The sequence below is a fragment of the Poecilia reticulata genome, chromosome 15, assembly GCF_904066995.2.
Source record: "Poecilia reticulata chromosome 15, P_reticulata-male-v2, whole genome shotgun sequence".
Classification (NCBI taxonomy): domain Eukaryota; kingdom Metazoa; phylum Chordata; class Actinopteri; order Cyprinodontiformes; family Poeciliidae; genus Poecilia; species Poecilia reticulata.
In genome coordinates this window covers 25,653,364-25,904,749 of record NC_088844.1, presented here as the reverse complement: position 1 = coordinate 25,904,749, position 251,386 = coordinate 25,653,364, and the positions used below count along the sequence as shown (strand labels likewise).

General features: G+C 39.7%; 6 protein-coding genes and 2 long non-coding RNA genes across 20 annotated transcripts; 5 read left to right on the top strand and 3 right to left on the bottom strand.

Annotated features, from left to right (window-relative positions):
- Nucleotides 1-17,086: 17,086 nt before the first annotated feature.
- Nucleotides 17,087-22,482, bottom strand: calm2a (calmodulin 2a (phosphorylase kinase, delta)). The gene is made up of 6 exons (XM_008430397.3): nucleotides 22,344-22,482; nucleotides 19,003-19,033; nucleotides 18,063-18,206; nucleotides 17,869-17,975; nucleotides 17,413-17,548; nucleotides 17,087-17,327 (listed from the first exon to the last, which is right to left on the bottom strand). Exons 1-6 carry the CDS (start codon nucleotides 22,344-22,346, stop codon nucleotides 17,299-17,301), a joined length of 450 nt encoding a protein of 149 aa, XP_008428619.1. The 5' UTR covers nucleotides 22,347-22,482; the 3' UTR covers nucleotides 17,087-17,298.
- Nucleotides 22,483-30,373: 7,891 nt separating this feature from the next.
- On the top strand, nucleotides 30,374-49,682 carry LOC103477333 (uncharacterized). 5 transcript variants are annotated; one of them, XR_014091063.1, is made up of 9 exons: nucleotides 30,374-30,579; nucleotides 44,643-44,829; nucleotides 45,237-45,362; nucleotides 45,432-45,537; nucleotides 46,429-46,516; nucleotides 46,603-46,698; nucleotides 47,763-48,129; nucleotides 48,210-48,410; nucleotides 49,423-49,682. It is a non-coding gene; the product is annotated as an uncharacterized LOC103477333 (long non-coding RNA). The 5 variants fall into 5 exon arrangements; XR_014091062.1 differs by lacking the exons at nucleotides 46,429-46,516; nucleotides 46,603-46,698 and adding an exon at nucleotides 42,196-42,294; XR_014091065.1 differs by lacking the exons at nucleotides 46,429-46,516; nucleotides 46,603-46,698 and having other exon boundaries at nucleotides 48,210-48,366.
- Nucleotides 32,603-72,069, bottom strand: LOC103477334 (uncharacterized). 4 transcript variants are annotated; one of them, XM_081616090.1, is made up of 27 exons: nucleotides 71,957-72,069; nucleotides 68,548-68,723; nucleotides 61,991-62,182; nucleotides 59,291-59,346; nucleotides 57,113-59,191; nucleotides 56,458-56,580; nucleotides 54,092-56,332; nucleotides 51,336-51,469; nucleotides 49,707-49,874; nucleotides 49,414-49,593; nucleotides 47,734-48,325; nucleotides 46,626-46,757; nucleotides 46,330-46,547; nucleotides 45,618-45,693; nucleotides 45,235-45,525; nucleotides 44,510-44,746; nucleotides 44,271-44,423; nucleotides 43,909-44,087; nucleotides 42,358-42,550; nucleotides 42,149-42,268; nucleotides 41,183-41,287; nucleotides 39,846-39,866; nucleotides 39,695-39,756; nucleotides 39,428-39,611; nucleotides 38,170-38,295; nucleotides 37,430-37,568; nucleotides 32,603-33,275 (listed from the first exon to the last, which is right to left on the bottom strand). In XM_081616090.1, exons 3-27 carry the CDS (start codon nucleotides 62,029-62,031, stop codon nucleotides 33,134-33,136), a joined length of 7,992 nt encoding a protein of 2,663 aa, XP_081472216.1. In that variant the 5' UTR covers nucleotides 62,032-62,182; nucleotides 68,548-68,723; nucleotides 71,957-72,069; the 3' UTR covers nucleotides 32,603-33,133. The 4 variants fall into 4 exon arrangements, 3 of the variants coding, with proteins under 3 accessions (XP_081472216.1, XP_081472217.1, XP_081472218.1); XM_081616092.1 differs by lacking the exon at nucleotides 32,603-33,275 and adding an exon at nucleotides 36,474-37,024; XM_081616091.1 differs by lacking the exon at nucleotides 39,846-39,866.
- Nucleotides 51,929-60,468, top strand: LOC108166970 (uncharacterized). Its single transcript, XR_001777375.2, has 3 exons — nucleotides 51,929-52,087; nucleotides 57,937-58,027; nucleotides 59,971-60,468. It is a non-coding gene; the product is annotated as an uncharacterized LOC108166970 (long non-coding RNA).
- Nucleotides 70,251-72,726, top strand: epcam (epithelial cell adhesion molecule). The gene is made up of 9 exons (XM_008430393.3): nucleotides 70,251-70,599; nucleotides 70,928-71,038; nucleotides 71,133-71,397; nucleotides 71,484-71,549; nucleotides 71,631-71,694; nucleotides 71,805-71,903; nucleotides 71,978-72,175; nucleotides 72,262-72,306; nucleotides 72,401-72,726. The coding sequence occupies exons 1-9, from the start codon at nucleotides 70,536-70,538 to the stop codon at nucleotides 72,416-72,418; spliced, it is 930 nt and encodes a 309-aa protein (XP_008428615.1). The 5' UTR covers nucleotides 70,251-70,535; the 3' UTR covers nucleotides 72,419-72,726.
- A 4,711-nt stretch (nucleotides 72,727-77,437) lies between these two features.
- Nucleotides 77,438-109,108, bottom strand: plekhh2 (pleckstrin homology domain containing, family H (with MyTH4 domain) member 2). Of its 5 annotated transcripts, none has more exons than XM_081616093.1 (30): nucleotides 108,948-109,108; nucleotides 104,468-104,600; nucleotides 95,629-95,691; nucleotides 95,403-95,552; nucleotides 94,860-94,943; nucleotides 94,714-94,795; nucleotides 94,479-94,631; nucleotides 92,662-93,422; nucleotides 91,959-92,034; nucleotides 91,654-91,748; nucleotides 91,423-91,582; nucleotides 90,707-90,843; nucleotides 90,442-90,555; nucleotides 88,919-89,005; nucleotides 88,679-88,837; nucleotides 88,213-88,293; nucleotides 87,780-87,959; nucleotides 87,567-87,675; nucleotides 86,609-86,721; nucleotides 85,912-86,091; nucleotides 85,094-85,191; nucleotides 83,418-83,595; nucleotides 82,083-82,238; nucleotides 81,577-81,674; nucleotides 81,346-81,487; nucleotides 80,275-80,408; nucleotides 80,054-80,183; nucleotides 79,375-79,461; nucleotides 79,087-79,224; nucleotides 77,438-78,044 (listed from the first exon to the last, which is right to left on the bottom strand). In XM_081616093.1, exons 2-30 carry the CDS (start codon nucleotides 104,588-104,590, stop codon nucleotides 77,859-77,861), a joined length of 4,254 nt encoding a protein of 1,417 aa, XP_081472219.1. In that variant the 5' UTR covers nucleotides 104,591-104,600; nucleotides 108,948-109,108; the 3' UTR covers nucleotides 77,438-77,858. The 5 variants fall into 5 exon arrangements, with proteins under 5 accessions (XP_081472219.1, XP_008428611.2, XP_081472221.1 ...); XM_008430389.3 differs by lacking the exon at nucleotides 108,948-109,108 and adding an exon at nucleotides 107,622-107,808; XM_081616095.1 differs by lacking the exons at nucleotides 104,468-104,600; nucleotides 108,948-109,108 and adding exons at nucleotides 98,336-98,428; nucleotides 98,532-99,756.
- A 1,389-nt stretch (nucleotides 109,109-110,497) lies between these two features.
- On the top strand, nucleotides 110,498-229,475 carry thada (THADA armadillo repeat containing). Its single transcript, XM_008430387.2, has 38 exons — nucleotides 110,498-110,570; nucleotides 110,826-110,917; nucleotides 110,993-111,102; nucleotides 112,105-112,232; nucleotides 112,501-112,649; nucleotides 112,734-112,766; nucleotides 112,852-112,900; nucleotides 113,756-113,925; nucleotides 114,288-114,382; nucleotides 115,231-115,454; nucleotides 116,171-116,886; nucleotides 117,609-117,763; nucleotides 118,098-118,253; nucleotides 119,112-119,207; nucleotides 119,283-119,406; nucleotides 119,486-119,631; nucleotides 120,036-120,249; nucleotides 121,124-121,259; nucleotides 121,868-122,004; nucleotides 122,718-122,852; nucleotides 125,670-125,830; nucleotides 135,662-135,771; nucleotides 138,858-138,990; nucleotides 142,854-142,976; nucleotides 143,048-143,170; nucleotides 143,809-143,900; nucleotides 151,363-151,452; nucleotides 157,749-157,880; nucleotides 167,727-167,895; nucleotides 180,212-180,315; nucleotides 185,155-185,237; nucleotides 198,318-198,697; nucleotides 200,044-200,168; nucleotides 213,874-213,946; nucleotides 214,065-214,215; nucleotides 214,301-214,423; nucleotides 227,227-227,402; nucleotides 229,069-229,475. The coding sequence occupies exons 2-38, from the start codon at nucleotides 110,845-110,847 to the stop codon at nucleotides 229,390-229,392; spliced, it is 5,718 nt and encodes a 1,905-aa protein (XP_008428609.1). The 5' UTR covers nucleotides 110,498-110,570; nucleotides 110,826-110,844; the 3' UTR covers nucleotides 229,393-229,475.
- Nucleotides 229,476-235,965: 6,490 nt separating this feature from the next.
- On the top strand, nucleotides 235,966-240,232 carry zfp36l2 (ZFP36 like 2 zinc finger CCCH-type). Of its 2 annotated transcripts, none has more exons than XM_008430386.3 (2): nucleotides 235,966-236,750; nucleotides 236,831-240,232. In XM_008430386.3, exons 1-2 carry the CDS (start codon nucleotides 236,661-236,663, stop codon nucleotides 237,950-237,952), a joined length of 1,212 nt encoding a protein of 403 aa, XP_008428608.1. In that variant the 5' UTR covers nucleotides 235,966-236,660; the 3' UTR covers nucleotides 237,953-240,232. The 2 variants fall into 2 exon arrangements, with proteins under 2 accessions (XP_008428608.1, XP_008428607.1); XM_008430385.3 differs by having other exon boundaries at nucleotides 236,828-240,232.
- The last annotated feature ends 11,154 nt before the right edge of the window (nucleotides 240,233-251,386 follow it).

Genomic DNA, 251,386 nt, shown 5'->3' with positions numbered 1-251,386 from the left:
GCTATCTACATATTTAGTTAGCAAACTAAATATGTAGATCCATACTAAGTATTTAGTTTGAAAATCAAATGCTTGTTATAAAAAATAAAATTTATTTGGAACTAAATGTTTAATATGCAAATTAATTTTTAGCTTGAAAATTAAATATTTAGTTTGGAAATGTATGAATAAAATGGAGAAAATACGACCCATATGTTTTTCTGTATGATAAACCAAAAATATTTCTGTCAATTTTTGTGTAACTTTTCAAACAGGAAGGGGCAGAGAGGGAACAGGCAGGGATGCCAAGAGAGAAATACTAAACCGTGGCTGTCAAAACGCTGCCATGGAGTCAGAGATGGGTGAGGGGTGTGAGAGAGGTTATGAGGATCAAATGTGTCGCGTAATCTCATTTAGAAATGAAATGAGAGCGGCCACATGCATAGTTTATCCCCAAGGTGAAAGAGGTGGTGATGATTCCAGCATTACTGCACTGTGCTAAACATTTTCACATCTATGTTCCCATATGCATTGATAAAAGCATTCGGTACATCTGAGTTTTAGCCTAATTCAATCTGGAACTGTAGTCCAGAGACGGCTCTTTAAGAAAATGTTAAGAGACTGAAACGGTGCATGTAGGTTTTGTTTGATAATATTTAATATTAATAATAATATTAATATTTTTGGTCACAGCGTCTGGAAACATGTTGAAGGTTGCCAGATCTGACATGTTCCAGCCCGAATAATACACAATGTGTCACTGTGCTAGCTCTGCTGAGGCTAACCCTGCTAAGGCTAACACTTAGCATTAGCAAATTAATCAGTAAAACATCCCAAAATGATTAGTAAAAATGTGAATCTTAATATCTATCTAGTAAGTCTAATGGAATACCTAGTGTTTTTTTGTTTTGTTTTTTTGTTTAAAATTTGCAAGAACATTTTTTTTTAATTTTGATATTAATCTCTAAAATCTTCTAGTAAAAACTTGGGACTTTCTGAGTTTCAAAAGTAGAAAATTTGAAAAATTTGGCGATTAAAATTTTCTAGAAAAAAATTCAAAAGTCAAAAAATGCTACAAAAACCTCAAAGTTTGAGGTTTATCTAAAATATTTCAGAGTAAAAATTTGGATATTTCTGATCTTCAACCATAAAGTTTGTTTTTTTACTTTCTGATATTTTCTAAATGTCACAAGTCTAAATGGTCGACGTTAGAAAATTTTCATATTTTGAAACATTTTCCATTGAAAATGTCCACATTTTTTCAATATTTTTTTCTCACAAACCTTTGACTTAAAACTCAGGAATGTGTTTAGAAAACTTCTGAAATTAACCTCCAGTGTCAACAGTTTTCTTTCTTGAAATGAAAAATTTCAATGTTTTTTTCTACAAAATTTCAGTTTTTTGGTGGATATGTACTCCTTTCATATTTTTTTTAAAATCTAAAATGGCCTTAATACAGCATTATAGCTTTTAGACAACCTCATCAGTATTTAACGCAGTTGCTTTTCATCCATCATGGCGGAGTGAGCTGCTTTCTGAACCATTAACTACTTTAGAAGAGCTGGTGGTAACATCCTTCAAATCAAGTCCAACTGGAGGCCCGCAGGCCAAATCTGGCTCACCAGAAGATGTAATGTGGCCCTCTGGACTCTAGCAATAATGTTTAAAATAACAGTTATGTTCTTTAAATATTATTTTATCAATCAGCAGTTTTATTTGTATTGTGCCAAATTAGATAAAGGTGAAAACATGATTATTTAATTTTTCACCAAATGCAGAAACAACACATTCTGCCACAAACTGCCCTTTAATTCATTCTTGGCTGTGATGTGGCCCAGAATAAAAATGAGTTTGATGCCGGTGTTTTAAACAGACGCTAAGGCTTTTTAAAATCTACATATTTTTTATTTGTAGCAGCATTTAAATTAAGTCTGAAGTAGCTCTAACCAGGTGAAACCATCTTTTAGGGCTTCATAATGTAAGGTAACACAACACAAAAGTACGGAAGTAACAGATTTCCAGGTAGACATCTGATGTATTCTGGTGTTTATCCACAAGCGACCAGCGTAAACAGCAGCTCGGCCTCCATCAGTCACTCCAGACTCACCTGATAGCCTCCAGCTTTCTTGGTTTCCATCCACACACACTCTGCCGTGGTGCCAGCACCATTAGCCACCCAGACAATGACCCTGTTGTTCGCTAACAGGCGCCTCTGGAGCTGATTAAACTTTTAAATGTCATTTATTAGAAGTGGAATGTTGTTGCAGTGGGTCCGTCGTCGGCTGAAGGAGTAAAGAGATACCTGGTCACACCGCTAGCCTCTCACCAAACCTAAACCACTCAGCCACCCTCAGAGTTGGTCTGTGGAGATGAGCGGCGGCGTTTTCAAGACATCTCAGGTTTTGGATTAAAGCTTTGATTTGGATATGCTGACATCACAAACTCACCACAAGAACCAAAAACATCAACCGGTTTTTGACTGAGTGCCAACCAAACCTGGACCAGTTTTCCTGGGAGAGTGTAGTTCATTTAAATTGGTTGGGATGAGCACTGCTTTTAAAAAGTATTCATACATTTTCAGTGGGGTTGAGGTAGAAGCTTTAGGAAACTCTATCCATGGTCCAAGTTGAACATTTTCAATGCTACCAAGGTTAGCATTAAGTAAATCTAATGAAAAAACAAAAACTGATCAACTGAAATCAATAAAAATTGTAATTAATGGGGAAAAAACTATGACTAACTGGAACTATGTTATGTGTTTATAAAACTAAATTATGCTGAAATTATCAATATTAGTTTTCGTGTTTATGAATCTACTTATTAGCCTTTTTTCCCAAAGCGACGTCAGCTGTCGGCAAATTACGGCATACAGGCGGGAATTACTGTAGTTGGTAGAAAACTCCAGTCAGCTGGTTGTTCAAAAATAATTGAAAACATTTAAAACAAAAAATGTATTTCAGTTACCCACAATCACAACTCAATACTTTGAACTTCTTGAATTCAGCAACTAAAAATTAACCAAAGTATGAAAGAACTAAAACTACTACAATAACTAATAAAAACTAAACAATATTTAACTAACAATATCTAATCAAATCTTGCAGGCACTCTAAAAACTAACTGAATTAGACAAAAAGTCACAACAAAATAAAATTAAAATATTTGTTCAACCATGACTATTTATTTCCTGAAGGCATTTTATTCTGGATCTTTCTCAGTGCTTTGCATTAAAAAGGGGATGTTCTGTGTTTTCTAGGTTCTTTGTACCCTTTTATAGCTCAGTCAAGTAACATTACGACTTTCTATTTTTAAAAGTTCCAAAGGTTTGCACTTATTTTTATTCTGTCTTCCCCTTTTTTTATTATTATTCTTTTTATATCATTTTGTAGTTTAACCAGCTGGTTTCTGTTTGTGAATCTGAATCTGTTATAAAAAAAAAAGCTGCATCTAACAAAAATAGCTTCAAATAAATGTGACTAAAAATGTGGAGAATTCAGCTGCCAATGCTGGTGGAGTTCCGCTGGGGTTGCTAGGTGACGGGGCTGCACTTGGCTGGGGTTGCTAGGCAACTACAAAGTGCCCATGGAATGTGACTCAACAATCTGGAGGTTTCTGAAACATCTCACTTCTAAAAACACCAGAAAACATTTTTCTTTTCAGAAGCAGCCGAGACCCAAATGAAAGTACAAAAATGTGCGAAAGGTGAATTTTGTGTAATTTAAATCAAAAACATCTATTTGTGGAGTGGCTATTTGAAGCCATGCGCGCCTACAAAGAGGAGCTTAATTGAGAACAAGAGAGCTGGGGTTGGCGGGCGGTGTTAAGTCCTCGGTATGAGGCATCTATCCCAGATCAGGCCTGGACTGCGGAGGGAATAAGAGACTGGAGACTGAGACACACTTAGGTTGCTTTCAACACAACCAACAACTAACATCTAAATCTGCTTCACAGCGTCTTGTTGAACCTTTATGAGCTTCAAATGTCAGCAGTTACAGAAATTAAGAGAATTTTAGTGTTTTCTCCATTTAGGGAAAACTTCCCTTCACACAACGTTCAGGTAGTAAATGACAACAAATGGATGAAAAATCCTCATTATGTTGGCTGCACTGCAAAAACACCAAATCTTACTTTTTAGTTTAGTTTCTAGAGCAAATATCTTAGTACACTTGAAATAAGACAAACCAAACTTACAAGTTACTTTTCAGCAAGATATAGGAGCTTGGTTTAAGTAAATAATTATTGAAAATAGATTTTTTTTAAAGTAATTGTTCCACTTGCAAATTATTTCACTTATAATAAGACATTTCTTCCATATTATGAGTGAAATAATCTACCTGTGGTACTGGGGTTATTTTCCGATTAAACAATGTTTTGATTAGATATCACAACAAACCTTTTGCCATTTGCTCACTGACCACAACATAAATCTAAAAGGACATTTCAGCAAAATGTCTTTCTGACAATATTTTAGCCACACAGTTGTATGTAAACATGACATCCATCAATTATTGTTAAATTAAGTTGACATGGTTGTATATTATTGCTTTGATTCCATATATTTGTGTAAAACTAGCATAGAAATATTAAAGAGAAAGGTAAACCGATTACATGGGATCAACGCCCATTTGTTTTCAACTAGTCGCAGATTTTTATGTGAATCGTAGCTACAAATAATTCACAGAAAATTCACCTATTCATATCTAAAATTTCCTAAAGAAAATGTAGCTTGGGAAGCTAAAATACAAAGGAGCAATGATACTTGACGTGCTATTGGCTGATGTTTTCATGACAACCAATCTTAGGAGCCCCAATTATTTTCCTTGGCACTGATTGGCTGTCCTCCAAAAAGGAGGGAAGACTGTAGATGTTAACTCCTAAGACAGCTTCCACTTTGCTCATTGATGCATATAAAGTTTGAACAAATGAAGTTTTAAGAGCTTTCAAAAGGGCTCTGAAGTTATTGCTGGCAATCAATGCTGCTAAATGTGCTAAAACAACTTAACGCTCCAGGAAAGCCAATCATCAGTGGTCATGCTAACTAGCATTAGCATTCGTGGCAGGCTATGTTGCGGTGAACTAGCTTCGTAGCATAGCTACAGGAGGTCAGATTTTTTCACATGACATAAGGATGATTTCAACAAATATGTAAAAACATTTTTTTAATAAAAATGAAGTACTGCAGCTTTAAAGCAATAGACACTTCAGGTGCAACAAAACTAATGAGGCCTAAAATTTCCTCATTCCACTCGTTTTCTGTTATCTGTTAATAACATTTATTGAAAAAAAGAAAAAAAGCCATTGCTTTATTACCAGAGGCGTTATTGTTTTATCCTCTATAATCAATAAAGCACTCAAGTAAAGCCTGATGGAGTGGGCTTTAATCCTTGGATACGATCTGATAGTCCGGGCGGACAGAGAAGGGATGAATATAACCCTCCACTCCCTCAACAACTGTCAAATTGGCCACGACACAAAATTCTTCTGCTCTTGGGCATCGCTTTGCTAGCTGTGAGGATGAAGCAGGCCTGCTCACTGAATAAACGCTCGACTCTAATGACAGGAAGCGTTTCATTTGTCCCCGATTGTACGGCGATGATTCCAATCTCCTCTTTCCGGCATTGTTGTCCGGCCTGGTTTTGTTTCATCACCACAAACTGCTAGGCATCTGAAGGAGGTAGCGATAAGAATAGCTGTTTTATTGTGTGCCACTGCCTTGGCCTCCTCATGCTGAATGTGTTATCTGAGGGTGCAGCAGCATGCCGCGTTAAGCTATGTGCATGTGACGCATGGCTGAACAGCATTCCTCCTCCTGAGTGCATAGCAGGGCTGAGATAGTAGGAAGGCAGAGCGGCCCGGCTGCCAACAAAGAGGGAAAGACGAAGAGGGAAGGGAGCATTACCAAGAACATGCAGTTAAGTGGAATGAAGTACCCTTTGTAGCAGATAAGATCCTTCTGCTTCCCTGGCTGGCGTCGCCGAAGCAATTTGTGCACAACGAATGCAGCTGATTATGTTGGTGGCAAACCACAAAATCCCTCGCGAGCGTGCTGATAAACCCTGGACCAAGTAATCAAAGGCTCTTCCCTCTTTTTATGCATTCGGTTAGCAGACAGAATGCATGAAAAGAGCTGGTGATCTGGGATTACACTTGTGTGAAATCAGACTACGGGCTGGGATCTCTGCCTTCCAGGACAGTTTGGCTGCCAGTCATCGTGCCAAACACACACGCACGCACACACACCCTCACACACACATTTGTGTGGCTATCTTTGTGGGGACTTCCATTCATTTCTACAGCCTAAACCTTACCTTTACCCTTTTCCTAACCCTAACCATCACATACCTAATCCTAACCATCACATACCTAACCCTAACCATCACATACCTAAGCATGACCAGCAGCAGATTATTTGGATTTAAAGTGACAAGACGCCCTAAAACAGCTGACTAGACTAAAATCTCATTATCTAAGAATGATTTGGAGGTGAAAATGTAATGAACCTGTTTTGTATAGCCCATACAAAACACCTGTTCAAGGAAGCAGTAACCTTTAAGGAATTATTGACCTAAATTGTGCTGAAAAGCTTTTGTAAGTTAGTTTTGTCTTATTTAAAGTGTATCGAGTTATTTGCCCTAGAAACTAGACAAAAATAAGATTTTGTGTTTTTGTAGTGCAAGAAAACAGCTCCAGGTTGATTGATCCTTTCCTTTGTCCTTCCACCTCCACCTACTTAGTGCCTCGCTAAAGTATTCATAACCCTTGAACTCTTGCTACAACTGCAAATTTCAATCTATTTGGTTGTGATTTTAGATAATTGGCTGACACAAAGTAGAGCAAAGTGGTGAAGAGGAAATGATAGATGAGTGAAACGTGCAGGCTGCTTAACCTTTGACCAAAATGAAGTCAAAAGTGACATGCATGACATTCAGCCAGCCTGCACATAAAAAACTAAAAATGATTCAGCTGGACTGGATGGAAACCAGTCTGATTGGATGGAAAGCATTTCTAACCAGTAACTTTCCAGTTTTACCAAAGATTTTTCGGTTAGATTCCTGCTGATGTAAAGGTAGTAGCATGATGGCCCCACCACCTTGTTTCAGTTTTTCTCTCTTTGTTTTTATAGTAATGAATGCTGAAAAGCACTGTAACATGCTGATAGGTTGATGTGAAATGAAAAAATGTTTGATCATTTGTTAATCACGTTTCTGGTATCTAAACTAAAAAAAACAAGGCCCTGACAAATGTGTTTGAAGAAATCCAAACCTAATGTACGACAAATAACTGTGTTATTGTGAATGACACACAGTATAGAAGTTGTATTTTTTTTACATTTTAAGCTCGTGTTTCACCGTTTTGGCTAGCAGGTGTGATGCTACAGGCTTCTCAAAAGTCTCTTCTCCATCTCTGTCTTTGTCTTTCACTTCTCCTTTCCTCTCACCCACTAACACACATACTGGTCATCACCAGCGGTGGGCCAGGCAGAAATAGCACTGCCCCTCCTCCGCCCTCCTCCTCTGTCCCTGAACACAGGACCAGCTTTTCATTTCCAGTTGTTCTCTGATTTTAACCGAAAGAGACAGGACGATGTTTTTCTCCTCTGCACTGTCGCTCAGAGGGTCGACTGGTGCCGCTATGTGCCATTTGATCCCAGCCACCAGCTCCTGCCGCACCTGTCCCACCTGCTCCCACAGGTGATAATGCAGGTGGCTTCAGGGGAGTTGGTGGTGAGATCCTTGAGCCTCTTTGACAGTGTGCTCAAGCCGAAGCACCTGGCCTAATTTTCCACTGTGGGACAGCATGAGGAAATGTTCTCCTGAGTGGGACGGGTAGCTGGAACATGCTCCTTCCGGCTGAGCTTTTTGAACTTTGACCTGTGTTTTGTTTGTCAGATCCTTGTTTTTTAGTTTAGACAACAGTAACGTGTAATTAACAGAAGGTCGGGTATTTTCACATTTCACTTTAGCTTATCAGCATGCTAAAATAGCCAATTATCAGCATGCTAACGAAGCTACTTATCAGCATGCTAAAGAAGCTACTTATCAGCATGCTAAAGAAGCTACTTATCAGAATGCTAAAGAAGCTACTTATCAGCATGGTAACAAAGCTACTTACCAGCATGCTAAAGAAGCTACTTATCAGAATGCTAAAGAAGCTACTTATCAGCATGGTAACAAAGCTACTTATCAGAATGCTAAAGAAGCTACTTATCAGAATGCTAAAGAAGCTACTTATTAGAATGCTAAAGAAGCTACTTATCAGAATGCTAAAGAAGCTACTTATCAGCATGCTAACGAAGCTACTTATCAGCATGCTAAAGAAGCCAGTTATCAGCATTTTACAATGGCTTGTCAGCTTGCTAAAGTATACTATTTATCATCATGCCAAAATAACTAATTTTCAGAATGTACATAAGCTAAAGCAGCTAATTAATAGCATGTTAAACTAGCTACTTAGCAGCATGTAAAAGTAGATAATTATGAGCATGCGAAAGTAGACTATCAGATAATAGTCTACTTTCACAGATAATAGTCTACTGATAGTCTATCAGATAGACTATCAGATAATAGAGACTTCCTTCAAGTCTCTATTAAAGAAACTTGAAGGAAAAAAATGAAAATTCACCCCAAAAAACACTGCAAAAACAAAATCTTACATGTAATTGTGGTTTAGTTACTAAAAAGTAACTTTTTAGCAAGATAATTTCTCAACATTGATGAAAAAGTACTAATTCTATTCTCAGATCCATTATAACATGGGGAAAATGTCTGTTAAATATAAATTAAATGATCTGCCAATGGAACTAGTATTTTTTCATCAATATTAAGGAATTATTTACTTAAATCAAGCCTCTATATCTTGCTGAAAAGTTACTTTTAAGTTAGCTTTGTCTTGTATCAAGCTAACTAAAATATTTGCACTAGATATTATTAGACCAAAACTTGGTAAGATTCTATGTTTTTGCAGTGTACAAACAATTGTTATTAATTTGTATTTTAGTTACCCATTAATCAGATTTGTGCCTGTGGAAGCAGCTGAAAGATTTACATTTCTGAGCAGGAGCTATTAAACACCTTAATGTGAGCTATTTCCATCAGGCCGAAGTGTCAATTAGCAACACTTTCACTTAACCACACTGTGGGATTTGTTTGGCTGCTTAACCTTTGACCAAAAAAAAAAATCCCTCATGTCGCAACGACGCAGCTAAAGAGAAAACTGCTCTCAGCTCTGCAGTAATAGCACCCTCGGGGTTTCTTAGCACCCTTCCTTCTCTCTCAACACTCAGCAGCTGCCAGCGCAGCTCAGATATCCATCGGCTACCAGCTTAGACACCAGGCTAAGGCTGCAACACTCTGCAACACGAGCCAAAGCTGACTGGTCAACCAGCACAGCGCCATAATAGGCCCTCAAGTGGGGAAGCGATACAATCAGGCAGCCTGTGGGATCGGTTTTCTCTGACCCCTGCGGTTGTCATAACCTGCTTGCATGCATGGCAGATCCACGTTAGGTCATAGCTTGTAATCAAAACCTATTGAAAGTAGATTGTAATGAAGGCTTTTTCTGAGCGATGGAAAGACTGAATGGTCTTAATAACCGATCTTGGTGACCAGATACTGTAAAGGGAGAAAGCTGATCTGCTGCACAGTCGAGCGAAACATCAGGTCGCTGCATAAGAAAAGGACAGAAAGGAAAAGCGCAACAACGGGAGGAAGGTAGAAAGAGCAGGTTGGTGATTACTCCTCCATGTTGGAGACGAGAGGGAAGGGTTCAGCGATCAAGCCATGATTCATGAGCTGACTGAGAGTTAAAGAGACGCTTTATGTGCTAAAAGCTTCACTGCTGTCACATGGCGAAGTGTTGATGTGCCTTCGCAAGGAATAGAGATGAACAAGTGTTTACTCCTCGTTTATGAACAATGAGCATTCAGGTTCATTTATTTATTCTAAAAAAAGAGGAAATCAAGTTGTTGGTTAACGTCAGTCCAACAGCTTCTGCCCCTATACATAAATAAAATAACACAAAGCAAACTAAAATGCAATAGCTCCCAATGAGTAGTTAGCAGCAGTTAACTGTTTAATTAAACATAGCTAAAATGGACAACATTAATAATAACAGTTAAAAACGTTTACAAAACATAGCAAGATTACTCATGAAAAACTATTTTATTAAATTTGTCTGAAACATATGTTAAAATATAATACTTGTAAAGAAAACGCAGAGGTGATTCTAATGGACCATACCGAGCTCCGCCCAGAAAAGCCCCTCGAGTCCCACGTGACTTCATGTCTCACATTAACAACTTAGCTCCAATGTCTAAACATGGCATTTTTCGTTCTCTGCAGAGTATTTTTGAGTCGATTAGTGCAGCATTTCTGCCGGATTTTCACAAAATATCAGCCTCGACATGGACAAGGGAACCAACAAGTTCATGTCATCTTTTTTGGACGACATGAAGGTGTTTTAGCCACGCGATGCCTCCAACATTGTGCGAGTTGCAGCTAAATGCTACAGGTCGATGAGGAAAACAGCAAATTCTCACACCCTCAGCATAAATATAGCTGTGGACAATATCACTGATGCCTATTGTTCTTGAAAGGCTGGGTAAGTCGGACATTCATGGTTTAGAGGGTTCGAATGTGCCTAGGACTGATACACGGTACTCGGTGCTAGCGTGGCTAACTCGATTACAGTTTAGTAAAAGCTAGCGTGGTTAACACGATTACAGTTTAGTAAAAGCTAGCGTGGCTAACACGATTACAGTTTAGTAAAAGCTAGTGTGGCTAACACGATTACAGTTTAGTAAAAGCTATTTTGGCTAACACGATTACAGTTTAGTAAAAGCTAGCGTGGCTAACACGGTTACAGTTTAGTAAAAGCTAACGTGGCTAACACGATTACAGTTTAGTAAAAAGCCTTTTCAGGTGAAATAAAATCTTGAATGTATGTCAGATACGGTACACATTGCATATTGATCTGTTCAGCTAACGTAACACTGTAACAGACAGGCTTCAGGATGTAAGTTTTATCGGTACTGCCATTATGCTGTACTTGGCTCCACTGACGGAGAATCAATTTTTTTCGAGTCCTGACGCAAAAACTTTCTGTCGGTCTGGTAGTCCTCATGCTAATGTATATTAGCATGAGTTTGTGAGACGGTAAGGCACGTGATAGCTGCGCTGTGACGTAAAATGGGCATTAGCCAATGAAATGCGGCCCCTGTGGTAAGGTCCATACATAGTTACCAACGGCAACAGGAAAAGGGGGAGGAGCCGTCAGTTACTGGTTGCTATGGTAATCACCAACTGCCAAGAGCAGCAGAAGAGCTCAAAAACGCCGATAAATGTCTGGAGAAAGAACTTGACTAGACAAAAAAATTCATAGAATACATAAACAGATTTTGACAAACTTCACATCTATAATATTGTTGAAATAAAACCCTGTTATACACTTATTATGAATATATATGACAGCAGCTCTGTTTTGGCTGCCACGTTACAACGCCAGGCTTCGGTTTCTAGAACGTCCCGGGTTCTTACTGGACAATATATTGTCCCAGTAACCATTGCGAAAAACGATAATGTTTTTTGTTTTGTGGAATAATACTGCAAGTTCGCCTTCTGCCACACCTTTCAATTTTTATTTTTTTAAAGAACGCTTCGCACTGGAACTGGAAGAAATAAACAAAATAAAGAATGACAACCAAAACCAATAAATAAAACAGAAATATAAACTAATTACAACCATAAAATGGGATTATGATGTTTCTGTAAACATTTCCCTTTAATTGATTAATACATATTGTGTGAATTCTGTTGTTCAAACAATATGTAAATGTTGTTGCACAGAAATTTTTCCAATAAAACTAAAATATTCTGTTCTGTTCTAAACTACCAGCTTTAACCCTTAACATGAGGCCCTACAATAAAAGCTACATGACAATGTCTAAGTTTAACACATTTCACAAGGTGGGGAGACACAGACACATAATTTCTCTACACTGATAGATTCTCTACCATATTTAACAGCAGGGAGGAGACATTTTTCCACATGTTCACCCTGTGATTCACACCTGACCCACATGAAATGTTTGCTGCTAGTAATAAGTCATTTACTCCTATCTGATCAAGGTACATAGTTCAAGTTGTAGTCATAGCAATGGCACTACATTTATGTATTTACATAAGAATCCTTTTCACAAAAACACTCCAAGACGTTGTTTAAGGCCCAAATGTTTTGCCAGTCACATACCTGAACCAGGATCTACCAGCATAAACTAAGAAAATGAGACTTGGAAGGTGAGATACAGTTGTCTGATCACAGATTTTTTCATACAATATCGCTGAAATATTCAAAACCCAACTTTTCTTTTGATTTTCTACTTCCACTTATCGGCAAGCTAATTTCAATATTAGCTAAATATTTAATCAAGAGCTAAGGATTTAGCTAGCAACCTAGATATTTTGTCAGCAAGCTACATATTTTATCAAGCTAAAGTTTTAGCTAGCACGATTTAGCTCGCAACTTAAATAATTAGTGAGTAAGCTAAATGTTTAGGGATATACTTAGCTTGAAGTTTAGTTTAGTTTGTAAACTAAATAGTTTCTTCCTAGAACTCAGAAATTTGGAAAATAGTTTCATAAAACTTCTAGATAAAACTAGGAAATTTCATAGTTTCAAGAGTCAAAAATGTCCAGCCTTTGGAAATTTTCTGATTCAAAAGTCTAAACTCAGAAATTCACAGGATTTTTAAAACGTCTGAGATTAATCTCAAAGTTTCTGAGTTTTGAGGTTAATCTCAAAACTTTTTTCTTTCTACAGTGGCCCTCATATGCCGTCATAGGTGTAACTTCAACTGTGTTTGGCATGTAAAAAATGTGGACACATTGCCCAATTAACCAAGCTCAGACCTTCTCTTATCAGCTCCTACTGCTAATCCCTCACATGGCATTACCTTCACAGTGAGTTCAGACAACACTATGTGTTCTTTAGTTATGTCCACTATCTGCTTTAAGAGGAAATCCAGTGATACCTGACCACCATTATGACTGAGACTGTTACTATAGCAGCAGCTCAGCCATAGATTAATTTTTCAACAAGCTGGCCTGGTGCAGGGCTAAATTTAGAATCCTTGACTGTTTTACTTAGACTAAGACACAATAGGAGGCCAGCATTAAGATACACTGTCAGTGGAAGTCACTTAGTCTTCAAAATCATTGGAAATGGGAATATATTTTGAGGACAAATATGTTCTTTGTTGTAAAACATTATTTCAAGCAAATCCCAGCAATCTTTTAACCCATAGGAAAACCTTACTTTTTTAGACATGCTCTGTGGTCTGATTAAAACAAAAACTGAAGTCATCTGAGGAAAAGGGAAGCTTTAAGAATTCAGATTGTCCCAACTGTGCAGTACGGAGGTGGCGTTGTGATGTGTGGGTGTTTTTGCTTCAAGAGGGACTGGTGCACTTCCCAAAATATGAGAAAACTTTGACAGATTGAGTCCAAATCAGTCTTGCAAATGGATAATCACCCAGTGAAATTAGTCACAAAGTGGCTCAAGGACAACAAACTCAATACTTTAAAGAAGCCTGACTTAAAGAATGGGCCAAAATTCTGGCAAACTGTTATAAGAAGCTTGTAGATCAGGAGTGGGCAACTCCAGGCTTTGAGGGCCAGTCTCCTGCAACTTTTATATGTATCTCTACTTCAACACACCTGAGTCAAATAATGAGGTTGTTAGCAGGACTCTGGAGAACTGAATCACTTAGGAGGTGATTCAGTTATTTGATTCAAGTCCCTATTGTCCCTCCCGATGACCAGGGAGACATCTAGAGTTGGAGGACACCGGCCCTAAAGGACCAGGATTGCCCACCGTTGTTGTAGATAAATACCAGACATGTTTAACCAAAGTTTACCAAAAACAAGCTTCATACCAGCTTTGCTTGGTCCACTTTAATCAAACTCTAGTTCATTTGCCTAAAAAGTCCAGGTAATTTTGGGAGATGTGAATGTGCACTCAAACTCTGATCCACCTACAAACCTCGGTCTCGGTTCTGTTGAAGTGAACTCTGGTGGGCTTTGAATGCTAAGCAGATTGGAGAACACTCCAAAAGCAGAAAGCGGACTACAGCGCAAGGCATTCTGGGTAAATACAACCAAAACAAACCTGCCAGCAGGAGAAATGGCTCATGGTCTTTTACCAAAGACAAAAGAGAAATCCTGCAACCGCTAAAATCTAACACTACTCCATTTTTCTTTATATTTTATAAAGATGGAAGTTGTACTCAGTGTATTCTTCAGAGGTTTTCATGTTTTTTCTTCTGTGGTTCTTTGTTCAGTGACCCAACAAGTGAGGAGGGGAACAGGACTTTGAAAGGGTTTGGTTTGTTTGATACAGTGCGGCAGTGGCAGGAGGGGCAGAACGAGTGGCAGTGGCAGGACAAGCAGCAGTGGCAGGAGGGGCAGAACGAGTGGCAGGGCAAGCAGCAGTGGCAGGAGGGGCAGTGGCAATAGGGACAGGACGAGCAGCAGTGGCAAGAGGGGCAGGACAAGCAGCAGTGGCAAGAGGGGCAGAACGAGTGGCAGGGCAAGCAGCAGTGGCAGGAGGGGCAGAACGAGTGGCAGTGGCAATAGGGACAGGACGAGCAGCAGTGGCAAGAGGGGCAGAACAAGTGGCAGTGGCAGGACAAGCAGCAGTGGCAGGAGGGGCAGAACGAGTGGCAGTAGCAATAGGGACAGGATGAGAAGCAGTGGCGGGACAAACGGCTTTAGCAGAAGGGACAGGACAAGCAGCAGTGGCAAGAGGGGCAGAATGAGTGGCAAGGCAAGCAGCAGTGGCAGGAGGGGCAGAACGAGTGGCAGTGGCAATAGGGACAAGACAAGCAGCAGTGGCAAGAGGGGCAGAACGAGTGGCAGGGCAAGCAGCAGTGGCAGGAGGCGCAGAAAAGGTCGCAGTGGCAATAGGGACAGGACAAGCAGCAGTGGCAGGAGGGGCAGAATGAGTGGCAGTGGCAAAAGGGACAAGATGAGAAGCAGTGGCGGGACAAACGGCTTTAGCAGAAGGGACAGGACAAGCAGCAGTGGCAGGATGAGTGGCAGTGGCAGGACAAGCAGCAGTGGCAAGAGGGGCAGAACGAGTGGCAAGGCAAGCAGCAGTGGCAGGAGGGGCAGAACGAGTGGCAAGGCAAGCAGCAGTGGCAGGAGGGGCAGAACGAGTGGCAATGGCAATAGGGACAGTATTAGCAGCAGTGGCAAGAGGGGCAGAACGAGTGGCAGTGGCAATAGGGACAGGATTAGCAGCAGTGGCAAGAGGGGCAGAACGAGTGGCAGTGGTAGGACAAGCAGCAGTGGCAGGAGGGGCAGAAAAGGTGGCAGTGGCAAAAGGGACAGGACAAACAGCTTTGGCAGGAGGGACAGGACGAGTGATAGCAGCTGGTGGGATGAGCGTTAGTGGCAGGACAAGCAGCAGAGGCAAGACAAACGGCTTTGGCAGGAGGTGCAGAAAAAGTGGCAGTGGCAATAGGGACAGGACGAGCAGCAGTGGCGGAATGGGCAGAGCGAGTGGCAGTGGCAGGACGAGCATCAGTGACCAAAGGGTTAAGACAAGCAGAAGTGGCAGGAGGGGCAGAACAAGTGGCAGTGGCAATAGGGACAGGACGAGCAGCAGTGGCAGGAGGAACCATCATATTTGCTGGCAACAAACAGTTTAGTGATGTCGTTTTAGCCAGGACAACACCTGCCATTGATGAAACACACAGCGAAGGTTGTTAGGTCACCAACCGCTGATACCCTGCTCAAAAATAACTCTGGGGAAGTTTTCTCCTCCTCTGAACAAACTTTCCTGTCCGGGAAAGTTTTTACTTTGGGTTGAGAGGGAAAATTGTTCTCAGACTGTGCTCTCTTCCTGGTTACAGTTTTGCGATGTTTTGTTCATCAAAGTAATATTTGGGGCTTCAGAGGAAACTTTCCTGGGAGGTAATAAATCAAATAGGCTATGCTAGCTGTGACAATGCGTGACAGCCCCGCCTCCTGGTTCTGATTGGTTGCTTCTAGATAGCGCCAGGAGAAGACAGAGCTTGGATTTTTCATACCAAACTGAAGACATGGTGAGTTTCAAATATGTAAAAAAAATCTATGCACACAAATTATTTTAGATACATAAAGCTGAATAAAAATAAGGCTGAAATAAAAAAAAACAGACAGAAGAGAGGTCTACAATAGAGCTTTATTTCATCAAACAACTTCAGTATCTCTGCAAGCTACTGTAACAAACTCAGAAGAAAAAAAAAGAAAGCCAACAGGAACAGCTCTATTTACATTGTTTTCTGATGTGCACTCCTCACCCGCACCTCAAACCGGGTCAACGGTCAAGATGGACATAAGGCGGCCATCTTTGACAGTACCAGGAGGAGCAGGGACTCGGCTGGCGGACTGATGACCACACCAGTTTGCACCAAGTGTACATCAGGTCCTAAAATTTCTAAACAAATCCAATTTGAGCTCAATACATTAAGAGGCATTGGCTGATGCTCCTAAGTGCTTTTTAGATCAACAGGGGAGGGTTTAAACATTTTATAAAAGAAAAAAAAATAAAGTAAAATCTTATAAATTGGAGTGTTCTGTCCTCATACAAAAACAGCAATTACAGGGTAAACAAACTCAATGTTTCATTTTTAAACCGCAAAAACAAGACAGGTTTCAAATATGGGTAGATTGTATTTTTTATTGGAAAACAAAAATATACAACTTGGAATGGATTGTTTGAGGCATGACCAGTGGCCATACATAAAGAAAAATAAAAGAAAGGAAAGTAAAAGTAGTGAGTAAAACATTAAAAAGCATGTTAAGATTAGTCATTTTCCAATATAGAACAGCAGATACAAAAGAGTTTGTACGAGTACCAAGGAGATACACCCGTGTCGTTTTTTTGCAGTAGTGCAATGCTGAGAGATTTCCTTATATACTTTGTCCATAGTCCATGCAGAGTTTAGACTCCTCTACATTGCTTCCATGCCAACAGTGTTGCCAAGCGACAACCAGGTGACAGGTTTCCAACGTCGCCAGGTATGGAGGGGCCCCGAGCTCACTTGACAGAAGATCCTAAGTTCTCCAGCTCCCAGACACCTCCAGGGGGCGCCATTCCGTCACTCCAAAACACCATGACAGCAAAAGAAAGGGACATGGGGACAAGAGCCTATGCAGTTTACATGCAGTTCCTTTGGACAGCAGTAGGGGGCAGGGACGAATGGGGGCTATTAAGATTTTACAGATAAATTACACAAAGAAAAAAAGGCAAATTTATATAGAAATCTGTACAAGGCCTTCACTTCGCCGTCATCATTTGTACGAACTCTGCGGGAGGAAGAGGAGAGTTGTAGCTCGTCATCCCGTTTCACTGGAAGACACTAAAAGGTTGATTGGGATTCTAACTACCAACCTTCATAGTTGACCTGACCGTCTCCATCGATGTCTGCTTCTCTGATCATCTCGTCCACTTCCTCGTCGGTTAGCTTCTCTCCCAGGTTCGTCATCACGTGGCGCAGCTCAGCAGCACTGATGTAGCCGTTTCCATCCTGGAAATCAGGTCAGGTAGAAACTTACTCTGTTTTGTTTTGTTTTTTTAATCAACTAGGCCTGTCACAATTAATCAAAACAAAAATCATTTCCATTTTCATGACTTATCGCTTCCCTTTATGCCAGGAACTGGATGATAAAAGACTTCAGTCTGGTCTCAACAAGCTTTTTTTTTTTTAAGGATAATTTTGCTAAGAGACTTCATAACTAATTTTGTTGTTGTTGTTTTATGTTGCATATTTAAAATGTCTTCCAGTTACAGAGTGAAATTAGGGTAAACTTGCATTATATTACATGAAAATGGGCTCCAAACACAAACCTTATCAAAGACACGGAATGCTTCTCGGATCTCCTCCTCGCTGTCTGTGTCCTTCATCTTCCTGGCCATCATGGTGAGGAATTCTGGGAAGTCTATCGTTCCGTTTCCTGATCCGCAGACAGAAAACAGAAGAGTTACGGGAACAGCTGATAAGAGTTGGAAACTTTGTTTTTAAGAAAAACAGCGATTGTCACCGTCTGCGTCGACTTCGTTGATCATGTCCTGCAGCTCGGCCTCCGTGGGGTTCTGGCCCAGAGAGCGCATGACGGTGCCCAGCTCTTTAGTGGTGATGGTGCCGTCTCCATCCTTGTCGAAGAGCGAGAAGGCCTCCTTGAACTCTGGTGACAGGAAAGGAAACACCTTGGGTGAGGGAATCCTTTCAGCAGCAGTGATTGTGAACGCTATGGGGTCAAGTCGTGAGCGGACCGTCCAGGCGGTGATGTTTACACCTCCAACTGGAGGAGTTTCTGGTTAAAACAACCACGAGACCCAGCATCAGGGTACCGCCAGGATGTCACCAACGGTACCGAGACATGAGGGACGAGAAACAATGACACACGTAAAGATGAGGCCAACGGGAAATAAAAGGCAGGAGTCAGAAACTATAAGCACAACAATAAAATCATGTTTACTGATAACAGAGCTTCAAAGTATTGCTGCTGGATACAACAACTAACACTGCAAAATTTTATGCAATCCATCCAATAGAGAAAGCGGATCACTAAAATTATAACCATGACTCAATGAATAAATGCAAGCAGAACATCCAAGTCCCAGGTCAGCATATCACACATACAATAAACCCTAAATGCTGCGTTCATAAAGGCCAACACACACGCCCAGGGTAAAGTACTCGGCATGTAAAGCCGAGTGACAACACCTCCTCCAGATTACATCATATACAACGCAGCAGCCATGAAAATGCAAAGTTCTCAGCAAGGGAGTCCTTGAGCAATCCACTGGCAGCAAGTAACAGCAGTTTCTTTCATTCCAGTTTTATGACCGGCACGCTGCCTTGTGGAATGCCTTAAAAGGTAAAAGTGTAAATCCACCGCACGAGACGACAAGTCCTTAATGGAGGCCGTTGTAGCCGGTTATGAGGAAGGAAGGGAGATCAATGAGGCCATGTCTTACCAGCAATTTGCTCTTCTGTAAGTTGGTCAGCCTAGAAAAACAGAAATGAAACCATTAACACAATCTCAACCAGGCTGAACCAGAAACACAAAACGCTTTTTTAGCTTCCAGGATCTGCAACTTCAGAGAAAATCTAAATTACTTAGATTAGTGAAGCCTTTATTATGCATTTAGAAACAAAACTAACAGTATTACTTTAAATGCCACAAGAGATGACCCAAATTATATTATGCAATAGCCAGCATGTCTAAATATGCAGTTTAAATGGAAGATTCCTGTATTTTTTGAAAAGGAGGCGGGTTTTTCTCCCATTTAAAACTTTTAATATGTTAAAAATGCATTTAAAACGCTTTTGGGGTAGTTGGACAGCACTAGGTTGGACCGATATCTGAATTATGCATTACCAACACAGGTAAAAATCACAACCAGACCAAATAATAAAAAGTTTAGTCAAGATGAACAAAGAGGCTGTTTCAATGCATTTATAGGACATTAATTAGCTCTTCCTCAACACTGATCACTAATCAATTTAGATTTTAATCAGGACCGATTAAATCTAGTTATTAGCTCTTAATTTAAGAGCCATGCAGAGTTAAACTGCAGTTCAACATTATAAAATCATAGTGATGCTAATAACATCCCATAAAGCTCTAAAGATGGTGGGTGTAGCTTGCTGCGCAGGCTGCTGTAACAAAAAAAAACCTGCTCAAAAGGGAAGCAGTTCCCCCCCTTCATTCTTTTCGATAATTATATAACAGGAAGCGGCACTAATGGGAAACGTTGCTCGGCACATTACCCCAGATGTTGGAGGCGCTTCCACCATTCATTCACGGCAGACAATAAACGGGTAATAATTTGGCGGTAAATGCTAGCTCGGAAGAGCTACGACTGGCTAGCAACCGTTATGTGCCGGCTGAGCCACAGATCTGCCTCAAACGACGAAATAAAATACTCAATTCATGTAAAAGGAGACGGAATATAAGCAGAAGTGCGGATGTTTTTTTTTTTTTTCTTAGTCATTAAATCGAACAATATGAGTGTTTGAGAGTTTAGACTTAACCCTCCTGTTGTCTTCGGGTCAAATGACCCGCCACTGTGTTAAAACCCCCCAAAATCCCTAAATGTTATTTTTTAACTTGAGATTTTAAGACTTTTCCTAGATTGGCCCATACAATAAAAAAGTTAAATGTTGTTTTATTCACATTTCCATGTAAGTTGTACAAAAAAAGGTTCAAAGATGGTCTTCGGGTCAAAATGACCCGTGAGGCAAATAGAGTTGAAATCAAGGTCACAGAGTTATTTACAAACCACAAAATGTAACAAAGTTTTAGTTGTGTCTCAGATCAATCAGTAGCAGAAGTAAACAAGGCAAATCAGGTGGTGTTCTCGCAGACTTCAGAAGAACACCTGTTATTTCAAGAGGTTATAAAGGTGTATACAGGTCCCGAGGTGAGGCTGCAGCTAGTCTATGGGATGCAGAGAGTGGAAGGCCAATTTTCCGAGCCACAATGCCACTCAAACTCTTTCACACCTACTCAAGACTGATACGATTTGATGACCGTGAATCAAGACCAGCAAGACGTGTGACAGACAAACTTGCAGCCATAAGAGAGGTATGGGACAAGTGGGTGGAGCGGTTGCCCTACCTCTACAATCCAGGGCCTGATGTAACAGTGGATGAGCAACTGGTTCCATTTAGAGGTAATCTGTTTTCATATTTGTAATAAAAGTGATTTTCACTATTGATTTCTTTGACTGTTTTCTGTGACACTGATACTAATCACTGATGCTAATGTCTTTTGTCCAAAGGTCGTTGTCCTTTCCGGCAGTATATGCCCAGCAAGCCAGCAAAATATGGGATCAAGTCATGGGTGGCTTGCGATGCCAAATCAAGCTATGCTTGGAAAATGCAAGTCTATACTGGGAAGTCAACCAGTGGATGCCCAGAGAAGAACCAGGGGATGCGAGTTGTGCTTGATGTGACAGAGGGACTGAGGGTCACAATGTGACATGTGACAATTTCTTCACTTCTTATGAACTCGGACAGCAGCTCCTGAAGAGGAAGATCACCATGGTTGGTACAGTTCGAAAGAACAAGCCTGAGCTCCTACCTGCACTGCTTGCGTCAAAGGAGAGAGAGGTCTTCTCCTCAAAGTTTGCCTTCACGCCCACCACCACTCTAGTTTCCTACCTCCCAAAGAAAAACAAGAATGCAGTTCTTCTGAGCACACTGCACAAAGACGGCGACATTAGTGATCGTGAGGACAGGAAGTAAATCATCATCCTGGAATACAACCGCAACAAAGGAGGTGTGGACAACCTAGACAAGGTGATTGGAACATATAGCTGCAGAAGAATGACCGCCCGCTGGCCCCTGGTCATCTTCCACAACATCATTGATGTGTCCTCCTACAATGCCTTTGTGATTTGGAGAGACATCAACCCAACCTGGATGTCTCGTGAGCATAACAAGAGGAGGGTGTTCCTGGAGCAGCTAGGAAAGGCACTTGTAACTCCACTCACTGAAAGAAGGAAGCATGTCCCCCGCACAGAAGCCTCAGCAGCAGTTGTGAAAGATATTCAGAGTGCAGCAGCTCCTGATCAACCTGAGGATCCATCTACCACAGCCACTTCCCCAGCTAAGCCAAGTAAGAGGAAGAGATGTCAGTTCTGCCCTCAAAAGAAGGACTGTAAAGCACATACTGTGTGCTGCAGGTGTAAGAAATATATCTGCAAAGGCTGTGCACTTGCATACTGCCCTACATGTGCTAATTAATTGAATGGGTTATGTTATTTTTCATATTGTACATTCTCTAAATTGATCACTGGAGAAAAGTAAAAGAAAATGAGTCACTGAGATGAATAAAAATGCATTCAAAACTCCTTTTGCACATTTTTTATTTCTTAAGCTATAGAAATCAAGTGGAGAGGGAAACTCAAGTATTCACACATTTGTGGTGAATGACGATATACAAGATGAAATTGGTGTTAAAATCAATTAAGCTGCTTATATTGGGGTTTAGTGAAGACGGGTCATTTGACCCGGAGGACACAGGGTGTATACAGGAAATGAGGACGACAGGAGGTTAAGCAGCATTGAGAAGCAAACAACGCCCATGATGCTCAAACATTGCAATCTTGCGTTTTAACCAACGGATCGGCTTATAAAAATAGTTACATTCAACTAATTATTTGACAGCACTGCACGCCTGTTATAAGGAAGATGCGTTAAAGTGAAAAATAAATACAGTAATAACGCTATGTTTCAGCTTAATAACGCTGTGTAAACGTTACATTAAGTGCTACAACCAAAATTAAATGCATTAAGTAATTGTTCTTACCATCTCAGCGTAGGTGCAGCAGCGACTTCACCACAAATTCCGCTTTAAAAAAAAACCCCTAAAAGAATCTCCGCAACCCGCTGTCACTAGAACCGAGCAGCCCTGCGAGCACACTGAGAGGGAGACTACTGGACTCGCCTTTAACCGGCTGTCCTAAACCCCTCCTTCTCTTCGGTATCACTCCGCCAACTTCCTCTATCTTCAGTTGCTCCATTATTAGAAAATCGCATTTTACAACGGCGTTTTATACACAGGTAAATGAAAATACACCTTAACTATAAAAGTACTGTTTCTGGAGAAGCGATTATGTAGATACCCGACGTCACCGCGCGTTTCAGCGATGCACTAAATATCAGCGCATGAATACTTTCTGCTACTAAGTGGTTAGGCACAAAACGTAGCGGAAAGAAATCGCGCTCTCTGATTGGTCCGTTTGTACCTGCAATGCGTCACTCCCATGGTCTGCGCTGCCGCTGCATCTAGTCCACAGACATCCAGTCAGTGCCATAGAGGCGCACCAGACAAGCTTGTTGCATAGTTTTCCAGCCTCAGGAAGATTTTCCTGTTTTTAGCCACCAGTAGCTTTCTTTTTCCACTTTTAATTGCCATCTATTTTAGCTTTCTAAATATATTTGCTATATTTGTATCGTGTTTGTGTTTATAATGTCTTTGTAAAGTTACTGACAGAGTTCAGAAAAAACTTTTTTAATCACTTCAAAACTTGTGTAGTGCCAGAGCTGTTTTTGATTGCTTGTGTTGTGCATTATTTTTTATGAGTAATTGCAACTTTTAACAGGGGTTGCAGCAGATTTCTGGGCCTAATTGTGCTGCTCCATGTGGATGGGATCTGATATCCAGAAGGATGCAGAAGGACATAAAGTTATTTTTAATCAAATACAAGGTGCAGAATATGTGGAAAGCTCATAGTTTAGACACAGATATGAAAACTGACTTTCCATCCAAAGTGGTTCTGCCAAAATCTGGAGCAAATTAAATTCCTGTTTTCTTTTACATTTGTTTTGGTGCTGCAGGGATTTATGTCAGTATATAAATTATGTAATTCCTGAGGTGGCGGCACAAAAGCCTAAATCTGTCACAAGGACCAGATAAGCTGTTGCATGTGCAAATGACTGTACCTGGAGGTGTGTGAATTCACCTTTAGACCCCTGAAAATACCCCAGAAACACTAAAATACAGGCAAAGTTTCATAATATACAACACTTAATCCACATATTTCTGTCAATCACATTGTAGAGGAGGAATTTTGGTCCAACGTTGACCATTTCAATTAGATCAGGACTTTGACTAGACTATTACGCTTTGATTTTTTTTTAAAAACCATTTAGCCTTAGAAAACCCACACTGGGTGGTTTGTGGTCCTTTGTGGACTGTAAAACAACCCCAGATCACAACCCCTCACCACTGTTTGACAGTTGGTATGAAGCGTTTGCTCTTATTTGACCAAAGTACGTTGGTGTTTTTATGGTCTAGTCAAATCCAAGTTGTCCTGCTGTTTGTCTTTAGATAAAAATTGTCCTTCTTCATGTCCAGCTTCTATGCACTACAAATCTGGAACAAACTTGAGTTTCTTTAAATCAGGGCTAAAACCAAACCTGTTTAGAGTTGCTGTAGACCAATAATCACTGGAATATTGGCCAACATGTTTGATGCGTATTGATAATTTGGCACTCGACAAAATGTTATGTTTGTTACTGGTTTCTCAACTGGTGACTGCATGATGTTTTTTTGACTTTATTTTAGTGTTTTTATGATGTAAGGCACTTTGAACCTCCTTGTTACTGAAATGTGTTATACAGATAAACTTGATTGAACCTTTCTAAGAAATTCAAACATGTTCACGTCATTTAATATTTCTCTGACTGTTCCACAATCTGAGTTTGGGCTGAATTTGCATGCTTCCCTCTTGGTTCTAGTCTTTCAAACAGGTGAAAATTGTCTTATGTCCTTTCCCATATTGATGTTCCCAATTGGTTCATTTTGATATCGTATTAACTCAACCAATCAAGTTTATTTGATTGCCTTGCATTTTAATAACAAAGTAGTTCAAACATCATAAAAGCCCAAACATACAAAGTTCTAGAAGACGTCACACAATAAACCAATTAGCAGGACATTTGTCAAGTGTCAACATCAAATATATTGGTCAATGTTTCATTAATTATGGTTCAAAAGTAACTCTAAACAAGTGCGTTTTTAGTCTATATTGAAAGGAACTCAGCGTTTCAGCTGTTTTGCAGTTTTCTGGAAGTTTGTTCCAGATTTGTGGTGCATAGAAGCTAAACTCAAATCTGCATGTTCTTGAAAACCAAACTTCAGTCATTTAGTTCCCCCATTCAACCAAATAAAAACAGAAACTTTGTTTTCAAAGATTTAAATATTTTTAGATCCTGGTTTTTAAAAAAACTTGTTACGTCTTTGAATTTGGAAGACGGTGTTTTACCATCAAGGTCAATAGAAACTGGTCCAAAGGGAAACCTATGAGTCATTACATAATTGTCAATAAAACCCCAACCCAATATGTATGATGTAACATCCAGTACAGCATTTATTACGCTGTAGTATTTGTATTATTAATGTTGGGTGTAATTTTGATGCCAATGTAATAATTTATTCTTGCATTGATTCGTGTACATCTCTGCTGACTCTATTTCCTCCTTATCAGCTCTGTGAATATTAGCTGTCCCACATCATACATGCTTATCAGGCGGCGCCGAGCCCACACCACATTTACAATCACCAGCTTTAATTTCTGTGCCGCAGGGTTCAAAGGTCGCTTTAGCTTAGCAGAGGCAAGGTTGAGGTTACTTCCTGGATTTCCACTTTTCATTTCCTTTTCTTCTAACCAGTGTCAATTCACTAAAAAAATATATTATCTGAAGGCAGAAATTTATAATAAAATCAAACCAGCCACATTCAGATGTGTTCCAATTCAATCCCAGTTATTATGAAATGCAGTCAAACTCAAAATATAAATAGTAACACAACATTTTACCAAATGTTCTTGGTTTAGTTTCTAGTGCAAATATTTTAGTACACTTGAAATAAGACAAAAGTTTACTTACAAGTAACTTTTCAGCAATATATAGGAGCTTATTAACAGTCAACAATTCATTTATATTGATGAGAAATTACTAGTTCCATTGGCAGATTTTTTCACCCATAATAAGACATTTTTCCCTTGTTATAAGGGAAATAATCTGCTTTTTTAAATCAATATTAAGGAATTATTGACTTAAAACAAACTCCTTTATCTTGCTAAAAAGTTATCTAGTTGTAATAAACTTTGTTTAAAGAGGACAATGTACAACTCAAGCATAAATATCATCATTTGATGCGTTACACCAGATTATAGCATAAACTAATTCACCTCTGCAATCCCCAATTTATAAATTAGTTTTGTCTTATTTCAAGTGTACTGTAATAGACCTAATTTACTTGGTAAACGTTTGTGTTTTTGCAGTGTAAGTAAGCCGAAACGCCAGCATCGAGTAACTTAACTTCCCAGCAATTCCTCCTTCTTAGCAAGCACTTGGCAACAGTGGGAAGCAATAATTCCCATAACTGGCATTGTTTCCTTCTCAGGAAATTCAAAGGTTAGGTAATTTTCTGCAGCCTGGAACAGAATATGGATGTTGTGATGCTAATCCAACTATTTCAGATGGAAATAAAGAAGATTACAAGCAAAAGCAAATCAAAAACGTAAATGTTTGTGTTTGCCTGGGAAGGTTAAGTCCTGGTGACAAATATGAGAAGACGTTTTCCTGTGTAACTGAAATACAGAGTCAGCGTTACTAATGAATGAGGGGTTTGTAATGCACCTGCCTGGTGACGGGATCGGTTTTCACGGGAGACAATGGCTGCTGCCTGTTTTCCTGAGCATGTCAGGCTAGAAGTGAAAAGACCTTTGCATTGTTTCAGAGCGCACATGGAGTCCTAGCCCTGCATGTGTTTGCTTTCCAGGGCGTGTTTGATTGATCTGAGGGGGAGGAGCTGTGCTCATCCACATAAAAATAGGTATTGAACACGTCATTGCTTTTTCCAGTAAATATGCTTCTAATCAGGGTGGTGAGATGAACCAAGGTAATCCCTGCTGAGGAAGGAATCAAAACAATTTGCTCTGTAAATGTAAAGTCTGTAGTAAAGTGTAATGTCAGTGAAGAAAACATAAATATTCGCTACAACAGATTAATAACACAGATTGTTATTAATCTGTGATTAATAACAATGTCATTAATCACAGATTTACTACATATTTGTTTTTAAACAATATTGAGTATTGATTTAGAAGACAAAAAACAGCATTATTGCAACATAAACCAATCATTAACAGGTGTTTCTCTCAAACCTTCTGACAGAGAAGTCAAGAAATTCTTCCCCTGCAGATACCTGGAATAGTTTATTCCATGAAAACGCAGAGTCATCGCAGTCGAGCCAACACAATGGCACTCATTGCACAAGACTCCACTGCTGAAGGAAAAGCATGTTAGAACATGTTTAAAGCCCTGGAGGAAAAGAATATCTGGATGAACCAATTAAATACCGAGAGAATATAGTTAGGTTATACAAGCGTGGGATAAAAATTGCACTGCACACTAACCACAAAACAATATACCAACAGTGAAGTTTGGTGGTGGAAGCATCATGCTGCTACAACTGGTGGATGGATGGATGGATGGATGGATGGATGGATGGATGGATGGATGGATGGATGGATGGATGGATAATCTCAAAGAAAGCCAAGGAAAATCTCTTTTTTATTCAGATAAAGGCAAATCTAGTCTCCGAGTTTCACTCTCCAGCAACATTTTGGATGCCTTCCTGCTCCAACACACCTGAACTAAAAGGCTGATTTACCTCCTTGGCTTGTTAGCAAGTTCTGCAAAGACCTGGTCATTAACCATTCATCTGGCTCAGGTGTGTTGGGGCAGGGATGCATCCAGAAGTTGCAGGACAGTGGCAGAGTCTTAGCCCAGGCAGTCAGACAGCTTGAATCCAGCTACAGTGAGAACAGCTGAGAATAAAAGTGGATAAAAAATTCCCAAAATCCTTAGAGATTTGAAAACATTGTTTTCAAACTGACCGATTAGATGTAATGGGTGTCTTCAGGTTTCCTTCATATAAAATGTACATAGCTTTCATGTGACTTCACACTTCCGTGAACTTTCTAACCGACAGCCATCTTAGCAGGCAGTTGCTATGGAGTTGCTATGACAACAATGAACAAGCCACAAGCTTATAACTAAATCTTGCCTTGTTCTTACATAACTTATAAACAATATAAGTACATCACAACTATTACTTGATCACAATTTCTGAGTCCTCTTCCCACCTCTATGTAATACTAGGATAAATTAGTGGTATTTGCTGTAGTACTTACTGCCGAATTAGCACAATTACCTTAGCTAATGTAGCTTTAATCTGCTAGCTAAAAATGGACAGCTTACGTACGTGTTTGTTGCTACACGTACTTACTTTGCCAATCACCAGACACGTGCTATTCACGTAAATAGTTTACAAACCCGTTTAAACATTGGATTGGATGCGTACATGGATTTCAGGTGAAGCTCCTTCATGTTGTAATATTCATATTCACTAGGTAGTGAATTATATCGTAGTATGCGATCGGAGGCTGCTTTTCTGACGTATTTTCCTTCTCTGTCTCTTGCAGCAGCCATTTTGTTTATGTATCTTTCTCTCGCACATTGGTCAAGAGTTTCTACATATTTTATTTTTGTTGGTCTCGAAGCCATGGGACCGCTATCACTTCCGGTGTTCGGACTTACGTGGACTATGAACTGAACAAACTTCCGTAAACATGTACAATAGTCATTCCCTGTGGCGTTCCACTTTATTTCACAACTGAATGTTTGTGCTTATGCGCAGATTAGGTTGTGTACAGCACGAAAACAAAGTGTTTTAATACTTATTTCCTGACTCAGCCTCTGACCAGATAATGACAGGAGTTCAGAACAAGCAGCATTACTTCCTGGCCAATGAAAAAATTTTATGACCTGCAGCAAATCGTACCCAGTCAGCAGGATGGCTTTTTTTTACAGCGTGCAGTAAGACCATTAGCCACACAGAGTCCGACAGCAGGATGTGGCTGGCCTACCTGTCCCTGAGAAAATAACTTGAATTCCAAAATTAAGAAAAGATTAATGGCTTTAAATCAGAAAAGAGGATTTTCGTCTGCTGCAGTTCCCAGCCCCTTCCAATCATGTTATGACGAAATGGATATACTGCTGAGCATTCCTTTCTAACAAATGTGTTTCTGTTTGCTGGGTCTGCCAGAAAGTCATCAAGTGTTGCTAAACCTGCACGTGTCTCTATTGTTTCTGTCTGAAAAAACAAACAGTCCCTGCTGTTGCTCTTTGCGTTCCCTCTTTTCACTTCTCTCTCTCTCTTCCCGTCGCTCTCTCCAACCATCCAACGCTGTCCTGCTCTCCCTTCCCCTCATTGGCTTTCCTCCAGCTTGTCTGCTGCAGTCAGAGAGGAGCAGGAGTTCAAACACTGCAGCCTTCAGCTGCTTCTAGGAAGCTTCCAGAAATCTGATGGTGATTTCATCCTCGCTGAACACCAAAGGACTCACGGGTGTCACCAGAAACGTTCTCGTTTACACAAACACTCCTTAAAGTCGCAGTATGTAACTTTTACAAAAACAGATTTGTAGAGATTGTAATTATGTCGAATGAGACAGATGATATGTGGAACATTCGAGCTCCCAATGCTAACTAGAAACAACCGACCAGAGCCAGTAGGCGGGTCTTAGCGCTGTCAATCAGGTCTGTTCCTGCAAGACTGATGACGCATGATCTGTCTGCTATGATACAGCTTCACTCTGTCAACAGAGCCTGTCCTGAATGCTAAGGCTAGTTAGGTAGCATGTCCACCAATGATGGCGGATGTTTAGCTTGTAAGCCTGCTGCTAAATGTGCTAACGGTGGAGAAACAACTCACCTCACAAAAAAAAACACAAAATCTCACTAAGAATTTTTGGACCAGTGTCTAGTGCAAATATCTCGGTACATTTGATATAAGACAAAACTAACTTACAAGGAAGCTTGTTTTAAGTCAATAATTTCTAAATATTGATGAAAAAGTATTAGTTCAACTGGCAAATTATTTCACTTACAACATGAATAAATGTGGTGTTAAATGTGAAATAAACTCGCAATGAAACTAGGACTTTTTTTATTAATAGTAAGGAATTACTGACTTAAAACGAGCTACTTGCTGAAAAGTTACTTCTAAGTTAGTTTTGTCTTTTTCCAAGTGTACTAAGATATTTGTACTAGAAACTAGATCATAATTACTGGATAAGATTTTGTGTTTTTGCAGTGCATTACAGTAAAAACACATTTCTCTGCTGTCATCGGTTGCCATGTTAACTAGCTTTAGCCTTCAGGACAAGATGCTGTATTGTAATGGATCAGTCGCACACAGGCATGATTGACATCACTAAGACCCTCCTCCTGGCTCTGATTGGTTGTTTCTAGTTGGCACTGGGAGAAGGCAGAGTAGCTCGATTTCCTCCAGATAATCTGTTTGTTGTTTCTCCACCATTAGCTCATCTCACAATGTTGATTGACAGCGCTAAGACCCTCCTCCTGGCTCTGATTGGTTGTTTTTTGGTTGAGAGCTGTGCTTTTTTTCAGATGTCAATAGCAGCACAAATTAACTGTATCTGTCATGTCATGGTGACGGTTTTAACCATTTTCTAAAGATAGCATTTTTTTTGTATAAAAGCTACAAGCTGCAGCTTTAACTACAGCAACAGAAATAGAGGATGGGTCGCGCTACTTGTGTGCAAAATGCACAATTTAGTAAGCAACAGTAAAGAAAAGATAGATCCAGCTCTCCAGTCCTTGACCTCAGCCGGAGCGTCCGTCTCTGCAGAGGCAGGGACCTGCAGGGCCGCCGCGCTGCCCGCGCCCCTCTCGGATGATCTCATTCTGCAGGGGTCAGCAGGCTCGCCGCATGCTGTGGCCACTTCAGATCAAGGCTGCAGAGAGCAGGTGCCTCGTTAGATGTGTGCGCTTGCTCGTGGGGCCGGAGGCTGCGCGAGTGCTGCGTCTCTGCTGAAACCCCACTCATAAACAAGTCTAATTGATCTTCCTCAAGAGAGCGACTCAGCGGGGACACCTGCTGACCAGACAAGGAACTGCAGGGAGCTGGAGCAGACCTGAAGAGTGGTGCTGAGGATTAAAAAATTATGGTAACTACTAATACTTTCTCAGTTCAAACAAAATGTGTACATCACAAGCAGTTTATCATCTGCAGCTGTTGTCACAAATAAGTCTTGCCGAGCATTTTAAATCGAATATTCTGATCAGACTGTCAGCTAGTAATCTGTTCTTGCTAACCTTAGCTAACCGTTAGCTAGCAACCTAGCTAACGGTTGCTAGCTAACAACAAGAAAAACAATTCAGGTTTTTCTTCGGATAAAATGTATAGTAAATCTAGTAAAATATTGTGTCCACAAGAGTAAATAGAGTGAAAAAATCTCCCTCATTCAATGATTTTAAAGAAATTGACTTAAAAACGTGATGCCTTAAAGACAATAACTCTTCTTCAGAAACTTAACTTTATCTCATTAGCAGATTCATGTTATACTTTAAAACATTTTTTAGCTGTAACAGACCATTATAAGTATTTGAATGTATTTTGGCACTTAATTAATAGAATTTTTGTACAGACTGAAAGGTGCCCATTATCTATACATTTATTTAACTTTTTTTTTTTTTTTACTTTATCTTACTTTTTGGATTGCAAGTTTGTGGTTATTTTATATTATTGCATTCTGATATTCCTCACTATGTTGAAGATCTTCTATGTAATGTTATTTCTTCAAAATAAAAAAACTAACCATTAGCTACGCCTAGCTCGGTTTAGGTTAGCTAACATAGCCAACGGTTAGCGCCTGTCACGATCTGTACCATCATCTAATAAGCGCATGTGCTAAAGAAATACTTCCAGAGAAAGTATTTTTTATTTCTTTTCTAAGTTACTGTAAAAATATTATTGTGATTTAAAGAGAATCACGGATTGTGCTTCCGGAACAGATTGTGAAGTGGCCGTTAGCTAGGTTAGCTATCAGAATCTGGCCTACCTAACGGTTAGGTTAGCTAACCATAGCTTATCTTGAGTGAGAGAAGACTACATTAATCAAGCATGGCAGGTTTCAGGTCAAGTAACGTTTATTTGTAGAGCGTATTTAAGCAACAAGGCAGTTTAAAGTTGCTTTACACCATAAAAACAGTACATGAAACAAGCAACGTTATGTTTTGTTATGCCATCATGAAAGTCATCTAGCAAATATACCAAATATGTTGATGGATTTTGGAGTTAAAGTAAATTCTATATAACTAGGATTTTACGATTAGATTGTTTTTTCTTTGGCTAGAAATACTCTATACCACAGATCTTTATCTCCAGTTCTTACTTACATTAAAGTACAGTGGAGAATCTGTGATGCTGTGGGACTGTTTTATCTTCCTAAGAAATGTTATGATGAATTGTTTTTGTAATTACCAAGATGTTTTCAATATAAAAACAACCAGGAAAAGATAAAAGTGGGTTTTTCATGGGTCTTTCAGCAAAAATGTCCAGGACATCAAATCCACACTGAAACAATTCATCACCTGAGACGAAATCAACGTTTTTCCACGATCATCTCACGTCTGAAACCTAGCAAAACAAAAACAAAACAACAAAAGTGGCGTCAACTGAAGAGGAGATGTACAAACTGTTGATGCCAGATAATTGATCGGCTTTTTATTACATTTTTAGTTTGAGATTATACTACTGCAATAAAAGATTAATTTATTTTAAGACTTTTTACACATTTTTACAAGGAGGATATCAATAATTATGAAGGTCACTGTAGTGGTATGCATAATTCATGCATAAACTAAGAATACCTTCACATTAGTGTGCAAGTTTTGCGTGAAATAAATAAACTAGTTTTCTGTTTAATAGGCCTCGTAACACCTTGGATTTAAATATCTTTGAGTTCTTCATTTTTATTACTTTTATATTTAATGTGAACAAACTTATTTACGTTTGCCTTGATGTTTAAAGATTATTAATTAAGGCTGAAAGGATAAAAGCATAAGCTCTTTGCTGCTCATCAGCCTCCAGGAAGAAACGTTTCTCCCAGCATTAATATTGAATTAATTTCCAGCATCAATTCAACGCTGCATCAGCAGTTTGTTCTTGAAATGATTTCCACAGTTACATTTTCTTGAATGGGACATTTTTTTATTAATATTTTACAATATATTTACATGTTTTTTTTACTTGCAGTGCAGCTTCCAGCTAACACTCTGATATGGAAAATGAACTAGGATGCAATTTAGCTACAAACAATAACTCAAGAGTTTGAAACTCAACTTTGCGTGAACGGTTTCCAGAAAACGGTAGCACCTTTTTATGGACTGGTGTATTGGAATAATGATCCCCGTAGATTAAAATCCTATGTGAATCTGACACCTGATACTCTGACAAATGCTACTGCTGGCTAGCCACTAACTGGAAGATAAAGAGCCCTGCAGTGTTTTACTTTTAATCAACACTTCCTGCCAAGACATCGGCGGCTTCTGCTGGGTCAGACAAATTGAAAACCGTTGATCAGAAAATGAAAAATAATTCAGCTTTGCAGATTCAACTGGGTGTTCAAGTAAATATAAATAACATTCACCCCCAGCGTTATTATCTGGTACTATGTCAGGGAAAGTGCTTGTGTCGCCGTTATTAAGCCGCGGGTGTCGCTATCTGGGCCGCTGCCGGGGCGTGACGTTGTCTAAGATCCGAGGGCTGCAGTGGCTCATGTACTGCAGGGCCGGGTCGGCGTAGTTGAAGGGTGGGGGGTTGTGCAGCTGCTGGATGTGGTCTGGCATCAGGTGGGGGAGGCTGCAAGACAGCAGGAACCAGGAGTAAAACAAAGATTTCTAAACCTTTTCCACCTTTAATGTGGCACGAATCCCGGGCAATTTAGCTAAATTACAAACAGTGGAAGATGTAAAAACAAAAAAAAACTACAATAATCTAGTTTAACAAGTATAATTATATGTGGAAAATAATGTTTTGAAGCATCTTTATATTAAATTTTAGCTTAAAAGCTGCAGTAACTTTTATAAAAAATATTTTTTGTTGAGACAATGTTATCACAGTTTGCAGCTCTCTTGTCTTCTCCCAGTGCTAACTAGAAACAACCAATCAGAGTCAAGAGGCGGGTCTTAGCGCTGTCAATCACCCCTGATTGTGGCACTGCCCATCCCCTCCTGCTATCTGCTAAGCTACAGCTAATTCACCACAACATACTCTTTCACAAATGCTAAAGCTAGTTAGCTTGATCACTGATGATGGTGGATAAACAGTTTTCCTGTAATGGTGAGTTGTTTCTCCGCCATTAGCACATTTAGCAGCGAGTACACAAGGTTGATTGACAGTTGTTTTCTGTGCATGTCTTCAGACAGCTCAGAGAGGAGGTGGAGGAGACGGCAGTCTGATCACAGTTTTAACAAATATGGAAACAAGCACAGTTTTGTAAAAGTTACGTACTGCAGCTTTAAGTCTTTTTGCCACATGTTGCCTCAGGTAAATCTATTTACTCCAGTTTGCAAAATATTTCTAAATGTCTTGTCCACTGCCCTCTTCAGGTGACCGAAGTGTTAAGGTGTTGTTCTGCTTTTTTTTGTACCCTTTTTCTGACTGATACTATTGAACAGTTTCTGTGTTCAGCTGAAGGATCCAAGGGTCTAAATGGCAGGAAAATCCTAAAAGGAGCTCCATCTTTTGTTTCTGGTGATTCAGATTAACTACAACTGATGCAACTGCAGAAGAATGAAACCTGGAACTGGATCAGAATCATCTTTATACAAGCTTTACTTTAACTTTATGCACTTTGTTTTTGTTTTGTTTTTTATCCTGACCTGACTGTGATGAGTTGGTTGAATTGCGCAGGGAAAAAAATAATCATTTTAAAATCATTTATCATGGTGTAATTTCCTTTAAATCACATAAACACAGAATGTTATTCACCTTTCTGTGAGCTGCAGAGTTCAGGAATAATATCTGCAATTTGGGCTAAAAAGGTTTTGTTTGTATCGTGGTCGTCCGTCTACTCCTTTGAATAATAAGTCTTATATTTCCATGTGGTTTGAATGGCCTGGTGGTGTTTATTGCCGTTTCTCATACAACAGATAATATTATCATGATGGTTTATGGAAATGTTCGAATGAGCAACAGTGACTCATGCACATTCATGCCTCTTCTAGCCCAGATACCCAGAGAGTTGAAAGATCCTGAGATCTGGGGCTAAAGCTGATTAAAAACATGGAGCTCACATCTGAATGCTTCTTATTTGATGCAGTTAAAACGCATTATTACCGCTGCTCTCTGCGTAAATATGAGCAGAATGTCCCTCTGGATAACGAGGCGCAGTCAGTCTGCTGCTTAATCATCCCACGATAAACTAAAAACAAAGACAACGCAACTTGTGAAATGACTTTGCAGAGGCATCATCGGATTCTTTGCTCTTTAGTCACGGCTTTCTCAGAAAATGTGAGTGGACCCTAGTTGTTGTTTTTTTAAACAGAATTAGTGGGTTTTATTTTCCTGCCTGCTCATCTAAGGTGATCCGACAACGCTGCCGCAGACGGCATTGTTGGACCTGGAGTGTGTTTGAGTGAAAGCGGAAAAAGGAGGCCAGTCGTCGGGGGGATTAGGCGTCTCTGCGGCCCACTAGCACCTGGTCCAGATGCCGCACATCTGCACACATTCAGCAGCACTTTGCTGCTAAGGACACGTTACAAAACACAACGGAAAAAACACAAGAGGCTTTAAACTGAAGGAGGCAAAATACTCGTAATAAGCACAACCTCTGCTTATTAACAGACAATTTGTGTCCAATTATACGTAAAAGTTCACTTATACATTAAGATTTCAATTAAAACCTACAACAACTTGAGATAGGCATCTATAAACAAAATAAAATAAATTATGTTAAAATAAATGTAGATTAGATTAATTAAACTAAAGCAACGTGAGATAAAAGGCTATGCTGATAAGTAACAACAGAGGTTAATAAAACTAACATCAAGCTTTGTTTAAGTTAGTTTAGCCAATATAGAGCAAACTAAACTAAACCAAACAAACCAAATGAAAGAAAAGCTAAGCTAAGCTAAGCTAAGCTTGAAACAGACTCTAAGAAAAACACGAGAGGTTTGGGAAATTTAAGTCCAGATAAAATAATTAAACAAAGTGCAGTTTAATTAAACTAACTGTGAAATAATTAACTCATAACCAAAGAAAACCAATGAAATATTTTCTCCAGGCGACTGTCACAAACTACACTTAGCTACTTAGCTTAGCTAAACTTAAAATCAACAGAAATAATCAGGCTAATAGGTGACAGAAAGTCCAGCTGAGATCAAATAAAAAGCAGCTTTAACTAAAAACCAGAGCAACTAGATGAAAGAAGAGACTCGAATAAAATCAGATAAGAAACTGAGACGTCAAAATAAGCTACATCATGCTAAGCTAAAGCTAAGCTAAACATTTCAACTAAGCTAAAATAGGTAAATTATACTGATTTTGCTATTTTATTTGGCTCGGAAGAAAACAGTTTGTCTGTTCGTCCATCCATCCATCCATCCATCCATCCATCCCTCCGTCCGTCAATCATCTGTCCGTCCGTCCGTCCATCCATCCATCCATCCATCCATCCATCCATCCATCCATCCCTCCGTCCGTCAATCATCCGTCCGTCCGTCCGTCCATCCATCCATCCATCCATCCATCCATCCATCCATCCATCCATCCATCCATCCATCCATCCATCCATCCATCCCTCCGTCCGTCAATCATCTGTCCGTCCGTCCATCCACCCGTCCGTCCGTCCATCCATCCATCCATCCATCCCTCCGTCCGTCAATCATCTGTCCATCCATCCGTCCGTCCGTCCGTCCCTACCTCCATCCATCCATCCATCCATCCATCCATCCGTCCATCCATCCATCCATCCATCCCTCCGTCCGTCAATCATCTGCCATCCATCCATCCGTCCGTCCGTCCCTACCTCCCTCCCTCAATCCATCCATCCATCCATCCATCCATCCATCCATCCATCCATCCATCCATCCATCCATGATCCTTTTTATGGCTCTGCTTTACCAAGCAATGCCTCCTCAAATAGTCTTGTGTGGAATAAAAGTTTCATAACTCGCACAAGGCTGTTAGTAGGAAGTGTTTAGTTTAATATAGTAATAGAGTGGGCAGTTTGTCCTCCGACTGAGAAATTAAACGGGAGGAGGCTGGAGCTGGAGCTGGAGCTGCAGCAGACGGGATTTACAGCCTCTAGTTTCTGGGAAGAAGAAACGCTTCCAGCCCGGCCAATTTCACTACTGTACCGTGAAATACAGTCGTGAATTTGTGTGCCTTCACAGCAGTTTATTCTCCAACGCTCTGCATGAACCTCATCTCCCCCCCGCCCCGAGGATCTTCTGACCCACCCAAAACCGGGTTTATATCCCGGTCGCTTGACATTCAGAGCTCCGTTACTGCCAGCTTTCCGGGCCAATCAGGCTGCAGGATGTTTGCCGGTATGCAGGTTTGGAGGCGACTCAGCTAAACGCAGACTGGACCGCCTGAAGTCTGCTCTGCATAGTGAGAACAATTAGGGATTGCTGCAGAATGGGATTCCCATAAACTGGAGTCAAACATTTTTTTTTATCTGTATGATCATTAAAATATAAACGACACTAAAACCCACTTAGAAAAAATGTCAGAATTCTGACTTCTTTCCTAAAAGTTTTTATTTTTTTCCTCACAATTTTGACATTTTATCAGAATTCTAAATTTTTTTCAGAATTTTGACTTTTTTTCTAGAACTCCAACTTTTAATCTCAGTAGATTAAAGTCCAAATTCATAAATCATTTTTTCCAGTGGCTCTAATCCTCTCCCACATTAAAAGCACCTCAGCAGCCATTTTTTGTTCAGTCTGCTTTGAAAGCTGTGTCCTAGTTAAAAACTGTAAGGTCGGCTTCCTGCTAATGCTACTCACTCTCCAGAAACCGTCTTCTTGCAGCAGCAGAGGCAGAGCAGAACGGCCAGCAGCAGCAGCAGGAGCAGAGGAATGCCGATGCCCAGAACCAAACCCAGAATGAGGTCCACATTCGGTTCAGACCTCGCTGATCGCTCGGCTGGTTGGGAGAGAAAAACAAAACAACGTCAAAGCCACACAGTTATTATTTTAATGAATGCAGAGAAATCAGAACTGCATTGCAAAGTTAATGTAATTCAAACTCGTATTTTGATCATATTTATAATCATTACTTTGATGATTTTGCAGCTGATGACAAAACTAGAAATGAACGTTGACTGGTCTCCCTCTGAGTAAAAAAAGGTTTTTAATACAGAAATGTTGACGTATAAATAATGTCACCCTAATTCTTGGTCAGGGCTCCTTTTGCATGAATTATTGCATAAATTAGTTGTTTTTTTTAGCGGATAAGCTAATGTGCATTTTCCATTTTAAAATGTTCCATTTTATAGCACAATCAGGGAATTATGTCTCCTTCAGATGTTATAAAAATGCTGCATACATCAAACATGACTTAAAAGAGACTTTTCAATTTGACGCCTTGAAATTGGGCCTCTGTCTCTTTAAGAAGCTCCTCCTCTTTCTCTCCTCCATTTTCCTGCTAACCAGGATGATGTGAGCTGAATTACTGAAGTGAACAAACTTTTTAGTGGTAGTTCCACTGAGACGTCGTCGGGTTTAGCTTTTTCCAGTAAACTCACCAGTGATACAGGACTGGCCTCCGTCCACAACAGTGCCATTGCAGACACACATGTAGCCTCCGTAGGTGTTGGTGCACACAGCCGCTGGGACACAACCCGCCTCCTTGGCCTTGCACTCATCTAAATCTGTTTACAGAATCACAGTGAAGCAGCAAATCAAAATCTTATCAAGTATTTTTGGCCTATTTTCTACTGCAAATACCTTAGTACATCTGAAATAAGACAAAACTAAGATAGTTTCACCAAAAATACCTGATAATGTTTTGTGTTTTTGCAGTGCAACTTCATGGTTTGTTGTTTTGTGACGTGTGCAGAGAACCCACAACTTATCCTCCAGTAAGAGCATCAGTACTTCACCACATTTCTACTCAAGTAAAAATAAAAAGTAGGAGGTAAAAAGTCAACTCAAATACTGAGTAACTGATCAAATTATCAATCATTTAATATTTAAAAGCAAAACGGAACAAAATGTAAAGTTAAGAGGACATTTTGGTATTTTAAAGACCAAATTGACAAAAATGATTAAAAATAACAAAATCAGGCAAAATACATTTTTTCTAAATCAGTTTCTTTCAATAAAAAAAACTGCTAAAACTTTAACAGAAACTGCAGGTGTGTGTCTGTCTGGTGGTTTTGAAGACAAAAATCTTATGTAGTCTATCGGAGTGGTGTCCAAAGTGCGGCGCGGGGGCCATTTGTGGCCCTCAGGCCTTAATTAACATCTTAAGTTAAATAAGATGTTAAGTAACATCTTTAAAAAACAATGCAAAAAAAGATTCCCATTTATCAATGTTTTTAATTAATGTTAATTTTGGAGAAACTAGAACCATAATTACTGACCTTTTTTACTAAAAGGCAAATCGCTGCAGCTTAACGATTTTGGGCCTCATGACAAACGTTTGGACGCCACGAGACCAAATTGACAAAAATTATTAAAAATAACAAAATCAGGCAAAATTAATTTTTTCTAAATCAGTTTCTTCCAATAAAAAAACTGCTAAAACTTTAACAGAAACTGCAGGTGTGTGTCTGTCTGGTGGATGTTTGGTTAAAATGTGCTAGTTTTTCATTCAGTGGGTAGAAAATCCAGAAATTTGACCAAGAGTAGAAATATTTTGTAAAAAAATTACTCAAGTAAAAGTAAAATGTGCAGAGTAGTAAAAATACTCCTAAAAGTGTCAAACAAATGTAGCTGAATAAATGTAAGTAGCTCTGCTCTGTTGTTTACTATGTTTTGAGCAACACAGAAGTATTTTACCATCAACTTGCACCGATTTGATGCCGTAGTATCGGCCGACTCGGGTCAGGTAGTCCCGGATGTACCAGTGGGGCGTGTCGCTGGACACGGCCAGCCGGTACTCTTCCATGCCCGGGTTGGATTCATTTTTCTGACTGATGTTGTAGAACTTGTTATCGAAACCGTCGGTCAGGGCTGAGGAAAGCTGAGGAAAACATTCAACCATCACTTTGCCGTCAAGCAGAAACTACCAGTGCGATGGGGGGAAGTCAGAGCCTGATCACACACCTGCGCGAGTCGCTCCGTTTTCTCGTCCGTCCAGCTCATGGACAGATTGAACATGTTGTACCCTGAACAGATGCAAAGGTAGAGAAACTTACAAACGTCTCTGAAAGACAGACAGAGCTACAGTAACGAAGGTGCTGCTAGGAGCCCAAACCTGGAGGATTCGTAGAGTTACCTGCATAAAAGACAAAACAAAAATCAAAGACGGTTCCGACTGTGAGCTACTTTCTTCGAATCGAAATAAACTACTGAATAAATATTTATTTCATTCTGGAGTTTAAATTGTTCTTGTCATGTATTGACAAACAAAATTTGATTGAAAATGAGTCGTTTGAAGACAAAAATCTTATGTAGTCTATCGGAGTGGTGTCCAAAGTGCGGCGCGGGGGCCATTTGTGGCCCTCGGACCTTAATTAACATCTTAAGTTAAATAAGATGTTAAGTAACATCTTAAAAAAACAATGCAAAATTCCCATCACTGTTAGTGATGGCATCACTGTTGAATTCCCATTTATCAATGTTTTAATTAATGTTAATTTTGGAGAAACTAGAACCATAATTATTGACCTTTTTTTACTCAGAGGCAAATCGCTGCAGCTTAACGATTTTGGGCCTCATGACAAACGTTTGGACGCCACGCCACCAAATTTCAAAACTTTACATTTTTCTCAAAAGTCAATTTCTTATACCAGAAGCTACTAAACATCAATCAATCAATCATCCATATAGATACATTATTAAACACAAAACAGGCAATGAGCGCATATAAAGATTATAATAAAGAAAAAACATGTATGATACAAAACTTTACTGAATCAATGTGCTTCAAAATAAAAATTGATCCCTTTGGTTTCGTTAGATTGTGTCATGAATTGTGAGTTTGTGGATGAACCAAAATGCAGAAAAAACCTGAGAGCATGTTGAACGTTTTAATGAAAAAATGAACAAAAACCTCAGGGAACACAGGGAGCCAGAGGAGAGCAAAAACAGCCAGGAAATAACAGGATTCGACTGGATTGAACAGGAGGAACTGAGAATGAGTTGGATATGTAATGGGAAGGCTGACTACTGAACAATGAACAGATTATATTAGATCAGATTAGATTAAGACAGAGTTGCAGAGAGAGAAAGTGGCAAAAGGGGCAAGGAAATTAATTTAACACTAAAGAATAACTGGATCTAAGAAACATAACTAACCTAGAGTAACAAGGAAGAGACAAGAAACAAGCATGGAAACTCTAAGAAGGACTGAAGTAAAACAGAAACAAGACTGATCTAATCGAAGAAAGAGACTAAATAATCAGAATAATCAAACCTGAAAAAACAATCACAGCAACCCCAGACGGAACAGATTGTTCCATGAACAGAATCACAGCGTTCCATGTGATTTTTGTTTTATTTTAAAAATCTCTGATCCTCTCAAATGGTCAATGTCGTCTATTCAGTAAATCCCTTTTGCTGGTAATTTACCGTTAATATCAGTGTACGTACCACATCCGTCTTCATATCTGCATTTGCAGTCGTAAGATCCGCGCCTGTTCACACACTCGTACTTGGCATTCTGACATTGCTTGAGCTCCGCACATTCATCCACGTCTGCAACACAAAGAGCAACGAAACCTTCATTACATGTGAATACTGGGAAACATTAGCCCACGCTGTGAGTCTCATCACATTACAGCTGCAAATGTTTGAGTATTAGAGGGACTTTCTGTCACAAATCAACTCAAATAGAAGAAAACACAATAAATGAGAGTCAGTCCTTTTCACTTTGATCAGCCGAAATATAAAAAAATCACCTTCAGAAGTTGATTAATTTGTGTAATTTAATTTCAGAATAAATGCAGCTTTTCTGTACAGAAGAAATTCCTTCTAAGAAGGATTTTTCATTAATCAAGTCTAATTTTGCTCTCCATGGGACTGTTGCACACCAACAGCATGTCTTCAGTCAGAGGCTTCTTCAAATGCACTGTAACCCAGACTGCTACAGCAGACCCTCCCCACCTACACTGCAAAAATACAAAATCTTACCAAGTATTTTTAGTTTAGTTTCTATGAAAATATCTTAGTACACTGGAAATAAGACGAAACTGACTTGCAAATAACTTTTCAGCAAATATATAAAATGGAAAAATGTCATAAGTAAAATAATCTGCAAATAGCTTTTCATCAATATTAAAGAAGTACTGACTCAAAAGAAGCTCTGATTTAAGCTAGATGTAAGTTAAGTTTTGTCTTAATTAAAGTGTAATAAGATATTTACATATAAACTAAACTAATACTTGATACTTTTGTGTTTTTTTCAGTGTTCAGCCTCTGGAAACTATATGAGAAATTACCAAAACAGACTGCAACTGTTATTCCACTTCCACATCAGACCACAAATAAACTCAGCAGTTGTAAAGCGATGGAGTAAACCGAGTATAAATACTTGTGCAACGGGTCGACATTAAGCACCTGTGCAGTTGTGTCCGTCTCCACTGAAGCCAGGTTTGCATGTGCAGGAGTAGCTGAGCTTGGTGGACAGACAGTCTGCATCCTGGTGGCACGGGAAGGGGAAAGGAGGGCTGCACATGTCTGAGGAGGAGCGCCAGGAAACCAGGGTGAGGACAGGAACCGGGTCTCAGGCTGGGACATCTAAAGATGATGTATCATGTACTACGGACCATACTCAAAGCATTTGTATCCCTGTTTGTCGTTGGAGACGGTGTTGTCAGGACAGTCCCCACAGCTGAACTGGTCAGGGCCGGACTTTGGGTCGCACTGCACCCCTCTGAAACACGGCTTGCCCTGACATACGTTTGTTGTGTTTCCACAGAACGCCCCGCTGTATCCCTTCGGGCACAAGCACCCGACTACCTGCAAATTACAAAGAAAATGACAAAAACATACACTTTTTACACCACTGGATGGTTTTTCCCAAATTGAGAAACTGTGATAATTCTAAGCTTAAATTATTGGTAGTGTCATTCTCAATAAAGACCAATTGATTTGGTGCCCTATTGGAAAACTAATGAACACACTTAATGTTATTTGATGCGTTTTGTCTTTGCTACACTGTTAAATTCCTTCACAGACCAAAATACCCCAAGATTCTGCCATGACGTAGGTTGGCTGATGAAGGACCCAAATATAGAGAGGCAGCTTGTAGATGGGGAATGTTTTAATGAAAACATGACTATCAGAACTTAGAAAAACTAAAGGAGAACACAGGGAGCCAGAGCAGAGCAAAACCACCAGGGGGCGACGGAGAGTACGCAGGCGACTGGAAAATAAATCTAAAACTAAAGAATGAGGACAAAAGGAAGATAGTTGAACTAAAGCACAACTAGACACGAGAAATAAAACAAACTAGAGTCACAAACTAAGGGCTGAAATGAAATAAAACAGAAACAAGGCTGATCTAAAGAAACACTTTATTTTTGCTTTCACTAAAGATAAAAAGTTACAAGCTTACACAGGCTGTGTTTTTAGGTTTATGTTCTTGTCATAAACATTTTTTGAATATACTTTTTGTAAAAGTATATTTAATTTAAACAAATAATTTAGTTTAAACAAATAATTGAATAAATTAAGAAAACTCAGCAAGATTTCAAGCTCCATGTTTACTATGGCTTGTGTTTAGTGCTGCCACGGTTGCTAGGCAACAGGACAAACTGAAGGATTCCAGCAGAACTTGGACACGCCCACTGCGAAAAGGGCGGGAATCACCATGGCAACAGTAGATTTTTATCATTCCAAAAGTTAAAGGAGGGAAGCTGATGAATGTTTAATATTCACTGCACCATTTTTATGATTACAATGACTTACAAAAACAAAGAATAAGTATTTGTATTACTACATGAGCAAATTAGCTGATGGTACAATTTTGCTTACACAATCTTCATAATTAATTTTGTTGTTTTGCTTATTTTGGACATTTAAGATGTCCTACAGAACGATCTTTGAGAATGAGCCATTACCTTTATGTTACTTCCAAAATCTCAAAACAACAATATTCTCGTTTATTGCAATAACGTCTGGTGAAATTTATCATCCTGCAAAAATTTGTGATCGTCGACGACGCAAAAACAAATCAAATTTCACAAAAAAATTGGAATTGAGCATTAAAACAGTCAACAGCTCCGCCACCTCCGGTTTCAAAATTTAATTTAGACTTTCACCTTTGTCTTTTGAAGAAAAGGAAAAATAACAGCTTAAATCCAGGAATGCAGTACCTGAAACTTTCCCTGCAGGTGATTTTCAGCCACGTTGTCATACAGGCAGGTTCCTCCGTTAAGACAGTTGCAGACTCGCAGGACGGGGGTGAACAAGGAGCCTGTCTGCCCGTCGCTGACCTTCACAGTCAGCTGGTAAGGCTGAGTGCTGCGCGGTGTCCATGTCAGGTAGCCGTTCACTGGAAGGGAAGGAGAAAATCACACACATACCAATTACGCATCGCAGCTGTCACAGTAGGAAGAGGCTCTCTGTCCGTGTGACTCAGCAGCAGTGGCCTCTCCGTCCGGCTAACAAATGTCAACAGTGATGCCATCACTAACAGTGATGGATGTGTGTGTGTGTGTGTGTGTGTGTGTCTCACCACTGCCAACACGAGCCTCTGGAGGCCAGGGGAATAGCAATGAGTAGGTGATGGGGTCACCGTTTGGGTCCTGAGCGACAATTTGAACGCTGACCTGAGAGTTGACCTTTGTGTGTATCACAGCGGGCTCTGTCACTACAGGCGGCATGTTGCCTGCCAGATCACAAACATGTCGCACAGCGTTAGGCTCAGGCAGAAGCAGAAGCACTTCAAGTTCTGGAAATGCCAGATAAATGTACCGAAGAGGAGAGCCAGGCTCCTGAACTGAGTCTGGGCCTCCAGAGCCCGCTGGCCCAGGTCGGGGATGCCGGACGCCACGCTGTCCTCAACGCACTCAACGCTGTTTTTGCAAAGTCTCATCTGTGTTTCCAGCTCAGCAGGGCTGAGGTGTTGAAGCAGGAGCGCAGTGGAGTCCAAAGCCAGGGGGACGTTTTGAGACGAAGACACCAGCAGGTTCTCAGGGTTCGGGACCGCCCCTGGAAAACGGGCGAGATGTGAGCAGCAGGGGCGTCACTAGGGTTTAAGGACAAGGGGGGCTCAGCCCCAGCAAACGCAGCTGGTGAGCAACAAAAACCATTTTTAAAACTCTGTTCAGGGTAAAACAAACATCCTCTAAAACAAGCTACTATATCTTGCTAAAAAATAACTTCCAAGTTAGTTTTGTTGTATTTCAAGTTCGCCAAGATATTTGTACCAGACTAGAACAAAAATACTTGGTAAGATTTTGTGTTTTTGCAGTGTAGCTTTTTAAAGATTGGTAATCTGGGATCTGCCAGAAAACTACAATCAGACCCTAAAATGTCTTTCTGAAGTCGTAGTTTTGTTAAGTCACTGATAATCAGAGGCACTGCAGCTCATTAACTGTGTGGGTAAATAAATTCAGACTGGAAATTAACTTCAGATGAGTTTGGGTTGAGGTTGGACTGGGAATACTGTCAGAAAACTGAGTCCATGTTTTACTCACAGGACATGCAAAACTGCTTCAGCTGCTCCTCCTCAGGGGGGTTGAGACCCAGGGAGGGGACGACCTTCCCGTTGGACATGAGGAAGTCATCGGACCGGTTGGCGCTCCACAGCCCCATCAGACCCACGGTGCGTCTGTAGAAGTTCTCCGGGACTTCCACCATGGCCGCCAGCTGACGGTATCCTTCGCTTCGCCAGACGACCACCCGGAGGCCGCTGGCGTAGACGGCTGCACAGCGATTCACCGAGAGACAGCGCACCGCAAAGCCCTGCTTGTTCTCGTACACAACACCTGGAAGGACAGGTAGAAGCACGGGATGCTCTCCTTAAGATCTGTAAATTAGATTTTAGTCATGCATGTTGAAAGTGTGTGACGCATGTTACCGATTCTGACTGGGAATTCAGCATCATCCACAAAAATCTGCAGTCCGCTCGCTCTGTCAGAGCATCTCCAGTCAATCTGAGGATGACAGATAAACATTAAAACTAGATAGAGATACAGGTACAAGTTAGTTTTGCTTTACTAAAACTAGAACAAAAGGTAATAAATTCTGGAATACTGTATTTCCTTTTGTAGATGTCAATACTGACCTCATAATCTACCTCACACTGCAAAAAAATCTAAATTGTACAACATATTTTTGTTGTCGAGTTCCTACTGTAAATATCTTGGCAGACTTGAAATAAGACAAAACTAACTTACAAGTAACTTTTCAGCAAAAAACAGGAGGTTGATCTCAGTAAATTATTCTTTAATCTTGATGAAAACTGGCAGATTTTCTCACTTATAACATGAGAAAACATGACGAAGGTAAAGAATCTGCCAATGGAACCAGTACTTTAACGGGTTTAAAGGTATAAATTCAGTGGAAGTTGGTGGCTCAACAAAACTGTCACATTTAATTGGTCCAAATTATGTGAAAATCATGTATTGTTTTTATCGTGTTGGCCTATCACATAACATCCCAATGAAACACATAAAGCTTTGCCTCCAATAGGTTTGAATAATCTGATTTAATCTGAGTTAAAAGGATTATTCGCAGAGGTCAGCATGACTTTTCCAAACTGCGAGCGTTGCCGTGGTTCCCGTCCTGACCTTGCCGATGCCTTGGTGGAAGGCGGCCATGCGCACCACCACTGGGACGTCAGTGATCCCTCCTGCGACTCTCTGCAGCTTTTCAATCTGTCCTTGTAGGGTGAAGATATTAGAGCCGCTGGCGGATGAGAGACGTAATATCACAAACTTCCCCAGGGCCTTAAACGAGTACTCTGCCCCGTCGAAGGTGATGAAATGCAGACCGCCGTACACCAACGCTGTAGGGAAATATTTTAAAGTAAGACTGAAAACCAGATAATTTGCTTGTTTTAGACTTTTTTCTGGGGATTCCTCACCGGTGCCCCGCGCTGCCCCGCTGCGAATGCTGGAGACGTAACTCTGACAGCGATCCAAAGGTCTCTTTCTGAGGTAGAGATGGCACTGGGGAGAGTCGATGCAACACCACTGAAATGGGAGGAGATCCCCGTCTGCAAGGAAACATTTGGAGAAATTATGTCTCTTAGAGATGCTCAGCTTTAGCTGGATGATCAGACGAGATGTCTGGGTATTAAAGCTTTGCAGATTTTAACAAAACAACAATATATTTTGTTGTTTTGTTTTTTTACAGAGCTCTCAAAATCTAAAGCCAACTCTTCCAGTAAGAAAACACCATAAAACTCTATGATTCAGTTTATCTCTGAACAGCAGGGAGCAGATCAGCCTTGAGGAAAGAAAAAACAAATGTTTTGTATGGTTGATATGAAACATGTTCATTATAAACCATCCTTAGATACTGAGATTTCAGTCTGGTCAGTTCTGCTTTGAGCTGTTTTAGGGCGTATTGTCACTTTAAATCCAAATAAGCTGCTGCTGGCCACGCCCCCAAACTCAGAGTTTACACTCACATGTAAAAATGGCTGCAAACACATTTAGACAACATTTTTGAAGAGCATTAGTGGAGCCTCCTGCACAAGCAACAAGAATGCAGCAAGTGGTTTCTGGACGGTATGTCAACAACAAAACACTTGTCTTTTCCAGCAGCCATTGTGCAGCGTTAAAACCAGGTGACTCGGGTTGCTAAGTAATGGGGCTCGGCTCGGCTCTGTTGTGGTTGCTAGGTAACGGGTCAGCGCCTTCCAGTTCTGACTTAATCAAAAGGTTTTTGGGAAGGTTCGTTTTCCAGAAAACGGTTGGATGTTTTTTTTAAGCGCTTGGATTGTTTCTAGCAGCAGAAACTCAAATGGAAGGGAAATTTGCATAAAAGGTCCCAAATAACGTTGGATTTTTCCCCGCTGAATGAATGCGCCAAATGAAAGGTTAGATTTCCCCGTGTTTAGTTATGTTCCTGTAATGAAATATTAATTTATTTTACAGTGAAATTTACCAGTGGAACAACAAACCATCCACTCGTTATCTGCACTCCACTTTTTCACCAGGAAACCCAAAACAGCCTGAGACTCTTACCGACGTGTTTCTGCGTGCTCTGTCCGTAGAAGTAGCGCTCGTTGAACCCAGCCAGCAGGGCGCCTTCCGGCTCGTACACGCACCTCTTCCCGGCGCCATACTGGTTGGACAGGAGCGACCTAAAGACCTGCCCAGAGGCGCCCGTCCACCGCTGAGCCCTCAGCTTCTGGACGGTCTCACCCGGGTCGGAGAGGTCCAGCAGGAGCACCAGGTCCTCCAGAGCCTGCATGCGGGTGCAGGGACAGGAGGACAGCCCCACCGTCCACACGGCCGGGTCCGGCTCCCCCCTCGACCACGCCTGGCATTTGATCCCAGCATCTGCATCCGACCCTACTGGTCCAGTTAAATCATACACCAGCTGGCCGAGATTCCCCAGTGTTCCCTTAACTTCATTGGGTCTGTATCTGCCTGCGCGCCCAAACAGGTTTCCTGGAGGTTCTGTGGTCTCCTTGAACGTGGTTTTTCCGTCTGTGTAGCCGATCAGAGCATCGTGATGCTTCCTCAGCCCAGGTCCCCATTTCATCTGACCGTATCGCAGGAGGGCGAAGGAGCGCTCTCCATCTGTTGTCAAGATACACTGGAAGGTGTTGGTCTGCAAAGGAAAACCATTTAAACTCAACAAATGCTACAAAGGTTAGCAACTCTTTAAATTGGATCCAATACAAGAGATAGAACAGGTAAGACTTCACTGCAAAGGCAGAGCAGGAAAATACAGGAGTTCATTTCCACCTAAAAACCTTCTAGAAAAAACTTGAAAATTTCTGAGCTACAAAAGTCAAACATTTGCTAAAAAAAAAACTAAAACATTTTTAGATTAATCTCGGGATTTTTATTTTGGAAAAAAAGTGGGAATTTTTGAGTTTGAAAGCTCAAAAATGTGCAAGAAAAAACTTTCACAAATTTTCTATTAAAGAAAATTAATAGAATTTGGAAGTTTCCGAGTTTCAAAAGTCGAAAATTTGCGAGTAAAGAGTCAGAAATTTATATCAGAAATTTTCTAGAAAAAAAATGGGAATTTTTTAAGTTTCAAAAATGTGAGAAAGTTGAAGGTTTTCATCTTTTGAAACTCAGAAATGTCCATGTTTTTTTTCTAGAAAGTTTCTGAGACTAATCTCAGTCTCTGGGTTTTTTTCTAGTAATTTTGTTGCTTTTGCAGCTCAGAAATGTTTGTGGGTTTTTTTCTAGAAGATTTCTGAGATTATTCTAAAAATGTCTGTTTATTCTCTAAAGCTCAGAAACATTCTGTTTTTGAGAAATTTTTTTGGCAAAACTTTACTTCTTTTTTTCTATCTACACAGACAGATAATGCAAAAAATAAGACGAATGGCAGAAACAAATCCCATTAAGACGCCACGAGGTGGCACCAGATTCCAAACTGGAAACCTGTTCAGAAACCATGACTTATTCATTTTCTCCCAGCCGACACCTTAAACATCTCACATTGCACTGTTTGGTTGTCCTACATTAAAGTAGGACAACCAAACAATAACACTCCCTGCTCCTTCACATCTTTATGAATCAAAATACAAGCAGGTCACATAAAAAGAAACACAGTTTAAATCCTCAGTATGCTAGACTGTATTTATTCTAGTGATGAGAGATGAATATTTAGTGAGGAGCTTAATACATTTTATGTTTGTAGTTATTGTTTCTGTGTCAGGGTTTTAAAGGTGACCTGACCTCTGACAGGTTGACCTTCTGGAAGGAGACGGGCATCACGTTTTCCCAGGTGATCTTCAGGATCCAGGCGGGGGAAAACGGAGGCCTCCGTTTCAAACCCTCAAACTTTGTCACTTCATCTGCTGTGCGGTTGAAAACCATCTGGGAGTAAACATCTGACGCATCCAGTCCTGAATATTCCTAAAAGAACCAAACGACAACGATGCAATTATCGTAAAGATTGATTGGTTTAAATTAACCCCAATAAAAAAAAAACATATTTTTCCGAGCGTTGGCCTTTGTTTACATCTGACCTGATAGTGCAGCTTCCCGCTGCCTTTGGTGAGGTCACCGTCATCCCAAAAGACAGCCAATAGTGGCACTTTCATGTCGCCAGGGAAACCGTCAGCAGAGGGAGACGGGAGCAGGTATTGTTCGTTCTCAGCCAACGACTGAAACTGGACCAGGCCGTTATCAGAAAACTGAGGAACGAAAATAAAGACACAGTCAGGCTTTTTACTGAAACTAAATCACAATTAGAACAATGTTCATCCAAGTTTTTCTTTCTGTTGAGTTTATTATTCTGTGAACTGTGAGTAACCAAATACTTTGATTTAAATATTACACCTGAACACTGAAAATTACTGATCTCATAACTTTTTGTTAATTGTGCTGCTGGGAAAACCTTAGGTCATATTTTCAGTCACACAGCGCCCTCTATTGGCGCTTCTGGTGAAAACGTGCATAAAACGAATTCATCTATTGAAGTAGAATAATCTCAAACAGAAACATTTTACAGGAAAACAACGTTTCAATATAGTAAAATGATTCAGTGTAAAAAAAAAAACACAGTAAAAATTTAAAATTCTTTGAAATATAACATAAAAATGTCAGTAATTCATAGTTTTTAAGCCTCTGGAGATCCCAGGAACTAATGTCTTCATTTCCCAGTGTTCATACTGATATCATATGATTTTCCATAAATACAGCCAGATCATTTCTAATAAGTTACACAGGCACTGCAGATGAAGGACGACCATTCAAACAACATAGTTTCATGATAAAATATGTTGTTTTAAGAGTTAATGAATCCCTCTGTTATATTTTTCTTGTATTATTGCAAAACTATAATACCTATTGTTACATAACAGAGTGGTCTGCCATGAATACCAAATATTTAACTCTGCACATCATAATTTATCATTTGTATTTTATTTTTTGTGTTTTTCTTGAGAAAAATATGTCAAATATAATGTAGGATCAGTTCTGATTAGGGCAACATCTGACTAAACGGTTAAAACTTTTAAAGTGATTTTTTAAAAATTATTTTTAATTTACCAAGTATTTTTGTCTAGTTTCTAGTGTAAATATCCTACATTTGAATTAAGACAAAACTAACTTACAAGTAACTTTTTAGCAAGATATAATAGGAGCTTGTTTTAAGTAAATAATTATCTAATATTGATCAAAAGTACTAGTTACATTGGCAGGTTATTTCACATATAACATGTCTTGTTACAAGTAAAATAATCCAGCAGGGAAACAAGTAAATAAATAAAAAAAATCAATATTAAGGAATTATTGACTTAAAAAGCTCCTATATCTTATTGGAAAGTTAATTTTGTCTTATTTGCAGTAAGAACTATACTAAAAAAATCCTTGGTAAGATTTTGTGCTTTTGCAGTGAAGCGTTTGAACACTTTAAATTTAAAACATCAGGAGACTTTAAATGGAAATCTGATGCACTCTCCCAGAAAACTGAAAACGGGAGAATCGCTGGGTCCTTCAGAAGGGTAACGATTTGAAACATATAATCAAATCCACACAGAAATCAGCCTTCATTCATGGTGACTTCAGTCCTACAACATATAGAAAACCTGAGGCGACCTGAGGAAAAGTGAACATGATGTAGAGACTGTGCAAGAAGGAAAAGTCAGACTCACATATACTCTGTCGTACAGTTTCCCCATGAAAGGAAACCCTGCTGGTGGCGCGATGTAGGGAGAATTTCCATCTTCTGTTTCTATTTTCACTTCTCTATCTCCAGCCTCTGCTCCGTATGGGTACAGAGAGCTCTCTGTGTGGAGAACAGGCAATTAGTCAAGTTTGGTTTTTTTAACAGTCAACCTAAAGCTGCAATTCCCACTAAAGCCCGAAGTGACCCAATTCCGATTTTTATTTTTGTTTTGTTTTTTGCCTTAATGCCTGTGTCTGATCTTTTGACGACAGTCTGAACAACACAAGTCGTTTTTGTTTTGTTTTTTTCAAATGCGACCCAGGCCACTTGGATGTCTGATAGTATCTGATATTTTCAAATGTGACCCGATTCTGAAAAGTCCAGGTCCTGCACGTCATTGATACTCGACAAGCGTCACTATTCTGCGTCCTGATACGCGTAAGCGAGAAGAAAAACAACAACCGTGGCGGATTATAATGAGGATCAAGTTGTTAATGTCCAGCCTCCGGCCGGACAACAACTTCAAGATCCTAAGCTATGCTCCACCATCATAGACATAATATAAGAGTAGACCCCGCATTGACTGCTCCGGCGCAGGAAATACGGCGGCCATCTTGGAGCGGTCGTCCCTCCTACCTTGCTCAATCAAAACAGCAGAAGATGCCTCAGCACTGAGGGATATTGTTGATCGAATCGGTGGACTATTGATGTGAGGGCTCCACAAACAACATTTCACAAGTAAGATGGACATATTGTGTATATTTTGTGATTAGAATATTACTTTACTGTATTTATGTCCACCGGCAAGATACCAGCTAATATTAGCTACAGTGCTTGGTGTAATACGGGGTTCAGCCCCACTATGAAGGCTAACTGATTCTGTAAATCTAAAAAAAATAATTATTCTCTAACATTGACTTAGATTATCTGACACAAGAGCCTATATTAGAAATGAAACAATATAACACATATTATAAAACTTATGTGTTATAACATTCACCAGCAAAGTTTACACAGGTGGTAAAGACTACTATGTATATGTAATTCTTTCACTAGTAAGATACATCCCAAATCTTCCGTTTTTGTTTTGAAAGTTTCCTAAAGAAACGATGTGAGGAAGAAGAGGGCGATATCTTTAAAGAGAGACTAATTCACTGCAGCATGGATGAATCTCACATCAGATTTTGGACTCAATCTCAGCTGCTGAATCTCTGAAGCTAGAGCTCGTCGGCTGAAATATATATATATATTAAAAACATGTATCCAATATATATTATTCAGTATTAATCATTATTTATTTGTGTTTGTATAGTTATATAAATATGTATTGATATTATTACATAATTTATTAAATAAATTATGAACGGCTGTGTGCTTTGTAATATGCTCATCATACATCAATATCAGAATATTCCATTCCTATTCTATTGTTATAGCCACTAAGCATATTTAAATATGCTGAACTATGTATTAAAACATACTTAAATAATACAATTGTTTATAAATGTAGCTTTGATAGATGTTTGAATATGGTTTCCAGTAACAAAAAAGTGTGTTATGATCGATTAAATGCGCTGACACGTCATTGTGCCTGCTAAACACATTAACTGAGTGGAGTGGTGGACCGCTCCAAGATGGCCGCCCTAAATCTCGTCAGCGACAATAGGCGAGAGCGGTCCATGAGGCGTCTATCCTTATATTATGTCTATGTCCACCATTAGCATCTTGTGTTTACTTCCACCAACACTCATGCCAACACTGAGCACTTCTTTTTTTTTGGTATATGTGTGACGTCATTGCGCCCTCTACTACGCATGCAAGACACTTTCAGATCGTTTGCAGTTCACACTGCTGAGGTCGCACATATTTCGAAGTGTGAACTACGACCACGCCAAAAAAAATGCGATTTGACAAAAAAAATTTAATTGGGTCACTTTGGGCTGCAGTGTGAACGCAGCCCAAGACAAGACGGTTTTCTCTGCCCTCTTTGTTTAAGACATATAGCTAAGAAATAACTTAATTTAGCATTTTAGCTTGTTTTTAATTATTTTAAACTAGTAATGTTTCACTTTTATTGCTTCTTTATTTTTCAAGGTACAAATGGTTTTAAATGATCTTAGCAAATATTGTTTAGTTTCTTGTAACAACACTGTATTATTAAAGTAAAACAAATTAAGTATTTTTTTGCTAAAGGCACCACTGGTAACCGAGAGGCAGTGGGATAATAATATCAATGTAATATTGATGCTTTGGACTGGTCTACACTTGAATTTAATAGAAAACATATGAAGGGAGCTAAAGATTAGGGTAATGGTAAGGAGGCCTTCCAATCTTAAAGACTTGAAGTTCATCATCAAAGATCAAAACACTAAAGAAGACATGGAAAGAAGGTTTTGATTGCTGTAATTCCACAAAATATTTATAATTTATTATTCAGGAAATTGTGTTTATATAAGAAAAAATTATTTATTTTAACTAATATTGCTTTTACATGGCTTTACTGGCGTTTTAGAAATGTCTGTCTCCGATAGAATTGTCTTGGTTAAATTAAAAATAATTTTGGATCTAAATCTGTCAGGTATAACAATAACTTTGGGATTAACTACATACCTGACTGGAAGAAGATTAGTTTCTTATAGACTTGAGTTGCTTTTTTGTTGATTGGGTTGTTACCAATCAACAAAATGAGCAGCATAAAGAATTGGTTATAAAAATGTAATAAAAAACAAATGCATAGCTAACCCATCTTGGCTAAGGTATTGCAATCTGGGTTGTTTGCTGGGCAGGAACAGGCGTAGCTCCCTGGCAGGTTGGTACAGGATGTCTGATGAGGACACGGGTTGGAGGACACACACTCATTCAAGTCTACACAGCCTTCTTTTCCAAGACCGTTGTCCTTGGTAGCTTCCCAGCCTTGGTTGCATGAGCATTTGAATCCTCCTACATAATTGATGCACTTAGCAGATGAGTGACACTGCCCATTTTCTTGCTGGCATTCATTAATGTCAACACATAGGGGCCCAATGCTGAGGAAGCCTGGCATACAGACACAAATAAATGATCCTGGGGTGTTATGACACTGAGCGAGGGAGTGACAAGGGTTGGTAAAGGCAACACACTCATCCACATCTTTGCACCAGGAGCCATTCCCAGTGAAGCCTCTGTGACAGTGACAGGAGAAGGAGCCAGGTGTATTCCAACAGTATGCCAAGGGATGACATGGCGAATTCTCACATTCATTGCTGTCAACACATGCCTCATTCTCCTCATGGTAACCAAGAGGACAAGAGCAATTGTATGCTCCCGGTAGGTTTGTGCACACCTGATCAGAACGACAGGTGTTGCTGCTCTTACATTCATCAATATCCTCACAGCCAGTGTCAATGGGTTGGTACCCAGGGGAGCAGTGGCAAAGGAAAGACCCTTCTGTATTGTTACATATAGAGTTTTCTGGACATGGGCTACCAACTGGGTCAAGACATTCATCCACATCCAGACAGTTGATACCATTCAGAATGAAACCAACATTACAGGGACAGAGGTATGAACCTAGAGTGTTAACACATGTGGAGAAAGACTGGCACACTGAGGAGTTGAGAAGCTCTGAGCATTCATCCACATCCACACATTCTGTACCATTGCTCGAGAATCCACTAAAACAATGACAGTAATAAGAACCAAGAGCATTCATGCATGTGCCATTTGTGCAAAGCTCTCGCCCATTGTTTTCACTGCATTCATCAATGTCCACACATAAGTCACTGCTATTGGAAAACCCAGTATCACAAAGACACTGGTGGCCTCCTTTGGTGTTCACACATGTGCTATGGTCAGGGCAGGTGGAATTGTCCAGGCATTCGTCAATGTCCTCACACTCCTTGCCATTGCTTTGGTAGCCTTCCCAACACACACAGATGGAAGATCCAATCGTGTTAAGGCAGTTGGAAAAATTAGGACACTGGATCAGGCCAAGGGAGCACTCGTCAATGTCCAAACACAAGGAGTTATTGGCTGAGAATCCTGGGTCACAGGTGCAGTTGTAACTCCCTTCTGTGTTATTACAAGTACTGTTGTTAGGGCAGGTGAAGTTTCCCATCTCACATTCATCTATATCCCGACAGTGTGTACCGTTGTCTCGAAAACCTTCCCAACACCCACAGATGGAAGATCCAATCGTGTTTAGGCAGCTGGAAAAATCAGGACACTGGGTGAGGCCAAGGGAGCACTCATCAATGTCCAAACACAAGGAGTTATTGGCTGAGAATCCTGGGTCACAGGTGCAGTTGTAACTCCCTTCTGTGTTATTACAAGTACTGTTGTTAGGGCAGGTGAAGTTTCCCATCTCACATTCATCTATGTCCTGACAGTGTGTACCATTGTCTTGAAAACCTTTCCAACACTTGCAGATGAAAGAACCATTCGTGTTTTGGCAGTGTGAGAAGGGAGGGCAGACTTTATCTTGTAACTGATTGCATTCATTTACGTCCCAGCAGTCAATCCCACTTCCTTCATATCCATCTGTGCATTGACAGTAGAAAGAACCCTGGTATGTGTTACACTTGGCAAGTGGGTGGCAGTAATTAGTAGCATGTAGGCAGGTATCTTCACTAATGCATGTTCCCTCATTGTATATGTTTCCCAATATACAAGAGCAGCTGTAGGAGCCAGGAAAGTTGGTGCATGTCATATTCTTGCTGCAAGCTGTGCCCAACTCACATTCATCAACATCATTACAAATAAAGCCATCCCCTTGGTATCCATGATTGCACCGGCAGAGGTAGGAACCATTGGTGTTGAGGCACACAGCCTGCAAGCTGCAGTTGTTTGGCAGGGTAGAGTTCTGCTCACATTCGTCCACATCCTTGCAGTAAAAGCCATCTCCCTCCATGCCCATCGGGCAGACACAGGAGAAAGATCCAGGCATGTTAGTGCAGTTGGCAAATGGGTGGCATCCTCCATTTTGGTCTTGGCATTCATCAATGTCTATAATTTATCCAAAATGGGACAGTGTCAGGGAAACAGCCCCAAAATGTGCTAAAAAAACTCACAAGTGTCCACTTACAGAACCAAGATCAACAGCTTGTACATGGTAAGGAAGTGATACGTACCAGAGCAGTTCTTCCCGTCTCCTGTGTAACCACTTCGACAAAAGCAGGAGTAGCTGCCCACTGTGTTGTTGCAGTGGGCAAACTCACTGCAGTCTTGCTGCCCCGTATCACATTCATTCACATCTGGAAAAGTCATGAACAAATAGTGCGATAAGAGAGAAGCAATGAAAGGTAAATAATTTAGCAATCAGAATAAGCTAAAAGCAGGTCTAGTTCAAGTATAGTCATCAAATTAATGAATTGGCTTATGGTACCCAGTCAAAACAAAAACCAGTCTGGTGCCACGATGAAGCTAACCAGTGTTTTTCACTGATCATGTTATGTCTGATCAGTAGATAGACTGTTAAAGTACTTGGGGTGGCCGGAAAAAACTGCAGCAAAAATATATTTATGATTTAAAAAAGAGGTGTTTACATTTTTGCATAAGGTCATATTGGTTTGGGTCCATTGTCTTCCATTAATGAATTAAATAGTAATTTGAAATCTGCATTTTCTACTTACGGTAATCTGTGTCTAATATAATTAGGGGGAATATAATTTTTCCCAGCTCTGTATAAATTCTGTCTTTCAACTTTAATATCACATGCCCTAATATTGAGGCTGAATCTGGCTCTGGACATTCATTGTTTTAAATAAATAAATACAAAATCATTACCGACACATTGAGTCCCGTTGAGAGTGTAGCCTTGTTTGCAGACACAAGAAAATGATCCAGGAGTATTCAAACATTCAGTTTCATTGTCAGGGCAAATATTGTCCATCTGGCATTCATCGATGTCGGTGCAGGTCACTCCATTTCCATCAAAGCCCATGTCACAAACACACTGATATCCGGAAGGTGAAAGGTGGCACAAACCTTTACTATGGCAGGGAGGATCACACAAAAAAACTGGTGGCACACAGGAGTCATTGGAGGCCACCGTACCATTCAAACATGAGCAAACATAAGAACCAGGAGAGTTGACACATTGTGAGAAAGGAGGGCAGGTGGTATTGGAGCGGGAACACTCGTTCACATCCTCGCAGGAAAATCCATCACCTATGAAACCTTGCTGACAAGAGCAGAAAAACCCCCCTATAGTGTTAGTGCATGTGGCCCTTGTGTGGCATATTTGCCCCTGAGCACACTCATCTTTGTCCAAACAATGAGAGCCATTCCCTGTAAAGCCTCTCTTGCAGGTGCAGGTGTACGAGCCAATAGTGTTGAGACATGTGGCATTGATATGGCACGGTTTGTCTTGACACTCGTCCCTATCAACGCAGGCCATGTTGCTTGCAGGGCGGTTGTACCCAGCCAGGCAAGGGCACTCATAAGACCCATCAGTGTTTTTGCACTCTTCATTCGCTCCACACGGATTGCTCTTTTCCACACACTCATTGATGTCTTGGCAAGTTGTCTTATTAATCAAGATGAAACCTGACTGGCACTGGCAAGCAAAAGACCCTTGGTTATTGACACATGTTGCTTTGTTTTTACAGCCTCCATTATTCACCAGGCACTCGTTGATGTCATTGCACTGAAGCCCATCCCCAGAGTAGCCAGTCACACATGTACAGTTGTAAGAACCAGGTAAGTTTTTGCAAACGGCCTTCGAGTGGCATTTTGAATTCAAAGAGCATTCATTTATATCCTCACAGGTAAAACCATCTCCCATGTAGCCTGACAGGCACCGACAAGAAAAGGAACCATATGAATTAGTGCAGTTTGCAGAAAGGCTGCATTGCCCTGCTTTGCATTCATCAATGTCATTGCACTTGGAGCCATTGAAGATTAATCCACTGCCACAGTCACATTTGTAGGACCCGGGACTGTTCACACAGGTAGTGAAAGATGGGCAAATGTTTGGCTTTGCACACTCATCAACATCTTCACAGCGTCGTCCATCTCCAACAAAGCCTTCCAGACACACACACTCATAACTGCCCAACCTGTTGATGCAAACAGCCTTTGAGTCACATTCATTGCCTGTGATGCATTCATTTATATCAGCACATATCAACCCATCTCCAGCAAACCCACTTTTGCAGGTACACTGGTATGATCCAACAGAGTTTTTGCAAACTGCATTAGGGCTGCAGATGTTGTTTGCACACTCATCAATGTCAATACAGTTCTGTCCAGTGGCTTGAAAACCACTGTTGCACGTACAACGATAGGACCCAGGTGTGTTTACGCAGCCTTTGAAACCTAATAAAGTAGAACACACACGACTCTCTGAACACTCATCTATGTCCATGCACAAGTAGATTCCATTTCCTTTATAACCCGCATTACAAGTGCACATAAAAGAACCGGGGATATTGGTGCAGGTGGCATTCCAATGGCAGATTCGTTCCTTTGTGCATTCATTGATGTCTGTGCAGTGTAAGCCGTCTCCTGTGAATCCTGAACTACACTGGCACTTTCTCCCACCATCCAAATTGGTGCAGACTGCAGTAGGGTGGCAGCCTCCATTGTTCGTTTGACACTCATTGATGTCCTGGCAGGTTTGACCATCACCAACATATCCATCAAGACAGACGCATGAATAGCTGCCTGGGGAGTTTGTGCAGCTGGCCTTCGAGTGACAACTTTGAATGCCACTCAGACACTCGTCGATGTCGCTGCACTGCAGACCGTCACCCTGGTAGCCCACGCGGCACTCACAGATGAAGTTGTTGCTAATCTTCAGGCAGTCGGCCTGATCGTGGCACTTAATGCCTTCTGCCTCGCATTCACTCTTCTCGACGACAACTAAAAAAAAAAGAAGACAGGAAGTTGAAAAACCAAATTATTTTAAATTTTAAGAAATATCAATCACTCAATTAATTATTGCACATGAACTGCACAAACCTGCTAAGCAGCAAACCAGCAGGACGAAGAGAGTTAACAGCCACAAGATAGAAAACCTGAAAGGGAAAAAAAATTTTCACATAGAATAGATTTCACTTTATTAACTAAAGCAATCTTCATGCCAAATGATGCATTTTTGAGTGTCTAAAATGCACTCAAAAATGCATTTTTTGAGTGCATTTTACTAGTGCCAGAGACTAGTTTCTCAGTCTCTGGCTTTGATGTTTTTAAAATATTACTTCACCTTGATAATTTGACAAATAAATGCATATTAAGTTCCAATTGGTGCCAAACTCAGTTTCATTTTGGGCCACATCAAAAATCAGAACATTCTTAAAGGGCCAGTTGTGCAAGAATGTATTAATAAAACCCATTAAACTGCTAAATCTGGGATCTGTTGATTCTGTGTGAACTTTGCAGGTTTGTGAAAAAGTTATTGATGTAATCTGGAGTCCAGAGGGCCACATAAAAAGCTACGGCGGGCCAGATTTGGCCCCGGGACCTTGAGTTTGGCACGTGTGCTAGATGATTCATTCAAGTTGTTATCAAACATATTCAAGTCAAACTGATGTAAATATTCCCAGGCCTGAATGCTTTGCCACTGTCAGGAAATGACTCAAAGAGGCGATTGGCATAAATCTGAACAGTAATGAAAATAATCTCTTGTTTGCACTTATTAGGTTTCAGTCTAAATGCTAAAGCACCCCTAAGGACATGCAGGGCTATTGTCTGGCTTTGGATGGACGGCAGGAGAGACTCCAGTTACATTCATGGAGGAACAGCTACCGCCCTGAGCTTCTGCAACTAGGACAGCACTGTGGGTCAAAAGTGAAATTTACTGTTACAGGTAACAAACTGCTCTTTAAGCAGCGTTTTAATCTTTTTATTAAATTTTTTCTGTATTTTTGTTTTACTTTTTAATGCTTTTATTATAACTAAAGGCTAAAAAGTTGTTTAATGTGTACTTTTATTCTTAAAGAAGTTGGTAGCCTCATGGTGAGAGAATCAAAATCAGTATTTACATAGTCTTTACCTTAAACACAGTGATTGTCAATTAATTATGTTTAAGATCAGACAGAAGTTGTTTTATGGACATATAAATATTCTAAAGAAGTCAAATAATGTAGATAAAGTTTAATTTGACAAAAAGAGACAACATTAAGGAGTTTGTGAATGTTGGTCTGTGGTGTAAATTTGTGAAACAGCAGGGAAAAGGACTTAAAAAAGTATGAATATAAATAAAAATAAATGAAAAAAAAGTTCCACAAAAGGGTAATATAATAGCTTTATATATTACTAAACATGACTGATTGAATGTAATGTATAAAATACTGAATACAAAAATATAAAATACTGGTAGTATGAAACAAGGCTTGATATTTATCATATTGGTTATTTATGTGGAATATTTCAGAGCATACATATGGAGTCCTAAAGGTAGATGCTGAAAAAGTACAGAAATGTAGTAACTATGAAATGACTGATAAATTACAGTCATATATACTGTATTTTACAGCTGGAGTAGATCATTAATAGGTAGTATGGACTGTGGCCTTAATCTACGTCCAGAATGGATCAAATAGGTGTAGTATAAATAACTTCTTCAACTATAGATACACAGATTGATAGGTAGCTAATTAGCTAGCTAGATCAATAAAAAAGATATACATTTTATTGCTGTACTTTTCTATGTATAGCTTAAATTCAGTTTAGAATCCTAATTGGCAAAATTATTAATTATCTTAATTCTACAGACGTTTTTTTATTATTATTTTTCTACTACTAATATGTCTTGTTTATAATTTCAGAGTGAAGATTTCAGTCATTATTTTAACGTCTAAAATTATGTTTTCCATATGGGTGTAAAAAGCTCTTAAAAATATCCTTAAAAAATCAAACTCCAATTTTTTTATTATTATCCGTAATGAATATTAAAATATTAATAAACATTTTTGCATTAAAAAGTCCGTCAAATGGTTGTAATATTCCAACAGAACCATGATTAAAATGACTGAACATCAGTATTTATGTTGAATGAAACATTAGTCCCAGATGCCAGATCTGAATTCAATCAGTGATAAAAGAAAAACTGACAGAAATTGAAGAAAATATAATTTTTATACTGAATTAATAACCTGCTGCAAAGTGAAGCCTTTTCTGAGGCGCTGCTGGGAGAAAGAGTTGGGTTTAGAAGTTCAGGTGTTTAAAATTTAAACTGGGCTAGAAATAGCTGAGATAATCTGTAACTTTAGACCAAAACGACTTTACTGAGAGAGCAGATTTAAGTCTGGATTAAGACAGATTTAAATGATTTAAAGTGTAACATGTAGCTTGTAATTTCAGGTGGCATAATAATGTATATAATCTTATATTGTACATTTTATTTATATTTAATCATTTACTTATTTGTTCTGCTTTCCACACAGACTTCAATCAGTTAGTTCCTTTCTTTCGTCCCATTTACGTTTTGAAATATTTTTCTTTTGAATATTTTATCAAAGCTTAAATAAATACCCAATTGGTCAATTAAATTTAGGACTACACAAAAGAAATTTATGAAACTACTCACTATTTTCTTTCCTCAAACATACAGAAACAGTTGAATAAAAACATGAATGTTTTCCTCATGAGAGACATAAAAATCTGGATTAATCCCTATGACTACAACCAAAGAAAGAGAAAAAACAGATTTTAACTCGCCTCATAATTCCCAGCCTGATGGTCCCGTTTGTGTCTGCCATGACCGAGAGATTTCCGTCCCTCTGCTCGTCTTTTGCTGCACGTCTTTGTCCTGGAGGATCTTCTTCTGCTTTTTATTTTTGGACTCCTCCACCCCACCTGGGACAATGCCCCTGTCCGCCACAGCACGCTCAGCCCTGACATCTTAAACCTCTGGGAAGAGGAACACCCATGTTCCTCTGGTTATGTGTCAACTCATACACAATAAATGTTCCAGCAACCTGAGGACACCATTTGTCCTCTTTACTGTACATCGACGATAATCAGTCCATTTACTTTTATTCATCTGTTCATTACGGGAGAGAGAGGTTTAGATTTTTCCGTAAAAGATTTCAATGTAATCCAAGTAGACACATTCCTGGCTGCCATGAGTCGTCCAATATTTAACATAAACTGATGTAAACAAATCAGTGCCAGCATTAAAAGGCCAAACTAATCTTCAACCAGTCACGATACAGGATGGTTTGGGTGTAGCCTCTGATTTAATTTCTTATCTTTTCAATTGTATGCTTGTTGATTGTGCAGGAGGCTCCTCTTCTGCTTGTCAAAGACGTACAGTTGTATACAAAACATGTCTAGCACATTTTTTGCACAAAATCATTATTAGCTAATGAGATTCTGGTTTGAGCTCCTCTCAGAATGAGTTGCTTTAGGGCCTCTTGTCACTTTAAATCCAAATAAGCTGCTCCTGGCCACGCCCCCAAAATCAACGTTTACACTCACACATGAAAATGGCTGCAAACAGATGCAAAATTATTCAGCCATACATCTTTGGCCTCCCACACAACCAACAAAAATGCAGCAAGTGGATTCTGGATGGTAAGTCAACAACAAAACCCCTGTCTTTTCCAGCAGCCATTGTACAGTGCATGCATTGTACAATGGCTGCTGATCAGCTGCTAAAACCAGCTGATCAAATGTCCTGGAACTCTGCTTGGGTTGCTAGGTAACAGGCCGGACTCGGCTTCGATTGCTAGATAACATTGTGTTGAATGTGTGACTTAATAATCGGGAGGTTTCATTCGCTGAAATTGGTTCCCTCCAATGTTCTCTGCTGTTTGTTCAGGAAACAAGTCACAGGCGTAAAGCAAGTTAAACCTGATTGTATTATTAGTCTATTTATCACCATATTTCTTTTTATCTCTTCAGTAAACAAATGTGGTTTTACGCATCAAGTGGTGAATATTTCTCTTGACATTGGCAATTTATCATGCCGATATTTACCTATCTTATCACACCTGTGTCATATCTGACACTAATAAATTCCTACAAGCTGCTACTGGATTAATAAAAGAGATATTTACTTCTGCCACAGCTTGGAAAAGCAGAGCTAACTCTTTGGCGCAAAGTTAAAACTGTTAAGCTATGAGCCAAAATTAATGGACACAGCTAAGATGTACCATATATCTATCCAAAAAGATAGATATATCTTTTTGGATAGATATATCCAAAAAGGATATATCTAAAGGTCCCTGCAGGTGCACCTGCAGGCACCTGCAGGGACCTGCAGGGACCTTAGGTACCTGCAGGTGCAACTGCAGTTGCAGGTTTGCAGCTGCAACCAGAGGTTTACATGCACTCAGACTGAAGTTAAATCAGACCAAACTTCTCTTGTTTTAGGCAGAATTACCTAAATTATTTCTATTTGCTAAACTCCACAATAATGACAGAAAGGATGTGTCAGAGAATTATTTATTAATGTGTTTAAAGCCATAAGTTTACATACATTTCCTTGGTATTTGGTACTTTTGCTTTCAACATGTCTGATGACTTGGGTCAAAACTTTTTGGTTTTCTTCCACAAGATTTTCAGAGTTCTGGCCCATTCCTCTATAAATAACCAAACTTACACCAGTTTTTAGGGTTGAGATCAGGGCTTCATGGTGGCCAAATATTGACTTTGTTGTCCTTGAGCCACTTTATACCCAGTTTCTGGGTATAAAGTGGAGAACTATGCCACCTGACCTGAAAGCAGGGGCTCTGAGGAGTGTGCAGACCTGACTGGTCATCCAGGGATGTTTTTGTATTTTTATGGGATAATGTGACGTCTCCATGCAAGCTTGATCTCATAGTTTAAAATCTCTGACGAGGACTTAAAAGACTTTATATGTTTATAGCTACAAATGCAAGATTGAGTAATTTTGGTTGTAAAATGTGTCGACAGAAATGGGTTCTCATTGTAAAATGACTGTGTCACTCACATACTTGCAGTAATGCAGGAACTCAGATACAACATTTTGAACAGCCACTGACTCGCCAAAGAAAGATTAAAGTTACAGTTGAACCACAAACCACAGTGTGAAATGCTTGGTTTGAACATTTTTGTGACGCTATGAGGAAGGTGCATTCCGTCCCTGAGAGGAACATTTAGTACGCTATTATTAAACAATAATAACAGATTTTAGCATTTGGTTGCATTGTGTTCTCGGGAAGCAATGCTTGAACAAAACCTGGAATACTGATGCGGAGGAAGCGTGTGCATGTGTCAGCTTGTTTATTTTTTTACCCTATTAAACATCTACTCCCACTGAAAGCAAGTAACACACAAACTTTGTGCAACAACTTGATCATAAACTGGCAGCAATGCTGGGACATTGACCGGCTTTCCTGGCAAAGATGAGCAAAAAGCTTCAAAATTAAAAAGTTATTAATAATCGCAGACACATTATATCACACTGGAAACTTTTTAAAAGTCTTTTGTTAGTATTCAATGCTTTATAATTCCTTGAGATTTAAGGAGGCAGTGACACAAAGGCTAATATCTGAATTTTCAGGAAAGACGAGAGAGGAAGCCATCTGAGTAATGAAGATAGATGTAGGTCGATCTCAGAGTCAGGAAACATTTTTCACTTGTCTGAACTTGCGTACCATCTGCCGTTGAACAGAGGAATACTTTCAGCAGAACTGGAATGGGGTCAAACTGGAGTTGGTTTTGTGAACAGGATGTTAAGAGCGGAGAAAAGTCTCTCCACAGTTCACCAGTAGAGAACTCTAGTATTAGCTTCACCTACATGCCTTCTGGTTGTTTGAAAGGCATGGAAAGAGATTTTTAGGACCTCTCTTTTTAAAAATTTCTCCTTTTTTTTCCAACATTTTTCTAGTTTTTGTCTTGTTTCCTTTTTCCATCACAGCTTCTTTCATTCTGTATTTTTTCCCACTTTTTTCTTTTTCCTGTCACATCATTACTTTTTCTTTCATTTCTGTCCCATTTATTTCCACTTTCCTCTTTCACAACATCATAATCTGTGAAATACAACAATGCATTTTTTTAAAATGATGGCCTCTACCAGAAGACTAAACTCAAACGCTTCACAAAACACAAAATCAATCTGTTTTCATGGACGTTTCAGTCCTCAGATCTAAATTATCAAAACAGAAATAGTGTCTCATTCCTTGGCGTTTTGGTTATAATATTGTGAATCAAGCCCTCAGGGACTAGAGATTAGAGACTAGAGATTGAACCCAACACCACCAAACTCCTACAAACATTTGCCAAGAAACACTGAACTATCTTTGGACCTAAAAAGTACCGATCTAGAGTGAGCACACAGCTTTAGTTACTACAGCTAGAAACCAGAGATCAGGCCTGAAATCCGGGTGTGGTGACGGACTCAGACATGAACCTTCAGAGTCACATAGAAGACCTCAAAGTTGTTGAGGTCTTCTATCACCTCAACAACTTTTCAAGGATTAAAGTAATGTCTCCGCAAAATCTAGAAAAACCCATCTGTGCTTTTATCTTTAGTTGAACTGATTACTGCAACATTCACATTAAAAAAATTATCCTCCAGCTGCAGCTGATCCAGAACGCTGCTGCTGGCGTTCTGACTAAAACGAGGAAGATGGAGCTCATCACCCAGACCTACAGAGAATAGACTTTAAAATACTGCTGTTAGTTACAAATCACTGAACGGCTTAACCCCAAATGCATTAAAGACCTGCTGTTGTCATAGCAACCTTCCAGACCTCTCAGGTCTTCTGGTTCTGCTTTGAACCAGAACCAGAACCAAGCACAGAGAACCAGCATTCAGCTTCTACACACCACAAATCTGGAACAAACTGCAAAGCAGCGGAAACACCGAGTTCCTTTAAATCTAGACTAAACCAAACCTGTTTAGAGTTACTGATTAGTAACAACTCCAAACTTGATGATTTTGATGATGGTATTTGATTAAATGTAATGTTTGTTTTACAGTTGTTTACTGTTATGTAAAGCACTTTGATCTTCCTGCTGAAACCTTATTAATTTTTGTCTTTATTCCAATTTTATGGTGATGATTTTGATGAAGACATTTGAGACGATGTAAAGTTTCCTTCTTGTTTGTTGTTTCATGTTTTCGTCATGTAACACACCTTAACGTGCTTCACAAATAAAACTTTTTCCAGCCGTGTTTCTGAGAATTGGCGACGTGCCCCACGCCGTCCCAGACAAACTGGATCTGCTGGAGGCTGACAGCGTATCACACGCAGCGTGGGAACAATGTGTGGGAGCAATGTTCTTCATTACAACCATTTGGTAAAAGTAAAAATTTAACGCTATTTTGAAAACTTGAACCGTTCACTCCCAACCACATGTGACTTTAGGAGAAAATCCATGCTGTCACCAGGTTTAATATGCATCATGCTCAATGCCTTCTGGGAGAAACGAGAACAGACCAAGCAGGTTTTAGGGTTACTGGAAACTATCGACTGTTAGGGAACATTATACAAACACAATACTTTGTTCAGTTGGTCAAATAATCAACCTGTAGCATTATGACTCATGTTGCTACCTCGATTAACTTAACATGCTTCTTACTGGTTACTCTGGAAAAATACAAAATCTTACCAAGTTTTTTGGTCTAGTGTCTATCTTAGTAAACTTGAAACAGATAAAACTTACTTAAAAGTAACTTTTTAGTCTAATATTGGAGGTTATTTTAAGTAACTAATTCCTTAATATTGATGAAGAAGTTCTTGCTCCATTGGAAGATAAATTAACTCATAACAAGACATTTTTTCCATGTTATAAATTAATTTATCAGCCAATAGTAGTACTTTTTCATAAATATTAAGAAATTGTTGATTTAAAACAAGCCTCTAGATCAGGGGTGTCAAACTCTAGTCCTGAAGGGCCGCTGTCCTGCAGTTTTTAGATGTGCCACAGGTACAAAATACCTGAATCAAATGGCTTAATTACCTCCTTTTTGTGTAGGTAAGTTCTCCAGAGCCTTGCTAATGACCTAATTATTCTATTCAGGTGTGGTGCAGCAGAGGCACATCTAAAAGTTGCAGGACACCGGCCCTCCAGGACTGGAGTTTGACACCCCTGCTCTAGATCTTGCTGGAAAGTTACTTTTAAGTAAATTTTGTCTTATTTGCACTAGAAACTAGACCAAAAATAAGGCGTTGTGTTTTTGCAGTGTCTAGATTACAGCTGAGATTATCAAATCCCAGGAAAAGTTGCCATCTGACCCGATTGAGGCTTATGTGACAAAAGATCAAGAGAATTTTACGTAGAATTTGTAATTATGAACATAAATGTATGTTGCAGGACTGAATACTGTTGACACAACAGCCTTTGGGCTCATTAGGTCATGTATTTGTGATGTGACAGCTTCCTGTAGGAGAGTCCCAGCAACAGCCTCGAGAGGTACACTGTAAAACATTTGAAGGTGGGTTAACTTGAAAATAAAAGTCCATCTGCTGCCTTGAAAATGGAATTTAAGTTAATAAGAACACTGTTTTGGTTTTAACTCAGAAATTGAAGTTTAAGACGTTGATTTAACAACAAGAGACAAGTTGCCTAAACGTTGTTTTTTTACTTAATTAATCTTGAATTATGAGTTTTAACTTGATGCTGCAATTTAAACCAAACAATTATTTCACAATATGCGAGAAAAGAAAATACCCTCACCGAGTTAAAGAGCCACATTTCTGTATTATCTTCACTCACATTATTAAGTTAAAATAACTATTTTACTTTAGAGTCATTTAAATTCCTGTTTTAAATCACATGAACAAAATATCTGATCTGATAATGAATCTTATTAAACATCAGAATTAATTCAACTCAGAAACATTTAGTGTGAACAGGACATGAAAACAAACATTTGGATGTTACGCACTTCCATCTCAGGATACAAAAACATGCCGCTAAGCATTCTGGGAAATAGTTCCCACTCCTGTCTTTTTCTTCTTTCGAGTTTTTTAAGTGCTAACCTAAAAACTCTTGGAGGTAAGTTTATCTTTCACAAACTCACATTTAGGTTCAGTTGGTCAAATCTAAAACTCGCTGAATTTATTTGACTTAAAGAGTAGAAGATAAACGCAGCTCAAATGTTTTACAGTGTAGATGTATGGGCGACTCCAGGAAATGACAACCAGACTTTGTTCCTCCTATATGCTCTCCAGGAAGCTTCTTATTTAAATTTGTGCTTTGGTTGCTTCATACCAGCAAAGCTCAAAGTGTTTTTTCTAATCAAATATTTTCCCTCCACCGAATTAAAGACAAAAACTCATGAGTCAGCTCCAAGATACCTGGCTCAAAACTCCTGAGAATGTTCCTTCACCTGGATCGAGACCCGAGGCTGTGACTCAACCGTCTCTGCTGTCAGAACGTGACTCGCAGCAGCTGTGGTTTTTTTTCCAGCCTCCAGTTTCTGCTATGATAAATGCCTGCCTGGACAGATGATGATGTTATCGCGTCCCAGAGACTGAAACGATAACAGATAAACAAACAGGACGCAGGTTTTAGTTCAATCAGAAAGAAGATTTGGGTTCGCTGCAAGCTGTTTATCACATTATATCAAAAAATAGGATTAAGTCGCATTAGAAAACTGAATAATAGCTGAGGAAATAAACATAATGTTGCAGTCTTTCCTCCAAAACAAAAATGTATAACAAACATAACTCTGTTTATTGTACAGCTGACATTCAGTTTTATTGGTTTAGCTCAATAAGCCAAATATTGTGACATAATGAGCTTCAGTAGTTACATCAGAACATTTCTCACATTTTATTCCATCACAACCACATATTTAATTTTTTTATTAGGATTTTATGTGATGGATCATTACAAAGTGGTACAGTTGTGAAATATAAGGAATCTAATTTTTTTGTATCTATTATTAGTCATTTATTCCACACCTGGCATTTAAGCAGAATTAGTAACTTTTACATAAACAACTTTCTGGGAGAAAATTCACTCATAGGAGTATTTCCATTTCACTGTACCTTTTACTTTTTCTTGAGTAACATTTTTATAAAGTATCGCTACTCCTATTTTAGTCAAATTTCTGCATACTCTACTACGCACTGTGAGAAGCTTTAGTGGATGAAGAACTAAAAATGCCCGAGCTGCAGACGCGCCTTCAGTCTGACTTCAAGTGAAGCTTCTTGTTTGTGCACAAGCTTTGATGTAAATTTAGGAAGACATTTCCTAAAGTGCTTCAAACCATAAAAACATAATATTATGAAACCTAAATAAACATTACATTTTGTCAAACGTCATAATCAAAGATCATCAAGCAAATACACATTAAATATGTTAATCAGTGTTCCAGTTAAAGGCAACTCTAAACAGGAGGGTTTTTAAAATCTTAAATGAATTTGGTTTAGACCGTTTTCTGAAGGTTTGTTCCAGATAACAAAGATTAAACTCATAGCCTAAAATGTAACAGTACAGTATTTAATAGTATTCACATTATCAATAAACAATATCCTAGCTCTGTGGTAAAATTAATTTTACCACAGTGGGCCTGCTGAAAGTCAGTGGGCTCTAAACGGCTCCTTAGTTCACTTATGCCTTGAGCCGGCTCTGCTGGAGGTCTTAAAAATAAAGAATAATTTCTATTTACATTTTATGTGAGAAAGAAACTTGCGTGGGTGGGGCACCAAAACTGGTGGATAGCCCTTTGGCTCACATTATTCACATAATGTGAAAACGTCTTTTGATGCCATTTTAAAATTAACTTACTTGTTTTGATATAAACATATTTTACAAACTGTTTCTAAAATACATAAAGACAAAACTGAGACCGAAAGAAAACAAGGAATGTTTACCAGCCGAAAGCAGAAAATATGTCAACAGAGACAGAAACACCGAAACAGACAACAAATATGGTCACACCGGAACCAGGTGAGCGTCACCGTTCCGTCCACTCCCTCCTCCCACCTCCATCACCGCTTATGCTAATTAGTGACGTAAAGCGCCGCTTCTCATATAAATCTACTCCGTCGCGAGTGTTTTTGTCAGTTGAGGGCGACAACAAGCTCCACGGATTACAATCAGTGGGAATTTTGCTCGTTACCACACCTGAGCCGTGCTCGTGACTTTGCTCTTTTGTGCGTGCGCGCTCCCGGTGAAGTTTCTCTCCAAACAGGTTCGCCCGGTAGACACACCTGCGTCAGGAGGAAAAAGGAAGTATTGTTGAGCGCCTTCTTCATTCTTTGTGTGACCTCTGCGGACGACGGACGCTTTTTATTTTTAAAGAAGAAGAAAGTTTACTCTTTTGGAAACAATCACTATGAAGGGTTTCATCCTTCTGGCGCTGGCTGTCTTTGCAGCTTTGCAAACCGTGGACTCTGCCTGTAAGTACCGTCAACTGATTAGATTTAGTAACCGTCTATTTTTTTTTTTATTAATATTGTTTAATTTTACATTTGAAGTTATTATGTTTTTTTAATGTATGGAAAGTATTGGAAACGTTCAGATTGGTAAAGGTGGGGGATGGGCGCTCCACCTCACTCTGGGGACTTTGTCAGTTTGCGGAAACCAACGCCCAGGTGTTGAACAAACCTGCCAGTGTACCTGTTGGTCCTTCCGACTAGTTAATTTCCATATAGCAGGGGTACAATAAGTGCAGGTTGTGGTGTTCACCTTTGATTAAATACAAATTTGTTTTGTTTCTTTGCTCAGGTGGTTCATGTAAAACAATGAAATGGGTCGACTGTCAGGGTGCTGCACCCCCATGTACATGTCAACTCCCCCTTGATGAGAATACCCCACAACCCATCGACTGTGAAAAATGTGAGTAAACTACACATGCTGTGACACATGGGTGCTGCATGTGTTTGGTCGTGTTCTCATGTTATGTTTTTTTTTTTTCATCATCCACCTTTAGTGGTCTCAAAATGCTTTTTGATGAAAGCTGAGATGTTCAGGAGAAGAATGGGCAACGACGTCCGTCTTAACATCGGTGGAAAGCCACATGAAGACGCCATTGTAGACAACGACGGTATCTACGACCCAGAATGCGAGACTAATGGTAAATTCAAGGCCAAGCAGTGCAACAAAACAGAGGAGTGCTGGTGCGTCAACAGCGCCGGTGTTCGCAGATCCGACAAGGGCGATAAGAACATAAACTGCTCCAAGCTGGTGGAGACCTTGTGAGTAAAACTCCTGCTGTTCTGGCTCCAGGTGAATGTTAGAAAGTGACGTTTTTAAGTTTTAATTTTTTATTTTTTTTTCTCAGCATGGTTCGTCTTGAGCTGAAGCACAAAGAAGTTAACAGCAAGGTGGATGAAGCTGCTCTGAAAACGTATGTTTATACAACGCTTCCACTCTTATTCAGACACTGTTTATGACTAAACTTCCTAATGAAAACCTCTCCATCCTATAGGTCGGCAAAAAACCTCCTTCAAACCCGTTACCAGTTCGACAGCAATCTGGTTAAAGAAGTTCAGGTGAGAACTTCTAGCCAATGACTGGAGCCGTTTGCTTTGGCACATTAAAACAAGATGTAATAATGAAAACTGATCCTCATAATAAAATCTTTTGGTCTTTTTACTTTTAGTATGACCCTGACGGTCGCTACATTGTGATAGATATAGAGAAGCCGAAAGGAGAACGTGCCACTGACATTGGCACCATGGCCTACTACATGGAGAAAGATGTAAGTTTCTGAAAGTCTCTGATACAGTTGAGTTATTCTGAATTTATCCTCACCGACTTTCTCTTCTCTTACAGCTGAAGGTCTCCCCTCTGTTCCTGGACCAGGCCAAGGTCCAGCTCAGCGGGGGCAGCCAGAACCTGGAGATGGATAAGATTTTGGTGTACTACGTAGATGAGGAGCGTCCAACTATCACCATGCAGCACCTGACCGGTGGAATCATTGCCGTCATCGTGGTCGTGGTGCTGGTTGTGGTCTTCGGCCTTGTGGCCCTGGTGAGTGCGCACTTCAAGGTGAAAACGCCTAAATCTCCTGCATAAATGTTCATGGATCTCTAATCAATCTTTCTCTCCCGGTGTAGTTCTTGGTTAATCGGAAACGGCAGCAGCGCTACAGCAAGACTCAGGTAAAAGCAGCTTCCTGTACACTGTCGCTGTAAAACTATTTGCTCATGGGTTTTGTTGCGTAACCTGCCTTTTTTTTTTCTCCTAAAAATCCAGCAAAGGGAGCAAATGTAAAGCAGCAGGAAGTCTATGGAGAGTCATCCTGAGAGGAAGAGTGCCATTTTGTTTTTAGTCCTTTTTTGAGAATCTAAGACTTGTTTCCAGAACTTTTTTTTTTTTCTCTCTTATGGTTGCCCCTTTATTTATAACATGTGGAAACTCTTGGCACAACATGTATCTGATCATGACTTTTTATTTTTTTGAAGATGTGGTTGATGTAATGCCTTTTAATGTTAGAATCTGTTCAAAAGCTGGAAATTTCTTATCATAGACTGTACAGTTTCTTATGCTGTTTGACTTTTTAATAAAACTTTTAAAATGTATTCTTGAGTTGGAAGTTTTTTGTTAAGTTACAATGTAAAATTAATTTTAAGTGACGATTTCTTCATTGTAACATAAACCACTTTGATCTCAAATAATTTGCCTGACATGTTTACTTGCAGTTTCAGTGGAAGATTTTCAGCTGACGTGAGGGTCACCTGGGTGTGGCGCCTCTGGAAGCTTTGTTTTCCATTTATAATGTCTCTTGACTTCGAAAGCTGCTGCATTTAAAGTTTTCTAAATCAGTCGTGACCTAAAGCGTTGTCATATAATTTACTAAAATATACTTGCACACACTGTAGGTTTACTTTTCCACAGAAAACCCTTTTCTGGGAATTCCTTGTCTTATCAACAGAACTGCTTTCTTTGCATGCTGAACCAGTCAGTCTGGTTGCTTAAATTAACACACCAGGCGTTCATTTAAGACGGCTTTGGAAAATTCAAGCTCTAGAATCGTGAAACAAAATGGTTCTGAGGTGGCAGGAGCAAAATTTTCCAAAGAAGCTAAATTAAAACTTCCCAACAAAAGAATGTAAACAAAAACTGGTCGGAGTGTCGTTTACTGATGCCTCCTGCCTCACCCAGTTTGTTCCCTTCTGCCTGCCTTTCGTCTCTATAGCAACTAGGCCACAAAAACAGGTTTCGTAACTTGTTCGGGCAGGTCGGAGTGTCTTATGTCTCCCCTCCCCCCAGGTCTGTTACAGGAATGAGGGCGGGCCCATCGCTGTCGGCACCGTCTTGCAGGTATCGGCATGATTCCCTCTGCACCAATGAGGAGGAGGAGGCAGGAAAATGACTGAATGTTCTAGTTTCAGTCGCTTTACGTAGATTTCCATAGGCTTTGTGACTCACATTTATGTAAACCAGTTACACGTTTATCCCTTTGTCCACAACTCTAAAAAAAAAAAATGTCTACTGTCTCACACTCTCTTAGAAGAAAACACAAGTTTAAGGTATAAAAGTACATTGTCATTTAGTCACTTTGTAAGATTTTTCACATTTTAGTTTTTAAAATACCAGAATTTGCACTTAACTTTCTAGTTTTGTCAGTCTGACATCAGAATTAAGGTGCTGTGATCCAACAGTCATTACTTGAGCAATCTCTAACATTTCCTTTCTTACACTTGAGTAATTTCTTTGTCAGACACTTTTTACTTAAGTAAAATAAAAAAGTGCCACTTTTACCCAAGAAATTTTGAGTGAATTAATATTTAATTTGAAGGCTATCTGATACTTCGGGACAAAAATAAAAAGTTGAGCATTGTTGAAGGCAATTTGATGCCTTGAAATTGGTCTTTGTCTGATTAGAGTGTAACCCAAGTTGGGGCTGGATAATAAATCAATAATATATACTGTGATAGACACATGATTAATATCAATAGAAAATATATCTGATAGGATATTAAATTTATACAATATTCACTGAACTTTGATCCAGAACCACATAGCATTCTGGGAAATGTGGGAAGAGAGAAGGTTTTTGCTATTCAACTTCTCACTGCAAGCTAAGCACGGCTGGTAGTTGTTACCTAGCAACAACAACCTGTTGCTGCTAGGTAACAGCAACAGGTTGTTGCTGTTACCTAGCAACAACCTGTGGCGTAACCAGCCGGTGCAGCAACAGTTTAAGGTTTTGACACCGTGACTCATAACTGCCTAAAAATAAACTACAACGGTGTGAAGTGAAACCTGTGGATAAAACACGAAAAGTTTGTATTTCGGATATTTTAAAAAATATTAGAAATGTGTATTTGAATTTTTGACATTTTCGTGTAAATGGACTGAATTTATATAGCGCTTTTCCAATCATTTCCACTCAAAGCGCTGTACAGGACAGTCACATTCATCCATTCATACTCACTTTTATCCACCAATACACAAATCGGTAGGTAACTTGGAGTTGGTAACCATTGCTAATCCACCTCATTTGCTTTTGCCGCTCCTCTTTACATCTCTATCTGACCATATGCTTAGAAAGCCGACCAGAGAGACATTGAAGTAGGGTATATGATTATTGTCCATTATTATCAATGGGAGAAATGGTTTGAATTTGAAGATTCCTTCAACTTGTAAAAAATAAGATCAAAATACCTTGTTGCCATGGTTACTCATAACTATCCAAAAGTCAAAAAGTATGAGAAATCCTTCTGGCCGCATCCAAAACCGGAGGGAATAACGGACCAAGAAAGCTATGTCTCAGTTAAAATACTTAAAAATAAATTTCTACAAAAATTGCTCTGTTTATTTACATCTCTTCGCTGACAATAAAATGTTATATTCCTATAATGTGCATAAACAGTTACATCTTCAATGTACTTTGATTTCATCCAATCTGATAAGCTCTAATTGATGGTACATGTTGACAAAATAAAGAACATGTTTGGAGTATTGATAATCTTTCCATATAAAACTGAAACTGGTTCCACACTCAATGCCCAAATTATGAATAATATCAATCATATTTGCCACATCGCAAATTGATATTTCATGGATTAGTGGTTTGGTTCTTACAAATAAATCAGCATCTTTTCCCTATGCAGAAGAACTATGAATTCAGGTTAAACTGAACTTGTGGTATTAAAACTGTTTACAGTGGCAAACAGCCCTACGTTTGGTATTCTGCTTTAAAGAACATGTATTTCATCAAGAATAATCCATTCCTTACAGATTACAATACAGAACCGGTCTAAGGTATAGCCCAGACACCACTACTGCAATAATCTCTCTTTGAAAAAACTCATTTGAGCTTTACGTTTCATTCTCTGTGAAACCTAAAGACAATAAGACTTGCCCATACAAGACTCTGCCACACAGTCTTTGACACAAGTGAGTCAACCGATTCCAGTTATTCTCTTTCTCAGAATGGCCTGAAGGCAGTAAGGGATTAAAGTTTACCGCTTTCCTGGCTGTTCAGTAACTAGGAGCACAAAACAAAACCTACTCTACACTTTAGAAAACAACCGCATCCTGCTGTCTGCATTTTATTTCCTGCTTTCATTTGGTTTCACTTCTTGTTGAGGGACTGCACCCTATAGCTCAAATGAAAACCCTTAGTGCTTAGCCCTTAGTAAAACAAATTTTTTGCACTAAAATTACTAATTAGATTAGTATATTTGGTGTCATATTTTTAACCAAAGAAAACACATTTTTCTGGTTGACATTTTTCAAAATGGCTGCCTATGTTGTAATGCAAATAATATGTCTTCCATAAAATTGGCAATAGTTATTACCAGAAGTGAGCACTGATAACCAAAAAGTTATCTCCACTAATGGCTAATTCACTAAACAAGAATGCTAAACAACTAAACGCATAAAAAATTAGCAGAAGCTAAAGCAAAACCGCTCAATTTTAGCTATCCTAATGCTAAACTGCTACACATGTAAAAAAAAAAATTAAGCTAATGCTACATCACTAAAAAAAATTTAAATTGCATGAGCTAACTACAAATCGCTAAAGACATTAAAGATTGCAAAAGCTAACGCTAACCATTAAGACAACTGCTTCTGAGTCCATTTCACACATTTTTATCTCCTACCAGTGGTGTGAGACTCACAAACAATAAGGTCCTTTCAGTATTGGTATCTGATTTAGCTACATATTATTACTTTACATTTGTATGAAGAGCATTATCATATGTTGCACACTTTATAATACATCGGTATGGTTTTTAGGCTTTCTTTAACAACTGTTAACAGCCGTTACATCGCTGAATTCCTGTTGGGCTGCTTCGTGTAAATAAATATTTACAACCTGGCTTAAAAAAACAAACTATTAATAAGTATTGTTCAAATAAATTATTCTACCTTAGTTCACTTCTTCATGTACACTAATTATAGCTGCACTATTCTGTACATCCCAACATCAACTGTGAAGGTTCAATCATAAGCTGCTAGCTAGTTTACTGAAACAAATAACATGTAAACATTACACACTCAGCGACTTGTACAATACTTATATATTACTATAATTGAATTAATAATTTATATGTACCTGTTCCTGTTAGCAGATAGATATGAGCAACTCCCCGCTAATCACCAGCCGTTAGAGCGCTGAATTTCCGTTGGAGCGTTCAGTATTCGATACGCCCTCTAATGGCGAACTGTTGCAACTACATGACTACTGCCACGCTTACAGCTTGATGAATAATTTCTACAGTAAAACAGAACAATCTTCAACTTAATTAAATGAATGAAGGAATTCTGTCACACACTGTCAAAAACAAATTATGTCACATAAAGTTCATTCAAGTAATGAAAATCGGTACCATTTTATGACAATAATAATTGGTTTGTAAGGCTAAAAAATGGTGGCCATCTTGAAAATTGGCCAAATTGAAGTGGGTGAAGAGAAATATGAAAAATATACAATTAAGCATTAGCACCCACATGTTTAAGCTTGCATGCACACTTGAAAGATTTTAACAGTAATATGCTGCACTAAGAACTGTTTTAGTGGTTCTGAAGTTGAGCTGTTGGGTGGTTTGAACTTCCTCCTTCTGCTCTTTGGTCCATCCGTAAAACCTAATTTTCAACTCTAATTACCGATAATCAATTGCTCTCGGTTGTAAAAACAATACCTTTTAGCAACGGTAATACTCAAAAGTTGCCGTCATGAGCACCGGGATTTTTTTAATTCTTGCAAAGTGTTGGTGTATTAACGTAAGTATTTTCTCATGTTTACTTCTAAAAAGCATGTGAGAACAGCTCTCTGGATAAAAAATATGATAAAAATATTTATTGATTAGTAGATATGAGTTTCTTTAATGCTTAGATTTAACTCTAGCTGCAATTGTTGCATCTTTTTGCTTAGTTGGATTCTAAACAAATAATAATAATAAAACAGCAAAAACAGACTTTAAATAAAATTTCACGGAAGAAAATAAACCAAACTCACAGAGACTTATGAGCGATTTAGGAACAATGTTAATAATAAATAGCATTACCTTCCTCATCACAAGCAAACAAGTACTTAGAATAGATGCTAAAACCTCTGCTAGCCAATAGAGGTCTGGTTTCCACTTTTTAATACTAAATATACCAAACAGATCACTTTTTCAGCATGAACTGAAGAGACATTCTGTCTGCAGAAATAACGGAGTCGGAGCTTGTTTTTCTAGCTGAAGCTCGGCGTGCGTCAGAGCAGCGTGGGGGCCTTGCTCGGGCGTCCGAGCGCCGGCGGGGATTTGCTCCTCAGCTCTTTGCTCTTGAGGCTGACGGGCTGGGCCACCATCAGAGCCGGGGCGGACAGGTGGTGGGCGGCGGCCTTCTGCTGATGAGCGCTGTTGATGTAACTGGAGATGAGGAGGGTGATTTCCCTGATCTGTCCCACGAAGCCAAACAGACACAAACAAAGAGGGGTAAATGGCCTGTTAGCATCTCACTTTATCTGATTGCCATTTTTGCTTCACTTCACTTAGATGCAACTTTTAAGATGACATTTCCAAGCAAATGTTTTACATGCATTCACTATGGCCATGACTTTAAACCCATTTTCACTGGTATACTTGGTTCGATTGGGGACCAAAGTTGCAACATTTACTATATTTTCAGCTGCTGTGATTCACTTTCACATTGCACGGTGAAAAAAACAAACTCTTTGAGAAACCAGTTCCCCTCCTCGCCTGTGGTGGAGCTGCACCAAGAACCACTGAAGAAAATGATACAAAAACCTTTGAAGAAGACATGAATAAAACTTTCTTCTTCACAAAATGTGAACAAAAAAAATGGAGTAGTGTCAGATCTTACGGGTTGTAGAATTTCTCTTTAGTCTTTGGTAAAGTATCATTGTATAACTACACAAATTTGAAAAGCAGAAATGGAGACTCCTGCGCAACCAACAAGAATCCAGCAAGTGGTTTATGGACAGTAGGTCAACAACAAAATATACAGAGGTAGAACCAGCCAACCAAACGTTCCGGAGATCTGCTTGGGTTGCTAGGTAACAGGGCTGGGATCAGCTGGGGTTGCTAGGTAACGGTGCAGTGCTCTTGGACTGTGACATTGGGAGTTCTTTGAAACAGCTCATTTTCCAGACACCAAAATATGTCTGGGTGTTTTTTCAAGTACTTAGGTTGTTTTTATAAGCAGTTAAGTCCCAAATGGAAGTAAAAAAATGTGCAAAATGTGAATTTTGCACATGTAGTGGAAACAGTCTTCTTTACAGCCACTCTTGGAGATTACAGCCAATCAGCACCAAGGAAAATTAATAGCACTCCAGGATTGGCTGCTTTGCTAACGCCAAATAGCATTGTGCCAAGGTATTTCAGCTTTACGAGCTCCATTTTCTTTCAAATATTTTAGAGAAAATCAGGTGATATTCAAATTCTCATGTGGTAAAATCATCCCAATACATTATTGCTCACTTTGGAGGCGTCCATCGCAAACAGATGCTTCTCGGTAGGTTTGTCCTTGCCGATGTTTTGGCCCACCACCAGCATGAAGTCCTCCTTGCAGCCTCCAAACGTCATCAGGTTCTTGTAGGGATGGGTCACCAGCAGTTTCTGACACACAGGTTAAACCGTTACCGACACTGAGCGGACTTCAGAGCACATAAAGCTTTTATGTTTTTAACGACAGGACAATGGAGGCAAAGAACAGGCCGTAAAGCAAAGTGTTTATGACTGCATGTCTGTTCCAGAAGAGCAGCTTACGATCGAGTTGTGCTCCAGAACGCTGATCCCGTCTTCATGCACCGCCAGCCAAACACTCTGACCCGACTCAGGGGAGGGAGTGGTAGTCTGAAAATGGAAATATTTACAAATGTCTGATCTTTTGATTATTTTTATGACTGACTGATTAATAATTGGATAACAAAAGTTTTTTTTTTTTTTTTACAGAATTTGAACCAGGTGAATCTAAAAATGCCACTTGAAGAGTTTAGGGTTAAACATATTGAAGGTTTTTCATCTTAAATGTGAAATTTATTTTTTTGTACAGTTTTGGCTTAATTACTGCTCTGAATATGTTGTTCTTTCAGCAAACGGACATTTTTAGTCTGTATACTCCAGTTAATGATTAATCGTTTGATAAATTAGTTGACGATTATTTAAATAATTGAGTAATCATGATTGATCTGATTAATCACAATTGATTTGATTAATCGTTTCAGACCTATAATGCACAGCACTCTGTTTGGAGTCAAACCAACCATGGCGTGTCAGCACAAACACCTCATACCAACTGTCAACCACAGTGGAGGAGGGGTGATGATGCGGGCTCGTTTTTCAGGCTCTGGATCTGGATTGGCTTCCATTCTAGATCCAAATGTGAAGCTCAATCTTGGCCCAAACTTGGCGAAGCTGCATTTGCCTCTCAGGCAGCTTCGCTCACCTCCGCCTGGAACAGCTTGGCACCAAAAAACGGCCATTTCCTGGCGACAGTCAGGTAGATCCGGACACACTCGGATGAACCGCGCCCCTTGAGGGAGGCCCAGCGGGCGGACAGACGCTGCGCCAGTTGTCTGAAAACGGCACAAATGTCATCATAAGGCCTTAAAATCAGACTTGAGAGCGTAAACAGGGACGAAAAGCAAACTGTTTTTGTGTTTTTACCTCTGCTGCTCCTCTGATGAGGTTCTGCGGTAATGTTTAGGGTAGAATCGGTCCAACACTTGTTTTAAGGTCTGACTGGATTTACTTTGAGCCGATCCAGCAAACAAGGACCGTTCAAAATCTCCAAACTCAACCTGAGAACGAGATCAAACACAGCAGGTTTTTACACTTTCAAACCCGCATTGGCCAGATAAAGAGTTTTTTAAAAAAAAGAAGAAATATTTGTCTTTAACAAAATACATTTTTGTAAAATTTTTAGCATAAATTACAAAATGTAATTTTTTTGGACTTTAGGTTAAAAACTTGTAGAAAGTCACAACCTGCTGCAGCTAATTATCATTTTATTATTCTATTGATTATTCTGACAATTAATTGATTAATTGGATAAAAATAGGAAATATTTTTCATTTTACCATTTAAACTTATTTTATACTATATTAGAATACTTTAACATATGTAAATAAACCATTTAACTCCTTTTCACAATAAAAAATAATTATTGCATGAAATTATACAGAGCAGCACTATATAGAGGATTTGCTTTTTGGTTCTCTAAAAGAACCAGTGACTTTTATTCAAAAGAAATCTTGCTGCACCCAAATCTGCTTATAATTAATTTAATAGATTTGACAAAATGCAGCAAGTATTTTCAAAGTAAAACTGACCTAAATCCTGATTTAATTACTCAAATTGATTAAATTATGTCCTATTTTTTCTATCTGATATCTAGAAAATTTGTAAAATCATTTTTAATTGCAGAACCCAATTTTAAGTTTTGGATCTACAATAATTTACTTATCCTTTTTCAACAACATATCTAAATACATTTCTGTTTAACTGAAGTATTGCATGCTGAGTTTATTGCTGAGTTGGTAAAAAATAAAAACTTTTTGGCCATAGAGTCCTTTTGACTCGATGTTTTTGGCCCATTTGGTAAAAAGTTTGGACACCCCTGCATAGGAAATAAATGTTTTTGTCAAATGTTTTTTTGGTACAGTGATGCTTCATGAGATATGCTGGAGTTCTGAGTTTAAAATCGACCAGAGAGAGAGAGAGAGATTTTTACCGGACCTGGGCGAGCAGCGCTGCCATTTCCAGAGCCAGTTCCTTGTTGACGGGAAAGTGTCCGGCGACGATGGCTTCATTAGTCTGGTAAGCCAGCAGCAGCCGCTCCCTCTCCGACTCGCCTCTCATCTGGTGACAGAAGTACAGCCTGGCGACGGACAAAGCAGAAAGATTACAAAATTACTAATAATTATTCTACATCACAGCAAAGAAGAACTGAGGAATAAAAGAAAGCACCGGTTCTTGTAGGTAAGGCGGACGGTTCTGGTGTTTTCAGACTTCCCAGAGTGCTGCTCTTTAGACGCCTGCTCCCATTTGGACAGAACGTCACAAATCTGCCAACAAAAATCCCATCCAGCCCAGTGTCAGCATGTTAAATCAGTCAATCTAATTTATTTTAATAGCTTTTTCAGCAGCAAAGCAGTTCAAGGTGCTTTACTTCATAAAAACACAAAGTCAGAAAAAGCATCACACAGTCAACAATTGAGAAAAACAGTAACAAACATTACATTTTGATGAGTGTCATCGTTAAAATTACACATCAAAAATGTTGGCCAGTGTTTCATTTATTTTGGTTCAAAAGCATGTCTAAGCAGATGCGATTTTAGTTTTGATGCAAAGGATCTCAGTGTTTCCGCAGTTTTGCAGTTTTCTGGAAGTTTGAAACAACAACAGCAGATCTTTAATGTATTGTGGTGCAAAGCCGGGGGAAGCCAGACTCGTCCTGCGATTGAAAGACGCACCTTGATGCCTCCTGACAGGCAGTGCTCCAGTTCTCGTCCGGTGGGGTCGTCTGTGTACAGGCTGAAGCCGGAAAGTCCGGTTTTCCTCATCCCCGTGTCCTGATTGAGGCGACTCTGGAACTCGTCCACAGTTGTGGACGCATCAAAGCTCACCACCTAAACAGACGGAGCAGAAGAAAGATGGACGACAAGACCGATTATGAAAAAGAGGTTTGGAAAACGCAGAGAGATGCTGGTTCCTTAACTTTGGGAACAGTTCCCGTCTCAGAAAGGAACTTATGAACTGAGCTTTTCTCATCATGGCCCTGTGACGTCACCGCCTTCACGCATGTCTTTGTTTTGCCCTTTGCTTTGTCTGAATGTTGCCATTTGCCCTAATGTGTCCTTTCCTCTTTTTATTTTATGTTTTATGTTTTTAGAATCTGTAGAGTTCTCACTAGTTAGACCAAAATCAGATTAATTTTAGATTATTATACAGAGAGACTCCTATTATTGCAACCCAGAAAAGGATTTAGAACAAAGTTAGGATCCAGGAAAAATTATTCCGAACAGGAACATTTAGTTTTTATTGTTACTTAGAAACTGTGGAGTACTTACTCGTTACTTTTACACATTTAGAGCACACTTAGAAAGTCCAGAGAATATTTATACTCATTCAGCAACAGGGATTAGAACTGGGAATCCATTAAAACTACCTGAGCAATTACTTTTTAGACTCCTATTCTTCCAAACCAGAAAATGAATTAGACCAGATGATACTTTTTTTTTTGTTTTTAAGATTTTTTTGGCTCTAGAGGCCTTTATTTTATAGTTAATTAACAGGAAAGTGGGTAATGATGGAAGGGGGAAGACATGCAGCAAAGGTCACCAAGGCTGGGAATCAAACCTGTGACAAGGCCTCCATATGTGGGTTGTGCTTAAACCCTGCACCACCACAGCACAACCCAGACCAGATGATACTTATACTTACCAACCCTGGTTATGAGTATCTAGTTCATTTACTTTGGATCAACATTATTAGGTTTTTCTTCTTTTGCTCTTTGCTTTGGTTTATTTTGTTTGTATTTCCTTGTAGTTTCTGTAAAGCGCTTTATATCGACTTGTTGCTGAAAATGAGCTACATAAATAAAATTACATACTATAAATCACGCTGTATGTAAGTTTCACTTTAACCGTCATTATGAAACATACCAGAAGGTCAATGGAGCGTAAAGTGGGATAAACATATTCATATCTAGTGATATAAACACAACCAAGTGAAACCTTGATTTGCTCCGGTTGTTGCTGGCCGAGTCTTTGGGCCCAGAAAGTGAAGCAGCACTCTGGCGCTCTTACCTGGTAGGTGTTGTTGAGGAAGTGGACGGGGACGCTGAAAGGCAGAGAGTGGTGATACGGATTCCTCAGCAGGATGGACAGGATCTCCATTCGGGACGGCCGGGCCTGGCGCTCGCCCTTCTGCTGGGTCCGCTCCAGAGAGCGCTGGCAGTAGATGGCATACTTTCCCACCTCCGTCCTGGCAGGGCGAGAAATGCTTCTGAAGCAAAAACTCTGACCCTCTTTTTAAGAATCATAATATCCTAAAAATAACGTTGTTATATTACATAAAATGATATAAAATAGTCATAGTAATACAAGAATAAAGTTCTAATAACGTGAGATTAAATCATAATATTTTGAGAAGTCATAATATGAGAATAAAGTCATAAAATTACTAAAATAAATTTGTAATATTATGACTTTATTCTCATGATATTATGACTTTATCACTGGATTATCTCAACTTCATTCCTTTATGGGTTTATTCTTATAATTTTATTGTTTTACTATCTTAGCACGACTCTAATTCACACATTTTGTAAATTTTTTTAAATTCTTCGGTTTGAGTCGGTTGCACATTTCATTGAATATGAGTGTTATTTTTAATAACTGTGCAGTATTATTGTTTATATATTTCTATTCTATAATCTGGAGGCTTTTTTTCTTGCTGTACGTCGAACTTAGTTGATGGAAAACAAAACTAGTTTGATGGAAGAATCTTAAATAATGAAAACCTAACATTACACCTTTTGAGAGTTCTGACATTCACATTCTGGATTGCTCCATTTATTCCCCCAGTTTTTACATTTTGAATGGAAAAATGAGTCCAAAACGTTTGACATCTGAGTGAATAAGCTGAAGAATGAGAAGGGAACCATTTAAAACCTAATGATTGTTCGGTTCTGCCAGTTAATCATTAAAAGGAAGTGCAAGAAAGGGAAGCCAAGCACAGCTGACGGGAGCAGAACTTATAATGTTTGACTTCATGAGGAACTTTGCGTCAATATGCAACTTCCTCAACATTATTATACTATAGGTGAACGTTCAAAATGGATCTGTCCCAGGGCGCAATGATTACAGTCGTACAGTAAAGTAGAAAATATGCCCAGATGAATCTCATTTGTCAGATTAAAAAGTATTTTTGGAAATTAAAAACCTTCAAGCAGGTATTAAATAAACCCACATTAAATTGATCTGATGAAATATTCTAATTTTAAATGTCATATTTTCATGGAAATTCATCATATTTAACATAAATAAATACTTTGAAACATTAATCTGTGTGCAATTAATCTATACAAGGTATTTATTGATAAAGCTCCTGAAATAAATTGACTTTTTGTGGAAAGAGGCTCCAAACTGGATCTGGAAGAGATTTTAAGAATCCAAAATAAAACATGACAACCAAAAAATACAAACAAAAACACAACCAAAACCATGGAAAAAACTAATTATGATCAGAAAGCAAATTATTGAGCTAATCTTAATTCATCATTAATTGATTCTGCGCTTCTACTTTCTGTTTTTGCACCATTTTTGTTTGCAGCGTTTTTCTCTTGCATTTACGTTTTTGTGTTTTGCAGTTTGCATCTGTAAACTTCGCGTTTGAACCTGTAAATAATCATGTTGAAATGTTTTGTCTTCCGTTTGTGGTTTTCCACGCCTCCATGTCAGAGTCTGGGCGGTTTTCCCACCTGGAGTCTCCGTGTCTCTTCAGGTGAACCTGGAGCAGCCAGAGGAAAGGATGCCGCGGCAGAAACAGTCCGACACAGAGAGCCAGAAACTGCCAACCCTGCAGGGCAAAAAAACAAACACACAGGCCTTACACATTCAGCAGAGTCACACGGCCGAGTCGTAGGATTTGTTAGTGAAATGAAAACTAAGCTCTGACTGTAGGTCTGACCTAACCGGTTCTTTATGGGCACAAGGGAGATGATTCATCCTGCCTGTGAGTTTTTATTGTTCGGCTGGGTGACACTATCATACTTTGGAATCTAATCTGAAACACGCAAAAAGTTTCAACGACTTCTGCCACCTGCTGATGACTGATAGGAAGAGATTCTAGTGGTACATCCATCTTCTGAACACCCTTGTCCCTTAGTGGGGTCAGGAGGTGCTGGTGCATCTCCAGCTAATGTTCCAGGTGAGAGGCGGGGTCACCTGGACAGGTAAACAACCAAGCACACACAGAATTTAGAGAGGCCAATTAACCTAGCAGTCACATTTTTGGACTGTGGGAGGAAGCCGGAGAACCCAGAGAAAACCCGCCATCCACAGGGAGAACATGCAAACTCCATGCAGAAAGACCCCGGGCTGGGAATTGAACCCAGAACCTTCTTTCGTACCCCCTCTAGTGGTACCAAAACAACAAAATAAAATTTTCAGTGAAAAAGTTAAACTTTCTTAGTTCCAGTCGGACAGACAAAAACTGAAAAGCTTTCATTTGCTTCCTTTATTTCCCTATGCCAGATATAGTGCGCAACTGGCGCCATCTTGTGGCAAAAGCTCCAACCTGCAGAGGTCCTGCGTGGCTTTGCGGCTGCTTCATGCGAGTTTGCTTCATGAGCTGGCAGAAGAACTCGTTCTGAAGCTCCGGATGGGCCAGGCAGACCTGCAGAGCGCTCTGAGCCAGAGAGACGTGGTAGTCGATGGCTGGAGCGTCGATGGCAACGTTGATGAAAAGCTGACAGGTCTGGGAGCAAAAGGCATGTAGGAAAAAATTTTTTTTATGGTGGCGGAGTTTGAACAGAAATGCCTAAATCATTAACTTCCAAGTGTTTGTGCACAATAATTAGTTTTCTTTTTTCACTGCAAAAACACAAAATCTGAGCAACTATTTTTGGTCTAGTTTCTGCAAATATCTTAGTGCACTTGAATTAAGACTAAACTAAATTACAAGTAAGTTTTCAGACAGATATAGGAGCTTATTTTAAGTCAATAATTTCTTAATATTGATGAAAAAGCGTTGGTTTCATTGGAAGAATATTTCACTTATGACATGGGGAAAATGTCTTGTTATAAGTGAAATAATCAGCCAATGAAACTTTCATCAATATCAAGAAATAATTGGCTTAAAACAAGCTCTCATATGTTATGTTGATAAGTTACTTGAAAGCTTTGTCTTCGTTCAAGTGTTTTAAGACATTTGCACTACAAACGAGACAAAAATTGCTCAGCAGGATTTTGTGTTTTTGCAGTGTGCGGCGTACCTTGAAGAGTTTGACGGCTTCTGTCTGCAGGGCTTGTGACGGCAGAGTGGTGAGAGGAGAAGAGAGAGCCTCCTTCCTGAAACACAGCGTGGGATTTCTCCAGATCTGGGAATCTGAGGAGCCAGCAGAGAAAATTGCAATATTTATTACATTTTCAGTTGGTGGGGTTTGTACTGTGTGAAATAAATGAAAGCTTTTAAAAAACCTGTTCCCCTCCTCACCTGTGGTGGCGCTGAACCAAGAACTACAGAAGGAAATGACATAAATGCATCTGAAGAAGACAATGAGCGCAACTTCCTCCTTCCCAAAATGTCTGACCAAAGATCACTAATCATTTCTCCCACTAGCGCAAGATAATAGTGTATGTTTTGGTTGTTTTTACCCAGAATGCCCTTCACTTCCTGCTTTTGGTCCCTTGTCACATTTACACTAGCATGTGAAAATAGCTGCAAAGAGACATCTGTTTGAACATCTTTGAAAAGCATAAGTAGAGTCTCCTTCACAACCAACATGCTTGCAGCAAGTGGTTTCCGGATAGTAAGTCAACAGCAAAACACTTGTCTTTTCCAGCAGCCATTGTACAGCGAATACAGCGGTAAAACCAGTTGGCCAAATGTGCTGGAACTCAGCTTGAGTTGCTAGGTAACAGGCGGAATTCTGCTGGGGTTGCTAGGTAACAGAGCAGTGTGACTCAACTGTTGGAAGGTTTTTGAAACCGTTCATTTTCCAGACACCAAAAAACATTAACTTATAGACAAAAGACGGCTGGGTGGTTTTATTAAATGGTTGGACTGTTTTCAGAAGCAGTAGAGACCCGCATGGGAGTATAAAACCATGCAATCAGCTCCCCTTTAAGAAACAATAAAGCCCATAATTTAAACAACATTCAGGCCCATCATGAGTGGATGTTGCGACTGTTGCGTTTGCACTTGAAATCCATTTCATAAAAGTTGCTCACTGGCGTCTCCGTCCAGTTGGAAGAGTTTTCCCACCAGTTGTTCGAACTCGGTGCCTACTTTTCCCACAGTAGTACCTGCTGCCACAGACAGATGGTACAGCCATGAATCCTAAAAAAACAAAAACAAAAGAAAACCACATATTAACATCATAAGAATATAAGCTCACATATTATTCCAAACTATTTAAATTTTGAGGAGTTTCAGACGCTGACCTTTTCATGGCGCGACTCGATTAGCAAGTATGTTGGGCTCTGCTCCTGAGGGTGGACGGCGATGGTAAAGGGAGCCGCCTCTAAGCTCCGCCCACACGCTTTCAGCTCATCATCTGACTCCTTTGACCTGTCCACCTCCTCAACCCGGGCCTCCCACAACTTAATCTGACCCAGAGGGAACTGGAAGCAGGCGCAGTTTGGATTAGACCATCAGACAAACATACATTTCCACGTTTTTATGTCTTGTGTAGATACAGATACACTGTAAAAACGCAAAATGTTACCAAGTATTTTGGTCTAATTTCTAGTGCAAATATCTTAGTTCACTTGAAACTAAGGGCACCTGTTCTCCACTAGGTGCCCTGTTTTCCATTTCAGCCCCAGACCCCCAAAATGTCTGTGTACGCCACTGGTGAGTGATGGAGAAACAGACCTTGTCCTCTTGGCTGCGGAAGTAGTACAACGTCTTGCCGATCAGAGCGCACCAGACCCGCTTCGAGTAGCCGTGCTTTACCTGGAATAGAAGAGTTACGTTAAAGACCTACGTTAAAATTTAACATAAAAAACAAATAATTTGGTAAATGCACGAGTTTGTCTGCAAAATAGCATTAATATCCCATGAACTTATTCACATTTTGTTACATTACAGACACAAACTTTAAAGCGGACCCATTATGCAAAATTAGCTTTCTCCATGCTTTTGTGCTTTTTTCTTCACACGAGTCACATGATCAATAACTGGATGTTACTACTTTCAGAAACAACGAAGAAGAGGACAGGAAGTAGTTGTAGGATGATGTAATTTGATAATATAAAAAGTCAAAAGGGCTATGAAATCTTGTCCTTCGTTTGTTCGTTCCATGCAGAGTGTCGGAGTACGTGAGTAAATAGTTGCGGACCTTGATGAGAAGTCCCTTCATGATGGGACGGATGTCTGGCTGAGTGAACAGAGGACTGGCAGCTTTCAGCCTCAGGACGCTCTGCAGGACACGCAGCCACTCCTCCAGCAGGTTAGGAGAGTCCGCTTTCAGATAATACACATGCTTCCCCGTCATAATCTACAGTACAAAACACATAGAAACATTAACACAAGGGTTGGTTGAGAACTGAAGTCAAAGCCTTTTATTTAAACTCAATACCTGAAGGACTTGCTTGCCGTCTCCACGGGTGATGCTGCTGCTCGCGTTCACTTCGATCTGGCCCTGAGGCTTCCTGATCACGTCGCTCTGATGGAGAAAGAGTCAACGTTAGAGATTTTAGATCATTATAACAACAATAACATGTTTTTGAAACTGAATTTCTGGTTACGTTTTCCTAACTAGATTATAGATGGATGGTTTAATAGGACACATTAGGTTAAATAAAAGCCACACAAATCATTTTCTGATGGGAAGCAGTTTAAAAGGATAAAGCCAGAGTATATTTAAGTTTGATTTCTAGAAGGGATACGTTGTATTTATTTGTAAAAAAAAATCATAAAAGGAAAAAAAATATATCTCCAATGGGATTTTGCCAATATAAGTCAAAGTCAGTTTTCTTTGAATCTCCATCTCAGTCATATATTACAGTAGAAACACTAGTCAAAATCACCAATAGTCAAACATGTTGATGCCTTTTATGGCTTTTACACAATCAGAGTTTGAATTTCATAATATTTCTACATTTTAACCACGGACTGTTCAGCTTTGGGTAATAACATCAAAATACTCCAAACCTCTTTAGTTTAAACTCCCTTCATCCCAACACTTTTCATCTCATCTACACTTTATACAGCAGAATGTGGAGATTTGTGTTGCCTTTCAGCCAGTAGGTTTCACACTGATATAAAGGCTTAAGGGTTTCGATCACGTGACCTCAGAGTTCAAAGTTCACACCAACCTTCCCATTATAATTCTCCTCTGAAACATCCACTCAAAACTGGAAGTGAAGGGTCACTTTAACTCGTCACATCTGCTAAATAAAACAATGTAGACGCATAAAAATGTCTCTGTCTGCTACACAGAAGGCTGTGCCGCTTAAGATTCAAGATTTTTTCCACTATTACTTATAGTTGTCACACGTTTACTGTAAGTCTTAAATTCTTGCTTGTCTGTTGAAGTTCCAGCTTCCAGTTGCTATGGTGATTCCCGCCAAAAGCAGGAATCACCATAGCAACCAGTGCAGAAGCCTTTCTAGGCCTCTGCTTGCTAAAACTCAAATTGGCTTTCAACCATAAACTAATAGAACATAATAGAGAGAAAATTCACTGAAAGGCTCCAAAAAAATGTATATAAAACTGGATTTACCTTAGACTTTCAAAATAAAGCTCAGAGGTCTGCTTCAGAATAAATAAATACAAGTTTAACCCTGTCCTAACCACAATTATTACACAATTACACGCTTCCAAACGGGCTTAGGAGATCGAAGTTGATGTACAGCAAACTAGTCAAAATACTTGAGACCCCTTTAAAAGTGATTAAAAATGCCTAATAAGCACAAATAGGAGAAAGCTTTGCTGCTTTTAAACATTTCTGCTTCAGTTGTTTTTGTTTGATATTCATCCTGTTAGCATGCTCTCTTGTTTTCTCATCTCGACTAGAAAATAAAGAAACTAAAGGGAATTTCTTAGTTAAACTAGTCGCTCCATAAACATCTATCAAAGGAAGATATGTTTCCAACATACTGGTGACTTGTAGTAGAGCAGCTCTCCATCTTTGAGGACGAACCAGCGTCTCTTCCAGGTTTTCTTCCACGTTTTAACCATTTTCAGCAGATAGCCTGACTTCTCCATTGGCTCCTGAAACACACAACAGTTTTAACAACTACATTCTGCAAAAATACATCTAAAAAAATCTTACTGAACTTCAAGAATTCAGCGTTAGATTGTGCAGTAAATATTTCCTCCATTGAATACAGTTTAAGGCTATGTACTGAAAAGTGCGGCTCACACTCTTGCCGTTGTTGCTGGCTGAGCTGCAGGTCTTGGGGAGTTTCTGTTCGGGTTCGGAGAACTCCGTGTCCGTGGAATAGGCATCGGGAGGGATGGCATAGTCACTCTCTGACGTCATAGACGCCACGGACACGGCTGCAGCACATTTAGAAGAATTACAAGCGAGGGAACGATGAACAAACGGAAAACAAAGAATTTAATTTTTAATGTTTAAGATCATGTTTTAAACTGAAGCAAGTTCTGAGTCTGCAAATACCTCACGGGTAATAGATTAGTGGTCAAAACTTTAAATATGGAATTTGCAAAAACCAAGAATGAATTGATAAAACTACAGAAAGACTGGCGACATGTCCAGGATGACCCCACCTCTCGCCCGGAACGAGATGGTGTTAGGCACCCCACTAGGGACAAGGGTGTTAGAAAATGGATGGTTGGATGGATGGATGGATGGATGGATGGATGGATGGATGGATGGATGGATGGATGGATGGATGGATGGATGGATGGATGGATGGATGGATGGATGGATGGATGGATGGATGGATGGACCGACAGATGGATGGATGGATGGATGGATGGATGGATGGATGGATGGATGGATGGATGGATGGATGGATGGATGGATGGATGGATGGATGGATGGATGGATGGATGGACCAACAGATGGATGGATGCTCCTTTCAGGCAGCAGCTTTGACCTCTGACCCCCTGTACCTCTCTTGAGGCAGCGTGGGCTTCCTGGGCTGCCGTCCTTCCTGGACCCAGAGGAATTGTGGGAGCTGCAGACGGATCCGTCCTCCTCTCCTGAACTGGAGGAATCGTCTGAGCTGGACGAGTCGTCGGAGAACGGGCTGCTGCTCAGCAGGGTGGCTTTCTGCGGACGAACCGGCCGGTTAGAGTCCGCTCTGCTGCGCTGCCCATCAGCACAGAGCCGGCTGCACTCACCCCCTTCAGCGTGGTGTAGACTGGAGCCGTCATGTTTTTATAGACGAGCGACGTGTACATCACGAAGGCGGGGTAGGATGCCTGCAGAGAGGGATCTGAAGGGATGACACCTCAGTCTGTCAACGTTTCAACCGTTAGCCTCCTAATCCCAACATGTCACCTCTTTTCTAATCCAGATAACAGATTACATTAGCTTTAATCATTTATAGGGCTGGACAAAATGGTTGAAAAACGTTTAAATAAATTAAGTTCCCAGTTTCATTAGAACAACAGAGAAACAAAGAGTTTCTCTCAAAGGTTCCTACCTCTGCTGGGATGACCCGAACACGACGTGTCAGACAGTCTGATCCCAGACTTGGCAACAGCATAGATACGACTCTCCTGTCAGGGACATGAGCAACTTTTACAGCATAAAACATCACATAGCTTTATCAACGACTAGATTTTTACAGCACTGTAAAAGTACTAAAAAAGTATTCTTTGTCTAGTTTCTAGTGCAAATACCTCAGTGAACTTGAAATAAACTTTTCAACAAGATATAGGAGCTGGTTTTAGGTCAGTAATTTCTGCGCACTATTAAAACATTTACTTAATTCCAGAAAACATTACAATAAAAAGTAACTGATTTGGATTTAAAGTGACAAGAAAGTGCCCATAACTGAGCAGACTAAAATCTCACTACCTAACAATTACTTTGTGCATAATATAATGAACATGTTTTGCATCGCCCATCGATCTTCCCTAACCTGCTCCAGGAAACCTAAAAAGTAACCTTTAAGACATATTTGGTGTTTGAACTGTTAAAATAGGAAACTACATGTGTTTTCACAGATATTATCAATTCCCTAACCAGTTCAACGAAGCATAATAGGTCAACTTTAAGAAATTCTTGACTTAAAACAAGCTCCTAAAGCTACCAGTAATCTAGTTTAGTCTCGTTTCAAGTGTGCTAAAATTTGCCTTAGAAACTGGACCAAAAATTCTGGGTAAGATTTTGTGTTTTTGTACCCAGGACGGGAGTCTGTGCAGTGGAGGAGTCGGGGGTTTGCACGGCCCTGAGGCGTCACAGTCCGGCCTCTCAGAACCGAACTCGGATGACGTTTGGTTGGATGTCGGTGAGCTCGGAGGCGTCTCCCTTCCCGTCTCCATGCTGTCCTCCAGGTCCAGGTCTGTTTCCTGCGGCCGGAGGGGGCGGAGCATGCTGAGCGCGTTGCGTGTTTGTCCGTGCGCCGCCTCGCTGCCGACGGGCGGCTGGCTCAGGTGTTTCTTCACCAGAGGCGCGGGCGTCCTCAGACGCGGCTGTTTGGGGGAAGCCGGGTTGTCTGTTGGGTCCCGAGGGGCGTTGGGTCGCTTCGGCGTCAGGGCCGGCGTGAGGATGGGACTGGGCGTGGTCGGCTCGCTGGAAGACGACGAGGAGTCGAGTCTCTGAGACTGAAATCGCTGGTTGAGCTCCTCGGAGGCGCAGTCCTCCAGCTTAGCGTCCGCCCCGCTCAAACCGTCTGCCGGCGCCGCGTCTGACAGCTGGACCAGGCCGAAAACGGGTCGCTCGGCGCGCTGCATATCATCGTCAAACAGAGAGCTGCTGTCGTCCGAAGCTGTCAGGTAGTTCTCACTGCAGGGCCGGCTGAACCCGGAGACATGACCTTTGCCCTCACACATTTCCTCCCCCTCTGAAGCATTTTCAGGACTTTTCTTTGGTGAGCTGCTGTCATCCTGCGGAGAAATCCCAAGCCCACTTTGGTTCTGTTCATGGACGTCTCTGCTTGTCTCTGCAAAATAGACAGAAACTTTCACTGAAAAGCAATAAAACACTCGAGAAATAACATTTTTCTGACAAAACAGTCTGAATGCTGTCAAGGTTCCTGTGGCACAACTCTGGACTGGTGCATCTCATTATCTTCATAGTTCAGTTAAACAATTAAACTCATGCATATTTTATAGATAAATTACAGACAAATGCTACGTTTCATGTCTGATAATCTTTAAAACATGTCTATATTTCACCAATAAAATACATTTTAAATACAGAAATGCTACAACTTACATAAACATTGAGAAGACATGACTATTGTCCAGCAGACAGTCACTAGTTTGTTAGTTTTAATTAGCTTGCTGCCTACATATTTAGCTAAGAAGCTACATTTTAAGTTAGCAAACTGAATATTAGCTAGTTACATATTTAGTTTGCTAAGCAAGGAAACTAAATATCAAGCTGGCAAACTGAATATTTTGCTTGCTAGCTAAACAGTTAGTTTGCTATGAAGATAGCTAGTAAGCAACCCAAATATTTAGCTTAAAACTGAATATTTAGTTAATAAGCTAACTATTTAAATTTAACTAAATATGTAGTTACAAAGTAAACATTTAGATAGCAGACAAAATATCACATTTACAAGTTAAATATTACATTAGCAACCCAAATATTTGATTTGAAGCTAAATATTAACCTAATTTCTTTCTTATGACAGGGAAAAATAATCCAAATTTCAGTTAATTCACCTGGGTATGTTATTTTACTTTTTTCTAAATACCTCCAATGTTCCTATTAAGTGCACCGGAAGTCCTAAAAAAGTCTAAAGCAGGACAAAGACAGGAAAATGACCATAACTGTCCAATGGATGTCAATATTGCGGCCATGTTGTGAGTGGCATTTTCCTGCATGTAAGCTGTGCGACACAGTTCTGGTCTAAAGGTTTCAGATTTCATTTGATTGTTAATTAATAAATAAAAAAATAAATGCACCTTTTGCTACTTTCTTAAGTTTGTGTCTTCCTGCTTGTTTAGATAAATTAAGAAATAAGAGTTTCAACTATGTGAAGACTTACGCGTTGTATCCATCTCTTCCTGTGTGCTGAGGGTCCGCTGACATGGCGCCGGCCCGGTTAGGACCTGGGGGTTTTTACCCCTAACCTGGAAGCATCCAAATGTGAGGCTGCTGAGGCGCTGCGCCTCCCCGGGTTTGCACCTCTGCTCAAAGGCTGCAAGCGCAAACACAGATAAGATGAGGAAAACCTGCAGCCGGCAGACATGCAGTGGCAGCGAGGAGTCAGTGCATCTCACCCTGCACTTGTTTCTGCAGCTCCAAGATCTGAGCTTCCTGCTTCTTGTTGGTTTCTCTTAATGCTGCGTTTTCCACCTCAAACTAAAGTAAAACACGTTGTTGGCTCTGAAGCATAAATGTTACTACTGCGTTATCTCATTCTTACCTCTGACAGCCTGAGCATCACCCACTCCTTGATCTTAGCTGCTTTCTCCTCCACTGACTTGGCATCCTGGAGTCGAGTCTGTTTCTGTTGAAATTAAAGCTGCAGTGTGAAACTTTTATAAAAATATTATTTTACATATTTGTTAAAATATTACAGTAAGAGACCAATAATCTGTGGAGAAAAAAGTGCACTGCCAGTGGTAGAAACAACCAATCAGAGCTAGGAGGTGGCTCTTAGGACTATTAATCAGGATACCCCCGCTCTCTGCTACGCTACAGCTAGCATAGCCTTTTGTGAATGCTAAAGCTAGTTAGCATGGCCACTGATAATGGCGGATAAATGCTGTTCCTGTAACGTTTATTCGTCGTTGAACATGAGATTGATTGACAGTGCTAAGACCTGCCTCCTGCCTCTGATTGGTCGTTTTTGGTGGGGAGCGGTGCATGTCTTCAGACAGTAATAGTAACTCAGGAAGAAAATAGGGGAGCTCAATCTTTTAAAATAAATAAAAACATACTTTTTATAAAAGTTATATGTTTCTACCTGCTCCTCCAGCTGCTGCTCCAGCTGGGCGATCACTTTCTCCTTCTCCTGCACCGAGGCTTGCAGCTCCTGGCACTGCTGAAACAAACGCATCTCAGAGTCTCCAAGATGGCCGTCTGCCGCCCTCAGCTTCTCCTCCATCCACTTCACCTGGGATAGCAGCACATAACCACATGTGAAGACGCGGAGCTTTCACCACAAACAGGAAGAAGGTTTTTAACCTCACCTGCTGGTTTGCAGCAAACGCTCGCTTCTCTGCATCGATCACCTGCGTCTCCAGCTGCTGGATCTACAAAACATTACAGAGGATCTTTAATCTTCAACGATTTTCCCCGACAATAATGAAGTGATAGCGCAATAATTAATCAATCTTCTTCTCTGAAAGAAACTTCATGAATTACTTTCACTTTATGCAAATTTATATGAAACCTTTGTGTTGTGATAAGTTTTCAGTCATATTGTCCAATAATAATAGGGCTGGCAAAGAAAGTCAATAACAATATATATTGTGATAGACACATGATAATAGATAATACATCTGATTCAGAACCGCACAGCATTCTGGGGGATACAGGCAGAGGAAAAGTTTTATCCATTCAAACTCTCACAGTGAGCCAAGCAAGTTTAATGGAATCAACTAACTCACTCACTCTTTGGTTACCTAGCAACTCACTCACTCTTTGGTTACCTAGCAACTCACTCACTCTTTGGTTACCTAGCAACTCACTCACTCTTTGGTTACCTAGCAACAACCTGTTGAGTAACTGGCGCAGCAGCAGTTTCAGGTTTTGCCGCTATGACTCATAACTACTTAAAAATAAAAATAAAACAACGGCATGGAGTGAAACTGTGGATAAAAAATGGTCACGCCACCATTTTGGCAGCATTTCAAGTATTTAAAACAAAAAATATATAATAATGATACATTTGGACAAGTATCAATATCAACCGATTTGAAACACTGCTCATATCATTCCTTGAAACAAGACTAGACTAATTTACAAGCAACTTTTGAGCAAGATATAAGACTAATTTTAAGTTAATAATTCCTGAATATTGACAAAAACTAGTTCCGTTGGCAGATTATTTCATTTAAGAAAAGTCATTTTTCCCATGTTATAAGTGAATTAATCTGCCAATGAATCTAGTACTTTTCATCAATAAAAGGAATTATTGACTTTGAAAAAGCTTCTCTATCTTGCTGAAAAGTTACTTGTAAGTTAGTTTTGTCTTATTTGCAGGAGAAGGCAGATTACTTGGTAGGATTTTTATTTATGTTTTTGCAGTGTACGCAGACCCATTCAGGTCTGACGGCGCAGCTCTGGAGTTAAGGAGTCATGACTTCATGCGCTGCATTCCTCTGGCATTCCTCGGCTCAAAGCGGCGGAAGCAGCAGAGTATTCCCAGTGTCTTCGGATGGGAGCTTCCCCAAACCTCAGCAAATTCACGAAGGGGCGGAAAACACAGGAATGTGCAGGGAAATTTACAGTCTGCATTTTCTGCCACATGTAGAAATATACATGAATTCAGAAAAGATTACAGGGGGATTTTACTCGCATTTCATCCTGACAGATTATCTGTGATTTAAGGCCGGGGCGTCTAGGTTGAGCTCTACTTTGCTGCAACTTGTAGATGTTTCTGCAACACGCATGAACCAAATGTCTGAATCTCCTCAGCAGCTCTTCAGAGGTGTGATTCAAGGTGAAAGTTCATACTGCCAGCAAACTTTCTCTCTAAATATGATCCACTTGGGTCATATTTAGGTCTCTCACACTAAATTTTACAAGGTGATAAATTGTCTCTCTAATTATTGCAATAAATGACAATATTCTTGCTTGAGAACATTTTCACTTAATATATTGATAATGGCATTAAGCAATTTCACACACTCAAAGAACAATAAACTTTAATTTTGTAAAGAATATTTACGACCAGAACCGGTAGATATTTTAAAATTTAAAAATAAAACAACCAAAATCAATAAATAAAATGGAAATAAAACCACACACAACTGAAACCATAAATAAAATTGATTATGATGTCTATGCAAAACAAAGTAGACATCAATTTACAAAGAGAGTTAAAAAATAAATCTCAAAAAAATTTTATCGTAATGTTTTCTGGAACTAAGTAAATAGAAATAATTTTGGCAACTAACATAAAGACAAGGAAAAATAAATTATGTATCACTTTATTAGGTTTTGACAATAAAATTTTCTAAATTTACGCTTTTGTACATTTCTGAGTGTTAGATTGCAGTTTATTACAAAACTCTGCAGTTTCAAGGACTTGATACAGAAATCCATCACTTTCCAAACCTTGGAATCACCTAACTGATATTAAGGGGTTTCAAGCTCTCTGAAGTTACCTAAAATAAGAGTGAAATGCCGGGTTAAAGGTCACGCAGTGGAAACCGTGAGGTCGTCTGGCCGGGCGTGTCCGCCTCCGGCCTGACCGGGGCTCTGGAAGTCAGCAGAACCAAAAGGAAAACTGGAGCGACGCCATCCCATTCTCCTCTGCCTGCACACACCTTGAGGCTAAAAACAGCGTCCCAGCGGTTTCCACCCAGTTACCATGAATGTAAAGTCCTCTGTTGCTCATAACAGGAAGAGCACGCAGCCCTAGGCACTAACAAAAGAACATAAATGATCTGATTCTTTACCAGGTTCTGAAATTATTTCCATTAAACCTAAAGTGTACAAAATATCACAAAAGATTCATTGTTTTATTACTTATCACACAAAGATGAAACCAAACTGGAAAATAGGGTTGAAACGATTAATAAGGATCATCGTGATGAATCGGTCGACTTATTAAGTGATAAATTGTAATATTAAGGTTCAAAAATGCAAATTTTCTAAAAAAAAACAAAACAAAAAAAACACACAAAACAGTACAAAAAACATACATTTTAGGGAAAAATGTCTATTTACTTATTTGCAAAAGGAATTATGCGTCCTTCTTTTCCCCAGATGTGAAGGATGGATCCGGTGTATTCTTCATGGTCCACCATATCCCATAATTCACTGCAAGTCCAAATCGTCAGTTCAGGCAAAGTGGCAAAGGCGGTGAAGAGCGGCAAATTATTTTACTATATCACGCTTTAAGTGATACAAAATGATTTCTTACAATAGCCGTGTCCGAATTCAGGGTCTGCATCCTTCGAAGGACCCGGTCCACCTAGGACGGGTCCTTCGAAGGCCACGAATATCGACGACCGGAAGAGAAAAAGCTGAAGGGCTAGCCTTCAGCTAGCTGTTAGCCTCCACCTCAGCGTAATTTATGTTGCCTAGCAACCGTGAGCAGACAGCGGCGGAAGAAAAAGACGAAGCGGTCTTTTTATTATTATTATTACCAGAAACCGGTACTGGGTGTTGCCACTGAAGGCGATTCTACTCAAACCAAACGATAACTAAAAAATACCCAAACATTTTCTCTTCCAGCCTGAACATTTGAGTAAAAGCAGACGAACCCACCATGACACCCAAACTGAGACGCTGTTTCCGTATTTAGATCTGACGCTGCGCCACAAACGGCAAAACCACATGTGCCTCTCTTTAAAACACATTTAGCATCTGGCACCAAAACAGCCGACCAATTACAGGCTAAGTTTACTGGAGACTACAGCTGGGGTCCACACACATCACCGGACACAAACAACACAGAGAGATACGAAAAGCAGCGAAAAGAAATGGGGAATATGGTTATTTTCTGGCTGTTTGTAAGTGAGCACCTTTAACTTCAGGCTAAGAAGAAGGCGAAGAAGTTTAAACTGGATTTCAGACAAGTTAAGCTCTTGTACATCCACCCAGAATAAAATCTTCCCTCCCTGTCCGCCTCCACTGGGCTCACCTACAGTCAATTTCTCTCTTCAGGCCCAAAATCCAATTTCATTCCTGAGATTCCTGAGCTGCCGCAGTGTGGTCAACCTCTCCCTGAACTACACCCTGCAGGCCAGGCAGCCAGCTCACAAAGCCTCCTTCTGTAGGCTGCGACCCACACGCTGCTGCGCATGTTAAACATTCACCAAGAACACCGGCACAGATGCTCTCCAACCCTCACCATGATGCTCAGTCGCCTAAAACCAAGAAGCAAAGATCAGGACAGATGCAGGAACTTAATGTTTGTGCTGAGGGCTGGAAAATGCTCAATTAACCAGATGTGTCTGTGTTGAGCTAATTGGGAAGCTGCAGACAAAACGCAAGCAGGTGTTAGCAAGAAGAAAACAAACTGAAATGTTAGTGTATGATACAGCACTTTATGTGTCTTCTTGAAATTTTAGTTCTTGGGAGCTGATTGTTGCATAAGTAGTACCTTCACTCCTTAATTTGAAGGAGCAAAAGTTTCAAATGAAAGAAAACAACAACAAAAAAAGATTAGAATCTGAAAAATTGTTTGAACTTTTTGTTTTCAGTTTCAATTTCTTTATCAGTTTCAAATCTTCATTTTTTATTTATTTATTTTTTTGTTTGAAAGCATTTTTTGCTTCAAATCTTTTTTGTTTTTCAGTTTCAAAACTTTTTATTCAGTTTCAGCTGACTTTATGTCCCCAAAATAAATCAATAATTCCCAGACCCGCACAGCATTCTGGGTAATGTAGGCTTACGAAAGATTTTAACTGCTGAACCTTGCATGACCAGCAAGTTTGGTGGAATCAACGAACTCACTCACTCTTTGGTTACTTAGCAACAACCTGCTGAGTAATTATGGTTACCTAGCAACAACTTACTGAGTAATTTGTGGTTACCTAGCAACAACCTGCTGAGTAACTTGTGGTTATCTAGCAACAACCTGCTGAGTAACTTGTGGTTACCTAGCAACAACCTGCTGAGTAACTTGTGGTTACCTAGCAACAACCTGCTGAGTAACTTGCACAGTTACAGAAACAGTAGTTTTCGCCGCAAAACAGATTAAATCTAGAAAATCAACGGCAAAAAAAATTATGATTAAAAAAACCTTTGTAAATATTTTCCTCTCAGAACTCCTAATATTGTATAAAATAAATTTAAGTGGTTAAATAAAAAAATCTGCAGAGTGTAAACTTTTGTAGCACACTGTTTAAGTAACAGTTTGAATAATAAAAAGATTAATTGGAGCCCTTATTAAAACCTGGTTCTGAAATGTTGTTCTGGTTCATTCAAAGGTCAGATTTAAGTGCCTTCAAAAAAGTGAAAAAATATGGAAGACCATTTCAGACTCTGAGTTACGTTGTTAAAAATGTAACTAACTCCAGTTAAAGTGACATACACGTTCTCTGGTCTCTTTAGGAACATGTGTGGCTTTTTATTCCTGCTTCACGTCCCGTCGGCCAAAACTAACATCCCTCCCAAACAGCTGCAACCCGCCCATGCACAACGCAATTTTACTTTTTTGTGCAAAAAAGCAGCATTAAAACAAATTAGAAATAAACTGAGCAGCACTCGTACACGTGTGCTCCCAGAATAACTGAGTGCCTCAGCCTGAAAACTCACTTCCTGTGTATCACACACATTCACATAATATTTACTAAAGCGGGTATTTCCTCCCCTGGGCTGCTCAGTCGTCACACAAAGCTCCTTTTTCTAATTTTCTTAAGCCAAATCCTGCAAATCTGGCTTTTTTTAAGCACAGACATACCTGACTTGTTCCTAAAACCTTCTCAGCAAATTACATGAGGTGACTATTTTGCACAAATAAATCTAAATGCTGAGTTGAAACCATTAACTTTAAGTATAACTGCTAAATCTGTTTAAAAAAACTTAGGTGATTATTAGGAATATGCTGAAACCCAAGGATCATATACACTCTAACAGCAAACAAACCCCTTAAAGGTGACTGATTATGCTTCCAACAGGTTAGGATAGGTCTATGATCCATACAAAACATGTTAATCACATTATTTTTTCCACAAAGTTATTCCTTGATAATGAGATTTTAATCTGATCAGTTCTGCCTATCAGATGTTTTAAAGTGTGTTGTCACTTTAAATCCATATAAGGTGCTGCTGGCCACGCCCCCAAACTCAACTTTACACCTCACACCTAAAAATGGCTTCAAACAGATACGCAATTATACAACTGTACATCTTTGAAAAGCAGAAGTGGAGCCTCCTACACAACCAACCAACCAACAAGAATGCAGCAAATGGTTTCTGGACGGTAAGCCAACAACAAAACACTTTTCTGTTCCAGCAGCCATTGTAAAACCAGCTCACCAAATGTGCTGGAGTTCCGCTTGGCTGTAGCTTTGGTTGCTAGGTAACGGCGCAGTGCCTGTAGAATGTGACTTAATAATCGGGAGATTTTTGAAACAGCTACTTTTCCAGAAAACAAAAAAATTAACTTATTGCCAAAAAATGGCTTGTGCTGCATTTGAGACGCAAATGAATAATAAAAACATCCAAAAGGTGAACTTTGCATAAAAGGTCCCCTTTAATAATGTGACAGTGCCTTGAAAAATGTTTGTACTCCTTGACGTTTTTAACATTTTTCCACATTAAAACCACAATCTGTGTGCTCGTTGCTTAAAATCCAGATGAAATTTTGGGTTGTAACGGGAAACGAAATGTACAAGATTTCAGAGGTGTGTATATTTCTGAAAGGCTCTGTTACATTTGTGGGTTCCTGTGTTTTTTTTTTTTTTTAGTTGAAGTCTGCTGAACTCTGACTGAACTCTAGAGCTGGGAAGTTAAATCAGTGATCTCCCATTTGCAGGAGAGACTGAAGGATTACTGACCTTCTTTAAATGTTTCCTTTCTCTTGAGCTACAGTTTCTCCTTTCTTTACCTTAGTTGCTCTTTAAAGATATGAAATAATGCAATCAAAGAGCAAAACGCCCATAAAATAAATCGTTGTATACCTCAAACTTGTTCATATTAGATGACTGGATCAGCAGAAGCAGAGAAATGCTGAACAAACCCACCAAAGCCGGGTTTTCAAGTCTCAGTGGGAGTTTGTTTTGCTGTCCAGCAGGGCAGCAGCAGGGATCTGTAATTGACTGGAGCTGGGTCAATCCCATCATGCAATGCATGGCAGAGCCCCGTGGTCAGACTGATGTTTACATTAGAGCTCTAATCAGCATCCCCAGAGAGCGGCTTCAGATCTAGGCCACGGAGCGGTTTGGGCCGGCCCAGAGAGGCCGGTCTGCGCCCAGCAGACTCACCACCGGCTCCCCGTCTGAATTTGGATCCCTTCCTGCACTCATGAGAGGCTGAACCTTCCCAGAGATCATCAAACAGTACATGCATGAGTTGAATCACTTCTTAGATTTCTGTGGATCGGCTTGATGCACGGACTGTTGGGAAAATGAAAAGCCAACATAGAACCAGATAAAAACACAAAATAGATATGAAAAGCGGCCAAAAGTATCAAATATTGATAAAACAATCTACTAATTACTCTAGAAGATTATTTCACTGATAACATGGAAAATGTCAATCTGCCAATGGAACCAGTAATTTTTCATCAATATTAGGGAATTATTTACTTTAAAAAAAGCTTTTATGTCTTGCTACAAAGTTACTTGTAAGTTAGTTTTGTCTTATTTCAAGTGTAATAAGTAGAAGTGTGCCGATCGATCGGCCATCGTTCATAATTGGCCGATTTTCGTGAAAAAGTGTATGATCGGTGATCGCCAATCATTGGCTCTTGTTGCCAATACCGATCACCTGCATCTCATTTCGCAGCCTGCCTGTGCAGCTGGTCTCCTCTTTCCTTCACTCTGCGCAAACGCGCAGCAACAAATCCTAAGCGATGTTGAACTATAACGCACTGAGTGAATGGGGAAGTTTGCGTGTTGCGGCGGAAAATTGAAGCACGTCAAAATGCATCAACACAAGAAGCTAATACGACGTAAAAACAATGCCATACTTGACGGAGTTTGGCTACATCGAGGCTCACTGCAGTAAAAAAGACATATGGAGGCTCAGATAGCAGGTAAAGCAGCTCACAGCTACAAACACTCACCCGGATTAGCATGACGGTCAGAAAGCTAAACAAATAACCCGCAAAATTATTTAAGTCTTCGAGCTGCGATGTAAGACGCTGGTTCTGCTCTCGCTGTTGAACCGCTACGCTACAGGTAGTAATATTTCACAGACGGAGCGCCGCTTCTGCTCCACCTGGTAGTGACTCTCACACCAAACCTCTGCTTAAAGCTGCAGCATCTAACTTAAAAAAAAATACATTTTACATACGTATTAAAACTTTAGCTGTCCTAACATGAGACAGATAATCTCTGAAAAAATAATCGATCTCTTCCCTGTTCTGCATAATTACTCCGCTCAGTCAGAAACAGCCACTCAGAACTAGCAGTAATCAGCTAGCCGCCATGCTAACAGGAAGTTTTCATTCAGTAACTCTGGTTTGTTTATTGTAATGGAACCTGTATTTGCCTTTGAATGTTAAGTTTTATACTTGAATTTTTTTGGCAATGTTGAGAGGTTTTATTTTGGCTCTTTGCATTATTTAGCCTCTTCAGAGCCTCCATATGTTATCAGTCTGTTAAAGATAGTATTACTGATAGCAGTACAATTTGCACAATGCCTGTTTTGTTTAGTTTCCTTCTTGGAAAAAGTTATTAAAAACAAGTTTTTGTCTAAATTAAGATGAATTTATGGTTCCTTTTTCCACTTAATGTAACCGGTAGTGCTTATGATTAAAAAAATAATAATTATGTGATCGGTATCACTGATCGGTATCGGTGATCGGCCCTCATGGGTGATTGGAATCAGCAGGAAAAAACCTGATCAGCATGTCTCTAGTAATAAGATATTTGCATTAGAAACTACATCAAAAATACTTGGTAGGATATTGTATTTTTGCAGTTTTATAAAGACTCTGGATACGTGGCATCCTGAAGTCTTTTGTATTTTTTAAATTAAAATCTAATGGTTTCAACTACAAGAGGAAACAAATTAGTCACCTTTGGGTCGCTGTGCAGGATAATGATTCAAAACTTTAGGATAAATCAGCAGAGAAATTAAAAATTAACCTTCTGTGACTGTGGAAACTCCCTCATGCATCCCAGGAAGAACCATCAAAGATTCATCAACGCATTCATCAGGCCTGGTTTTGCCCTGGACCAACCTTGTCTGCGGTGAGCTCCCGGATCTTGACGATCTGGACCCTGAACTTCACGAGCAGCGCCTCCAGAACCGTACACCTCTCCTTCCAGTCTTCCTGGCTCATCGCCTCCTCCCCCTCTGCCATGATGCCGAGCCTGTCCAGAAACACAGACAGAAGCAGCAGTGAGAAACAGAGAACAAAGTCTTATTATTCCTCCTGACTGAGCAATTCATGGCTCTCCTCGGGCTACTATCCCCTAAAATGTTAATAACCAAGCTTTCCTTCAGTGTACGCTTCATCGGTTGTAGAAAAGGCAAAAAAAGAATACTTCAAAAATATTTGTAAAAGCTTGAGTTAACATCAATACGGTGTAGAGTTATTCTCTTGACTATTTTTCACAAACGACTCCAGTGCTTAAAAAACCACCCAGTTTCTGGCAGTAAGTTAATTTTGCAATTTTTGTTGTCAGGAAAACGATTAGTTTCAAAAGCGTCCCAATTGTTAAGTCACAAACTACGGGCATTGAGCTGTTACCTAGCAACCCCAGGCAAGCCCAGCCCTGTTACCTAGCAACCCAAGTAGAGTTCCAGCACGTTTGGTTAGCTAGCTTCACTGCTTTATGCGCTGCTCAATGGCTAAACTCTCTGTGGTTGTGGAGAAGGTTTTACTTCTGCTTTTCAAAAACATACAGTTGTATAATTTCACATCAGTTTTCAGCCATTTTCATGTGTGAAAGTTGAGTTGTGGGTGTGTGGCTTATTCGGATTTAAAGTGACAGAGTCCTAAAACAGCATTTCTGAAAGGAGCTCAAAATAGGCACAATTTAGATAATCTCATTATCTAAGAATGATTTTGTCCAGAAAAACACATATTGCCGGTAAACCTATCTTAAGCTGTTAAAGAAAGAATAACAGGTCACTTTTAAAGGCACTATATTAAGAAAAAAAATGACAATGACTTTATGTAGACTTACTGGGATTAGCATCTAATTTTAGGATGTTAAAATCGGATTGAATATTTTAACAAAGAGAAGAGATTAATCCTTAAAAAACAGAAAACTCTGGCAAAAAGAATGGACCCACTGTTAGCTGATGTTCAACAAAGATCATTTAAACACACTGCAAAAAACACAAAATATTTTTTGGTCTAGTTTCTAGTGTAAATATCTTAGTAAATTTTAAATAAGACAAAAGTCACTTAAAAGTAAGTTTTCAGCAAGATATAGAGGCTTGTAATTAAGTAAATAATTCTTTAATATTGATGAAAAAGTACTAGCTCCATTGGCAGATAAATTAACTTAAAACATGGTTAAATGTCTTGTTATACATGAAATAATTTGCCAATGGAGCTAGTATTTAGTTTGATCAATATTAAGGAATTATTTACTTAAAACAAGCCTCTATATCTTGCTGAAAAGTCATTTGTAAATCAGTTTTGTCTTATTTCAAGTTTACTAAGATATTTGCACTAGAAACTAGACCAAAGATACTTGGTAAGATTTTGTGTTTTTGTAGTGCAGGTGGAAAATTCATTAAATGTTTTTTCCAGGTCTGTGTCCAGCTGAACCACTGTGGGCATCGGCCTTGCATCACTTTGCAGGACCAAAACACTCCCTGTAGGACGAACTGCTGTCACATTTTCCACTGCAAACTTTTGGAAAAACAGGCATCGAGTGCAGGAAGGTGGGCGGCGGAGATGCAGGAGGATCTCTGACGGAGATGATGGCTTTCTGTCTCCTCCAACTGTAACCTCTCATTACCAGCCTGAGCTCCGTCTCACAGAGAAACATGTGTGGACGAAGGCCATAAAAACCTTTTTTCCACTACCCTATTTCTGCTGCTGGTTGGCCGCGGTAAACACAGACGGAGGCAAGAAATGAAAGAGCCGTCGTATGAGAAAAACAAAAACAGCAGGCTGAGAGAGGAGGGAGTTTAACACGACATACCTCACCAGGATGAAGCGAACAAAAACAAATCAACTCCTGCATTTGGAGCTGAGACTTTAGAGAACATCAGATGAAGTGGGGAACTAACGGTGGTGGCAGGATCATGATGTGGGAACGTTTGGTTGTTGTTGGTGGGAAGATTGACGGAGCTAAATACTAGACAACTCTAGATCCTGACCAAAGCGGAGATTTAACAACCCTAAACATACAGCCAGAGCTACAATGAAACGGCTTAACATAAAGCATATTTCTGTATTAGAATGACCTAGTTAAAGTTCAGACTTGAATCTGACCTGAAGTCCTGAAAATTGATGGTTAGACAAGCTAATTAACTTGTTTGCAAAGAAGAATAGGGAGGAAATCTCTGTCACGTTAGATATGATTTGTTGCTTAAGCATGGTAACAATGTATTGTTGCCATGGTTAAACAGCTCATTAGCATATCAAAGAATTAGCAGTTCAAATAGCATCAGGAAGAACACCAAATGTAAGAAGAGTTTAAAAGAAGGCTTCATGGATACAGAACAGAGAGAGAAGGAGAAAGTTGAAATACTTTTCCATTAATCAAATCCCCTACTCCAGCATCAAAATGGGCGAGGATCAAATCCCCTACTTTAGCATCATAATGGGCGAGGATCAAATCCCCTACTTTAGCATCATAATGGGCGAGGATCAAATCCCCTACTTTAGCATCATAATGGGCGAGGATCAAATCCCCTACTTTAGCATCATAATGGGCGAGGATCAAATCCCCTACTTTAGCATCAAAATGGGCAAGGATCAAATCCCCTACTCCAGCATCATAATGGGCGAGGATCAAATCCCCTACTTTAGCATCAAAATGGGCAAGGATCAAATCCCCTACTCCAGCATCATAATGGGCGAGGATCAAATCCCCTACTTTAGCATCATAATGGGCGAGGCTCAAATCCCCTACACTAGCGTCTCTCTGCTCGGCTTTCTAACCATACGATTAAACAGAAATTTGAAGACGAGCAGGAAAAGCAAATGAGGTGGATTAGCAGTTTCCCAACAGCTAATGGTTTCATCAAGGACATGTTACGGTGGAATATCGTAAATTCCACGTTTAGCCTGTCATGCAAGGGTTCATTCACACCAGTCCTGTTTAGTCCGCTTAATAATAAAATTCGAGTTCACTTGTACAGAAAGTCTGATTCTTTTTTGAACTCTTATGTGGGCGGAAACAGTGAACTCTGGTCCGCTTGCATACCTTGATCTCTGTTGGGTTGAAGTGAAGAATGGCGCAGTTTGAATGCATATGTGGATGCAAGCAGAAAACGGAGCGCTCCGAAAAAAGGAAGTGACTACAGCGCAGGGCATTCTGGGTAAATACAATCAAAACAAACGACGGAGTCCAGCGCTAGTGGGAGAAATGTCTCGTGGTCTTTTGCCAAACACAAAAGAGAAATCTTTTAACTGCTAAAATCTGACGCCACTCCATTTTTGCTAACATTTTGAGAAGTTGTGCTCAGTGTCTTCTTCAGAGTTTTTCACGTCGTTTCTTTCTGTGGTTCTTGCTGCAGCGCCACCACAGGCGAGGAGGGGAACATGTTTTTCAAAGGGTTTGGTTTGTTTGACACAGTGCAGTGAAAGTGAACCAAACCAGCTGAAAATGTAACAAATATTGCAACCAAATTTAAAAAGTCTACCTGACTGCCAGGTGGAGAAACATTCAGAAAGTCAGAAGCCTCTTCAAAATCGTTGCAAGACTGACTGCTACCAGAGATTGTTCCTGCTCATAGCATCTCATCCACAAAGACTCCTTAAAGATGCTTCAGTGATATGAGTTATGATAATATTTAACTTCCCTTTGGGATAAATCAAGCATTTTAGATTTCAATTGAAAGTATGAAAAGCAGCTGGAACTGCTGCAAAACACAGATTTACGACTACTAACTTTTTCAAATTCAGATTCAAAAATACTTTATTGAAAGGGAAATTAAAAATTTATCCCAAAGAGAAATCAAATTAAAGAAGGGCTGGTAATCAAATGCATCGTTTTTGGATTTTTATTTCTTAGAAACAGACATCAACTTCTCAATTAAACACAATTTTGAGATGGTCTTAAAACCCAATAAAATACACTGATGATGTATGTTTTTAAAAAAGTTCAAGTGGTATGAATACGTCAACAAGCCAGTGAAAATCAACCCTTCAGTTTCCAAAAGCAATTTTAATTTAACTGCGGTCACAAACCAAAAGTATAAATTTATTCTATGCCTCAATGACAATGTGAGGATGATGCTGTAAAACGTTTAAACTCTTTAACTTTCTAGAATAATTCCAATTTGAGTGTAAAAACCCACCGGAATTGACTCAGATAATTGATTATTACATTCTAATATTAACTTATTTAATGAAATAGTAAAAAGAAACTTACTCAAAACATAAAAATGATAATGATAGAAAACTTTAAGTATTCCCATAGATAAATATGGAAACATTGAGTTGGTGTAAAAAAGAACTCCAAATCTAAACCGCGCGTTCCCTTTGTAATAAAAAAACAGCAATTTTTATCTATTTTTCCCCAACTTACCTTCTATAAAACTGATGTGGTGCGTTTTCAGAGCGTCTTCACGCCATGCTCAGTCCGTCCATATTGTGTCTGACGTTAAAATCCTAAGTTATGAGGAAAAATGAGGGGGATTCTCTCTTTTCCGGGAGGTTTTCATTTCAGCTCACAGGGAAAAGTTGGACACGGGTTGATTTTTTTTTTTTTTATTAGGGAGGGTGGGACGTTTATGAAATACGTCCAATCTGATGCTCGGGAGGCGTTTTTCCAAGCTGTGGGATCTACATGTTGCATTCCGGTTGCATTTGGAAGTCGGATTTTCTAATTCCCAAGTTGGAAAATTAACTTAAATGTAGATTATTTATTTATTTTTTTTTAGATTTTCAAACGGTAAAATCCACTTTGTCTGCTTGAAGTATGAGTTGTCGTTTTAAATAAACGTACGCTTACTTTCCTACCGTTATTAATTGACATTTTTCCCCAGACAGCAAACTCCACCAGCGGTTACATGGTTTCCACGATTAGAGTGCGAATTTCCGAGGATTATCTGAAAGCACCATCTTTCAACATTATCCACCAATCAAAACGCGGAGCGCAGGGACGTTGAGTTGCAAATGTCTTAAGAACCGTTATAATACAGCTACTACTACAATAATAATAATAATAATAATAATAATAATAATAATAATAATAATAATAATAATAATAATAATAATAGTTTGTATTAGAATACTTTTCATTCATATAATGTAATATTCAAATTTCATAATAAATAACCACAGTCTTCCATTATTTGTACACATAATAATCGAAATTAACAGGAATAAACAGCTTTTTTATTAAGTCAGATGCCAAAGGACATTTTATTTATCAAATTTATTATGATACACATATTTAGTAAATTATATACATTTAATCTTAATCTTACAATAGGGGTCGATTATAAGATTAAAAACATATTTTGAAAAAAAACAACAACCTTTAGGCAAATATTAATATTTTTTCATTAGCCACATATTGGTGATATATAATATGGAAATTTTAAATATTGTACTTTCATAAGCTGTAAGATGAAAATTATAATAAATTGACAAATAAATTAATATTAACAATATTAAAAGTTATTGAGTATTCAATCACATTTACACTCAAATATCTTTCTTCCTGGAGTGTTATTTTATAGTTTGTTGTTTAAGGAACAACTTGAGGGACATTTTAGATTAACAAGAATTTTAAACACCGTGCACAATAAAAGCCCGCATGAAAATATATGTATTTTTAAAAAATAAAATGCTAACTGGTCGCTGTTTACCCTTCCAATATGGCGGCCCTGCTTACGTGCCGCTTCATTCATCTACGTCATTGCGGGGTCCACAAAAGGTCAAAAATAATCTAGCTTCAAAATAAAATCTTCTAATTTCGCACACTTACTTTACAATTAATTTAAGCCAAAATTGTTGTCACTCTTTGACATTTCGGATTTAATTTAAGAACAGAAATATTCGCAAAGGTCGTATAGCTATTTTTCCTGTAAGCTAGGCTGTTTGTGAATCTTTTATTGCGAAAATCTACTACCGGAAGCTGTTTTATTTTCATCCGGTACAGTCACCGGCTGTAGCAAGGCTGCAGACCACATGTAGAACTGAGGTAAATGCCTTTTATTTTTTCATCAAACCGCATTTTATGAGTTGCTAGCGTTATTATGTTGCAGTTTTATAGCTTTAGTTATTTTTAAAGCCTTTTTCAAGTAGACTTTGAGTTATTTTCAGGCTGCTTGTTAAAGTTGGCGAACTTTAGCAAAAAAGCTTGTTTTTTCTGTGCTTCTAAAGAAGTAGTTATGTGATTTTTAAAATATATATCATGTCTAATAGCATACAGTTAAAACATCTGATTATGTGACAGCATATTATAGAGTTAAATCATGGTGGTGAAGAAGAAAACTACTAAAGTGGAGGCGGTGGCATTGGATGAGGAGAAGCTATGCCAGCTTATAGGTGAGATTTCTACAATCTTTATGCTCCAGTTTTTGAATTTTCCGCTCATTTGTCTTCATTTCTTGCCCCAACAAGCGTCCCTCTCTGTGGACGGAGGCGCAGATGGAGTCACACATCTTGCCCAGACCCTGCAGACCTGCTTACAGCTGACTGACGCCGTGCAGCAGATCCAGCTGATTCAAAAGGTCCGTGAATTATGATGTAGTGTTATGTGGAACAGTGGCGTTTCTAGCCTTGTTTTATGCTAGGTTACTTAAACAGTATCTCAGCACCCCTGAATAGGGTTGCCACACATCCCGTAAAATACGGAGTCGTCCCATATTTGGCCGTTAAATGTGCGTCCCGTATTGAACAGATACATAATTATCCTATAGACACACTTATCACACACATATCAACACTAAGTTGAGCAATAATTACCAAAATAAAACACAGGAAATATTAAGGTCAGCTAAATTATCGTGGCGGGAGCTAAACAGGACCCCCTGAACTACGACTGACAGTGAACGTCAGACTGACGCTGAACGTCAGTCCGTTGCGTTATAATCGCATTCGCCGTTGAAATCGACTTTTTGAGCTTTACATCATGTTATTATGTCATTCCCTCACAAAAAACAAAGAAACAAAAAACCACACACCTGGAGTTTTGATTTGATTATTTCATGCATGTTTAAGAAATCCTTTAATCTCCATGGAAACCATTCAGTTGTGCAAAACGCCTGGATGGACCTAGCTCCGCCTTCGAGGCGCCGCTCCTCCTCTGAGCTGCAGTTTCCAAGCTTCAGAGCTTCCCCCTCCCCCTCTTCCACTCGTCTCCTTCAGACTAGCCAGCAGCAATTAGCAAACATCTGGTGGAACTGCACGTTTCATTGTAGGAGCTACTTTTCAGTGAAACGCTGCTAAAAACGATGTCAAAGGGTTTAGTAGAGGAGCCATGTTGTCATCACTTCGTGAAGGCGGAGTTTCAGAGACAGCAGGAGTTTTTAAGAGTTTTGAATTGAGGCCCAATATTTGTTAAATTACAAAGTAAAATTTCTTTTAAGTCATATTTGATATATATAGCATTTTTATCACAACTGAAGGTAACATAGCTACTTGATTGTGCTATAAAATGACACACATGGAAAACACACATTTCTGCGTGTTCAGATGGATGTTGTGATGTGTTTGTGTCCATGCTCCATCAGGCTGGATCCCAGTTGGAGGCTCTGAGTGAGGAAGACGCTGGTGAAGGACTGGATGCTTGTCTGAACGCCGTATCGCTGATCTACACCTCTGTGCAGGCAAAGAACCCCCTGAGACGGGCTGCAGCCAGGTAGAACTCGCTTTTAATTTCACACCTCTTGAACTTTTTTTACTGGGATGAACAACACAAAGTAGTAAAAAAAAAAAAAAGTTTTTCACAGATTAAAGCCTGAAAATGTTTGAGCTTTATTAGATTCTTTTTCTTCTTTTGCTCTTTCCTTTAGTTTGTTATTTTGTTTGTATTTCATTTTAATTCATGTGAAGCACTTTGAATTGCCATGTTGCTGAAAATATTTAATATAAATAAAACCACCTCTCCTTGTTGTGTCTTTCCTCAGTGCTCTCAGTTCAGTGCCTGAGTGTCTTCAGGGCCGGGCTGTGGACAGTCTGTCCTCCTGTTTGTCCGACTGTCTGTCCACTCCGTGCTCAGAACAGCATCCACACACCGTGGACACCATCGCCGCCTGCCTGGATGGCTTCCATCTCGGTCAGTAAGAAAAAAAAAATCACTTCTGCCTATTAAATCACTTGAATTGAAGCAGTGAGTTTATGCTTTATTTTGTTTTTCCAGGTGAAAGATGCATTAACAAGCTGCTGCTTCAAGGTTTGTATCCACTCAGTTTAAAGTTTGAAGAGTTTCCTCTTTGCAGACTAAATGTCATCAAAGTCTCTTTGTTTTGTTTTGATAGTGTTAAAATTCATCTGCGAGGTTTTACACGAATACCTCCAGCAGAACAGGTATGAAGACGAACTCTGTGTTTCTGCTGATTGATTAAAATGTAACCATTTAATGATTTATGGGAACTAATATTATTTTAAAAAACAATAATTGTATGCTCCAGTTTGTGTTTATTATTGGTTTTCATTAATCCACATAAGATTGAAAATGATACCAACAATCCAGCATGGTAGTGGCAGCATCATGGTGTGGAGCTTTTTCACTGGCATTTGTACTAGTATGTTGGTTTAATTACAAAAAATAAAACCACCTTCAATTTGTTTAACTTCAACACTCAAATATAAATGAATATTGAAATGATTAATCTGATTAACTGTGATTAATTGATTATTGAAATAATCATCTGCTAATGGAAGTAATTATTAATAATTAACTAGAGTACACAGACTAAAAAAAGGCAGTAGTTGAGCTAAAACTGTACAAAATACAAAACATTTCGCATTTAAGACAAAATTTTTGACATTTTCTGTAGATATGTCTTAACCAGATGTCAAGTTCAGCTTCAACTGGTTCAAAACCTGTAAAAATAAAATGTCCCATTAAGCTTCTTTTTTTATCAAATTATTAACCAGTAAATCCAAAAATAATCAGCAGGTCAGCCATTAACTGTATTGATGTCAAGTTGAACAGAAAGGACTGAACTTTTCACACGTTGCTAGTTTTTTCTACAAATGATCTAAAGGAATTTTAAGCAGAACTGTGTTTATTTTCTTCCTTAAAAAGAGAATAGAGATATTTATTTAGTTGCATCTTTTAATGCATTTCTAACATTGTATTAAGACTGAATAACCAGGCTTGTGTGGATTATGAAACAGTTCTTTCATTTCGTCTGTCGCCCCCTGCTGGTCACTCAGCGGTCTTGCAGGGCGCCACATCGCTCAGGCCCAGCTCATGCAGTCCTGCCTGGCTGCGGTGAAAACGTCCATGTTGGTTCTCCAGAGATCTCAGGGCGCCGTCGGGGCGGCGGCGCCGCCGGAGCCGCTGGGCGGCCTGCTGAGCTGCTACATCCACATCCTCACTGACGGTCAGAAACACAGAAACTACTGTTAACATTATTATCATCCACAGTTTTTACTCTTGTCATGAGACGAGAGTTGTTTTGTAATTATTTTGTTTACGCAATTGAATTTATTTGTTGGCTCTTTAGCACATGGATATTATAACATGGTTTTAATTAGACATTTTAATAATTGGCGTGTTGGTAATGTATTTAATCAAATTGAGATAAGGGGTGGTTCACTTCTTCCCACTCCGTTTCTTGGCTGTTTATGCACATGTTTTCTCTGTCCTGCTGTTTGCTCTTGTTATTGTTTTTAAAATCCTGTTTGAAATAAACAAATCAAACATGAATCTACTGGATTCTTCTGTTTTTCTCTCCGCCTGCAGAAGAGTTCATCCAGGCGGTCCAGAGCACAGCAGGCATGGCTGTGGTTCTGCTCATCAGGTCCGTCATGGGCGCCGGAGACGAAGTCGCCTCAGTGGTGAGTCCTGCTGTCTGGAAAAAGAAAGTACACCCTCTCAGTTCTGGTCAAAGATAATAAATGTTAATATTAGCATCTAAAACCGGTTTTAGAATGAATTAATTCCAAGAATTGATTCTGGTCGTCAATATTTAAGCTGGAATAGAAGATTAAAAAAAAGCTTCTATGATGGAGAGAAAGAACAGGAAAAAGAAATAAATGATAAATTGGTCACAGAGAAGTACATTTCAGTAAAAGTCTCTAGATTATTTTCTTTTGGATTAAATAAACAAAACATGGATGCTCTGATGTCAAAAAGAAATAAATAAGACATTCTTTGATACTGTAAAGGTAAACATTTGCAAAAAAAACCCCATTACATTTATGAGCCAAATAATAAGTTTTCCAAGACTGAAGTAAATCTAGGAGATGCAGATCTGGTTCTTGCATCGTGTTGCAAACACACAAAATATTACCAATTATTTTTTATCTAGTTTTTAGTGCAACAGTCTTAGCATACTGAAAACGTTTCAGAACGATATAGGAGTTTGTTTTAAGTAAATGATTCCTTAATACTGATGAAAAAGTACTAGCTCCACTGGCAGATTTCTTCACTTATAACATGGGAAAATGTCTTGTTCTGAGAGAAAAATCTGCTTTTACTAGAGCTTTTTATGAATATTCAATAATCTTTGACTGAAAACAAGCTCTTATATCTTGCTGAACCGACTATCAGGTGCGAAAACACCTGAAGAACTGATCTGAAATGGGACGAACGTTTTCTTCTACCTATTTTTACGATATTCTAAAGAAACCAGAAACATTGAATCCGTGTCCGAGTCATTCTGTGTGTCTGATGACTTCATCAGGTGAGCAGTTTGCTGCGTGGCTCCGCTCCGGGTTTGGACTCGGCCCCGCGGTGGCTCCGGCTGAGGTGTGAGACTCTATGTACGAGCGGACGGCCTCCGGGTGTGGCTCTGTATCTGAGCCACGGCGCTCTGGCCATGTTGGGCTGGAAAGGCTCTCTGCCCGGGCCGCAGTGGGAGGAGCTGCTGCTGCTGGTCCCAGAGACGCTGCTGGGCCTGGACGTCAGGTACGCCGTTTGAAAATGCTTCAGGTTTACTGTGGGAAATGTGGACAAACCCTAGTTCTAGTTGCAGATTAAAAAAAAAAAATTGTGCAAAATTCCCATTTTGCACATTTGTATACTTTCTTTTGTGTCTCTACTGCTGCTACAAACAGTCCAGCTGCTTAATAAAACCGCCCAGCTGCCTTTTGGCTACAAGTTGATGTTTTTTGGTGTCTAAAAAAATGAACGGTTTCAAAAACCTGCCAGCTAAAGAGTGGCACTGCTCTGTTACCTAGCAACCACAGCAGAATTCCGCCTGTTACCTAGCAACCCAAGCTGAGCTCCAGCCCGTTTAGTCAGCTGGTTTTACCGCTGCATGTGCTGTACAATGGCTGCTGGAAAAGACAAGTGTTTTGTTGTCGACTTACCATCCAGAAACCACTTGCTGCATTCTTGTTGATTGGGCAGGAGGCTCCACTTCTGCTTTTCAAAGATATACGGTTGTATAATTACTCATGTGTTGGCAAACGCTGAGTTGGGGGTGTGGCCAACAGCAGCTTATTTTGATTTAAAGTGACAAGAGGCCCTAAAACAGCTGACCAGACTAACGTCTCATTATTTTAGAATGATTTTGTGCAACAAATGTGCCGGAGATGTTTTGTATAGACCATAAACCGACTCTTAACCTGTTCAAGGAAGCATAATAGGTCACCTTTAAGGAGTTTTTCTCTTTTTTGCAGTGTAAAGGAGTCCAGCACAGCCATGGTGGTGGCTCGGGTGTTGACCCTCTGGAGCGGCGCCGCTCTGGACTGCCTGCAGGAGAAATCGGTCCTCTGTCCTCCCAGCCTCCAGGTGGCGCTACGCGGTGGCTCCAAACTGCAGCGCCACCTGCTGGAGCACATCTACTCCCACTGGGAGCATCCTCTGGACGGTGTCCGCCACCAAACCCGCTCTCTGTTCCACAACCTCCTCCTCCTGCACCAGTGCACGAAGCCGGCGGACTCGGACCCGGCGGACTCGGACCCGGCCTCCGATCCGTACGTGGCGGAGCTGACCCGCAGCCTGCTGGGCCTGGAGTGGCACATGAGGGGGAAGTACGGCTCTCTGGGCTGCCTGGTGGAGCTCTATGGGGCGGAGCACCTGCTGGCCGTCCAGCCCCGCCTGCCCTCTCTCCTTCTGGACCTGATGGGCGATCAAACGCTGGCTCCGTACGCCAGCGACCTGCTGGAGAGGCTCTTCGTTAGCCACAAGGCGCAGCTGGCGGCACGGGAATCGGACTGGATGGAGCTGTGGCACCGGACCTGGGTGAACCCCCTCCTGGACGTTCTGTGCCACACCAGGCCGGACCAGACCACCTACATCCTGGACTACTTCCTGCCCAAGCTGCTGCGGTGCAGCCCCTCCAGCCTGGCACACATGGTGCGCGCCCTGCAGGGGGCGCCGCCCTGCAGGACAGGTACAGAACTAACACAGTAGTGACCAAAAACAAAGACTTCCAACTACAGATGCAAGTTGTTGATTAATGAGTTAATCTAACATTGATTGACCCGAGCGGCCATTTTCTTAAAGGGGCAGTATTATTTAAAATCAGCTTTTTTTAAGTGTTACATTAAGCTATGATGTTATTTCCTCATCAAAAACACACCTGGAGTGTTGCTTTGATTCTTTCATGCATGCTTGAGAAATCATGCATGATTGCATGTGGACTTAGCCCCGCCTCCGAGGTGAAGCTCCTCCTCTGAGCTGCAGTTTCTAAGCTCCAGAATTTCTGCCTTCTTCCAAAAATAATCTTAAAAAATAAATAATCTTGGGCTCACCAATTATTTCTGTCACATTACCCTCGCCTTTGCAGCAAATCTGTTTTTTTTGGTTGAGGGGTTGACTGAACTCCGGCTGAATCCAGGTGATAACTGAATCCACCCGAATGTTTATATTTCAAAACGGACCCGCATAAAGTGGATTTTTCATCCCAAACCAGACTGTTTGGACCGTTTCTCTGTCCTGCTCTGTGATAGCTGCCATTTTGTAACAGCTTAAGAATGACCACCAGCGCCCTCTGCTGGATGGAGGCAACACTACAACAGTAAAAGTTAATCCGTTGGAACTATTTTTAATAAACCCTTAGGCGATAATTGATTGATTAGTATCCCTAATTCCAACGTGTTCCTGAATGATCAGGTCCTTCATCCAGCAGAGGAGCTCTGGGAGCCTTGATGACCTGCCTGCGGGCGGCCAGAGCCCAGGGAGTCGTCGCAGCCTCAGAGGAGAGTCTGTGGGGCGGGTTGATCCCGCTCTCACTGCTGCAACAAGCACTCATCCACAAACACGATCAGGTGAGCTCTCCCACTTTTCCAGCTCACAACTCTAACCCAACACAAAGTAGGGAACAACTAAGTAGTTGGCGCCTTCGTTGCACTTCAGCTGAGAACAGCCAGAAAGAGCCGTTCTCTGCTGGACGGCGGCTAAAATACAACACTGAAAGAACGTCTAAGGGACGCTAATATTTAACACATTGGAACAAATTTTAATCTAATAAACCATTGCTTGAAAATTAAATGTAAGTCGATTAATTCTTTGCATCTCTACTTCACAAGTGCGCCCTACTTTCTGTTGGTGAATCAAAAAATATCCCAGTAAATCATGGAGTTGGTTCTCCGGTTCCTGCAGGTGAGGATGGACGCTCTGGGTTTGGTGTGTGAGAGCCACCGCAGCACCGAGGTTGTGACCTCACAGGAAATGGATCTCATCCGCCATTTCCTCCCTCCCAATCTGAACAGCCAATCGCCAGGCGTCAGGCAGCAAACTGTCAGCCTGATGAAGAAGGTGAGGCCCTGAATCTACACCATTCCTGTTTACCGATCTGATAAATTGGCGCCATGTCCGTCCATCCATCCATTTTCTGCCGCTTATCCGGGGTCGGGTCGCGGGGGTAGCATCTTCAGAAGGGAGGCCCAGACTTCCCTCCTCCGGGGGAATCCCGAGGCGTTCCCAGGTCAGCCGAGAAACATAGTCCCTCCAGCGTGTCCTGGGTCTTCCCCAGTAGGACGAGCCTGGAGCATCTCACCAGGGAGGCGTCCAGGATTCATCCTGACCAGATGCCCCTCAACTGGCTCCTCTCAGCGTGGAGGAGCAGCGGCTCTACTCTGAGTCCCTCCTGGATGACCGAGCTTCTCACCCTATCTGCAAGGGAGAGCCCAGCCACGATCTAAAGTTGGGCCAAAACACATCCCAGAATGTCGTTTGTTCTCGTTTAGTTTATTTTGTGGTAAAGAAATTAAGGAGAAGAGGATTTTATTTTTAAATAAATAAAACTGAATCTAAAAAAAATGGAAAAAATGATCCTGGTTACAACTGCAACAGCTAGCTAACAACGTCCAAGAGATCAGTAAACAATTTTATTTTTAATATATTGAGAAAGTGGGAAATAGCTTGACTTTGACAGCTATAACATGCACCTGTGTTGCAAAGTGCGTCGTGTCAGTTAACGCTAAAATAATTTAAGCCTTATTTTATAGAAGAAATTATGGAGATGTGATTGTGACCGATTCCTGCTCATGCCGCATCGGAACAGTTTGGCTGAATGCGCGTTGCTACCTGTAGAGGCTAATAGGTTCTGTCCAGTCCAGTATGTTGATGGTTGCCGGTTCCTCGCAGTCTGATAAACCTCCTGCTGTGCTTCAGTTGCTCTGCAGGGTGAAGGACAGCAGCCAGCTGCTGCAGAAGAGGCTCGTTCAGGAGCGGCGGGCTGAAGACCAGCGCTCCCTGGACCAGTACAGGGTGAGCAGAGAGACGCCGCCACGACCATCTGTTCTGAACCGAAACTCTGATTTTGGGGAATCTTCTTGGTTCCAGGCGTTTCTTCGCTGGCTGAGTGGGAACCTGCTGGAGGTTTTGCTCCCTGGAGCCTCCTTCTCCAAATGCCTCCTGTCCCTCAGCCTGCTGAACCTGCTGAGTCAGCTCTTCTCCTTCACCGCTGGTAACCATGGTTACGACCAGATGCTGATAACGGGTCCATCCGTCTCTAACCGCCGCCTCCTCCTCACTCCGTTTCCCAGAGCCCGGCCTGTTCGCCCTCGGTGAGGTCGTGACCCCCGCACATGCTCAGAACGTCCTGGACTGCGTGGCCAGCAACTTCCTGGAAGTGAAGCAGCTCGCCACGTCGCTACTGAGTCAGCTTCCTGCGTCCGCCGTTGGACTCCAGGTTGACATTTTGTCCATGTGGGCAGTGAAACCAGTCTGACGTCTGGAGAAACACTAAATGTTTCCTTCCTTCCTTGAATCCTTCAATTCTTCCCTTCCTTATGTCCCACTGTTATTCCTTACTTCCTTCACTACCTTTCCTTCCTTTCATTTTTGCATTGTTTACTTTCCTTTCACCCTTCCATCTCCTTCCTTCCTCATATCCTTTGCTTCTTTTTCTTCCATCTTTATTTCCTTCAGTCTGAATTGCATTTTTTTTAATTTCTCTGATTAATCTCTTAAACTCTGGTTTTCTCTGTGAGGATGAATCTTTCTCTCTCGTTCTTTTCGTTTCTCCTCTTCTTTTTCTCTGACTTGTCGTTTCGATCAGCTGTTTTCAGCGCCGATCCACTTGTTTCTTTCCAGGTTCCGGAGACGATGCTCTCTGTTCTCCGGGCCGCTCTGGACCTCAGCACCAGCACCAAACCCTACGACAGCGTCACCGCCGCCCACCTGCTGCACCTGCTGCTGCAGCAGCCGGACCTGATCCCGGTTCTGCTGCGATGCGATCCGGGTCTGGACCTCCAGATCCGGCCTGAGGCGTCCCGGTCGCTCATCCTGGAGCTCAACGCGCTGGCTGGTAAAAACCGCTGCAGCCTCAGCAGGTCGTAGCGTTGATCACATGTCTGCAGTAACAAAGTAAAAGTAATTTGTTATTTTTCAGGTATCTGTACTTTACTTGAGTATTTATCGTTTTACTTTTACTTCCTCCTGCTTTCTTCTCCAGCGGTGTCAAACTCATTTCCGTTTTGGGCCAAATTAAGATCATAAATGCTCTTAAAGGGCCGGGTGCGCCAGAACTTATTGATAAAACCAGTTAAGACATCAATAAATTATTAAAATTAAACAATATTGAACATCTTTTAAGTCCCTCCAGGATTTTGTGATAGTTTTTGTAATAAAAATTTTTTTTGTGGTGCTAATTTAGAAATATTTTCATGACTCGACGTGTAATCTGACGTCAGTTAAGGCTGAGGCAGCTGTTGGCGTTACTGAAACTGAAATGTTTTGACCATTTTTTTAAAAAATTAGGTGGGATTTGTTGATTTTGTGTTAATTTCCACAATAATTCGCAAGAAATTGGAGAGACTAATGTATGTAGATAAAATAACCGCTTTAATTTGAGGGGTAAAATAATATTTAAACACCCTGGAGCCATATAAAAAGGTTATGGGGTTTTGACACATTATCAATTTTTACTTCCGTGATGAAAAAAATCAAATGATAAAAAAATCCACCGATTGCACAAAACGTAGAACTTTTAAAGTATTTTCGATGCGTCAGTCATTCTGTAATCTTGAAGATGAAAATTACTTTTTACTTTTTCTATTTATTTCAAAACTTTTTCTTTATTTTTAGAGTATTTTCTCATACAAGTGTCTGTAATTCTACTTGAGTAGAGAGTGTGAGTGCTGTTGTCATGTTGTCACCTCTGACCGTTTTGCTCGTCGCAGTGATCCGGTTGCTGCTGCGCCGTCTGCAGACGGAGCTGTCCGGAGCCGAGGCGTCGCTGCTGCAGGCGGCCGCTTCGTTTCCGCTCTACGGCAGAGTGCACTGCATCACCGCCGTCCTGCAGCGTCTGAACACAGAGTGAGCATGAGAACCGCTTTTTATCTCAAATTTAGGCCTTAAATGTCTTAATTGAATCAGAAAATATGTTGATCGTAGTTCTAATTGAATTATGGTTTAATTAAACATAATAGTCTACGTAGTTTATGTTTCATCAGACAAATGTTTTGAGATATCTTTAGGTTGAGGCTACCGCTAACTAGCTGCTAACAAACCCTAGCTGGCTAGGAAGCTAGTTAGTTTTTTCGCTTCTACCATTGGTAAGTAGGGATGGACAATAAATCGATATATATCAGATAAATATCAACACTTAATAATACGTCTGGTTTATAGACTATTCACTGAACTCCGATCCAGAACTGCACAGCATTCTGGGAGATGTAGGCAGATGAAAAGACGTTATGCTAGGCTGGCGTTTGTCCTCGCCACTGGCTCATTCCTGTCACCAACCCAAACGACACTGCGTGCGTTCTGTGATAATCTAAACAGAGATTTTCTGTTGTACATTTCTACAGTGATACAAATCTTAAATTTAATTAATAAAGATCTTAAACTGTGTTAAGTTTGAGTTGGTGAAACCTGTGGTTGGTCCTCTGGTGTGAATCTGATCTGTGCGTCTGGGCTCTGAGGTGTTTGAGCCAGACGGAGCAGTGGACGGGTCTGGTGTCGGAGCTGATCGCCGTGTGCTACCGGATGTCCGATGTGGTGTCCCCGGTGGTCCAGAGCTCGTCCCCGGAGGGACTCATCCCCATGGACACCGACTCGGGTAAGGAAAGTAAGCCTAAGATTAGCGAGTAAGTAAACATTATTTGTTTTAAGTAAGCAGCTATAGCTAGCTGCTTACTTAAAACAACTACTGCAGTAGCTAAAGCTAGCTGCTTACTTAAAACAACTACTGCAGTAGCTAAAGCTAGCTGCTTACTTAAAACAACTACTGCAGTAGCTAAAGCTAGCTGCTTACTTAAAACAACTACTGCAGTAGCTAAAGCTAGCTGCTTACTTAACAACTACTGCAGTAGCTAAAGCAGCTGCTTACTTAAAACAACTACTGCAGTAGCTAAAGCAGCTGCTTACTTAAAACAACTACTGCAGTAGCTAAAGCTAGCTGCTTACTTAAAACAACTACTGCAGTAGCTAAAGCAGCTGCTTACTAGCGGCAAGTATTGCTAATACTTTAGCAGGTATTAGCAATACTTGCTAAAACCAAGTATTTGTACTTGGATACATGCAGTAAAGTACTTTTTAACACAGAAGAAAAATCATAATTTTCAAACAAGTCAAGTAGAGAAAGGTGGTGAAACCTTTTATCAACAAAGTCAAAGTCACTTACTAAAACTGAGTGTATAGAAATTTTTAAAACTGATTTAACTGACTATTTTCAATTAAGTACAGTGTTTGCCTGTACAGTGCAGTCGTCCTGTTCTCCTGCGTCCTGTGGGGGAACCCTGTGAAGTGTGTTGATAATGAGTGTTTACACAGAGACGACTGGAGGTCTGCAGAGGATCCTGCAGGAGATTCAGCCCAGAGACTCCAACGACTTCTTCAACAGCGCCAGAGAGCTGGAGAAACCCGAAGGAGCTGATCAAAGTCACCGCACACCGCCGCTAAACGCAGGTACAGGAATTTTCCCACTGTCAAAAACAGTCTTTTTTTTTTTTTAACCATAATTTTAATTTGCTGAGTCTTTCTCTCTCTTGCAGTACCTGACATGTCCAAAAGGGGGAAGTGTTTCATCTTTTTTATGTTTGCTTGTTTACATGTTACTCAGTTAAAGTTTATTTGTATCCCACATTTCAGGAACAAGATAGTTCAAAATGCTTTATAAGGCCTCAGCTCGGTTGAAGTGAACTTTGGCACAGTTTTATTTCTTATTTTGTTTTTATTTAACCTTTATTTTACCAGAATAAAAATCCCATTCAGATTAAAAACTTCTTTCCCAAAGAAGTCCTGGCCAAGAGGCAGCACAGAGTGGAGAGAAAACTGGATAAAACAGAAAAAATCACAGGACTCCCTGCCTGGACTTAACTAATTAAACAGTTAAAAGAAAAAGTCATGCTATAAAAACAGGTACATGTCATAGAATCGGCCTCAAGAGCTTTTAGTTTGGATTTAAAAGCACTAAATGAGACGAGTTCAGTCGGTCTCAAAGTTTCTGTTTCATCTGCTTCATCTGTGTAAAAATGCAAATTAGCGTCAGGTTTGAAAGGATGGGTGGATGCAAGTGGACAAGAAATCGCTCCAAAAACAGGAAGTGGATTACAGCGCAGGGCATTCTGGGTAAATACAACCTAAACAAACATGCTAATTCAGCGCTAGCGGGAGAAATGGTTCATTTACCAAAGATAAAAGATAAGTCCTAGTTGCTAAAAACTTCATTTTTGTTTACGTGTTGTGAAAAAGGAAGTTGTGTTCAGTGTTTTTCTGAGGTTTTTATGTTGTTTTCTTCAGCAGTTCTTGGTGCAGCGCCCCCACAGGTGAGGAGGGGAACAGGATTTTAATTAGTTTGGTTTGTTTGACACCCAGCTGTGTGAAATCAAACCGCAGCAGCTGAAAATGTAACAAATGTTACACCTTTGGTCCCTAATCCAACCGATTCTCCCAGACTATCTGATGTCCGCTCATCCTTAAAAAGTCTTAAATTCATGTATCTAAAGTTAAATCCTTAAAATATCTAAAATTCTTAAAAATAAATGGAAGCTGGTCCTAAAAGCATAAATTACATGTCTTAAATTTGATCGTGAAAGGAGTATTTAATCTCCGTTATTGTCGTGTTTGTATATTGTTTTATTTCTTTTGGGACTTTTCTGTCCCAGCTTTTTCTTCTTCTTCTCTCTGTCATGGTTGACACACGCTGGGTTTCGCCTTCTCTCTCTCTGTGGAACGATTGACATCAATCTGCTTGGAAACATTCTTTTAACCTTGTAAACGGTTGTCCAGCGATTCCTGAGGTTATTGCAGATGGGTTGTTTTTTGTTTGGCGTTGTTTTCACACACACACACACACACACACACACACACACACACACACACACACACACACACACACACACACACACACACACACACACACACACACACACACACACACCTGTGTGCTCCAGAGCTTCAAACTGTCTAGATTCCTGCTTTTATAGAGCCAATCTTACTGATGTTGACAATTATGTAGGTGCATTTTATTAGGAACACCTGGCTGCTACTTTCCCACCTCGTCCCTTGAGGAAGCAGGAAGTTTTGACATAACTCTTCACACACAGCTTTCTTTTTGTCAGTATTATAATTAAAATAACTAAATTGCTAGACTTGAAAGAGGTTATTTTGTCTTTTTATCATGATTTTTAGTTTGTTGAATCTTTCTCTTGCAATACCTGGGTTGTCCAAAAGGGGGAAGTGTTTCCTCTTTTTATGTTGTTTATTTACCGTATTTTCCGCACTATAAGGCAAACCGGATTATAAGGCGCACCTTCAATGAATTACCTATTTTAAAACTTTTTTCATATATAAGGCGCACGGAATAGACGCTGCAGTTTGTGTTGCCAATTTGTTCCGTACTCTATTATTACACATCTACATTTGTAAAGAAATGGTCCCCAGTACTTTATATACTAGGCTGCCCCAGTCGTTGTTTCACTCACGGTGTTGGCGTTGTCATATTGTGCCCAACTGCTTTCTGGGTAACACAGACCAACCGATAAGCTGCCGCCGCAGTCTCTGTCTCCCCCTAACAAACCAGCGTTCTGACAACTATCCCAGCATGCACCGCGGACGACTTCTTCTACGGGGGAAAATGAAGTCGGCGGCTGCTTACCGTAGTTGCTAGACCTGTTGTGGCTCAATATTGGTCCATATATAAGGCGCACCGGATTATAAGGCGCACTGTCGGCTTTTGAGGAAATTTAAGGTTTTTAGGTGCCTTATAGTGCGGAAAATACGGTGCTTGTTTTTGTACAGCACATTTCAGCAACAAGAGTTCAAAGTGCTTTGTAATAAAAACAGTGATACCATTCAGTAAAAAGCAATAAACATTACCTTTTGTCAAATCCCATCATGAAGCAAATGTATTGATTAATATTCCAGTTATTATAAATCAAAGGCAGCTCCACACGGCTGGGATTTTAGCCTTGATTTAAAGGAAGTCGGTGTTTCGGCAGTTTTGCAGTTTTCTGGAAGTTTGTTCCAGATTTGTGGAGCATGAAAACTGAATTCTGCTTCCCCATGTTTGGCTCTGGTTCTGGTCCAGAGCAGACCAGAACCAGAAGACCGGACTGGTCTGGAAGGTTGACTTAGTAAGTTCCTGTAATTTTTACAGTTTACTCATCCAAATGAATCGGTGTGACATTTCCAAACAGTAAGAGTGAACAATAACAAAACGTCCATGTTTGGAACCACAGATGTCTTCCTTCTCACCTCACTGTGTGTGTGTGTTTTCTCCAGATGGGGAGGGCTACCGGGTGACGGCTCAGATGGTGCTGGTATGTTGCTGGCGGAGCATGAAGGAAGTGGCCATGCTGCTCGGTCAGCTCTGTCAGACTCTGCCTCTGCACTACAGCAATGAAAACGAGCCGACACACCCCGGGCTAATCACAGAGCAGCAGGTATGCTAACCTCCTTGTCACTGGAGCTCTTCACAACACCCATAAATACGAGAAGCACTGGGACGGACGGGAAGTCTGTAGTAACTGATACCACAGCAGTATTTACTGCTAATACTACAAATGGGGTTACAATCAGAAGCTTTTATGAAGTAATCCAGGAAGTGGCTGCCATGTTTTTATTAAAATACACATACATCATTCAGTACAAATAAATCAGGCTAGTGAGAAATAATCATAATTATTGTAATAATAGTAAAATATTTACATAAAAACATGTAAAAGCATATTAATATAGAAAAATATATTAATATGCTTCCCTCTCCCCCACCTCTCAGTTGTCCTCATGCACACGTAGGTAGGTCTTTATAAAAGCACATATGTCTGCCACATCTTTAAAAATAACATAATACAGACACAGGGTCAATTTCAGAAAAGTTTATATCCACATGAATCCACTCTGAGCGTTGTTGTAAACATCCCTGACCTATAGGGGGCAGTGTAGTCTAAAACCTGTCAGCCAATCAGATTGGTTCAAAAAACCACAACTTTCCTGCTGGGGATTAAACATAGTGGCAGGAGGTTTTTTGAACTACTTTTAAATAGTGTTTTAGAATATAAAATTAATAAAACACAAGACAGTTTCCATTGGGAATCATGTCAAGTAATATATCGGCACATTATTTATAAATCTCCGTTTCCTCCTTGTTCACATGCAAACACAAATGGAGTTTTCTCAAATCTCCACCTTGGTCTGAATTTTTATAATAATTGTGTTAAATGATATTAAATGTAGTTCTTGTGTGGATGAAAGCCCAAAACGCATAAAAACGTTTTCGTTTCCCAGATATGCAGATATGTTTGAACTAGGCCTTAATCCTGCGTTTGGACGTAACCTTGAAAAAACATCAAGATTCAGGGACGCAAAAGGTAAAAAGACAGACAGCGGGGTGATAATCTCCTGGTCCTTGGACTCTGTCTCCCTCCTGTAAAGGTTCGGCATAATTGTAGAAATTGTAATATTATTTCATCAATTGTTTGACTTTGATTCAACGGATAATTTTACACCATGGAATATATACATAAATAATTATAAAAATAAAGAATAATTAATATTATAAGTGCATCCTAATACAATCCTAATATTTATTTATTGTAAAACGGTGTAAATGGCAAAAAGTTGCAAATTTTATGCCATTTAGCTGCATTTCAGAAGCATTGCTGCTTTTTACTTAATTTCATATTCTTGTTTGAGTATTAGCAACACCAATAAAACGGAAAGTCTGTTTCATTCCTTAAGTGCCTGATGGGTATAATTAGCATCATACTTAAAATTGTAATGTTCAAATGAATAATCTCTAATTAAGACAGCAGAGCAGCAGTAACAATATAAATGTAGGCATTTAGAAGTTGATATTTTTCAGGCCAATGTGTTTATAGATCACTGGGGATGAGTAAGTGCTACTAATTACCTCAGTTTTCTCTCTGATTGGCGTAATAATGATGCTGTTACTGGTTCCTTCCAGCTGAATCTGAAATGTTGTAGAAACCGGAGCAGCTGTCGAGACGCAGCCTCCTCAGCCGCGTTGGAAATCGAGTGTCTGTGTGTTTGTGACCCCACACTGGGAGGCTCTTCAATTAGCATCCGCTCTCGTTAGTGGCGCGCTTTCATTTGGGGCGCAACCCTGCTGGTTTAACGGCCGCGACGCACCTCCCTTTTCCACTGCATTCTTTCCAAATCACTTCCAACACCAGCAGGAAAGCACCGACACACACACGCGCAGACACACACACACACACACACACACACACACACACACACACAGGAATAGTTGTCTGAGTGGTTCAGCATGTCCATAATAACATGAGACCCAGACATCGCCTGTGTTTGTCTGCGTGGGGGGTGAAGGAGCCATGTTTGTGTTTTCCCCTGGATCTGAAGAGAAAACAGGAAGAATTAAAATGTTTGTGTTCATTATCAGCAAAATCAAATCCAGAAAACTTTCATTAACCCACAAAAATCTTTAAAAACAAGCGAACTGATCAAATAATGGGGTGAATGTCTGATTTTCAGGTCGGATGCCAAATGTTGGTATAGTTCAAGTTGATAACCAGCCAGTAAAAGCCTGATTTGTGCTTCACTGTGTTTTAAGTATCGCTCTGACTTAGGGCTTCAACTTTTGATTATTTTAGTCATCAATTAATTGATTAATCGGATAAAAAATTGGCACATACTGCAGATTTTCTCTTTAACCACCACCAAATATTTTTAATTCAGTGACAATATATTTATTTTTAAGGCTTTTGGCAAAACTTTACTTTTTGCTACTATTTAAGGTCGTTCTGTTTGGCTAAAACGAGTAATCGAATTAATCGTGATTAATTTATTATCAAAATAATCATCAATTAATTTAATAATCAATCATTAATCACAGTATACAGTCTCAAAAAAAGACAATTTGCTGAAAGAACAACATTCTCAGAGCAATTGAAAACTGAACAAAAATATATTTATTTTATATCTAAGGTAAAAAAAAAAACCTTCTTTGTTCTGCCAAAAACTTCTCAAGCTTCACTCAGTTCAAATTCTGTTAAAAAAACAAACAAACCTCCTACTTAGCACTTTTTGCTATCCAATTATTCATTTAAACAACATAAACACATCCACACTGTATAGATGTTAAGCAGAAAGGGTTGAGCTTTTCACATTTTGATGTCAAAGATATTTTCTTTAGCTGCAGTTGAAATCTCAATAGGCGACTTTAAAAATGCTCTCCATATTGATCTTACTTTGTCATAGAGGTATGAAATTGGGTACAGTTGGAGAACTCCTGAAGATGTACAGAAAATTCTCTACACCAAACAGGAAGTCGGCCATATTGGATTGAAGTTCCAATTTTGACCCCATTTACAGCTTTTGCATTTGATTGAACTCTACCTAGAGATTTTGACCAATTGGTTTCAAACTTGGTCGTTTTGTTCATTACCCATTGGGGAATAAAAATTATCAAAACGGTGAGTTTTCAGTCATGGCCTCGGAAGTTTGACATCTTACCATAAAACACAATCTTCCAAACAAAAACTCACTGAGTAGCTAAACCTTCAGTGATTCATCCGCATCAGCAATACCCAATGGTCAAATCATGACATCACTCAAGCCACGCCCACTGAGAACAGGAAGTGTCATGTTTTACTTTAAACGGTTCCTTTCTGACCCCTTTGACTTAGTCAGTCTGCAATTAATTAATCACAATTATATATATATATATATATATATATATATATATATATATATATATCGACAAAGTAAGCAACATTTTCTACTCATTAAATCTTTATTGCTTCTAAATAATTGAATGAATAAAAATGTGATCAGAACAACAAAGATGCTTAATGTTTTTATTTAATTTGTTTTTTTAGGTTATTCAATCATCAAATTGGTGCAAAGTGCATCTTCCAACACAATACAATTTTATTTATAAAGCACTTTAAAACAACACCGTTTGCCCAAATGTGCACTAAAAAAATAAAACAGACATCCATTATTTATGTAACTTAAAATGTGAACTGTGGATGCTAACATTAGCATTGGGATGTTTTGCTGCTGCAACATGTTTAGCATTCAGATGCTATTTTAGGCGTAAGGCCAACTTAAACACAAAAATAGTATTTTCCAGGGTCCAATAAGATAATTTTTAAACCAAAAATTAACCCTCAGTGAGCCAAGAAAAGGAGCTTCGTCGTCTGTTGTTTCTGTTTGTACCAGAAACAAGCGAATGTAAAGTAAATAGGTGATTAACTGCGGTACAAATTTGAATTCATTAAAATCTATGTAATAAATTATTATTAAAAGTTTTGACTCTAAATTTTCCAAAGGTGCTACATATTTACTTAAATTTCTCAAACTATAAATAAGCCGACCAAAAGATACGGCGGAGCGTTTTATGGAGGCGCCAGCTCTTTTTGGCCACTTTGCTTTTCGTTCAAAAATATCTCCATTTTCTGAAATGTCCGTTGAGTTGTCTCCTCTGGCCTGCAGTGAAGCCGCAGCAGCAGAAACTAAAATAAAAAAGAGATGCTGGTTTTCAGGCTGATTCACGTGTTGTTTAGTTTAGCGTTTGTGGTCCATTTATTGACCTTTTTCATCCATGCACGGTCCATTTCATGACCTGCGCTGGGCCTAGTTGTGATTTATGTGTCCTTGTGTGCAGCAGACCACCAACACTGTGATTCATCTGGTTCTGGTGGAGAGGAATACTTTTAGTTTGGTTAAAATCTTTACTTTTCTTTTCACTCTTGCTGTTATTTTCATCCACTCCGCCCTGCTTCGCTCTCCTCCTCACCTCTTGTGATTTCATCCACCTCCAGTAAATCAACTCCTCGTCGTTTCGGCGTCTTTGCTGCTATCTGATCGTCTCTTTTAAACCAAAGTCGTTGCAAAGGCAAACTTTGCAGCAATCACTTCTCTTTGGATGGTTGATTTGACCCATTAATATTGTAGCAATTAACATTTTTTTATGTGCTCTTTAAAAAGAAGGTTATATATTTATAAAATATATTATTTAACTTAAAAAATATTGAATTATGTTTGAAAATAAACTGGATATTTTTGCTAAATTAAAAATATTTTATATAGTGTATAGAAAGAGGAAAGATTATTTGAAATATTTTCTTTAACTTAAAAAATATAGAATTGTTAAAAATTAATTGAATATTTTGCTAAATTTTAAATATTTTATATAGTGTATAGTTTTAAAAATAGAAAATATATTTATAAATTCTTTAAATTAATTTTTTTTAAATGATGTTATATAAAAAAATTTAATATTTTCTAAAAAATCCAAGTTTATTACATACTAAAGCTTGTGTTAAATATTGCTTATATACATTTTGAGAGACTTAAATAGTACATATATTCCTGAAAATAAATAAGTTTAGTTGGGATATTTGTCCTAATCTAAAATTGAATGATTGTAGTTATAGTCGCTTTCAGCAGGTTTTAATTATCGGACCTCATTCAGACCAGAACCGTTTCTCCTGTAGCAGAATCTCCAGACGTTTTTGTAACAGAGGAAGTTTGCTATTTAGGTTTCTGCCAGCGCTCCGAGCCGTACATGTAATTAGACTCAGGGAAGCATCTCTCTCTCTCTCTCTCTTTCTCTCTCTCTCTCTCTCTCTCTCTCTCTCTCTCTCTCTCTCTCTCTCTCTCTCCCTCTCTCCATCTCTCTCTGACTGTTTCTCTTTCTCTGGATGACAAGTCAACATTCAGAGAGATGTTGACTCTCTCTCTCTCTCTCTCTCTCTTTATCTCTCTCTCTCTCCACATGGATTTTTTTTCTGGGAAACATTTGCAAACAGGAAGTTGATGTCTAAATAAAGCCCTCGCTGTTCCCTCCCTCCTGCCCCCCACGCCCTGCACAGGAAGCCTGCACGGCCCTTTTTAACGGTTACACAGACGGGAACCTTCGGAGGGGGAAGGCTTTAAATAGGCTCGGCCCAGCTCGGCACCGCAGCGGTCTGGGCTCCGGCGGCCGCCAGCCATCTAACGGTGACTGTCGCTGCCATTTTTACCCCCGGTGAGGTCAGTCCTGTCCTGGAGCCCGTCGCGATAAGTCATTGGGCTTGGTTCTGCTGCTGCGGTCCGCTGTGTCCGGCTGAGGGTCAGTCGGGTTGACTGACCCGTCCTCAGCCAGATTATAAGATCGGACTAAGGCTGCCTAAGCCCTACGTATTTTCTCCTCCTGAGGATTCTCGGTTTCATCTGTAGCTTCATCTTCAGATGTTTTATGAGTAAAATGGGTTTTTGCGTTTCCTGTTCTGGTTTTTCACACACAGATGCTTGAAATCCTTTCATTTAGGTGTTTTCACCTAATGGATATTCAAACAGCAAAGTTTAGTAATAAAGTGCTGCCTAATGTTTGATTAAAAGTCTAAATTAGGTAAAAAAATACATTATTTACAACTAACTATTTTCATACACCTGATAAAAAGACAGACATGTTTTTTTCCTCACCACTGAAGTTAAATCAGACAAAATTTTTCTTATTTTAGGTTGAGATACCAAAATTATTTCTATTTGCTAAATGCCAGAAACGTTAGTGAGAAAATTACTTTAGACATTTTTTTTGTTTATTGTGTTTAAGCATTTAATTTGAGCAGGAAAGTCATTCACCTTAAAGTGGATCTATTATGAAAAATTCACACTTTGCATGTTTTTGTACTTCTGTTTGTGTTTCTACTGCTTCTTAAAACAGCAAAGCGCTTTAAAAAATCCACTCAACTGTCTTTTGGCAATAAGTTAGTTTTTTTGTGTCTGGAAAATGAGCCGTTTCAAAAACCTTCTTAATGTACCGTTGCTAGGTAACTGACATGGTCAGTTACCTAGCAACCCCAGCAGAGTTCCCCCCGTTGCCTAGCAACCAGTGGTGGGAAGTAACGAAGTACAAGTACTTCGTTACTGTACTTAAGTACAGTTTTCGTGTATCTGTACTTTACTTAAGTAGATTTAATAATGGGGACTTTCTACTTTTACTCCACTACATTTTACAGTAAGTATCTGTACTTTCTACTTCACTACATTTCTACAAAACTGTCGCGTTACTCGTTACATCCAAGTTGCGTTGCTCTTTTCTTCTGTTAAAATGTGAAGTTCAGGGATTTAAGGTGGCGCCGTAAAATCCGAGCAATAACGTGACTTAGTGTCTGTTGTCATCCATCGGCTCCACCTTTACTCGCACTCGGAGCTCCAGACATGCGCAGTGGTTTCCTCTGAGCGGGAGGAGATGTTTGTCTATAATATAATAGCTGCATAAATTGATATGGCGACATGTAAAATCAGCAGCGCATTGCTTTCACAGACGGTGGGACTTCGTCCAACTTTTAGCGTCACTTGGAAGGAAAGCTTAAAGAAAGGTAAGATCTGTGCTAGTAAAGCTAGCTGTACTGAGACACATGTTGCATCTGATGAAAAAAAGTTGTCACTCATGCGCTGAATTATTGTGTGGATGTGTTGACTGAGGTGTCGCATATATGGGACAACGCTGTGACCAAAGTCTGCAATATAGTGATATGACATTCAGGAACGATCCGATTCTTCTGGACGGATCTTTACTAAGTCCTAAGGACTGAAGCCTCACTGAGAGCCGTTCTTTGTTCTTGTGTACACTGCGGTACACAGTGTGCGGTAGACATTCATTTAATAGCTGAATAAGTAAAAGTTGAATGTTGGACAGTGTTCATAGTTGAACGTTATTTACCGTTAATTTCGATGTTTCAGTTGTGGTTTCTGACATGTGCAATATGGGCAACCGCCCAGGGCGTTATTTTTCTAGGAATAGCAGGAGACCTCTTCGGATTGTAGCACAGCGATGAAAGCAAAACAGAATGAAGTGAGTTTTAATTGATACTGGTTAAATATATTTCAGCTCTAAGTATTTAATATCTAGGTGTTTTTATGGGAATGTGGATCTTTCAGATCAATCTGAAAACCAATTTTGATAGGTAAACTTAATGTTATTGTGTCATTTAGCGCGGGGCGCTGGTCTTGGTCTCGGGTTCGGTGGTCTTGACTACAACTCTGCTACATGGCTCCTTGGTTGCATGTCCTCCACCCCGCCCACACCTTCTTTCCATCCCCTTTCAGTTGGATTTCTTTCTAAATAAATGTGACTAATGAAGTTCATGCTATGTCAGGACAGGAGACAAAATGTTTCCATCCCTGAAATTATGATTCATAGAATCACATATCTAAGACTAAACTGTTACAGAGAATAAACACAATAAGAACATGTTTAATCTGTGGTAGTGTTAATTAAAATGGCACATTTCTGATGTATTAAAATTAAATGCGATCGGCACACTTAATGATATTAGCGATTAGGTAATGCATTCAGCAAGTACTTTTACTTTTAATACTTAAGTATTTTTAAAAGCCAGGACTTTTTTACTTTTACTTAAGTAAAATGTTAATGTGGTACTTTGACTTTTACTTAAGTACATTTTTGACTGTGTATTTGTACTTTTACTTAAGTAAATTTTTTGAGTACTTTCTCCACCACTGCTAGCAACCCAAGCTGAGCTCCAGCACATTTGGTCATCTGGTTTTACCGCTGTATGCTCTGTACAACGGCTGCGGGAAAAGACAAGTGTTTTGTTGTCGACTTGCCATCCAGAAACCACTTGCTGCATTCTTGTTGCTTGTGCAGGAGGCTCCACTTCTGCTTTTCAAAGATGCACAGTTGTACAATTACGCACCTGTTTGCAGCCATTTTCATGTCTGAGTGTAAACGTTGAGTTGGATGGCATGGGCAGCAGCTGATTAATTGGATTTAAAAGCGGATGGGCAGCACTGACCAGACTAAGATATCACTATCTAAGAATGAATGTGTGCAAAAAATGTAATGAACACGTTTTGTATAAACCGTAGTCCTATCCTAACCTGCAGTAAGAGTTCATTCTTATTGTTTTAGTCTCCAAAGTGTGATTCTTGAAAGGTCAGAAGACCTGAAAAAGCTGGAGTTTTGCTGTGGGAAACGAGCCGTGCAGTCCGTGTCGGGGCTGTTTGTGCCTCCGGTCGGTGCCACCCCTCCCCGTGCCCTCCGTGCCACCCCTGACTAAGCCGGGCCTGGCTGCTGCGCCGGTGGTGGTGATACCACAGCCTTAATGACAGGGAGCCGGAGCGCTGCGTCCGCCTCGCCCTGCTGCCTCACCTGCAGAACGCTCTCCAGTTTACACACTGCCACAGAAACGGCCCGGCGCGTCTCTGTGTGTGTATAGTTAGAACGCCGTCGGTAACACTATTACTAACTGGATGGTTTTACTGACGGTGGCCATTATGCGGATGTCTCAGCGTCCTTTTTTCAGCACACTTGTCACGCTACTGACATGCCACTCTCACAGCTCGATGTGCTAAGGCCACAGAGGAGTTATAAAACAGATTTTTTTATTGTTAACATCACATATTTGTTGTAAAACGTTGGATTTGTGACCGACGGTTGGAGTGCGGCGACAGAATTTCGGGACATTTCAGTCTGGGAGCACCTGTTCGTCGTAAGCTGACCCACATCCACATCAAGTGCGTCCGCTCTGTTTTATGAGGTTTTATTCTGGTCTCTGGGTTACACACATGTAATTACCCTTTTAGTTCTGGTTAGACACCTCTAAAGTACAGTCAGGGTAAACAGAAAACACTTATCAGGGCTCGGCTTTCATCAGTCGCTCAGCGTGGCGGTCGCTCTCTGGTCGCTGCGGAGGAATTTGGACCGCTGCTCTTTCAGGAGCGTTTCCACCGCAGCGCTTCGGCCGGGCTGAGCAGAGAAACCCCGAGTCGGATGGATCAGCAGCGGAGAGGCAGAGGAGGTCCAGGTTCAGAATGATGCTCAAAGCAGCAGCATGTCGCAATAAACAATTAATCAGTTAATCAATTAATCAATTAAATTAGAGTGTCTTTTTTTCTTCTTTTTCCTTTTTTCTGCGTTAATCTTCTCATCCCATGTTGTTCCTGTAGAAAACACAACAAACTCCACTTGGTAGAAATGATTTATAAACTAGAATTTAAATGTCTTTATTCACCTTCTTCTCACCAATAATTTATTGAATTATTATTATTATTATCATCATTATTGTCATTATTATTACCTGATTGTTCTTTAATTGCCGCACGTACAGATGATGTCATTCAGATCACCATAATGTGATCACACACACGCACGCACACACACAGACACCAGCAGCTTTATCATGTGATTGATTGATTAACTGATTGGCTAACAGGAAGCTGTGAAACCATGAGCCCAGCAGCTGCTGCTCCTCTCATCCCGGTTCTCTCTCCTCCAGGTGGAAGGAGTCGGTTTGTACTTCCGCCAGCAGCTCCTGCAGTCCCGCCATCGAGGCGCCTTTGAACTGGCCTACGTGGGCTTCGTACGGCTCACCGACATGCTCTGCAGGTGTGTGTGTGTGTTTATACTCAGGCCAGCAGAGGCTGAAAGGTAGCACTGCTGAGCAGCTGTGGGCAGTAATTAGCGAGAGGATGAGTTCTTAACCAGAACTTTAATCCTACTTTTTTTCCCTTGATGACTCGACTCTGGCAGCCTCCATGTATCTATATCTGTAAATATATATGCACAAGTCATTACAGCATTCCAAAAACGCCACATTTCTGGTGGTTTCACATTCATTCATAAGCCTGCTGATGATGTCTAATGGTTGCCATGGAGGTTGCCATGGAGACTTGCTGGGTATCCTAAGACTTTTCCTTTTACCTCTAATGTCCCCATCCTGATTGTGTGTAAATATTCACACACTTTATACTTTTCCAGATGTTGTTTTGACCAGAATAAGCAACTAGTTCCACTGTCAGATTATTTAATTTGCAACATAAGAAAAAAACTTTTTAAAAAAAAGTGAAATAATCATCAATATTAAGGAATTATTTACTTAAAACAAGCTATTCTGTTTATTGCTGAAAAGTTACTGATACATTTATTTCAAGTGAGTTATTTGCACTATAAACTAGGCTAAAAATAACAGGTAAGATTTTGTGTTTTTGCAGTGTACTTATGAATATTTAACACTTTGGATGGAGCAGCTTGTCAGGAAATAATCAATTATATTCTGTTCTGTTCTGTTCTCTGATTAACTGAACCATGTCACATTTGGATTTTATGAAACCGAATCTTTTTTCCTTAATGTCGGGGTTTTCCCCAACTAAATAAAAGGACTGAAATTAAAGGTTGGGTTTGTCTGAAATGTCTCAGTGTGAGATTATGCTGCTGCAATAAAACCTGGGTTTATTACGAGGCGGTGTACCAACAAGCCTGGCAGACGCTGCAGGAGTAATTCCTGCATTAGCATGAGGGACGGTCAGCGTTCCTGTTTTCCTGTGGAAGCGCTCCGAGCCGGTGCTGCGGCAGGTGACGGGCCGCTCCGCCGTTCGCTTTGAACCACCCAGTGCTCAGCAAAGCGTCCTCCTGTTTTGTTGTTCTGCAGAAACGCTGCCTGCTTCTCTCTGTGTTTTATAAGGAGGGCGACATTCTGGTGGTTGTGAAGGATGCTGGGAGTGTGTTTGCTCTGCTCTGTGTGGATGGTATGCAGACCGTGCGCTGCGTTACAGGGTGTTGATTGCGGGGTGCCTGACCGCAGGCCTTTGATGCGCTGCCTTTGCTGCGTTCCTCCGTGTTTTCGCTCCCTCTCTGCTGCATCTCTGTCCTTCCCTCTTCTTCTGTCCTTACTCACTTTCTCCTTTTTTTTTTTGCACTTTTAGCTGCAGCAGATTCCCAAATTGTTGCGCTCGAAACGCCTCCAAATAAAACTTTTTACAGAGATGCCACTTTTGTTCCTCGTGTTGATTTGGACAATACGGCTGAACAATATACCATATTTTCTGGAGTATAAGGCACACTTTAATTTGATCAGAAAAACCGCCCCTTTTGGTGAATTGATTTGGACTAATTCTGGTTGTGCTTACTGACCTCAAAGCGATTTTGTGTGATTCGTGGTCAAAATGTTTTAGTTACATTACAGCCACCGCAGCCAGGAGCGTCGTGGAGTAATACCTACTGTACTTTGCTTTTGTAATCCTTCTGCGTTCGTCTCAGGTCCAGTAATTTGGCTTCAGGACAGACGGATTCAGGTTTGTTGTATTTATTCTAAGAAAAGAGGAAATGAAGTTGTTGGTTAACATCAGTCCAGCAGCTTCTGCCCCTTTACAAAAATAAAATACAATAAATAACCCAAAACAACAGCAGTTAACGATAGTTAAATTAAACATAAATGTACAACATTAATAATAATAACAGTTAAAAACACATAAGAAAATGTAGCAAAATTACTCGTAAAACACTGTACATGATTGAATTTGTCTAAAATATATGTTAAAATATAATACTTGTAAAGAAAATACAGAGCTGATTCTAATCGGTCTGTTACCGACGGCAACAGAAATAAGGGGGCGGAGCTGTCTGTTACGGGTTGCCATGGTAACCACCAACTGCCAACGGAGCTCAAAACACCAATAAATGTCTGGAGAAACAACTTGACTACACAAAATAAATTAAAAGAATAAACAAACTTTGACAAACTTCTCGTCTATAATATTGTTGAAATAAAACCCTGTTACACTTTGGCTGACTGACTTATCTGACTGTTTCGCTTAATTCACCTTACAGTGCGGTACGTTTTATATATAAAAAAAGATAATAAAAAACCCCCGAAAATAGACGATTCATTGACAGTGCGCCTTGTAATTTAGTATGGAAAATATGGCAAGCATTTAATGTCAGTCGATAATCGACATCAATAATTATTAAATAGTTAAACAAATAAAATTTTAATTTATTAAATTAAATAAAGGGAAATTAAATTGTGTCATAATTTAGTTATGTTCTGTTTTGAATGTTTCCACTTCAATGTTTGTCTCATTGTTTTTGTTTATTTGATTTTGTTGCTGTTATTTGTTCTCTTATTTATTTTGTAGATCAATACCTCTTTTTGTTTGTCTGTATGTTTTTTATATGCACTATTTGGTGAAAAACATGTTACAAATATTTTTTAAAAATATTAAATAAAAAAACCTTTAATAAATGTATAGGTAAAAATAAAGTACAAATATATGATAAATTGATAAAAAAGAAGGTATCAATTTAAATGCATGCTTCTTTGTTTACTTTTTGTTTTCTTATGTTGTTTTTTGTTTGTTTTTATTTTGTTTTTGTTGCTATTATTCTCTTATCCGGTTATTTATTTTGTAGATTAATACCTCTTTCTGTTAGTCTATAATGTTTGTTTTATATATACCAATTGGTGAATAAAATACTAAAAAAACAAGTAAATGTATAGGTGAAGATAATATACAAATATAATATTAATTGATAATAAATAGCTAAAATAATAAAAAATAGAAACTATCAGAAATCCTGTCAGCTGCTGTTGTGACCTTTCCTTTCTTGTCCTCAGTTTTCTGTACATGTTATTTATTTTTTTAGCAGTAAATGAATGAATTCTGGATCATTTTCCTGATGTTTTTGTGTTTTAGGAGCGGCAGTCGGAACCTGCAGCAGCTTCCGTCCCGCTGGCTTTCCGAGGTTCTGGAAGAGGTCAAATCCAGCGACCCGACGTCGAAGCTGTGTGCCACGCGGCGAAGCGCCGGAATACCGTTCTACATCCAGGTAGACGTTAGGAAACGCTTGGAGAGAATCCGAAGGGTGCTTGAGATCCTTGGAAGTCACGCTGATGATTTTAAAGAAGTTTCTGCTTCAGAAATAAACCCATCGAGAGCGCAGCGAGACTCGGAACCAGCAGGTGAACAGAACCTTCCTGTTGTTGTAACGGAGGTCGTTCTTCCTGGCAAAGGAGTTTGGTTTGCATTGCTTAGGTAATGATAACGAGAAAGTACAGCCATCTTTTCATTTTAGCATTTTACATCTATGTACATAATAAAAATAGTCTGTTTATCTATTTAAGTATTTTTGAATATGAAGAGCGTTTTCTTCTTCTACTAAAAATATTTCTGGAGGTTTTTTTGTTGGACTTATTAAACCAGTTAGATTAAAGTTGCCTAAAAAAAACAACTCACTTAAAGACACGTATTACAAAACATTTGAAAAATAAGTCAACTTTTTAGTTTGATAAATCTCTACCATGAGGAATTTGTTGACATTTTCAAAAAGCTCCATTTTATTTCTATTTTTAGGTTTTACGATTTAAACGTTTGCATTTTCTTTCATGAAATGTTGATATTTCAGTATATATGTTAAAGAACTACTTAGTTTCCAATAAAGGGGAAATGATTAATCAGATTAATTGTGAAGAATCGATTAATTGAATAATCGTCAACTAATTTTGTAATTGATTAAATGTTATATGGAGCATTCAGACTAAGAAAAAGGCCACAGTCAGAGCAATAATTAATTAATATTTATAATATTGAATAAAAATGCTTAAATTTGCAGAATCTGATGATTTTTTTATCCGATTATTTATCAGAATAATCAATAGACCATTCTGATAACTAAAATAATTGCTAGGGTGTACATAGTTTTTAATACATTCTCGTGTATTGATATTTATTTTTGTTTGAGGTATAAATATGTAAAAAAACAAAAAACAAATGTATGTTATCTGATAGGGATGCAACTAACCATTAATTTAATAACCAATTATTCTATTAATTATTCGGACGATTAATCGATTAATAGGACAAAAAATGTCACATTCTACAGATTTTTTATTTAACCACTTAAGCTTTTTTGATGCAATGTTACAAATACATTAAAATATGCAAATAAACATCCATCCATCCATTTTCTTGCACCCTTGTCCCTTGGTGGGGTCAGGAGGGTTGCTGGTGCCCATCTCCAGCTAACGTTTTGGGCGAGAGGCGGGGTCACCCTGGACAGGTCGCCAGTCTGTCGCAGGGCAACACAGAGACACACAGGACACACAACCATGCACACACACACTCACACCTAGGGACAATTTAGACAGACTGTGGGAGGAAACCGGAGTACCCGGAGAAAATCCACGCATGCACAGGGAGAACATGCAAACTCCATGCAGAAAGACCGGGGCCGGGAATCGAACCCAGAACCTTCTTGCTGCAAGGCAACAGCTCTACCAACTGCGCCACTGTGCATCCCTGGAAATAAACAAATAAAAAAATAAATAAAAAATAAATTTTATTGGCTAAAATGCAATAACATAGCATTACTTTAGTGAATCAGCTTGACCTTTAACCTTCCTCTGATCACTAATATTGAAACTAGACTCCATGTTTTGTCAGAGTTTTTCTGTCTTGTGGTTTCTGGAGACTGTGACATCACTGTCTCTGATTCTGTTACGTTTCAGAGCCAGGATGACATAAAACCACAGATTTAGTCTCTATTTTTTATTTTTAGAAGTTATTTTTTTATGATCTTTAGTTGTTTCTGATAAGATGACGGAGAGAGAAGTCAGGGGGAAATCGATGGCTTGGCAGAGCTTTGGCTGCATTCCTTTACGCTGAGAGGAAGAGTCGGATCCGGGAAGGGCGGCCGGCGTCATGCTGGTCCAGACGGGTTCACAGGAACCAGGAGAACCGGGCCGCACCGCTGACTCCTCCTTACATCCTTCCCTGCTCGACTTAATTCCGAGCAGGGAAGGATGTAAGGAATTAGTTTTGTTTCTACTGGAAATGAGAAAAATTACTAATTTAGAAAAAATGATTTTACTGCAAAATATAGAAGCTTAATTTAATAAATAATTAAGATTCATAGAAAATATGCCAGATTCCTTCCTTCCTTCCTTCCTTCCTTCCTTCCTTCCTTCCTTCCTTCCTTCCTTCCTTCCTTCCTTCCTTCCTTCCTTCCTTCCTTCCTTCCTTCCTTCCTTCCTTCCTTCCTTCCTTCCTTCCTTCCTTCCTTCCTTCCTTCCTTCCTTCCTCTTCCTTCCTTCCTTCCTTCCTTCCTTCCTTCCTTCCTTCCTTCCTTCCTTCCTTCCTTCCTTCCTTCCTTCCTTCCTCTCTCCCTCTCTCTTCCTTCCTTCCTCTCTCCCTCTCTCTTCCTTCCTTCCTTCCTTCCTTCCTCTCTCCCTCTCTCTTCCTTCCTTCCTTCCTTCCTTCCTTCCTTCCTGTGGATCTAGTATTTTTTCATCATTAATTAATCATTGACTTTAATAAGCTTCTATTTCTTGCTGTTTTGCTTCATTCCAGCTGCACTGAGATGTTTTTCTCTGGAATCATTTTCTTGTTAACTTGTTTCAGTGTTTGTCCGGCCCGGCCCGGCCCGGCCCCCGTCTCTCTGAGATAACGCTCTGCTCCTATCAGAATGATGTAATCCAGTCAGAGTATCGCTGCCTGGATTACTGCCTCGCTGCCTCTTCATGTGAACGAAGCGCAGCTGGAGTTGCGATCAGAGCCATAAAACAAACAGCCTCGTTCTGCATCACTGAGGATTCTCAGTCATCGAGGTCATTCCTACTGTCACCGGCTGGACGGAAAACGGTTCTCGCTGCTTTGCTTCTCGCGCCAATGATTTATGATTTCACAACTTTTTCACATTTATCTCAGCTGACAAACAGCCAAAACTGTCAAGGAGGAAACATGAAACAAACAGCTTTAAGCCGTTTGGAGAAAAAGGTGCTTCTTTGAACAGGTTACCATAGCTCTGTGGCCTATACAAAACACGTGTATTACACTTTTTTAATAAAATCATTCTTAGATAATTTGATTTTAGTCTGTTTTAGGACGTTTTGTCACTTTAGATCCAAATAATCTGTTCCTAGCCACACAAAAATGGCTGCAAACAGATCCACAATTATACAACGATACATCTTTGAAAAGCAAAAGTGGATCCTCCTGCCCAACCAACAAGAACCCAGCAAGTGGTTTCTGGATTTTATGATGTTAGCAACAAAACTCTTGTACTTTCCAGCAGCCATTGTATAGTGCACAAAACCAGCAAAAGAAAACAAGCAATCGAACAGAAACATCTGACGCATTGATTCTAGGAATGGATGATGAAAACGTATCATTATATACGCGTTTCGTATCAGTTGATCAGTTTTGTTTTAAATGTCTGAAATGCTGCCAAACTGGAGTGTGACCTTTCCTGTTCATACAGTTTTCTCTGATTTCTGTTGTTTTTTATTTTTAAGCAGTTAAGAGAAAACTGAAACTGCTGCAAGCTACTCAACAGGTCGTTGCTAGGTAACCATAATTGAGGGAGAACTTAAAAGTGCTTGTCACCAAGCAAGTTGTTGCTAGGTAACCAAATATTGAGAAAGTTAGTTGATTCCTCCAACCTACCTTAGCTGGTTCTGAAAGGTTGATTGGCTAAAGTTTTCCCTCTGCCTACATCTCCCAGAATGCTGTGCAGTTCAGTGAATAATATCTATATTGAATATTTTATCAGATATGTTATCTATTGATATCGATCATGTGAAATTTAGTAAATTCTCTTCAAACTGGAAAATGTCAGTCTCTGCTTCAGGTCAGTCACGTTTTAATTTTGCGGTTCTTGAACGACGCCTCCGTTTCCTTCGCGTTCCCCTGCAGGCGCTGCTCTCCTCGGAGCCAAAGGCGTCCAGCTGCAGCCTGCTGAAGGCGACCATGAGGCAGCTCATCGCTCTGGCCTCGCCGGCGGCTGACAGGAGCACCGACGCCTCCACCGTGCCTCAGGTTGGACCCTCTCACTCACAGATTTAAACTTTTCTGATGTGGTTTCCAAACATGCGTTCCCCTCACCACAGGTGCATGCCCTGAACATCCTCAGAGCTCTGTACAGAGACACTCGTCTGGGGGAAAACATCATTCCCTTCGTCTCAGAGGGGATGGAAGCTGCTGTGCTGGGATTCACCTCTCCTGTGTGGGCGGTGAGGCTAAATCTGAAGCTTTTACTTCATACAAAGCAACATTAAGGTCTTATTACTGACAGACTGCTGCATCCTAAAGGCACAAAGGAGCGTTAGAGGAGATCCTTCCCCCCAGCAGCTCTCAGCAAATGTTTACATTTTTCACATTTATTTTTATTTATTGATGCCCTCATTAAACAAACGGAGTAGAAAGTAGTAAAGCTAACAATCTCAACAGTACGGATAGTTTTGGGAGATTTTAAAAATCATTCGGTTTCATTTATAGTTAAAATGATAAATGAAAATTCTCATCATGGCAAGAAATTGATCCTGATATACGATACGATACATGCAGTTATTTTTATTGTTAATCATGTTTTTAACATTTTAACTGAAGGCTGGACATCTTAGAAAACAGAGTGTCTTCAGTCAGAGGCTTCTTCAAATATATTATAATACGGACTGCTACAGGAGGTCATTCTATCACTATCTGCAATAACCCTGAATTATTTTTAATTTATATGAGTTACAACAACACTTAATTTCCCTTTGCAATCAACAAACTACTTTTTAATTCAATTATTTCTATTTCTAAGTTCAGTGAAGTTCAAGAATGTTTCTTTTAAAAATATTCCTAATTCCACCTGTTTGTTTTCCAGGTGAGGAACTCCTCCACGCTCCTCTTCAGCACTCTGATCACGAGGATCTTTGGCGTGAAGAGAGGGAAAGACGAACATTCAAAGAAGAACAGGTCTGCTGCTTCTCCCTCTCTCTTTTGTTCCTCCACTGAGTTTCAGGTTTGAAGCGCTCTGCTGACATCAAATGGGAAAATAGCAAAAGAATCATTTCCAGAACTTTACATGCATGAATGTAAAAAAAAAGTGATAAATCTGTTCAACATAAAAAATTAAAAAAAAATTCAAAGTTAAGTTGCAGAATAAGCATCACCACCGAGCGGCGCTGTTGTAACGCCACCCTGGCTGAAGGTTGTCCTTTGCACAGATTCAGATTTCAGGTTTGCTGCTGGAATGACGAAGCAGAAAAAGGAAAGTTTCTCTCAAAACGATGATCTGAGGAGTAATCACTCTTTAAATAGTCACATAAATGTCATCCAGTCTGCATGAGATGATAAATATGTCACTTTTAGTCCACATTTTTCAATCATTGCACTGTCTCCTAAACTGAGTGTGTTCAAAGTGGGGTCTGCGGGCCATTTGTGGTGCATGGATTGATGTTTGTGCGGCCCCCCCCCAGCCGCAAATAATTTCGTAATTTATTCAAGGATAAATTAGGAAAACAATAAGGCTTTTAAACCAAAATCTACTTTAAAAAATTGTTACATGCAACCCAAAGTGATCATCTTGTCCAAGCTTCCTGGTTTCCTGCCGTTGTCATGGTAACTAGGACCATGTATACTCATCCACTTGCACTCCAAAGCAAAGCCTGGTGCGCCCAAATCTGCTTTTATTTCCTGTATTAAAACTTGGCAGAGTACAGCAAGTGCTTTCAGATGAAGAGTGACCCAGATCCTGTTTTTACTGCTGAAAACAGATGAAATGTTTTTCCAGGTTTCTTTAATTGAGCCCAAAATAATAAACAAACCAGGCCACAATTCATTTAACAAGGAAAACGTTCAAAAACATTTGAAGTTTTGGATCTACAATCTCATTAGTACAAAAAAAGTCTGATTATTTGTTTATTTAAACCAGTTAATGCTTATTTTATTGTTGAGTCGATAGAAAAAAAACACAACATTTTTGGTGATTTGGGTTTTTAAAAAATTATTTTTTTTTGACCAGTGAAATCTTTTGAGCTGACGATTTCGGCCAGAAAATTTGGAAATCATAAAAGATGTGGGTGGATCTCAGTGCTTTTTCTTTTAAATATGAGCGTACACTAATGTTAAGACTCGCTGTCAAAAACAAGGGGTGACACAGTTAGCCGTGGCTACGATGTTTACATCACGGTCTATAAGTATCGCACGCTCAAAATGAGTTTCCATGTGTAAACAGTCGTCTTGTTTATGAGTTAAAGCCTCGTTGTTTTGGTTGAATCCGTATTGGCTCCGCTTTGGAGAATTGTTTGAAAGATTGCGGATTGCTTTTTAAGGTTTTCGGAAGAGTCCAGCCTCACAGCACCTTGTCAAACAACAGCTCATGTGTTTGGAGAAAGCGAATCGAAATAGACGGCAGGCTTCAAGTGTTTTTCCCACAAGCATTTAGATATTTTATAATTGTCATGAAGGGCAAGGTGGTTGAGAAGCTGAGCTGCAGCGACAGGATTCAGCTGAGGCTAATTTTATCTTCTCCTTTTTGTTTTCCGCTCTGAAAAAATCGACTAAAAATGATATAAACTTTTGTGTAACTTTTAGGTCATTACTTTGGTTTGCCAAGAGGTAGAAAAATGCTGCCTCACAGGAGAGTTAGCTTGGCTGATATTCTTAAATCTATTTTCTTGTTGGTTTTTATTAACATAGATCATGCATTTATCCTTGAAAAACATTTGTGGGTGTTGCTTGATCAAATTAAATGTTAATTTCCAGTCCCAGGTTTGCAGTTTGACCGACAGTCAGTGAAGTTTTGTATGATTGGGACTCTGAAGTGATTTTGAAGTCGTTGGGTAATCCAGGCCAAACTTTCCCAGGGCTTTCTGCTCCAGAGCCTCTGTCTGGTTCCTTATGTAGTATTTTTACTGGCTCAAGGCCTCTGAACACTGTTACCCCAGCTGAGTTCGCTCCTGTTTATCTTCTACATGTGGTTTTAGTCTTCTGTCCAACACCTTGTTCAGCTTTCTGATATGTAATGCTCCTCTTATTATAGCATGAGGTTATTTTTATGTGCTTGTGAGAGAATTTGTTTCGCAATAAATGAAAAATGCTATTATGGAAATTATCTCTTCAAGTCGTAGTGATTTGGTTTATTTCTCGTTTAGTAGTATAATTGTCAAATTGACCTTCTTTATATCAGAGAATTGCAGTTGTTTTGCAACTTATTCCGATAATTGCATCTTTGGGAGTTTATCTTTTCCGCAGTCTGTTGTGCATCTGGTCCCTGTTATTACCGTGACTTTGTGGTTGTGATCTCTGGCAGCAGAAAACGTATTGTGACAGCTTGTCCACTCTAATATTTGGCTCTCTGTGTGTGCAGCGTTCTCCTGGTTCACTGGAGCTGGAGAATAAACACATTTCCTGCTCACACAAACACAATTATGTGTATTTTAGTGTTTGGAAAGCCTGGATTTGATGTCTGTGGGAATGCCAGATGTGTATTTTCCGAAATAACTTGTATCCAGTTATATTGTTTGATTGGGGATCGTCGTCCAACTAAAGCGCAGACCAATGGCTCGCTACGCTCCGTGACCACGGATGGATGTCGATGAGATATCGTGGTGGAGATAAATGCAACTGTAAACAAAGCTGACAGAGCGAAGATTGCTCACTGCATTCCAGCCAAGGCCCCCGCCGGCTTTATCTCAACGCTGCCTCAACTCCTCACTTTGCACTCCACATGTACATATAAAAATGTCCAGATTAATGCCGCAGAGGGGCTTTTGAGTGTTGCCGTAAATGTTTCTTTGCCAAGCTCCTCTGGAAGGTTACTCCCTTTTCAGCAGAGGAGAAAGTATTGCTAAAGGCCTTGGTGTCATGCAAGTGTGTACGGATTTCATGGACTACAGATGCATTTGCAGGAATTTGACTGACTCTCCATCGAGAAAAATACACATCTAAAATGCTTTTAATACGTCCTGACCACCCACAGAATGATTAAAGATTGCAATCGCAAACTAATCCTGAAACAAATGCTGAAACTACAAACTAAATGTTAATATTAAACTTTTAAGGGAGACATATTACGCTTCCTTGAACAGGCTAGGATAGATTCATGGGCTAGCCAAAACATTACATTTCATTTATGGCACAAAATCAATATTAGATAATGAGATTTTAGTCTGACCAGTTCCCACCTCAACCTTTTCACTCACATGCGATACAACTGTACATTTTTGAAAAGCAGAAGTGCAGCCTCCTGCACAACGAACAAGAATGCAACAAGTGGTAAGTCAACAGCAAAACACTTATCTTTTCTAGCACACAAAGTGGTAAAACCAGCTAACCAAATGTGCTAGAGGTCCGCCTGGGTTGCTAGGTGACAGGCGGAATTCTTCTGGGGTTACTAGGTGACGGGCGGAATTCTGCTTGGGTTGCTAGGTGACAGGCGGAATTCTGCTTGGGTTGCTAGGTGACAGGTGGAATTCTGCTGGGGCTGTTGGGTAACAAACATAATTCTGCTGGGGTTGCTAGGTAACGGGCTGGGCTTCCCTGAGGTTGCTATGTGAATAGCAGTTCCTGTTGATTTGTGACGTTACTTTTGGAAGGTTTTTGAAATGACTGCTTGTCCAGACACCAAAGAACATCAACTTGTTGCCAAAAATCAGCTGAATATTCTTCTTAGAAGCAGCAGAGATCCAAGAAAACTTGTTAGTTTTTAAATTTTATACGCCTTTCAGCAGTGAGATGATTATACAACAAAAAACTGTTTTGTTTTTTTCCTATTTAGTGCACGTATTTTAATTTATTACGATTTTTTGCTTATCCAGAGGTTTTCAAAATGCACAGATTTTGCTCCTGCTGGAAAAAAACACCTAATCTTTTCCCAAAAACATTTGATGAAAATTGGTGTGTTTCCATTAGGTGAATTTATCTTTGTCCTTTCCATTATGGTTTGTGGAAACGCAGCGAGCGTTGCAAAAAAGCCCAAACTTCGTCCTACTGATGGCTTTGATCTCAACGTTTCCACAACAAACTTCAAATATCTGCAGCTGTGTGTCGTATCAGAACAGTTCAAATAAATCATTTAAGTCATATGACAACCTTTTCTATGATGAGTGGATGTAAACACCTCACTAACCTCCAGTTTGACCCTTTTCTCTCTCCGTCTAATATGCTCTGACGCTGCCTGTGACCTTTGACTTCCAGGAGCGCAGACTTGTCAGGCAAACAGACTCTCATTAGGAGAACATTCGCACTCAATCAAATGTTTCTCATGCAGGTTCTGCATTCAGTTGCCATACATTGGTCACCATTTGTCTCTGAAGTGTTGCCTCCATGTTGGAGGAGACGGTTGGACAGATTTCGTTCTGCTGAATGTGCTTTAGCTGGTTTTCCCCGTCGTTCTGAGAGAACAGCAGTGTCTCCTCAGTCTTGTGATCAAGAGTTGGGCAGAGCAAACCTCTTCCCTCCTGATGGGACTTGATTTAGACAGACAGAGTCAAATAAAAACTTTATTGGCCCTCAGGCTGAATGGTGGTTGAAGACCGCCAGAGTTAAATATAAAGTTTGTAATTTTATTGACAGTCACATATGTGTTTGAGCGAATGCATAGGCCCAAACATGTGACGGTTGGTGCTGCTCACACAAGAACGGCAGGGTTTATTTCTGGCTTTGGGAGGATAAACAAAGATGAAGGCTGGATTTGTTTAGCTTGACAGGATTTGGAGCAAAAACTTATCGGCTCGTCATAACATCAGACCATAGACTGAGACCTTTATCGCTGACTCTTATTTTTATGATGTTGTTTTTTTGGCTGTTTTGCGTAGGATGTTTAACTGATTTGGTCTAATGTTGTTCCATTTATCACTTTTACACGCTATGTGGGGATATTTGAAACAAAAGGCAGGTTTCCTCCGCAGGAGCATTTTCCAGGAACTCATTAAAAGCAAAATGGCAGTGTAGGCTGGTAATCATAGTGGTGTCGGTGTCAGTGTGGTTTGTTATGCTGTTTTGTCTGTTTTCATTACAAAAGCGACCCATTCAACCAACCCGTACCTCACTCTTTTTTCTTCCTTGTAGGTTTCTAGGAAAACGGTAAAGTTAGGGTAGAGTTACTGCATCATTCTAGTAGAAACCAGACCCTGGTTCCACGCTTTGCTTCATACAAAGGTTCTGGAGTCTCAGCTATATGAGAAACGATTGCTTCCTGGAAGTTTTCAATTTTGCCCAATTGCTAACGTCTGCCGCTAACATATGTAACGCAAAAGTTCAACACTGCAAAACTTACCGTAAATTTCCTGTGCTGTAAACATCCGTCCTCCTCTGCAAAGAAAGAAGTGCTAATCCGAACAAGATGTCTGTTAATATTAATTACCGTATTTTCCGCACTATAAGGCGCACCGGATTATAAGGCGCATTGAATAGACACTTCAGTTTGGGTTGCCGATTTGTCCGTACTCTATTATTACACACCCACATTTGTAAAGAAAAGGTCCCCGAGTACTTTATATAGTAGGCTGCCCCAGTCATTGTTTGTGCCTTATAGTGTGGAAAATACGGTAAATATTTGGAAGAACGGCCAACACAGAATGAACGGCTTTGTTCACTTCCTCCACTGCCATTGCTAAAACTACAGTCAGAATACAATCCAAAAACAGGGCAGAAAATTTGCAGAATTGTTCACAGTTTCTCTTTCTGTTCACTTGAATTGTCCCGTCGGAGACAAATCAAGTCAATGGGAGAAAGGCCAAAATGTCTGCGAAGTGAGATGAGAATCATGTGCAGCTGCCAATGCCAAGCCGTGTTTCTATCAACGTACTTTTTTGCACATTTTGAAGAATCACATTGGAAAATATCGATGGAAACTTGGGCTGGACGATATGGCCGAAAACCTATAACAATATAAGCATTTCATATCAGTCAGTATCAATAATTATTGATTAGTTTTTTGTTTCGAATGTCTTAAACACTGCCAAACTGGTGGCCTTACCGTTCCTGTTTTATCCACGGTTTTTGCTCCACAACTTTTTATATTTTTAAGCAGTTATGAGACGAAACTGTAAACTGCTGCTGCGCAAGATACTCAACAGGTTGTTGCTAGGCAACCAAAGAGTGAGTGAGTTAGTTGACACCACCAAGTTAAGTTAAATTATTAAATATTCCATCAGATGTATTATCTTTTGACATTGATCACGTTCCTATCACAATATATGTTATTGATTTATAGTCCAGCTCTAATGGAAACTTCAAAATTCAAAGTTTTTACACTTGAGGTGGTTTTTGGCTTGTCCGAAGAAGAATTAAGGCACTAAACAGGAGATGGAAACACATTTGCCAAACAAGTTTTGCTGTAGCGAACATTTACCTCACATTAATTGATTCACTAATGGTTGGAATTACACTTAATTTGCGTTTTTCCCCTTTTTGCAACATTTTAACAGTTTGCTCAAAGTTGTGTGAAAGCATAGCTACAGTTCATTGATTGGGAGACAGAAAGACGTCACTGCTTGCGACAAACACAAGACAACGTTTGTCATCACACTAGTTTAGCAGAAGAATCACAAATCATCTATAACTGGTTTCTTGAACATGGCGATGAGGTAAATGAACTCATTTATTCTTAAGTCCAGATCCTCATCCAAGAGGGCAACATTGGACGTAGTAGCGCTAGAAATGTGGGTCATGAACGATTGCGTGATGTTATTAAGTCCTTCAGGGATGTTTCAGACACCTTGTTGAATCTGTGGAGGAAAGCATTAATGAGGCTCTGAGGGTAAATGGTAAACAATGTGCACATTATGCTGTAAATAGTTGGTGAGTGTGTGATTTTACAGCTGGAGAAAACAGCCTGGAGTGTCTTATCTGCTAGTAAAAACACAACCATCTGAATGCTCCGTGCTTGTTGTGTTTGGACTGCAGACTTTAACTAAATGTTACTCAGAGACGTTTGTGTCTGTTGGACAGACGGTCAACATGTGATTGAACGAAACGATGATAATTAACACTCATAGTAGTACACAATAAAATAATGGTACTAAATTGTCAGGTTGTTATATCCTTATTATTAGGGATTGCTGACTCTTTGCTTGCTCTTCCTTGATCACAATGTCCACAACATCGTGTCTCATTATTTCAAAAACTGTTTTCTATCATCATCCTAACCTGTTCAAGGAAGGTCACCTTTAAGTCATGTTTGATATATGTAGCGTTTTTTTAACAGCTGAAGTCAACATAGATACTTGATTGTACTGTAAAATGGCTCTGTGTGGATGCAAAATACATAATAATGTCCCTTTAAAATGTCTGTTTTACACATTGTATAACAATGGTATAACAATATAATCCCAGTATAACGTTGGATTATTACCAACTATGAGGCCATGGATTATTTCCTGCCGTTATTATTAATGATCGTACCGTTCTCCTCCTCTCCCTCTGCCCGCAGGATGACGGGTCGGGAGTTTTTCACTCGTTTTCCGGCTCTCTATCCGTTCCTCCTGAGCCAGCTGGAGGAAGCTGCAGCCACTGTGGAAAGGTGAGGCGACTCGGGCTAAAACCTTCATCATGTTAAAGGTGTTCTCTTTTTTTTTCTTATTTTCTCCAGAGGGAAAAACAAACTAAACTGTTTGTTTTCTGCAGATTAAATTCCAACGCTCTGTATTTTGTTCTCACAGCCTTTTTCTTATCACTTGCTCACTTGACTGATTATGTGCTCAAAGCACTGGGCTTTACGGCCGAGTAAAGTAAACGTCTTTCTTGGTTTTTGTTCTGTCTTTTTGCAGTGGAGGGTTGAGTCCTCTGAGGTTCACTGGCCTTATCGCCGTCAGCTCCCCCTCTTTGTAAAAGCCTTGTAGTCGGCCAGCAGCTCCCCAAACCGCCTTATCTTAATATGGATCCAATTAATTGAAAGCTCTTTCAGACCAGCTCTTTTACACTCCCTTCGACCCTTGTTAAAACATTTGCAAATTTCCCACGGAACCAGACCTCGGCCGTCTGACTCCTCGTTGTTTTCGCCGCGCCGCCCAAACAGACCCGGCCGCGTCATGCTATAGGAACACACAGCGGGACAGGAGGAAGCAGAGCAGCTGTTTGTGGTTTCCAACTGAACTTTCACAATCAGACGGCTCCAAAATAGACGACAGACTAGTCTTTTTTTGTGCACATGCACACATTTAGTGTTTTGTAAATTGGGCCAAACAAAAATCGAGACCCAGAGAGAATATAGGACGTAATTATGAACTAAATGGCAGGAAAACAACAAAAAGTATGCCAGAACGTAAACTGAGGGTAAACGTTCTCTTTGCTGTATTCAAGGAAGTTTGTTGAAAATTGCAACATTTGTTACGTTTTCAGCTTTTGCGTTTCACTTTCACACTGCATTATGCTAAATGAACCAAACTCTTTCAAAACCTCTTCTCCTCCTCGCCTGTGGGGGCGCTACACCAAGAACCACTGAAGGAAACGGCATGAAAACCTCTGAAGAAGACAATGAGCACATCGTCCTTATTTACAGAATGAACAGAAACTGAAGTGGTGTCAGATTTTAGCAATTTTAGGCTTTCTCTTTTGTCTTTGATAAGACAAAGTAATTTCTCCTGTTAGCACTAAACTAGTGCATTTGCTTTGATTGTATTTACCCAGAATGCCCTGCGCTGTAGTCCATTTCCTGCCTTTGGAGCGACCTCCGTTCACATATTGATTCAAAGCGCACAAGAGTTCACTTCCACCTAACTGAGACCGAGATTTTTATTTGGGCCAGAGCAGGACCGGACAATATGGCTGAAAAACTTACAACATAAGCATTTCATTTCACTCAATGAAATGAGTGAAATGAAATGAGTCAAAAAACTATTGACTAGTTTTTTGTTTTAAATATCTGAAATACTCCCAAACTGGTCCTGGTTCATCCACAGTTTTCACTTCACAATGTTATTTTTATTTATTTTTTTAAAGCAGCTACGAGGCAAAAACTTGAACTGCTGCTGCGTCAGTTACTCAGCAGGTCGTTGCTAGGTAACCAAAGAATGAGTGAGTTGCTAGGCAACAAAAGAGTGAGCGAGTGAGTTGATTCCACCAAACGTGCTGAGCTGGCTGTGAGAGGTTGAGCTGCTAAAACCTTTTCCTCTGCCTACATTTCCCAGAATGCTGTGCAGATTTGGATTGGAGTTCAGTGAACTTACTGAAAATTCTGCCAGTCTATCTAATGAATATGGATCAAAGGTCAAAAGGTCGGCTGCATCAAGGTTTGATTTGTCCTGCAGATTTGTTGATGCCTGCTACATTTCAAAGATGTGGATGATTTTTCTGTTTTTTTTGTTCACTTTTAATGAGAAAACCCTAAAATCACGGCTCATTTCTTCGGTTCAAAGTCACATTCTCTGCACATTTTGATTTTTTTTTTTTCAAAACTTTGTTGAGTAGTTAAATTTTTTATCTTTATTATTAACCTTTATTTCACCAGGAATGTCCCACTGAGATTGAAAATCTCTTTTACAAGAGAATCCTGGCCAGGACTGGCAGAGGCACACAGAGTTTTCATAAACATTCACAACACAACAGAGAAAGTTAACACCATCATAAATAAACTAATAAAAAAGATTCCTCAACATTCACAGACAAATGATTTCTTCCCTAAATGAATAAAAAAAGCCTTAAAAACATTTAGTGGCAATGTTTTTAAGTTGATATTTCTGGTTCCAAGAAGATGGTGAAGAAAATTGAAAAGATTTCTTTTCAAGTTTAGTTCGAACTTTAGTCACCAAAAGTTAAAGTAAGTATTTGAATTGTGAAAATAGTTTGATTTTATATGTTATATGTTGTTATTTGGTCAACTGTTCCCTCTGGGTTTGCATGCTGTGCAGCTCTTACTTTTATTTATTTACCTTCCTTGAGTTGTTATGATGCGTAACCGTGGCGACAAGGCATTGTTTTTACAACTGGAAGCAGGTGATTAGCATCTCAAAGCTCCGATAGCACCTGAACGACAACCAAACAGCCAGACAGAGATTTAAAGAGATGCAACAAAAGCAAATGAGATGGATTAGCAACAACTATTGGTCGCTGAAATAGTCTGTATGACATGCTAAAAGTTATTTAGCTGTTAGCATGTTGTTACAGACTATCATAAAGTAACAATCTTCAGTCAGAGGCCTTTTCAGATTCGTTGCAAGACTGACTGCTACTGAAGATCCAACCTTTGTGCAGCATCACAATTCACGACATTTAATTTCCCTTTGGGATGAATATAATATTTTTTATTGAACTGGATTTAGTTTAATTTCTACGAGTAGGGCCACACTAAGAAAAAATAATAATCATATGAGAATAAAGTTATAATATTTCAAGGATAAAGTCGTAATATTATGAATTTAGTCCTGTAATACTATAACTGTATTGTAGTATTTGATTCTATTCTCGTTACCTTATTTATTTTTTATATTTTAATGCTCAAAACAGTTATTTTTAAAACAAATGTAGCTCAGAGTTTGAGGCTCCAGATTTATTTGTTGGCTGCGTTATCTCAGCGCAGCGATCATTTCTGTCTGGCTGCACCAGGTTTTATCTCAGACACTATTCCAGGTCAGTCTCTGAGTTTTTAAAGTGATTAGTTGCAGCGCTCCATCTTATCTTCAGCTCCCTTCCCTTCCCAGGAAAACAGCGTCTGTATCATATTCCAGCGGTTTTTGAAACGGAGCTGGTGATTTATTTGTCTGAGGCAAAATAAATGGAAAGCTTAAGCTTCGGTTTACTTTAGATATTCTTTTGTTTACGTCTCTGTGACCGTGTCCTTTCCGTCTAAGAGGAGATTTCAGAATCTTAAGGTCACAGTGTTGCATTTCCTCTCTCTGAAAGCCTGATTTAAAAAAAAAAAAAAAAAGACGTCCTGAAATTGTTGGAGATGTTAAAACGTACGGAGGATGGAGGATGTTTTTCCTTTTGCGTTGTCTCGCAGTGATGTACTGGTCAGTTCATTCAGCGTAATTTAATACTTCTTCTGCTGTAATATAAGGTTTTTGTACTTGAGTGAAGTTGCCTCCCCACCTTCTTCAAATCAGACAAAATAGAGTCAGACGTTTGTGCAGTAAACTTTTTGTTTGTGCCGCTGTCATTTTAAAGATATTAAGAAATGTTTCCAGAGGTCATTCTAAGGTCAACCAGCCCCCTGCTTTCTTCAAATCAAGCATAATTGGTGTCAATCAACTCGACTGTTTGTGCAGCAATTTTTTTTGTTTGTGCTGCTTTGAAGATATTAATGAAAGTGTAAAGGTCATTTTGATTTAGTAAAAGTAAACGTGGGGGTGGGGGGTTGTTGACCTATTGACCTTTAACTTTCATTACTATTTCATTAATTATCTGTTAATCTGTGATGTTGTTTGCAAAAACAAAATCACAAAATCAATCACAAAATCTTGCAGGGACTGATTAGTGATTATTTAATTTTAAGAAACATTTATTGAATGCTGAAGCAAAAAACTATTTATTGATATTTTAAGAGTTTAATGGGTTTTATCAATGCATTCTGGCCCTTTAACAACATTCAGATTTTTGATTTGGCCCAAAAAATGACAATGAGTTTGACATTCCTACTTTAAAGGGTTAATAAATTGATTTCCAATTAGTTTTTTGCACCAAAAAAATTCAGAATGCATACATATGTTTTCTCTAAACCTCTAAATATTTAAAATTTTAAATCAACATTTGTGACCATGGAGTATTTGCTAATTTATTACGAGGGAACGCAAACCAACATTTTCTTCCACTCCATAAAATTTGTTCTGGGAGGACATTTTCTTTTCCTGCTGGATGTGTGACCTCACATCCTGTCCCTCTGATTTTTACAGTTTTTTTTCCTGCTGGATGTGTGACCTCACATCCTGTCCCTCTGATTTTTACATTTTCTTTTCCTGCTGGATGTGTGACCTCACATCCTGTCCCTCTGATTTTGACATTTTCTTTTCCTGCTGGATGTGTGACCTCACATCCTGTCCCTCTGATTTTGACATTTTCTTTTCCTGCTGGATGTATGACCTCACATCCTGTCCCTCTGATTTTGACCGTTTAAATGTTTGACCGCCTCCAAATTGGCTGCGGTTTCGTTTCCCATGAAGTCGACTTGAACGCGCTCTGTGTGCGTTTGCTGAGCGAAATAACGCGAAGCACACGGCGTCGTCGCGGGGAGGCGTCTGTGAAGGACGCTGCGTTCACACACCTTTGGTAACATAAGCAAAACGTTCATGTTTACAGACCTTCACAAAGCGCAGCTGCCAGCCCTCCTTACTCTATAAACAAAGACATTTTCTTCTTTCTTTCTGATCTCCATTGTTAACATAACAGGAAGAGAAGAAGTGAAACTCTTGTGGAGTAAAAATTTAATTTCCTCTTGTGTTTCTGCACCGCCAGTGAGTCAGAGTGAAAACTATGAACGGTTTGGCAGAGATGAAAACGTTCCACTCTGACTCAGCTGGAAGGGATGAGAGTTGAAAAGATGGAGATGAAAAGCTCAGGATGAAGAGTCGACCGTGTCGGAATGTGTAATAAAAGAAAGTTTATGGCTCACAGTTTCTGTATGAGGTTATGATGAAGGTGTTTAAGGTGGCATTGATGCTGATAAATATAATTATAAAGCAATGAGTTTTCCAAAAATAATGATTAAAATTAAATTTACACAATAGGATGACATTAAAGCGTCAGTAATCAACATCTATCATAGATATTTTATTGTCTTATATTTTGTATTTGTAGCTCAATATTTAATCTTCAAACTTAATAATTGTCAGCTGGAACTGACATTTAAAAATGTTCCAATAAATATACATTTATTCAAGTTATTTCATATTTTCTATGACTGAAATGATTAATGGGATCAATCTTGATTATTGGAATCATAGTCAACTAATTTTGCTGATTGGAGTTTGCATTTTAGGTAATAAAATGTTTTTTTTTGTTATTTAAAAAATGAATCGAATTATTTGCTTCTTTGTACTTTTATATACTTTTAATATTGCATAAAATAAACTTAAGTGATTAAATAAAAACTACACAGACTGTGCCAATTTTAATCAACTAATTGATTAATCATCAGAATAATCAACAGAATCACTAAAATAACCATTTGTTGCAGCTCCAATATTTACATATGCATAATTTTTATACAAATGTGAAAATATGACTTTGAAAGGTAAAGCCACATTTTTCCTTTGATGGTAGGCTAAATAAACTGCTGCTTTACAATCAACAACCCATAACTGAAAATCATTTTATAAACAAATATCACTAGCGCATAAAATAAAATGGTTCCAATTTTCCCCCAAGATTATTTAGTTTATTTCATAACCTAAAAAACAAAACAAAATAATGGTTCTTCAAAAATGACAAACTTCTTACAGCAGATATTTACCTGAAATTATAAGTTGAGTTTTTTTTTTTTTTTTTTTCAAAAGGTGATGTAGCATTTAAATAAGTTTTATGCAGCTCGAACTTGGACACATCACAATGTCATCTGCAAACGTCATAATCTAGCTATGTCAATGCTAATGCTGTTAGCTGTTCTGTGTAACTGTGAAGTCGTAAATGAGTTGTTACAGTTTGTTTACAGCCAGCAGATTCTAATTGTTCTCATGACAAGCTAAACGATGCTAACTGCATGACCATCATTTGGCTAAATGAAGCTAACTAAATTAGCATCATTTAGCTAAATGATCCTAACTATATTCTGTCTAACAGGTCTTCTTGATAGATACGAAGATATATAAAACATTCTTGCTTTTGCAGCTGCCAGCTAACAGCTAAGCGCCTCTGCTAACATTTAGTTATTTGTGTGTTTGTGTTTAGTGACAGCGGTCATGTGACGCTCCACCCCAGCCTGTTTTTGCTGCTGCTGGTGCTCAGCCGCCTCTACCCCTCCCCCATGGATGGGTCGTCCTCTCCTCTGGGACTCGCTCCTTTCAGGCCCTTAATCATGAGGTAGGAGTGATCTGTGCTCCATTTGTATCAAAGGCTAAACTCCCATGTGGGAATTTGTCGCTAAGTGATCAAGCTAACGACTATTAGCAATGCAAGCAGTAGTGATGTATCTCTGTATTTTTTCATATGATTAAAAATAATCAAAAGCGCAAATAAACAGTTAGTTATAACTGAGCATGTCTGTTTTTAGCATGTAAACGGCGGCCATTTTGGATTTCTTTTAGTTTGTGTTTGGTGAGAAACTTCTCACTTTAAACCCAAAGTTTCTGACACTCAAAGCCAGACCTGAATTTTCATTCGTACTAAATCATTAAACCACTTCTGCTGTGTTTAAAATCCTGAAAAGTAGAACCGTTTAGCATTTACTTTGACTGCAGCGAGTTGTTTGGGTCAGATCTCTTATCAGGCATGGAATCAAGATGGCCTCCATTTAAGATTCACCAATTGAACATTAATATTTGTATCGGTCCCAATACTGAAAAAAATTCTAAATTGGGTATCAGTGGTCATGTGGCCGATCCATAAGGGCAGATCTACGTAGTCTAATTCTATGCTTTGTGCTTTATTTATTTTACATAATAATTAGACTTCCTACTTTCACCTTCTGAACCGTTTGACAGAAAATTTGTTGCAGTTTATTATTTCCATGTTTGATCAATGTAGTCAGTTTGTTTCTATATTATTTATTTACATTGATTGTTATAACTGAAATTAAAGTTGTCTTGACATGTTGGACCAAGTTTGTGGCGAATTTCAATTCGTTCTGTACTGGGGCAGATTTATCAACAAAATTAGTAATTTAGTACATTTATGTCTGTGTTTCAAAAAAAGGAAACATTTTAAGTAAATTCAGAATTGTTTATCTGTATTAGATCGGTATTGGTTAATTCTGAACCTCAGATATCGGCATTGGAAGAGAAAAAAGGGGATTGGTGCATTATGCTGGGAGCTTCTGTTCTAATTACATGATGATAAATATTAGTATTTTGACCTTTTACATATGGCGGCGTGTTGTTTCTGGAAAACTTAGACGTGAGCAGCAGCTTCTCCTTTCTCTGTTGGTTGTTGCTTATTTCAGCTGCTTGTTCTGTTTATATGAAGATAATTAAGCAATAACCACAGAAATATCAGCAGCACAACTGCAGCTCCACGTGTGCAACAATTCACCATCACCAAAAAACCCTCGCAGTCTCAACATTACTGACTTTCCCTCTTTATATTGGTGTTGATGCAGGTGCCTCCATAACTGTTCTATAAACGTGTTCAGTATTTTTGTTATTTTTACAGATGCATCTTGCAGGTCTCTGTCGTTTTGTACGTTTTAATGTTTATTATGGGTGGAAACGAGATAAGCTTTCTGTTGTGAGTCTGTTTTTGTCTGCTGAGACTCCCCAGCTGTCTAATCTGGCTTGTTTTCACGTGATGTCTTGTACTTCTGTGGTTGTTTGACCTGTTTAGTTCTGTTTTGTTTCTTTTGTTGTGAACCAGCCAGACAAATGGGAAACTATGGTTACAGCCTTCATTTTTTCCCCTTCGGATTGGAGATGAGGGAAAATACTTATGGAAAGTATTTGGGAGGAGTCTAATTGACTTTCGCTGGAAAACCCAGTTGAAAGGTTGGCATCTTGTGTTCCCTCCAACGTAATCTGCAGTTCCAGTAAGAAACAGCTGGTTGTCCTTTGTAAATAGACGACGTGTCGAAGAAGAGTGGAAAAATGGTTGTCTTCATGTTTTGGCTTCCAGTTCAACACGGCGTTATTTACTTTACAAAGTGAAATGCATTTATATTATGTCGAAATTAGCCTAATATTTACTTCTTGTTGATTTGCGCGCTGCCCAGGTTGGTGATTAAAGTGAATTTTACCCTACTTTAAGGTGAAATACAGTGCATCCGGAAAGTATTCACTTTTTCAACATTGCGTCATGTTACATGAATCTTTTTCCTCAAAATATTACACACAAATGCCTCATTGTGATGGCAACGTGGAAAAAAAGTAGGGCTGAAACGATTAATCGCGATTAATCAATTGAAACTAATTTCAACTGGAGAATACAGACTGAATAACAGGTCATTCGAGGAAAAAACTAACATATTCAGAGCAGCAATTAAGGTAAGATATATATACGTTTTGCATTTAAGATAAAAACAGCTTTGCATATAATTATGTTCTAGCCAAAACTCCTCAGTCGGTATAGCTTCACCCACTTCAAGCTCTGAGAATGTTTATTTTCTTATTTTAACAAAAGGAATTTTGTTCATTTGCTAATTTTAATGCATTTTTAAAAGTGGTTGAATGGAAAATGTGTAGAATGTGCCATGTTTTGATGCGATTAATCTTCAGAATAATCAATTACTAAAATAATCTTTAGTTTTGCAGCTTATTAAAATAAAGACAAAAAAACAAACACTTTTCCTATTACTAAGCAAAGGCTTAATGTATTTAATGAGTTTTTTGGTCAAATTACTGCTATAATTAAATTTTGCACTGATTTTCAGTGTCATGGATCATCGAATTTTGTAGGAGGATGAAGTAAATATTTCTAATATTACTTAATTAATCTAGCCATGGATAGACACCATATTACTCCATACGTTACTTTTCTTATCCAACTTAGACTTAACACTTATTTTAATATTTATTTAACATTAACATCAGATTTTGGGCATTTTGTTCAACCAAAAAGTGAAACTTAAATATGAAAACACCAAAATATGAACCAAAAATCCTAAAAGTACACATTATAAAACAGTTACTATGGATTGATTCAGAGAATCGTGTGTAATTAGTGCTGGATGAAATGACTGAAAAACTTATCACAATGTAAGCATTTTATATCAATAAATAAAATAAACTAATAATTATTTATTAGTTTTTAGTTTTAAATATCAGAAATTCTGTCAAACTGTCACAGTTATTCACTTCAACCGGTAGTTTTTTAATTTTAAGTGGTGGAACTTTAAACCACGGCAGTTACTCTACAGGCCGTTGCTAGGCTACCACAGAATGAGTGAGTTGCTAGGTAACCGAAGAGTGAGTGAGATGATTCTACTGACTTTGCCTTTGGTCTGCCTACGTCCCCCAGAATGCTGTGCGGTTCTGGAAGATTCTGTCACACGTTTTATCTATTGATTCATATGTTATTGATTGATTGTCCAGCCCTTAAACTTAAATCCCAGTAAAATATGAGTCAGAGTTTACGGAGAAACGTTTAACTGGCGAGATGTTTTATGTGTCACCCTGGTGAGGGGAGATCGGTCACGGAGCTTCAAATGGTTTTACATTATTTTTCCATTTCCCAATAATCAGAAACAGCTGCTACCTTCTCACCAAACCTCTCGCTGGTGGCCTGGCCATCCATTAAAAATGTCCTCTAACACGGCGGAGGAGTAAGACTGATTCACATCTACCTGAACGAATATCCAGCCTTTCTCTTCTGGATTGTTTCCTCTTTCTCTCACTTGCATTGGAGGCAATAATCTACCATCGCCTTTCAGCAAATTAGTCTTTGAGTCATTTCTTTTTAAAGCCTCATGTTCTGTGGAGACCTAAATTGGTCTCTGGCCCGTTCTGTGGCTGTCAGGCCAGGAATGCGGCTCTTCTGGCCAAAATGAAGCCCACGAATTTGAAAAGTCAAACATGGCTCTGCTTCAACTTTTCTGGCTCGAGTCGATTTTCACCTTCAACCCGTCCCATGATCATGAGAGACCGTGTCTGATCCGGTCGGTTCCTTTATCAGCCAGTTCTCCAGCTGCACAAAATCCTTGGAAAGGCTGGAGTTTCGTTTAGGTGTTTTCCAGGTTTGGAAAGTTCTTGGATTTTCTGTACGAATTACTGGAAAGTTCTTGATATTTAAACGTTATTTACAGTTGAAAACCAAATATTTTCAGACACAGATACATTTTTGTCTCATTTTCTAAAACAAGAACCTAAACCTTTTCTGTTTTAGGTTAGTTAGAATTGCTAAAAGTAGTTTTATTTACTGAAAGAAATTTAGAAAAGTTATTTAGCTTACCTTGTAATGTATATTAATGATTCCTAATAGCTTATTGATCATCTTGTATTTTATACATTAAACAATGTTATTAAAATTGGGGGATTTATTTATTTTTTGCTAAATTCTTTTTATTCTCATATTGTTGCCACTTTATTCTCATAATTTTTCAATTTTATTCTTGTAATATACTGACTTTATACTCATAAATTTAAGATTTTCTTCTAATTTAATTTTGTTCTCATAATTTAATTTTTTATTTTTTATTTGTGTGGCTCTAGTACTCTCTCTAAGTAGAATGTAGAAACCACAGTAATAAATTACATAATTTAACAGTGAATTAAAACTGTTTTTTTTAGTTCAGTTGGATAGCTTTTATCTCCAAAGTTTGGTGCTGGAAAAGTTTGGAAACTTTCCTTGAAAAGTGCTTGAATTTTACGGTGGGAAACGTTTATGTACAGAGATCAGATCTTTCTTTTTTTTTGCCTCCTCTTTTGAGATATTTAATATTTTTTTGTACTATTTTTCTGGTGTCTTTGCATTTCACGACGATCTGGAGGATTACGAGCAGCGGACACGTTTATTGCAGTTGCTGTCGCCATGGTGATTACCGTCTCTGGCTCGCTCGCCGCTTCGTTAAAGGCTGCGCGTTAACGAGCGGACCGCCGTCGGAGCTGATGACGTATCGGTGTTTGTCTTTTCATTGGGCGGAAAGTGAATGAAATCTGCTCTCACCATCAGCAGGGAAAAAGCTCCTGGGTTTCATGTCTGATTACGACGTGTGGGATTGTGTTCCCATCAGGACCATTGAGAAGCTTTTCACTGATGTGAACCGATTTTATTTCAGCGTAGCCAACATCTGCGGCGCTGCATGTTTTAAGATTTATCGCTGCCTGTTTTATTTGGCTGAATTTGATTTTTTTTCTCCCATTTATATAACCCTAGAGTCAAATTTTAGCCTTTTTTTTTATTATTTAGAAAGTCAGCCCACTTCTACATTAGAAGTGACTATACAGCGCCTTGTAAAAGTTTTCAAATCCCTTAATTCTGCTCATTTTTTCCAATGAAACCACAAACTTCAGCCTTTTAAAGTGATGAGGCAACACAAAGTGATCCATAGCTATGGAATGGATGGAAAATGATCCAGTTTTCAACATTTTTCCAACTTAAACTCTGAAAAGCATCCATTTGAATTCAGCCCCCATTACTCTGACTCTCCTGAATAAACTACAGTGCAGTAAATCACCTTCAGAAGAACACACAAGTAGATCCCATCTGTCTTACAGCTGGGGATGTAAACAGGAGACTCAGCAATCCATAGGTTAGAATGGCCTAGTCAAAGTCCAAACCTAAACCTAATTGGGAATTTTGTAAAACCTAAAAATCGGGTCATCACGGATGTTACATTTGCAGATAACGGACAGGAACTCACCAGATGTAGAAAAGTTGATAGTTATAAACTACTTAAAGTTGGTAAAACTCCATGAGCATGAATGTTTTTATTTTATTCTATTTAATATTTAAAGGGGCAGTTTGATGTAAAATCAACTTTTTTGAGCTCAACATTGTGTTATAATGTTATTCCCTCAGAAACATATCTGGAGTGTTGGATTGATTCTTCCTGGCATGTTTGAGAAATCCTTTAATCGCCATGGCAACCATTCAGCTGTGCAAAACACCTGGGTGAACATAGCCCCGCCTTTAAGGCGCAGCTCCTTCTTGGATCAGCGGTTTCCAAGTTTCAGAGTTTCCACCTTCCTCGTGACAAGCAGCTCCTTCAGACTAGCCAGCAGCAATTAGCAAACACTTACTGCAGCACTGGTAAAAATGTTGCTATGGTCCTGATAGAGGGGAAATGTTGTGTTGACTGAGTTTCAGGAAGGGCAGGAGCTTTTAAAGGGACAGAGGCCCAATTTTAAAGCGTAACATTTCCTTTGAGTCATATTTGATGTACATGTAGCATTTTTATAGCAACTGAAGTTAACACAGACACATAATTCTGCCCCTTTAAAGTTATGCAACAACTAAAACGGTTTAATTGGTAAAGTAAGCCGTTGGTTTTGTTACAGTTAAAGGCTCACTTCCTCTTTCTCACCTCGATGTCCGGGCTCGTTTCGCAGTTTCAGTGGAGTAATTTGTTCTCTCTGCTCTGAAAATGAGGCCCAGATGAGCCTCGTTGTTGCCAGTCAACAGTCTGCCTACGGATCCCACGGGGGACGCTGCCATTTCTAAAATTACACCCTTCCAAACTGTCATTTCCTTTTACAAAACAGCTTCATTGGGACAAATTGGCACCGATAGCTAACATGTGGGCCACAAAGGAGGAGGGGAGTGGCAGAAAGTGAAGACTGAGCCAGTTTATTACCGTCAGGTTCGTTTCTATTTTTAAAATATTAAACTTAAATTGTTTTTTTTTGAGTGTGCCAAACAGTATAATGACATAAAGTAAAAATAGTCTGATTTCCTGGAGCCTAAAGATGCACCGATCCATTTTTTTTCACTTTTGAAATGGATATCTGGGGTCTAATATCAGCCGATACCGATCAGAGAAACAGTGCTGCCTTCACTTAAAATGTTTGTTTTTTTTAAAACACAGACATAAATGTACTGAATTACTAATTTATTTGATAACTTTGCACCAGTACAGTACATTTAAATACACAAATTTGGTCAAATATGTAAAAACAACTTTAGTTTGTTCAGTCAACGCAATTAGCCCAGGTAAAATAAATAATAAAGAACTAAAAACTGACAGATATGTTGACTGCTGTGGTCAACATGTAAAAATAAACTAACAAATCTTATTTCAAACGGTTCAGAAATTCTGAGTATAACGTATTTCAGTGCACAAATACACATTTTACACTTAAATTAAAGAAAAAAAACCTTCACCCATAAATATGCAGGAATGCTATCGCATTTTAAGCGCTAAAATATAAATGCAATACTTATTTTCTTATATAAAAAGCCATTGAATAATTTTTTTTATTTTAATCTTCGAATGAATTTATAATATTCTATAAAATGCTTCAACCAGGCGTCTGCTGCGCGGTCGAAGCATTTTGAGGGATTTGAGCGTTCAACGCCGAGTTGGAAAATCTAAACTTTCGCCGTGAAGCATCAACCAATCAGAGCGACTCTGATATGTAACGCAGTGGCGGCTGAAGTTGGTGTCCGGCCAGGAGATGCAGGTCAGCAGGGCATCAAACCGGGCTGAGACGTAAACAGCGACCGTCGTCGGCTTTCAGCGAGATTATGAAACTCACCAAACCTCTGAACTATCTGGTGAATTCAAACACTCACCCGACGCCGACATTCTGTTGATTTCAGTAAATAAAACCAAGACAATCTCATGACTTAATCCGCCGCTACTCGAAACAGAGAGGAAATAAAGGCGAGAGGCTCCGACGCGCGTCGCGCCGTTCTCAGCCGTCGTTTGTTCAATAAAAGCTGAACACAAAATGCTCAGCAAAGACGTCTGAGCCTCCGTTATGAATAGTTTGGTGCCACTTTCTCAGTTTCATAATACAAAGAGACCAGGAAAGCAAAACCACGACTCGTCCCAACGCCCGGATAGAGCAAAATGTCAAGCATCTGACTACAAAGTGCGCACACGTCGAACTTAAAGAGACGCGACATGTTCTGTGTGAACGCAGCATTAAAAGGTGAAATGAGAAATCTGCAGAATGTGCCAGATTATAATCCGTAGAATAATCGATTGCTAAAATAATCGTCTGTTGCATCTTAGATAAACCAAGAAGATAGATTTAAAGTAAATCTGATTCGTCTGATCGATTTATTTCCATTAACTGAGTTTTTTTGTTCAAATGATTAAAAAAACTGAAATAAAGTTTTAGAAATGATTAAAAATGTAAACTGAAAGAAAAAGTTTTCAGACTGTATTTTTGTGCCAGAGATGAAGCGATGCTACATTTTCTGTGTTTTGTGTGAATTTCTGAATTAGGCTTGTTGCTTATTTTATTTCAAGTGGCTGTTTTAGCTAAAGAATAAACAAAGTCTTTCTGAAATTACCTTCTTCCTCCAGTGACTGTGGATCTGCCCCTTCCAGTCTGTCTTATCTCATTCATGTTCTGGTCGTGTCCTTCCCCCCGTGTCCGCTCCGGCTCTGTTATGACACCGGAGAAGGAAACTCTACCGGCTTGTAAACAAGGTTAATTTTAGCTTTACTCTCAGGGTGACAGGCCATACTCAGCATTACCGGCGAGCGCTGCAAGCGACCGTGGGAGGGAAATGTCTGCGTGTGGGCAATAACAAGACGTCGCTTACTATTTCCTGCCCGGTCAGCTAATGACTCGAAAATATTTGAATTCGGGTTTATCGTTCATCTGCAGGTCCAGGAGATGTTGATTTTGTAAGGTTTGCAATAAGTCGAGGAACTGGGTGAGGGAATGAAAGCAAGGTTATGTAAGATATAAGCAAAAATAGAAGCCAAATCAAATAAGTGGTGAATTTATTAGCGACGTACTGATGGTTCAACGAGAAAACGGTAAAATCCTGAGAGGTTTCTGACGACCTGAGGGCATTTTGGTCCAAGGCAATCCGAACTTTATAGATCATTAACAACATTTATTTATAAATATTTTACAAACAGAGCATTTTGGATGAGCTGTGTTGATGGTAATTGAGTCCATTTGAGTCCTAAACTCTGCCTTAAACTACAACTTTGGTCATTTAGTCACATTTTGAGCGTAAACATGGTGAGAAACGGTGCTGTTCTCCATAATCAGCTCTAATTGAGTCACAGGGGTGTTGAATAAAGAGTGGAGCCGTGAGGAACCTCACATACTGTCTGGACTTAACCGGTTAATACACTGCTAAAACACAAAATCTTACCAAGTATTTTTGTCTAGTTTCTAATGAAAACTAGACTAGTAAACTTGAAATAAGATAAAACTAACTTGTAAGTAACTTTATAGTAAAATCTAAATCAGGAGCATCAAACTCAGTTTCATTTTGGGCCAAATCAAACATCTGAATGTTCTTAAAGGGCCGGTTGTGCCAGAATATATTGATAAAACCCATAAAACTGTTGAAATATCAATAAATAGCTGTTTGTACTTTAAAGTTAAATAACCACTGATCAGTCCCTACAGCATTTTGATTGTTTTTGTGTGTTTTTTCCAATCAAAATCACAGATTTTGTGGTTCTAATTTAGAAAAATGTGTGCTAATGTATGATGTTAAATGAGACTTTGTATTTATCGGCGTATTGATCACGGATTATAACATCCATGAAGGCTGAGGCAGCAGTCACTTAAACTCAATGTTTTTCACCAATTTTGAGAAAAAAATGCGGTAAAATCAGAAAAAATGTGGGGATTTTTTGTGTGAATTTTGCAGATTTGTGAAAAATTGGAGGAACTTATTGATGTAATTTGGAGTCTAGAGGGCCACATAAAAAACTATGGCGGGCCAGATTTGGCCCCTGGGCCTTCAGTTTGACACGTGCTCTAGATGCTTGTTTTAAGTAAATAATTTCTTTATATTGATGAAAAAGTTCTTGTTCCATTGGCAGAATATTTAACTTACAATAAGATATCTTTTCCGTCCTTTAAGTTAATTTACCTGCCAACAGAACAAGAACCTTTTCATCAATATTAAGGGATTATTTACTTAAAACAAGCCTCTATGTCTTACTAAAAAGTTACTTTTAAGTTAGTGTTGTCTTATTTCAAGTTTACAAAGATATTTGCATTAGAAACCAGACAAAAAATTAAGATTTTCTGTTTTTGCAGTGTAATTACAAAACTGACCTCAGGTTTTTGACCTTTTGCGATATCCGTCTCAGTTAAACAGATTTTCTGTCACGCTGCCACCATGTTTGCTGTGCAGATGCAGTCGGTCGGCCGTGTACCGGACCAGAGAGATGGCGGCCCGGGCCCTCGTCCCGTTCGTACTCGTCACCCAGATCCCGTCCACCGTCCGGACCTTACTGCAGGAGCTCCCTCCAGAACCGGGACCCAACATCCAACAAAACCACATCCATGGCACTCTGCTGCAGGTCTGCTCCCACACACCCACATCAACACAAACCAGTTCACTCATACTGGGAATATACATCGCTCACTGTAATCATAGGTTGTTTAAACAACCGCAGGTTCTCAATTAGAGCTGAAATCAAAACTTCAATCATTCGCCTGTCAGAGCTCTGAGTTTCAGTTTATGAGTCAGAGTTAGGTCAGCGCTGACAGGGACTCAAACTGCAGCCTGTGGGGTATTTACCCTCAAATTCAATTCAAACTACGTTATTGATCCCAAAGGGAAACTAAATGTTGGATTCTTCAAAAGGTTATTGGTGGAAAGAAGGATTTCTTTACCATGACAAGAAAATACAGCTGGGTGAGAAAATATGAGAAAATACAAACACTAGATAATCTATTTTTGATGGATGGTGGGGTTTGGGCTTAAACAATTAATCAGATTAATTGTGATTAATTGATTATTGAAATAATCGTCAACTAATTTAGTAATCGATTAATCATCAACTGGAGTCAAAAAAGGCCATTTGGTGTAAAAAACTGTAATTAAGCCAAAACTGTGCAGAAATATAAACATTTTAAAGAAATGTGAATCTTTCAGTGTTTTTTATTTTTAGGGTTAAAATTCGATTCAGAAATTATTTTTAATTCAGAAACCAGTTTTTCTATTCAAACGCTCTACAGGTTGTTTAAACTATGTGACTGAGAAAAGGAAGACAGTGTGAACAAAAATATGACATTTATTTAAATGTATAACATACTATACCAAACTATTTAAACCAAAATAAGTTTGTGCGTAAAAGTCTTTTATTTAATTTATATTAGCAGTATGGGATGGCTTTGCTGCCTGAGTTCTTTTTAAATAAAAAAAACTGTAATTTTACAAAACATTTAAGAAACTAAAATCAGTTTTTGAGCATTTTGAATTGATTCAAAATTGCCAGAACTAGGAATCTGTATAGAATTTTTTTTTCTGCACTTCAATCCTAATTTGGATTTAAAGTGACAAAATGTCTTAAAACAGCTCAGAAACGTCGGAGCTGATCAAACTAAAATCTTGTTTTATAAAAGAAAGATGTAAAAAATAAAATAAAAATGTTTTGTATAGCCACTGGCCAATCCTAACGTTCAACGAAGCATAATAGGTCATATTTAATTAGAATATTGCTCAGTTTTATTGTTTAGAAGGTAAATAAACCAAAACAAACTAAAAAACAAAATATTTTATATAAAAAAATGTATAGACTTTTTTTAGGCTCTCAAGTATTTTTAACTTGATTATTTTGGTTTAATTGATTGATTGGTTTTCATTCCCATTTTTACTTTTACCAATCTGAATTATCACCTAACAGTGACGTGAAAACAGTTTCCTACCCCAGGTAAGATACTGACTGCTCATAACCTGCCTTTACAGAAAATCCCTTTAACGACAGAAAGTCTGCTGGTTGTACTGGGACAGAATCCACACAGAGCTTATCCAGACTGGGCGGTTATCTCAGGGTAAATACCCGTGTTTAGTTCTGTCGTTGCACCCTGACCAAACACAACCAAACAGTCTGCCTGTAACATCAACACTGCCAGAGGAAAAGGGGCAGAGGGGGATTCCCGGAGCCTTGATGGGGGTCGGAGGGCGCGGCGAGCTACGGTACGCAGGGGTCGACGCAGGGAATGCAATCTGCAGCGGTTTCTTCAGGATGAGACGGAGTGTGCGCCACTCGCTGGCGGTCGGGACTCCGGGGAGGTCCGCTGTGGGACGGAGGGGTTGCCTCATAAAAGCCTAGACGAGGTTTCAGGGGGAGAGTGGTTTTTAGTTTGTGTTGCTGTCATGGCTGCCACGTGTGGACGCTCCCCAGATGTCTCCCGATCGCATCCTCCCTGGTTTATCGCCGTCTGTTTCTCCAACATGGATTTCTGATTGTTCGTCTTCTGTATCGTGTTGTTGATCATTTATTGGGATAAATGCCTTACCATACGTGTGTCACAATAAATACCAACCAATAATTACCAATTTCATCGAGCGACAATATTCAGGGTTTCTGAAAAATCCTTAAGTCTTAAATTCATCTAAAACTAAGGCCTTAAAATGTCCTAAAAGAATGTAATTTGGTCTTAAATATGTTTATCACAAGTCTTAAGTTTATTGAGAAACTGCCAGGTTCTAGGTGGTTGAGGCTAACGCTAACTAGCTGTTATATTACCCAGCTTGCTAACTAGCTAGCTTAGATTTAAGTAAATCCCCCCGGGGCCTTGAGTTTGACATGTGCTCTGGATCTCGCTGTGACATTAGTTGTTTTATCTTCAGGTGGTAGAAGGCCGACTTTTGGAATCGTCTTTATGTTGCAGTGAAGGTTCAGGTTTGACTCGCCCACATGTCGCTCCTCATCTCTAGTTTCTCGCTGCAGAAGCTGAAGCAGTGTGTGGAGAAGTGTATAAAATTAATGCTGCGATGCGGCCAAACTCACAGCAGCTCTGCTTTCAATCACTTTGTGTCAGATTGCATAAAGAGGCCGAACTGGAATAAAAATCCATCCAGCTCTTAAATTAACGATTGTATACATCATATCTCACCAATGTTTGAAAAGTGAGTTTTACCCTCTGCTGCTTAAATTATGGTGTTTGTATGTGACGTAATGAAGCGGGAATCGCCATGGCGACCGGTAAACTCGGTTCCCAGCTTTGATGGGAGCGTTCCCACCTTCCTCTTTAGTCCGTTTCCTCATATTGGTTCCACTTCTTCACACCGGGAAAGGCAGGGATCCCGTCTCTCCAGGATGTAATCGTCTCCTGGAATGGGAGCTAGGACGTAGGAAACCTCTTTGTCCTTCCCTGTATCTCGTCTTCGCCGTGTTCGGGGTTTGTTACCGGAGACACCGGCCACCAGGTTTCTAATTATAAGATGAAACAGGAGCTGCGTGCTTATTTGAACCGAACTGTGATCTTCTAGGGATCATTTTTGATGAAAATAAAGTCAAATTGTTGTTGTTTTTTGTGTCTAAAACTACCACTACAGTGGCACATTTATCTACTTGTGATGTTTAAAACAACATTTCAGTTATGAGACACATTTGTGTCTTTTTTTATTTGTTAAAACAACCATTGGAGATCAGTCGTGTCAGAGTTTGGATTCACTGAGATGCATCTTCTCTGCTTCAGTAAGGACATAAACTTATGAGATGTAGTGATTCTGATGCCTGTAAGCCATGTGTAGACATTCATTTCCTTCTTCCTGCCACCAAAAGCTCACTACACTATTTATACATCTCATATAATCTCCTTATCTTTCTGTGGTCCGCAGAAAGATGTCCCCTTGTGGCTGCTCAAGGTATTGCAGCCCACACTTTGAAAAACACTGGCTGTTTACTCTGAAGGTGGATGCAATGCTCTGGCAGCAAGCATGACGCTGCCACCCCCATCTTTGCAGGGCTACAGTTTCAAAAGCTCTGACCTATTATGTTTCCTTGAACAGCTTAGGATATGTTTATACCAAACATGTTTATTACAGTTTTTCGTACAAAATCATTCTTAATGACATTTTAGTCTGACCAGTTCTGTCTATTTTGAGTTATTTAAGGGGGTCCTGTCACTTTAAATTTAAATAAACTGCAGCTGGTCGCAACCCCCTTAACTCGACATTTATGTTCACAAATGAAAATGGCTGCAAACAGATGAGCAACTATACTACATGCATCTTTGAAAAGCATTAGTAGAGCTTCCTGCACCACTAAAAAGAAAGCAGCAAGTGGTTTCTGGATGGCAAGTCAACAACAAAGCACTTGTCTTTTCCAGCAGCCATTGTACAGCGCATACAGCGGTAAAACTAGCTGATCAAATGTGCTGGAGCTCTGCTTGGGTTGCTAGGTAACTGGCTGCACTTCACTAGGTGACGGGCAGTGCCTGGTGTTTTGTAACGTTACATTCTGGAGGTTTTTGAAACGGCTCGTTTTCTAGACACTAAAAAACATTAATTTATTGCCAAAACTTGGCAGCGTTTCTTTTGTTTTAAAGCGATTGGGTTGTTTTTAGAAGCAATAGAAACCCAAATGGAAGAACAAAAAGCATCGCCGTGTGTTTTTGTCTTTAAACTCCTCCAAACATAGTTCTTGTCATATAAGACAAAACTAACTTACAGGTTACTTTCCAGCAGGATGTATGAGCTTAAATCAATAATTCCTTGATATCGATGAAAACGTTTGAGTTTTATTGGCAGATTATTTCACTTATAACACGGAAAAAATGTCGTTACCAGTTAAATAATCAGCCAGTTGAGCTGGTGCATTTTTTAATCACTGTTAAGGAATTATTTACTTAAAAAAGGCCCTATACATTTCTGAAAAGCTACTTGTAAGTTCGTTTTGTCTTATTTCAAATGTACTATGACATTTTCACCAGAAAGTAGACCTCAAAAAACTTGATAAGATTTTGTTTTTGCAGTGTAATGAGTGTCGCCTGACTGAAGATGCTAAACAATGCAGGATGAAAATGAGCTAGCTCAGCGTTATCTGCCGACTGATGCATATCCAGGTTATCGTGTCTGCAGGTGAAGATGATGAAGAGATGTTTGTGTTTGATATGCAGCCTCTGTCCCAGCAGCAGCTGCTGGAGAAGCGACTAAAATTAGCAGCAGGCAGATAGAAGTCTGGAGTACGTGTGGAGAGGAGCGTCTGACACACAGCCCCCGATCCGGCAGATACGACCTGCATTTTTACTGTCTGAAATCCTCTGCTGGATGTTTACGGTGTGTGTGTGTGTGTGTGTGCGTGCGTGCGTGCGTGCGTGCGTGCGTGAGGACGTGGTGTTTAGCCTTGGAACCCGTCTAGCGTGGGGCACCACGGTTCGCCGTGTGTGTTTTTGTGTAACAGGTAGCAGATGTTTTTGCTCGGGGGGGAGGAATGACTTCCTCTGTTACTGTCAGGGAACAACTGTTAGTGGGCCAAGTGGGAATCTGGGAACCATCACAGCTACTGCGCCTTACCTCCCTGCTGACTTTCACACACACTTTATGAATCTGCTGGAAAACACGTCACCATGGTTACGGTCTGGGTTTCCCTCGGATACCCGGATTCTGCTGGTTCTTCTACATCGACTTTGAATTTAATACAATACTTTGTGGTACTATCGTGATAAATGGTAAAAATTACATTTAATTCTTAATTTTTAGGTAACTGTAGGGGGACTGGGATCTGAATCCCTGATCATTCATGTAGCTTCTTTGTAAAAATCCTTCTTTTTAAATGTGGACTGTGGACATTAGCAATACTAATTTACTAATTGCTGCAACATGTTTGGCATTGAGATGCTCAGGGTTCCCCCCAGAAAACTAGCTAAGCCCACAGCAGAGCAGTCACCGAGTTTTTGAGTTAAAAAATGTTTAAAGTTGACAGGAAATTTGGAAATATCTCAATATAATTATGTTACTGGACGATATTAACAATTAACATAAATAAATATAATTTTTTGCACTTCAGTTGTTTCACCCTAATTAAAGTGTCAAAATATTTTTTGATCCTTTACCTGTCATTTACTTGTCACTTCATTTGCTGATGTTTTTAGCATGTAGAGCCGTAAATACAGCCCATAAAACTCTTAGCCTGGCGGGGGCGGAAGTAAAGCCTGGTGGCCCGCCAGGCTTAGAATACACCCTGCAAAAACACAAAATCCTACCAAGTAGTTTTGGTATAGTTATAGTGCAAATATCTTTGTCTTGAAATAAGACAAAATTAACTTCTAAGTAGCTTTTCAGTAAGTTATAGGAGCTTGTTTTAAATAAAAAATTAATTAATATTTATAAAAAATTCCTAGATTATTTAATTTATAACTTGGGAAAAATGTCTTGTTATACGTTAAATAACCTGCCAGTGGAGCTAGAACTTTATCATCGATATTAAGGAGTTATTTACTTAAAACAAGCATTTTTATCTTGCTGAAAAGTTACTTGTAATCTAAGATATTTGCACTAGAAATTAAACACCCTTGGTAAGATTTTGTGTTTTTAGCCTTGAATAGCTTCGCTGATCGGCTAACTCCTTTTAGCACAACTTCCACACAACAACAGTCTTTTCCAGCGTCCGCTCAGATTTTTTTTGAATCAGAAATTAACCACCATTGGGTCAAAAGAAGAGGCTTTGGCTGCTGCTTGCTTCAGAATTATGGACGTACCAGAAACGCTGGAACAAAGGTTCCGGCTCGGGACTTTTGTATGTTGAAGCCAATTAATTGCATTAAGATTCTCAACACGTTAAAATCAGTGTGATTAATTAACCAAAATTAAAATATACTTTATACCCAGCAGCAAAGTAAAGCAGGATGTATCTTCACAGGTTTATTTCCCCAGACTGTTTAGTTTCACCCTTCCTCCTGAAAACAACCGGCTGTGGGTTTAAAGCTAGCTTAGACGCTGCGTTCACACCCATGTGCATATGCAGATGTAACGCAGCATGACGTGGTGTCTCGAGGACAAACTAAGTTTGTGTCAGAACCTGTCTGCATTCAGCAAGAGGCGCTTTATTTCCTTTTATATTTAGCTCATCTTTATTGGGATCCATTTTTGCCTAATTGGGCACGTCTGCAATTTGCCTCTCCGTGTCTGCTTTTAATGTCGATTCATGCGTCTCTTTGTGCATGTGTTTTACTGGACGGAGTTCTGGATTGCAGTGCAATTATTTGCACTTGCTCCGGCTGTGTGTGAGCGTGCCGTATAAAGGGCGCACTCTCGCTGCAGCGTGTGGTCAGTCTGTGGTTGCGGCAGTGGGAGGGACAGTAGGGCAGGCTGATAACAGAGTCTGAATGGACCTCACATCCACCACCACTATTTTTGCCGGTCCCAAAAGCAGAGAGGAAGGCTTGCTGCAACACACACCAGAAAAAAAAAAAGCCTCTCTCATGCAAAAGTAGTTAGATGCCTCGTTATGAAACAAGGCGTACAGAATGTCTTGATTCTTGTCATATTTAGCACTGCGGTGGCTGGGGTTTCCGGTGGAACACAAAAATGATGCAAACCGAAGCTATAACAGCGGCAGGTGTTTTTAGCCACTATTATAAGATATAATAATTAACAACAAGAAGCTAAATTAGGTAAATATTAAATTAAATACCAAACAACATTTAATCAAAACACCCTCCAATGTGGAAATGTCATGTAAGTTTAAATCATTATATATGAATCATGTGACTTCTGTTTCAAGTACTCAGCGTACAGACATATAAATATATCAACTTAAATAAGAATGAAGGAGCAGTACACTGCAAAAACACAAAATATTTCTAAGTATAGTTGGTCTAGTTTCTATTGCCAATAACATAGGACACTTGAAATAAGGCAAAACTAGCAAGACTTTTCAGCAACAGGTGTTGGTTTTTAGTCAATAGTTCCCTTATATTAATAAAAGCTAAATGATCTCACTTAGAATATGGTAAAAATGTTGGTATAAGTGAAATAATCTAACAGTGGATCTAGTACTTTTTCATCAATATTAGGGAATTATTTAAAACAAGCCCTTATATCTTCTGACAACTTATTGGAAAGTTAGTTTTGACTTATTTCAAATGCACTATGATGTTTGCAAAAGAAAACTAGACCAACAGTATTTGGTAAAATTTGTTTTTGCAGTGTATGCTTTCAAAGCAGGAGAACACTTTTTTCTGTATTATTATTAATATTTTTTTGACTCGTGATTAACGTGTTAAGAGTAATATAATGTCATATTAACAAAAGAGAGAAGACATGCTAACATTAGCATTTCAGCTAACTAGTTCGTTTTAAGTCAATAATTCCTTAATATTGAAGAAAAAGTACTGGTTCCACTCAGATTATTTCACTAAAAATAAGAGATTATTCCCATGTTCTAAGTGGAATAATCTGACTGGCGCTTTTTCTTCAATATTAAGGAGTTATTGACTTAAAACAATCTGCTATATCTTACTGCAAAGTTACTTGTAGGTTATTTTTGTCTTAATTCAAGTGTACTGAAGTATTTGGACTAGAAAACAACTTGGTAAGATTTTGTGTTTTGACAGTGTATTTAGATGTATTTGCAGGTAGTTTTTCTTTATAAAATTGAAAGATTATTGTAAGGATGAGAGTTTATTGAATTCAAACTGTAAAACTCCTATTATCCAGTCTGATTGCATAAAGAGTGATGTATTTTAAGGATTTACAAATGCTGTTTGGGTGATTATTGCTTTCAGCTAACTAAAAGTCAAAATTTAGCTTTGAAGACTTCGATACTAAATCAAACCAATAAGGAAATATTATGACATGACAAACCTTATGGGGATTTCAGGAGCCATGTCATCTGCTGGTGTTTCTCTAGTACTTCCTGTCCACAGTGCTAAAATAGAATAGAAACAGCATTTATTGTCCCACAAAGGGGAAATTCGGGAGTAAAAGTACCAATTCCTGCTTTACTGCAGTGCAGATGTACTGGAGGCTGCTATTTAAGCAGCCTTGTTTTTTTTTTTTTTGGCATATGTACATTTGAAGACCAAAATTGTTCAAACAACGGGCTAATTTTTGATTGTACTCAAGGAGATGCTGTTTTTTTTTTATTATTTTTTATTATTCCATTTTGGTGCGAAAATAGTTAAAGGCAAAAGAGGAAAGATTCATTTTTGATGTGGAAAAATATATATAATGCTCCACAAATAAGAAAAAAAGCCAGAAATATTGTGGTGAGAAGTCTAGTTTAAGTGAGTATATAAAGAAGGAGTGCTAAGTTAGTGTGTTGAACTTTAACAAATCTATATAGTGGCTATTTTACAGTATAATACAGCAGTTGTTTGTTTGAGACCTAAATTCTGGTCTGTCTCTTTAATAAAAAGTGTTTTAATCCCCCTCCCCTTTTCTACCTTAGCAACGGTTGGAATCACCATGGTAACCAGTGTCCAAGTATTTTTTAAATCTCTGGTTCTGACATGACTCAGCAAGTTATTCTTTCTTGTAAGACAGTCATTGATATTAATATTATAGTGATACATACCAATGCTTACAGTTATATTTAACAAATAATAATATAATTGGTAAATTAATTTATTTCAGTAAACAAGTTATATTGTTTATTTATACGCAGACAGGCGTTTTAAAGCTGTTATTTGTGTTAATGATGATTTTTAACATTTAAGATTAGAATAATACATAAAACCAATAAAAAAAATATTTTTAACACATAAATATGGACTTAATGAAAAGTAACTTTAATAGCTGCTTCAAGATGGTGCTTTTAATCTGAAAAACAAGCTTCATTTGAACACATCTTCAAATTTTACCGAATATCACTACTTGTCCAAATCGTTAAATAATTCACAAGTGGGTATATAAAATACAATTAGTGGAAGTTGATTTATGTTGGATTGTTGGGTTGTTCAAACCTTTTTTCATCAAATGATAATAGAAACCATTAACTGAGGTTAAGTAAAATCCTAAAGTTGTAGAAAGAAAGGCCACTTTTTATTGACCTAATTATTTTAGAGGAGCAGCAAGTGTTGGAAGAAGTCCTTTTTACTTGGAGATGTATGGATTTTATGACTAAACAAACATTTTTATGGCAATAATAATTGAAAAAATGGACATTTTCTTCTACAGCATGTCTCTGTGCTGCTGTTTCATTGTCCCTGATTTATTTCAGCTTCATTCAACCCAGCATCCCCACCCACATGGGGTGTTGTTCTCCTCTCCGTCCTTGGAAGGAGGAGGAGGAGGAGGAGGAACAGGGAGGCATCGCTTTCTATAAATATTTCGTTTTTCACCATGCCAGGCTGGATTGAGCCGGTTGAGCCTCGGATGCAGGGACTTCCCAGCTCTGGGGATGAGGTGTAGCTGTGGAGGGCAGAGAGGGAGAACGTGGACACAGGAGGATGAATCAAACCGTTTCATGGGAAGGAATGCCTCTGTAAACAGAACTTCCTGTCCTGATTGATGTTTGGTGTCAAAAAGTAAAAAAAAAACAACAACCTATTCTGCATTAAACAGGATTTGTACATTACTAATCTGATCATTTTTGGACGTTGCTTCAACTTCTCTTAGTTTTTCTTGGACTGAATTTGTTTCGCATAGATCATCTTGAGTTAAATTTCCTGACAGAAGAGAGGCTTAGAAGTGTTCGGTTTTCGAAGCAGGTCCAGAAAAAAAAGCAAAACCTCATCGCTGAGTGACAGTGAGAGGAAGAGAGCGTCTCTTGGTGGGGGTGTGAAAGCTTTCGGTGCGAGCCAGTGGGTGTTGTCTGGGCGTGGAGAGGGGACGGGGCGGGCCAGGACTCGGTGGCCATGCTTGGTGCTACGTGGTCGGCCTGGTTTTTCCCCACGTTGCCTTCCCTGCACGACGTAATGAATGGCTTCCTACTGGTCTGTGGCCGTGGCCCCAGCTTAAAGAGTATACTTACCAAGGCCCAGAATACACACCCCAGCAGGCCGGCCAGCCAGCCAGCCTGTGTCCTTTCCTCTGAACACTCCCAACCACTGGTCCACCTGCTGCAAACTGGCGCAGTTTCTGTTTCACAGCGCTGGTTGAAGTGGGAAGCATTTCCTTTAAAGCACAAGTGGTTTTCTTCTTCTATCTACAGCCTTACAGGGGACTTCTGTAATGCTTTGTTCACTGCAAAAACACATTTGTTGAGAGGGAGAACAGCAATAGGTCAGGCGTGTCAGCCGATCGCGATCGGGAAGGTTTTGAGTTCAGGAGACAAACTGAACGCCGCAGGACGCAGAGACGAGAACGTCCTCTTGTGACGCGCTTATCAAAATATTCAGTGATAAAAAAATCCAAAATGTTATGTGTCAAAGCTCCCAGAATTTTGTAGCTGACAGCCATCTTGGTAGTTACTGTAACCGTCGTTACAGTTGCTAGGGAGTTGCTATGACAACAATAAACAAGTCACAAGCTTAGAACTAGCTCAGACCTCGTTCCTATCTAACTTCTGAACAATATAAGTGCAAAATAAATATTACTTGATTACAATTTGAACACTCTGTCCACATCTGTGTAATACTAAGTTAAATATCAGATGTTATATTGACAAACTAGCAAAATTAGCTTAGCTGACGTAGCTTTTATCTGCAGGCTAAGATGAACATGAAGCCTACATGTTTGCTACGACATGTGCTTACTCTGCCGGTCACCAGAACCTCATTATTCACACGAAGAGTTCGTACGTCCTTTACAAATCACTGCCGTATGCGTCCATGGATTTCGGGCTGCGGAGCTAATGCATGGTGTACGCTGAGCAGGTGTTTAAGTTAGCTAATCATCCACTGCTGTGTTCAGGCGACTGCTTGTTACAAAATAAACATCAAGCCTGAAAACGTATAACAGACCGAATGTTGTGTTTTTGACGTAATCTCTGTTCTGAAGGCTGCCGGTTACCACGGCAACAGGTGCCGACAGAAAGAGAGCGACAGAGTAAAAATATACAATTGGTTTTGAGTCGTTCACCTGTTCTGCGTTAGTTTATCTTTGGTGTGGCGCATTGTAGCCACTGTCATTTCTGAAAGTTCAATAAATGTCAAAATTGAACTAATTACTTAAAACTCTGATCCAGAACCGCATAGCATTCTGGGAGATGTAGGCAGAGGAAAGACTTTAGTTGCTCAACCTCACAGCCAGCTTGGCTAGCTGGGTAGCATGAACTAACTCACTCACTCTTTGGTTACCTAGCAACTCACTCACTCTTGGGTTACCTAGCAACAACTTACTATAGCAGCAGTTTAAGATTTTGCCACTGTGGCTTATAACTAATAAAAAATAAACAACGTTGCAAAGTAAAAATTGTAGATCAGACCACAGCAGCCTTGTGGTATTTCAGATATTTAAAATAAAAAGGCAATCAACAATTATTGATATCGACTGATATGAAACGCTTATATTGTGATACGTTTTTCAGCTGTATTGTCCAGAGATAGATAGATAGATAGATAGATAGATAGATAGATAGATAGATAGATAGATAGATAGATAGATAGATAGATAGATAGATAGATAGATAGATAGATAATAAATATTGCTAGAAATATAAAGAAAGACAGATCTGTAGAAACAAACTAACTTTATTGAGCCTTTTTGGATTTTCCCTCAGGGATTTTGTCTTTTCTGTCTTACATCAAACCCTTTAAACATCAAATTAAAATAATATTAACACCCCAGTCCTACAGCTTCTCTGTTCTTGTTGTACTCCCGTTAGCATATCAATTAATCGATAAAACTGATTTATCGCTCAGCTCCAGTTTGGTCTGTGGCAGCAGAGCTTGGCGGGTTCTGACCCACCAGACAGTTCCTGTTCTGAACCCGGATCAGCCTTCTGCTGACCCGTCCTGGTGTTGTGAGAGTGAATGTGTGTTTGTCTGTGTGTGCAGGTGCTGTTTCTGCTGCGCTCCTTCCAGGCCGACTCACACAGACCCCTGCCAGCAGGAAGTGGCATCGGAGAGGCCCTCCGTCAGCGCATGTGGCTGGCTTCTAGGTAATCCTAGACACACGCATGCACACGTGTGGGAAACGACGCAGCGATAAGCATCCACTCCCCTCCTCCAGAAGAAAAAGCTCCTTGTTTGTCGTACATCCCCTGGCCGGCCGCGTCTGCTTCATGTCCTGCTGAGGTTTCTGTTTCAAAGAGGCCACCCGCTGACCCGACTGCAGACCTTTCCACCTGGCCGCCCCTCCACCAAAGAGCCTCTCGCTGTGGGGCGCGGTCGGCCCCGGCTGAGGTCAGGCCCAGGTCTCCGGTAGATAACACACTGCTAGCTTCACTTGGTTACTCTGATGAGGCTTTATTAAGATGACGAGGTGAATTCCTGCTGCCTAGAGCGCGCCAAGGCGCCGGCCCGTTTGATCGGGTCTGAGGACATTGCAGGTCAAAGTATCTCTGTTTTTGGAAAAAGAAAAACCTCCCAGCTCTTCCAGAACACCACTAATTTGAGGAAGGCCGGCTTCCAAAAAGGATGGAATGCATTGTTCGTCTGGTCTGAGTCAGTGCTGGGCTCTGGACTCGCACCGTCTCAGGCTCGGGTCGGGTTGGAGGGTTTTCTGTCTCCAGGATGCTGTCATCCTGTGGTGACTATCATATTTAAACATCTGAGTCGTTTGGATTTCTGTTGATGATTCAGCCCTCCGGAGCGTAACTCTGTGCATCATTGTGAAACAGTAACTGGAGCCTAACGGATGAAGGCTTTTCAACTGCCAGTATTGGTACCGATACTGCCTGGGTTAAAACCAGGGTTCTGGTTAAAACCAGAAACAAACATGTAGAAGCAACATTCAGCTTCTATGCACCCCACTAATCTGAAACAAACTTCTAGAAAACTGCAAAAGAGCCGAAACACTGAGTTTCTTTAAATCAGGGGCGTCAAACTTATTTAAAAAATTTTTAATCAAAAATCTGACTGTTCTTAAAGGGCCGGTTGTGGCAGAATGTATTGATAAAACCCATTAAACTCCTAAAATATTAATAATAAGTGTTTCTTAAAATTAAATAGTCTCTGATCAGTCCCCTGATTGTTCTTGTGTTTTTTGCAGTCAAAATCATAGATTTTGTGGTGATAATTAGAAATATTTGTAAGGGATTTTGCGCTAATGTTTGATGTTAAATGTGACTTTTTATTAGTCGATCACAGAATGTAACTTCACATAAATAAACCTGAGGCAGCAGTCACTTTATCCCAATGTTTTTGACCAATTTTGAGAAAGATTTGCACTAAAATCTGAATAAATGTGGGGATCTGTTGATTTTGTGTGAATTTTGTGGCTTTATGAAAAACTGGAGAGACTCATTGACATAATTTGGAGTCTAAAGGGCCACATAAACAGCTACGGCGGGCCAGATTTGGCCCCTGAGCCTTAAGTTTGACTAAAACCCAACTGCTTACCCTTCGACTCATAATAACTGGAACATTGACCAAGATATTCGATTTTATTGATTTTAAAGATTTAAATTCTTTCTCAATTGGTGTTTTACTATATATATATATTTTTTATGGTGTAAAGTACTTTGAACTGCCTTGTTGCTGAAATGTGCTTTACAATTAAACTTGATTGATTCATTAAAGCTGCAGATCTCCTCCTGTTCATGGATTTTCTGTAGATTTTGTCTAAGATATTTGGAGAAAATGCAGTGAAATACTAAGACACAATGCTGTTGGTTGGCATTTGCAAACCAGCCTCTCCAGGAGCGCCATTTGTTTTCATTTGTGAGATTGTGGTTCAGCTCCCATATTTAAAACACACTGACCAGGTTTCAACCAGCATAATTTAATTTAGAAGAATCGAATCAGAACAGGTTGAAAAATTCAGAAAAAGTTCCTCAGTTTTGCAAAAAAGTTTCAACTCTGGTGGTTTTTGTTATAAAGAAGAGAGGGAAACACATTTCCAGTGTAAACTGTAACAGAGCGAACCAGCTGGACTCGCTTCAAACCAGTGGATGGAAAAATGCCTAATTCACATTTTTATTAAATTTTTTTTACAATATTTTGAAAGTTTACTCACAGTTTGCATAAGAATTGCGTGGAAACACAGATCAAGCTTTGTCATCGCAGCACCAGCATTCTGCCCAGCATCTTTTAAAAGCTTCACGTATCGTCATTGCTGATTGCCGATACTTTAAAATAACTCAAAATGAATCTGACCTCCAGTTTGAACTTCCTCCCAGAGCTCATGCCGTCTGTTTTGTCTCGTGTTGTGTGTGAAGCATGCAGACGGCGGTGCGGTATTAATATCCGGCTGATGACATCATGACGTCAAGCTGACACACTGTATTCTTTGTAGCAGAGCGATCTGGTCTCATCCTGAAGATCCGCTCTGAACTATCCTCACACAAATATCAACAATGAAAATATACATCATGATTTTAAGTTGGCTTAAGTGGAACTCGATGAGCTTCGCCGTGAAGTGGTTATTTAGTGATTTAATGGAATAAGATGGATTTAATCCTGGATCAGCTTGGGGCGGCTCATGAGACACTCGAACTCGTTTGCCCTTAAGGTTTGAACAGAAATAAAAGTCCATCTTCGTCCCTTTCCGTCTCTTATCCTGAAATCTTTGGACCCAGTGACAACAGTAACTTTTTTGTCCGGGTCACTGCACTTAAATAACCCGATTATGACCAAGTGGAGCCAATGCATGAGATTATCACTGTTTCCATGTCAAGATGAGGATGTTTGGAACATTTTGTCAATTTAAGGAGCTTTGTTCGTTTAATTTCTTTATTTAATCAGAGCTGGAGGAGAGATTAGAGCCAAATGAGACGGCAGTCGTCCGAGTGTCAAACTCAAGGCCCAGGGGCCAAATCTGGTTCGCCGTGGCTTTTTATGTGGCCCTCTAAACTCCATCAATAAGTCCCTCCAGTTTTACACAAATAAGCAAAATCTACATTTCACTGCTAATTTTTCTCAAAATTGGTTAAAAACATTGGGTTTAAGTGACTGTTGCCTCAGTCTTACTTAGTCACATTTAACATCCTACATTAGCTCAAATACTTCTAAATTAGCGAAATATGGCGATCAATAAAAAGTCACATTAGTCATAATGCATTAGTGCAAAATTCCTTACAGTTCCTAAAATCTTGCAAAAAACAAAAACAATCAAGGGATTGATCAGTGATTATTTAACTTTAAGAAACACGTATTGGATGCTGAAACAAATGTCTATTCATTAATATTTTAACAGTTTTATGCGTTTTATCAATACATCCTGGCTCAACCGGCCTTTTAACAACATTCAGATTTTTGATATGGAGCAAAATGAAACCTCTGATTTCGGTTGCTAGTGAAAAGGAGACGCAGTGTTGTGAAACATGATGTTCTAATTAATTCATTATGTCAGTAATTTCCACTTTCTGTTGGTAATCACAGCAACATACCGGCCTGATCTGGCTCTTCATTTGAAGTGTAAAAACAGATGCTGCTTTTCTGTGAAATATCATAAAATTCTAGAGTTTGGCTTTTTTTAAGCAATGGAAAAGGAGAATAAATTATGTTTATTGTTTGCAAATTGCCCTCCAAACCAAACGGACTCTCTGTGGTCTCTTAAATCTTGAATGAATCACATTTACTTCAAAGATGTTAAATTTCACCAGAAACAGTCGGGTCAGATTACTGTCAGACGTCTGTAGAAACCAGACGTTTTTCACTTCGGTCTCACTGTACTGATGGAAATGGTTAAAAAGACGCCATTTTGTTCTCTCTCTGCAACACCTGGAACGTCTACACCGACTTAGAAATAAATCTTTTACGTATCTTACCCGACACAGTCTCTCATTTTGCCTTTGCTTCCAATGTTTTCATTAGGAGTAATAAACTCGGTGTTTAGATTCAGATCCAATCCATGTTGGGCTGCTGTGGCCATTTTGCCATTACCTTGTACCAGGTACTCTTCATTGATGTTGTAGTTATAAATATACATGTTATTTCTCTGTTTATTTTTCTCTTTTTGGAGGTGTAGAAGCAGACCTCAGGGTGTTTTTGTTTTATTTTTGACCACCTTTTTCACCTCTACTCTTCTCTCTTTTCCTCTACCTTTCTCCCTTTCTTTTCTGTCCCCGTGTCCAGTACCAACCTGCCGGATAGGACACTTAAAAACATAAGTAAAAGTAGCTAGCTTAAATGCTAATGTTGGCATGTCTTCTCTCATTTGCTAATATGACTGCTTGATAATATGATTTCCTGACAGATAAAACAATTACAGGAAAATTTGTTGTCCGGCTTCATAAACTTCATTCTTTACTTTGAACGTTGTAACATTTATCTACTGGTGTTTCAGCTGCTCTCTGTGAGCTCTTTTAGTTGCACCTAGAGTTGTTTGGGATATCTTAGGCTGAAACTTATATTATTTTATATCTGAACTTTATGCAGACCTACATATAATCTAAACGTATCTGCCTCCTCATTAGAGCGCCCACTGAAAACATTCTGTTCATTTTAAAAGGAGAAAAAGTAATGATACATCACTTATAAATTATGTTATCCAACACAGGCACCAAAAACACTGGAAGATCAAGAGTCTCAACATTTAAAAGATTTATAGAGTAACAAATGTACAGTGACCCAGTTCAGAGCCTTTTTCAGAAGAAAATCTTCATCTGTGATCTTAATGGAAACCAGATGATCGAGGCTGGAGGCTGCATTATCTGTCTGAATCAACAGTTGGGTCTGGAACACTCAGGCAGTCTTCTCCGTAATAAAAGAGATCCTTCATCCAAAACAGTTTGTGTTTTCCTCCCAACACATTCAAAAGCGCATTCTGTCGCTGATTTTTATCAACTTTTTATTGGCAGATTAAATGCAGAGCTGTGTGTTTGTCTCATTTTCAGGCTGAATTCCTGTTTGGTGACCAGAGGAGCCTTTTTAGACGTGATGATGTGTCTTTGTGGGTCAAAGGCCAGCATTCTGGAAGGTAAGTCGTGTTTTGGTATAAACACACACATTATCCACATGCAACTCATCTTGGTTCTACTCTGTCGGAATCTGTTGCATTGACTCCGGGAATTAAGATTGTGTATAAAGCCTGGTTCACAAAATTGTTGGCCGATTTTCAAAGTGTCAGAGACAATAAAACATCTTGGGTGTGACAGTGTTGGTCATGCAGAGTGTGCTGTCGAGCCACGCGGCAAAGACAACGGACCACACACGAAATGATTTCACTCAGATTTCAGATGGGAAATCTCACAAAGCCTCTTGAGACTAAATGTGATTTCAGAGTAAACAAACATGGCCGACGAGGAAGAAACAATGGCAATAGCTATATTTAACAATGAAAAATGTAAATAAAGCCTTTTCAACGTCCGCTGGACTTTCAGGTGTTTATAGTGTTTATTCTCAATTCTCCTCAGTGTTTACGTCACTTAGCTTTCTGATTGGCTACACGCCACATGCAACAGGCTGCACACATCACAATATCCCACATATTAGATGGGAACAGCCCCAATGTCCATCCGACCAGATCATTCTTAACACATGGCAGGAATTTCTCCTAAGATCATCTTACGAGCCGTTTCGATAATCGGAGTGTCCTTAAGTTTGTCAGATGGGAAAATCAGGACGAAAATCATCATAAAAATCTTGCAGTGTGAATTAGGCATTAGCAGTTTCTGAAATCCTCATACTTGTCTGTTAGACTCCAACAACCATGTCTCACCATGTCTATAGATACATTGAGATCCGTCAGTGTGATCGGCCGATTCACCATTTCCTTTACATGTTTTTGATTTGTTTTTTGCCCCCGCAATTGAAATTTGCTTTAACTGTGTATTTATTACAGTATTTTGCAAAGACTGTAGAGTCAAAGAAAGAAAAAAAATCCTATTCAGCACCTCAAAAACAGAATATTTCAAGAGGATCTATTATGCAAAAATTTAATTTTTACACGTTTTTGTTCTTCCATTTCTAGAAACAACCCACAACTGTTTTTGTTTTTTTTTGTTTATTTTTGGGGGAATAATAATGAGCCATTTCAAAAACTTCCTGGATGTAACATATCAGCAGGCACTGCACCGTTACCTAGCAACCCCAGTCGAGCCCAGCCCTGTTACCTAGCAACCCAAGCTGAGGTCCAGAACATTTGGACAGCTGGTTTTACCGCTGAATGCCTGTATAAGGAATGCTGGAAAAGACAAGGGTTTAGTTATTGACTTGCCTTTCAGAAAAGATGTTTGTGTAATGTTCAAAGAAGGTTGTATAATTGCGCATCTGTTTGCAGCCATTGTACCGTCTCAGTGTAAACTTTGAGTTGGGTGGCGTGGCCAGCAGCAGCTTATTTGGATTGAATGATATAAATCAGCTCATTCTGAAAAGAGTTCAAAATAGAGACTAAAATCTCATTATCTAAGAATGATTTTGTGCAAAATGAGCATGTTTTGTGTAGCCCATAGACCAATCCCCACCTGTTCGAGGAAGCATAAGAGTTGGATTTGAGGTAGTTTCCACTCTTTTAGGCTTGACTGAGAAGAACATGTTATTTCTGTTGCTGAGCGGTTCTTAACCTGGTCATTTACGCTCTGTGATTTCTCCATTCGCCCTGAATTTCACTCTAAATTTGCTGCTTCTTCCTTGTTGAGAGCCAAAACCTTCCCCACGTCTGCGCCTGTGTGTCCGGCTGTGTGCGCTCGCCAAACTCTGGGGGTCCCTGCTGCGAAGGAATGTGAAACCAAAGGCGAGCGTATCGTCTGACAGATGGCGGGTTTGGGCTTATGACCCAGTTTATGGAGGACTGGGTACGGCGGAGGGAGGGAGGCCCGTGTTTTTTGGTCGGCCATGTGCCGAGCACATGTTCCGTCTTGACAGTCGAAGAAGCAGAGAGGAATTCTGGAAATGAGGATGAAAACTCTTCCTGGCTCGTTTGGTTCTGCTCCTTACATAAGAGAGACCCGATAGGACCTGGGTTCCTCTGACGCCTCTGTCCTGTTAAATATCCCATAGCAGTTTTCAGAGGTTTCATCTGTTGTTCTTTTTCTCTTTAAGCTACATTTAATTTCTCTATGGATTTGCTGCTTTGTTTAGGATAATTTTCCGTGCCAATTTTGTCTTACTTTTGTCAAACTTCAGTTTTCTGAACGTTGGACAGATATTTGACTCTAGAAACAGTTTTCTTACTCTGAGTTATATGGTATGTTTGTGTTTGTTTTATAACTTGGTGAGTTTATCTTCTGTTGCGTATGAATGAAAATAAGTTTTATATCTTTTGTCTTTTTGAAAATGCTGGCCATTAGCATCTATATGGTTTTTACGTAAACATTAGCATTTAGCTAGCACTCTGATTTTTATGTAAAATAAGTAATATTTCAGTGTTTTTTTCTTATTAATCTATTGGTAGCTTTAACATATAAAGAAGGGAATTTGAAGGTTCATTCCCACTGGACATGTTCAGTCGATTTAGTCAAACTCTGGTTTGTTTGTCTGGAAAGTCTGGTTTATTTGGGGAGATGTGAATATGTAATCTAACTCTGACCAAAAATGTGATCTCTGGTCAGCCTACAAACCTCTGTCTCGGTTCGGTTGACATAAACTGGTGCTGTTCGAATGCATATGTGAACGCAAAGTGGACCAGAGAAAGTGGACTAAAGCGCAGGGCATTCTGGGTAAATACAACCAAAAAAAAACATGAGTCCAGCCCTAGCAGGAGAAATGACTCATTGTCTTTTACCAAAGACAAAAGAAAAATGCTCCATCTGCTAAAATCTGACGCTACTCCCTTTTTTTTTAAACATTTTGTGAAGAAAGAAGTTGTGCTGATTTCTTCAGAGGTTTTCATGTTGTTTCTTCCTGTAGTTCTTGGTGCAGCGCCCCCACAGACGAGGAGGGGAACAGGTTTTTCCAACGGTTTGGTTCATTTGACCCAGTGCAGTGTGGAAAAAAACCAAAGCACATTGACTGAAAATGTAACAAATGTGGCAGTTTTTGTTCCCAATCAAACATAAAGCTGTGAGAAAATCCTTGAAGTTTCAGCTCTGACACTTTTGGAAATTATTGTTCAAAGAACATTTCATCACAAAATAAAAAAACAAACAATTACAGACAATGCTGCACATCTTATTCATGAATCTGTCGTACAACAGTCTTCAGCCAGAGGCTTCTTCAGATCCTCTGTAATACAGACTGCTACAGAAGATCCTTCCTTCTGACAGCTATCATTATCTGCATAAACTTTTTGAAAAATATTGAACAATATGAGTTTCATCCATCCATCCATCCATTTTCTTCCACTTCTCCGGGGTCGGGTCGCGGGGGCAGCAGCTTCAGAAGGGAGGCCCAGACTTCCCTCTCCCCAGCCACTTCTTCCAGCTCCTCCGGGGGAATCCCAAGGCGTTCCCAGGCCAGCCGAGAGACATAGTCCCTCCAGCGTGTCCTGGGTCTTCCCCGAGGCCTCCTCCCGGTGGGACGTGCCCGGAACTCCTCACCAGAGAGGCGTCCAGGAGGCATCCTAACCAGATGCCCGAGCCTCAACTGGCTCCTCTCGACGTGGAGGAGCAGCGGCTCTACTCTGAGTCCCTCCCGGATGACTGTGGACTCCCGGATATGAGTTTCAACACCATTTAATTTCCCTCTTTGCTAACTGAGGCCTGCAGAGTCAGAGGTGAAGTTCTTGGGTTTTCTCTGACCTTTGCACTTTTGATCCTGGGCTGAATTTGCTGGAACTTCTGGAAAGATTGGAAATTGTCTTTCCAATGTTTTGCATTTGTAAGTAATCTATCTCTCTAGATTAATGGAGTTAAATTTGTTTGGTACTGATTGCTACATTCCTTCTTAAAACCTCAAATGAAGATTTGGTTGAAAACAACCAAGTCTGATTTGTGCAGATACTTGCAGTTTTCTTCTTATTGCACTGTTTTCACAATATCAGCCATAACAACCCACGTACTCCAGTACATGCAGTAGAGACGTTGCATTAGCTGTAGTTAAAATAAAAACAGTCTGGAACTAATTATAAAATATTAAAAATGTAGATAAATTCCATCAATCTGTAAGAACAGCCGGTTTAAAGAGATAAAGGTGAACTTGACAGAAGCGAGTCCTTAAATCTAAATTACCAGCAGCGGAGTGGGATTTAATATGTAAAAGACGGATTGTTCCAGAGTCTGGGAGCAGCTGGGGAAGTTCATATAAAAGCAGCAGGATCTTAGGAGTGCCTGGCACCGAGGTCGGAGAGGTGAACAATCCTCTTTTTCAATATGACTTCTTTTTATTCCCCTTCTAACTGGCTCCTTGTGTTGAAGTAGGAACTTTGCATTTAACAGCCAGTTCTTCTGGAGTCTGAACACAGGTCTCTGTGCGCTGCTCTTTGATCCATGCAGACTCATTTAAAAAAAAAAATCCCCTGCCGTCTATTGCTTCATCTCTACCTCTGCCAATCTGTCCTTTCTTTGCTTTCCAGACACACCAGTAAAATAAGCTGAAAGGTTTGCTTTGAGGGGAAGAAAAGTGGAGGAATTGGGGCAACAAAAAAAAAAAGCATATAAAAACTTGAGCAAGTTGGCTGAAATGTATCATTCCAAAACCGTGTCAATAAATGAAGGCTGCTTCATTGTAGACTCTTCTGTTTGTGCTAAATTGTTGCAACTATTCTGCAAGTAAATAACTCTCAGAAAGATTAAAGCAGTGCCAGCCACGTCCTGGATTAAAGATGCCATTAGTTTCCACATTTAACATATAATAGGCTTCCAGAATCAATTACCCCACGGTGCTTTTCCATCTGCATTAGGTAATAACACCCTGAATGAAACCCTAAGACCTTTTCCCGTCACTGAGAGTGTGCAACATGTGAGTTTTATCCAAACAGGCCTGGAGGAAAAAAATAAAAAAAAGTATCCAAAGACAGCTTTCAACTTCGCTTTTCCATAATTAGTCTTCCAGTAACATTAGAGCGTACGATTGATGTTCCTTCCTGACAGCTTGGTAAGCCATCTAGATCCAAATGTGGATGCTTGCACCCATTTCAAATTAAGACGTACTTCTTCTTTCAAGAGGGATTACGCTCCAACCGCTGGAATCCAGCGTCAGGATGGATAAACGTATTCCCAAGTCTGCAGGTTGCACCCTCTTGGAGCAGCGTTTACGTCTGTAGTGATAATTAACACAACACTTTGTAAGACAAACAAGTCTGGCTCAAATGAAAATATATGCAATCCAGTTTGGTCCTGTTTCAATTGAAACCAGTCCAATTCATTCAAATACGGTCAGATGCCGATCCAGTTACGTACTCTTCTATGCAATTTTAAGATGCAGTTTGCAAAAAACTTGTCAGCCAAAACAGGAAGGGAACAACTTTATTTTAACAAAAGAAACCTCCAGGGGAACCAAGCAGAATCTTTTCTGGGGAGAAAAATAAAAACAGACTGTTATAAAGTTTTTCTCTAACAAGGACAAGATGCAGCTAAACTCAGACACATGAGTCAGGAATACATTTTATAAAAAGTAAAACGAGGTGTGCGCAACGTTAAATGGACCAGTCACGTTCTCCACGAAGAAGACACCGTTAAACATTTTATGACCCGGCCAAGTTCACTTCCTACAGGAACACAGAGAAACAGCTAGCAAAGTTTTAATGTTAGCGATAGCTTTGTTAATAACTTTGTCTAGAAAGGAAACAGATGAACATCCCAGCCCAGAACCAGGAGTTATTTTAATAACAGCTATCACAAGAAAAGAGACACAGCTAAACAGAGATGCATCAGACCAGCTGTACCTTTAGTTGGAAAGAAAACCAGAGGATGGGGGAGTTAAAGAAATTCATATTTCCATCAGTTTGTATTTTCTACGGGGAAGAAAACTGGAGCAGGTGCATCTTCAGCGCCTTGGAAGGAAGTTTAGTATTTAACTGTTTCTTTGGAAAATAAAGAGCACACAGCTGTAATCATCAGCTGTATCCAGCTAGTATAGAAAAGAGCCAGTAGCTCTTTAGTATAGAAAGAGCCAGTAGCACTTTCTATACTAAAATATATATGAAGAGTGAGCAAAATTGGTAATGACAGCTGTATTTCCATTTACTATAAAATTGCCCAATTTGAAATCACGAAAACAAACTTACTTAATGGTAACACAATTAAAACAAATTCTCAGTTTTTCATAAAAAAGTTTTTGTGTTGGGATGAAGTGGTTTTTCATCCATATCAAAACCCTTTTGTTGCATCATGAGTCACATGATCAACAACCGGATGTTACTACTGCCGGAAACGTCGAAGAAGACGACAGGAAGTGGTAGGAGGATGGTTTTTTTTTTATTATTATTTTTCACCAGAGCCCTCACAGCATCACACAGTTCATAAAACATTGTGTGTCATTCAAAAGTGTTCGTCTGTAAAATGGCCGACTGCAGTTTCCCCAAATCCCCGCATACGTAGCCGCTCTTCTCGCTCCAACGCCTGAATAAGACGCTAGTTTCTCCTCTGATTGGCTGAATTATGAAGATAATCTCATGTAACTCTTTACATCAGTCACTGCCATAATTTTTAATGACTTGTTGCGTAAACAAGCTTATTCATGTGTGATTTTAATAGAATTTTTTATTTAATGGAAACACTCCAATTATAAAATTGTGTTTTTTTTCCACATTAGCAGAATATTGACAAAGATTTGCTCACATCTGTAATGTAAATGCAGATTCTGAAGCCAGAAGTACTTTCTATGAAGAAGCGAAACTAAGAGCTCTTAATGGTAACAATAACTCAAGATAATGCATAAATGGATAGTAGCAGGGGAAAGTGAGATGGTGAGAAAATGTGTCATTATAAGGTTTTTCACCAGGACACTGTAAAACTCCGGCTTTATAGCGGATTTATCACTTTCCCATTTGTCTAGTTCATGCTCACACGCATGTAGATGCGAGCTCGGCGTGTCTGGGATTTGTTTTTCACAGTTTGGGTGATGCTGATTGGAAATCCAGCTGCTTGGTTGCGTGTGAGAAGTTCAACCTCAACACAGCAAAGTGTCCCAGCTTTTTGCCACTTGTCGACAGCGCTAATAAAGACGTAGAGCACTTATTAGGGTTTGTGGTGCAGCCTTTTTTCCCCTTTGCTTTCCTCACTGACACCTTCATCATAGTCAGCTTTTAGTTGCGTAACAAGCTGTTTCAGAGTGACATGAACCCTTTTGGACAGTTTGCTGGTGAAACTGGGTTCATCGTTCTTCTTCTGTCCATCCAAACAGATGATGACGACTAACATCTTCTCTTGACATCACCAAAAAGCTCAGCTTTCTTTAAACCAGATGTTGGGGTTACATTTAGTTCAAATATTTGACCTCTGCCTCAGCGGACCATCAAAGATGACCCACAGTTTCTTTTCTGCTTCTGAAAAACGGTTCTTCATGGGAAATAGTTTCATTTCCTTAATGTCGGATTTGTGCGTTTGTTGTTTTTCTTTGCTGCCAGAGTCGGAACAGAAAGCAGAAGTTCTGCTCGCATTCGCAGAGAATTACAAACTCTTTCAAGGTTTGAGTCTCGTGCTGTAAACCAGATGCACAGGGGAAATCAACATAACCACAGGCTGTTATTAACGGCTGGCTTGGCTCTGTTCTCCGTTTTCATCTGTGTTTTCGTGATTAGGTTCAACAGAAAGGCGGGGGAGAACAGTTTGGGTGTTCCTCCTCGAGGGAAAAGTGTTAAATTGCAGTTTCTCCATAAACGTTTCTGTGCTTTTTTGCAGAGCTAAAAGGAAAAAATAAAAATAAAAAACTTCCCAAAAACCATGTTTCACTTGAGATGCTGCAATTATCTGTTCAGATCCTGTTTGAACCTGCTGTAACCGTCCACCATGCGCTCTGAGCCCAATGCAGGATGTAATGCTTTTTTCAGATCTGTTCATGTTTTTGCTTCTTTGACACCTAAATGTGTGAGATCAGACAAAGGTCACTTCATTAAATGCAGTTTTAAAGTTGTGATTTGATCAGAATCGCCCATCCATCTTCTACCCGACACCGGCGGGGTAAGGGAGGGGTGCTGGTGCCTATCTCTACCTGTCAACGGGCGAGCGAGAGGCGGGGTCACCTGGACGGGTCGCCAGTCCCTCACAGGGCAACACGGAGGCAAACAACCACACACAGCTAAGGCGAGTTTACAGGGACCAGCCATGTGGGAGGAAGCCGGAGTACTTCCCCATTTTTAAACATTAAATGATTGATCATTTGATCAGAAGTTGAGCAGATTTTTTTACTTTTTCACTCTTACTTGAGTAACATTTTAGGCTACTTGTACTTTGTCCCCTTGTGCCAAAAATGTATCCAACCTACAATTTTAGCACCAGTAGGGTACATCTGTCTCAAAACTAGGGCTGTGTAATATCGATTTTGTGATATACTGTATATCAATATTTTCTTTCCTAGAAAAATAAATCGATATTCATCCGCAAGTATCGTATTTTTGTCACCTTGCTCACTCACTGCTTGCTTCACCAGGAGAGTGATTAGGTCATCAGGCTTAGAGTGATTCCTTCAGATGTTAAGTGTGAAGGTTAAAAAGGTATCAAACTGTTCAGAGCAGGTACTTGGTGCACTTTATTTACTTTACAAATGCATCTAAGCTACATTTTGTACTGTTTCAATTAAAAGAAACATGTTTTCTCACCACTTCTTTGATTCATTTTGTCCAGCTGTCGACTTTAAGTCTGTGTCCAACCAGAGCCAGGTATTGTGTAGTTGGTGCTTTTAATCAGTTTTCAGTTAGATTAATTCAATCCAACTCTATAACAGTCAGAAAATGTCACCAAAATCACCCTGTCCCTCTAAAATCATTCAGAAAATCACAAGTGTATTGAAATGTATCGTTTGCTGAATATCACAATATATATTATATTGTGAGCAGAATATCGTGTATGATATCGTGAGATTATTGTATCACTACAGTCCTACTCAAAACTACCAGGTAACACATTATTTAAATCATAAAGACACTTTTATCACTTAATAAAGGCAAATGTTGTAGAGTTTTACATAACAGACCCTGCATGTATCTCTTTTTAGCGGTGTGTTAAAGTCTAATACTGAATAATTTTGTCTGCCTTCATCACGTTTAACAGCTTTGCTTTCTTCACACGTTCTCAACAGAAAATCCAAAAATATCAGCTCCTGGTTTATTTGAGTGTGGGTTTGGAGCAGCTGCGGTTTTTCACCTGTAGACGGATTTAAACAGACGCAGCTGTGGGAGAACAATGACTGTTTATGAACCCGGATGAAAAATGGTGCACAAGTTCACAGGAACGCATCTCATTAGTGAAGGAAGTAATTCATCCACTGTCCTCCTTAACAAAGGCATCATAAAAACAGCTTTACCGTTTTATTATGAATTTTATTTTAAGTTTTATAGTTCCAGTTTTTATTTTTATTTTGCTTTTGGTGTCTTTAAGAAGAACATTTATGGTCTTAAACTTAATGAGGATGCCAGAGTCTGCTTATTGCTGTTTGACTCATATCTTCTTCTTCTTCTTCTTCTTCTTTGCAGTTTTTGATCCAACTCTGTAAACACATCCAAAAATAAAATATAGCAAAGATTTTATATTAATCATTAATAGAGATGTGTTATATAGTGTTTATGAAATATGCCACATAAACTGTAATGGGATTTTGGTAAAATAACTGATCCGTTTGGAGCGCCATAGCTCGGTTTTACTTTGCAACCAACAAACTACTTCAAGCTTAATCAGGTCATAAGATGTTTGACTTTCTTTGACTGATGTCACATTTTGGTATCTTGTAAAATTTTAGCAATATAGATGCAAGTATTTTCAAATATCTTGATCTTTAGATCTATTTTTCTTATTAGTGTTTTTTACATTAATTCCATCCATTTGTCCTCTTGCAATTTTATGATTGTTTTATTTTAACAAATAAAAACAGGAATCAAATGTTGGTTCTTTAAGATTTACACCAAATTTCCTGTAGTAGATACTTATCAGTAGTTATAAATTGACTTTTTTCCAAAAGGTCATGTAACATTAGTGGCTCTGAAATAGTTTTATGTGGCTGGACAGGAGGGAAAAATGTCTCTCCAGACATTTTCGGCCCTCTGAAATGTTTAAGTTAATATTTAGTTAGGTTTATTCTTCGTATGTAAAATATGTGCATTAAATTGTACACTTTTTTCAGCAGTTGCTGTCAGAACAAAGGTTTCCTGTCGAACCATCTCAAATTATTGTATGTGCCCTTCCAAACTGTAATCCACTTTTGTTATATTGTATCTCTGAAATTTTCCTTCAAAACTGAAATTAAAGTTTGTTTTTAACATTTCCTTCATAGAATATTACATGTGCCTAAAACATACTATAATGGCCACAAGAAAGTACTTCTACTAAGTATTCAAATATATATTAAGATAGGATTATTTACATTCTGCTTTTCCCCTGAGCCTTAAAAATGGCGGGAATCACCATAGCAACTAGTGACTAAGCATTTCTTAAAAATGCCTAGTCACTTTTCTTTCACATACCAAATCATCTTCAGCTTAATTACCAATTATTAATAAGTATATTAGTAATATGCTTATTAAGAATATTATTAAGTATACTTAATATACAAGTTTCTGTCGGTTGTTGGGTGAAGTAAATGCAATTAATCGAGACATTAGCCACAAAGTTGTGTCAAGCTAACAGCATTAGCGTTGTTCTGTGCTAACGCGCCTTTCCCTCAGTCATCATTCTCCCTTCATCGCGGATGCCATCATCGTGCCCTTAAACCTCTATTATAATCATTAAGCTTTGCTTATTTGGCCCCCAAATCCGCTTCGAGGATCAGGTTCTACAGTAACTCTGCTCGTCTCCATGGTAACGCAGAACATCTCCGGAGGAATGAGGCCTTTCCCGCTCTTTTGTCAGGGTCCACTTTGAGTGGGGCAGATAGAGTTGCACTAGATTTCATAAGCCTTGTGTGTGTGTGTGCGCGTGTGTGTGTGTGTGTGTGTGTGTGTGTGTGTGTGTGTGTGTGTGTGTGTGTGTGTGTGCGCGCGTTTAAACTAATCAAGTTGGCTGTTAAACCCGGGTCTCTGCAGTCCTGAAGACATTCTGCAGGGTGGGGTGAAGCTTTAGTTTGGCATTAAGTTTCTCCTTAGCTGACTTGCCACTGGAATATACTTAATGGAAGTGCACACTCAAGTGTGTGTGGACATCTTGAGTGTGTGATCACAGGTGCCAGGGTTGGACCAACTCTGGACCTTTCCTATAAACAAATAGAAAGTTGCAGAAGATTCTCTCGAGTTGGTCTGTGGTTTACCTCTGTTACGACTGGCTCAATGTCATAACAAAAACGGGAGACCATGCAGGGGTTAAAGTGTAGAAAAATTAATATTTATTAACAAAAACAACAATGGATTGTGGATATCAGTATAAGTGGTGTGATGCAAATGCTTGGATGTGTTGTATGAGTGCATATGGAAGTGTTGAAGTGCCAAAACAAAGACAAACGCAAATGTGCAAAAAGGAGGGGAGCCGAGGCCTGGCAACAGAACACCATAAGTGGCAGAGCTGACGCTGAAGGCGACCAAGAAGATGGAGACAGCCAGGTTTAAGTACTCTGCACTCCCAATCGACTTGATCAGCAGCACCTGTAAAGGGGAGGAGCACAAGGACAGAAAAAAGCAACACCTGCAGCCCAGCCCTTAAGGCCCAGGGCCGTAACAACCTCACAAACTTGTCTTACTTTGTGATTTTGTTGTTTTCTTTGGTCAGAAATGTTGGACCAAATTTAAATAAATATAATTTATATGTAAAAGTCAGTGAAAGAAATATCCTGGAGCAAATGTTCAATGTTTATAGTTCAGGTTTGGCCAATTTTGAAGTATAATTGCAAAATATGACGATGGATGGATGCATGCAAAAAGGAGTAAAGGTTTATCCATGACTACTTCTAGGAAAAAGACGTGTTTAATAACATAAGCAATGAGTTAGGGGCACTTTCCATGGTTAAAAAAAAACACAGAAGAGTTCACAAAGACAATATCAGTAGTAACACCATAAATGTCTATAAAAGTGATTCAGCTGTAAAAAGAAACAGAATGGTGTACTTTCTGTGTCAAAAAAGAAACACAGAAAACTTCCCAAAGACTGTCCATAACAGACACAACTGAAATGAATTACACTGAGCTAGGTGTACTTTCTATGGCCAAAAGCATGAAGAGTTCACAAAAGCAATACTGTCAATAAAACTATTAATAGATGAGTCTAAAAGGTGATACAACTAGGGGAAAAACACTGAACAAGGTGAACTTTCAATTGTAAAAAACATAGTTCATACAGATACCAGTAGTAACACTATAAATTACTATCCATAAAATACACACATGAAAAAGAAGCACTGAACCAGGAGTACGTTCTACAAAAAAACAAAACATGAAGAGTTCACAAAGATAATGCCACTAGTTACACCGTCCATAACAAAACAAAACTGAAGAAGGACTGAACCAGGCATACTTTTAGCATAAACATGAATAGTTTACTTATGGTAACATCATAAGTGACTGTTCATAAAATATAAAACTGAACAATCACTGAGCCACTTGTACTTTCTACTGCAATAAACCTTGGAAGTTCACAAACATAAAACCAGTAATAACGCCATAAATTACTATGTCCATGAAAGAGACACAACTGAAAGGAAGAATGCAAATATAGTTTTCAAATGTAAAGACACTAATGTAAGTCCTGGGTCAGGTGTTCACTTTCCAGTATTGAAGAACAAAGAGACCTCTGTTAATTCAGTTTATTGGAAATGATTCTTTAATGGATGGTAGCAAAATCAAATAGAGAGTGGGGAAAATTGATCTTTATGTTATGCAGCAGCAGCCTATAGATGCTAGTTCAGCTGCTAGCGGAAAACCCTTGAACCAAATCCTAAAATGGATAAAGATAAATCTTTATTCCTTCATATCACCATCAAGCTCATCTGAAACTGATGTTTTATCTTCCTGACTTGTCAGAAGTACAATTATCTGCTGCTTTGAATTCATCCCAACGCTGTCACCTTCATTGTTGGCTAACGTCGACCGTTATGTACTTCTCAGATTCAGAGGTCAGAGCTCTTCGTCAGACGACACTTTCCATCCTCATGGCCTCCGAACTGTTGACCTCTGACTCTTCCTCGGCTCCGCTTGGCCCCGGCAGCACGCAGTACCTGCTCAGCCTCGCCCAGGTGGGCCTCAGTGCGAGTGTGGACTGTCCTGACCTGTGGAGAGGCGGCGAGCAGAGGCAGCAGCTTCTGGACAGCCTGCTGCGTAGCCCGCTTTATGAGGTGAGGGAGCTGACATTGGAGGGTATCCTGAGGAAGCTGCATGAAGAGGAGGGGGACGAAGCCAAGAGGAGACCTCTGTGGCTCAGTGAGACCACCGTGGCCGACCTGACCAAGATGGCCGTTCATGAGCGACACCAGCAGTGTTTAGCAAAGGTGAGACGCACACAATCACACAAAAGCACAAGTGTGTTTCTGGTGTGGCTGTAGTTTCCATTCATTTACCGTGTGAATTGTGAGCAAACTTTTAAAATGTCTCAAAAAAGTAAAAAAAGAAAAATACAATTTAGGCATGTTTTCTGTGTCAGATTTTCATGTTTCTCGTGGCTGGACAATGAATATAGATAGTGGCAGACATGTGATCAATATCAATAATTTCACTGGACTTGAGTGGCTAAATCCAGAATTTATGGGTGGCAACAGCTAACTTGCCAGGTAACTCTTTGGTTACCTAGCAACTCCGTCACTCTTTGGTTACCTAACAACTCACTCTTTGGTTACCTAGCAACTCACTCACTCTTTGGTTACCTAGCAACTCACTCACTCTTTGGAACTCACTCTTTGGTTACCTATCAACTCACTCACTCTTTGGTTACCTAGCAACTCACTCACTCTTTGGTTACCTAGCAACTCACTCACTCTTTGGTTACCTAGCAACAACCTGTTGAGTAACTGGCGCAGCAGCAGTTTAAGGTTTTGCCACTGTGGCTCATAACTTAGCTAAAAATAAAAATCAATACCATGGAGATAAAACTGGATAAAAGAGGAAAAGTCCTGCCATCAGTTTGGTGGTATTTAAGATATTTAAAACAGAAAACTAATCAATAATTTTTTTTATGAAACTCTTGTATTGCGATACGTTTTTCGGCCATGTTGTGATTTGTCTTTTAGCCATGTAAAAGTCTCTACTTCCTAATGAGGAAGTAGAGACTGGACATGGGCCGCACATTTAAGAGAAACCTCCAAACATAGAGTTTTATGCCTCTGGTAAGGCACAGACCCACCAGTGGATGGGAGCGTTCCACCACTCCCATCCCAGCCTGGAGTGCTGGAGTGACAGCTCCCCTCCTTAATGTAGTTTTGGACCCACCATTGGATGGGAAAATTTGCTATGTTGGAATTTATTCTGCAGAATGTGTTTCCATCTCCTCTTTAACGTTTCCTTTTTCTCGGAAGAGCCAAAACGGACCTTAGGCAAGCATGAAATTGGGGGAAATTATTTTGAATTTTCCATTTCCATCAACATTTTATTAAGTGATACTTCAAAATACACATAAAAACACTGATGGAACAATATTTCTCTTTGTAGGTTTGCTTTTTAGCTCAGTTAGTGGGAAATGACCTGCAAATACTTCCACCGTGAGGGAACCTCTCTCTTTCCAGGTCTGCACTCCAGAATGCTGCAGGAATGTTAGCTCAGCAGAAAGAGGAAAACTAAAATAGCTAGAGCTGGAAAAAAGGGCAACTGGCTGACTTTCTCTTCCTCCCTCTGGTCCTCTCAGGTCCTGCAGGTGTTGTGTGTGTTGGGCTCCACTGGTGAGCTCTGGTGGAAGGACGGAGCAAAGACTTTGTCCCAGGAGGAGGTTCTGATCCACCTACTTACTCTGGCTGAGAACTTTACTCACAGGTTGGTAAAAAATCCTCTGTTCTGGCCATAAGAGTGTCTGAATTTGTGTTGTTCAGCCCAAAGTTTATTACTAATCTGTTAAATTCAGTAGCTTAAAGCTGATCTGTGAAATGGAGAAAACACATTGAGCTACATTTATCCTGCTGATCTTTTAAGTGTCTCTGAGAACAGTTTGCAAAGTCATGTGAGAAAAGATGATTTTAATAAATCTCTGCAGTTTAAACAATATGTGACCTGCAGGTAAACAGAGAAACCTGAAGCTTGTGAAATTTCAGAGTCAATAATGTAGGCTTAATAGATAAATAAATAAATCAGAATATCATCAGCATAACCGAAACTTCGTGTTTTCTAAAAGTTTTAACAGAGTAAAATTACATTAAAACAATAAAAGGGTAACAAGTACAGAACCCTGTGGAACTCCATTTCTCACTCTTTACAATCTTTTCATTGTAAATATCAAATGCATCCCTGAAATGTATCAACACAAGTAAAGCACAACTCTGTCACATGATCCCAAGGGAATATAATTTATAATTTGTAACTTTCAGTTTTGGGAATCCTGTGCATTCATGAGGCAGAGCTGTAAATATTATGAAAGATTGGATACTTCTGTCATCTAGATATTCATCAGATCCAAAATAGAGCTATTGGTTAAAGAAAAACTGCTGTAAATCGGTTTATATATTTTGAAAAGAGAGGTTGGCGGTTGCTATGAAGCTATACTATCTTGTAATTCAGATTAATCCAGATTAGTAGGGAAAATACAGCCCGAACTAAAATTAGGTTTTAATTAATAAACTTAAAACCCCTGTAAACAGGAAACAATGTCAGTCTTTCTACTTTATTGAAACAAGTCAAAGGCAATCAAACTACTGATAGTTAAAGGAATACAATCAATCGATTAAGTTTATTTGTATATCACATTTCAGCAGGAAGGCAGTTCAAAGAGCCTTACATGATAAAAACTAAAAAATTTTATAAAGAAAGTCATAGAGAAATCAATCAACAATCGAAGAAGCATTACACATTGATGAGTGCCGTCACAACTCAGTGTTTCTCTGAACAGGTGGGGTTTTAGCTAAAGGAACTCAGCGTTTCGGCTGTTTTGCAGTTTTCTACATGGCTCAAGAGGTTCTGTTAGCATAAAGAGAAGCATGGGACACAGCAGGTCCTTTCCTTATTTTAACTTACTGTCCAAACAGCATCAGAGCTGTCCATTCCCAGCTTTTAGCTCTGACCGATGACAGACGTAGAGCTGCTGGTACCTGTTGGGCTTTCAGAGTGAGAATCCATGCAGGAGGGGACACACCGGGTCACTGGCTGCACCTGGGCACCACTTCGCTTCTCTCTGTGGGGTTTTTGTGCTTGCTTGGCAGCAGCTCTGTAGTTACCCTACTGACCCTCCAGCCACAGACGGGGCATTTGCAAAATAAAATCCAAGGCGTGGAAATGTTTCTGCGGATGAAAGCTGATATTTATGCTCTGAAAGGCCTTCATCTGCACCATTATCCTGCTGTAAGACTAATCACACCTGCCTGGCATGAGGCAGTGTTTTCGTCAGTTTATGAAAGAGTCGTGAGTCATGAGTCCTCTGTCTTTTACCGCAAACTCATTTGGCACTTGGTGTTCCAGTTCATGTGTCTGTGCTCAGACGGTAAGCCCTTGGACGTCCACTGGCAGACACACACACACACACACCTTTTCTTGACAAGCCACGGCTGTACTTTTCTCACCCCGGACAAGAGAATACAGGCTTGAATAAGGATTGGATTACAAAGCCTTGTGAAGCCTTTTCCTGGCCACAATCTCTGCACACAGGGATCCACTTTCCCTCCAGCGTGTCCCCTGGGTTATGATTAGAGCTCAGGAGGGATGGGATTGGGTTGCTGGTTGTCCTTGTCTGCCATGTGATTAAATGGCACTCTGGGTATTGTGACTCGAAATGTCGTGGTGAGTACCAGCACACTTCTTTTGTGTGCAGTAAGGCAAGAAAGTGGAAGTATTAGTGTGTGAAGGATGGCAGGAAGCCCTAATTGGACCCTATGACCTTTATTTGTGAATGTTATTTTTTAAATATTAATTAAACTGATTTCAAGTAATTGAATCAGTAATTGTTTTGTATTGTATTGAAGATTGTCATGTCTTAATTAGTACTGAAATGTTCAGAGAATATATATATATATATATATATATATATATATATATATATATATATATATATATATATATATATATTACATTAAAACAATAAAAGGGACACAAATAAGCATGACATGCCGGCTCAGACGTCGCCCGGCCAAACAAGGTCTGCGTCAGGTGCTGGGGGACCAGAGCACCCTGATGAAAAATGGGCTACTGGAACAAGACGGAAATGGGCGAGAGATGAAAACATGGATCTGTTGGAATGCTACTACTCCAGTAATCCTAGTCAGAGGGGCTACATGCAAAGACTGTGGGAGGAATCCCCAGTCAACACTAACTGCCAAACAACTAGTAGCTCAGTGTTCCAACATCCGCAAACGGCAACTGCTGTCACAACTGGAGATTGTCGAGGTACAACACAAGTGCTGAACGAGGCAGCAACTGACCTGAGAGAGAGAATCATGGCCCGAATGAACACCAGACGACCCCGACGCCAATTACAACAGCTGAGTGAAGTACCATCAGAAAGTCTCATTGAAGATGTGAATTCGGCATTGAGAACGATCCCTACCAACACCATAACAGAAACCAATGAGCTGATATACAACTCAGCATCAGTGATCCTTGAGATGCTTGGTTATAAGAGCAACAATGAGACCCAATACCCACCATGGTTAGAGGCTAAGTCAACTGTCAGAGCTCCAAAGGGGTGCAATACCTGAAGCACTCGAAATGTCAGCTGAATGGTTAACTGAAGGGCGCACAAAGACTTATTTATTAGAAAATTTACAAGGACAGATATGCAGCAACAAATCAAACTGAGAAAGAAGAGAGCTGATTTGTGATTCCGGCTCGTTTCATTCAGACCTGAAAGACAAAACAGTGAAATTGTTGAAACATTATTCATTGTTTTAAGGTTAAGAAATGTGTCTATTGTTACAAAGGCAATCAACTCTCGTCAAGTGACGAGTCTTGCGTCTTCGCACTCTTTAGTAAAACCAAGAATCAGCTGAGCTAGGATTTCCAAGCAGCCAATCGGTGTGCTTTTAAACACAAAGACAAGGGTGGGATTTTCCAACCTCATGAATATTATTTGTTTTAACGGAGACAGAAAGGAGTGGTGCATCTCAGGGGCGATAAGCAAAAATTAAGAAACTGTGGAAAGCTGTTTTAGCACTGACAGCTGAGGAAGTTCTGGAGGTTCTTGAATATCCAGTTACATGAACCGTAGTCATTACAGTTAAAACAAAGAAAGTCTTCTGAAAAGCTTAAGCATTTACTACATTTTTAAGTAATTGCAACACTTTTAACTATAAAAACATGATAGAAGGATAAACTATTAACCCGTTTATATGATCTCAGCAAACAGAAAATAAAAAGGCCATAATGTCTGAACTGGACCAAGCCTGCAGGTCCACATAATAGCTAGCCCCTGAGTCCTGTGCAGAGATTTCCATGTTTTTCCAAGGAAATCTCACCCATCAGTCATCAATGACTATAGACCTGTTTCTCTGACATCTCGCATTATGAATCTACAAGAGAGACTCCTATTGGCCAATCTGTGTTGAAGATGCTGCCATAAACCTGGTTCAACTAACCCACTCTAGACAAAGCAGGCAGTACTGTGAGGATCAGGTTCTTTGATTTCTCCAGTGCATTTAAGTCAATTCAGCCTGATTTACTATGTCGGAAATGCCAGAAGACACACGGGGAGGCCTCAACAATCACCTGGATCTATGACTACCCGACAACCAAATCACAGTGTGCGAGACTGAAGGGTAGTCTGTTTCACCAGGTGGTAAGGAGCACCACAGGGAGCTGTATTCTGTGCATTACTTTTCATTTTATACACTTCAGACTTCCAGAACAAAACTCCAATGACTGCAAGGACACTTTAATCTGGATCCACAGAAAGGTTATCACAGCCAAAATGAGTGATGAGGAAAAGGTTAACTGAGCTATGACATCATTTTCCGACCTGCAGTCCAAAGTCATACGGACTGCTACATTGAAATTAAAATTAACTTAACTTTTAAATGGGTGCTGGAGAGCCCCCTTAATATAATTAAGATGAATATAATCAAGAAAATCAGTGTGGGTACGCACTGTATGCAACGCATAGGGGCGCTGAACTAGAGGGGACGCAGTGATGTCAGAATTAATAATGGTGTGGTATTCTCATTTAGTGAAGTAATTAAATTAGTTGTGCTACCATCCCACGCCACTAGAGGCAGCAGCAGGCCCGAAAAGGTGCAACTAAGGAGCAGATTAAAAAGTACATAGAAAGCTACAGAACTTACAGTTTTTAACAAGCAAAAGAGAGAAGTTCAAATACATGCTGAGAGTGAAACTCCTTCTTAAAGATGAAGCTATATCCCAGATTTCAAAAGAAAATAAAAACGGAAGACCGTGGATAATGTAGGAAATAGCGCCCCCCTTCAATTCCGGAGTGCAATGGTCTCATTTCCAAATAAGGTGTGAGACTGACAGTGGTCTGTCCCCGACCCTTTCTGTTTACTGCAGCAAAGTCCTTCTCAAACAACAAGGTAATGGTGGGTAACTATGGCAACCAGTGACCGTTTAATAGCCCGCCTACTCTTTCTGCAGTCAGAAAAGCCCATATAAAACGAAGCTGTCGTCACAATGTGACATCACAATACAACTCCAAAGGCAGAATTCTGACATCACTAGCGATTATATAAGCTCGTCACATCCATCTACCTTCATTGCAACCTGTTAGCAGCCGTTGTCGATAGTTTCTTGTGAGAAGTTACTTAGCAGTACATAGTAGGATTTTCAACTTTGAAATCTACTGCGTTTCGAGAGAAGTGATCTATCTTACAACCACAAGCAAAAGTTAAAATGGAGTCCAACCAGTATACAATCGAAGAAGTAGCTTCCAACAACATCATTGAGAGGGAAGTACAGCCACCCAAGCCACCCAAGCGCAAGAAGAAGAAGATGTCGTTTGCAGTCTGGTGGGCGCTGCATGGATCTGAGGAGGTTAAGAAGTCAACTGAAAATATGGAACAGCAGGACTCTTCAATGGTGATTGGTGAAAATGGCTCGAGCGCCAAAGCACTGCAAAAGATGGATCAAAAAGGGGATGGACAGCCATCGGAGAGTGCGGAATCGATCTCTGTACTGAAAGAGACACCAGAGAAGGAAGAGTCCTCTAAGTCCAGCACTGAAAATGTCATCAATCAGGACTCTTCTCTCCCTGAAGAAGGTTATCAGGAGGATTCCTTTAAGACAGAGACTTGCAAAGAGGAACTTGTTAGTTTTACATCAGAGCCGGTGACCGAGAAGAAATCCGTCACAAAAACACAGAAAAAAATCGACCAGACAGGGGAAAAACAGTCAAAGACTAAGCGCAACAAGAAGACCCCACTGTTGTGGAAATCTTTCCCAGAGACTGATGCTTGCATAGATCTTGCATTTTTTTGTGAAAACAGTGACATCAACGGTCCTCTCTCTGAAAATCAGAGTCACCAGGCAGGTTTGCCAAGCAGCAAAAAAACGACATTGTGGAAAATGCTCCCAAAGTCTGAAACTTGCATAGATGTAAGTTTTTTTGCTCAGAATATTGAGGCCCAAAATGTTTCAATGCCGGCGGCTGAAGAACATGATGAGGTAGCGTCCATGAAAAAGCAAAGTTCTATTAAGAACACTGTGATTTCTGCAACAGAGCCGGTGACCAAAAATAAATCCATCACAGAACCACAGAAGAGAGTCGACCAGACAGGGGAAAAACAGTCAAAGGCTAAGCGTAACAAGAAGAAAATACCGTTTCACATATGGTTGGAGAAACAAGCCGCCACTGAACTAACAACTTCAGGTGAAAGTACTGGAACGGAAGACGATTCACAGGTTACCGAACAGGAATCGTCTGTTCGGTCTCCGTCTTCTTTTAAGACGGAGAGTTGCAAAAAGGAACTTGTTAGTTTTACATCAGAGCCGGTGACCGAAAAGAAATCCGTTACAGAACCACAGAAGAGAGTCGACCAGAAAGGGGAAAAACAATCAAGGACTAAGCGCAACAAGAAGACCCCACTGTTGTGGAAATCTTTCCCAGAGACTGATGCTTGCATAGATCTTGCGTTTTTTTGTGAAAACAGTGACATCAACGGTCCTCTCTCTGAAAATCAGAGTCACCAGGCAGGTTTGCCCAGCAGCAAAAAAACGACATTGTGGAAAATGCTCCCAAAGTCTGAAACTTGCATAGATGTAAGTTTTTTTGCTCAGAATATTGAGGGCCAAAATGTTTCAATGCCGGCTGAAGAACACGATGAGGTAGCGTCCATGAAAAAGCAAAGTTCTATTAAGAACACTGTGATTTCTGCAACAGAGCCGGTGACTGAAAAGAAATCGGTCACAGAACCACAGACGAGAGTCGACCAGACAGGGGAAAAACAGTCAAAGACAAAGCGTAACAAGAAGAAAATACCGTTTCACATATGGTTGGAGAAACAAGCCGCCACTGAACTAAGAACTTCAGGTGAAAGTACTGGAACGGAAGATGATTCACAGGTTACCGAACAGGAATCGTCTGTTCGGTCTCCGTCTTCTTTTAAGACGGAGAGTTGCGAAGAGGAACTTGTTAGTATTGCATCAGAGCCGGTGACCGAAAAGAAATCCGTCACAGAACAGAAGAAAGTCGACCAGACAGGGGAAAAACAATCAAAGACTAAGCGTAACAAGAAGAAAATACCGTTTCACATATGGTTGGAGAAACAAGCCGCCACTGAACTAAGAACTTCAGGTGAAAGTACTGGAACGGAAGATGATTCACAGGTTACCGAACAGGAATCGTCTGTTCGGTCTCCGTCTTCTTTTAAGACGGAGAGTTGCGAAGAGGAACTTGTTAGTATTGCATCAGAGCCGGTGACCGAAAAGAAATCCGTCACAGAACAGAAGAAAGTCGACCAGACAGGGGAAAAACAATCAAAGACTAAGCGTAACAAGAAGAAAATACCGTTTCACATATGGTTGGAGAAACAAGCCGCCACTGAACTAAGAACTTCAGGTGAAAGTACTGGAACACAAGACGATTCACAGGTTACCGAACAGGAATCGTCTGTTCGGTCTCCGTCTTCTTTTAAGACGGAGAGTTGCGAAGAGGAACTTGTTAGTTTTACATCAGAGCCGGTGACTGAAAAGAAATCGGTCACAGAACAACAGACGAGAGTCGACCAGACAGGGGAAAAACAGTCAAAGACTAAGCGTAACAAGAAGAAAATACCGTTTCACATATGGTTGGAGAAACAAGCCGCCACTGAACTAACAACTTCAGGTGAAAGTACTGGAACGGAAGACGATTCACTGCTTACCAAACAGGAATCGTCTGTTCGGTCTCCGTCTTCTTTTAAGACGGAGAGTTGCGAAGAAGAACTTGTTAGTATTGCATCAGAGCCGGTGACCGAAAAGAAATCTGTCACAGAACAACAGACGAGAGTCGACCAGACAGGGGAAAAACAGTCAAAGACTAAGCGTAACAAGAAGAAAATACCGTTTCACATATGGTTGGAGAAACAAGCCGCCACTGAACTAACAACTTCAGGTGAAAGTACTGGAACGGAAGATGATTCACAGGTTACCGAACAGGAATCGTCTGTTCGGTCTCCGTCTTCTTTTAAGACGGAGAGTTGCGAAGAGGAACTTGTTAGTATTGCATCAGAGCCGGTGACCGAAAAGAAATCCGTCACAGAACAACAGAAGAAAGTCGACCAGACAGGGGAAAAACAGTCAAAGACTAAGCGTAACAAGAAGAAAATACCGTTTCACATATGGTTGGAGAAACAAGCCGCCACTGAACTAACAACTTCAGGTGAAAGTACTGGAACGGAAGACGATTCACAGGTTACCGAACAGGAATCGTCTGTTCGGTCTCCGTCTTCTTTTAAGACGGAGAGTTGCGAAGAGGAACTTGTTAGTATTGCATCAGAGCCGGTGACCGAAAAGAAATCCGTCACAGAACAACAGAAGAAAGTCGACCAGACAGGGGAAAAACAGTCAAAGACTAAGCGTAACAAGAAGAAAATACCGTTTCACATATGGTTGGAGAAACAAGCCGCCACTGAACTAACAACTTAAGGTGAAAGTACTGGAACGGGAGACGATTCACTGCTTACCAAACAGGAATAGATAGAAGATGATAGAAGTAGAAATGGTCTCCATAACACAACAAAATGGAGACCAACAGGATGAGAAAAGGCGTTCAAAGAAATATAAACTTAAGATAAGAAAGGCAGCCAGGAGAGATGCATCTGAACTGAAAGCTGTCAATGATTAAAAGATTTCTGGTGACAATATTGAAAAAGAAGTTTTAGTACCGGAAATAGTTGGAGACCATTTAAAACAAAATTCACACGAATGAAACAGCCATCGGGGAAGCACTGCAGGTCATAGAAGAAGAAACGGTATCCATAGCACAACAAAATGGAGACCACCAGGATGAGAAAAGGTGTTCAGAGAAATCTAAAAGTAAGATTGAGAGAAAGGCAGTGACGACAGATGCATCTGAACTGGAGAGCCTCTGTGAGGAAAACATTTCTGGAGCAAACATAGAACAAGAAGTTTCTACAGTAGAAACAATTGGGGATCAAACAACCTTTGCTAAAAATGAGATTCATACAATAGAAACTGAGATCTCTAAAGAACAGCAGGTCACTGAAGAAAAAACTGAACTGGAAACTGTTGTAAACCCGATTGAGACAGATCAACACTTGGTCCCAATTAGTGAGACAACAAAACCAGATTCGGAAAAAATACCTGACATCCCCCAGATTGCTACTGAACAAACTGAGACAATAGTTGGGACAGTTTCAGAAGACGTAAGACGTGAAGTTGATGTAGTTTCCAGAGAGGAGGAGTGTGGTCTAATGGAAAATCAGAAAACATCGCTTCCACAAACAAAGGTTACATTAAACAAAGATGAAACCCAAACACCACTTCAGGAATTAGAACTGAAAGCAGCTGATGAGTCTGCTGAGGAGAACAAGAGGAAGGAGAAGAGAACCCCAAGAAAAAGGCGTCACTGTGGAAGCTGTAGAACTGTGGAATCAAAAACGCTCTGACTCCACCAGCTCTACGCCAGTTCAAAAACAGATGCAAAGTCCATCCAGCTTAGACATCAACTGATGTCTAAAGTAGATTAGATTTAAAAGGGGGGCGGGGCCACGTGTGTTTTGGTGATTGGTGGTAATTTGAAAAAAAGCTACTGTGATTTTTAATTGGACATTTTAATATTCAAAAGACAGGACTGCACGGTGGGAAATGTCTCACCGTGTAGGTGTGGGTTCACTCCGGGGACTCCGGCTTCCCCCACGTTCAACGACATCAGTAGTCATCTTCATCCATTGTAAGATGTTTATCTCTAATTCGAAACAGAAAATCACATTTTTTAATTAGAGGGAGATTTAGAGAAAGAAAATGAAAACAACGTGGAACAAAAAGAAGATTTTAAAAGTCTAAACCGATAAAAACCGGGACAAATTTTGAAAACTACTTATCTTTCTGGGCAATCAATGAATCGATCGATCGATCGATCAATCAATCAAAGTGTTCTTGTATAGCACATTTCTGCAGCAAGGAATTTCAATGTGCTTTACATAATTTAAAAAACAGTCATGTGGCATTAAATAAACAATAAAAATGTATGTGAAACGTATGTATTTATATACATACATGTATACATATATGACTCTCTTTATAAATATATATAAATATATAGATAGATGTATATCTATATATCGATTTCTGTTTATAAACATATACCTCTTTCTATCTCTCTCTCTCTCTCTCTCTCTCTATATATATATATATATATATATATATATATATGCCTCTCTCTATAAACCTATATAAATCTATATATAGATATGTATCGGTATCTATATATCGATGTCAATCTATAAATATATACCTCTCTCTCTGTGTCTCTCTCTCCCTCTCTCTCTCTCTATATATATATATATATATTTATTTTATGTATATATGCCTCTTTCTATAAATATATATAAATCTTTATATAGATATGTATGTATATCTATATATCGATTTCAATCTATAAATATATACCCCTCTTTCTCTCTCTCTCTCTCTATATATATATATATATATATATATATATATATGCCTTTCTCTATAAATCTATATATAGATATGCATGTGTATCTATATATCGATGTCAATCTATAAATATATACCTCTCTCTCTCTCTCACTCTCTCTCTCTCTACCTCTTTCTCTCTCTCTCTCTCTCTCTCTCTCTCTATATATATATATATATATATATATATATATATATATATATATGCCTTTCTCTATAAATCTATATATAGATATGCATGTGTATCTATATATCGATGTCAATCTATAAATATATACCTCTCTCTCTCTCTCACTCTCTCTCTCTCTACCTCTTTCTCTCTCTCTCTCTCTCTCTCTATATATATATATATATATATATATATATATATATATATAAATCTTTATATAGATATGTATGTGTATCTATATATCGATGTCAATCTATAAATATATACCTCTCTCTCTCTCTATATATATATATATATATATATATATATATATATACATACAGTCAAGGAGGAAATTGAAACGCATTATTGAAACATGATTTAGCTGACGTGTGGCGATCTAAAAATGGAAAGATAAGGCAATATTCCTGGGCTCACTGTAAAGAGAACTATATTACTTTGGCAAGATTAGACAGGTTCTATTGTTTTGGGCACCATTTGCAAATATTTAAATCATGTGCTTTATGTCCAATGGGTTTTTCTGATCATTCTATGATTATAGGGAATGTGTTTATTAATAACTTAAGACCTAAAAGTGCATATTGGCATTTCAATACTGTTTTGTTAAATGATGGTTGTTTTAAAAAAGGATTTTTATTTTTTTGGAAGCAGTGGAGACTTATGAAATGTCAATTTACGTCTTTTCAGCAGTGGTGGGATATTGGTAAAATTAAAATTCAGCAGTTTTGTAATCAATACACTTACAATGTTACAAGAGAATTGGTAAAATCTATTGAGGAATTAGAGACTGAAATTGTGGATCTTCAGGGTTTTTGTGAGTCAACAGAAAATCGAGGCCATTTTCAGGCTCTCAAAAGGAAAAAATCTGTTTTGTCTGATCTGCTTGGGCTCAGAGCGCAGGGAGCTCTGGTACGTTCACGTTTTAAAAGTATCTCTGAAATGGATGCTCCCTCTAAATTTTTCTTCAGTTTGGAGAAGAAAAATGGACAAAATCGTCTCATTCATTGCATTCGCTCTGAAGATGGAAAAGAGTTGACAGAGCCCACCGAATTGCGGAAAAGAGCTGTGGACTTTTTTTCAACGTTATATACCAGTGAGCTTACAGAAGATTCTGAGATGACAAAAGAGTTTCTCAATGACTTGCCAAAGGTGTCAGACCAAGACAATGTCATCTTGGAGCATGCTCAGACATTGGAAGAACTGCAGGAGGCGCTGCTGAGCATGGAGAATGGAAAAGCTCCAGGAATAGACGGTTTGCCTGTAGAGTTTTATAAATGGTGTTGGCCTGTGCTGGCTGAAGATCTGTTGGAAGTCCTCAATAACAGAGTGGCAAGGGGAATGTTACCCCTTAGCTGTCGCAGAGCTGTGCTCACTCTTCTCCCTAAGAAGGGTGATCTGTATGAAATAAGGAACTGGAGACCTATCAGTCTATTGTGTACTGATTACAAGATCTTCTCAAAAGTGTTGGCGTCCAGACTGAGAAAAGTGATCGATAAAGTTATACATGTCGATCAGTCCTACTGCATCCCTGGCAGATCAATCAGAGATAATATAACATTAATTCGAGACTATTTGGACGTCTCTAATTTATTGAGTTTAAACCTTGGTCTGATTTCTATTGACCAAGAAAAGGCATTCGATCGAGTGGAGCACCAATATTTATGGAATAGTTTGAGAGCTTTTGGTTTCTCCCTTAGTTTCATTGCCATGATTAAAACCCTCTATTGTGACATTGAAAGTGTACTGAAAGTCAATGGTGGTTTAAGTGCACCTTTTAATGTAAAGCGAGGTATTCGCCAAGGTTGTGCAATGTCAGGAATGTTGTATTCGTTGAGTATTGAACCTTTGTTGTGTCAAATCAGGAAAAGGTTGCAGGGGGTAAAGATAAATGAAGTTTCTCTACCTGTGCTCAGTGAATGTCTCAGGCAATGGGGAACAGAAGACAAGGTGCTGGAAGTACCATCATGGGAGGACAAGCCCCTACATGGGATGTACCACCGACAAATAACTGAAGTGGCTGATGTCAGGAAAACCTACCAATGGCTGGAGAAAGCTGGACTCAAGGACAGCACAGAGGCTCTCATCCTGGCCGCCCAGGAACAGGCCCTAAACACCAGAGCAATAGAGGCTCAGATCTACCACACCAGACAAGACCCAAGGTGTAGGTTGTGCAAGGAGGCCCCTGAGACAGTCCAGCACATAATAGCAGGGTGCAAGATGCTGGCAGGGAAAGCGTACATGGAACGACATAACCAAGTGGCGGGCATAGTGTACAGGAACATCTGTGCAGAATATGGACTGGAAGCCCCGAGATCAAAGTGGGGAACACCCCCAAAGGTGGTGGAGAATGACCGAGCTAAGATCCTGTGGGACTTCCAGATCCAGACAGACAAGATGGTAATGGCGAACCAACCGGACATTGTGGTGGTGGATAAAGAACAGAGGAAAGCCGTTGTGGTGGATGTAGCAATACCAAGTGACTACAACATCAGGAAAAAGGAGCATGAGAAATTGGAGAAGTACCAGGGCCTCAGGGAGGAACTGGAAAAGACCTGGAAGGTGAAGACCACAGTGGCGCCTGTGGTCATCGGGGCCCTCGGGGCAGTCACCCCCAAACTGGAGCAGTGGCTCAAACAGATCCCAGGAACAACATCAGACATCTCAGTCCAGAAATGTGCAGTTCTAGGCACAGCCAAGATACTGCGCAGAACCCTCAAGCTCCCAGGCCTCTGGTAGAGGACCCGAGCTCAGAGGATGAAACAGACCACCCGCGGAGGGTGAGAAGGGAATTTTTATATATATATATATATATATAACTCGTGCGGATAAAATAAAATAATGATAAAAATGTAGGTATTTTAGTATATTTAATTGAATGTCCTGACTTTGAAAAATGTTTACAAGTCGATTTGATTTTAAATCTATTGCTCACAAAAAGCCGACAACTGATGATGTAAGGCAAGTGAGTCCAAGGTAAAAAAAAAAAATATATATATATATATATATATATATATATATATATATATATATATATATATATAATATACTTATTATATAATATACTTATTATATAAATAAGTATATTTAATTGGGGGGGGAAAAAACTAAACAAAAGTTAGGGCTACAAAGTATTTTGATCTTGGTAAATTTGGTCCGACATGTCCAAAGTTTGGCCAGGAGTTCAGTTTGCTGTGTAGAAATTAAAGTTCAGATTAAAATGAATTAAAATAAAGCAGCAGAGCTGAGATTTGGTGATTATATGAGCTGTTTGATGTTCTGTTTCAGTGTGGAGCTCCTCTGTGCTGCAGTAACGCTGGCCTCCCAGCTGGTGGTGGCGCTGGTGTGCTCTGACCATCAGGTACAAAACTCAGAAATGTAATTCCTAAACGTGTGACATTTAACTGCTGAATTTATTTGTTAAACTCAACAGCCAGGTGGTTTTTCTGCGGCCATGTTCATGTTTGTTTTAACCGTAGGATCCGGGTGCAGTGGCGCGTTTCGCCCAGTGGGGGGCTCTGGTGTGCTCCTGCTCTGCTGAAGATCAGCCGGTGGAAGTGAAGCTGATGGTCGCCAAGGTGCTGGTCACCTGTTCATCCACGCTGATGACCAACCCTCAGCTGCCGCTGGGTGAGTCAGAGCAGCAGAACAGAACCCGGTTCTTCCTTCCGGCTCCAGAACTTCACAGTGTTTGGGTTTTCTGTTCTGCCGTTAGGTTTAGCTGCTACTGTGTCGCTGTGGAGCAGTCTGTTCACGCTGCTGCAGGACGAAGACCAGGAAGTGAGAGACGCTGCCTCCGACTTCACCTGCTGCGTGCCAGCTCACCTGCTCAGCTCAGGTAAACTGGCATCCCGGCTGCTGGCCACGACTTCAAAATAAGACTTCCTGTTTGAAGAGATTCAGTTTTACAAACTGGGAAATTTAAGAAATGTTTTGCTTTTTGTCGACTGAAAATACGGTTTATGGAAGAAAACTTTCAAAGTAATTAAATACAGTTTACATGTAAATATGATGCAGCCTGATGACATCACTGATATGCTAATGAACGCATGACATCATCACCAAGTTTAAACATGAGCAGGAAGCTCTAATCATCCAACCTCTAATCTATACATCCAACCATTCATCTATTCATCCAACCACTAATCTACACATCCAACCATTCATCTATACATCCAACCATTCATCTATTCATCCAACCACTAATCTACACATCCAACCATTCATCTATACATCCAACCATTCATCTATCCATCCAACCACTAATCCATTCATCCAACCACTAATCTACACATCTAACCATTCATCTACACATCCAACCACTAATCTACACATCCAACCATTCATCTACACATCCAACTGTTCATCTATTCATCCAACCATTCATTTATTCATCCAACCATTCATCTACACATCCAACCATTCATCTATACATCCAACCATTCATCTATACATCCAACCATTCATCTATTCATCCAACCACTAATCCATTCATCCAACCACTAATCTACACATCCAACCATTCATCTATTCATCCAACCATTCATCTATACATCCAACCATTCATCTATACATCCAACCATTCATCTATTCATCCAACCACTAATCCATTCATCCAACCACTAATCTACACATCCAACCATTCATCTATACATCCAATCATTCATTTATTCATCCAACCATTCATCTGTTCATCCAACATTCATCTATACATCCAACCGTTCATCTATTCATCCAACCATTCGTCTATACATCCAACCATTCATCTATTCATCCAACCATTCATCCAACCATTCATCTATACATCCAACCATTCATCTATTCATCCAACCACTAATCCATTCATCCAACCACTAATCTACACATCCAACCATTCATCTATACATCCAACCATTCATCTATACATCCAACCATTCATCTATTCATCCAACCATTCATCCAACCATTCATCTATACATCCAACCATTCATCTATTCATCCAACCACTAATCCATTCATCCAACCACTAATCTACACATCCAACCATTCATCTATACATCCAACCATTCATCTATTCATCCAACCACTAATCCATTCATCCAACCACTAATCTAGACATCCAATCATTCATCTATACATCCAACCATTCATTTATTCATCCAACCATTCATCTGTTCATCCAACATTCATCTATGCATCCAACCGTTCATCTATTCATCCAACCATTCATCTATTCATCCAACCATCCAACCGTTCATCTATTCATCTAACCGTTCATCTATACATCCAACACTCACCTATTCATCCAACCGTTCATCTATTCATCCAACCATTCATCTATTCATCCAACCATTCATCTATTCATCCAACCATCCAACCGTTCATCTATTCATCTAACCGTTCATCTATACATCCAACACTCACCTATTCATCCAACCGTTCATCTATTCATCCAACCGTTCATCTATTCATCCAACCGTTCATCTATTCATCCAACCATTCATCTATTCATCCAACCATTCATCTATTCATCCAACCATCCAACCGTTCATCTATTCATCTAACCGTTCATCTATTCATCCAACCGTTCATCTATTCATCCAACCGTTCATCTATTCATCCAACCATTCATCTATTCATCCAACCATTCATCTATTCATCCAACCATCCAACCGTTCATCTATTCATCCAACCGTTCATCTATTCATCCAACCATTCATCTATTCATCCAACCATCCACTGCTGTCCCATATATCCAGAATCTCAGCCAATCATCTCCTTCATTTATCCGTCCATCTGTTCGGCGTTTGAAAGGTTTTTATCTGCAGAAAATCTTTAATCTGTGGTTTGAAATGTTTTGAATTGTGACATTAAACCCACGTAGGAGCATAAAACCTAAACAAGCGCATCACTTCTCCTATCATCACGTTGAATCTGCTTCGCTAGTTAACTGTGAAAACAGCAACAATAACCCAACGCCTCCGATGTAAAAACACTCATCTAAACAGACACAAATATATCCTGGTGTTAAAAAGTTTGACATCATTTCCTGCTCAAGGTTGGGGCACATTCCTGGAAGGAAGGGCGCTAATTCTGGTTTAGCAGTTTGGAAGTGAGAGAGTGTGTTTGTGTGGTTATGTGTCACTCTGTTTGGAACGCATGAGGCCTGTTTACTGACGGACTGTATAGTGTGACCCAGTGGCGCTCGCTGACAGACACATTAATGCCAGGTTTAGATGCTCCATGAGGGGACTGACACCCTGACTGCTGTTCAGACTCATAAACAGCCTTCGTGCTGCTTCCTGGCCTCATTTGGCTGCTTTCCTTCACTTCTCCAGGTCCCCTGCAGAATCACACCCTCTTTGAGTCTTTGCACCACTGGATGTTGCTACTTAGCCTGCCATGAAACTGCAAAATGAAAAATAGCTGCAGGGTTCTTATCACAAAGGCCTGTTAGAAATACAGTATTTGGTGCTTTTTGCTCTCCATGAGTTTCCTGTTTGTGTGTCCTATTCAAATGTAGTTACACAGTTGATCAGAGGGGTCCAAAGTGTGGTTCAGGGGCTGTTTGTGGCCCGTGGAATGACCTTGTGTGGCCTCCGACTGCATGTTCTGGAGATTTTTCAAATCTAACTTGAAAAATCTGTTACAAGCTGTTACAGATATGTAATCATTAACTGCATGAGTGTGTGTGTGTGTGTGTGTGCGTGCGTGCGTGCGTGCGTGCGTGCGTGCGTGCGTGCGTGCGTGCGTGCGTGCGTGCGTGTGTGTGTGTGTGTGTGTGTGTGTGTGCGTGCGTGCATGTGTGTGTGTTGCACCAGTGTTTAAGCCTGTGTGTGTTTGTCTGTGTAGTGTGAAAGTCATTTGTAGCGTCATATTTTCTTTGTAACCTGTCAGGAGATTCCAGATGTGAAGCAGCTTCTGCTATAATCTGGTACAGATCACCAAGTGTTAACATTTAAGTTTGAGCAGTATATTGTGCCTTTTCATATAGTTTATTATTATTATTATTATTATTATTATTATTTTTAGTTTAAAAATGGTACATATTTGACTGACCAGCACAAACATTTCAAAGAAGAAATCTTGAAGAGGGACTGACCCACATCCTCTTATTGCTGAGACAATTGACCCCAAAATGTAACCTTCACTGTAAAACAAAGTCTCTAATTTACGGTCAAATACCGGCGGCTGTGGTTGCCAGAATTTTGCTGTATATTTACAGTAAAATTCATAGTTGTGTGTATTTTACTGCAAATTAAAGACATTCTTTGTTTTGTTATTTTAGAAGTGAATCATTATTTCTACTTCTTATATATTGTTGACTAAATGAAATGTTTTAAATTAAGGGTTAAATGTTGTTTTAAACATGAGCCTGCTTCATTCAGGAATGCGGTTTAATGTTTCTGGAAGCGTTTTTATTTATGTTCTATATAAATGAGACCAGACAGGGTGAAGAAAAGCCACTATCAGCTGAGAATCAGGTAGAAACCGAGGTCAGCGCCATGACTGGGACGGAAAGTTTCCTTTCTCTACGACAGGAAGAAAACACAATGGACATAATTACAGAGCGGCTCGTCGTCCTCCGTCCATTCATAGTCACGGCTCCTTTGGAGAACCTTTTTATTTCTTTGTGGGAGGCAAAGTTTCACGTTTCATTACGAGAAAGAAAACTGAATCTACATTTTGATCGTGCTGTTCCACCTTGGAGCTCCACGGTGAAGAACTAAAGGGAAAAATTGCGCTATTATGTTTTATGACTGTAATACTGAAGTCGTTTGAACTCATTCTGTCTTTTTTTCTGCCTCAGGTGAAGCAGTGAAGCTTTACATGGAAGGCAGGGTGTGTGCGTGCGTGCGTGTGTGCGTGCGTGTGTGTGTGTGTGCGTGCATGTGTGTGTGTGTGTGCCGGGTTTATGACCCACTGTTGCTGAGTCAAGTATTTGAGGCGTTAGCGGCTTCAGACGGAGGTGGCAAAGCCTGGTCCTTTGAAATGGAGGACTGGGAAAGCTGTGGTTGAGAAAAACCCGTTCAGCAGCGTGAGTTAATCCACAAACAAGCTCAGAAAATACTAAATAAAAGTCAAACAATTATACACAAATGATTATAAAGAAGAGAAATTTAATAGTTTGGATTTTAACCCCAAAAAACGAAGGTTGCAGACATTAAAACTTTGTTGTGAGTGTTTCAGGCGTTTGTGAAGCTTGACCCGTTTTTGTACAGCGGCTGTTTTGTTCTGGACAGGAAGAGGAAATCTAATTTAACCCCTTAAGGTTCCCACCACACTCTTCAGCATCAATACATTCAGACTAATTACGTTGGAAATGAAGCTCCACCAGCTGGATTAGCCCATGAGAAAATAGCGGCTCGCTGACTTTTTTTTTTTTAGCCGATCACTAATCTTTTAAAAAACCTGACCTGCTGATTCCAGTTGTGGAAGATACCGATTGGTTTTCCTGCGTTAAATACACAAAAAAATAAATTTGCATGCCTTTAGTTGCATTGGTTAGTGTAACAGTGTCTTCACTGGTCTGGCTAATAACTCAGTCCTCCAGCTGCAGCTGATCCAGAACGCTGCTGCTGGCAATCTGACTAAAACCAGGAACACTGTAAAAACACAAAGTCTTACCAAGCAATTTGGTCTAGTTTCTAATCCAAATATCTTAGAACACTTGAAATAAGGAAAACAAACTTACAAGTAACCTTTTAGTAAAATATAGAAACTTGTTTTAAGTAAATAATTCCTTAATATTGATGAAAACGTTCTTGTTCTATTGCCAGATAAATTAACTACAAAATGGGAAAAATATCTTCTTATAAGTTAAATTATCTGCCAATGGAACCAGTTCTTTTTCATCAATATTAAGGAATTATTTACTTAAAACAAGTTTCTATATTTTACTAAAAACTTACTTGTAAGTTTGTTTTCCTTATTTCAAGTGTTCTAAGATATTTGAACTAGAAACTAGACCAAAATTCTTGGTAAGACTTTGTGTTTTTGCAGTGTATGCATGGCTGATTACCATGCTAAAGGCTAGTTAGCATGGTCACTGATGACGGCGGATAAGCGGTTTTCCTGTAATGTTGTTTTTCCGTCATTAGCACATTTAGCAGTGCATACACAAAGTTCATTGACAGCGCTAAGACCTGCCTCCTGGCTCTGATTGGTTGATTTTGGTGCATTTCCTCAGACTGCTATCGTAGCACCAGGATTATCATTCATAGATTATTTGTCTCATCAGACACTGTCGTGACATGGAGACGGTTTTAACAAATATACTGAAACATTTTTAAATAACAGTTATCTGCTACAGCTTTAGTTTTCTCCCAGAATCATTAGCTTAATGTTTGCACAACATTCATCTCTGGTGTTCGTGCATTGTGCTGACAAACCAGCGTCAGTGAGCCGTGAACAAACAAACCCTCAAAGTGACCTACTTTGATTACCGTAACGGCGCAGCACAAAGTGCCATTCATGCTTTTTTTCCCGGCAACATTCATTTAATCTTGATGACACAGATTATTAACCTGACACAACTCATTAAACAGAGCCAGTCTTTTATTAACACGACGCTCTCTGAGCTGCTAAACTTCAGTTTGTGTCATCTGAGCAGAGTTAAAAAGCAGCAACACAGAGCAGAGATTTGCGGCCTCAGGCTTTACATTTGGATCAAATCAGCTGTAATCTGAGGCGTACAGAGACGTGGTGTTTGGGCAAATCGCACCATGTTTCACTTGTTAATGCCAATGAGATTTTAATTTCTCAGCTGAAATAAAGTCACATGTTTGGTAGAGTGATGACTGGCTTGTTGCAGGGTTTGTTTGAACCTGGAAGTGGCTCAGTTTCTACTACAAATGTCTGCAAAATCTTGACTCTAATGCCGAAAAAACACGATTTCACAATTGCAATGTTTGCAAGAAACAATTAAAATCACTCAAGTTTGTTCACAAGATGAGATGTTAAGAAACATGCAGCGCCATCATCCTCCAGCTACTTCCTGCTTTCTTCTTCTTTGTGGCTTCTGGCAGTAGTAACATTCAGTTGTTGGTCATGTGACTCGTGACGTGAAAAAAGTACTTCGATTGAAATTCAGTTCTCAAATTAGGATTTTTTTTTCACTTTAAGAAAAAACACAAATGTTTTGTTGTTGTTTCTGTTTATCTTGTTAATATGTTGAAAACACTGCAAAAACACAAAGTCATCCCAAGGATTTTTGTCTAGTTTCTAGTGAAAATATCTTGGTACGCTTGAAATAAGACCAAACTAACTTACAAGTAACTTTTAACCAAGATATGATCGTTTGTTTAAGTAAAGTTAATGTTGATGAAATATCATTATCTCTGCTATAACATGGGAAAATGTCTTAAGAGTAAAATAATTTACCACAACTAGAACTTTTTCATCAATATTAGGGAATTAATTAAAAAACAAGCTCCCTTATCTTGCTGAAAAGTGACTTGTAAGTAATTTTTTCAAGTGTAAAAAGATATTTGCATTAGAAACTGGACAAAATCTTTGGCAAGACGTTACATGTTTGCAGTGAAAGCATTTCTAGAGACCAATCAACTTTCTTTTAATACGATTTTAATAATGCAATTCAAATAAAAAAAAACACAAAAACACCTAAATGTCATGAGTTTGATACAAATATAATTTTATTCACTGATTCTTTCAGCTCTTTCCTTCCATCATTCATTCGGTTTAAGCTCCTAAAACAGACGATGTAACTTCGGGTTTCCAGAACCGGATCCTTGATGTGTAAATCGTCTCTGCTGAACACTCGGTGAACGGCTGCACATCATGGTGAGCTTTCGGTCTGCAGGCCGTCGGCCTCCTGCTGAGTCGGCCTTTTACTTTCATGTGATCCTGTCGCTCCTTTCACCTCAGACTGAGATTGATGCTTAAACGCTGCAAATCAGGAGCCTCCAGGATTTTCCCAGACCGTCACTTTTATGCTAATGCTCGCCGCTCCAGCAGCTTTGGCACTTTGTGTTGCCATGTTTCCTGTTGCTGTTGTTGCCCTTGGTCTCTGGCCTGCTGCGTCCTCCCCCAGCCGCTAGCAGAGGAAGTCTGGGTTGTAAAAGTGCGTGTTTTTATTTCACACCTCTTTCTCTATCTCTCACCTCTGCTTCCTGGAGTCTCGGCTCCAGCTCGGCGTCTGCAGCGCGCGCTGAGGGTGCGACGGCTCGTCTGAAGAAGAAAGACTGCTGCTCTCACCTTTTCTGCTGCGTGTTTCTGTGTCGAGAGGCGAAAGCAGAGTTTGTTCTGCACTAAAAAACACAAAAACTGCTATTTTTAATGGAGTTTCTAGTGCAAATATCTGAAGACGCTTGAAATAATACAACAAAACTAACTTTTCAGCAACATAGGAGCTTATTTTAGGTAAAAAACTCCTGAATATTGATGAAGAATCGGCACCTTATACATTATGTTCACTTATAAAATGTTATAAGTGAAATAATCTGCTAGTGGAAATATTTTACAGCAACATTAAGGAATTATTTACCTAAAATAAACTCGTACTGAAAAGTTACTTGTAAGTTAATTTTGTCTTATTTCAAGTGTCTTAAGATGTTTGCATGTGAAATATCTCAACTAAAAATACTTTTTTGTGTTTTTGCAGTGTATGCTTGTGTCCTATAGAGTACAGGTGAATTTTAACTGAATTAAATTGTTTGAAAATTCAGCATTTCTACAAAAATTATTCATAATCCTTGAATTTTTACACATTTGGTAACATTGCAGTTACAAACTTTATTTTCTGCCCCTGGAGAAGCACGGTGGTGGCAGAATCATGCTGTGGGATGCTAATCATATAAATGACACTGCAGCTTAAAGAAGGCCCTACGAAATTATTTTTATTATGAAGGAAAAACGATGAAGTTTGAGTTTATATCAGCATGAATTCCTCTTAATGCTCTGTAGATCCTTGTGAGCCGAACGATTCGGACCTGCAGAGATCTGGTGAAAACAAACGCAGCTGGAGGAGCCAAGTTCCTGAAGGAACATGGAAACGCAGGAAGTGTTTCTCCGATTTCACTGACCGGACTGGCCACCAGTAAACCCTCCAGTTCCCCACTTCCTGCTCCCAGTGGGACACTTGACTCTCCATCCAGCTGCAGAGACTCAGAAAAGATCCGGTTTTCATTCACCCAGATGACTCTAAAGACTATTCAGAAAAATCAGAAAATAACTCAAATGCTCCTCATTAATAGACTCACCAAAGATGCACATTTGACCCCTTTGGTTCTTCTTCTCATTATTTCTTAAATACTTTTTGCGCTTCAACAGGAAGGAAATGAATTGAAGCATCTCATCATCATTACCTGTTTCCTGAGCGATGAGCCGTCGATCTGTTCGCTTGTGGTTTTACGCCGTTGAAGCTTAAAATAACTGATATTTACACATTTAGCCACCAACAACAAAATACGGACAAATATTTGGTCTAAAAAGACTAAAATGAGTTAGAAGGAACTTTTCATCCAGATTTAGGGTTAAATCCATCCATCCATCATCCAACCATCATCCATCCATCATCCAACCATCATCCATCCATCATCCAACCATCATCCATCCATCATCCAACCATCATCCAACCATCATCCAACCATCATCCATCCATCATCCAACCATCATCCAATCATCATCCATCCATCCATCATCCATCCATCATCCAACCATCATCCAACCATCATCCAACCATCATCCAACCATCATCCAACCATCATCCATCCATCATCCAACCATCATCCAACCATCATCCATCCATCATCCATCCATCATCCAACCATCCATCCATCATCCATCCATCCATCATCCATCCCATCCATCCATCCATCATCCATCCATCATCCATCCATCCATCATCCATCCATCATCCATCCAACCATCATCCATCCATCATCCAACCATCCATCATCCAACCATCATCCATCCAACCATCATCCATCCATCATCCAACCATCATCCATCCATCCATCATCCAACCATCATCCATCCAACCATCATCCATCCATCATCCAACCATCATCCATCCAACCATCATCCATCCATCATCCAACCATCATCCATCCATCCATCATCCAACCATCATCCATCCATCCATCATCCAACCATCATCCATCCATCCATCATCCATCATCCATCCATCCAACCATCCTCCATCCATCATCCAACCATCATCCATCCATCCATCATCCATCCATCCATCCATCATCCATCCATCCAACCATCCTCCATCCATCATCCATCCATCATCCATCCATCCAACCATCATCCATCCATCCATCATCCAACCATCATCCATCCATCCAACCATCATCCATCCATCCAACCATCATCCATCCATCCAACCATCATCCATCCATCCATCCAACCATCATCCATCCATCCATCATCCAACCATCATCCATCCATCCATCATCCATCATCCATCCATCCAACCATCCTCCATCCATCATCCAACCATCATCCATCCATCCATCATCCATCCATCCATCCATCATCCATCCATCCAACCATCCTCCATCCATCATCCATCCATCATCCATCCATCCAACCATCATCCATCCATCCATCCATCAGGTTTGAGATTAATACTTTAAATGTGTTGTAATTCCTCTAAGATAATAATCTGTGTTTCTGATTATAATCCAGCATATAATATAATCTAAGATTCACATTTTAAACATGGACACATTAATCCACAAACCACCTGGAGGTTAAAAACACCATTCATCCACCAACTGATCTGATCGAAGCATAATCTCCTCCGCACACACACACGCACACTCCCCCCGCCCTCCCCTCACACACACACGCACACTCCCCCCCGCCCCCACTCACACACACACGCACACTCCTCCCCGCCCCCCCTCACACACACACGCACACCCCCCCCCACACCCTCCCCACACACACACGATGCCAGCCGAGGGAAAGACTATCCCCTTGAGAAAGGAGGCGTTGGCTGCAGGAGCTGCAGGACGGAGAATCAAGTCAAGCGATGTGTGAAACCTTTGTCGGGAAGATGATAAACGGCACGCAGCTAAAATTTCCTGTTTTATCCCTGAATGTTGGGGAAGGCGGGGAGCGCAGAGGCCGAACTTCAGAGGCAGGGCTTCTGGGGAAAGAAAGGAATTTGTCACTCAGGCTCCTAAACTCTTAAATCTCCTCTAATACTCTACAATCAACGAGCCTTAGCGCGGCTTTCCCTCCGCGCTCAGACTTCAGGCTCTGCTCCGATTTTACGCCCCCTCTGCGGACATGGAAAGCTCTCTGGGCTCGCCGCCCCTGACCTGTTTGTGTGTTTTTAACCATTAGTGTGCCGGTGGCGAGGGCGGAGGATCGTACACCTCCACCTCACCCCAATTCCCACAGTGCTAGTGTTTTGGCTAGTGGCTCCCAAAGCCTTTTGAAGTCTGTGGTGTTATCAGGGTGACAGCTGGGGTGAGAGAGGCCGTGGCGGGAGAACAGCACACACACACGCACACACACACGCACACACACACACATACACACACACACACGTATGAGCGAGCTGCTTTGTTTCTCTGCTGGCTTCTGTTTCCTCTCCTTATTCCCGTCTCTACATATATATCTACCGTTCAGTCTTTAAAAGCCTTTTCATTTAAAGCTCATCTATTATGCAAAATTCACTTTTTGTATGTTTTTATATTTCCATTTGGGTCTCAACTGCTGAAGGACTTAAAAAACACTTAGCTTTTTTGGCAATAAGCTAATATTTTTTTGGTGTCTGGAAAACGAGCTGTTTCAAAAATCTCCCGATTGTTAATCCACATTCAGCTGCTGCCTAGCAACAAAAGCGGAGATGGTCAGCTTGATTTTACTGCTGTATGCGTTGTATAATGACCTCTGGAACCACTTGCTGTGTTCTTGTTGGTTGTGCAGGAGGCTCTACTTCTGCTTTTCAAAGATGTACAGTCATATAATATGATTGTGTCTGTTTGGAGCCATTTTCACAAGTTAGTGTAAACGTTGAGTTTGGTGGCGTAGCCAGCAGCCGATTATTTGGATTTAAAGTGAGAAGACGGCCTAAAACAGACCTGAGCAGACTAACATCTCATTATCTAAGAATGATTTTGATTTTGAAAAAGGTTTTTCCAATTAGTTTGGACTGTTTGACACAATGCATTGAGAAAGAGAACTGGAGCAGGTGAAAATGCATGCAACATTTGTGACAAACCAGTAGAAATCTGTAGGAAAGCGTCTTCATCAAGTCGTAAGTGAAGCCTCGATCCTGGAGATGATCTGCACGGCGCTGCAGAGTATTTTTGAATCGTCTCACACTCACCCCTCATGATGGCTGGTTATATGAGTTATAGTTCTGTTTCTCGGAAGGCCGTCCAAGCCCTAAAGAAAACACGCATCCACATTAACACCACGTTTGGATCGCAGAGTCAGCCCTGCTTGACTCAGTGAGAACAAGTCCCAGTTTTATGCCTCGTCTTCTTCTACTCCGTCCATCGGAGTGCAATGGCTGCCTTGCAGAGCTGTGGAAGTGGGTTTGGCCTCGTTAGGTTCAGATTGGACTCATTACGCCGGCTGCTCTTTGTTTCCCTGCAGCTTTCTGTCAAGGTCCCCCAGACGTTCTCTAATTACAGTTTATTTATTAACCAGCAAACATTAGAACTGGGTTTCCATATCCTGGTTCTCGGAACCCGCCGCCCTGCGTGTTTTACATGTTTCTCCACTTAAAACACGCCTGATTCATATGAATGGATCATTAACAGGCTGGTGCTGAACTTGATGGCCTGCTGAGGATTTAACTCAATCATCTGAATGAGCCGCACAACCACACTCTAAATAAAGTACAAGTGGAATAATACGCAGAGAAAAGGTTCGTCTGGGATTGCTGGTGGTATTGGAAATGGAAAGCAAAGATCTGGAAAATCGTTGCTTTTCTTAAGATTTTCTAGCTGCTGTTTGGTCGACACGATGTAGCCAAATGTAGGAATTATGACGGCTAACAGGTGAAGTGATGAACGTTGACTATCAGGATGGCTTCTTTTCTACTCGGCCATGTTGGTTTACTCTGAACTCAGGTTTGATCTCGATGTTTTGGGAGTTTTTCCGTCTGACATCTGAACGTCGGTGGTCCTTTCCCCCAAGCATGGCTAGTTTGTTTTAATCGAACTCTAGTTCATTTACCAAGAAAGTCTGGTTTGTTTGGAGATGTGTGAACGTGCAATCAAACTCTGATGCGGATGGAAAAAAGCGAACTCTTTCCCGCCTAAAAACCTAGGACTTGGTTCGGTTGAAGTGAACTCTGGTGTGGATCAAATGACACATGTGAAGCGAACTGCAGCTGAAATGACAAATGTTGCCATTTTGGTTCCCAGTTGAACCGAGTCTACCAGACTATCAGCTGGGAAAATACCTTAAAAACTTTCCATTTGAACCAGGCAGTAAACTGGTTCCATCTGAAGTATGAACTTCTGTTCTAACAGATGTTAATGCTGGTTCTGGTGGAAATATACCAGAACTCAACCATTCTCCAGGGCTTGGGGCTTGTTGATCTTTCCTCTTTCAAGCAAAAACATCCAGTAAATGATTTTGAGTTTGTAAAAACCAACATTTTCTAACTTCACAGCGTCTCCAGCTTCGCTTGATGTGCTGTAAACCCGTTTGTTTTGTCCTCAGATGTTGCCGGCGTGTCCGTGTGTCCGCCAGCAGCCTTGGACCTGGGTGTGGGGCTCCTGTGTGGGATGTTTGACCTATGGGGGCAGCTGGGAGCCGGGCTCCTCGCTCTCACCCAGTGGCTGATGGGAGAAGAGGATGGCAGCGATGAAGACGAGGCAGAGGAAGCTTCCTGTCTGGTGAGACTTTTGGTTTTATGGTGATATTTCTGGTTTTTTGCCAAAAAAAAAGTTTGTCTGGACAACAAATCAATAATATTATATATTGCGATAGACATGTGATCAATATCAATAGATAATACATATGATAACATTTTTAATATTCAAAAAATAGAATATTAACTGAACTTTAACTGCTCGACCTCTTGCAGCCAGCTGGTGGAATCGGCTAACTCACTCATTCTGTGGTTGCCTAGCAACCCTCTCATTCTATGGTTGCCTAGCAACAACCTGTTGAGTAACTTGCGCAGCAGCAGTTTCATGTTTTGCCTCATAACTGCTAAAAAAAAAGATGACATGAAGTGAAAACTAGAGAAAACAGGAAATGTCACAGCACCAGTTTGGTAGAAATTTTAGATATTTAAAACAAAAAAAACTAATAAATAATTATTGATATTGACTGATATGAAATACTTATGTTATCACAACACGTTTCTGTGTCGTAATTATTATCCAGGCCTTTGGAAACAATATCTGGTTCCATCAGATACGGTGAAATTAAGCTGGTTTAATTTGTTTAAAAAAGAGAAAATGAAAGTTTTCCAGCTTGTTGCTCTTGTTTTGTTCTGCTCACATTAGCAGACTAAACAGTCGTGGTGTTAGTCACCAAGGTTTCTGCTCTCCAGCAAACCGCCACCTATTTGGGCTTTTCACAAAGATATAAGTCAAGGTCAAAGATGTTTAAATGTACAATTATAATAAAAAGAAAGTACACCCTGTTTCCATTTTAAGGCTTTACATACCAGGACATAATAAAGATTATCTGGTTTTTAAAGAGGAGCAGCAAATTTAGAGCTTAAAATCTAAATTTAACCAAAAGTTTCTAAACTGTTATTTACTTAACTATAATAAAATAAGTGTAGATAATTACCAGTGTGACCATTTCTATAAAAGCTGGACCAGATCCCAGGTTTGAGTTTAATCAACGCAATAAACTCAGAGCAAACTGTTGCAGAAACCTGGGATGGTTGTGAGGCCTCAGAAAGATCTAAACCCGGCTAAGCTCTGCTAATGCAACTTCTTTTTCTGGTTATTATGACTTTTTTTGACATTTTATTCTCATACTGCAGTGTTTTTCTGGTAATATTAAAACTTTAATCTCGTATTTTGACTTTCTTTTTCTTCGCTGGTTAATATTATGACTTTTCTTGTCTAACTTTATTCTTTAATATGGGGTTTTTTAGTCGTACAACTTTATTCTCGTATTACAACATTTGTCTGGTACTATTAGAACTTTATTCTTGTATTATTACAAATTTATTCTGGTTATTTTATGACTATTTTGGATGTTATTATGCCTTATAGTATATTTTGTCTTATCTGATTACTGCAACTTTATTCTCTAATTATTATGATTTTTTTCTTGTATTACGACCATATTTTGTTGACGACTTTATTCTGGTAACATTATAGTTTATTTGTATATATTTTTACTTTTTTAAATAATATTATAACTTTATTCTCTTAGTATGACTTGTTTTTGTCGTACGACTTTATCCTGGTGTTTTTATTCTTTGGCTCTGATCCTCATCGTCGATAAATCGCCTGAAACCAGGCAGTGAATTAAATCTGTAATCCGGTTCTGAAGTCCGGTCCGGTTAACTCTGGTCCGTTCTGCTGTGACCAGGATGAAGAGGACTTCCTGTTTGAGAAGGGCGAGCTGAACCTTTGGGCCGAGCCGCTGCAGTGGGTGCAGCTGCTGCACCGTCACCTCCGCTCCCTCCTGGCCCGTTTGGGTCAGAACCAGGCTGTGGATCTGGACCAGGTGGGTCGGCTCCAGACGCAGACCCAGGCCAAACTCCTCGCCTCCCAGCAGGCTCTGGACTGCCTGCCGGCGCTGCCGCAGTTCTGCTGCGCCGCGGCGCACGCGCGGCTGACGCTGCGGCGCCGCAGGTCGGAGCTGGTTCTGGATCTGCTGCACGGGGTCCAGGCAGCGGGTTCAGAACTGTAAGAATTTAGACTATTTGTAACCTGGATTTATGTTTTATTCCACATATCACGGTGTTTTATTTGTTATTAAAATCTGATTTTTTATTAATTTGTTCCTGGATTTTCTCTATCAAGTCTTTTCAGTTTTTATATTAGGTGATAAATCAACAATAAACAGTTTATAACGGTTTGCTTCTAAATAAAAGAAAAGTTTACCATGCATTTGATTCCAGCCCCCCGTTAATCTGATACCTCTAAATAAAATCCAGTAAAACCACTTACACTCTGATCCCCAAACTAAACTCTCTAAAATATAAGATATTAAACTTCGTAGCTTGTTTACTGTAAATTCAGTGTTTTTCTGCTGATGTTATTTTCAACTCGTTAAAAATATGTCACATTAAAACACCACTCAAAATTCAAATTATGTTTTTGTTTGCTGCTCCTGTATGGTTGAAATCAGTAACCATGGTAACAGCAGTTGATGTAGGCTAATTCCAAATTATGCTAAATCTAACCGGTATTATACATACATACTGGCAGAGCAGCACAGGAATGATGAAGCATCTGGTGTTGGGATTCGGGGGCCTCAAGTGAAAAAGCGCTCAGGGCCCCAAAAAGACTTCGGCCGGCCCTGAAGCGGACGGGCGACACATCACCAGCATTCGGGCTCCTGCAGCGTGTTTCTACGAGGAGAGGCTGAATTTACAGCAGCGTCTTCGTCTGGTTTCACTGCTGAGGTCATTAAGAGGCAGGAACAATGGACACCTGTCTGTCTCTCTACTGTCTCTCTCTCCTGTCTGTCTCTCCTGTCTCTCTCTCTCTCCTGTCTCTCTCTCTCTCCTGTCTCTCTCTACTGTCTACTGTCTCTCTCCTCTCTCTCTACTGTCTGTCTCTCTCCTGTCTCTCTCTGTCTCTACTGTCTCCTGTCTCTCTCTCTCTCCTGTATCTCTCTTTTGTCTCTCTCCTGTCTGTCTCTCCTCTCTCTTTCTTCTGTCTCTCTCTCCTGTCTCTCTCCTGTCTCTCTCTCCTGTCTCTCTCCTGTCTGTCTCTCCTCTCTCTTTCTTCTGTCTCTCTCTCCTGTCTCTCTCCTCTCTCTCTTCTGTCTCTCTCCTCTCTCTTTCTCCTGTCTCTCTCTCCTGTCTCTCTCCTGTCTGTCTCTCCTCTCTCTTTCTTCTGTCTCTCCTCTCTCTTTCTTCTGTCTCTCTCTCCTGTCTTTCTCTTCTCTCTCTCCTGTCTCTCTCCTCTCTCTCTCCTGTCTCTCTCCTGTCTGTCTCTCCTCTCTCTCTCTCTCTCTCTCTCCTCTCTCTCTCCTGTCTGTCTCTCTCTCTCTTTCTCTCTCTCTCTCTCCTCTCTCTCTCCTGTCTCTCTCTCTCCTCTCTCTATCTCCTGTCTCTCTCTCTCCTGTCTGTCTCTCTCGTTTCCTGCTACAGTAAAACTGATGTCATGTTTTGGCGGCCTGACGTTCCCGCTCAATAAAACCGATCCTTGCGATGTTCCGCGCGGTTTCTGCAGAGGACATGTTCGAGGGATTTCTGTCCTCCACATTAAACTATTGTCCACAGCTTTTCGCCCCGGGGCAACCCTCACACTAATTTTAGGGTTGGTAGTAGTAGATTCCAGCCTCTTATGTCACTTGTTTTCCCCCTGGTTGCTGTTTTTTTAACCAAACTGTTCAGTACTTGTGCGTATTTTCAGTCCCGTCGTAAAGAGACATATTTTACAACCACTCCTTGAATTATGACAATATATGTGTTGCAAAAACCAGCAATTTCTGGTCAAATGTTTGGCACTGGGTTATTTTTATGGCCTCCTGACTAAAATATCTGCCATTTAAAGCCCCATCCTCTGCTGCCAACTCTGCAGTTTTTCTTCTGTGGTTTTTATTTTTTTTAATTGATTAAACTCCAAAAGCAGAATGAGAACAGTTAGACATTTTCATGAAAATTATTGCACTAAATACTTTTAATACCCTCCAACCACCAACATTCACTATTTTAACAGAAGTTCGTTAAATAATTTAGACCATTGGTGTCCAAACTGCGGCGCACGTGCCATTTTCAGCACTCCGAACGAGTTTTTTTGCGGTCTGGGGGCCACTTATGGCACAAATCTCCCGTTGCTAGTTTATATATTCTTAAAGGGAAAATGTTACATGCAACAAAAAGTTAATATTTTATTTCATAAGTTTTGTTAAAAACGTGTAGCGAGAGTTTCTGAGAAGTTCTGTTTGCATTTTGTCACAAGATGGCGAGCTTGAGAATGAAGGCGCTCTGGTCAGGTGAGACCAAAGTGAGATTTGTTTTCTTGCCCAGTGTTTGTGACACAGAACTAACAGTTTTGCACAACATGGTGGCAGGAAAGACGGAAGTTTGGATCCAGACGACATCAGCAGGAGCTGCTTTAAAGATGCCTCCTGTCCTTGAGAGTCAGTGTCCTGCCATTTTTAGATGCGTCTCAGATTCATCACGCTTGTATCAAAGTAGATCATTAGCAGAACTTGGAAGGAACCAGGCTGCATGCTGAAGAGGTTTCAGGACTGGACTAAAACACCTGGAATGGCTCAGTCAAAGCCCAGACTTTGATAAAGCTCAATATTTGCATCAGGTCTTGAAATATAACTTTCACAGACGCTCTCCATCCAATCTGACTGAACTTGGCCTGTTTGTAAACAACACAGAGACGTTTCAGTCTGCAGAGCAAAATGCCTGCAGCTCCCTGTTTGTCGGTTCCACCTATTACCTCTGGGGGGCAGTGTTGCTCTGCTGCCCGCATGAAAACCACATTCCTGCAGTCTGGGCTCTGAGACAGAGCAGGAAAATACACAACAGAGGAGTTAAAAAGAAGAAGAAAAAGGTCACACTACAGCAAATCCTGCATGTTTTACTTTATTTCAAGTCAAAATGAACCCAAAGTTTCGCTCTGACACGGTTTTCCTGCAGCAGGGAAGCTGATTATGCAATCAGTGGGCTCTAAAAACTGTCCCGCACTCTTCTTGTCTGGACTCTTCCTGGCTCACCGTCCACAGGGAGGGAGAGGGAAGGGAGGGCAGGGGGGAGGCACAGTTTCCTTCCATCACAGAAACATGTGTCAGCTCCAGCCAGAGGCTAAAACAGGGGGAAGGTTCAAATCCCCAGGACTTTTCTGCTCTCTGTCATTTAAAATGCAACCGTCTTCACACCAGGAGCTCATGGAAAAAGATGCAGGAAAACTTTGCAGAGAGAGAAAACTCTCTGCAGCGACGCATCTAGAAAACTTAGCAAGACACAGGAGTCCTGTAGAAACAACCAGTAGTTAAAGTTCACTGTAAAGACAGTCTGAAAAGCCACAAAGTGACACTGCAAGTTTTTTTTAGCTAAAGCTAATCAAAGAATGTAACTGTTAACAAACAGCAACACACAGCAGTTCACACCTTCAGCTTAAAGTGTAAAATATAACTGAGTTTATTAAAGTTGCTCCCCAGTTACATATTTGTTTTCACTAAGCGATGTGAAAACATTGCTTGGTAACACAGAGTGGATTCTAACTACAAGACTTTAGAAAATAAACCCTTTTTATTTAAAGGGCACTGAGGAAACAAAATGCTAACTCTGATTTGTGTGCATTTGGCTTGATGACATCACAAGAGGCATATGAGTAAAACAGGCTACTTTTGGTAGATATTGATTCCACTTTGAGTTTAAATTTTGGCCGTATTGGTCTTCCATAGCCTTCTTTATTAAAAACATTTCCAATTGGTTAATCATTGGCGATAATTTGTGAAATCATGGATTCCTAAGTATTTAGCTCAAAAGTGTTTTTCAGTGGAAATTTGCTAAAAACAAACAAACATACAAATACAAACACGGTGAAAGAAAGGAGAAATTTACTGAAAGGAAATGAACTCCAGACTTCTTACATTTTCTTAGTTGAAATACCAAACTTTTCTGGAAATTTTCCAGAAATGTTTCTTTTTTTTACTATTTATTTATTATAGATTTTGAAACTGGAAATAATAGATATACTGATCTAGAGAAAAGGTAAATTACAGTTCTTAATACTTTTTCTTTCTCTGGTGCTTCTGATAAATATATTCTGGAAATTAAATTTCAAATGTTTTCAGATAAAATATAAACCCAAGTGTTTCATACCTTTTGTGATGTCATCAAAGGCATGAAAGCTTTTCTTTCAGAACGGTAGATTATGTCTATTAAAATGTGAATTACGATAATATTGAAAAACTGATATGGCTTTATGGGTGGACACCTGTTTCTAAAGTGAGTTTAGCTCATTTTTAAAATTATCAGGAGTAGCTTTAAAAAATATTATTTCAACATATTTTTATGCTAGTAAAAGTAGAAAGTAACAGTCCAAAAAATTACTCAAGTGCTAAGTATCTGATCAAAACATTTATTATTTAATACTTAAAAATTACATCATCACACAGATAAAGTTATCCAGAACTTTTAGTATTTTAAAAGTGAAAATGGAAATAATTTATATGAATAGCAAAAGTGGAGAAAAAGAAACATTTTTCCAAATCCGTTTCTTTCAATACAAAACTTATGAAACTTTAACCAAATCTGCAGGTGTGTCTGAATCTGGTGAAGTTTAGATTAAAACAAGCTTCATTATTAAGACATTTTACTGGAGTAAGAGCAGTGATACTTCATGAGGAAATTACTCAAGTAAAAGTGAAAGGAAATGCGTGAAAAAATACTCCTGAAAGTATTTATTCAACAAAAAAAGCTAAACAGCAGAACACACGTCAAGGACTGGACTATGACGCCTAGAAAGGCATAGTCAAAGGCCAGACCTAAATAAATGTGAATATTTGCATCAGGAGTTATGAAATATAACTTTCACAGACGCTCTCCATCCAATCTGACTGAACTTGGCCTGTTTGTAAACAACACAGAGACGTTTCAGTCTGCAGAGCAAAATGCCTGCAGCTCCCTATTTGTCAGTTCCACCTATTACCTCTGGGGGGCAGTGTTGCTCTGCTGTCCCCATGAAAACCACATTCCTGCAGTCTGGGCTCTGAGACCGAGCAGGAAAATACACAACAGAGGAGTTAAAAAGAAGAAGAAAAAGGTCACACTACAGCAAATCCTGCATGTTTTACTTTATTTCAAGTCAAAATGAACCCAAAGTTTCGCTCTGACACGGTTTTCCTGCAGCAGGGAAGCTGATTATGCAATCAGTGGGCTCTAAAAACTGTCCCGCACTCTTCTTGTCTGGACTCTTCCTGGCTCATACTTGTGGTCTCACCCGTCCACAGGGAGGGAGAGGGAAGGGAGGGCAGGGGGGAGGCACAGTTTCCTTCCATCACAGAAACATGTGTCAGCTCCAGCCAGAGGCTAAAACAGGGGGAAGGTTCAAATCCCCAGGACTTTTCTGCTCTCTGTCATTTAAAATGCAACCGTCTTCACACCAGGAGCTCATGGAAAAAGATGCAGGAACACTTTGCAGAGAGAGAAAACTCTCTGCAGCGACGCATCTAGAAAACTTAGCAAGACACAGGAGTCCTGTAGAAACAACCAGTAGTTAAAGTTCACTGTAAAGACAGTCTGAAAAGCCACAAAGTGACACTGCAATAAGTTTTTTTTTAGCTAAAGCTAATCAAAGAATGTAACTGTTAACAAACAGCAACACAAAGTAGTTCACACCTTCAGCTTAAAGCGTAAAATATAACTGAGTTTATTAAAGTTGCTCCCCAGTTACATATTTGTTTTCACTAAGCGATGTGAAAACATTGCTTGGTAACACAGAGTGGATTCTAACTACAAGACTTTAGAAAATAAACCCTTTTTATTTAAAGGGCACTGAGGAAACAAAATGCTAACTCTGATTTGTGTGCATTTGGCTTGATGACATCACAAGAGGCACATGAGTAAAACGGGCTACTATTCTACTCAAAATGGCTGACTTTTCTTTTCCTGACTCACACTTTATTTTTCACTATTTACTGTAGATTTTGAAACTCAAAGTAAGACATGTATCAATCTAAAGAAAAACTAAATCACTTTAAAAAAATATTTTTCTCCCTGGAGTCAAATTCCAAACTTTTCAAGATGACATGGAAAGCTGGTACTCCATACCTTTTGTGATGTCACCAGAGCTGTGAAGCTTATTTTTTGGAAAGAGTAGATTATGTCTTGATTAAGTCAGGAATTACAGTAAAATTGAAAAAAATAAAAAATCAGACTATGCTTTTGTATTTTGTAGGTGGCAAACTATGTCTACAGTTTAAAAATTATTCTGGGTAGTAGCTTTAAAATAAACAAATGTTACTAACAGACTTGTCCTTTCCTCTAGTAAATCATCAGAAGTGAATATAGTACCCAAAAATTGTACTATAGCACTACTTCAACATATTTTACTAAAATAAAAGTAAAAATTACCTGTCCAAGTAAGAGCAAAAAAGTATTTGGTAAAAAGTCTACTCAAGTACTCAGTAACAGATTAAATTATCAATAATTTAATCAGATGGACAAAAATATAAAGTTAAATTGAAAGTTTGGTATTTTGACAACCAAAATGGCAATCATTTATATAAGTAGCATACAAATAACAAAAGAAAAAATTTTACAAATCACTTTCTTTCAATAAAAACTGCAGGTGTGTGCCTGTGTCTGGTGAATTTTTGGTTATAACGTGTTTGTTTTTCACTCAGTGGGCAGAAAATACTGAAATTTTACTCAAGTAAGAGTAAAAAAAAAGTACAATATAGTAAAAATACTCATAAAAGCACATTAAAAAAGTGTTACTCAAGTAAATGTAATTGAGTAACTCTGATTAAAGCACAAATTGAAAATCGGAGCCCCAGCCCCCTTTGAGCCCCCCTTGGTGTCGCCTTTGACTAACCAAATTCTGTCTCAGCAAGAGTTTCTAACCCACTTCCAGAGGTTTTCAGGGGTGTGTGGAGTGGAAGGAGGGAGTGTGGGCCAGGGTTGGATTTCAAGGCGGTGACCGAGCAGCCAGCCAACCGGAGAAGGGAAGAAGTTTGCCCGAACTCGGCCCGCCCCTCCCCGGCCACAGCGTTGCATTTATACGCTGTTTGCTCCACAACGAAGCACTCTGGTTCTAGAGAGGAGGAGACAACAGCCACAACTTCACAGCTCCACAATACTAACCTCTTCTATTTTTTATTATTTCCTCCGGACTTCAAATCAAATTAGAACAATAATAATAAAATAAAGCGTTTTGGGCAACTTTTAAAAACTTTTCCACAACCAAAACTTTCCAACTAAGCTCCAGTCGTGGCACAAACAACACCTCGTCGCAGTGAAGGATCCCGCTCGGTCCTCCATGAAAGACGGAGTGCGGCAGCAGATTTGGGGAAGAGACATGTCAGCGACGGTCCTGTCCACTTTCTACGACATGGACATGCTTTACAAGGTAAAAACAACTAAACGCGTTTTTATGCAACTTGTTGCACCGGTTGCGCAGAAATACTTATAATTTCTTGTCCCCAGCAGGAGAAAAGCATGAACATGAACGCCCTCCACATCAACAGCATGCTGGATAAGAAGGCGGTGGGCGCTCCGGTCGCCGGCTCCTTCACGCCGGGATTTTTCCGGAGAAACTCCACCAGCAACTTGGAGGCAATGAGCAACGGCAACAAGTACTCTCTGGGCTCGTACAGCAGCTGCATGAAGGAGAACTCCCCGGTTGGCGGCGGCGGAGCCACGGCCCTCATGAACAAGGAGAACAAGTTCCGCGACCGCGCCTACAGCGAGACCGGAGACCGGGGCGTGCTGCAGCAGAAGCCCGCCTCGCAGATCAACTCCACCCGATACAAAACCGAGCTGTGCCGGCCCTTCGAGGAGAACGGGTCGTGCAAATACGGGGAGAAGTGTCAGTTCGCCCACGGCTACCACGAGCTGCGGAGCCTGACGCGCCACCCGAAGTACAAAACGGAGCCGTGTCGCACCTTCCACACCATCGGCTTCTGCCCCTACGGTCCCCGGTGTCACTTCATCCACAACGCGGACGAGCGGCGGCCCGCCCCGCCGGCCAACGCCAACGTGCAGGCGGCGGAGCACCGCGGCTACAGCCCGCAGCAGCAGCCGCAGCAGCTCCGACCAAAGCTCCACCACAGCCTCAGCTTCTCCGGCTTCTCCACCCACCACGGACTCGAATCACCGCTGCTCGACAGCCCCACATCCCGGACCCCGCCGCCCCCGACCTCCGCGTCGTCTTGCACCTCCGCCTCCAGCTTCTACGACGACGTGCTGTCGCCCGGCTCCATGCCGTGCATCAACAGCGCCTTCTCCTTCCCCGGGCAGGACCTGAAAGCCTTGCTGGCCCCGCTGGCCGTGCACTCCCCGGCCGGCTACGCCAACAACCACTCCGGCGGCGTTGGCGGCAGCTTCTACGGGAACGCGCCGAGCAGCGTGAGCCTCCAGGCGCTGCGCCGCCTCAGCGAGTCGCCGGTGTTCGAGCCCCCGCCCAGCCCGCCGGACTCGCTCTCAGACCGGGAGAGCTACGCGAGCGGGTCCCTCAGCTCTTCCGGGAGCCTCAGCGGCTCCGAGTCCCCGATTCTTGACGCTGGAAGGCGTTTGCCAATCTTCAGCAGGCTGTCGATTTCAGATGACTAAGTTAATTTTTTATTTTTTTTTTGGGATTATGTTTGGTTTGAGGAGTCGGGAGGTGCTGGAGACTGAGACTTTCCTTTAAGCAGAGGATATCAAAAGTTTGGCTCCTAGTCACCTCCTTTGACGTGCCTTTGAGCAAGACTTTTTCTGATTAAATTTTTTTTTCACACCAGCTGCAGGAGTGCAAACCCTGCCCAAACCTCCCTGGAGGGGGGACAAGAGACCAGTTTCCACTAGAAATGCACCGATTAGACCAATACAGATACCGATTTTTTTGTTTTGTTTTCCCTTGTGGTCTGATCTACCGATACTGTTTTTGTTTTTCTCCCTACTGAGAAGTAAAAACTTTCTGCGGGTTCCTTGATAATAGAAGTTTTCGAAGGATGTATCCCAAACCTTTCTAATGACACGCTTGTTGATGCATTTCCTGTATGGAATGAAAGCGTTGGGTGTTATTAGGGGGTAAAAAAAAATTTAAAAATAGATTTTATTTTTTTTTTCCCCCCAGTATTTCGCCTTTCTGATCACAAGGAAAAATCGTCTGGTTCTGATCTGCGTTGCGTCTGATCGGTGCATTTCTAGTCCCACGAGGATCAGTTAAGCTTCAGTTTCAAGTATCCTTGACCAGGCATTAGTGTAATAGTGTTTTGTTCTTGTTTGTATTATAGCTGTATTAAAACTTAGATAGCAAACAGAAGGCATTCCATCAGTGCCTTGCCCATGGGGCTCCTGGCAGCCCTCCCTCTCTCCTCTCTCTCTTATCGCTCTATCAGGCAAGCCACACTTTTCCTGGGATTAGATGAGTGTAACATGACTTGACAAGAAAAAAAAAAAGACTTTAAGCGGTTTCAGATTTCCTCCCATCCTGCCAAGAATATGCCTTAACTTAAAGTAACACTTTTCTTCTCTTTATTTTTTATTTTTTGCTTCAACTTCCATTCCAGATCTGCCTTCTTCTAGCGCCACCCAGTGGTTGGTTTGGTTAGTCAGCAGTAATTTGTTGCTTGGTTAAAAAGCACTCTTGAGTTGGGCTTGTTTGGGGAAATCACTGCTGATGGTTGAATATATATCTATATTTTTTTAGCTTTTTTTTTTTTTTGAGTGATTTGCATAGCGGTGCATAACTTGCTATGGACTATTTAACTTATTTATTATCTTGTGAAAAAAGTATAGGCTACATTGGTAATTTGTGTCCATACTGTATTTATCAAGTATGATGAAGCAATAGATCTATATTCTTTTATGTTTAAATTATGATCGCCATTATTAATCTGCATAAAGTGGAGTGTATGTTCTTTTCACAGTAATATATATATTGTTTTTCTCCTTTTTTTTTCGTTTTGTAACTTCACTTGGTTATTTTTATTGAGTAAAAAAAAAAATCTTAATTTAAGAGAACGTATGTGATATTTATTTCATTAATTTTGTTTCCTTGTTTACGTTTATTAAAACAAAGTTTGTGTGATTGCTGTTTTTGCTCCTGAGGCTGTCAGTGCTGTCGAAGGTCTTTTATTTTTATTTTTCTCCCCCATACTTTAGATGTTCTGTAGAATGTATAAACAGAGGTTGTACAGACCGTCCAAACATTTTTCTTCTTCTTCTTCTTTTTGTTGATCTAGTTTAGACGTCAGTGACAAAGAACCCAAGTCAATAAATTAACCAAAAAGTATTTGTTTTTTATTTTTCTCTCCAGTTTTTGCACGAGGTCACACTGTGATTCCAGCCGCGTGCTAAAGAATGTAGCAATCCCTTTTTGCCCCAGTATTATTATTGTGTAGTGCCTATGGGGTTCACCATCTTTCTACATGCCTTAAAAATAACCAAATAAAGTATTTTTCCTACATGGCATATTTTTTATATACACGTTGAGCTGAATGTAGTGTTGGATTCTGCAACTTTTCAGGTTGTCACCACTCAGCCTCTCTGACAGAAGCAACAGTAACTTTTCTCCGAGTCCCGATTCCTCTTTTCTTTTTATGAAAATATATATTGAAAATCTAGTCTTGAGAGTTTTGCTGCAGAGGGAAGTGGACGAACACATTTTGGTTTGTACATAGTAGGTACAGGGGGATGCGCACTATGTACTTTTGACTACTTTATTAGAAGTAAAGCTTTTTGAATGTAACAAAAACGGACAAAAAGACAACGAGAGTTGTGATGTTTCTTTTTGGGGAGTCAGTTCACTACAAATTGAGTGTGAGACTGTTAACTTTGTACTGTACATTTGTTTTGTTTTTTTGTTTTGTTTTTTGTAGTTCTCCCAATAAAAATCATTTTGGAAAAGTTGGCTTGTGATTTTTTTGTGTGTATTTAGACCCTCAACTAAAAACAACACCCTATTTAAAACACTTAATCTTTTATTGTGATATTTTGCAGTATTATTGTGATAACAAAAGTTATGTCTGTGTGTCACAGCAATTATAGTCCCACAAACACAAATGCTACACTTGGAAAAAAGTTCCCCTTTGTAATGTGCTTCTTGATTTGTGTCGCTAACTGTATTTTTACATTTATTGGTATTTATTGATGCTTTCATTGAACAAACAATCCTGACAGCAACGACAGTTTTGTGGGGTTTTAAACATCATTAGTTGAAATTTATCGCAACAATAAATCAAAATTATTTACAAAGTAAAATTATCACAATAAATGCCAAACCTGTTATTTGTCAGGATATAAAAACAATCTGATCTTTAGCTTTTGAGATCAGTTAAATCTTAATGTGCTGATAAAACTACCCATTAAAACTGTTAACATATGAATAAATATATTTATTTGATAAGTCCTTCGCAAAGTTAACATTTCACTTTTATTCACATTGATGTAATTTGGTAGAATACAGATGGAAACTGCTTTGATTTGATTGATAAAATATTTACAAACAACTTGAAGGCTTTATTTATGTCTCTTCAGAGTCTAGAGGTCCCTCTAAAATGCTATGGCGGGCTGAATTTGGCCCGCGGGCCTTGAGTTTGACACCCCCGTCTAAAGTAGCCTTCCAGTCTTCATGGATAAACAGGCATTCCTGAATCAAAACGTCAAATATTTACGGTGTTTTTGTAATCAATGCATGTCTTACAATCTTACATAAAACTCATATCGTGTTGTTTTAATATTTGATGTAAACAATCCTCATGTTTTAAGAAGTTATAGTACATCTTTTTGGGACCAGGTTGGAGCTGATGTGTACTGTAATTTACATGAGTAAAATCCTTGTTTTTTATTTATTTGTTTGTTTTTTTGGATAGGGCACCAAAGTGGTTCCAGCCCAGGGGGCCTTTATCCTTCTTTATCCGGCCCTGCTAACAGTCATATTTGATAAATAAGAATATCTGCCCTAATGAGTCTCTTTTGTCAGATTAAAAGAACTTTTTGAAAATAACAAGTTTTGAACATACTTTTAAAAACAGTTTTGTATTGGTCTGATGTAATATTCTAATTTTAAATGTCACGTTTTCATCACCTGTAAGTGGAAAATCATCATAATTAACAGAAGTAAAGGTGTTCAAACATCCATCTGTGTGTAGTTAGGCTAAATAATGTTATATAATGTCTCAGTTTGTGGTAAAGTTCCTGAAATAAATGGGTTTTTCAGTTTTAGTTAAGTCAGAAAAGCAAAAGTCTAGACTTCAAGATCTACTATATTGAAACTTTTAGATGTGTCCTTTGTCCAACACACCTGAATCAGACCAGTGACTCGTTACTGAGCCTCTGCTGAGCTGAATGACGTTCAGATATTTGATTCAGAGATGAACGGAAGTGGATCTCCAGGACAGGTTTTAGATACCTTTGATGGTTTTGGATGGCATGTAGAAGAATCGTCTATTTGCCCTCCTGTATTCTGCACATCTGCAAAACTTCCTGTATGTAAATGATAGTAATATGCCTATAACTTTCGGTTTTCTGTTCCACTTCATCAGTATTGTGAGAAGACCGCTGCTTGGTTTATTCATGCAAAGCTCTAACATCCCACCACAACCTTTTGAAGCTGAGCTTTGAATTTATGACTGTATGTCTGCTGTAGATCTGGGTCATCAACCCAGATTCTGTCACCACTAGACAAGCCCAGATCATCACCCCTCCACTACCATGCTTCAGGCTGCTTTCACGCCTGATAGTCTGGTAGACTCGGTTTAATTGGGGACCAAAATCGCTACATTTGTCACATTCTCAGCTCCTGTGGTTTGCTTCCACACTGCACTATCAAATGATCCAAAGTAATTGTAAAACCTGTTCCCCTCCTCGCCTGTGGAGGCGCTGCAACAAGAATTACTAAAGGAATCGGCACAAAACCTCTGAAGAAGACACCGAACACAACTTCCTTCTTCACAAACAAACCAAAATGGCATCGTGTCAGAGTTTAGCGGTTGAAGGATTTCTCCACTGATATACTGAACTGGTTCGGACGTCGTCTGTCAGCCGCCAAAGCCAGCGACGCTCCTGGAGGCGCCATTACTGTGAGTCACCGAGTCACGTACACAAACAGTACTGACCGGATGCGGGGTGACCAGGAATCCGTCACAAAAATGGCAGTAGCGCCCTGATTTCTTAACCGATTTCTATAAAATATGGTTTAAATTAAAGCTGTGAAAATTTCTGATGTTTTGATATGTAAAATATGTATTCTCCCTTGATATATATATATATATATAAACAGTTTGGATTCTGTCCAGATGCAACAAAGGACTAAACAAATTTCTCTTGCTCATACTTCATTGTATTTGTTGATTGTTATGAATATCGCCACATCCTACAAACAAACGAGGCAGTTAGTCCAGTTTTTGTCATTTATTGAAGGTTTAAACATTCCAGCGGCTGCAGTTTGCCATAGCAAAGGGGAAATAAACTGAATAACATGTAAAATAACTTTAAACCACTTATATTCTGCGTTTCCTGTCTCTGGTTGGTTTTATCTTTTTACACTCATCGCTTCTTCCAGGACGTATTGATTGTTTTTGTGCTTTTCTTGCAATCAAAATCAGATTTTGTGGTGCTAATTTAGTAATACCTGTAAGATATTTGTATGATGTATATCATACAAATATCATACAAATGCGCTAATGTATGATGTTAAATGTGACTTTTTTTACTCACTGTATCTAATCCAGTGTTTATGACCAATTTTGAGAAAAATGAACTGTAAAATCAGAAAAAAGTGGTGATTTGTTGGTTTGTGAAGCTTTTTGATGTAATTTGGAGGCCAGCATAAAAAGCTACTGGGCCAAAGATATTTTGGCCCGAACTGGACCCCATTAGGAAAGCAGAGGACTTGATTAGACTTGAGCTTTTTGTGGCAATGTGTCCTATTAAATCATAACGTTGTCCTGCGATTTCTGTTTTATAGTGACAGTTAATTAACCAATGACTAACCAAAATAAATGAGAGAAGTGCTGTAACACTGGCATTTTATTACATTTTTTGTGTTTTTCTGCCACAGAATGACAACTATTTTGACAAAATTTTCCTCCTGAAATCTTTCTGAGAAAGTCGGCTAAATGTTGTGGAAAGCAGACCAAGTTTTTAGTTGTTTCCAGCCGATCATGTTCAAAAGCAGCCCCAGTCATTAACCCTCCACCACCGTGCTTCACAATTTATATGAGACGTTTGCTGTTATGAAACTTAACACATTATTTTGTGGTACTAGTGCGATAAAAAAGCTCTTTTTTTTTTTTTTTTTACTTATGGCTTTGCCCGTATAACACAAATAATGCTCTTGTAATATACTTCTTTAGGACTCCAGTCACATAAAGAAGTGTGATTTATTTATTGATCTCAGTGAACAGATGGTGGAGAAAACAGTAAAACTAAACAATACAGACAGCTCTCTGTGTTTTTAATACATGATTAACTGGATTTGATTTGAGAACAATGAATCTAAATCTTATCATGGTAAGACATTTATCTTGATAAATGGTAAGTAATAAATGTTTGATTTCCATCCAAAGAGGCCAAACTTTGTCCAGCCCTTTCTGCTGAGTCATGCTCTGACCTGGGTATATTTGAGTCCCACCATTCCCTCCTGGGAACGTTAACAAGTGTCTCAGATATTTTCCACTGGTGAATAATCTTTCCGTCTGTTTAGATTTCTAAACCTGTAGCGTAGAAATGGACTCACAGCCCTCCTGAGACTGGTTCAGGACCAGTTGCTTCTTTGCTGATGTTGCTGTTAATATAAACCTGTTGATCTCGGCTGTTACTTTCCTACTGAAATTCAAACCAAACAGCAGAGATGGGTTGTAACTGGTCACATTTACTTGAGTAACTTTTTGGGAAAAGTGTTTTTTCACTACACTTTTTACTTTTACTTGAGTAATTTTATTATGAAGTATCGCTACTGGTAAAATTTCTAGAAGAGAATCTAGAAATTTGAGTAAAATTTCTATATTTTACTGCTGCTGTATATTTTCTTTCCACTGTGAGAAACTTCAATGAATGAAGAACAAACGTTTTAAAAAAACTAAACCAGACACAGAAACAGTTTTTGTAAAGCTTCAAAAGTTTAATGTTACAAAAATAATTAAAAAAATATTTTGTTTATTATGTAATTCTTTTATTTTCATCTCTAAAAAAATCCACATAAGTTCATATTTCAGTCTGTCTGATGATATAATTTAAAAAATATATTATTATTGTTTTTTCACATTAAGTTTCTTTTTTACTTTGAAGCCCAACCCGTTACCTAGCAACCCAAGCTGAGTTCTGCTCGTCACCTAGCAACCCAAGCTGAGTTCCAGCATGTTTGGTCAGCTTATTTTAAGGCTGTATGTTTTATTGTTGACTTACCATCCAGAAACCACTTGCTTCATTCATTTTAGTTGTACAGGAGGCTCCACCTCTGCTTTTCAAAGATGTACAGCTGTATACTTGGGCATCTGTTTGCAGCCATTTTCATGAGTGTAAATGTTGAGTTGGGGGCGTGGCAAGCAATATCTTATTTGGACTTAAAGTGACAAGATGCCCTAAAACAGCTCATAGACGGAACTGGAATGAGATAATGAGACTAAAGTCTCATCATGTTCCTTACATAAAGATGTAATGAACATGATTTTATATCAATATTCACCTGTTAAGGGAAGTATAATTGGTCTTCTTTAAGAAATGAAGACATTTGTGTGTTGTTTGTCCTGAACATGTGAAACACCAGATTTAATGGGATGTACTAAAATTTCATTATGAGTGAAGGTCAGCTTTGGATGGTGGAGTAAAATAGGCCAGCAGCAGTAAAAAAAGCCGAGGCGCGGTGACTGGGAACTGATAATCAACACGTAGCTGTTTGTTCAGACAGCGACAATTAGATTTATACGACCCTAGATGATGTTTGACCCACTGTGAACCAGGTCAGGGATGAACGCATCGACTCATAACTGATTAACTCCGTTGCTGTAAATGTGCTTCAGCTATCAGTCACCTGAGCTGCTCCTCATTCGCTCACGTCTAGACCGGCTGAAAGGCCTGGCCTACATTTCCCTCCATGTTGTTGTTGTTGCCCTGCCTGGATTTCCAGGAGCCTTTGAAAGAAGAGACGTATTTTCATTTTTTCTCCCCCACTTCTTTCTGCTTCTATGGGGCCATTCTTGCCCAGTTATCGTCGGTAGCAAAGGCATTAAGAAAATAAAAGCCCCGGGAGTCATGCGGTGCCTGGAGTTCACGCCAAGATAAGGCGGCCTGATAACGGCCTTGGCAAATATTTACTGTGTCCTCAGGATTTCATAATGAAGTGTTTATCAGAGCAGAGCCGCAGGCCCGCACAATGAGCCGGGTCTCTGCCAAGAAGGATACCTGTGACTCACACTGTGTGTGTGTGTGTGTGTGTGTGTGTACACAACATCCTTAAAATCCATATTTAATGTCTGAGATTGTTGGTTTTGAAAAAAATGAACATTTTCTTCAGTGCTAGGTTGTACTTCAGTACGTTTCATGTAGCTGTGGTTTGTTGATTTCATCAACTTTTACTCCACTACGTTTCTGTAACGTGTTCATGCAAAAACACAACATTTTACCAAGTAGTGCAAATATCTTGGTACACTTGAAATACGAAAAAACTAACTTTCGGAAAGATAAAGGAGCTTGTTTCAAGTCAATGATTCCTTGATATTGGTTAAAAAGTTGTAGTTCCACTGGCAGATTATTTCACTTCTAACATTGTCTTGTTATAAATAAATATATCTGTCATTGGAACTACAACTTTTTAACCAATATCAAGGAATCATTGACTTGAAACAAGCTAGTTAGCCAAAATGTTCATGTTAGCATCTCTTCTCTTTTGTTAATGTGACTCCTTGGTGTTTTTTTTGGTTTAGATTCTGGTGCAGATAGCTTAGGACACTTGAAATGAGACAAAACTAACTTACAAGTAACTTTATAGCAAGATATAGGAGCTTTTTTTTAAGTAAACAATTTCATGAAAAGGTGTGAGAAATAATCTGCCAGAGGGGAACTATAACTTTTTCCTGAAAATTAAGTAAATATTTACTTCAAACAAGACCCCAAGTCTGGCTGAAAAGTTACTTATAAGTTAGTTTTGTCTTATTTTATTTTACTACGATATTTCCACTAGAAACGTTAAATGTTATATCTTACATTCACGTCACAAGTCACATTGTGTTTTTCCTTTTTGTTTATTAGTTTGAAAGCAATCAGTGACTCATGAGAGTTAACCAGTTCAAAAACGACTCGGCGCACTATCAGTGTTGCGCCATTTTTATGAGCAATGCTTCAGATAATGCACATTTTTATTGTGTTTACTTTGACTTGTGATTCTGTGCATCATAATTCCCGGTTTGACCTGCAGAGTTAAATGCCATTAAGCTAAAACGACAAAGAAAAATGAATGATTGTGTAAAAACTGTGAAAGTTTTTATTTAACACAAATCAAAACTAATATGTTATTTCAACTGCAGTACACACATTAAAGTAAAAGTTTTGTACATCAGACAGACGGAACAAATAAATAGGTAAACAGGTCCATACATTTCAACTCCAATTTGTACTAATGATAGAAAACAATAAAATTTACGAGAATAAAGCCAGAGCATTCAGATTTTAAAATGAAACTGAGGTCTTGAATCTGGGCCAGGGGTGTCAAACTCATTTTCGTTTTGGGTCAAATCAAGATCATGAAAGGGCCGGTTAAGCCAGAATGTATTGATAAAAAAACCAGTTCACAAACTGATAAAATATCAATGAATTCTTAAAATTGTATAATATTATTGAACATCTTTTCAGTCCCTCCAGGATTTTGTGATTCTTTTTGGAATTTTTTTGCAATAACAATCTATTATTTGTGGTACTAATTTGGAAATATTTATGATATTTGCACTTATTTATGACAGTAAATGTGACTTATTACTCTTAATAATGTTTATTATTACTATAATCTGATATCAATTAAAGCTGAAGCAGCTGCTTAGAATAAGCAAGAAAGTTTTTGACAATTTTTGAGAAAAATCTGCAATAAACTCCCAATTATGTATCAGGAATTGATTTTGTGTGAATTTCCACGATAATTCTCAGGAAACTGAAGGGACTGATTGATATAATTAGACAGTAAACTGATAAAAACTGCACTGATTTCATTGATAACATATTTAAGCACATTTAGTGTTTAGTCTAGAATCTGCAGGGCCACATAAAAAGCCATGGCGGGCCGGATTTGGCCCACGGGCCTTGAGTTTGACACGTGATCTAGACCAATCCATTAAGTACTTTTCCTTTCAACACTTTTAAGTATTTTAAACCATTTTTACTTTGACTGAAGTAAAACTTGGTGTGGTACATTTTGATGTGTTAATTAGTGCAGTTCTTCTCCACCAGTGGTTTTCTGTGGAGCATGGATGCGTGTGTGTGTGTGTGTGTGTGTGTGTGTGTGTGTCGCAGCGTTGCGGCTGGTTAATGGTGCCTGGAGCTGCTACAATGAAAGGAAACCCTCTCTGAGTTGTGATTAGGCCAGGAAGCGTTGTGCTTCCTGGCCACCACCCATTTCCACCTCTTCTTCGCTGTTTTTCCTCCTCCGTCAGCTTCCCCTCTCCTCTGTAGTCTCTAGAAGTTGCTATTTGTGTTCCACTGCCGCTCTGGGAAGTCCAGCGCTCGTCCTGGTATTGTTTTGGCATGAACAGCCCAGACCTGGGGGTCAATGCTGATGGCATAAAGTGGCTTAGACTTTGTTCATATTTGGTACCTTAAAAAAAAAAAAAAAGTTTTTACACTCCTTGAGCTTTTTCACATTTTGTCACGTTGCTAAACGTGAATCCGTCATGAGTTAGATATTTTTATTTCTAATAACTGCACAGGATTTTCTGCTGTTGATCCTTTTCCAGCTACGTGAAGGCGCCATGATTGACCAGAGCAACTGCAATTGTTTTCCAAAGTTGTTTTTGCCAATTTATAGAAGTTGGAAACAACTAGCTTAGAAACCGACCCATTCCTCATCACTCCTGACGTGTTGATCAAATGACCGATTCTTCCTGAATTCACACCACATCACTTATATCGCTATGTCATAAACAGCGTTTCCCTTTACACCGAAGAAGCCCGAAAACGATCAAAAGACGAGATGCTAGCCAGTTTGTTTTCATACATGCTAGGCTACATGGCGGTGCGGGCACTGTTACCATGGTTACCAACGGTTAGACGGGTACCTTTAATGCGATCTAATGAACGTTAATCTAATTACCTTGTTAAAAGTGTTCGCTGAAAATCCGTGACGGTCTGACGGTCATTATTAATGACAGCTGCAGGTCGTTATGATTGTTGGCTTTTATCCGCCGCGTCTTTCCTCATTAAAAGTTATACAATAAAAAAAATAACAAGTTTGGTTTCCATCCTCGTCTGTTTGTGCAGCAGACCGCGCAGCACCTTGTGACCATTTTTCAAAGTGAAATGAACTAAATAGAAGCGATATTAGGTTACAGATGTCTGGTTTTAGACTTTAAAGAAGCGCATTGGTTGTTTGGAGGTCCGTCATGGCGGAGTTAGAAGAGCGTGACGTCACCTCAAAAGGGTAAATAGTCATTATTATTATTATTTATTGTTGTTGATATTGTTTTTATATATTGTTTTAGCTGCAAAAATTTCAGTCTGTAGAATGTTCATAGAGATATAAAGCAAACAACCTGCAGCTGTTAATACGGTGAAAGGTAGGACTGTATTTTTGTTTTTATCGCTAAACTATTTCAAAAACTATATACTATTTTCCTTTTAAATCCAAATCATGCACTACTCAGTGTTTGATCAATTATATAAAATCCCAATAAAAACAATAAAGTTGGTATTTGCAGCGTGGTCAAAAATGTTCAGAGCTGTATGTGAGCCATATGGGTGGAAGTTGGCCAAAAGGAGAAAACAGCCTCTCTTCCTGCCAAATTAGTTCCTGACAAGGTCCGAAACCTCCATTTGATCAGCTTTTCCCTGCAGCTGTAGAGCCGGTTGATTCACTTATAAAAGTTAAATATTGAAGAGAAAACTTCCTCTCTTTAATGAGCTCTAACCACTTGCAATAACCAAAGTGAAAGTTTAATTTCTCCGTCTAGCAGGGGAGAGTCCCTGAAAGTCCTGAAGCTCTGAGTCACCCAGCAGTTGTAAATCAACCCTTGAAAGTCCCTTCTGTTTGTACCTGTGTGTTAACTTTACATGACCCCATTCTGGCAAAGAAACAATGTGGACATGTGTCTTCTTCTGTGTGCAGAGAGCCTGAAACCTGCTCACAACTGGAGCTACTGGCTCAGCTGTACTTGCGACATGCCGTCAGTCTGGGAAAACAATGCAGCTGCAGTTTGTTTAGTTGCAACGTTGGGTAATGAGACGCCGGATCCGAGACCTTTTTGAGCCAACGCTGCCAAAGGAGATGAGACTGACAGCTCCAGTCTAATGATGCTCACTTATAAATGTGGACAGCAAGGAAGCTGAAACGTAAACGCAACATTCCTTCAAATTTGATCTCCAGCGACTGGTGTTGCTAATGTTAGCTCAACTAGCCTGACACAAAGAAACACTGGGGTGATTTTATCACCAGTTAATGATGCATCAGCACATTATTTGTCACGAGGAAACGTGACTGTTGGAGGCAGGGGTTTCCCCTGGGCCGCCACTATTCACTTAAGTTTCAAATTAAAAGCAGCACTGTCAGCTAGCTTACTTTTATATATGTAAAGCATTTTATCATCTTTGTTGTTGTTTTACGTCATTCAAACTGGAGATGCAACGATTGCAGTGAATATTACATTTGTTCTGTTTTATGGTTAAATGTAAGGCCAGGTAGTTTCTGCAGAGTGATTGTGGTTGCATTTATCTGGGGTTGGAGACCACAGCCGCTCACAAATGGATAAAATCCACTGATACCTGAAACGCTTGACTGAGTCTTTTAATAGGTCACACACCAATTGTACTTGAAAGGGGACTTGCTAGGTTTTTGTACTTCCATTTCGGTTTCTACTGCTTCTAAAAAAAACTCCAAGCATTTGTAAAAGAACCACCTACCCATTTACTGTTTCCCAAATGTAAAGTCTTAAAGTCCGTTACTTAGCAAACCTAGTCGAGCTCAGTCTGTTACCCAACAACCCAAACTCAGCTCCAGCACATCTGGTCAGCTGCTTTTACCCCTGTATGCGCTCTACAATGGCTTCTGGAAAAGACCAAAGTTTTGTTATTGACTTACCATCCAGAAACCACTTGCTGCATTTATTTTTGTTGTGCAGGAGGCTCCACTTCTGCTTTTCAAAGACGTACGGTTGTATATTTGCAATCTGCTTGCAACTATTTGCAAAGTCACATTTTTAATCTGAGATTATCCTTTCAACAGCTGAGTTATCCAGATGTGTCACCACTTTTCCAAGGCCTGAAACAAGACCCACACAGATGAAAGGAAACTATTTGGGATGTTCAGGAACATCTGATGAGGGCGAACCTCAGTGACCACCAGAGGAACTCCCTGAGCTCCCTGTAAAACTGACACCTTTGAGCTCCACTGAAATTTGCAGCCGCACACATGCACAAGATCCCAAAACCATCAGAACTGGTTTTGTTATGGATGAAGAAGGCTGACATTAAGGTTCTGGAAAAGCTTTGCTAAAGCCTCAACCTCAAACCAGTTAGAGACTGGTCTACTTTGCTTAAAGGCCAATTCTGGTAACAGTCAACCAGTTTAACTATTACAACTCTGCCAAAAAGAACGATGCCAGAGGTTGAGATGAAACTAAACTGCTGTTTTGGTTCAAACTCGTCATTTAAATTCAATTCATACCAAAGATGACGACACCTGTAATGTCTAGTTTTAAAAATCCATTTTTATGGCAAAATCTAGTTTATGATGCTAGCAGAAAAAATGTTTCCTGCTTTATTGGAGAAAAAGCAAAATATGGGAGAAAATGAGAGATTTATAATTTATTCAATTCAGTTCAAAAATACTTTATTGACCCCAATAAATGTTGTTGTAGCTAATTA

Coding starts and splice junctions, on each gene's coding strand:
- epcam (XM_008430393.3), top strand. CDS start 70,536: ATGAAGGGTTTCATCCTTCTGGCGCTGGCTGTCTTTGCAGCTTTGCAA. Junction 71,039..71,132: donor ACCCATCGACTGTGAAAAAT/GTGAGTAAACTA, acceptor ATCCACCTTTAG/TGGTCTCAAAATGCTTTTTG. Junction 71,695..71,804: donor ATCTGGTTAAAGAAGTTCAG/GTGAGAACTTCT, acceptor TTTTACTTTTAG/TATGACCCTGACGGTCGCTA.
- plekhh2 (XM_008430389.3), bottom strand. CDS start 107,731: ATGCCCTGCGCTGTAGTCACTTCCTTTTTTCGGAGCGCTCCGTTTTCT. Junction 94,796..94,859: donor TGATGCTCAGGCTGTCAGAG/GTAAGAATGAGA, acceptor GTTTTACTTTAG/TTTGAGGTGGAAAACGCAGC. Junction 83,596..85,093: donor AAGAGACACGGAGACTCCAG/GTGGGAAAACCG, acceptor TCGCCCTGCCAG/GACGGAGGTGGGAAAGTATG.
- calm2a (XM_008430397.3), bottom strand. Junction 18,207..19,002: donor TACAGAAGAGCAAATTGCTG/GTAAGACATGGC, acceptor TCCTGTCACCAG/AGTTCAAGGAGGCCTTCTCG. Junction 17,976..18,062: donor CAACGAAGTCGACGCAGACG/GTGACAATCGCT, acceptor TCTGCGGATCAG/GAAACGGAACGATAGACTTC.
- thada (XM_008430387.2), top strand. CDS start 110,845: ATGGTGGTGAAGAAGAAAACTACTAAAGTGGAGGCGGTGGCATTGGAT. Junction 112,650..112,733: donor CCTGGATGGCTTCCATCTCG/GTCAGTAAGAAA, acceptor TTGTTTTTCCAG/GTGAAAGATGCATTAACAAG. Junction 180,316..185,154: donor CGCATGTGGCTGGCTTCTAG/GTAATCCTAGAC, acceptor TCTCATTTTCAG/GCTGAATTCCTGTTTGGTGA.
- zfp36l2 (XM_008430385.3), top strand. CDS start 236,661: ATGAAAGACGGAGTGCGGCAGCAGATTTGGGGAAGAGACATGTCAGCG. Junction 236,751..236,827: donor ACATGGACATGCTTTACAAG/GTAAAAACAACT, acceptor TCTTGTCCCCAG/CAGGAGAAAAGCATGAACAT.
- LOC103477334 (XM_081616090.1), bottom strand. CDS start 62,031: ATGGCAGACACAAACGGGACCATCAGGCTGGGAATTATGAG. Junction 59,347..61,990: donor ATCAGGCTGGGAATTATGAG/GCGAGTTAAAAT, acceptor TTTCCCTTTCAG/GTTTTCTATCTTGTGGCTGT. Junction 48,326..49,413: donor AGAAGGTCAACCTGTCAGAG/GTCAGGTCACCT, acceptor TTTCCTTTGCAG/ACCAACACCTTCCAGTGTAT.